Genomic DNA, 260502 nt, shown 5'->3' with positions numbered 1-260502 from the left:
TGGTCATGGTTGTCAGAATAGTGCAAATGTGCTTGGGCGCATCTGCTACTGTTCTGGGCATGCACAGTTTAGAATCACACAATTCTCCTCTATATATGGTGGGAATGTCCTTCCCGAGCTCCGTTTTGGTTGAATGTTTTTGAGTGCTCCAAATCAATCCTCGGAGGGGAAGTCCCTAGAGACCCTGGGTTCTGGCTCTTGAACATAACATAATCTTCCACGGTTTCCTATAAGACTTCTCTGTAAAGGCATTTATGTCTTATGTAAATCTACCTCCCCTCCCTCCATTAAAGATTGCTTTAAGAGGATAGACTGCTACATGGATATGGAAGACATCATATCCTTTTCTAGATTTTACTGCCACCTGGCTCCTATGGCTGGAGTTCAAGGATTCCTCACTATACACTAACTCTACTGGGTTACACACTTCATCTGTGTCTGTTCCTACTTAATTCAAATATATCCCAATATGTGATCACTAACAGGTGTATCCACATGTCCGCCTCTATGATAACAAAATATTGATTCCCTTTCTCATTCTCTCTTTGCCCTCCGCTTGGTACTCCTACCCCTCTGACTTTCCCTTTCCCGATTTCCCTCCTATTTTCTTGTTTTTTGTTTATTGATTGATTTATTATTTAATCTTGATGTAACATATTTATACTATAATTTTGTCTATATTATCCCGAAATTGAATACTTTATATGTTTTTACATATATCCTTTCTTTCTATCTGTATGTATCCCATTTGGATTTGCTTGGTCTTTTTTCAATAAAAAAAAGAATCACACTATTTACGCTACGTCAACTGACATAGCACTTTCTCTGCATCACCCCTACTGTACATTTCTATAGAAATACAATTGAGAAATAATCACTTTATTCAACGTGTTATGATTATTATGTTTGATGCAGGTATTGTACAGTATTGTTTTTTTGTTGTTATAAATTCTTTATTTCAAATACATTTTTCAATATACATGTACAATATCAGAACAGAAAAAAAAGGGAAATACAAAAGACACCTGTGCGACATCCAAATTGCATATATCCATTAAATTGCAGAGAAATAATACAATCAAAAACATAGTAACACAGTACAGGACAGACACAACAGGGGGGGAGACATAAGGAATGATGTAGAGCAGAGCAAAGATATCCACTATATAATAAAAGTAAAAGTATGTGGCCATTCAAGATCTAGTTGGTAAATGTATAACCAGCTACATATTATAGCCTATCAAAACCGATACTTATACTTGATCCCGGGGTATCAGATCCTTGTAGGAGGAGGAAGTTTTAAAGTCCATCCAACTAAACCATAGTGTCACATAATCAGAATGCTTTTCGGGTGTCGAGTAAAACATTTTGTCCATTGACATAAAGAAATCTATGTGTTGGAACCATTCCCAGGGTGAGGAAGGTACAGAAGAACGCCAACGGATTGGTATTACCGCTCTGGCTGCATTAGTCAGATGTTTGAGTAAAGACTTTTTATATTTAGAAATGGGTATATCTGAGTGCGATAAAAGCCAAAAATCTGGTCCAGTCGGGACAGGTGAACACAGAATCTCTAATGCCAAAGCTATAATCGTTCTCCAAAATGGAACAATTAATGGGCAGTCCCACCAGGTGTGAAGTAACGAACCCCTATCCTGATGACATCGCCAGCAGAGCGGAGACACTCCTGGAGTAAATTTATGTAATGTAACTGGGCATCGATACCACATCGACAGTACTTTATTTTGTGTTTCCACAACTTTCAGACTTGAGGAACATGTGCTAACACCTTCTCCCAATTAATCTGTATACCCCTAGAATTATATTCCCGTTGCCAAACATCAGAATGGCGGACTGTCAGGTAGATGGGACGTCAGAAGCATTTGATATATGCCGGAAATTACATGGACAGGAGCTTTAGGATGAGAACACATAGGGGCATATACAATTACCCACGGGACTTCTCCCGCGAGTAATTGGGGCTCGAAAGTCCCGCGGCGTGGGGTTAAGCTATTCAATAAAATAGCTTTTTCCCCACGCCGGTAAATGTGCCCTCACTCGCGGGAACACACTGATTCCGCGAGAAGTGCGGAAAAGTGTGTTTTTCTGACGCGCGCGAGGCCGACAAGGGCGGCTTCGTGCAGCTGTTACCTCGCACCTACATGAGGTGCGAGGTAAAGCACGACAGAGGGGGACTCGCGCGCGGGGTCTCGTGGACACCCACGCATGGAGTCCCCATTAATTGACTCACCACCAGCGCAACAATTAGTCGCGGGGTAAACCCCACGGCTAATTGTATATACCCCATAGTCTCAAAAGGAGTCATGTCTCTATTGAATTTAGTAAGACCTCCCAGAGCGGAAGCAAAGTGGCGGGTCTGTAGGTAGAACCAGTAATCGTGACTACATAAATTTGATTCAGCCGACAGATCCCCAAAATACCAAAATGCACCATCTGAAATCAAGTGGCCCATTCTAGTAATACCTGCCTTTGGCCAGGAGGACATATAACAACCGGCCTTAGACCACATGGGGCCCTAGGCAAGATCCTGGTTCTGGGCCCCACCTCTTTCAAACAGTTCATAGCACTATACTTTTACTCCTAATTCATGCCACTGTACAGCAGCCTGAAGAAGAAGTCCGCCGCGGCCTTGAAATGTCGGCTATGTATAATACACTTTGGGCCTGATTCAGACCCACTCGCAAGCGGCTGTCCGCTCGCAAGTGGGTCGATGTTGTGCTCTGCGCATGTGCACGACGGCGGGAGCTCCATCGTGCGCATGCGCCAGACGCGACGAGCGAAGGACTTTCCTTCGCTCGTTGTGTCTGATCAAAGGGGGCGTGCTGTCGATGTTGATTGATAGCACGCCCCCTTTGGTGGGCATGCCGGGGGCGTGCCTCCCTGACGGGGGCGTTCCCACGGGAACGCCTCCCGTCAGAAGCCGGCCCACTGACATCACTAGTGATGTCAGTGGGAGTGATTTTGGCTCTGATAGAGCCAAAATCACTCCGGGGCTTGCGGTTGAAAACCTCAACCGCAGGCTCCGGCTCGCAGTTTCGATGGTCGCGATGGTCACGACCATCGCGGCCATCAAACTGCACGCTCGTATAGGCTGTGGGTGGTGACCCACAGCTATACGACGTCCAGGAGGACGCTCCATTTTTATGGAGGCCGGCCCTCATTAAGAGCGTGCGCTCTGCTCAGAGCGTACGGCTCTGAATGAGGGCCTTTGTTTTTTGCTAGCTTTCGCTAAGCTTTTCTGAGTTTGACCCCACTGATTGCCCACTCTATAGCTCTCACTGCCAGTGCATTCCATATCACACTGACTCATTGCCCTCTCACAGCAATCACTCAGCTCACTGACATCCATCCCAGCTCACTTATTGCCCATCTATAGCACATCGAGCCCCCACAGCACACACACTGACCCAGTTACTGCCCACTTCACAGCACCACATACTGCCCCCTCACAGCACCACGTACTACCCCCTCACAGAACCACATACTGCCCCCTTCACTGCCTGTGTCACAATCACAACACAGAACCCCTCTCCCCACTGAGCACCCCTCTCTAATCACAGCACAGTCCACTCTCCCCTCTCAGCACAAACCATTCTTCTTCGCAGCACAGATCCCCCCTCTCCCCTCACACCACAGATCCCCCCTCTGCCCACTCAGCAAAGTTCCCCCATCTGCCATATCAGAACAGTTCCCCCATCTTCCCTCTTAGCAGAGACCACCCCCTCCGCCCTCTCAGCACAGACCCCTGCTCTGCCCCCTCAGCATAAACCCCCCTCTGCTCTCTCAGCACAGACCCCCCCACTGCCCTTTCAGCACAGATCCCCACCTCTGCCCTCACAGCACAAAACCCCCTTCTGCCCTCACAGCACAGAACCCCCTTCTACCCTCACAGCACAGACCCCCCCCACACTGCCCTTTCAGCACAGATAACCCACCTCTGCCCTCACAGCACAGAACCCCCTTCTGCCCTCACAGCACAGAACCCCCTTCTGCCCTCACAGTGCAGAACCCCTTTCTGACCTCTCAGCACAGAGCCCCCACAGCACAGAACCCCCTTCTGCCCTCACAGCACAGGGCCCCCTTCTGCCCTCACAGCACAGAACCCCTTTCTGATCTCACAGCACAGAGTCCCCACTGCCCTCACAGCACAGAACCCCCTTCTGCCCTCACAGCACAGAGCCCCCACTGCCCTCACAGCACAGAACCCCCTTCTGCCCTCACAGCACAGAACCCCCTTCTGCCCTCACAGCACAGGGCCCCCTTCTGCCCTCACAGCACAGAACCCCTTTCTGACCTCACAGCACAGAACCCCCTTCTGCCCTCACAGCACAGAACCCCTTTCTGACCTCTCAGCACAGAACCCCCACTGCCCTCACAGCACAGAACCCCTTTCTGACCTCCCAGCACAGAGCCCCCACTGCCCTCACAGCACAGAACCCCCTTCTGCCCTCACAGCACAGAGCCCCCACTGCCCTCACAGCACAGAACCCCCTTCTGCCCTCACAGCACAGGGCCCCCTTCTGCCCTCACAGCACAGAACCCCTTTCTGACCTCACAGCACAGGCCCACCATCTGCCTTCATAACACCGCCCCCCACCCTCTGCACTCACAACACAAACCTTCCTCCTATGTCCTCAAAACACATTTCTCCCATCCCCCCTTCAAACTTACCTGCAGGACCGTTTGTATTTTTGCCGAGGACATACATGGCTCCTCAAGTGGCTCACCCTCTGCCTACCAGTCAGTAAGTGTAATTGTGAAGTGACGTGATGATGTCACCAGGGCCGGATTAAGCCTTCTGGGGGCCCAGGGCACTTAAGATTGGGGGACCGTCTCCCTCTTGTCAGCACCACCAGGGGAGGTGCCAGCTGTGTGTCATCCTCCTCCCCTCACACCTCCACGAGGCAGCAACACAGGTCCTACCAGCACTGCTGCAGTGGGGGCACATAACTTAACACACACACACACACACACACACACACACACACATATATATATATATATATATATATATATATATAGTACTGTTTTGTCTATTTCCACCTCCCAACAACTCATCACTCCCACTCTTATATAATATATTTAATGAACCGCCCCTTATATAATATATTTAATGAACCCCCCTCACCCCCAGCCATTATATATTTAATGAACCCCCCTCATCCCCAGCCATAATATATTTAAAGAACCCCCCTCACCCCCAGCCATTATATATTTCATTAACTCCCCTCACCCCCAGCCATTATATATTTAATGAACCCCCCTCACCCCCAGCCATTATATATTTAATGTACCCCCCTCACCCCCAGCCATTGTATATTTAATGAATCCCCCTCACGCTCAGCCATTGTATATTTAATGAACCCCCCTCACCCCCAGCCATTATATATTTAATGATTCCTCAATCTCATATTCTAGCAGTTTTTGTCACTTACCTAAATCCTCCCAGAGTCCCAGGCTCCCAGCTGTCTGGCTGCACCAGAGTTTTCAGCGTCCTGCTCCAGTCCTCTTCTTGGGGCATAAGATGTCTCATCCCAAAGTGTTACTATTGTCAGTAGTGCAGGCGCGGCGCCGATTTGTCGCCGCCGGAGGAGGAACTTAAGCAACAAAAGACTGAAAGGTCAGGTGCTAGGGACATCACACTGGCCGGAGAGGGAATGATTCTGCTAGTCTCCAGTCTCCACTGCCGGCAGCAGCTCAGGGCGGCGGAGGCTGGGGTTGAGCAAAATCATTCCCAGACAGCAGCGCTAGAGCTGCGTTGGAGCAGCTCCAGTTGGGGGGCCCACTGAGAGAGGGGGGCCCGAAGGTACAAGCCTCCTGCCCCCGCCCTTAATCCGGCCCTGGACGTCACGCTGCAACTGAGCTGGGTCAAGCCTCCTAAAAGTGCAGGGAGAGGGGTTGGGGCAAGTGAGCGACTAACTGGCTCTGCCTCTTCACATACCCTGCTAATGAAAGAGTCGGGCTGGCCCAGGCCTGCAACCGCTTCCTCCCCCCGCCCCCTCTCTCGTGCTGCTGCTACGGTACCATACTGCTTCCGCTCCTTCTCTCCCCGGCTGCTGCGCTCTCCAGGGCCGGATTTCAGGGGCCCTGGTTGCGGGCCCCTTGGAACCCGCCGACCCTAGGCGGCCGCTTAGGTTGCCTAGCGGTAAATCCGCCCCTGGTGGAGACACCACCGAGGAAATACCAGTGCTGAGGGAGCCCGGTATACAGTATTTAGAGAAAGTATCTTGTGGATAAACGAATCACTCAAACCCAACCGCCTCAACAACGCCACCATGAAGCCCCAATCCACCCGATGAAAGGCCTTTTCTGCATCTGTAGAGAGGAGCATCATCAGAGTGTTAGTTTTAGTTGCATAAGATATCAAATCAATAACTTTTGTAGTGTTGTCCCTAGCTTTTCTACCCGGGACAAAGCCCACTTGATCGGAATGAATAACGCCTCAGAGCAGCGGCTTGAGGCGATTGGCTATAAGCTTCACGTACAATTTGACATTCACATTCAAATGGGAAATTGGCCTATAACTGGCGGGAAAACACGGATCCTTCCCCTCTTTGGGAATCACTGTTATATGTTCATTAAGGGATTGGTCAGAAAACAGAGTTTGCTGCGATACAGAATACAAGCTCAGAGGAGAAGGGGAATGAGTTTATTTTAAAAAGCCATATAGTAAGTGATGGGGAAACCTTCTGGTCCCGGGCTTTTTCCATTTGGAGATGTTTTTAGGGCATCCAACAGTTCCAGTTCTGTAAAAGGTGAATCTAATGCCTGTGTCACCGCCTCGGGTAGAGTCGGGAAGTCAATCTCTTCTAAATAATCCTTTATCGCTGACTGAGCAGAATGTGAGTGAGTCTGCGCTAAATTATATAAAGCAGAGTAATAGGCCTGAAATATTTGTGCGATTTCTGTATCAGTGGCACGTAGTGCCCCCGCAGGATCCTTAAGTTTTGGAATGTAAGTCAGAGACCGCTGTGCCCTAAGGGCTATCGCCAGAATCTTACCAGGCTTATTGCCCCACTGAAAGTACTTGTGTCGACAGCACCGAAATGCTCTCTTAACCCCTTCATTGAGCAAAACATTGAGGGATGTTCTAGCTGTTTGCAATTCTACTAGAGTATCAGGAGAGGAGGTGGTCTTATGGACCTGTTCTAACAGTTTATTTTTGAGAGAGTAAAGCCTCCCTGCATTCAGTTTTTCTGTTTCGTGAGAAATTAACCCAACTGAATACAATGACCTCTTATAACACATTTGTGGGCCTCCCACACAGATACCGATGTAACATCGTCAGTCACATTGGGTACAGTATTGTTTTATGAGTGTCCTTGATCTCCCTCTTGTGGTAGTAGTGGGTAATGCATCTAAACTTTTTTGGTCAGAAAGGGCTGCATAAATTTAAGTTACGTAAAATACATAGAATTTAGCAGATGAAAAGAGAAACTGCTTTACAGTTATGCTATACCTCAGGCATTCTATATTTCTCAACATTGCAGGTAATATTCAGTATTCAAAAAGAAAAAAGAGAAAGAAAACTTTTGTTCGGGGGCACACTTGTGTAATGATGATGTGATTAAAGCTTTTATTGAACAACACTAAAATAAGTAGAAAAAGATTTCTTTGTTTCAAACACTTAGAAAAAATGCAAAGAAAGAGGTAAAATAATAAAAATGCAACAAAATATATATATTAGTTTTAGAAATTAAGATAGTTGGAGTTAGGGTTAGTAGGTTGTGGCATGGGAGGGTGAGGCACTGGAGAAGATTAGGGTCAGGCTGCAGGGGGGAGGGAGTTAGGGTTAGGTTGTGGCATGGGAGGGTGAGGCACTGGGGAAGATTAGGGTCAGGCTGCAGGGGGGAGGGAGTTAGGGTTAAGTTGTGGCATGGGAGGGTGAGGCACTGGGGGAGATTAGGGTCAGGCTGCAGGGGGGAGGGAGTTAGGGTTAGGTTGTGGCATGGGAGGGTGAGGCACTGGGGAAGATTAGGGTTAGGCTGTGGGGGGGAGGAGTTAGGGTTAGGTTGTGGCATGGGAGAGTTAGGCACTGGGGGAGATTAGGGTCAGGCTGCAGGGGGGAGGGAGTTAGGGTTAGGTTGTGGCATGGGAGGGTGAGGTACTGGGGAAGATTAGGGCCAGGCTGCAGGGGGGAGGGAGTTAGGGTTAGGTTGTGGCATGGGAGGGTGAGGCACTGGGGAAGATTAGGGTCAGGCTGCAGGGGGGAGGGAGTTAGGGTTAGGTTGTGGCATGGGAGGGTGAGGCACTGGGGAAGATTAGGGTCAGGCTGCAGGGGGGAGGGAGTTAGGGTTAGGTTGTGGCATGGGAGGGTGAGTCACTGGGGAAGATTAGGGTCAGGCTGCAGGGGGGAGGGAGTTAGGGTTAGGTTGTGGCATGGGAGGGTGAGGCACTGGGGAAGATTAGGGTCAGGCTGCGGGGGGGAGGGAGTTAGGGTTAGGTTGTGGCATGGGAGGGTGAGGCACTGGGGAAGATTAGGGTCAGGCTGCAGGGGGGAGGGAGTTAGGGTTAGGTTGTGGCATGGGAGGGTGAGGCACTGGGGAAGATTAGGGTTAGGCTGTGGGGGGGAGGAGTTAGGGTTAGGTTGTGGCATGGGAGAGTTAGGCACTGGGGGAGATTAGGGTTAGGCTGCAGGGGGGAGGGAGTTAGGGTTAGGTTGTGGCATGGGAGAGTGAGGCACTGGGGAAGATTAGGGTCAGGCTGCAGGGGGGAGGGAGTTAGGGTTAGGTTGTGGCATGGGAGAGTTAGGCACTGGGGGAGATTAGGGTTAGGCTGCAGGGGGGAGGGAGTTAGGGTTAGGTTGTGGCATGGGAGGGTGAGGCACTGGGGAAGATTAGGGTCAGGCTGCAGGGGGGAGGGAGTTAGGGTTAGGTTGTGGCATGGGAGAGTTAGGCACTGGGGGAGATTAGGGTTAGGCTGCAGGGGGGAGGAGTTACAGTTAGTAGACTGTGGCATGGGAGGGTTAGGCACTGGGGGAGATTAGGGTTAGGCACTAGAGGGAGAGGTAGGGGTAGGGGTTAGGGATAGGGCAGGTATACTCCCCAAGACCATCATGACCAGGTTGACATTCTCACATCAAAATTCTAACTATGTACCTGGACAAATATACAGTATATAGTGTTGGCAATCTCTGTGGCCAGAGCCATCATCTGGTGGGTTTTCTATTAGTTTCTGGCAAGGTTGGCCTTTCTTACATGTAACAAATTGCTGAAACTTGCGGTCAATTTTCATACTAATCCTCCAAAACTCCTTCCATTATATCTGACGACTTGGAATGGAAAGTTGCAAAATTCTCGCCATGATTTTTGGAGAATGTAAACTCACCAAACATTTGCAGGGTATTACATTCCCTCCTCAGTATTATTTTAATCATAATAGTCATTGCAAAGTCTTCCAACACTATTTACTGCTCCGTCATCTTACACTGATTCATTGGTCCGAATGTAATTGGGTTTACAATTTTAACAATTTTGGAGCTGGTTTTAAAGCAGCAATTTTTTTTGAAGGGCAAAATCTCTTTGTTTCAAGGTTAAAATAATTGATGGTTTAAACCCTGCTGCAACATCGATGACAATTCTGAACTTTTTCAAACTCTGAACCTATTACATTTGGTATAAGATGATCCCGCACAGGAGTAAATGTGCCAAAAGCATCAACAGTGGTTCAACTTATAAATAAATTATAGACACGGTGTCTATAGTAAATTATTTAGTTGGCGGTGCTCCCAGGGATCAAGTACTTAGGGTCTGATTCAGCATGGATTGCAAATTGCGATCACAGCTGCGAAATTCGCAAGCAGTTCCGTTGTGAAAATATGCTAATGTCTGCCACTGCTCAGTCAGCATAGAGACGCCCACTACCGCTTTCTCACATCTGTAAGACCTCGCAGTCCTGCGTATTGATCGGTAACATCGGCCCCTCATGCAGAATTACAGTCGCATGCAGTGAGTACTCATGCTGCGTATGCTGTCACAATGGCTAATTTATGTACGCCCATGCAACAGCGTTCAAATGGACAGGCACGCCTATGTTTCTCCAACCACTCCCCCATCACCACCCCCAAATGCTGATGTCCTGTCATTCACTCTGTGATGGCTTTGTGTCTGCGTGCGTGATTGCAGTGCATTCGCAATACTAACCTGGATACGTGCACTGCGGTGCGTGTGCAGTACGCACCATCTGCCGATCTGTGTACGCGGTTGCAATTGCGATCCATGCTGAGGCCTTTAGAACTTCACAATAAAGAACATTTAGCAAGATCTACAACAGAAGAAATTCCTTTTGTTGGGGCACTCATTTATTTATTAATAATCTATGGATAAATAAGAGAAATATGATTCATATTAAAAATCTACCTTTATTAACATCTTATCTAAAATTATAGGGTACTCAGACTCATGAAAAATTGCCGAGTCAACCCTTCAAACAATTCTCTAAATCATAATATGTCTGCTTAAAAAGCTGGACAATAAATTCTAGTCTATGGCGAATAGGTATAGTGCTAAGCAACACTTAAATGTGGACGACAGCAATTTAGAAATTATATTATCAGTAATTAATTGATTATAACAAGTCCTCCTTTTCCACTGCATAATCCTATATTGGAAAAATAGAAAATAAACCCTGTATCTGCATATTACATAGGTTAAGAAATAGATACTGTATGACATATTCTCCTGTACATCCAAGTTCACATAAGGACACAGCATCACATAATAGATAGGGACAGTCATATCCAACCCTAAATGGATAACCAGATCACTGTTGTCACCTTTTTTATCTTCGTGGTAAATACTGTTTGTAAATAGCGTATATTTCAAATCATAACAGATATATGCAGATGCTGATTGTCCCACGTAGGTGCATCATCTAATTTACAGTAATTCAAAACTACCACATATAATGACCATAAACACATACCACAGATAATAGAGAGACCCTAGATTTACTCAAATTATTACCACACGGTGTTTCATCTGCCAATAGCCTAAAGCAATTAATCACCATATTGGTGTCAATAAGAGTATCGCATTTAGGGAATTTGGGGAGAAAAATTAGAATGACATCATCAATTAGTATAGTGATTGGATCCCCAGGTATTGATCATATTGTTTCAGTATTGATAATAAATGATAACATCACATATGCCAATAGCCTAAAGCTATTAGTCATCATATCAGTACCAATACAAGTATCGCATTCAGGGAATTCGGGGAGAGAAAAAATAATAATAATAATACGGCGTCATCAATTAATATTGTAATTAGGTCCCATAATTAATATTGTAATTAGTTTTTTTTTATATGAATTATATTTCTCTTATTTGATTATCCATAGATTATTCATAAATAAATGAGTGCCCCAACAAAAGGAATTTCTTCTGTTTTAGCTCTTGCTAAATGTTTTTTATTGCCTATTATATTTGGCCCAGAGAGTGCATTTATACTCAGAGTTAAATTCTTCTAGTTCTAAATTTCCATTTTAGCTATGTCTCCTGTACGAGATGTGACTATTAAATAACAAGACTGTACTTGCAAAAATACAGCATCCTGCATGCGTTATAAGGGAGTGGGGGAACATTGACCTTGGACTATCCCAAAATGGTTTTGCAAGTTTCACCCACGGTGTTCACAGAAGTTGTGTTTTTCCGTCGTAAAAATGCTTAGTTCAAAAGTAGAGCAACGTGTCAACTTAACAATTTTAGTTAAATTAAACAAAATGTCCACCGAATCTTTCCGTATGCTAACCAAGGTTAAGGGGGCAGATTGTATGTCACAAGCACGTATATTTGAGTGGTGAAAAAGATTTAGTGATGGTCGTGAGGATGTCGAAGATTATGAACATCCCAGAAGGCCTTGCACATCAATAACAAATTAAAATTTGGAAAAATTTTAGAAAATTGTACGAATCCGACTGATAGCAGAAATGGTAAACATTGACAAAGAAACTGTTAGGCAAGTTTTGCATCAAGAGCTTAACATGACAAAAGTTTGTTCTAAGATGGTTCCAAGGTTTCTCACTGCCGAGCAGAAAGAAAATCGAAAGCGAATTTGTACAGACATTTTGGAACACATTCAAGTGGATTCACATTTTTTTTAAATAAAGTTATTACCTGTGAAGAAACTTGGATCTTCCAGTACAATCCTGAGACAAAACGCCAGTCCATGCACTGGAAAGCACCATCATCACCAAGAATGAAGAAAGCACGTCAAAGGAAATCCAAACTGAAAGCCATGTTAATGATCTTCTTTGATATCAAGAATGTTATTTTGTAAAACTGGGTACCAGAAGGCACAACAATGAATCAACATTACTACAAAAATGTTCTAGCAACTTTGCAGGAGGAGAAAAGTGTTGTGAACAAGAAAGAGGAAAGAGACTCGCACTGTCAGTTGCAATCAGCAGAAGTTGGCACAAAAGGAGAGCCCAGCAGACCCCAATGAAGAGAATTACTCATCCAGAAACCATCACAATTGAGTAGAGAATGCCTTGAGGAAGCCAAGTAGGATGTCTGTGTCTGTTTGTTCTTTCCAACTGCAAGGCCCCAACAGCACTCAGCCACCCTCCTTAGACCACCAGTTATCATTAACCCTACTGGCCCCTTATCACAGGCTTCCTTGACCTAAAACTTATCAGGACCCATCAGTCGAGGTCTCACCCCAGGCCTCAGCCCCCCAAGTCCCCAGTAACAGGCCTCATCCCCTAAGTCCGGGACCATGCCTCAGCCCCTAGGCACAGCCACAGGCCCCCTGCACCTAGACCCAGCACAAGTCTAAGCCTCTAGATCCAGCCACAGGCTCAGCCCCTAAACACAGGGCTCAGCCCAAACCAATTAGGCCCCAGTCCAGACCCATTTGGCCCCAGTCCAGTTCCTTTAGGCCTCAGTCCAGTTCCTTTAGGCCTTAATCCAGTCTCACTAGCTTTCAGCCCAGTCTGGTTATCCCTTAGCCCAGGCCCCAGCTTGGAATTTAATGGTAACGTATTATATTGTATAGTTATGAATTGCATTGCATGTACGCTCTATTGCACATTGTACTGCATTGTGACTGTACATTTTATATGTCAGTTGCATTGGGTAGTTTTTGTCACTCAGTTATACTGTAGTAAGTTTAGGTAGGCTTATTAGGGTAGTGAACCACACCTAATTCATGGGTAGGACACACAGTTTAGGGATCAGTTATTGATAAGGTTATTGAGCTGCAGCAGGAGAGGAGGGTGGGTAGCACACTAAGCCAGGTAGAGAAGAGCTAGAGAATAGCACCTGCGAGACAGTAATTCTATTTAGCCCTACATGTATTATTGTGAGAAAAAGACTGTAACTTATAGAGTCCTCTGTCAACTCTCTGTGAGTATTGTAGTTTCCTAATTACTTATTTAGCTCAGTGTCAGCCTGATGCGCATGGGCACTACTAGAGACAGATAATGGGCCTGATTCAGAGCCGGGCGCTCTTTGAGAGCGCTCGTTCTAAATCAGGGCATCCCTGTTTTTTTTTATAGATGGCCTCCTGGCCACTCGCTAAGCTGTGGGTGATGTCAGTGGGGCCGCCACCAAACGGCAGGCGTTCCTTCGGGAACGCCTCCGTTTGGCCAGCTACCCCCCCTGCCCGCCTCCAAAACGGGGCAAGCTGTCAATCACTATCGACAGCTGCCCCGCTTTGGTGCAAGACCCGTAGCGACAGAGCGCCCGTCGCTGGCCGAGTCCGGCTCGGGCGTGCGCATGCGCAGTGGGGGACCATCGACCCGCTTGCGAGCGCTGAGCGCTCGCGAGCGGGTCTGAATCAGGCCCACTGTCTGAAGAGAGTGGTCACTCACATAGACAAAGGCACCTGTGATTACCTTACAACTAACCCAGTAGTGCGGTCCTGGGTTTGTTAGGTTTCCCCCATTGCACGTAAGCAGGATTGTCAGGAGCTAATCTGGTTTCCCCCCTGTGGAAAAAGATTGATCTAATTCCAGGACTAACTGCTAGGTGCAGTGTCCTGAAGGTGAAATTGGACGACAAAGGTAAATGGTTAAGCTTTCTTTTAGTTCCATCCCCCACTCCTACACTTTTATAGCTCTTCACTTGATACTGAGATAAAATCTTGAAAATGCTAACTTCTATACAGAAGATATTTCTATATAGTAGTGTTAATTGTATCACAAACTGCAGCCATTTGTTGACACAATACACAGTACAACTCTGTTCCAGCAGCTGTAGAAATCATAGACTGTAATATAACCTCTTACACTATCTATTGCTGGTGGGATGTCTCAATCCCGACGCTGGAATCCAGACAAGGGACTTAAGATAGGCGTCGAAATACTGACGCCTATCTTAATTTCTGACGCCGGAATCCAGGAGGAGGACCAGCCTGAACGAAGGTAAGCCACAGCGCAGCTGGTCTTAGCCACGGGGGGGAGGGTTAGGTAAGTTAGCGTTAGGTTTTGGGGGGTAGGTTAGGGTTAGATACCCCTAGGGGGGAGGGTTAGGGTCAGGTACCACTAGGGGGGTTAGGGTTAGGCACTAAGGGGGAAGTTAGGTTTAGGCATGAAGGCGGGAAACTTAGGTGTAGGCACTAATGGGGAGTGTTAAGGTTAGGGTACAGGGTGGGAAGGGTTAGGCTACAAGAAGGGAGGGTTAGGGTTAGGGGGAAAGGTGAGTATACTTGCCTGACCCGTGTCAGGATACCAACCATCGAGATGCCACTGTTGGTATTGTGACAGGAGGCATCCCGACAGCCGGCATTACATACCCATTCCTTGCTGGCTCTGAGCTGGTGCAAACAGATTTACAGAGTAAACTGTGGGACTTCCCGGAAGCTGAAATTTGCACCTTAATTTTAATGTAAAATTCATTAAGAGGTAGAGAGGAGTCATGTCATGATCAGCTACATCCATGTTTTCTCTACCACGACTCATGATAGCCATGATTTGCATTTAAGATTTACATGAAAATATTTGCTATATATAGATATGGTATAGAAAATATGGTATAGTAAATAGACATGGTTTCTATAGATATAAGAAAATCCAGCAAGAGTTAGAGTCATGTCATAATAATAATCAAGTATATTCTTGTTTCTCATTAGACCATTACCAGGCCAAGGGTCAGAACCAGGAGAAGAATGCTAGAACCAGCAATCCTATCCTAGTTTACCTCTAGCAGCCCCTTTTCCCATATGCTTACTGGTGCTTTATTGCCCCCAGTACTTGAACTTACAGCAGTAGACTCATATACCTAGTGGGAACGTGTGACTCCAAAAAAATATATAAGATATGAGACCTGGAATTGAAAGTGTCAGACTCACAGATAGCTGTGTACAGGGCAATGGAAATCCAGAGGCATGGTACCAGGGCCGGTTTTGTGGAGCTCAGGGCGAAAGTTCACAGTTACGCCCCCCCCCCCAAAAAAAAAAAAAAAAACAACAACTTTTTGTAGATCATGTTCCTCTGCATGCGCTGAAAGCACGCGGTTCCGGAAAAGGGGCGTGTCCTTGCGGAACACCACCAATTCATCTCACTGTGGGGCATGCCCAGCACTTATGAAGGTGCTGGGCTTCCCCCAAGCTCTCCCTTCGTGGCGAATAATTGCCATGTGCAGTAATGCGCCTTACACAGTAACGCCCTTTATAAATACATTATGCCACACACAGTAATGGCCTTTATAACACATTATGCCACATGCAGTAATGCCCTGTATAACACATTATGCCACACGCAGTAATGCCCTGTATAACACATTATGCCACATGCAGTAATGCCCTGTATAACACATTATGCCACATGCAGTAATGCCCTGTATAATACATTATGCCACACACAGTAATGGCCTTTATAACACATTATGCCACACGCAGTAATGCCCTGTATAACACATTATGGCACACACAGTAATGGCCTTTATAACACATTATGCCACATGCAGTAATGCCCTGTATAACACACTATGCCACACGCAGTAATGCCCTGTATAACACATTATGCCACATGCAGTAATGGCCTTTATAACACATTATGCCACATGCAGTAATGCCCTGTATAACACATTATGCCACATGCAGTAATGGCTTTTATAACACATTATGCCACATGCAGTAATGCCCTGTATAACACATTATGCCACATGCAGTAATGCCCTGTATAACATATTATGCCATACGCAGTAATGCCCTGTATAGCACATTATGCCACACACAGTAATTCCCTTTATAATACAGTATCCCCAATTCAAATTACACCACACATTAGTCCCTTATTCATGTTATGACACACAGTGGTGCCCCTTTTACACAATGCCCAAATTAGTGCCCCTTATACACAAGGTCCACAGTACTTAGTAGTGCCCCTAATTCAATGCCCACAGTAGTAGTGCCCCCTATAGTAGTGCCCACATTAATAGTGCCCCCTATAGTAGTAGTCATGATGTCTCTCCCATAGTGCTCTATGAGGGAGCCGGAGCTCTGGAGTGAGCTTCGGCTGCCGCTGCAGGGAGGGAGCCGGGTGCCAGCTGATAACATATATCAGCGGGCGCCTGGCAACGCGGGAGGGACCGGAGCTGGTTTTTTTTTTTATTATGGGATTTATTTATTTTTGCCTTCTGTGGACTCAGTGGCACCCTCTCCCTGTTAGCCCACCCCTAGAACCGCCAGTGCATGGTACATGCCAACAGGAAGAACTCCAAGAAAAGGGTCCAGGCAGATGGCAGAGAGAGTGGACCATATCCAGGCACAAGGTAAGGGTAGGAGACAGATGCAGAGAGTGGGGCTTGTGGCAGATAGCACATATTTAAAACTGCTCAAGCAAAGTGATGTTCTTGCCCGGTAGCAGCAGCTCCTCCGGCCTATTCTCCTACCTGACTGGCCTACTGCTTGGTCATCGCATTGGACAGCTGCAAGTTACTGACATGAGAACAGTTACTGTGGGTTATTATGGTGAGGTAACTATGTGGTCATTTTCTGCAGAGAAGAATTGATACGTTCATGAAAATAAAATTAATAATTTATAATATGAGTATATATGTGTTAAGGTGTTAGTGTAGTGTAATGTAAATGTCTGTCAGGACAGCAGGGGTAAGATAATTAAATTACTATTATTATTGGCACAATTTCAATAAGTTTCTTTAATGCTAAATTTTTTTATTTTTTTTTAAGTGTATAGTTTATCTATATAATAAGCTAGAAAGTGTTTCTGACCGTCTGCCTGTTTGTCCATTATGCACGCCCAGAGTATTGGACCTAGCTCCACCAAGGTTGCCAGGCTGGTGTAGTTTGACCAGGATTAGGTTTTTGCCTAGGCTTGAACTTCATTAGGGTCAAACACTCCCTAAAAATAGGGACACACTTAAATTACACAGGGGGCTGACGCAATTGGAAATTGGCTGTTTGCCAAACACCTGTGTGAAAGCTATAAAATCATCCTTTTAACCACACAGTCTGAGCAAGAGTCAAACTTTAAGACTCATGCTTCATATTAAATCCAGAGTTAGTTAGATCTTAAAAGGGCTCCCCAGAGGTTAAAAACAAACAAACAAACATATATTTGCCCCCACACAGAGCCCATTCATGTTATGCCACAAAGAGCCCATTCAGGTTATGCCAAACAGTAGTGCCCCTTATACATTATGCCATACAGTAATGCACCTTATAACATTATGCCTCACAGTAATGCCCCTTACACATTATACCCCCCAGCAAATATCCGTGTTCCTCCAGCAGTCTCTTGCCTGCCCCTGTGTGCCAACAGCAGCCAGCTGTTGGCGGATGTGGACTGGGTCGCCAGCTAATTACAACTGGCGAACCGGCAGGCAGCGCCGGCGCAATGAGTCTGGCATCGGTCACAAGCCAATGGAGCTTGCAGGCCGGCAGCTAATCAGGAGCCGCCACTGCTGATTGGCTGCCAATCTGCGAGCTCTGATTGCCTCTCGACCGAACACGCTGTCTCTCCATGTCTGCCTGCTGGTGCACCAGCTGTAATCAGCTTGCAGGCCAGCACCAAATCAACACCACTGACACCTGGGCCCCCCTTGGCGGTCATGATCGGACCAGCCCACCTTGTATGCGTGACTGGGTGAGCGGCGGGCCACAGAGTCAGCTCGGGCACCATAGCAGCTGCACCACCTACACCCACGGTAGTTACGCCACTGTTTTCATGCATGTTTGCAAACAGTGGGGTACTTTTCAGGATGAATGGAATGGGATTATAGGCGAGGGCAATGTAAATAAACAAAGGCTGCAGGTGTACTTCAGCAGGGCCGAAACTAGGATTTTTGTCACCAGGGGCAAGACAGTAATTTGGCGCCCCCCATGTAATTCCCCCTGCAGTAGTGCCCATATTGTAATGCCCCCATAGTAATGCCCATATGTTAATACCCCCATAGTAATGTAGTAATGCCCCTGTAGTGCCCACCATACAGTAATGCCCCTGTAGTGCCCATGCTCCCATATTAATGCCCCTGTAGTGCCCATGCTTTCATAGTAATGCCCCTGTAGTGCCCATGCTCTCATAGTAATGCCCCTGTATTGCCCATGCCCCATAGTAATATCCCTGTAGTGCCCTTACAGTAATGCCCCTGTAGTGCTCATGCCCCCACAGTAATGCCCCTGTGGTAATGCCCCTGTAGTGCCCATGCCCCAATAGTAATGCCCCTGTAGTGCTCATGCCCCATTATTAATGCCCCTTATTGCCTATGCCCCCATAGTAATGCCCCTGTCCCCATATTAATGCCCCTGTAGTGCAGCTTATTAAAAAAAAAAAATACTTACCTTGAACCCCGCTTCTGCATCCAGCGTCGCGTCCGGTCCGCCGGCTGCTCCTTGGAACTATGGGGGAGATGTCATGACGTCTCCCCCATAGTGCCCGTGGGGAGAGCCGGAAGCTGGAGTTCGGGAGAGAACTCCAGCCTCCGGCTCCGGCTACACCGCGTCGCTGCAGAGAAGGAGCCGGGCGCCCGCTGGTAATAAATATTACCAGCGGACGTCCGACTTGGAGCCTCTCTGCAGCGCCGGGCTGGAGGTCACTGGCACCAGGTACAGCGGCTCACCCGGTGCACGTGCACCTCCAGCCCCCCCCCTAGTTGCGGCCCTGACTTCAGGGTCCAGTCTTCAACCCAGGCAACGCCGGTTATTCCAGCTAGTATATAATAATATACTTATTTCTATATACCGTATACAGATTGGTTGAAATTATTATGACAACAGCACGTATATGTATATTTAAAAATTAATACATTTTAAAAACTTGCACCCCTGCCTTCCTTCCCAAAATAACTAACAGACAACAGTACTACAGTGTGAGCTGCTGATTCCTTTCCACTCTGCCCATCAGCATTCCCTGCAGAGTAATCAGTGACCCTATCTGCAGTTGCTGCATCCCACCGGGTCCAGAGATTCCACCCAACCTCCAATGACCATGTACATGCGAAGGTGAGGAACTTTATTTCTATATCTATTTATGTTGTGATGAATACTGTATTATAACTTATTACTCAGTCTATAAAAACGCACTTTCCCGCACTGTGTGTGTGCAGTAAAACCTTTGTTTAGAGTACTTGTTATAGAAGACTAAATAAAAGAGAAAAGCATGGCTCTCCCAACAATTGTGTAATAACATTTGCAGTTGATTATTTAAGCGGTTATGTTGCTGCCATCACCAGATTCCTACAGCGACACAATGGAACCAGTTACGGCATGTCCCTATAGCACCTCCTGGATGGGGACCACATATTGTTTAATTGCAAAACAAAAGAAAATGAGTGTGACAGGAGAGAGGGAAGGGGGAAGACTCCAGGTTTCCTATGTACTGGGCCACACAATTTCTGATGGCAGCCCTGTATGTAGACTTAATACACTCCTGTAATACAAGCGCTACAGACTAATGAATCCAATTATTTATATATACATATTGTACAAGTTTCCAGCATCTCAAAAAAGAGAAGAGTCTCTAATGATTATACTATATACACAAAATAACCCACTGGCTGTTATCATTAGCAGAAACTGTGCAGAACAATCACTTCTCATGTACTGAGGAATACAAAGAAAATGAGTGAGAAACATAAACATCACAAACCCCACATAATAAAGGAGAGAAAATCCAGTTGTGAAACAGGTGTCAATTGTGGGTGTGGATCCATTTACCCTATCAGAGCAACACAAAGGTATTGAGGTGTGTGTGGTTGCATGTCAATACATAGTGGCCTATTTATTAACCTAATTCCCCCCTAGTGACAATTTGTGCATGTTTTAAGTAACTAGCCTAATTAACAAAGCCTAGCATTGGAGACAACAGTGATCGGCAAACAAACGCTGCAGACATCAGTCCCAATATTTTTCAAGGGGGATTGCATTCTGGCCCAATTTATTAAGCTGACCCATTGTCCTAACCCATCTTCAGATGACATTAGCCATTTTAGCCTATGACAGTGGGGAAAGTGTTTCACAGCCTATTTTTTTATATAACGCCCTCTGGCATTATACTCATCACCACATGCATTTCACACACGTGTCTCTTTCACATTGACAGGCATTAAAACCAAACTCTTATGTTGTAGCAGCCCTCAGAGAGATGTGTTTATAACAGTGGCATATCTATAATGGGTGCACACGGGCCCCTGGGCCCAGGAAGGCCAACACAGCACACCCTGCACCCATGTTCTGTAATACTTACCTCTCTGTAGTCCCACGGCGACAGCAGCCACACTGCACAAATCAGCGGGGAAAATGGCATGGCGTCCATTTTACTGGCACGCTGCGCATGCACACTAGGGAAATGAACGCAGTGACAAATTCCCAGCTCTGGCACAATGACAGTGTCTAGTTACTTGTGCCGCCAGCTAGAGACACAGGGGCTCGGACGGAGGCTGCACATGGACCTACCCCTTACTTAATACGCCCCTGGCTTATAATTAGATTATTATATACATTCAGCCATCTGCTGCATCCTAATAGAAGTACCATCATAAAAAAAAAAAAATATATATATATATATATATATATATATATATATAAAAAAAAAAAAAAAAAAGAACACAGCAGCCTCAAGGATTTAAGGTTTTAATGTGCTCTTAGTTCAGACAGTGAGAGAAGACCTGGGGATTCTGTATCTGCTTATCAAGTTCATTACGGATAGGGCGAACCTTTTGGGCCAGATTCAGCATAAGGAGGGAACTAAAAAACACAGTAGTTTGCTCCTGGAACAAACCATATTGCAATGCAAGGGGTGCAAATGCATTTTTTTTTCTTTGCATGTAGTGAACAAATACTGGAAGAGTTTGGTTTTTACACTGAAATTTAGCACTAAGCTAAAACATACCTCTTCCCAACTTTAATCTCTCTGCACATTTTAAATCTTCCCCATCTAAACTCAAGTCTATGTACAAGACTCCCCATCTATACTCCCAAATATAGTATTAATGGCACTATACTGGAAGCTACTGAAGAGAAAAGGGATCTAGGAGTCACTATTTCAGGTGACTTAAAGGCAAGCAAACATTGTAACAAAGCAATGAGGAAGGAAAGTCAGATGATTGGTTGCATAGGGAGAGGAATCAGTAGTAGAAAGAAAGAAGTGATAATACCACTGTATAGGTCATTGGTACGTCCTCATCTCGAATACTGTGTTCAGTTCTGGAGGCCATATCTCCAGAAGGATATTAATACATTAGAGACTGTACAAAGAAGGGCAACTAAAATGGTGCAAGGTCTACACCACAAAATCAGGAAAGACTAAAAGATATTAATATGTATAGTTTGGAGCAGAGAAGGGATAGGGGGGACATGATAGAAACATTCAAATATATAAAGGGTTTTAACAAGGTAAAGGAGGAGACATTCTTCAAAGAAAGAGAAGTATTAGAACAAGAGGACATGTTCTGAAACTGGAGGGTGGTAGGTTATGGGGAAATTTGACGAAAAATGACTTCACAGAAAGGGTAGTGGATAAGTGGAATAGCCTCCCATCAGTGGTGGTAGAGGCTAAGACAGTAGAGCAATTTAAACATGCATGGGATAGACATAAGAATATCCTTCAGAAGAAGTAAGGATCAATAAGGGTTGAGGTAACAATATGTTTAAAAATGGGGCAGATTAGTTGGGCCAAGTGGTTCTTATCTGCCGTCAAATTCTATGTTTCATTTCTCAGTCTTCACTTTTGTGCATCATTTTCCTGGTCTCCTCACGCCTCATCCTCGATATCCAGATAGATTGTTTCCTCGATTTCTTTTTATCGCTCTTTGCATTACTTTTGCGTCAATGTCCTTTACAATACAAAACTTTAGTTTTTAGTGATTCTTTCCATTGTTGCTTATATTGTATATTTTAGTGCTTCAATTAAGTTTTTTTAAGTAAAATAAAGAATCTGCCACATCTGCATCTGCAATGCAAAATGGTTTAAATACTATGCAATCTCCCTTTTTTAATGCTCTATATCAGGTCCTTTATTTATATTTGCAAAAAAATCCCTGGTCCCTTCACAAGCTGTCATCCATAAAGTTTATACATGTGGAAGATATAGATTGTATATATTTCTATAAACATATAATTTAGGGTTGGGCAATAAGCACCCCCCCCCCCTGCTGTTGTAGAACTACACATCCTAGCATGCCATGCCACAGTTTAGCTATTTGGTAATATTAAAAGGGTCACAAGGCATGCTGGGATTGGATGGACACGTATTGCCCACCCCTGAATAGAGACTATAAACAGACGTCTGAAAAAACAGCATTTTGTCTGTAAAAAAAAAAAAAAATGCAAGTAGTATTCACAGTAAGGACATTGTTCGGGCACAGACCGCTCCATACCCTTACTATCCTAGCACTGAAAAGGATTTACATGTACAAAGCCTGTAACTAAATAATTATATCACGCTCATCACCATCATGTCATTCTGAACATCCCTCATCGACACAATTTATAAATCTCATATATGACAAACAGAATACGTATAAAGATCGTAACAGTGTGTCTGAGTTATACATGGCACAAGGTGTACAAATCTCTGTTTATTTACAAATTTACAGTGTGTGAAAGATGGCACATACAAAGTGTAACATATCTAACAATGTGCAGCCTGAAGGCACAGTACCAATGATCTCAATAAAGTGTGCAAAACACAAGTACATTTCTCTTTACATTCAGTATTTAAACATACTGCCCATTCCTATATACATTAATTTGGAATAATCAGTTCACTCACATAATATAATCCTGCTTAATGCAGGTATTGTGTTATGTGTCCTTGATCCCCCTCTTGTGGTAGTGGTGAGTAGTGCATCTAGAGGGATGTGTGGAAGTGTGGTGATTTCTAGTTGTGAGATTGTTTAAGAAAATATATAAAACACTGGTTAGAGAGTGGTTACAGGAAAGCCCCCATGCCAAATGACAGGCCTCCACTTGCTTCTTATTATCTCCAAACTTTCTATTTTAGAGGCACTGTGTGTGTGAGCACCCTCTCACCTGTAACATTGGCTGTGCCATTTCACCCATGTTATTGGCTATATGCCCTCTTCCCAATAAATACCTAGAGGAATTTATATGTGTGTGCGCACTAACTCTCAAGACCATGCCAGCATCCCACATTAGTCATACAGGTGGGGTTTGTTGGAGAAATAAATTCAAATTTGTCTTTAAAGACTCACCAAATCTAAAATACAAGGTGCCTAATATTAAATATACACAAATAGCATTTATAAATATAAGCATAAAATATTTTCACACCATATTGACAATCTTATCAGGCTAACATGTTAGATAACAGAGAACAATAGCTTGTAACCAGCTGCAGAACAAATGTAATTACAATGTCAAACATCTAATTGTATAAACATTTGCTGTGTGGTTAGCTGTAATCAATTGATCTGTGTTATCAGCCATTTCACACTGAGAAGAAACCACTGACCTTTCATAGGATTGTTAGCAAAGAGATATATATCTATATATATCACCCCTGCTCAACCATGGTGACATTTTGCAGCAGACTGGCATCATATATAAGTATCACTTCATTCTTACATACAACTCAGATCTGCTCCAAACACCCGTGTGAGTAGTGTTATTAATCATTTCATAGAAGACACTTGTATATTAGGTTTAATGGTCCTTTTATAGCTCCTCACTTGATACATCCTGGTTTCAAGCCACTATCTCCGTATTAGTGGTCTCACAAACTACACCTACTTGTTCTCTGCTGACTGTACTATGGCCTCCTCCATCAGCTATAACTGGCTCTGAACTGGTGCAACAATAACCCAATTAAAAGAGTAAACAGACATTAGTCCAGGAAAGGCAAAGCTGTGGGACAGCCACGGAGCTGACATTTCCATCCGAATGTTAAATCCAGCAAGAGGTAGAGTTATGACATGATCCAGTACAGCCGGTCTTCCGTCATGCTAGGATTCATGACATCCATGTTTTCCAGTTACACTATATGAAACTTCATGTCTTCCAGTTTAATCCAGGTCTGCTTTAGCAGCTTTAAGTCTTCAAGAGAAAAGTGAACATCAGCATAGAGGGTGGTCCATAGGAACACAATACACCTACAAGGTGATCAAATATATAAAACTATATTTCTAAACAATCACAGTATATTCAAGGGATCCGGAGTGTGAGAAGTAGCTGTTCTGTATGCACGTCAGTGTTTGATCTCCAGTATGGACGGATTGTGGTCCAGGATGGCTAAAATGATTTTGTCCATGTACTGTCGTAAACGCAGGTTAATCTCCTCTTGTTCCTTTAAGGCTTCCATGAGCTGAAATTAAATAGAATACAAATGAGATTTTTTGCTTTGGATTAGGAAGAGTATGTAGGAGATACTTACACCCATCAGCCTATTATCGCTTTAGGCAGATGCAAACTGCTAGATCTGTAAAAGCATATGCTGTATATAGTTGAAGTCTAGATCAGTGATACTGGTGGTCTTACCTCATCCTTAGAGGCCGAGTCAATCTCTGCAGCCAGAGACTGAGCCTTTGTTTGGGTGGAGAAAAGGTTCTTTGCTTCATACAAGCTGAGACTGAGAATCTGTCCATTGAGATCGTCATTCTGGTCCCGTAGTTTCTGGTTATCCTGCATAAGGAAGAAGAAAGAAAAAGACATCTTACACAAATACTCTAGTAAAACAGGTAATGCTTGAGAGAGAGGGGAAAATGTGTTTTGTGCCAACGCTTCCTGATCACTTTGTGTTTACTCATTTCATTTTCTTACTACAGCGATGGTGACAAACAGCAGTTTACAGTCAGCTGTTAGTGCATTGCCCTTTAGTAGTGTGTTTACTGCATGACAAACTTCTTGGTAAAGAGATTATATAAATTCTGCAATATGGAGGTTCCTCTTCTTTTTCCAAACGTTACAGCCTTGTATGGTAACCTTTTGCATAGGTGTGACCTTTATTCTGTATTCCAATTCTGAGCAAAGGCAGGCAATTCATTACCTGTAGTGATAAACTCAGACCCCACACAAGATGCATTCAATTACTTTGATGTTAAACTCTACTTTTGTTAGGCAAATGTACTGCCCTAATCCAAGACCACCTAGTCCCAAGGAAACCATATGCAAACAGCCCAATTGTAGCTGCATTATCATGTTGCTGTCCACCCTCCCCACAATAGTTGCTATATCATGCATCATCTGTAAAACACCAACTACTATCTTTCTTTATTATCTGATCTTTATTTGTATAGCGCCAACATATTACATAGCTTTTTAAAGAGAATATTTAAAATCATTTACATCAGTCCCTTTAGCAAAGGAGTACATTTTTGTTAACTATTGTAAGCAATTATCGGTCATAGGTAACGGATTTCACCACGGTTTGCAAATCAAAACCACAGACCAGGGGACAGCCAGGGTAAGCTGGCCTGGCCTACAGAATATTATTGGCCTGAGTTAGTTAAGAGCTAAACGATTTTGTTATCTGGTTTTGGATGTGTATTATTAGCACCATCATTTATCAGGCACCTGCTAGTGAACTCCAATGGCTGTTCTACAAACAAGGGGAGGGGGTGTGTCACTTAATAGAGGCTAACACCCCACACCAAAAATAAATGGTCATATTTTCATTAGCAGTCAAATGGTTATTATTACCAGTTTCAAGCGTCTGATCTCCTGCTCCAGCTCAGACTCTCGAGTTTTTGTGTTGAACTCATGCAGTCCGGATAACGAGCTTCTTCCTCGGCCAGACCTCTCACAATCTATCCGATAAATCTGCAAGTGTTCCAGCTCCTTGCGCAGGTCCTCAATGAGCTGAAAGAATAGGGAATGCCTAGCGTTAGGATCTATCTGGTGTTAAATGCAAATACCCAAAAATACTGATGTCAACTGATTATTGACCCCCAAACGTTTGAAGGAAATATGACTACATTATTTTGATCTGGAAACCATGAGTCACAACAGAAGTTGTTGTTTTCGGCACAAATCAGTGACTGTATGAGTAACAAGAACAGTTACAAATGGAAACTATGCAAGAACTTCAAAATTTGTCCATTTGGTGACAGAGTGTCTCTAAATAATAAAATAGAACTAAGCAAGGCTTAAGCGTAGAAGTAATCATATTTTCAACAGGAAAAAAAAACACACACACAAACACGTGCTCAGGTAAGACACACCTCTTGTGTAGCCTCCCGTTCCCTCTGGAAGTTTTGTCGGTTTTGACGCAGTTTATCCATCATTTTCTTGTACAGACCCATCTCGTCTTTAAGCCGTAGACTGGTGTCTTCCAGTTTATCGGACATTCTCTGTCTTTCCTGAGACACAAAGTTAACATTGTGGCTGGTTCAACATGCTGGATTATAGGAACGTTATGTAAAGAATATAGCGGACCCTGGTCCTGATTCAGATTTGGGAATAGAGTAAGATAGAGCAAGTAACTAAAACCATGCTGCACTGCAGGTGGGGCAGATGTAAAATGTGCAGAGAGATTAGATTTTGGAGGGGTGTGTCCAAACTGATATCTATTATGCAGTGTAAATATAAAGCTGTCAAGCACTTGTGGGCTACATGCAAAAGCTGCCAGTATTTTTCTGCATGCATGCATGCATGCAAAACAAAAAAAGAATTATGTATTTACACCCCTTGTATTGTAACATGGTTTGTCCAGGTACACGGTTACTTGCTCTATCTTACTATATTCCCATATCTTAATCAGGCCCTCTACTAGGGATGGCCATAGGAGGGGTGTCCATCAATGGTTACCATCGAGGGCTCAAAAACCATCTATGGTGAACCATCAACTGTTTGCACCCCTCGATGGCCACCACTGCTGAGGGCACAGTGGGCTGCGAACCAATCAAAAATGAGGGCGGGTGTAGCAGATGCTAGGGGACAGGGCTAAGCTTTATCCTTTGAAAAAAAAAAAAAACCAAGAAGAAAAAAAAAAAAACCACACAACCATTGCCGATGGCAAAACCATTGAAAGTCAACCATCGATGATTGTTAACTATCGGTGGTCATCCCTACCCTCTGCACACATATACGTGAAAACTCCTATAACCTCTATACCAAATATGAAGTCAGTGCTTCCTCACCTCATCTATTTTCTCTGTATGTGATTTCAGTCTGTTTATTGTGGTTAATAAATCATCATTCTCCTCTTCCAGTTCCAGAACCCTGATAAAAAAAATCAACAGTAAGAGAAAGTCAGAGAGGATATAAGAATGGAGACACACAGATATATTCAGGTCAGCAGCACCTTATGTTAGTGACCAAGACAATTCATTCTGCTTTCAGAAATGTAGAGTTATTTAATCTAAAATGATTGCTCTAAAGCAGATATTTCTTGCCCATTTATAAAATGTTGGAGTTGTTTTGCTGGTGCAGGCAAATGTAACAGATCTGGCTATTGTGTATGGGTAATGTTAAGTTGGGTACACACTAGACGATATGTTGCGTGATCCAGGGGATCGGAGCGACGTATTGGGTACATCATCTAGTGTGTACCCATGATATGCGCGCTCCCGCGGGTCGCTAGCAACTTCGCCCTACTGCAGGTCAGACGGGGAATGCTGTTAACGAGGCCAAGCTGCAGACTGCAGCATGACATACGCGCACACAGGGGGGGTTTCCGAGTACCTAGAAACCCCCCCTGGCCGCCGCTCCATCGCTGCCCAGCTGAATTATTTTTTTTTCCTAAAGAGAAGGAGCAGCCGGGCCCGGAGTTCAGCTTACAACCAGCTGGGGCTTGGCTGCTGGCTGAACGTAGGGGGAGCTGCAGCTGGAGTGCAGCTCCTCCCAGGCAGTTCCGATGGGGCACTGTGAGAGGCGGCTGAGAAGCTGAGCTGCCGCCGGGTGCTGACTATTCCCGGTGCTCTCTCTTGGAGCCGCAGGTGAAGGGGGTGGGGGTTGCCGGCAGGGGGGGGCCCTCAGGGCCGACTGCTTCCATTAGGCAGCTTTAGGCCTATGAGCGCCGGCCAGTAGAGGGCGGCGTGCCGCCCGTTAGCGAATGGGCCTCTGTGTAAATTACAAGCAGCGGCCACGGCACTAATAGAGCCGCCCGCGGCCGTCGCGCTGTTTTGAGAATTCCAGCGGCAGGCACAGTCACAGCCTGTAGGTGTCCATCGTATCTGCCCGGCGGCCGCGGCACTTGTGAAGCCGGCCGCAACCACCGAGCTATCATGTAGTTGGGGCTGAGACGGACAGACTGCAGTGTCACAGTACTGTCTGTCTCCTCACTCCCCGGCCAGCCCCGCCTCCAGGCTCCAGTCTACAGTCACAGTGCTGCCTTTTCTAATGGTCATGCGCTTCCACCCCCCTATAGAATACACAGATTAACTGCGGCAGATGGGTCCAGCGCAAGTGATGTCACTGTGACACCGGCTGGCCCAATCTGCCACTCCGCCTGCAGACTACCCGTTGGACAGGCCCGCGACAGGGGGGTACAAACTGGTACCCCGGGCCCTGAGGTTTAGAGGGCTCAAAGCTGGGGTACAGTGCCGCCACCAGCCCTGGTAACCCTCATGGTGACTCCTCCCCTCCCCCGTGAATGGTCCCTCTCCTGGCTACTCTTGTCATACTAATGACGCTGCAGCGCCATTACGTACAACGCTGTGCTGGCCCTACTTCCTTCCCTGCAGCGGCGGGCCGCGGCCACCTAAGAGAAATAGGCAAGGGAAGTGCTGCAGTACCACCAAGTCCGCTCCTCAACAGGCTATTCTGTAAGTCAGATTTGTGGTAAGTGGATATTTAATTTAATTGGTGTATATATATATATATATTTATTTATTCTGAAACGTAGTCAATATCAAGCTGTAAGGGTCTGTGTATTTATAAATCACCCAGAGTGCCGCCGCAACACTGCATATAATATATATATATATATATATATATATATATATATATATATATATATATATATACACACACACACACACACACACACTGTGTATATAGGTGTATACTGTGTGTGTGTGTATATTATATATATATATATGCGTTTGTATATACTGTGTATGTGGCAATATGTGTAGATATGTGTGTGTGTGTGTGTGTATATATATAGGTGTCTATACTGTGCATATATATATATATATATATATATATATATATATATATACACACACTGCGTATATATATATATATATATATATATATATATCTCTGTGGATTTTTTTAATTGGCTCTGTATTCAGAAATTGGAAACCCCCCATTCAAAATCCTGCGTTTGCCACTGCATGATACGTACCTACCCCCGTCAGACCCGGCATCGGCAAGTGTGTACCCAGCATTAGCATAAGAGCTTGCTCAGACTGGCAGATGCTCTTTTGGCATGTTCTCTCTGTGTTGGGTTATATTAGTGAAGCTTTTCTGGCATCTCCCACGGTCTGATACCAAGACTCCAGGTATTCAGGGACATCTCAGTGGTCATGGGTAATATCTCAGGGTGATTCACCCCACAGTGCTTTGAGGTTAGTGTGACTATTTTTGTTAGAAGTACTATTGGTTTTAGGTGTTCTTTCCATCACTTATATGTATGAAAACCATCAACATGTGTAAGAGCAATCATAAAATCATAATAAAATAACTTTGAATCAAAATGTAGGTTACCAAGCCATTCATTGTAGAGAGAAAATAAAATTAATGACATCTGGGACTAAAGTAGCATTCACATGCCAACCTAATTTCTTCCAGAGTGATGATGCTCTATCTAGGGAAAGCTACAGTATTACGTTACCAAAGATGTAGCCTCCATGTACATGGCTGCCATCAGAAATTATGGGGCCCAGGACTGACAAAATAGACATGGCCCCTTCTCGCTCCACCACCTTATTTTATTACCTTCTTCTTTGGCTGATCTTTCTGTCCTCACCTCTGCAATTCAATCTTTGCTCACTTGGAGCTCTAGGGCACAGTATTCAGTCGCGGCGCTCCACCCCTATGCGTCATCACACGTTGTGACTTCAAACATAGGTGGGAGTGCCGCGGACCTGCAGAAAGGATTCACTGAGGACTGATGCACAGGGAAAGCTTGTTTTTAAGAAGTCCTCCCTGCGCATTGGCCCACCGTTGTTACGCAGCCTGATGCAGGTATTGACGATAGGAGCCAGGGGTGGGCCGCCCTCTATGTCTGGGTCCAGGACTCCAGTCTCGGCAGTCCCTCCCCTGATGGTTGCCCTGTCCATATAGCACACTCTACAACACACCCAAAAACAGCACTACCCATCAGATAGTCATTGTAAGATATTTCAGCCGGATGCAGAAATGTCCACTAGATGCCACCCAAAAACCAGTGACACAACTGTACCATCACAATCATAAGCAGGACTATTGAGACAGTTACCTAGCATTCAGGAGCTCAATCTCTGTCCCTTTCTCCTTTTGTAGTCTGCTATAGGTTTCCCTGTGACGCTTTATTTCCTCATCCAGAATCTGATCAGACCTGGTCTCCTGGTCCTTCAGCATCTCCTCCAGCTCATGTACTCTGTAGACATTAAACAACATTCAGTGACCATGTCATTCTGTCGCTCTACACAAACACAAGACTGATTGTGCATCATGCTTTAGTATTTGAAAACCTGCAGCATACATAAAAAGATACAGTTCTCATTTGAATGGAAAGGTATGTAGTATGACAGCCTGCTCATCTATGTGTACTGTATGCCTTTGTAGTGGAAAAGAACAGCTATTATATTTACCTAATCTTCAAACAAGAAACATCCCACCCTGAATTCTCTTACTGTAAAGTTCCCCTATGTATGGCGTGCAACTTTTAGGTTACTGATATAGTATCATATCTCTTACCTGTGTACCAGCTGTGTATTGTCATGCTTCAGCTTACTTTTTACATCACCATTTGTCTGGTTGTCATTCTCCAGTTCTGTCACCTTCTTTTCAAGAAAGCTGACCTGCCATGGGGACAGAAAGATTACTTAGCTCTCAGTTGTATTACTGCAGTATAGAGGTCGCTGCTCTCAGGACACCAGCAGGTGGCAGCAGCGAGTCTGATTAGTAGAGAAGTGTCCAGACCCCCAGGTTTTGATTTTGGCAAAGCCACCCTCAAATGTTTTGGTGGCAAAACTACCCTGACGTGTTTTGGTTCGGTTTGGGATATCTTTAAAAATATTAAAACAGCTAAAATCATGTACCTTGGACCGGTTTTTGTTCCTATAGTATGATTAATATCAATAACATTAATTTCCAGTCAATTATGACCACTTCACAGCTCCTGAAGTCACAAGAGAGGGACTGAAATACAATAAAAAATATGCAAGCTCCGAATATTAGATCCAAATTCTGGAATTGGCGAGAAGATCAGAGTCGGGACTTGGTTCTACTCGGAGACCCAAAGTAATCTGAGCCAGGACACTGTTCGACTCAAAAATCCAAATTTTAGGTGTGTACAGGTTTTCAGCAAAACCAAATCACTCAGCTCTAATTATTGGCAATTGAATTTCAGTACCAGAAGCACAGATTCTGCCTGTGCTAGGGACAGTAATTGTTGACAAACATACACAATTACATTGACACACACAAACATCATTTGAACTTGCATACCATAATAAAATCCCACAGATAAAGCACACATTTGCTGACAGTGTCAGACCTGCAGATACTAGATATCTATAAACAATTACACAGAGACAATCACAAGGACGTCCTCACCTTTTCAGTGATGTCATTGTCACAGGAGTCAATGCTGTCACGAAACAAGTCCTCTGTGCTGCCATTGCTGCTGCTCAAATTACTGTTGTGGAAAAGCTGCCTGCAAATTACAGAACACCATTATTCAGCAGCCATGCGATTCCCAATATTACCAGCAGTGCCCAGCAATTCACCAGCTGTCCAGCACTAGCCTCCAGCCACTGTCTTCCGAGCATTATCTAGCACCCCTGTGATTCCAACATGGACTGCAACAACCAGCTTATACATCACATTTCCTACCTCCAATATATTTCCCCTGGTATTCACTACCTCCTGGACCTTAGCATTCCCTCCATTATCCACTACTATTGCACACATTTACCATTACTGACATTCCCGCCTAGACCACTACCATGCCCAACATTCTGCCATTATCTCTTATGCCAAAATGTTCTCTAGCAATCAATCCTTATTATTATCATTATTATTAGCATTTATTTATATGGCGCCCCAGTGTTCCGCAGCGCCTTACAAAGTACAAAAACAAATTGTATACAAGTGACTTACAGAACAATACAATACAGAACATGGATAATATACATTGCTACATTAGTGACCATATCACCCAGATAAGCAACAGAGCATAAGCAACCAAGTGTTAGGTGCCCTAGTGGTGAGTAAGAAGTAAAGGACACTATAGTAAGGAGAAGCACAAGAGGGTAGATGGCCCTGCTCGTGAGAGCTTACATTCTAAAAAGGTGGGGGAAGACAAACTGGGTTGACACAGATGGGGTAGATGGGGACGAATGAGCATGTAGCAAGGAATTAGAATGATAGCTGGAAGGCTTTGATGAAGTAGTGGGTCTTGAGAGCCCGTTTGAAGGATTGCAAACAGGTGGAGAGTCTGATGCAGAGTGGGAGAGAGTTCCAGAGGTGGGGAGCAGTGCGGGCAAAATCTTGGAGGCGGGAGTGGGAGGAAGTAATCAGCTGGCATGAAAGGCGGCGTGCATTAGTTGAGCGAAGAGGGCGGAGAGGAGCGTGAAGGGAGATGAGATCAGAGATGTATATGGGAGAAGATTGGGTGAGGGCTTTGTGAGCGAGCGTGAGAACCTTAAATTGGACTCTGAAAGGGAAGGGGAGCCAGTGTAGGGCTTGTAGGAGAGGGGAGGCAGATACAGAATGTTTGGAGAGGAAGATAAGCCGTGCAGCAGCATTGAGGACAGACTGGAGAGGAGAGAGATGGGATTTGGGGAGGCCAGATAGGAGGAGGTTACAATAGTCCAATCTGGAGATGACCAGTGAGTGTATGAGGGTTTTAGTAGCATCCTGGGTGAGATAGGGTCTGATCTTAGAAATATTTTTGAGATGGAAACGACAGGACTGTGAAAGGTTCTGGATATGTGGTTTGAAGGAGAGGGATGAGTCCAGGATAACTCAAAGACAGCGCACCTTGGGACTAGATGAGATAGTTATTCCATCAATTGATAAAGAAATAGTGGGAAGTGAGGTGATGTGGGAGGGTGGGAAGATGATTAGCTCTGTCTTAGACATATTAAGTTTAAGAAATCGCTGGGACATCCAGGAAGAGACAGCAGAGAGACAGTTGGAGATACGAGTCAGAAGAGAGGGGGAGAGATCAGGGGAGGAAAGGTAGATTTGAGTATCATCAGCATAGAGATGATAATGGAGGTCAAAAGAGCTGATGAGTTCACCTAGAGAGGAAGTATAGAGGGAGAATAGGAGAGGACCAAGAACAGAACCTTGGGGAACACCTACTGTAAGAGGCTGTGGAGGGGAAGAGGAGTCGTGAGAGGAAACTGAAAAAGATCGGTCAGAGAGGTAGGATGACAGCCAGGAGAGGGCAGTTTCACGTAGACCAAGGGAGTGAAGGATATTCAGCAGGAGAGGGTGGTCCACAGTGTCAAAAGCAGCAGAGAGATCAAGGAGAATGAGAAGAGAGTAGTGGCCTTGGGATTTGGCAGCAAGGAGGTCATTGCTGACTTTTATGAGGGCAGTTTCAGTGGAGTGGAGAGAACGGAAGCCAGACTGAAAAGGGTCAAGGAGGGAGTGGGAGGAAAGAAAAGTGGTAAGGCGGTTGTAGACAATCCGCTCAAGGAGTTTGGAGGCAAAGGGGAGGAGAGAGATGGGACGGTAGTTAGAAAGAAGGTTAGGATCAAGGTTTTTTTAAGAATGGGGGAGACAAGGGCATGTTTGAATGCAGAAGGAACAGTGCCTGATGAGAGGGAGAGGTTAATGAGGTGGGCAAGATGGGAGCAGGCTGAGAGAGAGAGGAAGCGGAGGAGGCGGGAGGGGATGGGATCAAGGGGGGAGGTGGAAGGGGGGGGAGGACCGGATGAGGGCCATGACTTCCTCTCCAGATACAGGGGAGAAGGATGTTAGAGTTGGTAAAGTTGATGGGGAGGGGTGACTAGGGAAAGGAGGAGGTGGAGAGCTGGGGGACTGATTGGATATGATGTCCTGACGTATGGAATCAATTTTAGATGTAAAGTAGGTAGCAAAGTCAAGGGCAGTGAGCAAGGAGGGGAGACGAGGAGGGGGTGGGCGAAGGAGGGATTTGAAAGTAGTGAAGAGACGCTGGGGATTAGAGGACTGAGAGGAGATGAGGTTCTTAAAGTATGACTGTTTAGAGAGGGAGAGCGCAGCACTATAGGATGAGAGCATAAATTTGAAATGGAGAAAATCTGCCTTAGAGCGTGATCTTCTCCACTGTCGCTCGGCAGTTCGAGAACACTTTTGCAGGTATCTGGTGCACTTGGAATGCCAGGGTTGAGGAGTAGATCTGCGAGTGTGAATAGTGATCGCTGGGGCAACAGAGTCCAGAGCAGAAGTAAGGGAGGCATTGTATAGGGAGGCGGCTTGTTCAGGGCAGGAGAGAGAGAGGATAGGGGAGAGAAGTGAGTCAAGCAGGGAAGAAAAGGAACCTGTGTCGATAGTGTCAATGTTACGCTTAGTAATGGAGGCTTTTGGAGGTAGAGGAGGGGAAGGAGAGAGGGACAGGTTAAAAGAGAGAAGGTGATGGTCAGAAAGAGGGAATGGGGAATTGAGGTGGTCAGAAATATCACAACGGTGTGTGAATACCAGATCAAGCACATGGCCACTCACATGGGAGGCTGAGGAGGTCCATTGGGAGAGACCAAGTGACGATGTGAGGGAGAGGAGTTTGGAGGCAGAGGATTCTGTGGGGATATCAATTGGAATATTGAAGTCACCTAGGATAATGGAGGGAAGGTCTGAAGAGAGAAAGTGAGGGAGCCAGGAAGCAAAGTTGTCAAGGAACTTGGAGGGAGGGCCAGGGGGACGGTAAATGACAGCTACTTGGAGGTGTACTGGGTGGAAGAGGCGTATAGCATGGACTTCAAATGAAGAGAATGTGAGGGATGGTTCAGAGGGAATGGGTTGGTATGAGTAACCAGGGGATAGAAGGACCCCAACACCACCACCATGGCGACCCCCAGGTCGTGGGGTGTGGGAAAAGGTGAGGCCCCCAGAGGAGAGAGCTGCAGGAGAAGCGGTGTCAGAGGGTGAAATCCAGGTTTCAGTAATAGCTAGGAGATTCAGGGAGTTGGAGATGAAAAGGTCATGGGTTGGGACCAGTTTATTACAGACTGACCTGGCATTCCAGAGGGCACAGGATAGAGGGACAGAGTTTGTTGGAGAGATTTGAATGAGATTATCAGGGTTGCTATAGCGTGGGGGTGAGATTAATTTGGGGGACCGAGCTGAATAGAGTGTAGCGATGGTGCGGACTCCAGTGCTAGAAGGGGAGCCAGTAGAAGGTGGGCAGGAAGGGAAATTAATGATGTGTGGATGGATGTGGGGTACAGTGGCATGGAGAGGGGAGTGGGAGGAGGGATTAGCAGTGAGGTTGTAGGACCCCTGTGGAGTATAAGAGAATGAAAGTGGAGTAATGGGAGAAGATGGGGAGGAAGGTAAACAGAGGAGAGGAGATAAGGGGAAGAGGAAATGGAAGAGACAAGGGGGAAAGGATAAAGATGGAAGCAAGGGGCAGAACAAAAGATTAGGTAGACACGGAGTGAAGGTGGGATTTGAAGAAAACATGGTAATAGTAAGGATGATGTAAATAGGGGAAGAAAAGTTAAAAGTAGGAATGAAGACAGAATGTAGGAGAGAGCAGATTTCCAGAAACGCAAGTAATAGTGCAGTGTGGGAAAAGAGTCTGTACTGCAAAAGTTTATTATTGAGTATAAAAAAGTGGAGATTTGGTGGGAGCAGAAATTAAATAGTAAAATATACAGTGGTAGGAGCTAGATATAAGACTTAGAAAAAGAGCTAAGGTAAAAGTACATTATTATAGAGGAAAACTGACATAACACAGATAAGTATGCATTAGGATTATATGTAAAGCACAGAGCCAGCAGCAATAGTAGCAAGGGAGGCACCAGGTTTATGCAGCCACCAGACAGGGAGTTCAATAATGAAAGTCCTGGTTATGTGTCCACAGGAGCTAGTAGTATGGAGACTGTGAACTCACAATTGTTCATTCCACTTTGTCCAATTAATTAGGTTGTTGTTTGTAGTTTGGTGGGTTTCCTTCTGTTTCACTGCTGTTTAACGCTGATATAACGCCAATTAATCGATTTAAAAAGAAGTTGACACTTTTAAAATAGGACACTTCTAAAGATAGGGCACCCAGCCAAGGCTTAGTGCAGCCTTCTAATGAACCTTACATAGGAGACCTAGCATGTGAAACCACTAATTTCTAACTACCCCCAAAACACTCCCACTATTATTGCAAGCAATAAATTACCTTAAACAAACAAACAGAACATACCATTAAGCTAGCATCTGGGTCTATATACCTTGCATTGAACTAAGAAAACACAAACATAAAACTATATTCTAAACCAACAACTACAGATACTATGCAGTGATATACTACTTAATTTAACATTACATCTAAGTTAATTGTTCAAAGCAGTAGTCCTTTACAATTATAATGCAGCAAGAATATGCTGCTGGGAGCAGTAGTCCTTTACAAGTATCATGCAGCAAGAATATGCTGGGAGCAGTAGTCCTTTACCTAGTACAGCTCGGGCAGGGACAAAATTATAATGCAGCAAGAATATGCTGCTGGGAGCAGTAGTCCTTTACAAGTATCATGCAGCAAGAATATGCTGGGAGCAGTAGTATTTTACCTAGTACAGCTCGGGCAGGGACAAACAATTATAATGCAGCAAGAATATGCTGCTGGGAGCAGTAGTCCTTTACAAGTATCATGCAGCAAGAATATGCTGGGAGCAGTAGTCCTTTACCTAGTACAGCTCGGGCATATCCAGCTTAATCCAGCACCCAGTGGTTGCCAGCATTCATGTACAGTTAGTACACATTAAATTATGCCCCAACAATAAGCTTATAGAAATGCTTGTTATTTTATTTATTATAAAGAACTTAATATTGAATGTTGTAATTTTAGGGCATTTTGGGCAGCACGGATGGTGTAATGGCTAGCATTACTGCCTCACAGCACTGAGGTATTGGGCTGGATTCCCATTATGGCCCTAACTGCGTGGAGTTTGTATATTCTCCCTGTGCTTACGTGGGTGTCCTGCAGTGCTCCGGGCACCACCCACACTCCAAAAATATACAGCGGGTCAAATAAGTATTGAACACATCAACATTTTCTCAGTAAATATATTTGTAATGGGGCTATTGTAATTAAATGTTCACCAAATGTCAGCAACAACCCATGCAATCTACACATGCAAAGAAATCAAACCATAGATGTCCATAAATGTTATGTGTAATAACACAGGGAAAAACTATTGAACACGCTTACTTATTTAATACTTCGTACAAAATCCTTTGTTGGTACGGACAGCTTCAAGACGTCTCCTGTATGGAGAAAATAGTCGCATGCATTGCTCAGCTGTGATTTTGGCCCATTCTTCCACACAGTCTTCAAATCTTGAAGGTTCCGTGGGCCTCTTCTATGAACTCTGATCTTTAGTTCTTCCCATAGGTTTTCAATTGGATTCAAGTCAGGTGATTGGCTGGGCCATTCCAGCAGCTTTATTTTCTCTCTCTGAAACCAAGTGAGAGTGTCCTTGGCTGTGTGTTTGGGATCATTGTCTTGCTGAAATGTCCATCCTCGTTTCATCTTCAGCATCCTTGAAGATTGTAGCAGATTTTTTATCAAGAATGTCTCAGTACATTTTCCATTGATCCTTCAATGAAATGAAGTATGCCAGTACCGTATGCTGAAAAACAGGCCCACACCATGATGTTCCCACCTCCAAACTTCACTGTTGGTATGGTGCTTTTGGAGTGATGTGCAGTGCCATTTCTCCTCCAAACATTGTATGTATTATGGCATCCAAAGAGTTCAATTTTGGTCTCATTTGACCAGACTATATTCTCCCAGTATTTCACAGCCTTGTCCAAATGTTGTGCAGCAAACTTTAAATAAGCTCAACATGCTTTTTTTTCAGCAATGGAATCTTGCATGGTGAGCGTGCATACAGGCCATGGCAGTTGAGTGCATTACTTATTATTTTCTTTGAAACAATTGTAACTGCTAATTCCAGGTCTTTCTGAAGCTCTCCGCAAGTGGTCCTTGGCTCTTTGACATCTCTTCTGATAATTCTTTTCACTCCTGTCAGAAATCTTGCAAGGAGCACCTGGTCGTGGCTGGTTTATGGTGAAATTATGTTCTTTCTACTTCTGGATTATGGCCCCAACAGTGATCACTGGAACATTCAGAAGTTTAGAAATCCTTCTGTAACCAATACCATCAGTATGTTTTGCAACAATAAGGTTGCAAAGGTCTTGAGAGCTCTTTGTTTTTACCCATCATGAGATGTTTATTGTGTGACACCTTGGTAATGAGACAGCTCTTTATAAGCCAACAGTTGGGACTGAACCAGTTTATATTAATTTGCACTGACAAGGGGCAGGATTGCTTTGTAATTACTGATAGAAATCCAAGATACCAACTGAAATCTATCTCCCTTTCTTCATGTGTTCAATACTTTTTCCCTGTGTCATTTCACATAACTTAATTTATGGACATATATGGCTTGATTTCTTTGCGTGTGTGGATTGCATGGATTGTTGCTGACATTTGTTGAAAATGTAATTACAATAGCCCCCATTACAAATATAGTCACTGAGAAAAATGTTGTGTTCAAATCTTATTTTACCCGCTGTATACTGTAGTAGGTTACTTGGCACCTATAAAACCTACCATCTCTCTCCTCCCTTTTGCCTCTAAGCTCCTTGAGCATTCTGTTTACAACCACCTCACCACCTTTCTTTCGTCCCACTCCCTCCTTGATCTTTTTCAGTCTGGCTTCCGTTCTATCCACTCAACTGAAACTACCCTCACAAAAGTCAGCAATGACCTCCTTGCTGCCAAATCCAAGGGCCACTACTCTCTGCTTATTCTCCTTGACCTCTCTGCTGCCTTCGACGCTGTTGACCACCCTCTCCTGCTGCAAATCCTTCACTCCCTTGGTTTAACGTGACACTGCTCTCTCCTGACTGTCGTCCTACCTCTCAGACCGGTCCTTCTCTGTCTCTTCTCAGGACTCCTCTTCCCCACAAGAGCCTCTTACAGTAAGTGTTCCCCAATGTTCCGTTCTTGGAGCTCTACTATTCTCCCGCTATATGTCCTCTCTAGGTGAACTCATCAGCTCTTTTGACCTCCATTATCATCTCTATGCTGATGATACTCAGATCTACCTTTCCTCCCCTGACCTCTCCCCCTCTCTCCTCACTTGTATCTCCAACTGTCTCTCTGCCATTTCTTCCTGGATGTCCCAGCGATTTCTTAAACTTAATATGTCTAAGACTGAGCTGATTATTTTCCCACCCTCCAACATAACCTCACTTCCCACTATTTCTTTAACAATTGATGGCACAACTATCTCTTCTAACCCCAAAGTGCGCTGTCTTGGAGGTATCATGGACTCCTCCCTCTCCTACAAACCACATATCCAGTCCTGTCATTTCCATCTCAAAAATATTTCCAAGATTAGACCCTTTCTCACCCAAGATGCCACCAAAACCCTCATACACTCACTGGTCATATCCAGATTGGACTACTGTAACCTTCTCCTATCTGGCTTCCCCAACTTCCATCTCTCTCCTCTCCAGTCTGTCCTCATGCTGCTGCTCGACTCATCTTTCTCTCCAAACGCTCTACATCTGCCTCCCCTCTCCTACAAGCCCTCCACTGGCTCCCCTTCCCTTTTAGAACCCAATTCAAGGTTCTCACACTTGCTTACAAAGCCCTCACCCATTCCTCTCCCATTTACATCTGACCTCATCTCCCTCCACTCTCCTGTCCGTCCCCTTCGCTCAATTAATGCATGCAGCCTCTCATGCCAACTGATTACTTCCTCCCACTCCTGCCTCCAAGATTTTGCCCGTGCTGCTCTCTCCCTCTCAGACTCTCCTCCTCTTTACAATCCTTCAAACGGGCTCTCAAGACCCACTACTTCATCAAAGCCTTCCAGCTCCCATCCTAACTTGCTGCAACATGCTCCTTCCTCCCAGTTTACCCTATCTGTGTCACACCTGTTTGTCTGCTCCTCCCCTTTAGAATGTAAGCTCTCTTATGAGCAGGGCCTCTACCCTCTTGTGCTTCTCCTTACTTTACTTTCACCTACTTCTTACCCCCCACCAGGGCACCTAACACTTGGTTGCTTACACTCTGTTGCATATCTAGGTGTTATGGTCACTAATGTATCAATGTATATTATCCATGTCCTTGTCCTATTTTGTACTGTAAGTCAGTTGTCAAATTATTTGTTTATGTACTTTGTAAGGCGCTGCAAAACACTTGTGGCACCATATAAAGGATAATAATAATAATAATAATAATAATAATAATAAGTGTATGATAGGGAATATAGACTGCAAGCTCCACTGGGGCAGGGACTGATGTGGATGACTGAATATTCTGTGTACAGGGCTGTGGAATAGCTGTGCGCAATATATAAATAATTGGTAATAAATAAATATTAAAGTTAATGGGCATATGACATTAAATATTTTTCATAAATATAAAGTAATATTCCTGGAGTGCGGAAACATGCTGACTGCATACATGTTCTGTGACAGGATATTGACAGTACCTTGTAGAAGGAGCACAGAGTCAGACAGCAGATGCACAAGCCAGAACAATACTGCCATGTATATAACAGGACATACAGTCCAATGCACCTGCACGAACTTTATTTCAAACCGGTTGTTTCAAGTTCTAAACAAAAAAGGGCCTTACCTTCCAAATGCTGTGCTGGAGATCTTTCTGTTGGGGCTGCAGGGAGTAAGAACGGATAAAACAAATTAATCTGCAAGTAATGAAGTTTATTATCCCTTCATGGTCAGCAGATACACATTATGAGCAGATGTTGCCGGTATAATACTGTAATATCTGTTATAAACCCCTAGTATTAAACGCAAGATTCAGCCAGTTTAGAGGAATATGATTATGGAACATAATATTCATTATCATTCATGAGCTGCCACGGCCGTAACTGTGTGGAGTTTGTATATTCTCCCCATGCATGCGTGGGTTTCCTCCCACAATCCAAAACACACTTCGGTTAATTGGCTCCTGACAAAAAAAGTTAACCCTAGTGCTTATGTCTCAGTGTGTACATGCGTTAGTAAATCAAATAAATAATAATAATCAGACTCCATGTTAATATACAAAGGTGGAACCGCGGTTTGTCTTCCCCAAGTAATTAAACAACAATTTGCATATTAATCGTTCCATGCAGTCACATACCACCAGAAGGATTAATTGTCCCTTTTCATGCGAGTGCCCACTGGCGACATATCTAAGGCATCCATGTGGATTAGTTCTGGACATGTGAACTTCCTTGCAAGAATTACTTTCTGACCATACAAGGATGAAACACATTACCTGTTTGCTTTGAGGTTCTTAAGCCTGGCTTCCAGGTCATTGAGCAGGGTGATCTTCTTGCAGCACTGCGTGCAGTACATATCCAGTAACTCGCTGTTGTACATGTGTCTCATTTTACGTGGAGTTTGGCCAGCACTGTGTGATAATGAGAGATGGTGTCACGAATTACCCAAATGGTAGTAAGAGCACAAGACGTACACCTCTTACACAGAATAGTGTCATACTAGCCCAGGCCAGGGGAAAAGAAAAATTGTACCTCAGGGCATAGTAATTATATGCTACCATTAAGCCGGAGCTACCTGGAGGAGACAGAGGAGCCCAGGTCAGAGAAGGCGTTCATTCTACTCTCATCATCAGGACATGGACTGCTGGGTGAGTAATCAACATCATCTCCTTCACCATAGTCCTCAAATTGTTCCTCATTGCTGAGCAGGGAAGCTGTGGAGTGGCTGGAAATGTCAGATGAAGGATTGAGGAGATTCCTGAGAAGAATGGAAACATAGAAAATATCACATTACTCTTCTCCCACCCAAGTCCTCTACTGAACTCATCACTACGCATCCATGTTTACTCTGAAAACCACTTACACATTTTTAATAAATACGAGTATTATATTGACCTTTCTATTGCTAGTGCATTTATTCAAGCACACTCTTCCACTTACGGGTCGCCAGGGAGATAAAGCCCTCTGAGATCTTCATCTTTACCATTACTCCGGCACTCATCTGAAGCTTCTGAACTCTGAGCACTCTCGATAGCACTGTCCTGGTCGGATTCTTGGTGGACATCTTGCTGCCCCAGAGTTATACTCTCCTCATCTGGGAACAGCTCAGAGTCGCTGTACGCACCCTCCGTGTCCACATACATCCCATCTGGTATGACAGGGCGCTGTCAAACAAACAGTAATTGGTTTAGAGGTTTACTATTCCAGTAAAAATAAAAAAATAAAAGAGAATAAAGATACAAATACAAACATGTTTTTAATCTGAACTTAAGCCTATTTCAAACAAGACAAAATATATGAAGTTATATTTCTCCCTTAGTAATTGGTCTCAGTAATATAGTTGTATGCATAGAGTATATAAGCCGACACTCAAACAGGTCAGACTGCTTGACCAGACTGGATCAGTGTCCCTGTTACCCCAACTGTACAGTGCTAGAGAGAAGTCTCTTAATTCAGATGGCTCCAGCTAATGTGAATATTTCAAAACAGACCTCCTATTAACACACGGGCCTACACTCTGCTCTAGGCCCAGTGTCCCATCTCAGGCCTACACTCTGCTCTAGGCCCAGTGTCCCATCTCAGGCCTACACTCTGCTCTAGGCCCAGTGTCCCATCTCAGGCCTACACTCTGCTCTAGGCCCAGTGTCCCATCTCAGGCCTACACTCTGCTCTAGGCCCAGTGTCCCATCTCAGGCCTACACTCTGCTCTAGGCCCAGTGTCCCATCTCAGGCCTACACTCTGCTCTAGGCCCAGTGTCCCATCTCAGGCCTACACTCTGCTCTAGGCCCAGTGTCCCATCTCAGGCCTACACTCTGCTCTAGGCCCAGTGTCCCATCTCAGGCCTACACTCTGCTCTAGGCCCAGTGTCCCATCTCAGGCCTACACTCTGCTCTAGGCCCAGTGTCCCATCTCAGGCCTACACTCTGCTCTAGGCCCAGTGTCCCATCTCAGGCCTACACTCTGCTCTAGGCCCAGTGTCCCATCTCAGGCCTACACTCTGCTCTAGGCCCAGTGTCCCATCTCAGGCCTACACTCTGCTCTAGGCCCAGTGTCCCATCTCAGGGCTACACTCTGCTCTAGGCCCAGTGTCCCATCTCAGGCCTACACTCTGCTCTAGGCCCAGTGTCCCATCTCAGGCCTACACTCTGCTCTAGGCCCAGTGTCCCATCTCAGGCCTACACTCTGCTCTAGGCCCAGTGTCCCATCTCAGGCCTACACTCTGCTCTAGGCCCAGTGTCCCATCTCAGGCCTACACTCTGCTCTAGGCCCAGTGTCCCATCTCAGGCCTACACTCTGCTCTAAGCCCAGTGTCCCATCTCAGGCCTACACTCTGCTCTAGGCCCAGTGTCCATCTCAGACCCTCACCCCCTGTACAGTCCAATATGTTAATTATGGGCCTGATTCAGCTGCGATTACGCACGCAGTTAAACTGTGATAATATGCTAATTCATTGAGATTGCTATGCCGTTGCAGCACTACATAAGGGCGCCCACTTTACCTTACACACATCCGGAATGTTTAGCAAGACTGAAAACATCAATACAAATCGAGTACCATCGCCGCCTCATGCACACTTCCACAAGCTCTGACCTTGCTCAGAAATTGCTAACTTCAGCACGCTATCAGGCCTCAGGCTGCGTACAGCATTGCAGTGGCTAATTTACGCACGCTCATGCAGCGGTGTTCAAACGCAATGGCATGCCTGCGTTTCATTGCCCTGCCCCCCCCCCCCGTCACCACCCACAAACGACACTTCCTGTCAGTCACTCTGCGATGGGTCTGCGTAGCCCTGCGATTGCAGTCCAGATGCAGTACGCAACAATCGGCCGATTGCGTGTACATTAGCAACTGCGATCCAAGCTGAATCAGGTCCTATATCCTTATTATAGCTATCCTTGTGGCTTTATTTCTGTATAAGAGAAAGCACAATGGTGCCACATATGACAACATATACAGAAAATGAAGATTATTATTATTTTTATTTTTTTTAAACCTTTACACTCAGATATTGACATATTATAAAACAAGCCTCAAATAACAGGAAATTGGATGAAAAAAAGAGTAGAGGGTTTCCAAAACTAACTTCCCTGTTCCTCTTAGGTTACATGAAAAACAGTCAGTGACACTCCTCCTTTCTCTGTATTGGGGAATCAGGAGGGGAATTTCTGGTAGAATGCTAGCAGGGTATTACAATAATTGACATTCTATGGGGGAGATGTACTAAGCCTTGAAGAGTAATAAAGTACCAACCAATCAGCTCCTAACTGTCACTTTACAGGCTGTTTGCAAAATGGCAGTTAGGAGCCGATTGGTTGGCACTTTATCACTAAGGCTTAGCACATCTCCCCGATAATGAGAATATTATTGTTTTATGTCAGGAGAGACGACAATTTAAACCCGTATGCATCATAAATCATAACTGGTGAATATATAGTCATATAAACTAATTTATCTTTATAGTGTTCTGTGACGAAAGCTGCATGATATGACAATACATCATATGTGGGGCCATAAAGAGGAATTACTCACGTCAATGTAATACAGTATACCTTCTTTATAACACCAGCATCACTTACCAACAGATTAAGGGGCCTATTCATCATCACTTCATTTTTACAAAAGCAGATGAAAATGCACATTTACACCAGCAATTGTAAAAATTAAGTTACTGGGACATTCATCAAGAAGGTAAAGCAGGAGTTATCACAGATATCTCCTACTTACCTTACTTTTGCGGAATCGCTTGCTGTCCCCATACACTAGTTTGGGGACAGTATTCATCAAGCTCTGAAAATATAATATTTTCGGAGCTTGACTGGTGAATGCTCCTGCTCTGGGCTCGCAACCCGCACCTTCCTTATGTGAAGGAGGTCCAGGTTGTGAAGAGGGATTCTTTCGGATCCCTCCACCCCTGTCCGGCTCCTTACGCAGGACTTCGGGGAATTTGTGCGCATGCGTGACCTGTAGGTCGCGCATGCACAGTCCAGTCACTGCTCCGAAAAGATTCGCTGCTCCACATCAGCCGACACCGCGCCAGAGCAATGATGAATTGCTCCGGTAGCCACGGTGTTAGAATGTTAATTATCGGGGTCCGTTCGGACCCCGATAATTAACATCATGAATAGGCCCTTTAGTCTACACAAAAGTATGTTAAAGTACAGTATATTAAATCTATTTAAGATAACCCTCACTAAATTACACTCCGGGGCCTTTTACCTCCAAGCAATTCCCCAAGATGGGCAGAATCAGTGTACAGTTTTTAATAATTAGCTTAATCCCTCCTGTCCTGTGTGGATAGAGGTAGTGAGTGTTTAGTGCTCCTGTGATATCTGTGGGACCTTAGACATACAAATATATCTCATCTATAGGTATCGGTGTCTATATATCTATGTCAAGCTCTCTCCATCTCACTCCACTTTATCTCTCTCCATTGCTTAGCACATCTCATATATATGGGATAAAGATGAGAAATGTTTTACATGTCTCGGCAGTGCAAAAAAAAAAAAAAAAAAAAAGATATATATAAGCACAAAAGGAGACCTGTGGTAAATTCCTTCTCTATTTTGTTACTGTTTCCGCTGGGAACCTTGTATAGGCATCTACTACTCCCGCAGTAAAATTACACTTGCTATTTATTTATACAGAATGTCTGACGGAAGTTAGAGTCTGCGTTTTATACAACAAATGTCTATAGGTGTGAATGAGTAAAACCAGCATACAAACCTGTCACCATCATACAAGGTAACACTTTCACTGCCAGAAAACCACAGTTAGCAATTTCACCTCCCAGCATATAACATACATTGGTAACAAGGATGTCTCAAGTGATACAGGAGAAAAAAAAAAAAAAAATGGTGTAACTTAATGCTTCTATATAGAATTATGGAGGGGACATGGCATTTTCTATAGACACCACTTCAGGAGTTAAAGCATAGCATTCCTATGCCTATACAGTCACCTTTACATTCAGTAACAGATGTCAGCAAACACCCAAACCTCAGTCACATGGTTTCTTTAATACGCTACTACACACCCCAGCCCATGGCATTATTCAGACTGTGTGAGAACGTTAGTCACATAACATATAAGATTCAGGGCACTGTAGCAGCCGGTGCATCACAGCAGACCCTCCAACATGGCCCCTTTCACCAGGTACAAAACGACCTGCTCCTGGATTCCCCACTAATACCCCTTTCAGACATACAGCAAAAATGATTTTTGGTCGTGAACGTGCATCAACCCAGGTTTTTGCTATGTATAAAACAGAAACGACCCGGGTCCATGACCCTGCTTTATACCAGGGTTTTACCCGGGTGCAACCCACGTAGCCTCTAGTGTGAATTCATCCAACCCAGGTTTTTAGAAAACCTTCTCATTGGCTGTTCCATGCAACTGCTGATGACATCAACTGCAGTCACCCAGACCACATGACTGGGGAGCAAACGAATTTAAGCGTGTATTATTTTTTGCTTAACTTTTATGTGTGAAAATTTTGTCTTTGTATAAACCACAACTTTCTAGAGGCTATATTCATCATTTTCTTATATTTTAATGTAAAAATTTTATTGGTTTTCAATAGAAAAAAAACACAATGAAAATAAACAAACTTTGTGGTATTTACTCTAAAAATGCAAATTTTCATATTAGGTCATTACTGTGAACAAAAAAAAAATAAAAAAATTATTATGTATCCCCTTTAGGAATCCACACCAAATTCCAGGGCAGATCCAGGTTTAGTGTGAACATATCCGACCCTGGAATTTCCCGGGTCTCAGGTGTAGTGTGAAAGGGGATCTCAAGCAAAAAACAGGGTTTTTGCTGAGGTGAAAAACCCGGGTCTGAGCAGGGAAATTCCTGGGTCGTATGTCAGAAAGTGGTATTAATGTATGATTGCAGTCACCTGTGTTATAACTCTTATGACTTTATTGAGGTGACTGCGATTTTTAAATTAAGAGGGAAGTGAGGGAGCAGAGCATCTCTTGTACCAGATGGAATGGGTCATGTTGGAGGGTCAGTCACAGTCATATTTCATTTATTTGTCTGCACCGTGTTACCACTGTTATGGTAGACAAACTACATCAACTGCCACATAACCCCATCATTTACACGAGTAAGTACGAAGAGAATGGCCTCTTCCTGCTTTTCTACAGTGCCGGCAGACATAATGCCATCAAGAGATGACATTATGGGGTCTATTTACTAAGCAGTGTTAGGAGACAGAGTGACAAGTGATAAGGTGCCAGCCAATCAGCTCCCAACTGTCATTTTTCAAACACAGCCTGTGAGATGGCAGTTAGAAGCTGATTGGCTGGCATATTATCACTTGTCACTCTGTCTCCTAACACTGCCTAGTAAATAGACCCTTATGTCTTTTGAGAGAAACTTTAATTGTCTGATCTATAGATAAATATAGTTTGTGCACAGCCCCCATTGAAAACTTATAGGGGTTGCAGAATTGTAAACAGAAAAGTGAGTCACTTTGCTAAATATAGATAAACAATAAATGCTGGAGAAAATAGGTATATTTTATAGTTTACTAAATAGACCCTTTCGTTTTGCAGGATGGTGTTATTTAAAAATCGACAAAGGGGTGAAGTGGGCACAGCACATTTACAGCATACTTGCCCACTCTCCCAAAGTATCTGGATTGACTCATGGATATTTGTAAATTCTCAAAGGCTCCTGGGAAAACAGGCCACCCTCCTGGATCCTGGCCCCGCTTCTCCAGTGAAGAGGGTGAGGATATGATGAAGTGATTTGACACTATTTGTGTCTTTTAATGACTAGCGCAGGAACATGATGATACAAGTCACATCATCACGCCCCTATTGACCTATCCTCAAAAGGGCCAAAAAGTAGGCAAAGTTTCCCAACTCCAGTCCATAGGGAACCCTAATGGTGCAGGTTTCCCATGTTACGATATATTACTCTGACGCAGATCGTAACGATAAATCGTACACATACTTGCCTATTTTAAATAACTCCTCTCCAGTAGGTGCCAGGAGAAGAGATGCAGCTGACAGCTTCGGTGAGCAGGGCCGGGTTCACCACGTCATTAGGCCCCAAAATAGTTGTGGCAAAATGCCGCGATTCATGGGTCGGCAAGGAGAAGGCAGGGCTAAATGACCTGGTTTGCATAATTTTAGCCCCAACGCTCCGTATTAACCTGCAAATTCCCCGTATAATTGAGAGAGTAGGCAAGTGGGCAAATACTGTGTACGCCCGATCTGTCATTCATTGCATTGTCCCATCTGCTGTGCTGCACTTCAGATGGGAGGATGCAATGAACAGTGTAGTTACATGCAGCTTATAACTAACGATACATTGCACCGTTGTATGCCAGATGGGCAGAGTGTACGGCAGGTGATCTATCGCTACATTGGTTGCCACATCGAATAGTCATATGGTGTGTACCCAGCTTTACAAAAATCACAAGGGAAATAATTAGCCCCACCTGTGAATCTTTTTAAATGTGTCAGTCAGTAATGAATGCACCTGTGCACCGGCTAGGTGTATGGAAAACATGTACTGTTAGGGTTCCTTGGGGACTGGTGTTGGGAAACCCTGATTTACATGTTGTTCTGTGCAGAAGGGAGCACAACATTATGTATAATGGGGTGCATTTTATACTTTACAGATGCACTGTTGTAGTGAAAAAGTATTTCTAGGCGCACCACAACCAATATAATAAACATTTGCCGACCTCCAGGGATGCACACAAAATAGTGTGTGATCTCCCAGAATCCTGAGAGTCTGGTAATCACCCTAAAGCAGAGCCAAATAACTGGTAGGCGGAGTCACCGCAGAGTAGACACTGGGTAGAACAGAGATTCCCAAACGCGGTACTCAAGGCTCCCCAGCAGTTCAGGTTTGAGAAATATCCATGGTTGAGAACAGGTCGTTAAATCAAATTGACTGAGGTACCAATTAATCCACCTGTGGTCAAGCATGGATATCCTTCAAATCTGGACTGTTGCCGCATATCCACTACGCAACATTACTGAGCGATTGCATGATTACGACATTGTAATCGTCCAAATGCTCAGTAATCGGGCACAAATTGTGCAAATTAATGTCGGAAATGGCCAGCGAAGCGCGCTCCCGCTGGTAGTTTCCGACATCAATCATCGCCCGAACATGCTGGTCAATCTGCAGATAACGACAGATTTCCCATGTTCGGGAATGATTGATATGCCTACACTGAACATTCAGTGTAGGCACAGCACAGACTGTGAAACGACTGCACGATTACAATGTCGTAATTGTGCAGTCGTTTCACAGTCTGCTAGTGGCTACGCACCTTTAGGGTGCCTTGAGGACAGTTTGGGAACATCTGGGGTAGAAGAATCTGTGTGCAGGAAAGTAGCAGCCATTTTCTTGTAGCACACCTCCTGGCAAATACACTTAAGTTTGGGTGGGGTGGCGTAGCCTAGCCATACTTGCCTATTTGCCATGGAGTCCCCATCTATTTCTGGGGGAATAGGCCGCCTGCCCACTTCCTAGTGAAATGGATGGGATGAGGGGTACACAATAATTTGATTCACATACTATTGCGTCATTTTGGCACCATACAGTAAGTCTCGGCATAGTGCTGAGGAAGGGGGCTAATGATGCAAGGGCCCAGCCCCCACAGTGACCTGAAAAACAAGGTTGGCAAGCTTGATCCAAGCTCAACTCTGAATTGCGGTGTAAACAAAGCTGCCCAGTATTTGTGGGCTACATGCAAAATGGGGGCAGTGCAGTATATTCCATGCACACAAAAATTATTTTTGAACCCGCTGATTCGCAACATCATTTGCCCAGGTGCAAGTTTGTACACTTTAGTTGGGTTTGCTTAATGATCGACAATATATGTACAACCAGGATAGATTTCACATACTGTACAGTAGACACTGACTGTAATACAAGATGGCATGCAGGTCCAAACATCCAGTATCATTATTTATAATGATATATTTATATATTAAAACGATGTATAACATTATGAGCCGTATTCAATTTGATTCGCACCCGCGATACTTTTTCGACTGCCGGACTTTGCCTACTTCATCTGTTTTGCATGCGGAAAAGTATCACGCGCGTGCTTGCGTATACCCGTATTCAATTTGAAAGTGCGCGAAAACGGGCCCCTGGCGAAACTGAAACAAGCGCAAAGTCCTGCCAGATTTGGGGAAATCAGCCTGACACCCCCCAAAAGTTGCTCTGCCATGGGGATTAGCTATGGTTACCCCCGATTTGGCTTGCTGAAGGTATTTGGTGTTTTTAAACATGCTCAATAGCTGCTAGTGTTTTTGTACAAGTGGTGAAGAATAGTATTCAGGAGGTTGTTTTGCAGAAAATAACTTATCCCGGCAAATTTGGGGGACTTGAAAATGGGGGCCAGCGTATTGTAAAGTTGCTAAAGTTTAAAAAAAATCGTGAAAAATCCACCCGCCGCAAGCACCTGCACTGAAAAAATAACACATGGGGCATACTTGGGGACCCCCCTAGAGTCTAGTTCGCTAGTTTTTAACTTTGTCCCCCAAATGAAATGGATTTTTTTTGTGTGTTCTTAAGTGTTTATTAAATTTTTTTGACACAGTTTACCTTTGGGGGACTGTCTGAAGGTTGCACGGGGGTTCCCGCAACGTTGCACCCCAAAACCCCAATTCTGCACTTTTTTCCGCCTGCTATTCATAGGAGAAACTTTTTCGCCTACTACATTGCATTGACTTTCCGCCTAGGCAGAAAGTCTTTCAAATTGAATATGGCGATACTTTTCCACCTGGCGAAATGACGTCATCAGCGAAACTTTTTTGCCGGTTCCGGCTTTTCGCTCCAAATTGAATACGGGCCTACGCCTCTTTAAAAGAATAGCCTTTTTCATCTAAACAGCCTTGTCAGAAATAATTCATTAGGGCATTACAAGGGGGGTATTTATCACAGTCATTACCACCCCTGATCTAGAGGGAAGCATGTAACTATAGCAGTCTATGTGCCTGCTATGGGGCCCTGTGGGACAAATGTGCCTTAAACTACAAACTTAATGTGGAAAATGTGCCATATTTTCACTAATGCAATCCATACTCTGCTTTATAGGATATTGGCTGGGGATGGAGCAGATGCGTGCGTGGATGGTGTGTGGATTTATGGTGGTGTGTAGGGGCCACAATCACAATATTGCAAGGGTGTCCAGGCATTTCTAGAGGGCCTATGTACATCAGGTCACACTACTAATTTTCATATGTGCAGATCTTAAACAAGACTGCGGGAAACAGACTAGGGGCGTATCTATAATGGGTGCAGCGTGTGCAGTGAAGACACGGGCCACTGGATCCAGGGGGGGGGCCCACACCGCACACCCTGCACCCATTTATTAAATACTTACCTCTCCGGAGTCCCACGTCAGCGGTACCAGTACCATCTCTACAAATCACCTGGAAAAATGGCTGCCACAACCATTTTCCGCCATTTTGCGCAGGTGCAGTGAGGTGATCACTGGGAAAATGGCTGCTGCGCCATTTTCCTGATGACCTACGCATGCACAGTAGACTCCGGCACAGCACTAGAGTCTACTCTAGTGCCCGAAGTCTGCTGCGCTCAGTGCGTTGCCGGCAGGCAAACTGATAGGAGCCAGGCGTCACATACTCTATTCCCAAGGCTGAATCAAGCCCATGGTCCTGAAAAAGTAAAACGGAAGTGTGAACACATCCCAAGCTGGAATTAAAGGGATTTCTCTACTGGAAATAATTTGAGAGAAAAGCAAGTTTACAGAAAAAGTCATACAAACTGCATTTCATGGTGGAAGATGACCTTTCACACAGGTGTGAAGTCCTACAACCTTTTGTCACTGGAATGCTGTTCTTGTAAATTCAGCGTTTGTGGAATTTATAGTCTATGAATAAAGTGGAGAGGACGACTATAAATTATGCTGTAGAGATAAAGCAATAATATTATTTTGTATGTACTGTAAGCAGAGCCGTAACTAGACTATTTGGTGCCCTGTGCCAGAAAGAGCAGTGGCATATCTATAATGGGTGCAGTGTGTGCGGGGCACACGGGCCCAAGGGGGCCCCGCACCGCACACCCTGCACCCATATTAGTTTAAACATACCTGTCCGTGGTCCCGCGTGGGGTGTCAGTGCTGCTCAGAACACCGGAAAATGGCCGCCGCCATTTTTCCGGTGTTCTGCGCATGCGCAGTAGACTCCGGGCACACTCTAGTGCACGGAGTCTACTAATGCTCCGGTGGCTGGCCAGCCGCGTCAGTTGGCTGCCGGCCACCGGGGAGAGAGGAGGGGGCCCCGCATGGGGAGTGCACACGGGCCCCCACCTCTCTTAAGACGCACCCGAGTGGCGCCCCCCCTATTTTTTAATAGGGAGATAACACACCCGAAAAAGGGCCATGGCCTCATTGGAAGGGTCGGGGAAGAGATGGGGAGGCCAGGAGATTCTGGGGATAAAATAAGAGGAAGCTACAAGTGAGAATGATAATAAACAGGAAAAGTGACAGGCCCAAACAGTGCCCCCTGCCCTGCGGTGCCCTGTGCCATGGCACAGGTCGCACTACCCTAGTTACGGCCATTACTGTAAGCACCAGTACACCCTAACAGGTCATGTTTAAAAATTAAATCTATTGTAATTTAGAGCACAAGTTCTCAAACTCGTTCCTCCCCAAACAGTGCATGTTTTCCAGGTCTCCTCACAGAATCACAAGTGAAATTATTATCTCCACCTGTGAATCTTTTAAAATGTGTCAGTGAGTAATGAATACACCTGTGCTCCTGCTGGCTGACCTGCAAAACGTGACCTGTGTGGGATCCTGAGGACAGAGTTTGAGAACCACTGTATTAAAATATCCCATTCAGTAATGGGGTAGTGAATCATATGACTTCTGGAGAAAAAGGGACACACCAGCAACATTCATAGATGTAGCTCATCATCAAGGAAACTCATATGATAGTGAGCTACTAAAATAACCAGGCTTGAAACCGGTCTGCTAACAAAAAAAAAATACAAACACCCATTCAGATCCTTAGGGGTCTATGTACTAAGCCTTGGAGAGACATAAAGTGGATGGAGATAAAGTATCAACCAATCAGTTCCTAATGCTACATACACACGTAAACATTTTCTGTCCAACCATCCAACTAGTTGATTGGTTGGAATAAAAATCTGGTAATATATGAGAGTAAATGATGATCAGCAATTTGCTCCTAAATGCCAAAAAAAAGATTAAAATGGTCGGTCAAACAAGTTTAAACAAATTGTTTAGATCAAACATTTAACAAACAACAGTTTTTGTCCATTTTCTGGCGTTTGGGAGCAAATTGCTGATTGTCATTTGCTTTCATACCTTACCAGATTTTCATTCCAACCAATCAACTAGTACTACGTGTGTACCCAGCCTAACTGTCACATTACAGGTGCGTTTCAAAAATGTCAGTTAGGAGCTGCTTGTTTGGTACTTTATCTCTCTCCGAGACTTAGTACATAGACTCCTTGGTCTCCGCAGTTTCAGTACATTCACATTCAGTACACACAAATTAACCCACAGACTTTTCCCTGTGACATGGGATTTCCCACTACAGGAAATGGGCCCTTACATCCCTGATGGATCTACTGATAGCTGGGTAGGAGAGCTTTACAAAGCTAGAATAATAGGGAACATACACTAATAAACGCACAAAGGGCAAGGAAAGTGGTACAGTGCAGTCACCTATATATACGGAATTAAAACAGATACTGACAATTACACCATCATACTAAACAAAAGAAAACTGGGCAATCTTTTAAAAGCTAGGACTAACTAATGCAGCATATTTAGGACAGCTAACAGCAACTGTACCATTAGATGTGAGGTGAGGGGATTACTGCGGAGCTCTCCTGTCAGAGTGGCAGTGTCTGGCCGACATTCCTGGACATATTAGTGCTGACTCACTGGCTTCCTGCACGCTTGGAAGGTAATCTGGGGACCTGCTGGACTGCTCTGTATTTCATGGTGCAGTATACTAGGTCACAGTGATTAAACTCCCCTTAAATGACTGCGTAACTCTTCCCCACTACTCTCTATCTAACAGCCAATGTCCATCACCTGTTTCCGCTTACTATATTTCCAGACCCTCCAACAGAACTTACCACTTGATTTAATATTTAAAGCTGCATACACACGTAAAGATTTTCTGTCCAACCATCCAACTAGTTGATTGGTTGGAATGAAAATCTGGTCAGGTATGAAAGCAAATGACAATCAGCAATTTGCTCCCAAATGCCAGAAAATGGACAAAAACTGTTGTTTGAACAAATTGTTTAGATAAAACATTTAACAAACTTGTCTGAGCGACCATTTATCATCTGTTTTCTGGCATTTAGGAGCAACTTGCTGATCATACGTTACTAGATTTTCATTCCAACCAATCAACTAGTTGAATGGTTGGACAGAAAATCTTTACGTGTGTATGCAGCTTAAGTTACCTGGGATAAACTAATTAAATGGTTAACAATCCTGGCCTGTGTTTCAATAATAGATCTGCAAAACTTTTTTTGTCTCAAGTGTATATAACAGCATCCCCTTGTATATTATATAATCATACTTGCCTATTCTCTCTGATTATCAGGGAGACTCCCTGATATAGTAGCAATCTCCCTGATTGCACCTTTCACAACTGTTATGAAGCTACATACATTTTCTGAATAGTATCAGTGTGTTTCCATCAACAAGCAGATCTTACTAATACCCCTTTTCCACCTAAATTCCGGGTCTGACCCGGAGTTGGAACAAAGTTCCTATCCGGATCAGACCCGGAATTTTGCCGGCACCGACTCGGGATATTCCCGAGTCAGCGCCACTCACACCGCAGTCGGGTCTGCATAGACCCGGCTTTTGCGGAGTGAAAGTGGTCGCTTGGAGATGACGTCATCTCCAAGCGCCACTGAAGCCGGACCATTCGGCCGGCTAGCAGCGCACTCCAGGTCATCGTGACCCGGAGTGCGCTGTTCTCACAGCAGGGTTTCACGGGCTACGCCCGTGTTAAACCCTGCTGGTTACCTGGGTTGGATTGCCGGGTCACTCGACCCGGCGATCCAACTCTCTCCCCTTTTACACCAGGGAGCTGCCCGGGTTAACCCTTCAAAAACCCAGGTTTTAGCTCCGGTGTAAAAGGGGTATAAATAATGCTGGGCATACACTCTACAATTATCTGTCAGACATCTGTCCAATCTGGCTGGTTGGAATGAAAACCTGGTAATGTATGGGAGCAAATTACATTTGACCAGTGTTCACAAACACTGGAAAATGGTCAAAATCGATTGTTCAAATTGGTTATATCAGATGAATTTAACCTATTTGTCTGAACGAACATTTTTGTCTGTCTTGCAGTGTTTGTGAGCAAAAGGTTGAATGTAATTTGCTCCTATACATTACCAGGTTTTCATTCCAACCAGCAAGATTATTGTATAGTGTATGCCCAGCATAACTGATTTGGGACATAAATCAGGTTTATGGCACGCCTCCGAGATGTAGCAGTACATGTCCACTGTAACACGCGCTCATAGCTGTTACTTTCACAGTCTCCCTGAAATTCTTTTTTAAAAAGTAGGCAAGTATGATTATAATACATTTTTTGTGTCTGTCTGTGAAGAAGTGTAAGCTCATAATTTTATAACAAATCCTAACAATTCAATGTTATAACAAACCAAGTGATTGAAAGGGAGTTAAGTCAGAGGACAAGACTGCACAGGAATGAATGATATGTCATAGTGCCTATTATCATTTAAGTCAATATTATTATAATAACCAAACCATTGCCCCATGATGACATGTTTTATGGATCTTCTCAGAGGTAGTAGTGTTGAGAATATGATTTATGCACCTGTGCTCCTAAGAACAACCGATCTAGATACTCTGTCCTGGCAAATGGTTCTCATGTGGTTTTAAATCAGCAATTGTAAATAGCTAGCATACCAGGATGTCTGAATATCACTGCTTGATCACAGAATGGGCTCACATTTTTGCATAGCAGTATAAAGAGCTATATAAACATTACATAATACCTTTTTATAGTTTGAGAATAAGAAACTTCTGATTTTCCAATTTCAGTAATTTAACTGATAACTAACATAGTTGCATAAAATTGTTTTATAAAATATAATATAGTAAAATTACAGTTTAATTTAAAAGTAGCAAGAAGGAAAGCAGAAGACCAGGAAGTCAGGTATGTTTAGACACTTAAAATGTGCATACTACATGGTGGCTCTGAAATGTTTGTACATACCAGGTGCAGAGTGATAATTCTGAAGATGTAGCTTTTGCACTAACTTAATGCAGCAAGAATATGACAACTATAGTTTAAAAATAGCTCATCTAACCTAGAAACACACCTCTGACATGCAGCTTAGTCACTTTCCATCCTGTCCCATAGTTTATTTCTATCTGTCCTACTTCCAACTGCAGTAACCTGGACTGCAGTCACTAACTGATATCACAAACACCTTTGCATGACGTCAATTAACAAACTTATTTAGCTCTGGTTATTGTAATTGGAAAATTAGCTGGGAGACATTTGTGTATCAGGTAACGTTGCTGTTTGGGAGGAAGGAAGAGGAACCCTATAGGGTGGTGTCTCATGGGCAACTTAAACAGAGCCCTAAAATGTGTTTTCTTGGGTGGGTGTCACATGAGCTGTATAAGCTTTTTAAATAACTGCAGACAGTTGTCCTCATGTAAACTAGTGCAGTATAAAAATCCATATTATTTCAGCTGCTCCTGTCACACAATGTGTAAAGCTGCAAAGAGTAGCGTTTCTCTTGGTGAAGTTTTGGACCCAGTGGCTCCAATCACAGTGATGCTGGAAGCCTAGAAATGCGTTCTTTTGTGCTTTAGACTGCACATTTAAGCAGCAAATTTAAATGCTTCTAAAATTATTAAGAGTGCTTTGTCATCTTTAAAATCCATACAGCTAATAGGTTGTTGCAAGTTATATAATCAGGGAAAGCACCAAACAATTTTATTTATTTATTACCAGTTATTTATATAGTGCACACATTTTCTGCTGCGCTTTACAGACAATATTTAGACATTCACATCTCCAGTGGAGCTTACAATCTATATTCCCTACTACATGCTCACACACATACAAACTGGGGGTTAATGTGTATTGAGAGCCAAAATAATCTACCATATTTTTGGAGTGTGTGAGGAAACTGGAGTACCAGGAGGAAAACCACATGAGCACAGGGAGAATATACAAACTCCACAGAGTTAGAGCCATGGTGGGAACTGAACCATACTTGCCTACCCTCCCGATCTAGTCAGGAACCTCCAGGCTGAAGCCCACCCCTCCTATCCCCTCGCAATAACCTTTGCAACCCCTGCAGCAGGGGGGGGGGGGGGCAGTGACGTGATTCACGATGAATCGTGTCATTTCGGCCCCGCCCCCTGCTTCACAATCAATTAATCTATACTATGTGGGGTATTGATGAAATGTTGCAGCAGGGCCTAACAAATAAGTTTTTACATTGAAGACACCAAAACAATTGATTAATTATTTAATGTTCTATTAATTATATCTAACCCAGGTTCTGCTGTATCTCTGTACAGGTCATACTTTCCAACTATCACTCATTGTCAGGGAGACTCCGATGTCTCAGATGTAGCAGTACACGTCCACTGTAATGCCGCGCTCATAGGTGTAATGGTGCATACACTCTGTACGATCTGTACCACCAACAACTTGAAAGATATCTTTCAGTGAAGTCATCCTGCCACATCTCTGAACAGGCAAAGTTGATAATATTGTCCAAGTTGGCCTGCATGCATGGACGATAAAAGATCTATTTATCGTCCATGCGGGAACACGCATCATTGGTCGATCATTCACTGCATAAAAATGAACGATATGAACTATTTATTGTTGAATGATATTGTTATCGTTCAGGAAAATCGTCCCCTGTGTATGCAGCATAACTTTCACAATCTCCCTGAAATGCTTTTCAAAAGTAGGCAAGTAAGGCAGCAGAGTCCTACATGCCCTGAAATAGTGGTGATCTCCCTGGCTCCCAGGAGAGTTTTGCAATCTCCATGAGGCCAGGCTGGGTGTGCGCAATACCATGATGACAGCGAGAATAAGGGAGGAAAATTGCCACTGCTTTCCAGCACACTGCTACACAAGTGGCTGCATGACCAAAGTTGTGTGATGAATTACAGGGGAGTGTGATGAACTGTGTGAACTTATGCTCCCTGAGCGATATCGTCTAGTGTGTCCCCGGCAGGCTGTGCTCAATGTCGTTTATGACATTGAGCACAGCCACTGAACGATATCATTAACGATATCGTTCAGCGCCGGGCTCTCTCCCCCATTCCCTGACATGCAGCAACCTGACGAGATCGTCAGGTTGGCCTGCATGTCAGCCCGATGAACGATGATGACGAACGACCTGCGGGAACGCGCGTCGTCGTCATCGTTCATCTTTTTGGGCTTAAAAATGGACGATAAAGTGGACGACTGAACGATAACGATATCGTTATCGTTCAGTCGTCCACTTTAATCGCCCAGTGTGTACGCACCATTAGTGGAAGGGAGAGAGTTAGGGGGCAATTTAAGATGTTAGAAAATAGTAGAGTGCATCGCCTTTTTAATGCACAATTACGCCTATGATAAAACTTGTTGCGTTGTCAGACGGAGCAGTACACACACTCTTCAGCACTGTGAACACAGGTGTAGCTTTCATAAACTCCCTGAAATACTTTTTCAAAAGTAGGCAAATATGGTACAGGGCCATAACTAGGGTGGTGCGGCCGGTGCCACCGCACAGAGCGCAGGATGCCCTGGGGCAGAACCCGCTGCCCACCGCAATATCTATTTTGCCGGACGCCTGCTGCTGTGTATATCAGTAGCGGTGCGCTCAGCACCTTCATTACAGCCCTGCTTGTCTGTCACTTACAGGCAGCTCTGCCTCCCCCATGGCTCCCGCACTCAGGCCTGCTGAGAGTCGTGGCGGGCCCGGGTAATAGGGGGCGTGGCATAACCGCAGGAGCCGTGGCCATGCCCCCTTCCAGAAAAAATAAAAATTGCAGCACTGCTTTGCGGTGCTGCGCGCTGGGGAGGGGGGCGCTCTGGGCCCCCTCAGCCCTGCTCAAAGCCACGCTGTGTGCTGGGCTGCTGTGAGGGAGGGGAAGCGGCGCCGGGCCCAGGCCCCCGCCGGGCCCCTCAGGAAGCCCGGGCCCCGGTAATCTGTACCCGCTCCCCCCCCCCCCTCTCGGCGCCCCTGCCCGCACTTGCCGCTTTCTCCACACTCCCAGGATCCACAGTGGAAAGAGGGAGGAGCTGTTGGACGCGCAGCGGCAGACCACCATACACCAGTGTCAGCCAGGCAGATTCCTGAGTGCACTCCAGACACTAACAGAATGTAAGCAGGTCTGGCGACAGCGGGGGGGACAACCGTACCCGGCCTCGAGATCCAGACGGGCATAAATCGGGGCCGCAGATGGAGGACTCACTGTTCCAGCCAGCAGGCCGCGGCCGCTGGGACCTGTAGCTACCTCCCAGCCCCAGCTACCTTGTAGCCTGGCCCGGGCAGCACAGGGCTCTTCCAGGTGGCTCAGCTGCGGTCCCGGTCGGCCATGACCTTTGTCTGCAACGTTGCGGCGTGACGTCATAGGTCACGTCCCCGCACGTCTTCCCTGCCCGACAGGCAGGCTGCCCCGCTGGGGTGGTGAGGAGTTGAGGCTGCCGTTACGGGATAGAGGATAAGGAATAGGGGCTAGGAGCTGGGGGCAGAAGGTGACAGGGTCTGGACGCAGAGGAAGGTAATGGAGCCTGGGGACAGAAGAAGGTGATTGGGGATGGAGAAAGGTGATGGGGGACTTCTGGGCTGAGGAAGGTGATGAGATGCTGAATTTGAGGAAGGTGATGAGGGGCTGAGGACTGAGGATAGCTGGAAGCAGACACCATCCCTCCTACCCCTGAGGCATCCACAGCACTGTCATCAAGAAGACCTTGCAAGAGACGGCAGACAAGAACTACAGCCTGTATCATCAGTGACAGAGAGACAGTGTTGTGTGGTAAGTCCATAGTGTATTTAATTTTACTTTATTTAAAGGCTGGCAAATCTTTCAGTTAACATTATCATGCTTCACATATCACACATGCAGGGGAGGGATGTGCGGGATCAGGGGTAGTGGTGAGAAGGTGGGGCCCCCAGAGACATCAGTGTATCGGGCCCCTATATTTCTGTTGCTGGACCTGCGTGTAAGTGACCCAATCTGTGTCAGGGTCAGTCTGTGCCTGGTCATAGAGTATCACTGACCAGAGTCCACTGCTGACTGCATATAGGAGAGGAGAGAGCCCGGGGAATAGGATGGGAGGAGATCGGAGGGGTGTGATTACAATATGACATGATAATACTACCACGTATAAGGTAATAATTTAACAAGTGACCATTAAACACTAATATCTTCTTGTTTGCCATAATCTTATTTAAACCACACACAGAATTCTCCCGTGTCTTCATATTAATAAAATGATGGCAAAGAAGAAGATATTATTGTTCATTGGTCACCTGTTAAATTATTACCTTATACTTGGAACAGTAAGGGTAATTTTAATGAATTGGCCGGGTGAGTGCTGCATCTGGTAGAGAGAGTCATGGGGGGGGGGGGGCTCTGTCCTGCACAGGGCACCTAAATGTCTAGTTACAGCTCTGTCTCTTAATATAATATTTACATACCGTGTAACACTTTCCCCAATCACTGATTCTTACCAGGGGAGCTGCTTAGCTACCATCATGTAAATACAATTTCCAGGAGCATCTACGTCTTGTACCACACACATGTAATCATGTCATTTAGTATGAAAGACGATTAAATAATTGATAAGAATGGTGCTCACTAAGGCAGAAGACCTACAGTACATGACAGGGAGCACACTTTCACTACCAGTGCCTCCTGTGCCTAGTCATTGGGCTCATTGGCAGCACACATACACAGAGAGAAGTAGTAATTGTGACACATTAATAAGTGTTGGTGTACAATAAGCAGATGCTATTGGGGGACATTGTGTGACATTATATCCAACTGTACATTAGCTCATCTATTTTCTGTACTGGGCCTGGGACAGAACCTTAAATTCTTACACTATCTAATTCTCCAAATAGTGCTTCTTTTCTCCATATGATGTCTAATAATCTACATAACACATGTATTGCGATAAGATGATGCATTGTTTCTGCAGAGATCTTTCCTGTATACCAGTGGTTCCCAAACTGTGTGCCGTGGCACCCTGGGGTGCCTCAAGGCAATTGCAGGGGTGCCTTGGGTTGGTGGTCCAGTACCAAATAAAATTTATTTTATTCAGTGTGTTAGGCAAAACCAGTGCTAATGGTTGTCAATCAAAGGATGTGTGGACAAAAAGTGCAGCCCTGTCAATCACCACATAACTGAACCTAAGGGTGACATAGAAGCACAATTTACTACATTTAATTTTTTTCTGAAATTCTCAATAAGAAACTTTTGGCTCAGGGGTGCCGTAGAAAAAAATTCTGATACGCTAGGGCGCCGTGAGTCAAAGTTTGGGAACCACTGCTGTATACTGTTAATTTCTGAATATGGGTCTGGGGGCTGCCATCATACTGATCTGGTGGCGTTAGCCTAATACCCCTTTTACACCAGAGCAAAAACCTGGGTTTTTGCTGGGTCTACCCGGGTCGCAGCTCAGTGTAAAAGGGTCCCTGAAAAATAACCTGGGTCAAGTGACCCTGCAATCCAACCCAGGTAGCTACTAGGGTTGGACCCAGGATGGACCCGGGTAATGGTGCAGTGTAAACGGTGCAACCCGGGTTATCTGACCTGGATCATGCCTAAAATGAGCTGATTGGTGGCTGTGGAGCAGTCACCTCCCACTTTTAATGACCTCACAGGTTTAGCAGGGCAGACCTGAGTTCAGTGTGAACAGGGGCTGACCTGGGAGTAACCCAGATGAAAGGTGCAATGTAAATGGGTCTGATCAGGGTTGGAACCATGTCCAAAAACCGAGGTCGGACCTGGGGTTTTGGTGGAAAAGAGGTATTATATTGTCTTTGCTGTTTAGTATAATTTATTGTTGCATATTTCATGTATGGGTCACAGTGGTCTATTTATTAACAATCTGCATCGCTGCTTATTACTTGTACTTACCATGCTGGGGCTCCTTTAGGAGCCTTTGAAAAAAAAAAAAACAACAACCTGCTTCGCTGATCCCCCCCCCCCCCCCTCCCCGATTGCTGAATATAGGGCAATACCATCTTTGCTTTTTGATGCTTAATAAATTGCAGATTTCACTGTCCCCAAAGAAGTCTATGGAAATGTATCTATGCAACGCTGAATTGGTGTTAACCAGTTGATAACGCTGGAAAAAGGGATTTTGGTCTGAGCATTACACCATATTGTAATCTACAGGGCCTCACTAGACTGTAAGCTCCTTGGGACAGGTCTGTTCATTACTCCACTAAATTGTGTGCTCTTGGGACAGGTTCTGTGCTTTACATTGCTAGATTGTGAGCAATATTGGCAGAAACATTTCATTCATATTTATAACCATTTCCAATTAAATTTCCTTTGCTCATACATATGGTTCTCCTGAAATATCCTGTCTTGATACAGATACAGCCCTATCTTCGACTAGAGTCAGCACCTGTGGCACATTGGGTCTGTCTATCATTTAATATTTGCAGTATATCCCCTGAAAACATGTTTTCTGGGGATATCCGCAATTATTTAGTATCACCCCAATATATAAAGGAGAAGGAGGGACTGCAACAGATATCTCTGATATCTGCTGCGGTCCCTCCATTTCAAAAAGCAGTTTCAACCTCCATAAGTTACTATGGGGGTTGCAAAGATGTCATATTTACCAAGCTTTGGAATGCGAAGCATTGCAGAGTTTAGCCCCAGCAGTTAACGCCATCTGAAGATGGCGTTGGCCCAGGGGCGTCTTAAGAGAGGAGGGGGCCCGTGTGTACTCCCCGTGCGTGGTCCCCTCTTCTCTCCCCAGTGGCTGGCAGCCGACTGATGCGGCTGGCCAGCCACCGGAGCATTAGTAGACTCCGGGCACTAGAGTCTGCCCGGAGTCTACTGTGCATGCGCAGAACACCCGGAAAATGGCCGCGGCGGCCATTTTCCGCTGTTCTGAGCAGCGCTGACACCCGACACCGGACAGGTTGGTTTAAAAACTAATATGGGTGCAGGGTGTGCGGTGCGGGGTCCCCCTGGACCCGGGGGCCCGTGTGCCCCACAAACACTGCACCCATTATAGATACGCCACTGCGTTGGCCGCTGTTGCCTATAGGCTATACTTGGCAACATTTTCCTGGAGATTATTCCTCTAGAAACCTCCCCGGCAATGGCCGCACATGCGTGGTCAGTAGGCCGCGAAAGCACAGGAGTACAATAGAGTGAAGTCACTTCCCTCCGAGCACATCGCAGGGACGGGCTACTTTCGATGCCCCTGTCCCTGCATGTGCCAATTCATACATTGCGGCAGTATTCTCACATACTGTAATGCGATTTTGGGTGCTAATACCATGCCCAGATCCCATTCAGAATGTAATTATTGATAAATGGGCCCCAATGAGAAGGCCATTACTACAGATTACTATACTTTATTATACCGTTAGCTCCCTGGGGCAGGCTTCACAATTTTTATATTTGCACATTTTCCGAGGCCTCCTATCACCTATTAACAGTTCCTGTATTTCTAGAATATGCAGGCTATATACTTGTATCCAATTTTTTGTGCAGTTGTTAAATACTGCAAAATAAAACCAGCAAACCGTCTGTAAGCACTTGACTATCTGTGTAACAGGAATAGGGGAGACTACAGATAGTGTTGCATGTATTGGGGTGATAATACATATTACCACAATCTGTGTGATTCTAAACATGTAATAAGAATGTGGGTAAATATAAACAATGTAATAAGAAACATGGTAATCAAACAGTGTAACAATTATCTTGGTGTTTCCAAACCGGTATACATGAATGTGAGTAATTACAACAAGAATCAGGGTGGATATAAACAGTGTAACAAGAATGATTGTGTACAGACCTTGTTGCATGAATGGGGGTGACAGTAAACAGTCTAACAAGAATTCTGGTGACTCTCTAAATAGCGTAATAAGAATCATGGTGATTATTATAGACAGTGTAGTCTGGCAGACCCAGGACAGTGCTGGATGTCTGACTCTGCTATGGATCATGAACAGTCCCTTACCTTACTGCGGAGATGGGTAGGGCTGGCATATGGATGTCTGTTTGTAACCAAGGCCGACATTCACTCCTTACTGCAATAATATCCCAGGCACACGACGTGTTAGCAGTGGCTAAAGGGCCAATAAAGAGGGCTTTGTACTGGAATCCTACAGCCACACCACACAATGAACACACTCGCCCTGTGCAAGGAAAGGCTTCAAATCTCAGCCCGCCCCCTGCCCCTGTTGCTAAGCGACCAGCTCTGGCTGGGACTGTCTATCAAATCTGATGTCATTAGACTTGGTGTAAGGATAAGAGGGAGGGGAGGAGGAAGCAGAGTTTCGGTTAACCCCCCCTTTCCACTCCCACACACACTGCAAGTAATGATCACACAGTTCACACTCCCACTCATGATGACTTAAAGGAAACCGTGCATAACTTCCACAATTTGCACAGCAATATCCCCAGCTGAAGGTAGAAGTCACACTTATAGTGTACTCATGTTCTGTCCCTGAAGCATGCTGGTATTAGCATTGTCCAACTGTAGCAGCTACATAGCATCAATTAAACAAATACATAACCTTGCTTGCCCACACAGCTTACATTCATCATTAGTATCAGCACTTACAGCGGCTACCCCTTGCTAACTGCATGAGATCCATCAGAAATAGACCTATTGATATCATACGCGTGACTAAGAATGCGACGCAACTCTGGCTACACACCCACATCACTCCTACGAAGCGGTTCTCTTCCATGTGTGTTACACCCAGGAGTCCCTCTCTCCAGAGCCATTGCAAAGAGCTGTCCTCTGAGATACTCTAGGTACACAGGGCCTGATTCAGAGCCGCTCGTAAGCGGCCGCTCGCTCGCTCCGAGCGATGTTCGCACATCTGCACATGCGTATAGGTCGTAATGCGCATGCGCCAACCAGTCATTGCGGTCGGAAATCGTGCGCTCGCAAAACAGCGAGGGCCTGCTAATTTGAGTGGCAGGATGAGGCGTTTGTGGGTGGTAACAGGGGAAGGTGCTTGAAAACGGGGAGTGGAGATCCGAACGCAGGCGTGCCTAACGGTCAAAAGGGCGTTTAATGGGAGTGCATAATTAGTAAAAGAGCGTCATCGACCACGTCACTTGGTTGTCTTTTAGCCTGAACTGCTCGCAGTGATTGCGGGAAGTAAAACCTACCACAAGCACTGCGAGCAGTTCAGATGCCTTTCGATGTACTCGATTAATCTAATAAATAGCGGAGATGACGTATGATGCGAACGGCCAGGGTCGTCTTTACAAAATAGCGAGCGCATGTTTCGTTCGCTCGCTCGCTCAGACATAGAGGCATCAACAGACCGCAAAAAGCGAGTGCTCAATTTAAATAGGCGGCCCCTTTTTCTAAACGACCGTTCGCAAATAGCGTCCGGCTCTGAATCAGGCCCACAATGCGGTAATCAACCACGGTATGTACTCGAAGACTGGCGGGATGTACCACATCACGGATGCGATGCTTAGTACATCCCGCCCATAGAAAGAAATGTACGACTCGCACGGAGATACACAAAGATGTGTATACTCATAACCAAGCACGTGCTGTTTGCAAATATTCACTAGATGTGGCCACGTACTGTGCTGTGTGTGCCATTCAGAATCAGCCCTTAAATCTCAATATGACTATTTGACAGAAGAATTAGCTTAATTACCCTGATGGCTTGTACCTCCTATGAAGATGGTCTTTAAATTATAACAACGATCTACCACCTTTATTGTTTTACATTATTAAATTAATCCTGCATTTAGGGCCTGATTCAGACCCGTTCTATATCTGCGTACGCTCGCTAGATGCGTATGCAAATTTTTCAAAGTGACACCACGGGAAGCGATCGCTCACCAAGGCATAAGCACGCCCACCATGTCTTAGCGAGTGGCCACTTTGTGTATGCATACACCCAATCGCACAGGCAGAGCCGTCCACCAGCAACACGTTATCTCCAGTAAGTGTATTAAAACACTGGTACATCGAGCACCATCGGATGTGAACGCAGTGCTTGAGGTAGCTTTACCCTACCGCAAGCATTGCGAGGAAATCGGTATAAAAAAATGGCAAGTGACGTGTACTATGACACTGCCTGTTAATTATGCACGCCTCTAAAACAGCGTGGAAATACTCAGGCACGCCTGCGTTCGAATCTCCAACCCCCCGTTATTAGTGTCCTGTTACCACCCACAAACTGCCTCTCCTGTCACTCATTACCCTGGGCTGCCTTTGCTGGGTGAGCGCGAGGGTTGCGATCGCAGTGTGTAGTTCGCACACGCGCAGAATGAAGCATGCGTGTATGCAGAACATCGGGCCACTTGCAAACGCACAGAGCGAGCGGCTCTGAATCAGGCCCTTCGTTTGTAAATAAGGAGATCAGTATATTTTGTTGACATGGGAATTGCTGACATGGTTAGCACGCTGACCCTGACCATGCTGACATTCATCATGTGGACACTGATGAAATGTTGACATACGGTAATTATAATGTCAACAAAACGTTCCTGGTGGTCTGTTGATGACTTGCCGGGTAAGGCAGCTCCAGTGGTGTCTTCCTGGTCGGACCTTGATGTAATGAATTCTGGCTCATCCTGCAGCGGTTCCAGTGGTGACTATCACTAACCACTAGCCCTCTTCTTAGTGCCTAGCCCTAACCTCCCCTCCTGCAGCCTAACCCTCCCCTCTCATAGCCTAACACTAAACCTCCCCTCCTGCAGGGCAACCCCAACCCTCCGCCTAACCCCAACCCTCCCCTCTCATAGCCTAACACTACACCTCCGCTGCTGCAGCCTAACCCTAACCTCCCCTCCTGCAGCCTAACCCCAACCCTCTGCCTAACCCTAACCCTCCTCTCTCATAGCCTAACACTAAACCCTCCGTTGCTGCAGCCTAACCCTATGGTCTGTGCAGAATGTTGACAGTTCACATGTCAACATTGTGAACATGTTGACATTCTGCAGATGCCGACATTCAATGTCGACATTTCAACAATGTAAACATCATAACTGTTGACATTGTGATGTCAACCTTATGAATGTTGACATAATGACTGCATCCCGTAAATAAAATATATAACATGATTAAAGTGAACAGATAACCAGGGCACCATTTCATGTATTATGTAAATATTGATAACTGCTGGAGCACTGCATGCAAATGAGTCTATAATGTAAATCTATTTCTGGCTGTGACATTATAAAAGAGTATAATTATTATCACGATAAGAAGCAAAACAACCTAATTTGTCTATAATTATTATGTATGAGCTCTGTGCCCGCAGCATTAGGGCACATGTATTGGATGGAAGAATACAGTGTACATTATGTAACCTGTCTCATTGTGTAATAAATGTATTCTTAGTTCTCTTTATGTAAGGTAATATTAGCTACATAAAGAATTCATAAATTCTTGATTATGGATAATTATACACTTTGATGTGCAGTTTGGCCTTCAGTAAATCGCCTGATTTATAAACCACCCATCAAAGCTCCAAAAAAAATGGCAGAACCGCCCTTTAGCAAACCATGTCTATGGACATCTGAAAGATAATAGTTCTATTATTATGAACTATTCTGTACACCGCATGTAATTCTGTGTCTGTTCTTTTTTTTTTTTTTTATTGTAGGTGTGGACACATGCACAGTACCCAAACCCTCTTTCTGTATGTCAAATACAATTCTCAGTACAGATGTGTCCTCTTCGCACTACAAACGTGTGCATGCATTGATGGGATAAGCCGCGTCCACATGCGCTACACTACACCATGCAATCCTATGGAGTCGCTGGGGCACAATTTGCTGACATCTGTATATCACTATTCTGTTTCTGTCATGCAGAAAGAGGGATGGGGTACTGTCAACTTGCCTACTTTCCCTATTCGGCCGGGAGCCACGCCCCCTGGGAAAGCAGGCAAGCCTCCCGGCTGGCCGCTGGCCCTTCCAGGCCCCCACAAGCCCCCACAGTGGGGGGGGGGGTCAGATGACGCGATTCACGCTGAATCGTGTCATCATGACCCTGCTTCACAATGGCGGTAATCTCGGCAGTGTGTAGCAGGGGTGGGGCCAAAATTACGCAATCTTGTGACCACGCCCCTGCTCTGCCCCCTATGCCGGGTAATATTCCCGGCTGCACCCCCTCCCCCCACTATGCCGACCTGGCTGCTCCCTCACAGAGGGGGTAGCCAGTATGTCGGCATGCCTGGGTACTGTGCAATAACAAATTGAGAATTGTATGCGACATACAGAAAGGGGGCTGGGGTGCTGTGCGTGTGTCAAAACCTACATAATAATAATGTACTGAGAACTGTATCTGACATATAGAAAGAGGGACGGGGTACTGTGCATGTGTCCTCACTTACAGAATAATATGCAAACAATTGTATATGTAGACACATGCACAGTACCCAATCCCTCTTTCTATATCGTATGCAATTCTCAGTATGTCATTATTCTGTATCTGTCATGCAGAAAGAGTGATGGGGTGCTGTGCATGTGTCCACACATACAGAATAATAGTGTACTGAGAATTGTATCTGACATACAGAAAGATGTTCGGGAAGATGGCACAGCACATGTTCTTTAGAAAGCAAAGACTGGCACAAAACCAGTCTTTGCTGTAACTGCGCAGCGCCATCTTCCCGATGATGTCACTGGGAAGACGGCGCCATGGATTAGCGGGGACCCGCTTTCCGGAGTGAGGTAAGTACACTTTGGGTGCAGGGTGTGCAATACGAGCTACCATCCCCCCCGGACCCAGGGGCCTGTGTACACCACACACCCTGCACCCATTATAAATACGCCTATGGATTCACCTCTGAATCAGGCCCTTTCTCCTTCTTTTTTTTTTATTATTGTCTAATTGCACAATAAAATCCATAGGGGTCTATTTACTAAGCAGTGTTATGAGACACAGTGAAAAGTGATAAGAAAGTGATAAGGTGCCAGCCAATCAGCTCCCAACTGTCATCTCACAAGCTATGTTTGAAAAATGACAGCTGGGAGCTGATTGGCTGGTACCTTATCACTTTCTTATCACTTTTGACTCTGGGCCTGATTCAGAGCCGGACGCTATTTGCGCTCGCTCGTTCAGAAAAAGGGGCCGGCTATTTAAATTGAGCGCTCGCTCTTTGTGGTCTGTTGATGCCTCTATGTCTGAGCGAGCGAACGAAACATGCGCTCGCTATTTTGTAAAGACGCCCCCTGGCCACTCGCATCATACGTCATCTCCGCTATTAATTAGATTAATCGAGTACATCGAAAGGCGTCTGAACTGCTCGCAGTGCTTGTGGTTGGATTTTCCTACCTCAATCAAGAGAACAGTTCAGGCTAAGAGACAACCAAGTGACGTGGTCAATGATGCTGCTTTGTTAATTATGCACACCCTTAAAACGCCCGTTTTGACCGTTAGGCACGCCTGCGTTCTGATCACCACCTCCCGTTTTCAAGCACCTTCCCCTGTTACCACCCACAAACGCCTCATTCTGTCACTCAAATTAGCAGGCACTCGCTGTTTTGCGAGCGCTCGATTTCCGACCGCAATGACTGGTTGGCGAATGCGCATTACGACCCATACGCATGCGCAGTTGTGCGAACATCGCTATGAGCGAACGAGCGGCTCTGAATCAGGCCCTCTGTCTCCTAACTCTGCTTAGTAAATAGACCCCCTTTGTGTTTATATGTTGTAATTAATGTCTGAAAAGATGACCTAATGAAGATTGTAGTGCTCAAAGTTCTGGCCCAGACAGTATGGCGTGTGATCTGTATAGATGCCAGCAGTTCGGGAGCAAAGTGCCCATGAAACTAATTAAAAATTGTCAGCTGTACAAGCTATTCATTATTGTGTGGTCACTGAATTACTTGTCCATGTAATACATTCTAGGTCAGAACTAGGCAGAGCACAGCCATAGCTGTAATATACACTGCATTCAGGCACACAACCTGACCCACAATGCTATGCGTCTGGCCTGACACTAGACCATTATTATTACAGCAACCATGCAGAAACATTACTAATGCAAATGTGTGTCAGATTGTGTTTCCATGCAAGGGGAAGGGGGCGCACATGCCTTGCCCCTTCCCCCTCCTCCTCCCTTTGTCTCCCCACCCCCCAGGTTGCTGAGTAACGCAGAGCAAATTCTCAAACACTCAGTGACCTCCAGCAGTTACCTGCACACATAACTGTTCCTGGTCTGTCACATTGTAAGCAGACAAGCTCCCTGGTCATTGGCTGTCATTAATACAATGCTTTATTGTACTGGTCAGAGCCTGGCCTGGGAATTATAGAAACATTTTCAAACTTTGTGCACATGGATGATCGCACAGTCCAGGTTCAGATCTTTTATATGTGGTTTACATATCACTCCAATACTGCAGGACAAACAGACAGATCTAATTAAACACTGTGTGCAAACAGAGGGACCTATTTTTTTTAAAAAAATATTGGGGGTGCTCTTATTACTTACCCCTATATTGGTGGGTACACACTGGGCGATATTACTGAGCGACTGCACGATTACGACATCGTAATTGTGCAATCGCTCAGTAATCGTGCACAAATCGTGCACCTTTATGTCGGAAACGACCAGCGATGCGCACTCCCGCTGGTCGTTTCCGAAATTGTCCATCGCCTGAACATGCAGCACAATCTGACGACCTCGTCAGGTTGCTGCATGTTGGGGAATGGGGGAGAGAGCCCGGCGCTGAACGATATCATTAATGATATCGTTCAGCGGCTGTGCTCACTGTCATGAACGACATAGAGCACAGCCTCCCGGCGGACACACTACACGATATCGCTCAGGGAGCATATTGTGTAGTGTGTACGCACCTTTAGACTGAATAAAGGCAAGCTTAGACATGGTTTATGGAAGCAGCAGCACAAATAGTGGGAGTGATCACCAACTGAGCTGGTTCCTAGGCATGCAAGTAGTATCCAATGTACTGTGCATTATGTACATGAGTTTATTACTGGTCTGTATCGGTGTCTATACCTGTATTTTTCTCAGCCAATAATTGTGGATATTTGCTTACGGGTGATAATAGTAACAAAAGCAGCTAGTTGGATATATTGTCTATAAGCTACATATGCAACATCTGCGATGTCCCTTACTGGTTTTTTAATCCATTTATTTCACCCAGTGTCCGTATTAGCGTCCCTGAGTTCTGGTCTTTGTGGCTATAAGCCGGCCTAGTATCGGAACAAGCAGCTCAGTATTAAATAAATTACTTAATAGATTAATCCTGCCAAATAATCAGACAGTGACAGGACCTGTTTTCCCGTTTGCCACACGTCTGGATGGTCGGATAATCGGATTGTACAAATCTGTGCAAAACAGGCAAATCATATAAGGGCCTATTACGTGGTCAGCAGAATGGAATGTTGGACATGCCTATAGATGATCTGATATATTGTTTTATTACATGGTTCTGACGATTACATTTAGACAGTGTACAATACACCTAGGTGCTAATACTGATAATACAGGTGGTGTACTATGGGATACAGATCTCAGAGTGGGTAACTCCTCCCCAGCTCTTTCAACCTCATAGTCCTTTAATAGCAGTGACAAAAGGTCAGTTGCTGCGTTAGTGTTGTGATGACACAGTGAGGAGTGTGTCTATTGTCACCTGTGCTGGCTGTGATAAGAGTACTATCTACCTCCTGCAGACATTGCATTATAAAAAGCTCTATAAACTAGGCAATCTCTTTCAGCAAGATGCCTGGAACTATTAGCAGGTCTATAAGGCAATGCAGACACACGAGGCAACAAGCATCTCCCATGTATGTATAACCCTGCACAGAAACGGCAGAGTCAGCAATTTGCAAGCATTCCTGTTATCTTGTTTTCATGGTTCTTGGACTGATGGGACAATGAGGGGAAGTCAGATTGCTATGTCTGGACCTACATTCTTCCTTTACCAGATACTTCCTGAAAACACACTATCCAGGAAATCCAAGAGGGAAAGTCAGTCCATCACTGGACATCATAGTATCCAGCACGCTGCTGGCCTGAAAGGGAAATTCCCTTATGCTGCACTATGACCACTGTCACTGGGTCTGATTCTGTATCTAGTTTCCTTCCTATTTTAGAGGTCTATCTGAATTCCCCACATCTATGGCTCTCACTGACGTGCAAACTCTGTACAATTATCTCCACCTGTTGTCTGCACACAGCAAAGATAGCCATTTTTTAGGTATAACTCAATTCACCAGGAAACAGATGCACCCTGGTGGCAAGAGACACACATTGAATAAATATTTTTATAGAGTTTCATTAAATTCACAAAAATAGCTGCCTCCAACAATGTGTAATGACAGGAGCAAGTTAGAGCTCTGTATAGTAAAGGCCCCCCTCATCATAGGGATCGCTGCGATGGGATCGGAAATGCCGTCCGGCAGACATCGATGCCAATCACGATCATTTTTTGATCATGATTGGCAAATCTGTGAAATCCAACATGTTGAATTTCACCAATCCGCCGACCCGGCATCTCTGGATCGCCACATCGTGTTGATCCGTCGCAGAGGTATGGGGGCCTTTAGTTACATTTTGTTTGTCTGCAGCACAGGACATATTGTAAATTAGGGAAATACAGGGAAGACCAAATATATTCAGATATGAAAACAACAGGTAGGGTTGGACCCTGCTCAGGAGAGAGGTTATGTTCTCATTGGAAGAGGGGACTGCTGAAATAACATGGCTGAGTGTGACTTATACGTTGGTATCCAATTAGCCCCGAACATTGTTAGGGGGCTAATGGATCCCCAGGTCCATCCAATTAGCCCAGAAGTGCCGCCCCGACGCCGACACTGATCGTGTTTTTTTTTTCTCGGGACCTGATGTGCGCGGAAAATAAATCCATCAAAAAAGCAGTTTTTTTTCACCGCCGAAAAGGCGAAAACACATAGGTTCATGAACTTATCACGGATCATATGTGTTTTTGGCCTAAATATCCTATTATTTCATCCGAAATCCTAGGATAGGGAGAAAGAAAACATTGGCAAAAAACGGGAATAATCAGCAAAAAAAACAACCTGTTTTTCACTGTTCGCGGCTAATTGGATATCCCTACAGTGGAAATTGGGAACGTTTTGAAGGTATTGATGACTCAGGATATATGCTGATTATGTATGGGTAGGATAACTTCATGGTACCACCTCTTGCTTTCAGCTTGTAATGATTATAAAACCGTAGCTGCACCCCAAAAGTCTGTAATGCAAACTGCACCCAGCAGCACTGAAGCTATAAATGTACCAGACTATCCCTAATATTGTGCATCACAGAACACAGAATGCGCCAACATGCTGAAAAATTATGGTAAAGCTATGTTGCAGGGTAGAGTTGGCTACTAAGTGAATGTCTACACACATTGATTCAAATCTTTTAGATTTTCAAATGATTTTAATCACTAAAAGTTTGGTGTATCGAGACATGAGCCTCTCTGTCAGTCTCCCCCAGAGGAACACTCTGGCACTGCAGTGCTGATCTGCTCAAAGACAGACACCGAACTGCTGTAACACTAACTCAGGGACAGGCAGTGAGTGGTGTGTTGCTCTGCTCATACTTACAGCAGGTACCTCCCATCCGAGCTTGTTGCTCTAGTCTCCATGACTGCCCGGGATCCCAGCTCCGCTGGCTTACGTGCAGTGGCCAGCCCGACTGAGCCTCCACTTGGTGGGTGCTCTCACCTCCCGGGGGTGAGTGCACCAGTGGCGGCTGCAGAGGTGGGCCTGCAGCACAGTCCAAAATTAAAATAGGGGAGCAACACCAACTGCCAGTGAATCCTGGCCGGTGGTGTGTGGAAGGACAGTTGGTGTGGCTCCCCTATTTGAATTTTGGACTGCGCTGCAGCCCCACCTCTGGAGTCTCCACTCTATCTCCACTCTATCTCATTGGCTGCTGTTTAACACACACACATCGCCGCCAGCACTGGCGGTGATGTGTGTGCAGCAGCCAATGAGAGTCTGTCTGACTTTCATTGGCACCTGATTAACACACACATCGCCGCCGCGCTCCTCCTGGCACTATTGGCCCACCTTCTACCCTCCTCCTGGCACTATTGGGCAAGCGCTCAGGGGGAGGGAAGGGGCTCGGCTGTGCAGCATAGGACCGGCGCTGGGAAGCCTAGCGCCGGTCCTGTGTAAATGTGTAGTGCACTACACTGGCTAACTAGGATGGGCCGGTAACGTAGCCGGCAGCGTGCCGCCGGGCCCACGGCGCCCAGGGCACGTGCCTCGCTCGCCATGCCTTAATTACGCCACTGGTGTGCATTGCAGTGATGGGCGCTCCTGGTTACACCCCTCCCCAGGAAGGAGAAGTAATGCTGCTGCTGTTGTACAGCTGCAGAGCAGGGATTAGCAGTCGCACAATGCCTATGAATAGCAGGCGGAAAAAAAGTGCAGAATTGCGGTTTTCGGGTGCAAAGGTGCGGAAACCACCCAGCATCCTTGGGACAGCTCCCCAAAGGATAACTGCTTCAAAAAAATCTTTTAAAAAAGTGAGGGACACCCCAAAAAATGACTTTGAAAAGGGGGCAAAAAAGTACAAAGTGGGGGTACAAACTTTAAAACTAGCTAAATAGACTTTTGGGGGGTCTGCAAGTATGGGGGAGGTGTTTTTCTGTTTGCAGGTGCTTGCTGAAGATGTGTTTTTTAACACTTCACTTTAGCGATTTTAAACCATGTTTGCCCCCATATTTGACAGGACTACTATTTTCTCCAAAAAAAACTGCTTAATGCTATTCTTCACCACTTGTGCAAAGGTGCTAAATAGAGACAATTTACAGTACTTAAGTGTACTCACCGAATAGCCCCAAAGAGCTTCACTAGGGCTATTCGGGGTCCTCTATATTGATCCCCAATGTTAGTGCATCTTTTGGGGGGTGTCAGGCTGGTTTCCCCATATTTTACAGGACTTTTCGCATGTTAAAGTTTTGCCGGGACTCGTTTTTGCGTCTTTTGGGATTGAATACGGTGAATAGCGGGGGCGCGCACTAAAAGTTTCCACATCCAAAACAAGTCTAGTTGGCGAAAAAGTCCAGCATGCAAAAAAGTATCGCGGGTGCAAAACTAATTGAATATGCCCCTTAGTCTGAATGAGACTTAAGCTGAAATGTGTACATATTTAACGGTTCCCAGTCTTATACCAGCCACAACACAGAGAATTGCCATTATCCCAGTTGTATTCATTAACTTAAGGGCCCCCATACATCTGCCTGCCATTTCCCCATGTGTCTGGAACCGCCATCTATGATTGGCGATCTGTTGGGGAATCTGTGAAATTCTTCATGTTAAAAATCCCCGATTTGCTGATCACGATCATATTTTGGTCGGGATTGGCAAATCATGGAAATTCAACATGTTGGATTTCACTGATGCCCCAACTCTGGCATCTGTGAATCTGGGATTTGCCTAATCCAACACAAATGTATGGGGGCCTTTACAGTCACCGCCATTACAGTCCAGGTTTTACAGATATCAATGCTTCAGTCCAGATGGTTAAATCAGATTGACTAAGGTACTAATTAAGTCACCTGTGCTCAAGCATGGATCTCATTAATACCTGGACTGTAATGGCAGAGTTTGTGAACCTCTGGACTAAGGGACCTATTTATTAAACTGTGTAAAACCATAAGTACCTTCACTGGATTATGGCAAAATTAAGTAAATGTCCTATTTACACTGAAGTGTCAAAATTCATGGGATAGATGTCTAGTATCATGTAGGACCCCCTCTAGCCCGGCAAAGGGCAGCAACTCAACGTGGCACTGATTCCACAAGTGGACGGAAGACCTCTGGAGAGATATTGACCCATACCGTCTGGATGGCTTCCCACACACCCCTGATATTTGTAGGTGCAGGATCTTGTGTGTGACTGGACCTCTCCACCGCATCCCATAAATGACCAATTGGGTTCATGTCGGGCGAATGTGGTGGCCATACCATTCATCCAGAATGCTCCTCAAACCAATTCTGGACAACTTGTGACCAATGACACTGTACAATACCCTGCTGGAATATTACATTATTGTGGGGGTAACATGAAGTCTATGAAGGGCTGCAAATGGTCATCAATCAATGCAACATAGCGCTTACCGGTCAGTGACGTGTTCAGGTGGACCAGCGGATACAACTCATGCCATGTGAACACACCCTACCTCATTATGGAACCACCACCAGCCTGCACAGTGCCTTGTTAACAATTTGGGTCCATTGCCTTATGGGGTTGGTGCCAAATCCGAACCCTACCATCAGCTATAAACAACTGGAATCGTGGCTCATCAGACCACGCCACATGTTGCCAGTCCTACAGAGTCCAATTAGCTACATCACAAGCCCAGGTGAGGCGCTGTGTCTGGTGTCGTAGTGTTAACAGGGGCACTCTGGTGGGTCTTCTGCTCCCATCCCATTAAAGCTGAAGAAGGCTGCATTGACCTGCTGGTGATGCGTTTGGTACCTCCTGCATTAAATGAGAATGTGATTTGAGCCAGTGTCGCTTATCTGTTGTCATAAGCTGCAGGTCACGATTATTAAGCACCTATGGTCAGCCACTGTACTGTCCACGATGGATGGTAATGCCTTTCATGAGGTATTCCCAATACACACGTGACACCCTTAGATTGAGTAATGTTGAATGTTCGCACAACTTTCTAAATGGAATGTCTTATGCGTCGAACAACCACTATGATGCCCCGTTCCAACTCCGATAATTCACATCGCCTTGCCATGAGCAGCCTAGCCGGCATTCAAACTGTCTCACGAGATGTCAAAATAAAAATGATGCAGGTCCGGGCATTTACAAGACCTCACAGTGACGCCACCTACCATTACCTTTTACATACTGATATTCCATGACTTTTGGTATTTCAGTGTATTACTGCTGTAATGCTGGAAATATCACACCATTAACTAACTACATTTGTCCCCATAAGCTCTTTGTAGGCAGTGATATTTTGCAATATAACAAGCTCCAAAAGCTTAGCTTTTCAGAGCTTGTCTTCATTAGTGAACTCCCATGGGGTTAGCCACTCTTCACTTTGTTGACAATGTGGCTGTAAAGGGATTTTTTGGCCTATCTTCTCGATGTTCACAATTCATTTTTTATGCATTGTCTGTACAAGTACTGTATAAATGTAGCAGGCTCGGGGGCACCTGGGAGCCTCGAGCAGGATGGCGGACCTGAATCTGAAGGGACCTGGGCCGTCGAGGCAGCGGGACCCGGCGTGACCCTCAGGCTGGTGTGGATGCTGAGGGATCCAGCCCCTCCAGTAGATTGCAATAGCAGATGTAGGGACAGCAGGGGTGACTTCCCACTGCCATTGCCCCATGTGGAGAATGGAGGCAGGCCTGCATCTGGCAGGATTCAGGCCCTGACAATCATTGTATGCCTTTTGAAATTGGCACCGCAGAGTGTGCCAGGCAGAACTTTGACCCAAGGAGCCTATTCTGGGCCTTCCACAGGACGAATTTGGACGACCTCACATAATTTGGACGAAAACTTCCCAGAGTGGTAACAATGGATCCCAGAAGACATACTAGGGGGATGAGGTCCTTGTCGGAACTCCCGTTGGTGTACGCTGGGCAGAACTTTGACACGGGGAGCCTAGACTGGGCCATCCACTGGATGGATTTGGACGACATTGCATGATAAAATGTAATAACTTGAAGATTTAAACCCGGACAATGCTGGGTACTTTAGCTAGTTTTAAATATTTCATAAATGAGCCCCTATAACTTGTAAATTGCATTGAAACAGTTTGTTAAATGTGTGTATTATGCGAGTAATTATTAATAACTAGCCTTAGTACAAGGTGTTGTCCAGGCTATGACCAAACATTATTGGAATGTGATCTACATGCACATTAGAGTTGGTACGCCAGTACCTCCAAAAGTGAATGTGAACAGCGAGCCTGGATGGCAGAAGGTATGCAGTCCGGAAGCCGGCGGACCCAATCCCGACAGCCAGCTTCCCGACTGCTTTATCCAGGCGAGGGTTAAATGACAGGCGTCTAAATCTAGACGCCTGTCATTTTACCGACTCCGGGAGACCAGCGCCCGGCATCCCGATCGAAATGATGCTGGGCGCCGAGCGCGGACAGCCACGGGGGGACGGGGGGATGTGTTAGGTTTAGGGCTCCTGGGGGGGACTTAGGGTTAGGCACCCCCCCGGGAGGTTAGGGTTAGGCTAGGGGGAGGGAGGGTTAGGCACCCCCGGGGGGGACATGGGGTTAGGCACCCCGCCCGGGGGTGAGGGGAAGGAGGTGTTAGGTTTAGGCACTTAGAGGGGGGATTATGGTTAGGCACTGGGGGGAAGGTTAGGGTTAGGGGAGGGAATTAGGTTAGTGAATACTTACCTTAGGGACGATCTAGATTTTCACCCATGTCGGGCAGCCGCTGTCGGGATTCCAACCGACGGACTGGCGTCCGGCGGTAAATCATACCGATTCCATGGCAGAATACTGTTAGCTTGCAGCTGCAAGTAATCTGACAGATGGCAGTGCTAAGGAGCGCGAAGTACTTGGACTCATTCGTTACGGATAGCAATTGTGATTAACTACGAATTTGCATGCAATGAGACTATGCTAATGCCTGCCACAGCTCGGCGAGCATAAGATGCCAACTGCTGCTTTCTCACATCCATCCAGCATCGCACTTCTGTGTAAGAACATTGGTACCATCGACACACATCGGCTCGTCACGCAGCATTTACAGCAGGTCTGGCTAGCTGCAGAAACTGCAAGCCTCGCCGCATGCAGTGGGTACTCAAGCTGCGTATGCAGTCGCGGTGGCTAATTTATGCACGCCAATGATACAGCGTTCAAATGGACAGACACGTCTGCGTTTTTCTGACCAGTCCCCTGTCACCACCACCACCAAACGCTGACAGCCTGTCACTCACTTTGCGATGGATTCTCGTGTGCGTCCGTAATCAGGGCCGGCAGCAGAAATCTTGGGGCCCGGTACACTGATGTCTCTGGGACCCCCAACTCCTCACCACCACCCCCGACCCCACCACCCACACATCTCTCCCCTGCATGTGTGATATGTGATGCATGATAATGTTAGTTGAAAGTTATGCCAGCCTTTAAATAAAGTAAAAATACACTATGACTTACCACACTGTCTCTCTGTTACTGATGATGCAGGCTGTAGTTCTTGTCTGACGTCTCTTCCAAGGTCTTCTTGTTGACGGTGATCTGGAAGCCTCAGGGGTAGGAGGGAGAGTGTCTGTCTGTAGCCAGCCATTCTCAATCCTCAGCCCCTAATCGCCTTTCTCAGCCCTCAGCCCCTCATCACCTTCCTCAGCCCCCATCAACCTTCCTAAGCCCCCATCACCATCACGAATTACCTTCTGCAGCCCCCATCAACCTTCCTAAGCCCCATTACGAGCCTCAATCACCTTCCTCAGCCCCTATCCCCTCACCACTACAGCCTGCCGACTCAGCTTCAGCTGCTTCTTCAGTAAAACTTGCGTGGGCGTCTGTATCGGACGTGCATGACCGGCGACGTAACCTATGACGTCATGTCACCGCATCGCTGACTGCAAGTTTACGCCTGGCCCGGGTTGCATCTGACCAACCTGGCAGAGCCCAGCCCTGCCTGATCCAGGCTACAAAGGAGATGCGCAGTGGTGGGTATGGGTCCCGGCGGCAGCTGCACTGCACCGACCGGATCAGTGAGTCCACGGCCCCATTTTGTGACCCTGTAGACCTAGGGGTCCCTCTGGATCTCGGGGCCCGGTACAGGTGTCCCCTTATACCCCCCATCGCAAGGCCGGTCTGTAATCTTAATGTGATCGCTGCACACATGCAGTGCAGCTTGTACGTATGCGCAATCGCAAACAATCACTCGACTGCATTCAATATCGCTATTGATTACGCTGCTGAATCAGGCCCGAAGATGCTATAAGCTAAAAACATTGTGGACTTTACAGTGCAGCTACTTTATTCTGAGGTTCTATGGTAAGCAATTTCCGACTTCCTTACTGCTGTGCACTACATTGCCTGAAATCTGTGTATGAGCAAAGTATCTCTCTGATTACTTGACCTTAGTAAAGTTACTATCAATTTGACTGTGCTCAATAATTTTTTTTATTTTTTTTGGATGGCATTAGTCATTTGAATGTAACATTTGAATGTGACTGGCAGCACTACAGATGTCCCTATTATGTGCCCTACATGGTGGGTTCCTTGCCACACATATGCGTTGGAGTTGGTACACCAGTACCAAAAAAAAAACAAACGTGAATGTGAGTAGGAGGTATAGGAAAACACACAGCCTATGTTCTAACACAGCCTGTAAACTATTCTTATTTGAAATGTCAAGTAAATTGATTCAATGATGTGCCCATGGGAACTCTGATAGAGCCAAAAGCACTCCAGGGCTTGCGGCAGCAAGACCCTACCGCAGGGTCTCGTCGCAAGCCCGATGTTCGCGATGGTATTGACCATCGCGACCATCATTTTGGCCGCTCGCTATAGCTGTGGGTGGTCACCCACAGCTATGCGAGCGGCCAGAAGGCCGCTCCAAAAAGGAGCAGGGACGGCCCTGATTCAGAGCGAGCGCTCTGTCAGAGCATACGGCTCTGAATCAGGGCCTCAGTGTGTAACCAGCTTTACTATGTAGGCACGATAGGTCATTCCGATTCAAGCAGAAATGACCTATCGACTGTATCGCTCAGTGTGTATGGCCAATTTGCTCTCTCCCACGGTTACATGCGGTATCGTGTAGTTGGCCGCACAGCACGTCCATCCGGAGGATATCGCATGTGGCCCCATTGCAGGTAATGAAGGATGGAGTAAAGGATTGTTCCGTTGGTAATTACCTTGTCCTAATGTGTACCCGAGGTACGAGGCCGTCAGGCCGACATATCGTACCGGTACACATTGCTTCATGTGTACCCGGTGTAAGGATTAAAATTGGAGATTGTACTTCATATAGAATAATCATCTTGTTTGTATGCACCCTCACTGCTTGTATATGATCGCTTGTATTGGGGGTTTCCAGTGACTGATAGATGCATTTTCAATTACTTTCTGGACTTCTGTTTATACTGAGATTATGGGCTAGTGTAGCAGAATCCCCATCCTCCACTTTTCTCATCTCTAGGGACAGATAGAAACCAGATGCAGTCCTCTTTACACAGAAACAAATCTGGAAATGAAGCCATGCTGATTGTAAATCGGATTATTTCTTTATTGGGCAGGAAGAGCTAATTGTCTCTTCATTAGTGTCAGCTTTGATATGTGTAATTTTCTATTCCCAAGAGATTTACCGAACTCTGATGTTCAGTAAATCTCCACATGTGCAGGTCAGGTCCTGTGATGTCGCTCCCAGTTCCCCAAAAGTCACAGCATGATGGCAACGGGCAGTGTTCCAGAAAATGGGGGCGTGTCAACCCTGTTTTCTGGGCGTGCTGAAGCCAGTGGCTATTTCATTTGGAGGCAGCTTCAATGGCAGCAGGGTATGTGATTTTGCTAAACATCCATGTGTAACCTAAGGGCTATTCAGCTGTCCGATGGTCACGCAGTTGAACCAATTTCTGCATTTTCGGACGCAGCAGCGGATCCGGCAGTGGGCATCTTTTTACTTAAGACGCCTCCTGCGGCTTTTGCATATTTTAGCACAGCTATTGTGTAGTTCTCTGAATCAGACATAGAGATCTAATTTCCTCCCTTGTGAGGTGAAAATCCCCTAATATGACAATTGTAATCTGAGTTTCACTGGAGCTGAGTTGTATGGTGTTGAGATTTGAGGGATTCTGAGAAATAACAGAAGTATTTGGAGAGACCATAGGGGCGGGATGTATCAAGGGGAGAAATGCGGTCAAACCCCGAAAATGTGGGTTTGACGGCATTTTTCATATGCACCAAGCCCCGGTTGGGTTAGGTAACGCCATCTTCCTTATGGCATTACCCATAGAAGCATATGGGTTTCTCTCTGCAGAGTGCTGATAGAGGGATCCAGTCGGATCCCTCCCAGCACCCCCTGCGGCATGTGCGTCCTTCTGCGCATGCGCAGAAGGATGCCGGTGGGGCTTCTGGGTCATAGACCCGGAAGTCCCTCCATCGCAAAGGGCTGCTAATACCGACAGAGAGGTCCTTTGCGCTGATCTTCATGCAGACCGGCGTTACCAACGCCAGCATGTATGTGATGACCGGCGTAATGCATTACATCGCAAGTGCGATGTGTCATGCATCCCGCCCTAGATGTGTGTTATGCCGGCACCTTCTGGCAGTAACATCACAGGTGGGAGCAGTGTCAGACTGGGGCATAAAGGGGAATGCATTAGAAGGGGCCCATGCTTAAGGGGTGTGGACATCCACCAAAGGAGGTGTGACCAGCCACCACAGTTGCTTGGCTAACCATTAGGCTAATATTGGAGGAAGGTGAAGGGGGTAGAGGAAGGTGCTTGGGGAAGAAGGTGACGGGTTGGAAACAGAAGAAGGTGACTGTGTGCCCGGGGACGGAGGAAAGTGAAGGGGCAGAGGAAGATGATGGGCTGGGGGCAGAGGAAGGTGATGGGGAGCTGGGGGCAGAAGTTGGTAGGGGCTGGGGAATGAGGATGGGGTCTGTGGATGGAGAAAGGTGATGGGGGTCTTCTGGGCTGAGGATGGTATTGAGAGGCTGAATTTGAGGAAGGTGATGAGGGGCTGAGGACTGAGAATGGCTGGCTGCAGACACCATCCCTCCTACCCCTGAGGCATCCACAGCACTGACATCAAGAAGACCTTGCAAGAGACGGTAGACAAAAACAACAGCCTGCATCATCCGTGACAGAGAGACAGTGTGGTAAATCATAGTGTATTATTACTTTATGTATAGTCTGGCATATCTTTTAGTTAACATTATCATGCTTCACATATCACACATGCAGGGGAGGGATGTGCGGGATTGGGGGTAGTGGCGAGAAGGTGGGGCCCCCAGAGACATCAGTGTACCGGGCCCCGAGATTTCTGTTGCTGCAGGGGCATCTCTTCCATTGGGCTTGTTGGGCAGTTGCCCAAGGGCCCGAAGCTTGTAGGAGCCCACCAACCCACCCCACCTACAGCCACGAGTACTCACCTCAGTCCCAGTTTCACTTCATCCGCCGGCATCAGACCAGTCAGACAGAGTCTCTCTGCATGTGTGGGAGGTCTGATGGGCATGCAGGGGCATTTAATTTTATTGACCATTTACATTTTTTTTTTCCCATGAATGGGTGGGTAGGGGACAAGTGCATAGCTTTGCCCAGGGCCCACACTGCTGTTAAGACAACCCTGCGTTGCTGGCCCTGCTTCTACTGATAACAAAAATATCATTGTCCAGATTTTGGTTTCCAATTTCTTAAGTCTCCCCAGGCAGCATTAAAATCCACCTACTGTATTCCTGTCTTTCGCATTATTCATAATAATATATAAATGGAGTAAAAGATGATATATTGGCATTGATATTTCCCAGACTATAGTGATATTTCAGAGTTAGTAGCAAAATAGGTGAAAGATGCATATGCAGCATAGTGGGGCTGATTCAGACCTGCTCACGAGCGCTATGCGCTCGCAAGCGGGTCAATGTCGATGCCCCCTGTTTGCCCCCTGCGCATGCGCCGGCTCCGGCGTGCGCATGCGCGAGACCCGGCCATGGACGGGTGCTCCGTCACTATGGGTCTCGCACCAAAACGGGGCGGCTGTCGATTGTGATTGACAGCTCGCCCCATTTTGGAGGCGGGCAGGGGGGGTGGCTACACAACAGAGGCGTTCCCAAAGGAACGCCTGCCATTTGTGGGAGGCCCCACTGACATCACCAGTGGTGTCAGTGGTGATCTTCCTGCTCTATTTAGAGCAGGAAGCTCACTGGGGCTAGCGGGAACGAGACCCTGCCACAAGGGTCTCGTCGCAAGCCCTGATGGTCGCGACCATCACCTGGCCGCTCGCAAAAGCTGTGGGTGGTCACCCACAGCTTAGTGAGCGGCCAGGAGGCTGGCTCCATTAAAAAAAAATAACCGCCCTGATTCAGAGCGAGCGCTCTGAGCAGGGCCGGACTGGCCATCGGGCACTTCTGGCAAATGCCAGAAAGGCCGATGGTCAAATGGGCCGGTCCAGCAGAGCGCACGTTTACCCGGCACTGCAGCACCGCCTCCTGGGCGGCGCCATGTTTACTATGTGCCGCGGCCGTAATGATGTCAAGACGCGGCCGCGTCATGACGTCATCATGTAGCCGGCAGCTGTGTGTGAGTAACATTGGGGCATTTCAAATCTGGGCGAGTGGGGGGCCGCACGCTATTCAGCCAGCTCCTGTGAGCTGGCAACTTGCAGGGCCGCCCGGTGTTATGTGCTGCCACGTCACAACGTCATGATGCGGCCGGGTACGAGGATGCGCAGCGGGGGTGGGGCCCTTGGGTAATCTGCCTGGACACCATTCTAATAGCTCCTCTGCTCCTGTGGTTATGAAAAGCCTAGTGCGGGCGGAGGCGGAATGTGAGCAAAGCCAACATCAGAGACACCTGATGGATGCTATCTGCAGACGCCGGCGCCGTACATGTAATGTACCAGTAATTTAAAAATATTAGTCAGATCTGGTCTTATGTCTTAACAACACTGGAACTTGTTCATTATACCTGATTGTGTTATTATTTAAATTCACTTATGTTTTAGAGCCTTCCTCTTATTGCTTTCTTCTCTCTGAAAATTATTTAAAAAAATTGAACATGTACATTTCAGGTAAATATACCTGCACTCATATTTATATAAATTAACCAATTTTTATAGTGAAAATAGATTTGCTGGCCAAGAGGGTGCAATATGTTCTCATCTTCTATGGGAGAAACTGGGAGGGTAGGGGTTGTTTCTGGCTGAGTGCCGGCTGGGCATACAAATATGCATTATCTTGGCAATACAAGACTATTTAAGGAATGGGTATGTAATGCCGGCTGTCGGGATGCCTCCTGTCAAAATACCGTCAGCGGCATCTCAATGGTTGGTATCCCGACAGGGGACAGGTAAGTATACTTGCTCTTCTCCTCCTAAACCTCCCTTCTTGTACCCTAACCCTCCCCGTTAGTGCCTAAACCTAAGTTTCTCCCCTCTCTTGCCTAAACCTAACCCTCCCCCATTAGTACCTCACCCCCCAGAGGTGCCTAAACCTAACCATCTCCCCCCTCTAGTGCTTAAACCTAACCCCCCTGACAATGAAGTAGAGTTGACAAGAATGAGTGTAATGTGATGAAGGGGCACTACTGTGTGACATAATTTGAATTGGGGGTACTATTGTGTGATCAGGCCCCTTCGCAATGCGACCACACCAGATTTTTTTGCCGCGCCACTCTCCCTGCGCCGCTGTCTTTCCCTATTTCAATTGTGAATGGGAGCACCTAAGCTCTTTATGATCATAAAGCACCAGAATGTGGAGTTACTGCTTTGGTGTGTGGAGATGTGTCCTCCTCTGTATTCAGCATTTCTTTTCTAATCATTTCCTACAGTCATCACCATCTAAGCCTCTACAACTGCTAAGATAGGATTTGGTCAATTGGGAATATGGGCCTGATTCAGACCCACTCGCGAGCGGCTGTCCGCTCGCAAGTGGGTTGATGTTATGGACTGAGCATGCGCACGACGGAGGGAGCTCCGTCGTGCGCATGCGCCAGACGCGACGAGCGAAGGAAAGTCCTTCGCTCGTTGTGTCCGATCAAAGGGGGCGTGCTGTCAATGTTGATTGACAGCACGCCCCCTTTGGTGGGCGTGCCGGGGGCGTGCCTCCCTGACGGGGGTGTTCCCACGGGAACGCCTCCCGTCAGAAGCCGGCCCACTGACATCACTAGTGATGTCAGTGGGAGTGATTTTGGCTCTGATAGAGCCAAAATCACTCCGGAGCTTGCGGTTGAAAACCTCAAAAACTTCAACCGCAGGCTCCGGCTCGCAAATTCGATGGTCGCGATGGTCGCGACCATCACAATGCACGCTCGTATAGCCTGTGGGTGGTGACCCACAGCTATACGAGCGTCCAGGAGGACGCTCCATGAAAATGGAGCCCGGCCCTCATTCAGAGCGTGCGCTCTGCTCAGAGCGTACGGCTCTGAATGAGGGCCTATGCCTTCCCTTTTCTTTGTGTGACTTACACCAGTGGTTCTCAACTCTGTACTCAGGACCCAACACAGTTGATGTTTTCCAGGTCACCCAGCAGGTACACAGATGTATTCATTACTCACTGGCACATTTTAAAAGATCCACAGGTGAAGCTACGTAATTATTTCACTTGTGATTCTGAGAGGTGACTGTTTGGGGTCCTGAGGACAGAGGGCCTGATTCAGAGCTGAATGCTCTGACCAGAGCGCTCGCTCTGAATCAGGGCCCTCCTACCTTTTTTTGGAGCATCCTCATGGACGCTCGCATAGCTGTGGGTTGTCCATGATGACCCTGCGGTAGGGTCTCGCTGCCGCAAGCCCTGGAGTGATTTTGGCTCTATCAGAGCCAAAATCACTCCCACTGACATCACTAGTGATGTCAGTGGGGCCGGCTTGAGACGGTAGGCGTTCCCATGGGAACGCCTCAGTCTGGCAGGCACGCCCACCAAAGGGGGCGTGCTGTCAATCAACATCAACAGCACGCCCCCTTTGGTGCGAGACCCGGAGCGATGGTGAGCCCGTCGCTTGCCGGGTCTCGCGCATGCGCACGACGGAGCTCCCTCCGTCGTGCGCATGCACAGTGGGGAACATCGACCCGCTTGCGAGCGTCCTGCCGCTCGTGAGCGGGTCTGAATGACCCCCAGAGTTTGAGAACCTGTGACTTACACCAATGAAGTGCCAGCTTTACTTAACAGAACCAACCAAATGTCTGACTATGGGACATGTGTGAATCCCATGCAGGGTGAGTTCTCAGCTCTGCATGTGTATTTTAATAAAGATTGATGTACACAGCGTTCCTGCTAGGCTGTTTCAGTGGGGCACCGCACCCTGTCCTATTTCTGAAGGGCAGAAAGCACCCTGGCCTACAGCGCGGGGCCCCGCTGAAAGAGCCTGCGGGTTCTGTCCTCCACCCGCAGTGTCCCACGGGTGGGGAAAACGGCAGAGCAGCGGTCAACGCCGGTGAATAGAGGCCGGGCACACCCCCAAGAGTGACTAAAAGGGGATGCATCATAAAGACATGCCCCCTTTTCAGGCGCGCACAAAAGTGCCCTAGCTCTAGGTCTGGTGCCCATCCTGCTGCCGTATCTAGAGTGAACACTATGTACACTTGTATGTTCTAATATTAATTATATTTGTAATGGCATAAGCTAAGTGGAAGGAGTCAGGAGTAGTAAGGGGAGGAGTCTGTCAGGAGCCAGATGCTGACGTGAGGTGGGCCTGTGTGATTTAAATGCCAGGGCCTATTTTTAGTCCCAGTCCTGCCCTGGCTCTGAGAGAGCGTCCGGCTCTGAATCAGAGCCAGTGTACACAAGACATCATCACTGTGCCCTGTAGCAGGTGCAACAGATATAACACTAAAAAGCATATTGGTCTACAGGAGCCACATCTGCGTGAACATGAATCCTGATTCAATTTTGCCTTTCTGAGAACACCCACCACAACCATGTTCCGTCTCACTGGTCGTGAGACTTATTCATACGTGCCTACTCTCCCGGTGTGCTCTAGACCAGGGGTGGCCAACCAGTCGGAGGCAAAGAGCCAAAAAATATATGTAGTCAAGCAAAAGAGCTGATAGCATCAGCGTGATGTAGGCACGTGGGGAAAAAGGGCATGGCCTATCTGTCACTAGGCCACGCCCCATTTTTGTGCGCACACCTTTGGTATGACATTTGCAGGAGCATGACCTGTTTTTAGTCACGCTGGGGGCGAGCCCAGGACATTAAAAATAAACATTTTACATAATCTTCCCAATATACATTTTTCACTGTTGAAGTGAAAGAAAAAGCCCCTGTAGCTGTGCCAATTATGCAATGCTCTCTGCAGTTGTGCCCCTTCTGCAATCCCCCCTGTAGCTGTGCCCATTAAGCAATGCCCCATTAGTTGTGGCCCTCATTCAATGCCCCCTGTACTGTGCCCATTATGCAATGCCCCCCAGTAGTTGCCCCTTCTGCAATGCCCCCTGCAGCTGTGCCCATTAAGCATTGCCCCCAATAGTTGTGCCCCTTCTGCACTGTCCCCTGTAGCTGTGCCCATTAAGCAATGCCCCCTGTAGCAGTTCCCCTCCTGCAATGCTCCCTGTAGTCATGCCACCAGCACTAGCTCCCCCCCCTATGAAGAAACTTACCTTTGTGCTGGCACCGCTCCACGAAGTCAGGGCTCCCAAGTCCCGCCGCGCCGTCGCTGCTGCTTCTTCTTCTGCTGCCTGCTGGATCTAACTGGATCCAGCAGACGCGCGGGCTCCTCACATCGCGGGTGACAACATGACGTCACCCACGCACTGCATTACTGGGAACGCTGGTCTCTGAAGCGATCAAAGGCTTCTTTAGCCTCTGATGGCTTTAGAGACCAGCGTTCCCAGTAACAATGGGGGTCTGCCGAGCCGCGAGCCGCATTAGAAGCTCAGAAGAGCCTCATGCTGCTCGAGAGCCACGGGTTGGCCACCGCTGATCTAGAGGCTCCCGAAAATCGGGTGACGCTCCCGGCCACCCGGAAAAGTAAGCAAGTTACGCACACCCTCCTCCACCCGCTCGTACCGCCTGTAACCGCCCACTTACAGAGCACAAGTAGGCGGTCTGAGGGTGTCGATTCCTCGATTTTCGGTGAATCGCGTCATCATAGCCCCGCCCCTTGCTATACAATGCCTGTTTTCTCAACACTGTATAGCATGGGACGGGGCTACGATGACGCGATCATGACACCATGCCCCCTGTACCTCCCACCTTTCCCCTCACCACGTCCCCTCTCTGCCTCACAGAGGAAGGGACAGCAAAGTCAGCAAGTATGGGTTTAATTATTATTATTATTATTATCCTTTATTTATATGGCGCCACAAGTGTTCCGCAGCGCCTTACAAAGTACATAAACAAATAATTTGACAACTGACTTACAGTACAAAATAGGACAAGGACATGGATAATATACATTGATACATAAGTGACCATAACACCTAGATATGCAACAGAGAATAAGCAACCAAGTGTTAGGGGCCCTGGTGGGGGGTAAGAAGTAGATGAAAGTAAAGTAAGGAGAAGCACAAGAGGGTAGAGGGCTCTGCTCATTCTAAAAGGGAGGGGAAGACAAACAGGGGTGACACAGATGGGGTAGATGGGGAGGAAGGAGCATGTATCAGGGAGATAGAATGATAGCTGGAAGGCTTTGATGAAGTAGTGGGTCTTGAGAGCCCGTTTCAAGGATTGTAAAGAGGAGGAGAGTCTGATAGGGAGAGGGAGACAGTTCCAAAGGTCGGGAGCAGCACGTGCAAAATCTTGGAGGCGGGAGTGGGAGGAAGTAATCAGTTGGCATGAGAGTCGGCGTGCATTAGTTGAGCGAAGGGGGCAGGCAGGAGAGTAGAGGGAGATGAGGTCAGAGATGTAAATGGGAGAGGAATGGGTGAGGGCTTTAATACGTGCATAATGTGTGCAGCTCTGCATAATCGCAGGTATGAGCTGTACAAACTGGCCTAGTACTCACTCTACACCAGCCCCTATTCTGGAAGAATAACACATAATACTGTATGTACAGTATGAGCAAGCACCTCAGCAGACTCCTATATACTCTGCTTACTAACTGCTCGAGGCAACATACAACAACACAATGAATGGATGGATTTATCCATATAGAGCTTAAGAAAAAGTTATACTTCTCCCTGCAGGTTTCAGCGCCCGGAGCATGAGCTCCACCTGCTCCACCCACGCTATATCCCTGGTTTCCTCAACTTTTATTCTACTCCAGACTTCATCTCCCGCAGGGTTGGGTACAGGATGCCGGCGCTTGGGATCCCTGCGGTCAGTATCCTGATGCTGGCATCCCGACAAGGTTAGGATACCGACACCTGTCGGTCGGTATCCCAACCCACCCCTCTCCCTACCGCTAACTCTCCCTCCCCGGTGCCTAAACCTAACCTCCCAGCCTAGTGCCTAAACCTAACCCTCCCCCTAGTGCCTAACCCTAACCGTCCCCCTAACCTGCTACTTACCTTCGGGGTGGCGGCAGTCTGGATGCCAGCGCCGGGATTCTGACAGGTGTCAGGATTCCGGTGCCGGCATTCTGAGTGCCGGAATCCCCACGGTTGGTATTATCCCCTCCCACAGATTATGTTTCACTTTCACTTTAACCTAGTCATTATATTAGTTTAGATATTTTGGGCCTTATTAAGAGTAAAATCTAAAATAGTTTGCATTTTTTTTGCCCACAAGTTGCATTTCTTTTTTTAGTGTACATGCATGAATTTTTGCATTAAGCATTTTTCATGCATTCACCCGACCTACAACTGGAATAGACGGACGGTGTGTGAGCAAACTTCGCCAAAGTACAGTAAGATCGTGGTGTGGGCGTGTAGAGGATGTGCAACTAACATGTGCATCAGAGAAAAGTGGCAAACGTAGCCGGTTGGAGTACCCTGGCTTGCGGTTGCTGTAACCCAGGTGTAAGCTGCACACTGATGATGATGACTGTGTTCAGTTAGTGGCAAACATTTAGAGCACACCCATTTATGCAAACACAATGAAGCTGCTGCAACTGTGTTTTAAAAGTCACATTACAGTACATTGACCACTAGCGTTACACAAAGAAAGAATGCAATATACTCAGTAGGTGAAGGGGAAGCCTGAATATATATTTGAAAGCATTGTCATAAAAAAATAGAAAATTATCTTAGCTATTTCCATCTGCTTTTATTCACATTTCAGATGCTCTAAGCCACTTGTGTATTGATTATCTGGACTATCTGGTCATTAACTGTAATGTGCTTACATTGTGCACTGACATTTTTTGCATTTTGAGAAATCGCCTGGAAACTACATCTCCTGTCTTATTCCGACTGCATCTGATAGGTGTATGAAGTGTCTTCAGCTATAGCGTCACAGTTACAGCTACACAGTTGCATACGCAAAATAAACTCTTAATTGGTCTCAAAAATGTGTTGTTTTTTTTTTGCAGTTCCATATGCTGGCAGCTCTGAATAAGGCCCTTAGGCCCTGATTCAGAGCCGGACGCTCTGACCAGAGCGCTCGCTCTGAATCAGGGCCCTCCTCCATTAAAATGGAGCGTCCTCCTGGACGCTCGTATAGCTGTGGGTCACCACCCACGGCATATACCAGCGTGCAAAAAGATGGTCGCGATGGTCTTGACCATCGCGACCATCGGACTTGCGAGGGAAACCCTGCGGTCGGGTTTCCCAGCCGCAAGCCCAGGAGTGATTTTGGCTCTATCAGAGCCAAAATCACTCCCACTGACATCACTAGTGATGTCAGTGGGGCCGGCTTCAGACGGTAGGCGTTCCCATAGGAACGCCTCCGTCTGGTAGGCACGCCCACCAAAGGGGGCGTGCTGTCAATCAACATCGACAGCACGCCCCCTCTGGTGCGAGACCCCGAGCGATGGAAAGCCCGTTGCTCCCTCCGTTGTGCGCATGCGCAGTGGGGAACATCGACCCACTTGCGAGCGTACTGCCGCTCGCGAGTGGGTCTGAATGACCCCCTTAGTGTTTTATATAAAATAGGTCATTTTGTAGGCGTAGCCATAAAGCAGTGTCGTGATGAAAGCAGAAGTAAAGGGAGGTAAAAATTTAAATAAATCCTGTCGTGGATGTACTGATTTCATGCCCAATTAGACACTTATCTAATTTTCTTGTCTCTCAGGGGTAGGGATTCCATCAACCATCGATGGTCAACAATCATCAACGGTTAACTACAGATGGTTGATGGATCTCTGTCATTGATAGGAAATCAAATGGTTCTCTGCCATCGATTGCAGACTCAATGGTCCCCCTCCCCACGACACGGAGCGTAGCCCAGACCATATTCTGATTGGCCCGTGGGCCTCTATTTCCCCCAGCAGCGGTGGCCATCAAGTGGTGCAATGGTTCGTGCCATCGATGGTAATCAATGATGGAATCATCGATAGTGACCATTGATGGACTGCCCACCGATGGCTATCCCTACCCAGGGACTGTCTGAGTCTGTTCTATATTCTGTATACAATACAAATACTGTACAAACTAATCTCAATACCAGTATCACTTTACTGTTGTCATCTAGTGTACATTCCTGGTACTGTAGCTGACAGGTGTTTGATTCTGAGTTTTCCTTTACCTGATAATAGTAGTCAACATACTGAGCCTGGTAGTATTCATTCTTCTTGCTGTTGACCCCAAGTACACCTTTCAGCAACTCGTTACAGCCTGAAATCAAAGAGAGAAGCTCACTAAACAAGAATCAAAGGTTTAAAATATTACAATAGTGTACTATGAAACAGTTTTACACAATTACACAACTATTATTAGCAGTCCATACTGACTTTTTAAAAATTTACAAAAATATCCCTGAATTGAAATAACTGTAACTCGCAGTGACAGCTGTAGACATAACCGCTGCAGCAGACTTTCACAACTTTAAAAGACTCCTCCCGAGAAACTGACACTGCGTATGCACACTGTGGCATATTTCAGAGCTGGACAGTCATTATCTCCTGCGATAAGGCCTCCATACTAGGCATAAAGCAGTTTACGCCATCTGAGGATGGTGTAAACCAACGTGGTCAAATTCCAAAAAGCTTTGCTTTCTGCAGTTTGGTACATAGGGGTTAGACCCAGTGGCGGCTCCAGAGGTGTGGCATCTGATGTGACACCCCTATTTAAATTGTGGACCTTGCTGCAGCCCCACCTCTGGGGCCGCCACTAGTTAGACCGGAGTGCCAATTTCTTTGAAATCTTCATTAGGCTATTACAGTGGTTCCCAAACTGTGCGGCGGATCCCTGGCGTGCCGCGGCGCTGTCACTGGGGTGCCTTGGAGGCCGATGGCCTAAAGAGGACGGTCAGAGTATTTTTATTTTGTGCAACATATTTTATTTTTGCAGGTATGTGAGAGGGGATGGCAGAACACTGGGGGGTGGGGGGGGTTGCAATGAGTGGAAGGATAGCTGTCACTGTAAAGCAGGGATAGGGAACCTCAGGCATGGGGGCCGTATAAGGCTCGCAGAATCATTTGGTCTGACCCTCAGAGCTTTTTTTTGCTAGCCTCATCTGGCCAGCAGGGTGCCTAGAATGGCAGTGCAGCCAGAATCTATGCAGCAGTGCTGCTTGGAGCGTCCTTAGGATGCTTCAGGTGGTCACACCGCTGCCCTTACAGCTCCCCGGAGCATCCTCACGATGCTCCGGGCATTGCTGTAATCACTGGTGATTGTGGCCCAGCTCTTGTGTGACGTCACACTGAGGGGGCGTGGCCTGCACAGGGCCCGCAAATTAATGTTATATATATCAAAATGGCCGTCGGCAGAAAAAAGGTTCCCCACCCCTGCTGTAAAGCAACAGGCAGTGAATCGTGAGGCTGCCTTTTGCTGAATGGGGCCCTACAAGGCAGTGCATTGTGGGAGATTAGACCGGAAGTGTCTGATTTGATCTAAGGAGCGATGCTGCAGAACGGCGCTGATGATCACAACTAAAGGTAAATAAGAGGGGGGCATGGAGGGGGCAAAGGGAAAGACACGTGAAGGGGGCAAAGGGAAAGACGCATGGAGGGGGCAATGGGAGAGACATGGAGGGGGCAATTGGAGAGACATGGAGGGGGCAAATGGAAAGACACATGGAGGGGGCAAAGGGAGAGACATGGGGTCTATTTACTAAGCAGTGTTAAGAGACAGAGTGAAAAGTGATAAGGTGCCAGCCAATCAGCTCACAGTTGGGAGCTGATTGGCTGGCACCTTATCACTTTCTTATCACTTTTCACTCTGTCTCCTAACACTGCTTAGTAAATAGACCCCATGGATTGGTCAAAGGGAGAGACATGGAGGGGGCAAAGGGAAAGAGACGAAGGGGGCAATGGGTAAGACTAGCTCAGTTTTTCTATTTATTTTTTCTTTTTTAATATTTATTACGTTATTTTGACCCAACTATTTTAAATGGGACTGCTCATGATTATTTTAGCTCGGGATGCCTTGAAAAAATTATGTAAACCCTAAGGATGCCTCGACCTGAGAAAGTTTGGGAACCACTGGGCTATTACATGGTGAGAACAGATAAAATTCTGCAGAACTGCTGTTTCAACATCATTTTATGAAAAAATGGGCATGATAAATTTGCCCTTTAATGTGTACGTTTAAACTGATCCAGTATGTATGCACAGCTCACCACAGCATGGCAATGCATGGGTTATTCAGAGCATTTCCAAAACGAACCATCAGAGGGAGACATTACACACACTATATTTTTGTATAGTCTGTGATAAAATGTACTAACATAACTAGTGGCCTGATTCAAATATGTACACTAATGCCATCGCAGCTGAGAATTTAACTTGGCGGCTGTACGAAAATATGCAAATGTTGTAGCCACTAGGATTTGAATTTAGAGGCCCACCGGCGGCTTTGCAAATCCAAGCGATTGTATACAAAGACGCAAATTAGACAATTATCAGCCTTCTGAGTAACTCTATGTTTGCGCAGAAAGCCGCAAGAACGGAGATGCAGGAGCCATTTCTACTGTGTCTCCTCTAAGATGGTCAGGACACGCCTGCGTTTGAGTCACCACCTCCCTGATGTCGCCCACAAACGGTCCCTGTTAATCACTTTGTGAAAAATTCCTCTCTGCGAGCGACAATGAAAATTAAACTTGACACATGCGGAGATACCAATAATCGCTCAAACCACGTAAGCATCGGCTTTGCATCCATCTCTGAATCAGGCCGTGTCTGATAACAATGAGAGACTGAAAAGTCCAATTTGGCAAAAACTAAAGGCTCATACACACTAAACAATGTGCTGTATGAGCGACATTGGTGAAAGATATTGGGTGTACACACTGAACTATATCATTTCAGTGATGTCATCGCTGAACAGGCACTTTTTGATGATATCATCAGATTAGCCTGCATGTTTGCATGACCACAAACATCGTTAACGACCCGCAGGAGCATGCATCATTGGTCAATTGGTGCATACACACTGGGCGATATGAACGATATATCGTTGAACGATATCGTTATCGTTCACTTTTATCATTTAGTGTGTATGCCCCATAAGTTTTATGTTTGTAGTGTCTCTATAATGGGAGCAGCGTATGTGGTGCACACAGGCCCATGGGTCAAGGGGTCGTCACCGCACACCCTGTATCACAGAACATGGGGCCTGATTCAGAGCCGCTCGTAAGCGGCCGCTCGTTTGTTCCGAGCGATGTTTGCACAACTGCGCATGCGTACGGATCGTAATACGCATGCGCGAACCAGTCAGTGCGGCCGAAAATCGTTTGTTCGCTAAATAGCGAATGCCTGCTATTTTGAGTGACAGGAGGAGGCGTATGTGGGTGGTAACAGGGGAAGGTGCTTGAAAACGGGGAGTGGAGATCCGAACACAGGCGTGCTTAAAGGTCAAAACGGGCGTTTTATGGGTGTGCATAATTAATACAGCAGCGTCATTGACCACGTCACTGGGTTATTTTATAGTCAGAACTGCTCGCAAGATTGCGGTAGGAAAAACCAACCACAAGAATAGCGAGCAGTTTATACGCTGGTCGATGTACTCGATTAATCTGATAAATAGCGGACATCACGTAGGATGCGAGCGGCCAGGGGGCGTAGTTTCCCAAAAAACGACCGCAAGTTTTGTTCGCTCGTTCAGACCTAGAGGTGTGAACAGACCGCAAAGAGCGAACGGTTCATTTGAATAGCCACCCCTTTTTTCTGAACAAGCGAGCGCAAATAGCGTCCGGCTCTGAATCAGGCCCATGGTCCAATATGGTTGAAGCCACATTTACAAAGAGATCACCAGAAAACTAGTGCTGGTGCCATATTTTTAAATACATTTCCAGAAATATGGAGTATGCCAGGAATGGGATTGAAATGCCGACGGCTATGTAGCTGCCGGTTCAAATCCCGACAGCGCTAGCCCGAGGCAGAGGAAATCCCGACAGTGGAGGTAAGTACTCTAACCCTCCCCTCTCCCCCCCCGACCCTCGTTTAGGGGTGCCTAACCCTAACCTCTCCTCCTAGTGCCTAACTCTAACCTTCCGCCATTAGTGCCTAAACCTAACCCCCCCCTCCCCGCAGCCTAAACCTAACCCTCCCGGGGGGTCCATAACCCTAACCTCCCCCCCTAGTGCCTAAACCTAGCCCCCCCTTCCCCTAGCCTAACTCTCCCTGGGGGGTGCCTAACCCTAAGTCGGGATGAACATAGGCGTCGGTATTTCAACATCTATGTTAAATTCACTGCCAGGATTGTAGTGTCAGGATTGACACCGGTCTCATAACTACATCCCGTATGGCATAAGATAGCAAGGACTCTGGAACTGTGCCATCCAGAGTCATTACTGTCTTCTGTGTATGTACACTGCCATTTTCTGGGAGGAGGGGACCAATATAAAAACTTGCATATGAGCCCCTTCATTGGGTAAAATGCCTTGGTTTTTGAAAAGCAAATATCTATAAAAGGACTTTAGGGTGGTGGGAGATATACAGTAAGGGAAAGCCACAGAGCACAGTGTGAAAATTAATTGGTATCAGATTCTGTTTATTGAGTGATGAGAGCTCAGAAGTACAGTAGACACAATCTTGGCAGCTCCCCCAGTCTAGCTAATAAGTATTTAACATAAAATGGACAGATAGTTGGCATAAATGAGTTATCCCTCTTTCCAGGGTACCTAAATCACATATCTGCAGAAAACTAACATTTTTCTAATATTATTTTGTTCCTATCCTTTGTAAAGTAATCTCTATAATAAAAAAGCTTCTTACCTTTAATAGCGAGTACCCCATGGCAAAAGTCTTTAAAATTGATGCTGCCAAGTTCATTGGGGTCCAAATATTTAACAAGCTTTTCAACCTAGTAAAAAAAATATATAAAATGTTACTATATTATTCCACATAAGATCTAAGTAACTAAAACAAAGACTTCTACAGATAAGCACTTCCAATATGTAACAAAGCACAGAAGTTGGTTATCCCAGTTCTTCCTAGTGTAGCTCTGAATTTTCCAACAAATTCTTCTAAACTCAGGTTTCTGCATGGGGATGAGTTATGAGTGAATGCACTGCTATGGATTAATGTTATGGATTCTTGTAAAGTAGAATAGATTTACTCTTATTAAACCCTATAAGACTGATCAAATAAACTGGATTAATGGAAATCTCATTTACAAGTTCTGGTTTATATGTCTGTCTACGGACCAGTGAGTTTGTTATGTGCAAAGGTATCTATCATTTCAGTTATACTTGCTACTCTCACAGAATGTCCACTCCCTAATTTTGGGGAGTGCTCCCACAATCCTGGCCATCCTCCTGGATCCTCACTTCCCGAGTGTAGTGAACGTTACGGAGATTGGTAAGAGAGGGGTCTATTTACTAAGCAGTGTTAGGAGACAGAGTGAAAAGTGATAAGAAAGTGATAAGGTGCCAGCCAATCCTCTCCCAACTGTCGTCTCACAGGCTGTGTCTGAAAAATGACAATTGGGAGCGGATTGGCTGGCACCTTATCACTTTCTTATCACTTTTCACTCTAATTGTGATATCATAGTCCTGCCTCCCGATGCTACAAATCAAGGCATCGCACAGTAGGAGGAGTCACGACCCATGCACCTCCCACATCTCCTGGAGGTGTGGCTTTGGAAGTAGGAAAGGGTGATTTATATTAATCTCATCTTGCACGTTGCAACATATGTAGCTGTCAGATTAGTGTAATTTTACCATATTTGCCAAGTGTGCATATTGTACAGATTTCTCACTGGAATTGTTACTATTTTTATGTATTCTCTGTATTTCCTACTATTCTATACACGGCATACGACCCTCAGAATCTAATCTCATTATCTGAGCTTCATGGCCTAATGTTATATCATGTTATCTCTTTTTACACTGAGTGATAGAATTGTATCTTCTCACCCTCTACAGATATTGTACTGTCTGTGGTATACATCATTAGGTGACATTTATACAGATAAATATAGAAGCAGCTAGCTCCTCTTTTATCTCTAGTGACACAAACGGGTAATATATGCATTGCCAAGATAAGGGAACACAGCATCTCCTGTCTCCCTCTGTGCTCACCGCTTCCCATATGGTACACCTTTACTCCGGGTCTTGTTCCCTATCCGAGCATATCATCCAACAGTAACGCAGGATGAAGTTAGTAGACTACTGATATTAATTAATCTTATTCCATCAACAAACTTGTATGCGGACTTCGTGCTGATTCTTTTGCATGTTATACTCTGCTGCTGTTATTCTTCAGGGAAATATAAAATAAAATAAAGCTTCATAGAAGATTTATTCTAGTCGAGTTTCCAAAAGAGCTCTGTTGAGTCTGACTTTGAAGACTATAAGGTTGTCAGGAAGGTATCTTATGTGATTACACTGATAATCAATCCCGTTATCTCTCCATGTCTCTCTATTCTCTCTTTACCTATCACTCTGTCTCTCATCCTTCTCTCTATTCTCTCTTTACCTATCACTCTGTCTCTCATCCTTCTCTCTATTCTCTTTACCTATCACTCTGTCTCTCATACTTCTCTCTATTCTCTCTTTACCTATCACTCTGTCTCTCATCCTTCTATTCTCTCTTTACCTATCACTCTCTCTCATCCTTCTCTCTATTCTCTTTACCTATCACTCTGTCTCTCATCCTTCTCTCTATTCTCTCTTTACCTATCACTCTGTCTCTCATCCTTCTCTCTATTCTCTTTACCTATCACTCTGTCTCTCATCCTTCTCTCTATTCTCTCTTTACCTATCACTCTGTCTCTCATCCTTCTCTCTATTCTCTCTTTACCTATCACTCTGTCTCTCATCCTTCTCTCTATTCTCTTTACCTATCACTCTGTCTCTCATACTTCTCTCTATTCTCTCTTTACCTATCACTCTGTCTCTCATCCTTCTATTCTCTCTTTACCTATCACTCTCTCTCATCCTTCTCTCTATTCTCTTTACCTATCACTCTGTCTCTCATACTTCTCTCTATTCTCTCTTTACCTATCACTCTGTCTCTCATCCTTCTATTCTCTCTTTACCTATCACTCTCTCTCATCCTTCTCTCTATTCTCTTTACCTATCACTCTGTCTCTCATACTTCTCTCTATTCTCTCTTTACCTATCACTCTGTCTCTCATCCTTCTCTCTATTCTCTCTTTACCTATCACTCTGTCTCTCATCCTTCTATTCTCTCTTTACCTATCACTCTGTCTCTCATTCTTCTCTCTATTCTCTCTTTACCTATCACTCTGTCTCTCATCCTTCTCTCTATTCTCTCTTTACCTATCACTCTGTCTCTCATCCTTCTCTCTATTCTCTCTTTACCTATCACTCTGTCTCTCATCCTTCTATTCTCTCTTTACCTATCACTCTTTCTCATCCTTCTCTCTATTCTCTTTACCTATCACTCTGTCTCTCATCCTTCTCTCTATTCTCTCTTTACCTATCACTCTGTCTCTCATCCTTGTCTCTATTCTCTCTTTACCTATCACTCTGTCTCTCATACTTCTCTCTATTCTCTCTTTAGCTATCACTCTGTCTCTCATCCTTCTCTCTATTCTCTCTTTACCTATCACTCTGTCTCTCATCCTTCTATTCTCTCTTTACCTATCACTCTGTCTCTCATCCTTCTCTCTATTCTCTCTTTACCCATCACTCTGTCTCTCATACTTCTCTCTATTCTCTCTTTACCTATCACTCTGTCTCTCATCCTTCTCTCTATTCTCTCTTTACCTATCACTCTGTCTCTCATCCTTCTCTCTATTCTCTCTTTACCTATCACTCTGTCTCTCATACTTCTCTCTATTCTCTCTTTACCTATCACACTGTCTCTCATCCTTCTCTATTCTCTTTACCTATCACTCTGTCTCTCATCCTTCTCTCTATTCTCTCTTTACCTATCACTCTGTCTCTCATCCTTCTCTCTATTCTCTTTACCTATCACTCTGTCTCTCATACTTCTCTCTATTCTCTCTTTACCTATCACTCTGTCTCTCATCCTTCTATTCTCTCTTTACCTATCACTCTCTCTCATCCTTCTCTCTATTCTCTTTACCTATCACTCTGTCTCTCATACTTCTCTCTATTCTCTCTTTACCTATCACTCTGTCTCTCATCCTTCTATTCTCTCTTTACCTATCACTCTCTCTCATCCTTCTCTCTATTCTCTTTACCTATCACTCTGTCTCTCATACTTCTCTCTATTCTCTCTTTACCTATCACTCTGTCTCTCATCCTTCTCTCTATTCTCTCTTTACCTATCACTCTGTCTCTCATCCTTCTATTCTCTCTTTACCTATCACTCTGTCTCTCATTCTTCTCTCTATTCTCTCTTTACCTATCACTCTGTCTCTCATCCTTCTCTCTATTCTCTCTTTACCTATCACTCTGTCTCTCATCCTTCTCTCTATTCTCTCTTTACCTATCACTCTGTCTCTCATCCTTCTATTCTCTCTTTACCTATCACTCTTTCTCATCCTTCTCTCTATTCTCTTTACCTATCACTCTGTCTCTCATCCTTCTCTCTATTCTCTCTTTACCTATCACTCTGTCTCTCATCCTTGTCTCTATTCTCTCTTTACCTATCACTCTGTCTCTCATACTTCTCTCTATTCTCTCTTTAGCTATCACTCTGTCTCTCATCCTTCTCTCTATTCTCTCTTTACCTATCACTCTGTCTCTCATCCTTCTATTCTCTCTTTACCTATCACTCTGTCTCTCATCCTTCTCTCTATTCTCTCTTTACCTATCACTCTGTCTCTCATACTTCTCTCTATTCTCTCTTTACCTATCACTCTGTCTCTCATCCTTCTCTCTATTCTCTCTTTACCTATCACTCTGTCTCTCATCCTTCTCTCTATTCTCTCTTTACCTATCACTCTGTCTCTCATACTTCTCTCTATTCTCTCTTTACCTATCACACTGTCTCTCATCCTTCTCTATTCTCTCTTTACCTATCACTCTGTCTCTCATCCTTCTCTCTATTCTCTCTTTACCTATCACTCTGTCTCTCATCCTTCTCTCTATTCTCTCTTTACCTATCACTCTGTCTCTCATCCTTCTCTCTATTCTCTCTTTACCTATCACTCTGTCTCTCATCCTTCTCTCTATTCTCTCTTTACCTATCACTCTGTCTCTCATCCTTCTCTCTATTCTCTCTTTACCTATCACACTGTCTCTCATACTTTAGCTCTACCTCTGTATTCTTTCCCCCTCTCACTGCTCCAGCACACTGCAATAATATCAGCAAGAATACTTGAATCCTACATGATACCCCTCTCATTGGTGTAAGAATTCTGCATTTAAGATGCGTTTCTAATGCAAGTTAAGTGCATGTAAATTAATGTTAGAATAAAAATAATAGGACCCTGTTTGTTTACATGGCAAATGTGTATTTTTGATTCTACTGTTTCTCTCTCATGGTTTCCAAATGGTTGGGATTGTAGCTCCCTTATTATTGGCTATGGATAGCAAATGTATTGCACTACTGTTTTTACTCTTCCAACTTTGAGGGGAATTCAATTAGAGGCGAAAAGCCATATTCGCCTGTTTTTTTTGCGAAAAATTTGCCTAAAAAAAATTTGCCAAATTCAATTCCAGGACAATTTTGCCTAAGTGGAAACAATTCTCCAAAAATGATTCTCCAATCAATAGCTGGTGAAAAGAAATGCAAAATCTTGATTTTGGGGTGCAAATGTGGGGAAACAACTCAGACCCATCGGGACAGCCCCCCAAAGGACAAATCTGCAAAAAAAACAGAAACAAAACCTAAGAACACCCCAAAAATGACATGTCATTTTTGGGGTGAAAATTTAAAAAGTGGGGGGATAAACATTAAAAGTATTGAAATAGACGTCTTCGGGGTCCCCAAGTATGGGTCAGGTATTTTTGGGATTGCAGCTGCATGCAGCAGGTGGATTTTTCATGTTTTTAAAATTTCACTTTAGAGACATAAAAATATGCGAACACCCATCTTCAAGTATCCCAAATTTGTCAGGAATACTTATTTTCACCACAAAATACAGCTTTATGCCATTCTTCACCACTTTTTCCTAGACGCTAATAGCAAGCAATTTACACAACTTAAGTACGCAAAATAACTTTATTAGGGCTATTAGTACACATCTATATTGATTCCCTATGTTAATATATCTTTTTCTGGGGTACAGACTGATTTCCCCAATTCTTTCAGTACTTTTCGCCTGTTCCGCATTTGCCTATTTCCGTTTTCGCCTGTTTTGCAATTGAATTAGGCGAAAAGCGGGGACGAGCACGGAATAAATTCGCATCTGAAAGTGTCGAATGAAGCGAACAGTTGGACAGCTGAAAACTTCGCCTCTAATTGAATATGGCTCATTGTATTTATATTGTCTTATTGTTCAATACTTTATATTTTTGTGTAATGTAATGCCTCAAATAAATAAATAAAATAAAGTAATGGGAGCAATTCAATTCAGCGCAATGTTGAATTTCCCCAGAAAGGCATTCCCTCCTGAGGGTCTGAGCAGAAATCCGATCTTACTGCTGGGCGCGATGCTGTTTTTCAGCTTAGTGCGGCGCTAATAGCATCGTGGACGGTACTTTAGTTGGAGAATGCGTTTAGTGCTACTAAACACCCAGTTTAAGGCGTGGTAATGGGCATTCACCAACTTTAGTGGTTTTAGTTGGGCTTTACAGCGCGTTCAATTAAATTGCTCTGGGAACTCCTTCACGGCGCTATTTACATTGCGCTGAATTGAATCACGGATGTAATGTGTGAGCCAATTAGCTCCTAACTGCCCTGTCATAAGCTGTGTTTGAAAAATGACAGTTGGGAGCTGGTTGGTTGGTACTTTATCTCCATTCACTTTATCTCTATCCAAGGCTTAGTAAATAGACCCTAAAGATTCTAAAGGATCTTTTGTATCCAACATGGGTCAGGTGCAAAGTGTCGATACCAGTGATGCCGGCTGTGAATGTAAAAACAGTGCATCTCTTTAGTTGCAGTCATACGGATTACCTGCATTAGCATAAGGTAAATCTGGCTGCTACGGAAATTACAACTCAGAACAAGGCCCATTTCAGTAGGCATTATGGGTAGGTTATTGACACTGTTCTTACAAGGGTAATCCAGAAAGTAAAGACCATTTGTGCATTCCCGCCGCGCAGGTCATTCACCCTCCCCCAGTTCATGGTCGGACGGTCTCCCTAACCTGTTTACTATGTGCTTTGTGAGTGGCGTTGTATATGTTGTGCAGTGTTAAAAGTAACCTTATGATACAAAATTCCTTCGACTGTGAAGTGTTGAGTGTTATTCGATTCTTGAATGAGCAGAAAGTGAGACCAGTCTAAATTTATCGACAACTAAAGCAGATGTATGGTGATGTGAGAAAGTGGTGTGAAATGTAATGGGTGAACAAATGTGCATGACGAAGATCGACCATGACTCCTATCACTTGTCATAGGTTTGTGTGGGAGGTTTTCGATCATCCACCCCATACTAGTCCAGACCTTGCTCCAAACGATTTTTACCTTTTCACTAAGCACACAGAGTTCAGTGGAACACAGCTTATACCGCTTTTCCACCAAAGTCCCGGGTCTGACAAGGGATTTGGAACACGGATCCAAGCTGGGTCAGTCCCGGGATTAATCCACTCCCACTGCGGCGCCAACCTGGGACTTGCGTGACTCTGCACACAAGTGCAGTGCAGATGCTTGGAGATGATGTCATCACCAAATGCCGGACACTACAGCTCTCCCTTGAACGCCAGACTGCAGCGAGCGGAACGGCGACTTGCAGTGGGCGATGGGGATGGGAGGGTGTCTGATGTCACAGCTGTCACTGGGGAGAGAGAGCCTTTTCCAATGAGCTACAACTCAGGTTGATATGGCAATAACCCAGAGATTACGTCATCACCAAGGTCTCACTTTCTCGCATTTTGCGGTGGTGGAAAAGGGGTATTATAAATGGTAGACATCAGCGGAATCCAGATACAGCAGTCAGCTCAGGACTTAACCAGGCATTTTATTTATTGTAGCCATGTGTTTGCACAGCCGTACTCAGGGCCTGATTCAGAGCTGGACGCTCTGACAAGAGCACTCGCTCTGAATCAGGGCCCTCCTACCTACAATTGGAGCGGCCTCCTGGCCGCTCGCGAGCGGGTCTGAATCAGGCCCTCAGTTACATACACAAAGTATCCTGGATGGAATGGAGCTTGAGCAGACCATACAAGGGACCAACGGGTCATGTATGAGTATAGCACTGCTGTATATGCTTCATTTATGGAACATTCATGGAGACAGACAAAAGTACTCTGCGTTTAACAGTCTTTACTGTCTTTACCTTGTATATTAGATGTAGGTCCCCATCGAATACAAGAACATTAGTAGTCTTTTGTAAGGCTACATTAACATATGCAATAGCAGCTGCACCATTGCCTGCTCTCCCGGAATGGCCGGGAGGCTCCTGAAAATCTCCCACTCCCCCGTCTAGCCACCCGTTCCCCCCCGCGCCAACTTAAAGAGCACAAGTGGGTGGTCCAGGGGGGGCGATTACAGGATTCACACTGAATCGTGTCATCATAGCCATGCCCCCTACTATACAATACCTGTTTTCTTGACACTGTATAGCAGGGGGTGGGGCAATGACCACCACACACCTTGCACAGCCCACCTTTCCGGCCACCACGCCCTTTCTGTGCTGCCACCTCCGCGGAGGGGGTAGTAAAGTCAGCAAGTAATAGCTGCACATATCACAGATAATCACAGGGAAGAGCAGAATCGCTCATTGGACCTGACTCAGAGTTGTACGCTATTGTACAGTAGCTGTGTCTTTAGACGCAGCTACTGAGCAATCATATGCTAATGCTTCTGTGATCCGCAGCACCAGATCACTCTGCATGACCATTGGTCATCTTCAGGTTACTCAGGCAGGCTGGCGGTTTCATATAGCTGAAGTTGTGTACAACGACTCAACCACTGGCTTGCAAAACTAGCCCTCATTTTCTGGGATGCTGCCTGGCATTGCCCCTGCTCCGTCCCCAAATGGCTGCCGTCTGTCAATCAGGCTGCGGCATCTGGGCACTGCAAGAGAGCTTGCAGAATGAGATCAGGTGTTTGTACATGTATCAGCATTCCCACACCATTCCAACAGCACATTGCTGTATACATGCCGGCTTCCTATTTCTCCTCCCCGGGAGAAGCCTGGGGAAGATAAGCAGGTGGGTGGAGTTGGGGGCGGGGTGGACAAATTTGCATCATTAAGCCCAACCCCCTCATGGGAATTCGATGTGATGATGCATATTTTAATTAGGGGGCATGACTAAATTACGCGATTATCATAAAATCATGTCATTAGGCCCCGCCCCCAACACCCTGGACCCGCTGATAGCCGCTAATAATCTCCCCATTCTGCCTACTTCACTAGGAAGTGGGTAGAATGCGGGAGAAATGCCTGCCCTTCCGGGGTGCGGGGGGTTACCCGCAAAATCGTGAGCCTCCCGCAAGAGGGTAGGCATGTATGCGAATGCTTGCCTTCATGAGAAATTGAATAGCCCTGACAATTCCATATAAACACGAAAAGGAGAACAACCAATCCCATATCCCACTACCGAAATAAATTTTACATAAGTCTGTGGTGGAAACAAAATAGTGAGATTTTATCCTGTTGCCTAGCAACTACTTTCCCTAAAATAGAAGCCAGTAAGTAAGTCTGGCGTTTGGGTTCTCAAGTATTCTCTATGCTGTCAGGAGTATAAACATATAATTTTCCTAAACCAGTTTGTGCAGAGCATTATACAATATGTTAATGTACCTGTAATCCACAACTAGATTTTCCCTGTACATGACAAATCAGGTCATCACCTGTAATGCTATAGCCCAGAGCCTCAACATGACCCCTTCCATCCGCTACAAAATGCTCTGCTTGATAAATAGACCCGTCTCTCTTGCCGTGTACATACTGTAAGTACTAAGAGGAGATTATAGCACAGTGCTGTGGAATCTTGCAGCCTATGGTCCTGTGATTGCACTGACCAATAGTAAGCTATTTATCCATGGAGTCACTTGCCCGTTTTTCCCACACCTATAATCTGACTTTGCACATCCCGAGTGGGAATGGGATTGAAATGCTGGTGGCTGTTTAGAAGCCCGACAGGATCAAGATCCAGATTGGGGCAGGTAAGTACCCTAACCCTCCCCTGTCCCCCCCTAACCCTCCCTTAGTGGTGCCAAACCCTAACCTCCCGCCCTAGTACCTAACCCTAACCTACCCTTGGGGGTGCCTAACCCCCCTTACAGCTCCCTAAATTTATCCCTCCCGGGGGGGTGATGCCTGACCCTAACCTCTCCCTGAGGGTGCCTAACCCTAACACTCCCCCCTAGTGGTGCCTAATCCTAATGCCCCCCCCTAAACCTATCCCCGCTAGACACCCTAATCCTAACCCTCCCCCCCGCAGCTAACGCTCGGGATGGCGTCCTCGGTGTTCCGGCATCGGGATTATGATAGGCGTCAGTATTTCGACACCTATCATAAATTCTTGGCCGGCATTCCAATGTCGCATGACACATGACTAAATCCCCTCGAGTGCAGATAGAACCGGTGTCATGGGACCCCTGTGCTCCAGGTGGCTGACCCATCCTCACATTTATACCTATCCCTCCACCCCATCTCAGCGCTCTTGGCTGTGTACATTACACATATTGCCAGTAACTGTCTATCTTGGTAAAACCATGCTGCACTGCAGGTGGGGGCAGATTTAAAATGTGCAGTGAGATTTATATTGGGGGGGGGGGGTGTACAAACTGACATCTAAATTGCGGTGTAAAAATAAAGCTGTCCAGCATTTGTGAGCTACATGCAAAAGCAGCCAGTATCAACCGCACATACAAAAAAAATAAAAAATATGTATTTGCACCTCTTGCATTGCAGCACGGCTTGTCCAGGTGCACAGTTGGGTTGGGTACGGGATCCCCACAGTCAAGATCAATCCTGATAGAATTTTGTAAGTATACTAACCCTTACCCTAATCCTAACCTCAACCTACCTTTACCACAGCCGAACTCTAACCCTCCCCCTAGTGCCTAGCCTTAACCCTAATACTCACCATTGGGATGTCAGTGGTTGGGATTCTGACTGCTAGGATGCTGACTACATCATCCCAAAGTATGAATCAGGCCAAGAGTCTCTGGCTGGCATCTGAACCAAATCACAGTTTGTAGATAGAAGAGTGCATTGCAAGCACACATAAGGTACTGTGCCCAAAATAGCCTTTGGACATAATTAAATTCTATAATTCAACATTATCCAATTTTGCACGCACGTGTGTGTGTGTGTGTGTGTATATATACAGTGCATCTGGAAAGTATTCACCCTCAAATTAAATCTGAAAGTCTGCAGTTAAAGCACATCTTATTTGTTTCATTTCAGAGCAATTGTGGTGGCGAATAGAGGCCAAAATATGAAAATTCTGTCAATGTCCAAATATTTATGCACCTGACTGTGTGTGTGTGTGTGTGTGTGTGTATATATATATATATATATATACACACTAAGAATAACAGCTAATTTATAGAACAAAAGACAAGGTACTGGTAGTTGTCCACACATATAGTTATATACATACCTCCACACATATAATAGCATTCGTACCTCCCAACATAGAGAGGTTGCAAAATCGGGACTGTCCCACCAAAATCAGGATGGTTGGAAGTGGTACTATGCAATTGTCCATATACATAGAATAAGACCAGATACAAGAATTGCATCTTGTATACAGAAGAAGAGAGAAGTGGTATTGTTCACATTTACAGATTACCAACGGTTGTCCCGTGGCCCTACTTACGAGGTGGAAGCTACAAGTTGCTACATCACCAGCATCAGACTGGCTTGTCGGTGTGCAGGATGCAGACTGCGACAGATGACATTGTTAGCGCAGATGGGAGTTATAAGTTCATAGGCTCAATTGTGGGACAACACATACTGTATGTGGTGCTGGGAGTATTTACACATTATACTTGTTAGTAACATCACCAGTATATAATTTTGACAAGTTAGTTTCCCTGGGGGTCCCCAAACTTAATTCTACCTTGAATCTTCAGACAGACATACTGTACATACAGGAAAACAACACTAAGGCTGGGTACACACTGGAGCGACAGGCATTCTTTCCGACATTGGAACGAATGCCCGTGAACAATGATTGTGTGTCCACAGTGGACGACTTTAATGAACAACAGAATGATCACCGTTACGTCATAAACTGGCCACTAGTGATATCGCTAGGTTTAATGCACATCAAACCTGGCGACCATTGCTAGCGACCGTGGGTTGACCAATCGCCGGTACACACTGAGCAATGTAGGTGATTTGTCATTCCAAAATGGCAAATCAGCCCAACATCGCTCCAGTGTGTACCCATTAAATACACCATACAAACCAGGAGAAGTGGTACTGTGCAATAATCCTTACATCCAAAATATGAACAGATAGTCAGAGGTGCATACAAATTTACATATGCCGTCGGAGGTGCATAGAAATTTACATATGCCCAAGTGTCTACACGGAAATAATCAGAACAGATACTGAGACTGACATCCAGTAGACAGGAAAAGAGACTGTGGGCTTCATTCAGAGGCGGCCGTACGGTCTGCGACCGCACGGCTGCCTCGATGTTTGTCCAGTGCGCATGCGCACGAGGGAGCCGGCTCCTTTGTGCGCATGCGTGAGACCTGCTACGACCGACAGCGCCGGTCGTAGCGGGTCTCTTTCCAAAGGGGGCGAGCTGTCGATGTTGATTGACAGCTCGCCCCGTTTGGAAGGTGGGCCGGGGGGGTGGCAGCCCAAACGAAGGCGTTCCCATGGAAACGCCTGCCGTTTGGGGGAGGCCCCACTGACATCACTAGTGATGTCAGTGGAGAGCTTCCGGCTCTGACAGAGCCAGAAGCTCTCCGGGGCTTATGACAAGTGAGACCCTACCCTAGGGTCTCGTCATGACATCTCTTCCATCACCCGCTGCAGAGGGAGCCGGAAGACGGAGCTCATGAGTGAGCTCCAGCCGGCGCCCTCCGTGGACGACGCAGCAGCCAATGAGAGTCTGTTTGACTCTCATTGGCTGGCTGCTATAACAAACAGACAGCCGCCGTTGGCGGCTGTGTGTTTGTAACTGTGTAGGGCAGACCGCTATCACTGCGGTCTGCCCTACACTTGGGGCCCGGGGAACTAGTGAGGTTAGTTCAAGCCCCTGTGGTAGTCCACCCATTGGCTGCTGGCGGCACTGCCGGATGGCGCCCCCCCCCTTTGGCCGGCACCCCTGGCAAGTGCCATCCTGGCCACTGGATAGATACACCCCTGCCTCTACAGTCACAGTCCCAATCGCAGCATCTGGTTTGCGCACTGCAATGAGTATGCATGCGCAGTATGAACTAATTGGCTAAGTGCGTGTGTATAAGCAACTACGATCCTTGCTGAATCAGGCCCTATGTCCACAAAACTGACTTGCTTTCAATTATTCTGCATCGGCCCCATAATCTGTTTACTGGAATTTGCTTTTAAAGTGGCCCAGTATAGTTGTCTATATAGCAAATGAATGACAAAACGGCATGTATATATAACCCAAATAATCAAGATGTAAGATATGTTTGGTTTTGTAATGAATCATTTCGGCACTATGTCCAGTGATAGTGTCGATGCCGGATAATTGGCTGAGACAGGATCGGTTTAAAATTAAATCTGCATGACGCCATTTTGCGAATCGCAATAAGACGCCATTTTGCAACTGGCCGCCCAGTGCCATTTTAGTGAATCTCACCCATTATAAGTATACTCGGCGATGCTATTATTTAGCGTTGTGCGATTCCCACGCAATAGAAAGAAGTTGGAAGTCCTCACCATATAAATACAGACAGTCACTAAAACATATAAAATGATTAACCCTGCAAAACACGTACCATGGTGTACTCCACAAACACCTAGTCGCACAACGCTAACTAGCGTCTTTTCCCAAAACCCCAATACTTACACACTGCACACTTACATAAAAAGGTTCCTTAGTATTAAAGTGTAATATTCAAGGTTTATTCAGTATTATTAATGTTGTGAAATAAATGTAATTTGATATCTAAGGTTTAGTACATGGTAAGCAGACCGTGTTTTGTTGTTGTACTAATCCACTGTGTCTTTGCAGATTTCCGGTACCATCGGTGAGAAGATCGCAACATGTGTCTGCAAACTATGGACAATAGAGAGTTAAACATTAAAATGTACTCTGTAATGTAACCAGCTTAGATTTAGTATGCAGCGGGAAAAAGGACACAAAGGGCTGTTGGAGGCTGGATTGTGTCCATTCGAATTGACCTATGAAGTATACTGCAATAGAAGAACCAGGAAGAAGAACCAATGGAATCATGCCAAATTGTTCTATTGTATTGCCTATCCCTGTAAGAGTATATATGTGGGCTCTCTAAACTTGGATGCCAGTCTTCTTGCCTTGCTGTTGATGGAGGTTTCTATATTGATGCCGGTATCTGGGTTCAGAGCGCGTGCGTGTGTAACAACTGTACCTTGGGTCTGCATGATTTATTTGCGCTAATTGTATTTAGATCACAGCGTGCAACCATCTGTTTTTATATTGAATAATAACTTTTTGTGCTTTGGAACCACACTCAAAGTCTGAAAGCATTTATTTTTTGTGCGACTCATTATGCTAAATAGCAACAATTTTAGAAGGTATAGGTAGGTAGGAATCGATAGGTAGGAATCCATAATAGAATATGAGAAACTATCTGATCCTTGATGGTAGAAATATAAAATCTGTCCTAATTTCACTTTTATGTCCTAATAATAAATCCTCCCATTATCTATTTCCCAAAATGTCCTCTTAGAAAGATTGATGACCTGGCAAAGTGCCTACATAACTAACACTTTATAACTAATGAGAAATCAGCCTCATAAAAACCATCTCTGTCTGACTTCAGATAACAGACAGTCAGACCATGAAACTGTCAATTAAATTACATTTTCAGTAAATTTCCTCCTTTGGATAAATATTAAAACCACTGAGCCTGATTCAGAGACGGAAGCACAGCCGATATTTACGCAGAACGAACAATTGTTTGCTATTGCGCAAATGCCGCACTGTGCTCGCACAGTGATTATGTTTGTACAGAGGAACTACTCGCAAAGTGAGTGACAGGTAGTCATTGTTTAGGGGTGGTATTGGGGAGGTGGTTAGAAAAACGCAGAATGAGAGCTCTCTGCGTGTCAGGAGAGCTGCAGTGTTTGCGGCTGGTCAGACATGACTTACATGCTGCGTGACTGCCTCATGTGCATGATCGATGACACTAATGTTTACTCTGTTGCACGTCATAGAATGGATATAAGAAGGCAGCAGTGGGCATCCCTATGCTCGGCTTTGCTTTGATAGGTATTAGCACATTTTAGCAACTGCGATCCGTGTGAGAATACAGTTGCGATTATGTTACCGCTGTCTCTGAATCAGGCCCATTGTCTGGAAACTCTGTCTGGATGGTTCCATTGCACTCTTATACTGTACTAGTATTTTGGACCCTCCATTTGCTGGGTCACTGACCAGGAAAATGCATACAAAATGTGATCTGTATGGGTACCTGTAATTATTACCTGTGTTATTCCATCTCTCTCCCTTCTTCCCACCACCTCTCTTCTCTTCCCCTCTAATCCCCATGTCTCTCTCCATCTTCCTTTCCCCTGTTCCTCTCTTCCCCCATAATCCCCATGTCTCTCCATGTTTTTTTCCCCTGTTCCTGTCTTCCCCCTCTAATCCCCATGTCTCTCTCCATCTTTCTCTCCCCACTTCCTCTCTTCCTCTTCTAATCCCAATGTCTCTCTCCATCTTTCTCTCCCCTGTTCCTCTCTTCCCCTTCTAATCCCCATGTCTCTCTCCATCTTTCTTGCCCCACTTCCTCTCTTCCCCCTCTAATCCCCATGTCTCTCTCCATCTTTCTCTCCCCTGTTCCTCTCTCCCCCCTCTAATCCCCATGTCTCTCTCCATCTTTCTGTGGTACCCCCAAGTTTGTTCCCAAATATGGGTCCCCCAATATTTTTTTTTTATGTATGTACACATAGATATACTGCAGCCCCATTCCATATAATAGGCAGGTATAGTGAACTTTGACTGACCTTGCTCTCCCTGAACCCCACTGAGCATGTGCAGACAGGGAGGTAGAAAGTGCCCCTTGGTCAGCGACCCATTTTAGGAGGGAAAATCCTGCCCCATTGATTGGTAGCCTGGGTGTCCAGGCAGAGATCCCTGTAGGCGGCCTGTTGCTTGGTCCCCTCTGTCCACTCATAGATGCCGGACCGACAGGGAGGAGAGTGAGGGAAAGTTTATATAATACCTTTCTCAGGGCTGTCAGTGCTGAGTCTGGGAGGAATTTCTGTAGAAAGAGTCTGGGAAGAATTTCTGGAAAAAAGGATTGTCTGTGAGGATTTGTCTGGGGAGTGCCCCTGGATCTGTGAAAAGAGGGGGGCTGTAACCCTTTTATTTGCCCTGGATTACAAATACTGCACTTGGTGCTGGCTGTAAAGAGTGTCTGTGGAGTGTCCCTGGATCTGTACAAATAGGGGAGCAGTAACCCCTCTCATTTACCGTGGATTACAAATACTGCACCTAGTATGCTGTCTGTAATGAATTGCTGTGGACTGCCCTTGGAGCTGTAAAAATAAGGATGCTATAACTTTAATGTTGCCCTGGATTACAATTACCAGACTTCATATTAGCCCGGAAGGCTACCTATTCAATCTGCCAGGGGAGGTGCTCTGATGCTGGATGTGAGTCCCTGGAGGAAGCTTGCCTGGGGATTTGCATAGAGCACCATGCTTTGGAAGAAGCCCCCTCTGAATAAAGGACTGCCTTCCTAAGTGCCTGTTATCAGGAGTCACTGCATATGGTAGTCTGCGCATGCTGGGAGAGAAAAGGATGTGTCTGGGAAGGAAGTCTCATCGCTCCATCGTCGCGGATGAAGCCCCAGCTGAGGAAAAGGTCCCACCAGTGACGAAAACCCTGCTGGCACCCGCACGGGCAGAAGAAAAGACAGCCCCAGAGGAAGAGTGCCTCAGGACCCCTCCTGTTGCTGTGTGTGTTTGCTGGGCAGAGCCCCTGTGGAAAGGGATTTTGCACCTGTTGCTCCTTGTAAAATACCTGCCGAAGGTCTGCAGCTGGAAGCTCTGATGCGGTGCCTAGCATCCCAGAGTTTCCCTGGACATCGGAGGAGGCTGAACAGCCACTGCCAGGGGTGAGATCATACCAGAACCTCCCTATACTCTGTCCCTCCACAGCTCCTATCTTCCCTCCATTAAGGCCCTGCCCCTCTGTACACCTATCCTATCTGGGTCTATTGCATTATCCTTTACCTTGTGGCTAAACATGATTAGACTGGGCGACTAGGTTTTGTGTAAAAGCTGGGACCGGTTAGTCTCCCACACAACTGGGTGTAGAAAGGAGTAATAGTGTTTTAAATTAGGTAAAGTGTGTGTGTAGTGATGAAATAGGGGGAAAGTAAAAGATAGGTCACCCCCTCTTTTCCCCAAGTATTGTATTGGTGGTCATTTTCTTTCCTGTGAACCTCTGGCTCATGTCCAGGAGGGGACCTGCCTTATGGGTGTCGGCTCATGTCCGATGCCACTGTGGGTGATGTACAAAGTATTTTATGTCTAGCTTTAAAGTAAATGTAATGCCATGTGATATGTATTTGGCTCTGTTTACTGTTTGACTCGTGTGTTAGCTAAAGTGGTTGATAGTGGCCCTCCGTGTCCCTTTATCTGTTATAGCACTCTGTAAAGCTGTTCACTGCTCGCTGTGTTATTATTGTCAATGCTGATTAATATTTTGCTTGCATGAAATGTTTGAATCTTTACTGATATTGGGGTTAATATAAATTGTCTCTTATACACTGCTTCGCCCGGTATCCATTTCAAAGTCCATTCATGCTGCTCTAATTTATATTACTTGTGCTGTCATCTCATTAGCAAAACATGTATGCTTACTGTGAATCTGTTGCTTTGTCAATTCCCGTGATGTAATGTACATTACTTGTTTATTTAGCCCTGTGTAACCCCGGCTGGCAATTCTGGTAGTAAAAGTTGCATTATTGTGCTTGGGCCATTTACTCTGCGTGAACTGTTAGCCGTTACAGCTGGAGAACTGCAAGTACCAGCCTAACTTGCATGTGCTTTATTGAGCTTGGGCCATTTATTCTGCATAGACTGTTAGCTGTTACAGCTGGAGAACTACAAGTACCAGCCTAACTTGCATGTGCTTTATTGGGCTTGGGCCATTTACTCTGCAGGAACTGTTAGCCGTTACAGCTGAAGAACTACAAATACCAGCCTAACTTGCATGTGCTTTATTGGGCTTGGGCCATTTACTCTGCATGAACTGTTAGCCGTTACAGCTGGAGAACTACAAGTACCAGCCTAACTTGCGTGTGCTTTATTGAGCTTGGACCATGTACTCTACATGAACTGTTAGCCATTATAGCCGGAGAACTACAAGTACCAGCCTAACTTGCATGTGCTTTGTTGAGCTTGGGCCATTTACTCTGCATAGACTGTTAGCCGTTACAGCTGGAGAACTACAAGTACCAGCCTAACTTGCATGTGCTTTATTGAGCTTGGGCCATTTACTCTGCATAGACTGTTAGCCATTACAGCTGGAGAACTACAAGTACCGGCTTAACCTGCGTGTGCAATATTGAGCTTGGGCCATTTACTCTGCATGAACTGTTAGCCGTTACAGCCGGTGAACTACAAGTACAAGCTTGGCCTGCATGTTTTTTTCCCCACGTTATTCCTCAGCAAAAAGGGAGCGTTAACACAGACTGTATTTTTATACTATAGGCTGCTGGTGCACTACTGATAAGCCTAACCTGCATGTGTTTTTCCCACGTTTTTCTCAGCAAAAAGGGAGCGTTAACACAGACTGTATTTCACAGCTATAGACTGCCGGAGCACCATTGATTCAAGCTAGACCAGCAGGTTTCATATTTAGGTCTCTCATTTGTTTTTTTTGGTAAAGTTCTGCAGGAATTGTGGTTCTTGTTGGTTTCACATTGCTTGCCAGCTGGGGTCACCAGTAGATGACGGGGAGGTAATAAATAATCACCTTGTCATTGAATAGTGTAATTTATTTCATTCCATATGTATATGGTAAATATCTCCTGTCGTTTGTTGTTAAATATTAACAAATAATAAAATTGCGTTGCACCTTCCCTCCTGACTGGTCATTGTGTCTGCAAAAGGGGAATTCAGGCTTGCCTCTCTGTCACGGTGTGTCCTATCTGAACACGGGGAAATTGGCCACCGAAGCAATCCGAACACACCTGAACCTGGTGCTAGTGGTACAGCACTGTACAAACCAGTCAGTACATCACATTTCTTTCCCCACTTCCTCTCTTCCCCCTCTAATCCGCATGTCTCTCTCCATCTTTCTCTCCCCTGTTCCTCTCTTCCCCCTCTAATCCCCATGTCTCTCTCCATCTTTCTCTCCCCTGTTCCTGTCTTCCCCCTCTAATCCCCATGTCTCTCTCCCCTGTTCCTCTCTTCCCTCTCTAATCCCCATGTCTCTCTCCATCTTTCTCTGCCCTGTTCCTCTCTTCCCCCTCTAATCCCCATGTCTCTCTCCATCTTTCTCTGCCCTGTTCCTCTCTTCTCCCTCTAATCCCCATGTCTCTCTCTATCTTTCTTTCCTCTGTTCCTCTCTTCTCCCTCTAATCCCCATGTATCTCTCCATCTTTCTTTCCCCTGTTCCTCTCTTCCCCTCTAATCCCCATGTCTCTCTCTTTCTTTCCCCTGTTCCTCTCTTCCCCCTCTAATCCCCATGTCTCTCTCCATTTTTCTTTCCCCTGTTCCTCTCTTCCCCCTCTAATCCCCATGTCTCTCTCCCCTGTTCCTCTCTTCCCCCTCTAATCCCCATGTCTCTTTCCATCTTTCTCTGCCCTGTTCCTCTCTTCTCCCTCTAATCCCTATGTCTCTCTACATCTTTCTCTGCCCTGTTCCTCTCTTCTCCCTCTAATCCCCATGTCTCTCTCTATCTTTCTTTCCCCATTCTTTCCTCTGTTCCTCTCTTCTCCCTCTAATCCCCATGTATCTCTCCATCTTTCTCTCCCTATTCTTTCCCCTGTGTCTCTGTGTGACCCTAGCCTCTCATCACCCCAAGCTCTTTCCCCTCTCTCTCTTACTACGGAGACATATCGGGCAGTTTGATGGCTATGTGGCTCACCATGGTGGCTAGCAGAATAGCCTGGCATATTTTTACATCACTATTATTAGGGGAGCTCTCAGTGGTGGGTGCACATATGTGCCAACGTCAGACTCTCACTGCGCACGTAGGATTATGTTATAGATTATATAGTATTATATGCCATCATATAGGAAGCATACATGCCTGCTTTTTGGATCTCTTCTCTGGGGGTTCTCAGAGGTGAGATCCAAGTGGCAAGTATAGGGGGCGTGCCAATGCAATTTGTTTCACCATGGCTACAAGCCCCTGATGTGCGATGATGCTATTCATGGTATCAAAATTATAATGCAATTTATAATCTCACTCTGTAGGTATTATCCCACAAGGTAATAGAATCTTTTAACACTTATATACAGTAGGTTCTATTTTTGCCTCCTGGTAATCGTTCCTGTTCTAAGTGGATAATATGTGTATCAGTAGTACGTGTGTCAGAAGTACTATGTTGTTTGATATTTTTAGACAGAGCTCAATATTACAGCATGTCTTCAGGACATGTCCACAGTGTTCTGTAACATTTTAGCTCCTGAAAAGAACTGATTAGGAACACATTATATCAGGAAGTGATTTATAAATTACCCAGAAAGACTAATCCATGGCTCTCCTTTTCTTGAGAAAATGGGTGGAGTTCTTTTGTTTGAATGCTGTATGTTTCTTCACTGGAAAGCCATTCCATGGTTACGAACTCAGGGCCTGATTCATATTCCGGGTATAGATAGGCTTACCACATTATCCCTTTAAACCGGGACACTCATGAATTACACAGGTTCTGTGGCTGGCTGACTTCAAGCCTCGATTTCACCTGGTTTAAAAGAGCCACAGACTCTGTGTAATCCATGAGTATACCCATTTAAAGCCATGATATGGTAATCCTAGGTATAGAGTAACTGTGCACAGTACCTGGACAAACCATGTTGCAATACAAGGGTACAAATACAGCCATTTTTTTTTGCATGTGGGGTAAACACTGGCTGCTTTTGCATGTAGCCCACAAATACTGGACAGCTTTTACTCTGCAATATAGTTTTCAGTTTGGACACACCCATCCCAAATCTAAATCACTCTGCACATTTTACTTGCCCCACCTGCAGTGCAACATGGTTTTACCAAGATGCAAAGTTACTTGCTATTTCTTATTCTATTTCCAAATATGAATCAGGCCCTCAGACTACATTTAAGTTAAAAATTATAATTTAATTACACTACAAATACAAACATTACTGGCACAGTACATTACTGCTTTTTAGTAAATGCCACAACATATCATATTTAATCTATTTATATAATCTCCTACAGTGTGTGTCTAGCTACAGGGTCCCGCCACCTCCCTCCTCTTGTGATACCCTGCAGGTGTATGGTATCACTTAAAGACCTGTCCCAGCCACAGATAATACCCAGCCATTGTAGACTATTAGTTTACAGGTGTTTCTGTCAACAGCTATCTCATAAGAGATGAAACTTCATTGGCCATTTTGGAAAAGGAAGTGGAAGCCTGTGACATTTTTAATAAAGTTGATTTAAAAAAGAAAAACAACAGTTGGAGAGAGCAGAGTGGTGGGCAGCAGGCTGAAATAGCAGTTGGAGGAGTAGCTGGGAGAGGCGGCCATTACACATGAGGGGGGCGTGTGCTCAGAGTGTGGCTCCTGCACAGAAGCAGAGGAAATAAGCTATAGCAAAAGAGTGGCTGGGACTTGTAGTGCTTTTCTTGTCTGTTTTTCGTGTTATTAACACAAAGCAAACATGTTCCAGTAAGCTGTGCCAGCTTGTTCCAGTAATCTGAAGCTGCATCCTAAGATCCTGCCTCAGATTTGGTAACAGAAGACATTTATCACATACACAAGCAGTCGCTTTGTGGCATGAATATAACAGCTATTATCTCATCAACAGCGCTGCAACAATACTGTTTAAGTAAAAACTAATTTTGTGCATGCATGCAATTACGGGCCCCAACGTGTACACACAGGAACTCAAATGTGACCCAGATCTGCAGGTATCAGTGTTAGTTAAGTCTGTAGTAATATTGTTATTTTAGACTTATGGTGCAGAACCATATAATTCATTATTAAAGTGAGGTTGTGCGTATTGATACTTGTATTGAACGTTATGTGTTAACTACTTAATTGATTAATTTGAGTCAAACTGACCCATTCCAGTCACCGTTTGGTGTCGTTATTAATAAATGCAAGAATTATTAGAATACATTTTTGCTGCAATTCTGTTTGTGTCTGAGATATGAGTTGAGAGTTGCACCAAAGGAATAACTAAGAAGACTGATCCACCACTGAGGTAACTCCAGCTTTCTCCCGCACTTTAACATTACTATTCTCTAATTTTCGGGGTATTACACTCTCACAGCTCTCACTGGGTGGCAGACTTCTAGACATAGCCTAAGGGGTATATTTACTAAAATGTGGGTTTATACAGGTGGATATTGCCCATAGCAAGCAAACAGATTCTAGCTATTATCTTCTCAAAGATGCTAGATAATAGAGATGTAGAATCTGAATGGTTGCTATGGACAACATCTCCACTTCTATAAACCCGCAATTTAGTAAATATACCCCTAAAGCTGGTTACACACTTGTCTAATCCTCAGGAGATCAGACTCCAGATCAGACAGTTTATAAAATACTTCTGTAGACCGTGTGTCAGATTGTACATCCAATCCATGCATACACACTTGTACAATATTTCAGCAGATCTCCAATCTGCTGAATCGGTCTGCTGAAATGATTGTAACACCCTACACTCTTCCAGTGTTTGGCAGAACAGCTGCCACAAATAAATAAATAAATACAATAATCACTGCGCTGGTAAAATTGTTCACTTTGTAGTATATTTACCAAAAGTCTGCTCTCTACTATATACATGAGGCCTGTTTAATCATACCAAATACAGGTTTTATTCAAAAGTATAAACACATGTGTTAAATAAAAGAAATTATCACACAAATGGCAGCAATAGTCTCAGGAGACGATCGTATTCAATTACATAAAAACACACACACATATATATATATATATATATATATATATATATATACATAATATGCCAATTAAGCAAGTTTTCCAGAGTTGTATATCCGTGGAGTGCTGCCTGTATTGACATTGTATTAGGAGTGTCCTGCTCCTGTGCCAGGCTCTTTGAGGATTTTGTGCACCCCGGTGGTTGGATCATTACACGGAGTGCCGATCTCCTGACCGTATGTATATATATATATATATATATACAAATCTTGGGACACTACTAGTATAACTTCTTATGTGCGTATCCACTACACGAGAGTGGAACGACTGTGCGATTACAACATTGTAATTGTTGTCCATCCTGTGCAGTGGATAATGTGCCCACACTGAACGATATGTCGTTCAGTGCAGACGCTGTCCCTCATCCCCGAACATGCACAACCTGACTATCTTGTCAGGTTGGCCTGCATGTTCAGACGATGACAAATGCCAACAACCACAAGCGGGAGTGCGCATCACTGGTCGTTGACGGCATCGAAATCGTTCTATCGGTAATTTTTCTAGTGTAGTGGATACGCGTCTTTAGTTTGTCAAAGGATTAAGTATCCCATCAAGTCACTATGAGTAGCGAATTTGCAACGTAATTGTTAATTTTTCTTCTTAAGAAACATGTAACAGATATGTTGTTTATTTTATAGAAATGTTACCAAGCAAGTCTGGCAAGCCGGTCAACTTTAGTCAGCAGCTGTTTAGGATATAAAGTCTGTTCAGTACTGGCATCCCAGTACATATAATCTAATTTCAGCTGTCCAATAGATTGCTTTGTATAAAATTAGTTACCTCCATTTCTGTGAGCCGAATTTGCTCATGTACCCTTTAATGATGATTAGTCCGTTGTAGTAGCGTGGCCATGGTGCAGGGGACCGTATGCTGGGTACTCCTGTTACTTATCGGGAGCGATGGCTGAAGGAACTAGTGCGGCTGGTGATGATATATACGGCTACCACCGCATGCTGTTTCTATGCCGTGCAGTGGAACGCGACCTCACCAATATGACACAGCAAGTGACCAGACCCAGAGTTTTAGTAGGGAGAGTGCAGTCAACGCGTTTCATCCCGTGGAATGCTGAGACTTTTTCAATACCAGCTGCCACTCAAACATAGGGATGGACATTGGTAGCCGGGCTCCCAACATCAAAGCCAGTGATGCATTGGCAACTAGCCATCGCATCGCAACCATTTAATAGTATAGCCATCATGATGGTTATACTTGCAGGTAAAAGTAGGCAGAGCCTTGGTGGAAGGGGCAGAGCCCAGCTGCATCCCGCATCCATGTCACTGTGGGGGCATTCCCAGTACTCTCCGAGATACTAGGCTGCCCCTAGGCTCCCCCTACACTGAGAATAGATGCTGTGTATTTGTGCACAGCATCCATTCTCCTGCTGCTCACCCTACTCATGCCCTGCACCCCTGGTGGGAGTGGGTGCGGGGTTCATGGGGTTATAAATAGATAATATTGTTCTTTAAAGGTGGACTACAGGTCCCGGAAAGCCTGTCCGGACATGCCGGCATTTGTGGAACAACAAGTGCCAGCATGCCCAGACATTAAGGGCCGCTGGCACATGTAGTCTACCTGAAAATAAAATATAATAAATACAGCACACAGATCGAGTAATTTACTGCCCTGCACCTTTACCTGGAGGGCGATGGCCATTAAGCTTTTTTTGCATGGCCGTCGCCCCACAGGACTTTAGGCGTCTTTTGACTTCAGAAGCTCTTGCCTGCTTTTTCCTGCCGTCAGACTGCCATTCGCTCCCTTGAGCTGACTAATATTAGCCAGCCCATTGTTATGATGTTGTGAGCTGCGATTGGCACACCGCAGCCATCTTGAACTTTAAAAATTGCACCGTGAGCGAGACAATCATGGGTGATAGGATTGGTCAGCTGAGGGTACACAATGTCGGACCAACTGGGCGGTCACGTGTCCGATTGACTGCAGTTTGGACAAGTGTGTACCCAGCTAAACTTTTGTCTTCTCCACCAGGGCTGTTAAGACAGTCCCGTCCTGTCAGCACCTGCAGCCAGCACCCCATCTGCAGGCCCCCCTTCCCACCTGGGTTGTCCACGCGCATATGTGTGTTGGGATTGCTGACTGCAGGTGCTGACAGGAGGGAACAGTCTTGCCCTAAAACACTGGGCTGAGAAGACAGAAGTGAGGCTGTTACTGTAAGTCTGCTGCATCTGGAAGTCTACCCGAGATGATAGAGACAAAGGGGTGAGGTGAGGAGGACAGAGATGAGAGTTGGGGAGGTGAGTAGGACAGACATGAGAGATGGGGAGGTGGGGGGGGGGCAGAGATAAGAGATGGGGAGGTGAAGGGCCAGAGATGAGAGTGAGAGTCTGGGAAACTGGGGGCTAATTGGGACAGAGATGAGAGATGGGGAGATGAGGGGGACAGAGATAAGAGATGGGGAGGTGTGGTGGCAGAGATGAGAGATTGGGAGGTGAGGGGGCAGAGATGAGAGATGGAAGGGAAGGAGGGTAGAGATAAGAGATGGGAGGTGATGGGGACAGAGATGAGAGATGGGGAGGTGAGGGGGCAGAGATGAGAGATTGGGAGGTGAGGGGCCAGAGATGAGAGTCTGGGAAACGGGGGAGGGCTAATTGGGACAGAGATGAGAGATGGGGAGATGAGGGGGACAGAGATAAGAGATGGGGGGGAAGAGATGAGAGATTGGGAGGTGAGGGGGCAGAGATGAGAGATGGAAGGGAAGGAGGACAGAGATGAGAGTCTGGGCAACAGGGGGCTAAAGTGGGCGGAGATGGGGATGTGAGGGGGTGAGAGATGAGAGATGGTGAAGTGAAGGGAGCAGAGATGAGAGATGGGGAGGTGATGGGGACAGAGATGAGAGATGGGGAGGTGATGAGGACAGAGATGAGAGATTGGGAGGTGATGGGGACAGAGATGAGAGATGGGAAGGTGAGGGGGCAGAGATGAGAGATGGAAGGGAAGGAGGGCAGAGATGAGGGTCTGGGCAACAGGGGGCTAAAGTGGGCAGAGATGGGGATGTGGGGGGGTGAGAGATGGGGAGGTGAGGGGGGCAGAGATGAGAGATGGGGAAGTGAAGGGAGCAGAGATGAGAGATGGGGAGGTGATGGGGGACAGAGATGAGAGATGGGGAGGTGATGAGGACAGAGATGAGAGATTGGGAGGTGATGGGGACAGAGATGAGAGATGGGAAGGTGAGGGGGCAGAGATGAGAGATGGAACGGAAGGAGGGCAGAGATGAGGGTCTGGACAACAGGGGGCTAAAGTGGGCAGAGATGGGGATGTGAGGGGGTGAGAGATGGGGAGGTGAGGGGGGCAGAGATGAGAGATGGGGAAGTGAAGGGAGCAGAGATGAGAGATGGGGAGGTGATGGGGACAGAGATGAGAGATGGGGAGGTGATGAGGACAGAGATGAGAGATTGGGAGGTGATGGGGACAGAGATGAGAGATGGGAAGGTGAGGGGGCAGAGATGAGAGATGGAAGGGAAGGAGGGCAGAGATGAGGGTCTGGGCAACAGGGGGCTAAAGTGGGCAGAGATGGGGATGTGAGGGGGTGAGAGATGGGGAGGTGAGGGGGCAGAGATGGGAGATGGGGAAGTGAAGGGAGCAGAGATGAGAGATGGGGAGGTGATGGGGACAGAGATGAGAGATGGGGAGGTGAGGGGTGCAGAGATGAGAGATGGGGAGGTGATGGGGCAGATGAGAGATGGGGAGGTGATGGGGACAGAGATGAGAGATGGGGAGGTGATGGGTGCAGAGATGAGAGGGAAGGGGGCAGAGATGAAAGTCTGGGGCAGGATGTATTATTCTACATATTCTAAATGTGATGTGCACCGCGCTGTGACATGCCAATGTCAATGTACATCGCAAACTTTTCCACCGCTATGTATTATCATATACATACTTGGCAGCAGCTGTGGTCAGGGCCGGATTATAGGAGGGGCGAAGGGGGCGGTCGTCCCGGGGCCTCCACACACTGTACTCAACCCCTGGCAATTATTAATAACTTAAAAAATGGAGCACAGCATTTAGCTGTCTCCGCTACCGTCCTCGGCAGCTCAGCTGTTCATTTACAGCAGCCGCCGAGGAGCTTCCCTGCAGTTACAGTCTCGTGAGGTTATGATGCCAAATCTTGCGAGACTGTGACTGGAGCCCAGGCTGCATGCACTGTGCGTGATCATGATGGTGTGAGGCAGAGCAGCTGACTCGGATGCCTAATGTTACTCTGCCTCAGCGTTTCACCGGGCTTGGACCAGAGAGCAGTCAGTCTGTCTCAGTGTATGTATGTATAGAAATGTGTGTATGTATATATATATATATATATATATATATATACACACACATACGCAGTGTACGTGTATATATATATATATATATATATTTATACTGTACATGCAGTGTGTATATATATATATATATATATATATATATACACATACATATTTATTTATTTGCATTTGAAACTCCATTTTATATACACTTCATTACTGCATATATATATATATATATATATATATATATATATATATATATTTGCACTTGAAACTCCAGGTTATTACATTTGCTTTAAAATGTAGTATACTGGGATTTTACGTTACTATATATATATATATACACATACACACACATTATACTTTTTTGACGACGTTGCCAGTATATTACTTTGATAATTTTATTGATAGGGGCCCCCACCAGTTTGTTGCCCAGGGGCCACCACAGATCTTAATCCGGCCCTGGAGGTGGTCACTGGCTGTCCCTGCGCTGTTATTCGGTAGGACTGTACACACTACCGCACATGTCATGTGCAGTAGGAAATGCTGGATGCTCTGTCATCTTCATCATTAAGTATTCAGCATTAAATATATTCTACAAACCAAAGACATTTCCAGGGATAAAGCTTTAAAACCTGGGACTGTTCATGGAAATTAGGGGCAGTTGGCAACTATCCACATATTGCACTATATTATACTGTATATGTTAGTGCTGTTCATTGTTTTACTTGTCTTGATATATTACAGTATGATTTGTGGAAATACTCATTTATTGTTAACAGCAAAGAGCAGATTATTGATCAGGAATGTTCCTCATTCTGACATCAATTATTTAACATTCAGGCATCTTGAGCACCAAAAGCGAGTAGCACACATGACAACATTGTGACAACGACAATATGTTGTGATAAGTGTTTCCAGCTTGCATGCAGGACTGACCATATTGACAGACCATCTGGCCCACTTCCCGCTTCCACCTCTTTCAGTTCCAGTCACATATGTGGCTACATATGGATAACTGTACAAACCCCTTGTTTCCTAGCTATGAATCAAATGACAGTAGTGAGTATCTGCAGCACACTACAATTTTGCTACCTAATTTTTTTTGTACTGGTCACATCATGTCATAGAGACATTATTAATTCAAACCAGGGCATCCAGTATCAGTGCAGTACATTTCTTCCTGCACTTCCTACATCCATGGTAGTTCCACCACAGCCGGCAACCACATTCACCTGAGATCAAGTGCAGGAGGCTGTAACAGATGATCTCCAGGTGAGGAACACTACAATGCCGTACCCTAAACCCGAAAGCAGAACGTGTACTCTTTCTCCTTGTTGTAATGAAGCTGATGGATATTCTACAGCAGTGTTGGACTGGGGCATGAAGGGCCCACCAGGGAAAAGCAATCTTAGCAGCCCATTAAGTGGTGTGGCCCATCTCCTGAATCGGTGGCTGGGAGGGGGTGTGGCCAACCACCAGAGAGAAGTGGTCAGCCATTATAGGAGCATCATAGTATGGATAGTGCAACCGATGGTGGCATATAAGGATACAATTGGTATGACAGCGTGCTAAAAGTGACCGTCTCTGTTTTTGCACATTCGGCTGCACGGATGGAGTGTAGTGTCATTTGCATAAACTTGCAGACGGACGACTGCCAATAGATGCGTGTGACTCAGAATCAGGCCCTGAGATATTTTCACATATTTGGAGGGCTATACTAAGAAGGGGAGTGGAGCCGTTTTGTTTTATAACTCCTTACCAGTCCACCAGGAGCCTGACAGGGCTGGCTGCTCTTTTAGAAGTACTGTCTGTGATTGAGAAAACTGTTAGGAATAAAAGTGTTTCCTTTAGTTTACCCTTGGGTTGCATAAACTCCTCTGTGGTTCTGGGGTCCCAGGGAGGAAGGAATAATGGCCTTAATGAGTGGGGAATTAACAAGATAGAGAACTGAAAGAGTTGTCCTTATACAGGTCCCTCAGTATGAATCAGGGTAATTGGACTGGACTGCTACCTACAGCTGGACCGGTTTCTTTTCATATATCAAACAAACTTACTGTTGTTACTCACCATCTTATGGCGTTCACAATGTCATGTGTGTGCTGCTGGAGAAGATGCAGCAGGGCTGGGTCCGTCGATCTTCCTTGCAGCTTGTTGCTCCTACTGTGTGCTCACATTGCCGGTGGCTCCTCCCGGGCATCATCCAGAGTCTGAAGCGAGCTCTGAGACTAGTCAACACCAGCTGGGCATCTTCTGAGGGATGAGGTTGAGCTCTACCTCTGCTGAGCCATCTCATCATACAGAGATGCAGCACATCAGCAGAATATAATCCATAGGCTGCCCCCAGTGTATGCAGGTGCAGCTTCCCAGCTGTCCAGGTTGCGGATGGTGACCGGCTTCACCCCGCCCAGCTGCGGATTGGGCAGATTTACTAATCGGGAGGGCCCAGCCTTCAGAGCTAAGTGTTAGTGACACTTCATTCACCGGCCAGCGGAAAATTGCACCATTAGACTAATGTAAGTGCAGCTATTTCCTGGCCAGCTGGGTTGTGGATGAAGTGAGGCGGACTTGTCGCTGCCCACCCATGGAAGTGGGCAAAGCTACAAGTCCGGGGGCCCACCACGGATTCCACCAATTCCCCGGGGCCAGTCCGAGCCTGTTCTAGAGCAGTGATCCACAACTCCAGTCCTCAAGTAGCACTAACAGATCATATTTTGTGTTGTGACTTTCTTTAACCATTTACAGGTGAGTTAGCTTATTCTGCTGATTCAGTAAATATCCCACCTGCTTTCACAGACTGAAATCCTCAAAACATGACCTGTTGGGAAAACTTAAGGGTTGAGGTTGAGAACCAGTATTCTAGAGTGCAGTGACACAGTAGTTAGCATTGCTGCCACTGAGGCCATGAGCTCAATTCCTGGCGGGTGCCTATCTGTGTCTGCTTGTATGTTGTGAAGTATAGACTGTAATGGAGCATACACACTAGAAGATAAAAGTGAACGATAACGACATCGTTCAACGATAAATCGTTCATATAGTTCAGTGTGTATGCATCAAACGACCAATGATCCGCGCTCCCACGGGTCGTTAACGTTGTTTGCTGTTGTGCAAACATGCAGGCCAATCTGACAATATCGTCAGAAAGTGCTTGTTGAGGGATGTGGCAGGATGACGTCATTGAACGATATCGTAACACTATATTGTTCAGTGTGTACACCCAATATCTTTCACCAATATCACTCAGCACATCGTCTAGTGTGTATGCCCCTTAAGTTCCAATGGGGCAGGGACTGTTGTGACATATATTCTCTGTGTAATTTGATGGTGATGAACAAATAAATAATAAATATATCCTAAATACATAGATGGACAGGTTTTTCAGTATATACAGTGGCGTCCCTCCCCGCTGTGACACCCGATGCGGGGAGGGATGCCTTGCATGCGGCGCAGTCGTGTGCCGCCGAAAAGGGGGCATCACCTTGTGGATGGAGCGTATCATCAGGTTTCCACAGTGGGGGTGTAGTGCAGGGGATGGGGGGGCATGGCACAACATAGGCAGTAATATGGGGCGTGGCATGGCATAAGAATCAGTGTTGGGGGAGTGGCAGCGCGATTGTGTAATTGTGGTCACGCTCCCCACTATACGAGGGTAGATCCAGAAGTCTGTGTCCTGACGTGGTATTAGATGTCGCCCCATATTGATTTTCTGTATGTACTGTATGTACTAGAGGACTTAGGGCCTGATTCAGAGCCGTTCGCTATTAGCGGTCGTTCGTTCAAAAACAAGGGGTGGCTATTCAAATGATCCGTTCGCAAATTGCAGTCTGTTCACACCTCTTAGTCTGAACGAGCGTGCAAAACATACGCTCGTTTATTTGTTAAAAACGCCCCCTGGCCGCTCGCACCATACGTCATGTCCGCTATTTATTAGATTAATCGAGTACATCGTACAGCGTATGAACTGCTCGCTATTCTTGTGGTTGGTGTTTTCAACCGCTATTTTGCGAGCAGTTCTGAGTTAAAAAAAAACAAGTGACGTGGTCAATGACGCTGCTGTATTAATTATGCACTCCCTTAAAACGCCCGTTTTGACCTTTAAGCACGCCTGCGTTCGGATCTCCACTCCCCGTTTTCAAGTACCTTCCCCTGTTACCACCCACATACGCCTCATTCTGTCACTCAAAATAGCAGGCCCTCGCTATATTGCGTACCAACGATTTTCAGCCGCACTGACTGGTTCGCGCATGCGTACTAAAAACCGTACGCATGCGCAGATGTGCGAACATCGCTCGGAACGAGCGTACTGCCGCTAGCGAGTGGCTCTGAATGAGGGCCTTAGATCACTGTGGAAAATTAGAGCACACTTCTTTTATTTTTGCAGTTATTGAATAATAAACGGAACAACATCGCTAAAATTTGGGTGCAAATGAAGAAGACACCTACTGCCATTCACACTCGAGCTCAAGGAACGCATTAGCGGGAAGACTCTTGCATCTGATGACGATTACATGACTGCTGTACAGGACTGGTTTGAGGACCAATCACCACGCTTTTTCCTGAACGGAATGGAGGTTGAAGCATCAAGGGCTGGCTCCATGACACTTGCCCTCTTTTCGGGGAGGCCAAGGGTGCCACCTGATTTTTTGGGAGCCCCTTAACTGTTGCGGGAGAGTAGGCAAGTTGTATCATGTCATTATCAGAACATTAATAGACTTGAGGGTCTATTAATTAAAGTGAATGTCCACTATACATGTGGAGGATATCACTGCACAGTGCATTTGGTATATATATATATATATATATATATATATATATACACACACACACATATACACACACACACTGCTCAAAAAAATAAAGGAAAGACTAAAATAACACACCCTAGATCTGAAGGAATTAAATATTCTTATTAAATACTTTGTTCTTTACATAGTTGAATGTTCTGACAACAAAATCACACAACAATTATCATTGGAAATCAAATTTATTAACCCATGGAGGTCTGGTTTTGGAGCCACACTCAAAATTAAAGTGGAAAAACACACTACAGGCTACTCCAACTTTGATGTAGTGTCCTTAAAACAAGTCAAACTGAGGCTCAGTAGTGTGTGTGGCCTCCATGTGCCTGTATGACCTCCCTACAACGCCTGGGCATGCTCCTGGTGAAGTGGCGGATGGACTCCTGAGGGATCTCCTCCCAGACCTGGACTAAAGCATCTGCCAACTCCTGGACAGTCTGTGGTGCAACGTGGCGTTGGTGGATGGAGCGAGACATGACGTCCCAGATGTGCTCAATTGGATTAGGGTCTGGGGAACGGGCGGGCCAGTCCATAGCATCAATGCCTTCGTCTTGCAGGAACTGCTCACACACTCAAGCCACATGAGGTCTAGCATTGTCTTGCATTAGGAGGAACCCAGGGCCAACCGCACCAGCATATGGTCTCACAAGGGGTCTGAGGATCTCATCTCAGTACCTAATGGCAGTCAGGCTACCTTTAGCGAGCACGTGGAGGGCTGTGCGGCACCCCAAAGAAATGCCACCCCACACCATTACTGACCCACTGCCAAACTGGTCATGCTGGAGGATGTTGCAGGCAGCAGAATGTTCTCCTTGATGTCTCCAGACTCTGTCACATGTGCTCAGTGTGAACCTGCTTTCATCTGTGAAGAGCACAGGGCGCCAGTGGCGAATTTGCCAATCTAGGTGTTCTCTGTCAAATGCCAAACGTCCTGCACGGTGTTGGGCTGTAAGCACAACCCCCACCTGTGGACGTCGGGCCCTCATACCACCCTCATGGAGTCTGTTTCTGACTGTTTGAACAGACACATGCACATTTGTGGCCTGCTGGAGGTCATTTTGCAGGGCTCTGGCAGTGCTCCTCCTGTTCCTCCTTGCACAAAGGCGGAGGTCCTGCTGCTGGGTTGTTGCCCTCCTACGGCCTCCTCCACGTCTCCTGATGTACTGGCCTGTCTCTTGGTAGCGCCTCCATGCTCTGGACACTACGCTGACAGACACAGCAAACCTTCTTGCCACAGCTCCCATTGATGTGCCATCCTGGATGAGTTGCACTACCTGAGCCACTTGTGTGGGTTCTAGACTCCGTCTCATACTACCACTAGAGTGAAAGCACCGCCAGCATTCAAAAGTGACCAAAACATCAGACAAAAAGCATAGGAACTGAGAAGTGGTCTGTGGTCACCACCTGCAGAACCACTCCTTTATTGGGGGTGTCTTGCTAATTGCCTATAATTTCCACCTGTTGTCTATTCCATTTGCACAACAGCATGTGAAATTGATTGTCAATCAATGTTGCTTCCTAAGTGGACAGTTTGATTTCACAGAAGTGTGAATGACTTGGAGTTACATTGTGTTGTTTAAGTGTTCCCTGTATTTTTTTGAGCAGTGTGTGTATATATAGATATATATATATATATATATATATATGTCCCTGTAATATATATTGTGGCACATGTCCCAGTGGTCCATTCCCTGTTCTGTATAGTTATAGTGTCATATTCCCCATCAGTCATTCATGTAATATGTGGTGTCATATTCCTGAGTTGTCTCTATGCTGTATCACACTCCCTAGCTGTTATGTAACAGCAAGCATTCCCCTGACTGTGCTTAAGCGTTTCTGGCTGTATAAGCTATCTGCACACCTCTATCAAAGTATGACATGATGAGGCGTCTCTAATGGAGATGTGCTTTATGATTGCATTCCCAGGAGTAATGTTTAGTACTGTATGTGACAGCAGAAAATCACCAGTAAAGATGTTATTTGGCCGATGCCCCAGCTATGTACTGCGTCACGTCTCAACCACAAATCTAGAAAATGACTGTGAAATGGAAGGTGCACATAGGGGCTGCTGCAGAGTAGTTGGCAAATGAGTCTAATTTAAAAGCACAGAGAAAGTAGAGTATTTATACACGTGCACAGCTGTATACACCTTCAGATGCGTTAATCTCCGCATCAGCAACATATGCGCTGGGTTTATGACATGTCATCATCATCTTGTATTTTCACTTGCCCTGGAGCAGGTGCAGAAGATACACTTACTAACAGCTGTAGATAGGCAAAACTACTGGTGCACATGAGCCACATCTGGGCTCAGGGGGTCCCACACCGCACACCCTGTACCCATAATTATATTACCTCTCTGGAGTCCCATGTCGGCCTGCACTGCAATACAGCAGAAATCACTGGGAAAATGGTGCAACAACCATTTTCCCAGTGTATTGCGCATGCGCAATAGAGAGGTTCCCGGAAATGTGCCACAAAACTAACAGTAGTTCTCTTATTACTACTAACAACATAGTGGAGATAGCTGGTGCTATACTCGTATATACACAAAGGAAGTAACAGTAGTACTCTTATTACTACTAACAACATAGTGGAGATAGCTGGTGCTATACTCGTATATATACACAGAGGAAGTAACAGTATTACTCTTATTACTACTAACAACACAGTGGAGATAGCTGGCGCTATACTCGTATATGGGAAGCAATCGGGAAGCTGACAGCCTAAATACCGGCAGCTGGCTTCCCGACTGTCATATCCCGGCAAGGGTGAAATGCCGGGCGTCTAGATGTAGACGTCCGCATTTCCCCGACGCCGGGAGACCGGCGCCCGGCATCCCGATCGTAGTGATGCCGGGCGCCGCGGGGGGGGGGGAGGGTTAGGTTTAGGGCTCCCTGGGGGGACTTAGGGTTAGGCACCCCCCCGGGAGGGTTAGGGTTAGGCAAGGGGGAGGGAGGGTTAGGGTTAGGCACCCCTGGGGGGGACTTAGGGTTAGGCCCCCCCCGGGGGACTTAGGTTTAGGCAGCGGGGAAGGGGATGGTTAGGCACTTAGAGGGGGGATTAGGGTTAGGCACTTGGGGGAAAGTTAGGGTTAGGCACCCCTAAGGAGGGTTAGGGTTAGGGGGGTTAGGTTAGGTTAGTAGATACTTACCTATCCACGATCGGGATTTCCAGTGCTGTCGGGCTTCCGCTGCTTCTAACTCTGCTCTTGTCGGGCTGCCGCTGACGGGAATCGACCCGGCCATGCGGCCGGCGGTATTTCATACCCATTCCCTCGTATATATACACAAAGGAAGTAACAGTAGTACTCTTGTTACTACTAACAACATAGTGGAGATAGCTGGTGCTATACTCGTATATACACAAAGGAAGTAACAGTAGTACTCTTGTTACTACTAACAACATAGTGGAGATAGCTGGTGCTATACTCGTTTATATACACAAAGGAAGTAACAGTAGTACTTTTGTTACTACTAACAACATAGTGGAGATAGCTGGTGCTATACTCGTTTATATACACAAAGGAAGTAACAGTAGTACTTTTGTTACTACTAACAACATAGTGGAGATAGCTGGTGCTACACTCGTATATATACACAAAGGAAGTAACAGTAGTACTCTTGTTACTACTAACAACATAGTGGAGATAGCTGGTGCTATACTCTTATATACACAGAGGAAGTAAAAGTAGTACTCTTATTACTACTAACAACATAGTGGAGATAGCTGGTGCTATACGCGTATATATACACAAAGGAAGTAACAGTAGTACTCTTGTTACTACTAACAACATAGTGGAGATAGCTGGTGCTATACTCTTATATACACAGGAAGTACCAGTAGTTCTCTTGCTACTACTAACAACATAGTGGAGATACCTGGTGCTATACTCATATATACACAAAGGAAGTAACAGTAGTAATCTTGTTACTGCAGAATGGAGATAGCTGGTGCTATACTCTATATACACAGAAAGTAACAGTAGTTCTCTTGCTACTACTAACAACATAGTGGAGATAGCTGGTGCTATACTCGTATATACACAAAGGAAGTAACAGACAGTAGTACTCTTATTACTACTAACAACATAGTGGAGATAGCTGGTGCTATACTCGTATATACACAAAGGAAGTAACAGACAGTAGTACTCTTATTACTACTAACAACATAGTGGAGATAGCTGGTGCTATACTCGTATATATATACAAAGGAAGTAACAGTAGTTCTCTTGCTACTACTAACAACATAGTGGAGATAGCTGGTGCTATACTTGTATATACTCAAAGGAAGTAACAGTAGTATTCTTTTTACTACTAGCAACATAGTGGAGATAGCTGGTGCTATACTCGTATATACACAAAGGAAGTAACAGTAGTACTCTTATTACTACTAACAACATAGTGTAGATAGCTGGTGCTATACTCGTATATACACAAAGGAAGTAACAGTAGTACTGTTGTTACTACTAACAACATAGTGGAGATAGCTGGTGCTATACTCGTATATACACAAAAGAAGTAACAAGTACTCTTATTACTACTAACAACATAGTGTAGATAGCTGGTGCTATACTCGTATATACACAAAGGAAGTAACAGTAGTAATCTTGTTACTGCAGAGTGGAGATAGCTGGTGCTATACTCTATATATACAGAAAGTAACAGTAGTTCTCTTGCTACTACTAACAACACAGTGGAGATACTGTAGCTGGTGCTATACTCCATACAGACAGGAAGTAACAATAGTACTCTTACTGCTACTAACAACATAGTGGAAATTACTAGTGCTATACTCAAAATAGACAGAAAGCAACAGAAGTACTGTTACTATTATCACACAGATTTGCCTTATTTTAATTTATATATTGTAAGAGCCTGTATTTTTTTATATATTAAACCGAATATTTTTATGCAACACAATTGGAGGCTGTTCTTTCTCTCTTATGTTTTATGAGCCCCCCTGGGCCGGCGCTACCATTAGGCAGCTGCCTAGAGCGCTGGCACCTGGGGGGCGCCACTGTGTACGCCTTGCAGGTCTCTTTCAGAGACATCTTAGTCTACATAGTGCTGGTGCCCATCCGTTCATCATGCTCTGTGTGTGTCAGTGTGTGTCACTGACAAGCTGCCTGGCTGGTGCTGCTGCTGCGTGCAGGAAGCCAGCTCCCTGAGTCTAGCCACAGGATTCCCATCTACCCCCTCTCTCCCTGCTAGTAACTTAGGAGCTTATTCAGACCCGCTTGCTAGATGCATTTGCTCGCTCCCAGCGTATGCAAATCTAACATACGCCCAGCAAGGCAGGTGATCATACGACAAGGCATTAGCATGCCCACTATGTCTTGGGGTGCGATCACTTTGAGTATGCAGACGTCCACTAGCCATTCATAAGACTCCCACCTGCGCACGCCATCTCCAGGAAGTGCATGAACACATTGGTACATCGAGCACCATCGGATGTGTTTGCAGTGCTTGAAGTTGACTATACCTTGCCGCAAGCACTGCGATCACTTCAGTGTGAAATACAACCAGGTGATGTGTACAATGACGCTGCCTGTTATTTATGCACGCCTCTGAAACGGCGGTGAAACACTCAGGTACGTCTGCGTTTGTACCTCCACTCCCCGTTTCCAGTGGCCTGCCCTTGTTACCACCCACAAACGGCCTCTCCTGTCACTCATTCAACTGGGCTGTCTACGCTGGGCGAGCGAGCGCTTTCCGATCTTTCGCAGGGGTTCGCACACGTGCATTGCAAGTCATACGCATGCGCAGATTGCAAATATCGGCCAGCTACGAGTGATCGCATTCTAGTGAGTTGGTCTGAATCAGTCCCTCAGTGTGAAGCTCCGCACCCCCAGACGAGGAACTGAAGTAGGGATGGCAATTGGTGGCTTTACCATCGATGGTTACAATTGATGGTTATTTAGCAAATGGCCCTCGATGGTGACCAACTATGCAAAGGATGACCATCGATGGTTTCACCAACAAATGGTAATCCCTGTTCTTTAACTAACTGGCCCATTGGCCAATCAGAACCTGGGGGCGGGGGCAGAGGCAGAGTTATGATCCGTGTCCCGACACCTTGCAAAAAAACAAACAAACAAAGAAAACCATTTGGTTATATTTTACCATCGATGGAGGGAAACCATCTGGTTCTCCCCCATTGATGGTAAAAGCATACCAACATCGGCCAAAAACCATCGATGATTATGAATTATAGACGGTTGATGGCCATTCCTAAGCTGAAGAGATCAGGGAAGAGAGACGATTGTTGGAGGAGAGGAGCACCTGCAAAACAGTAAGTAATATTTTTTTTGTGTAAGTGTAGCTTTTATGTCATTTATATTAATATTTTAATTAGTGCAGACCTAGGTCCCTAGTCCATGTATATTTGTATTTTTTTTCCCATTACATTCGGATCACACTAATGCCCAACACACTAATACAGACTTGCCTATTCTTCCAAAACAGCTGTAAGGCTCCAGAACCTCAGATGGCAATCCCAGCCTCCAGGAAGAGTATTCAAGTCCCAAGTGAAGTGGTTGGTCCGGGCAGCTGATGTCACAATTTGCGTGGATTTGGGGATTGGGGCCATAATGATGCTATGGTGCCGTCACACATCCCGCACTGCCCACCTATTGGTGTATTCTCTATTGGATTTTTTTTATTATGTTGGAAACCCAGCTATGCCACACACCCTAAGGCATAACTCCCAACATTGACAAGAAACACAAATAATATCCTGCACAGGACAAACATGTAATTCAATTTATAGACCAGCAATTTAGTACATTGTAATAATTAGTTACCAGATTTTGTATATAGCTTTAGGTGCTCCCTGGAATCGAATATCAAGTACTCAGAAAAAAACCTTCCATTGGCCTTTGCCAATGTGCAGCAAGTGATTCCTTTGTGGGGCACTCTTTTATAATAAATGAATTGATATAATTGATATCAGGAAATATACATAACTACAACAAAACTTTTAATCGGTTCCCTCTTTAAAGAGATTGGGTATTATTTTGACTCTGAGTGTGAAAATATGACAGAGTCACCCATCAATAAGCACACATAAATATCATATCCATCAATAAGCACACATAAATAACATATCCATCAATAAGCACACATAAATAACATATCCATCAATAAGCACACATAAATATCATATCCATCACTAAGCACACATAAATATCATATCCATCAATAAGCACACATAAATATCATAACCATCAATAAGCACACATAAATATCATATCCATCACTAAGCACACATAAATATCATATCCATCAATAAGCACACATAAATATCATAACCATCAATAAGCACACATTAATAACATATCCATCAATAAGCACACATAAATATCATATCCATCACTAAGCACACATAAATATCATATCCATCAATAAGCACACATAAATATCATAACCATCAATAAGCACACATAAATATCATATCTATCACTAAGCACACATAAATATCATAACCATCACTAAGCACCCATAAATATCATATCCATCAATAAGCACACATAAATATCATAACCATCAATAAGCACACATAAATATAATATCCATCAATAAGCACACATAAATATCATATCCATCACTAAGCACACATAAATATCATAACCATCAATAAGCACACATAAATATCATATCCATCAATAAGCACCCATAAATATCATATCCATCAATAAGCACCCATAAATATCATATCCATCACTAAGCACACATACATATCATATCCATCAATAAGCACACATAAATATCATATCCATCACTAAGCACACATAAATATCATAACCATCAATAAGCACACATAAATATCATATCCATCAATAAGCACACATAAATATCATATCCATCACTAAGCACACATAAATATCATATCCATCAATAAGCACACATAAATATCATATCCATCACTAAGCACACATAAATATCATATCCATCAATAAGCACACATAAATATCATATCCATCAATAAGCACACATAAATATCATATTGAGAATATATATGTCCTGTATGTATATACTGTATCTGCAACATTTATCAAATTAAAATTTTTAGAAGCATTCTAGTGTTTAAAATCTAATTTATGTGTATGTTGGTTGCATATAGTGGTACTACATAAATTAATTAATGAAGAAAGGGAGTGAATGTACTAACTGCTAAACCTGCCTATTTTACCCATTAGGGGATACATTGTTAATGATTAAATATGATCACCACAAGGTAATTATTTCATACACAATTACAGAATGTCTAATATGATATTTGTGTGCTTATTGATGGATATCATATTTATGTGTACTTATTGATGGAGGCAGCTAGAAGTCGGCAAGTATGCCTCAATATTATCCTGAACACGAATACCACACTATGATGTCAAAAGATCTTCAATAATATAGGGGTGCGGAAGGAAGATATTGTATCTTAGTACCTTGGGAGTTGTTTTGGTTTATATACTCTAATTAGTATAGCACAAGTAGAGCTGATTTCACTTTTTGGTGTCTCACATCTAAATACGACATAATTTTTGTTCACTTTTTCTGCATGAGGGCACTAATTAATATTGTTTGAAATTATATCACATATACAATTTTTTATTCTGTCTAGTTTTTATTCTGGTTCACAAACTTATACCTCTTTTACACCATAAACCCAGGTCTGACCTGGGTTTTCAGAGATGGTTCCAACCCAGGTCAGACCAAGCACCATCGATCTGGGTTATTCACAGGTCAGCCCCATTCACACTGAACCTGTGTCTGCCCTGCTAAACTTGTGAGGTCATAAAAAGTGGGAGGTGACTGCTCCACAACCACCAATCAGCTTATTTTAGTCATGAGCCAGGTTGGATAACCCGGGTTGCACCGTTTACACTGCACCATTACCCAGGTCCATCCTGGGTCCGACCCTGGTAGATATCTGGTTTGGATTGCCGGGTCACTTGACCCGGGTTATTTATCAGGGACCCTTTTACACTGAGCTGCGACCCAGGTAGACCTAGCAAAAACCCAGGTTTTTGCTCTGGTGTAAAAGGGGTATTATAGTCCCGATGAAAGAGTGGACTTTAGTTTTAGGAGTGGAGATGTTGCCTATAGTAGCCAATCAGATTCTAGCTATTATCTTCTATAAGGTGCGAGCTAAATGTTAAGTAGAATCTGATTGGTTACTATGGGCAACATCTCCACTTCTAAAAACTATCACTTTTGTAAATGTACCCTCTATACTAATGTATAGTGAAATAGAAATGATTGGTTTGAGTCACAACTTATTTTGTTCTCTTATCATTGGTCAAAAGACCACCAAATAAATATGAATATATAGGATAAAAAGAAATAAAACATACTGTAGTTTGTACTGTTTTATAAAAACACTACAATAAAACGCACAAGGCAGCAAATGCTATGTACCAAGTTAGAAACGTTCTAGTCCAAAGCAATCCTACAAATAGGACAAGACAATCAAACAAACTTGTTAAACAATGTAACAATTAATCTAATCTATGTAAGGGGTTTCAATTTGTAATGCCATCTGAGTACCATTAGTAGAAGTGCCTCCATTTGTATTGTTTAGAGCACCATTACCTCAATAATTCATTCATTCTCAAGCGTGGTGTGGTGGCACAGCAGAGGATAAATGCAGCTGAAAGACCCTGTACATTGCTCTCTACCCTTCCCCATTCCCCATTTTTTATCCAGCGAATGCTCATATAACATTTTATTAGTCTTTATAAAGTGGGAAGTTGCAAACTGGATGTTGGTAAAGCAGTTAAGTAATATACTTATATTTGCAGAAATGTTTTTCTTCTAGACCTAGTGTGCCCATCTAATACCCCTTTTATACCAGAGCAAAAACCTTGGTTTTTGCTGGGTCTACCCGGGTCACAGCTCAGTGTAAAAGGGTCCCTGAAAAATAACCTGGGTCAAGTGACCCTGCAATCCAACCCAGGTAGCTACCAGGGTTGGACCTAGGATGGACCCAGGTAATGGTGCAGTGTAAACGGTTATCTGACCTTGATCATGCCTAAAATGAGCGGATTGGTGGTTGTGGAGCATTCACCTCCCACTTTTTATGACCTCACAGGTTTAACAGGGCAGACCTGAGTTCAGTGTGAACAGGGCTGACCTGGGAGTAACCCAGATCAAAGGTGCAGTGTAAATTGGTCTGACCAGGGTTGGAACCATGTCCAAAAACCCAGGTCGGACCTGGGTTTTTGGTGGAAAAGAGGTATTATATACATCAATGCCAGGCAGTGGTTGCAAAGGTAAATAAAATATGTGATGCCTACAAAGAGATATATGCGCATAATGCAATCATCATGTATATGAAATACAACTCGTTATTTTATTGTTAAAAATGTATACATTACTTGAGTTACATTTCTATTATTTATTTATTATTTATTACTAGTTATTTATATAGCGCACACAGGGCCTGATTCAGCAGTGGATGCTAGTGCACTGCTGAACGCAGATTCCCAATGTTCGGGAATCTGCACAGATGCAGGACCCATTCTGTGAGTGTGCTTGCAGACTGGCAGCAGACTGTCAGTGATTGACAGTCTGCTGCTGTTTGTGGATGGGGAGAGGGTGGCGATGCCCTCAGTTTCCCGAAATGGAGGCGTGTCGCCGCCGTTGTGGGGGAGGGAAGAAGCCAGGATCTCCGTCGGCTGATGGAGATTTCCTGGTCTCTTCCTCTAAACTGCGGCGGCCGGCTGCGGGACCCCATGGGTCACTGCAGCCGGCTGATCTTAAGCAGATTATCCAATGCTGCATTGGACAACGCAGCTCGTGATGCCTCCTGTGCATTACCATATCTGCAAGGATCGCAATTGCAAAGCTGCCTGCGTGCAGCTTTGCAATTACGATCCTTGCAGAATCAGGCACACATTCCGCAGCGCTTTACAGAGAATATTTGGCTATTTACATCAGTCCCTGCCCCAGTGGAGCTTACAACTATATTCCCTACACACATACACAATAGGGTTAATTTTTGTTGGGGGCCAATCAGGGCCATAACTAGGGTAGTACGGCCATTGCCATGGCACAGGGCACCGCAGGGCAGAGGGCGCTGTTTGGGCTTGTCAATTTTCCTGTTTATTAGCATTCTTACTTGTTGCTTCCTCTTCTTTTATCCCCAGCATCTCCTGGCCTCCCCTATCTCTTCCCTGGCCCTTCCCCATGAGGCCATGGCCCTTTTTCAGGTGCAATATCTTATGTCCCTATTTAAAAAAAGGGGAGGGGGGGGCGCCAATGCATTCTGTGACACAGGGAACCAGAAAGTCTAGTTCCGGCTCTGGGGCCAATTAACCTACCAATATATTTTTGGGGTGTTGGAGGAAACCAGAGTATCTGGAGGAAATCCACACAAGTACAGGGAGAGTATACAAACTCCACACAGTTAGGGCCACAGTGGGAATCGAACCCACAAACTCATTGCTGTGAGGCAGTAATGCTAACCATTACACAGTCTTTTGTTCAATTATTACATTAAAATGTGTATTTAAAAGCCAGCTGTATATCTTTGATTCTAACACAGCAATATTATTGATAATGTATAACTTACAATGCTGAAAACTTGCTGCATAGTCTATTATCTGTCAATTTAATATGCTGATTGTACTTATAATAGTAAAACGGGGGCTCTGACTTAGGGGCCTATTTATGAAAAGGAGAAAAGCACTAGGATGAATCGGAACATTTTTATACAAAAATCTTTGCAGAGGATGTCTGTGGACGAGGCGGACATTGGGCATATTATTGATTTAGCCTGTCAGGGTGCTGGTCACAATAGAATACTTGCCGATTTTTTAGCTGCACCCTATTAGAAGTGGGAGCCAGGTCAGCACACCAGGTGGCATGGCAGCAGCATATTTGGGCGGTGGAGGGGGCGTGGTGGGGCGATTGCCTCATTGTGGCCTTGCCCCCCACTAAACAGTGTATTGATCAAAGCAAGGGCCGGAGATAAGATGATGCACCTCAGCGTGAATCGAGTCACCCCCCCCGACCCACCCACTTTTGCTGTGGGGGGTGAGGGTGTGGGCAGGTTGGTGCCTAGCTCCAGGAGGCTTGCCAACTCTTGCCACAAAACTCTCTCCAGGAGAATTGCTACACGATTTTCGGGAGCCTTCCGGCTGTGGCTGGGAGATTAGGCAAGTATGCACAATAGCTGTCAGGCGGGATGTGAAATTGACTGTTAGTCCACCCAGAGAGCCCTTAACCAGGATGCTGCATTTATTGATGTAAAAGGTAACAGCAGTATCAGCGATAAGCGGGATTGTAGGGGTTAAAGCGGTATTTAGGTGTCTCACCTCAGGACCTAAGTACTGTGCATGCACACGGTACTGTGACACTCTACACAGTAAAAATGGCGCCAGCTGCACATGAGCAGTAGCCCAGCGGTGACATCATCAGGTAGGAGCACGCGCCTCCCTCTGACTGGAGGGCCAGATGTGCTAAGCTCTGAAAAGCGACAAACTGGAGAGTGATAAACCACCAGCCAATCAGCTCCCAACTGTCATTTTTCAAACACAGCCTGTAACATGACAGTTGAGAGCTGAATGGCTGCACTTTATCACTTTTCAGAGCTTAGTACATCTCCCCCGGGTCTTACTACCCAGCATGTATAGTAGAGAGAGGAGACAGTGCCGGAGCACTTTGCTCTCTAACACATATCAGGCCTATATTATAGATGGGGTATCTTTTGCGCCTTTACACGTGAAACTACTTTTTTGTTTGTGCAAAAAAAATATGAAACTAGTAAAACCATATAAATGTAATAAATAAATCATAAGAGTAAGGGGACAAGATGTATCTGTCTTATTTTCGGGCATAAAAATGTTTCAATGTCCTACAGTGATAATCAGCTGGACTTTAAAGTGACAATTGTAATTCTGTCCACCATACACATTTCTGCCTGGACCTGTAATCAGGTAAATCAGTGGCGTAACTACTGCCCCCGCAGCCCCCGCGGTGGCTTGGAGGTGCCGGGTAGCTTGGGGGCGACGGGGGCAGTGGTTACACCACTGCAACTGTGAGCGCTGGTCTCTGAAGTGATCGGAGGCTAAGGAAGCCTCCGATCACTTCAGAGGCCAGCGTTCCCAGTAATGCAGTGCGCGGGTGACGTCATGACATCACCCGCGACCTGGGGAACCTGCGCGGCCGCGTCTGCTGGATCTATTTAGATCTAGTCAGCGTGGCAGCGGGAGAGACAGCCCGGATGACAGCGCGCGGAGTCAGGTAAGTATGGAGGGGGGGAGTTTTCGGGAGGCCACAACTACAGGGGGCACCATTTGAGGGGCACTACTAAAAGGTGCACAACTACAGAGGGCACTACTAAAAGGGGCACAACTACAGAGAGCACTACTAAAAGGGGCACAACTACAGGGGGCACTACTAGGAGGGGCACAACTACAGGGGGCACTACTAGTAGGGGCACAACTATAGAGGGCACTACTAACAGGGGCACAACTACAGAGGGCACTATTACAAGGGTCACAACTAGGAGGGGCATAACTACAGGGGACACTACTAAAAGGGGCACAACTACAGGGGGCACTATTAGAAAGGGCACAACTACAGGGGGCACTACTTGAAGGGCACAACTACAGCGGGCACTACTTTAATGGGCACAATTACAGGGGCCCCTGCATAATGAGCACTACTACAGGGGGCATTGCATAAGGGGCACTATTACAGGGAGCATTGCATATGGGGCACTACTACAGGGGGCCTTGCATAATGGGCACTATTACAGGGGGCATTGAATAAGGGGCACTAGTATAGGGGACATTGCATTTTGGGGCACTAGTATAGGGGGCATTGCATTTTGGGGCACAACTACAGGGGGCACTGTTTAAGGGGCACTAACTTGATACACGCAGTTTACAGGTTATAAACTATGTTCCCAATAATCTGGCTCTACACGGACATAAAAACTATGCAACCTGTCTTGAGCTGAGGTGATAGACTGGCAGGAGCAGAGAGGAGGGTTGGTGAAGTAGATCTGTCAGGGTGGGATGTAATGGGCATTACTGTTTGGCATAATGTGTATTGCATTTCTGTGTGCACAATTTGCTATTAGGGGCATTTCTGTGTGGCATAATGTGTAGGGGCATTACTGTGTGGCATAATGTGTTGTATGTGGCATTACAGTGTGGCATAATGTGAAATAGGGGCATTACAGCATGGCATAAATTTGCTATAAGGGCATTACTGTATGTCATTATGGGTTATACGTGGCATTATTGTGTGGCATGTGTAATGGGCATTGCTGTTTGGCATAATGTGTTGTAAGGGGCATTCCGGTGTGGCACACTGTGTTATAAGTTGCATTACTTAGTGTGTCATAATGTGTAAGGCACATTACTATATCATGTATCCACACACCTTAAATGTCGTCTTTGGGTGTGTTTGATCTTCGGGGGGGGGGGGGGGCGCATGAAACTTTTATAACTAGTTCCATAAACAAGAAGAAATATTTTATACATTTCTGATATTAAGCGTCTGATTTTGTCCAGTGTATGGAAGCTAATATAAATTTTGTATGAATTTGTGACTTTAGATGAGAACTGAAACCTTTTTTTCTAGAAAAACAGAACTGCTCTTACCTATATTTTCAGTTTGTTAATATTTTCGTGTTTAATTGTTGTATTTGTAAAACACTATGGAGGGAGGTGCGAGCACTAAATAAGTTAGAATCAGAAAATCGAATAACAACAACAGTACAGGAGGCATCTTATATAAATAAGTATAACATGAGCAGTTCTATTTTTATCAATCTCTGGTAATGATATTTTATATAATACATTTTATTAGTAATTTAATGATTGCTTGTTGTATTCAGCCCGCACCCCAACATACTATAACCAGGCTAAACTTCACAACACAAAATCGTCTCATCCAATAAGGACAGTCCTGAGGTCCCCTCACTCTCACAATTAATATAATGAGGGTCAACTGTGCAGTATTTTCAGAGGTAAAGTTGAACTGAATGGGAGGGGAAGATCCTAGAGTGGAAGTAGGCTGGACATTTACCTGTTACCCACTGTGCATCCCTTGGATGGTTCACATGTCTGCCCATTCCCTTTTTAAACCCCCCCCCCCCGCTCCAAGTCTGTGAACCCCCCAAATACACTCTACCGATAATTACTTGTGCAAAAAAGGCCGTGCAAATCCATATATTTTGTATAAATGAATATTAGTGAATTGGGGAAAGAGGATCTAAAAAATAAATGTAGGTTGCATGTGTCCAAGGATCTGCAAATCACAACAGTCTGATAATAACATGATTAATTAATAATAATAATGCAAAGTTGTAATAAACCTCCTAACGAGAGAATGGGTTGTTATGTGGTTAATAAGTTAATATGGCAGTGCAAATCATGATTATGAGACTGCAATAAAGGACTGGTTCTCACAGGGTTAATGAGCATTAATTATACAGTGCTGTATTTATTGCAGATATATATATATATATATATATATATATATATATATATATTACTGCAGGTCTGGTTATCACTGGGTTAATGAAGGCTATAACAATAATCTCAATCATTGTCTCACCTCATCTCCATGAGCAAACTGCTGCCCCAGGTTTATGAAATGCTCCACATTGATGACTCCATCAGCATCCTCATCACACACGTCAAAGACCTCCCTGAGCTTCTGCACAAACTGTAGGACATGACCCTGGTCCTCTGGGCAGCTGCCTCCTCTTTCCATCAGGGAGACTAAACAGAAAAGATACTGGATACAGCCGCCATCATCAGCTCCCCTCTATAGTACAATGTGTGACATCAACAGCTGCCTGACAGAGAGAGGGAGGTGGGAGCAAAGACAGAGAGAGAGAGGGATAGTGGAGAGCTGGAGGGAGGTGAACGCAGAGAGATAGATAGGAGGAGGGGGGTGAAGAGTGGTGAGCAAAGATAGAGAGGGATATTGATGAGAATTAGGTGGAGGGGTGTGTGAGGAGAGAGAGAGAGGAGATAGAGATGGAGGTTTGTGTGAGCAGAGAGATAGAGGCTATGAAAGGAGGTGTGTGCAGAAGGAGAGAACAGAGAGACGTGCAGAGAAGACAGATGCAGATAGAGGGAAGTGTGAGCAGTGAGAATGGTGTGAGCAGTGATAGAGAGGCGAGAAATAGGAAGGTAGAAGCAGAGAGAGGTAGAAGACACAGAGGGAAGTGTAAGCAGGGATAAAGGAAGTGTGTGAGCAGTGACAGGAGGGGGGGAGAGAGAGGAGAGAGCTATGGAAGGAGGTAAGAACACAAGAGAGGAATAGGGGTGAAGGGTGTGAGCAGAGAGGGGGATAAATGAGAGATATGAAAAGTAGTGGGATATGTAGGGAGGTACAAAATTGGGGGGGGGGATGAATAGCGGATAGTAGAAAATGAACTGAGGTGGAATTGAAAAGTAGTGGGATATGTAGGGAGGTACAAAATTGGGAGGGGGGGGAGAGATTGGATTAAAAGACAGTTTAAGGGGGGGACTTATCAAAGCTTGGGGAGAGATAAGTACTAACCAATCAGCTTCTAATTGACATTTCACAGGCTGATTGGTCGGTACTTTGTCTCTCTCCATTTCATCTCTCTAAGAGCAGAGAAAAGCCCTGTTTGCGGTAATTTCAGGATGGCTAATCTGAAAAAAGCAAAAAAAACCAGGGTGCTTAAATACTTCCCTGCTCTCTGCCCGGCACCTGGCTCTGGCTCCGTCCCCTATAGTCCAGCATCTATTGCAGCAGGTCTGGCGTCACCTGCTGCTCTCAGACGCCGATGCATGCGCAGTGGGAAGCAGACATATTGGGGAGGGGCTAGTTATCACAGGAAGACACCAGAAAGATAAGTCTACATGAATGACTACAAAACATCACTATATTTCGCACCGATGTGATGCAATATATAGTGATATTTTTCAGTAGCCAGTTCATATTCTACATGAATAAACCCCTAAGTTTTGACAAAAACATATCTGTAAAATAGAGGCAGATATGGTGAAATCTGCAGCGCAGAAGGTAAAGACAGATGCAGGTGGAGAACAGAATGAATGATGCACATAGGTCAAATGAAATGGATAACAGGTATATGTATTGTATAAAGGGAGGGAAAGGGCAGAATGTATGGAGGATATAGGTAGAACTGGAGGTAAATTGGGAGTGGAAAGACTGGAGGAAAGAGATTGAGATGTAGTGGAAAGCAGTAGGAAGGGAGGAAGACCACGGGGGGGGGGGGATGTAAAGGGAAGGAATTGAGGAGAGAGAAGCAGATATTTTAATTTTTTTTGTAAACATATTTTTATTCAGAAAGGAGCAAATACAAATTTTACAAAAATCGTATCATAACAATTATAATGTATATAGAAAATACAATAGTTGGCAATTACACAAAATCAAAGGAAAAAGTACGTGGTACTTAAAACAGAAACCAGCAATATATACATTTTAAATATTAAACGGGTTAAGTAAATTGTATAAAAAATAACAGGCGTGGTCGGCATTTCTGTCAGATTGGACCACAGAGGCGGGTCTTGGCAGATTGATTGGGGTATCTTCTAACAAAAGTCTAGTTTCGTACCATTGAGTAGAGTGAAAGCAGATATTTTTAAAATAATCAGAGACTGGAGAATAACGTGGTAACATAAGTGTGAGTAGGAGAGTGTTACATAATAGAAAGGAGTGCTTATAAGGAAGGATTAGAGAGCAGTTGGTGTGGTGATGAGGAGTAGGTGGAAGGAAGTGACAATGTATGGAATGGAGGATAAAGGTAAAGAAAAAATGGAATATGGGTACAGAGTGAGACAGGTGAAGAAGAAGCGATGGAGGAGACAGATGTAAGATGTGGGACATTCATGATTTGAAGCAATTGGGATTGGAGATGGAAATTACGAATATTGTAAGATGGTGTGAGAGATTAGTGGTGATAAAGGGAGAGTGGAAGGAATGAAAGGGAGAGATACAGGTCAGTAGAAAGGGATGAAAGAGACACAAAGATGTGAGAGTAGAAGACAAGAAGGAGAGATGTTTAACACAAAGTTGGAAAATCAATGGAACAAGGAGAAATGGCGGGAAATTAAAAGCAGAAGATGTGGAGGATGTGGGTAGATTTCAAGAGGTGGATCCTGGAAGGGGATGAATATGAGAAGTTGAGATGGAGAAGGTAGAAAGAAGGATAAGAGATACATATGGCTGTCTATATGCAGGAAAATAAATCTCTTAGTAAATCCTAAAACTTGGCACAATGAAAATGAGAACAGTAAAATAAAGGAAATTGTTTCACAAAATAATTTGCTTTTAATTAATTTTTATGGTGTGATATGTAATTTGCGATAATGTCATAGGTAAAACAAATGCCTGGTATATTGCATTGCTTCTATCAGGAATGTTTATTGATTTGACAGACTTTCACAGAAATACAATATGGTAGCAAACAAACAATAAGCAGATATGAAATACATGACAGATGTATGCCATTGCTGGTCTTAGCTCTGCTTCCCAGATGTCAGATGTATGCCATTGCTGGTCCTAGCTCTGTTTCCCAGATGTCAGATGTATGCCATTGCTGGTCCTAGCTCTGCTTCCCAGATTACAGATGTATGCCATTGCTGGTCCTAGCTCTGCTTCCCAGATGTCAGATGTATGCCATTGCTGGTCCTAGCTCTGCTTCCCAGATGTCAGATGTATGCCATTGCTGGTCCTAGCTCTGCTTCCCAGATGTCAGATGTATGCCATTGCTGGTCCTAGGTCTGCTTCCCAGATGTCAGATGTATGCCATTGCTGGTTCTAGCTCTGCTTCCCAGATGTCAGATGTATGCCATTGCTGGTCCTAGCTTTGCTTCCCAGATTTCAGATGTATGCCATTGCTGGTCCTAGCTCTGCTTCCCACATGTCAGATGTATGCAATTGCTGGTCCTAGCTCTGCTTCCCAGATTTCAGATGTATGCCATTGCTGGTCTTAGCTCTGCTTCCCAGATGTCAGATGTATGCCATTGCTGGTCCTAGCTCTGCTTCCCAGATTTCAGATGTATGCCATTGCTGGTCCTAGCTCTGCTTCCCAGATGTCAGATGTATGCCATTGCTGGTCCTAACTCTGCTTCCCAGATTTCAGATGTATGCCATTGCTGGTCTTAGCTCTGCTTCCCAGATGTCAGATGTATGCCATTGCTGGTCCTAGCTCTGCTTCCCAGATTTCAGATGTATGCCATTGCTGGTCCTAGCTCTGCTTCCCAGATGTCAGATGTATGCCATTGCTGGTCCTAACTCTGCTTCCCAGATTTCAGATGTATGCCATTGCTGGTGCTAGCTCTGCTTCCCAGATGTCAGATGTATGCAATTGCTGGTCCTAGCTCTGCTTCCCAGATTTCAGATGTATGCAATTGCTGGTCCTAGCTCTGCTTCCCTAATTTCAGATGTATGCAATTGCTGGTCCTAGCTCTGCTTCCCAGATTACAGATGTATGCCATTGCTGGTCCTAGCTCTGCTTCCCAGATGTCAGATGTATGCCATTGCTGGTCCTAGCATTGCTTCCCAGATGTCAGATGTATGCCATTGCTGGTCCTAGCTCTGCTTCCCAGATTACAGATGTATGCCACTGCTGGTGCTAGCTCTGCTTCCCTAATTTCAGATGTATGCAATTGCTGGTCCTAGCTCTGCTTCCCAGATTACAGATGTATACCATTGCTGGTCCTAGTTCTGCTTCCCAGATTACAGATGTATGCCATTGCTGGTCCTAGCTCTGCTTCCCAGATTTCAGATGTATGCCATTGCTGATCCTAGCTCTGCTTCCCAGATTACAGATGTATGCCATTGCTGGTCCTAGCTCTGATTCCCAGATGTCAGATGTATTCCATTGCTGGTCCTAGCTCTGCTTCCCAGATTTCAGATGTATGCCATTGCTGGTCCTAGCTCTGCTTCCTACATGTCAGATGTATGCCATTGCTGGTCCTAGCTCTGCTTCCCAGATTTCAGATGTATGCCATTGCTGGTCCTAGCTCTGCTTCCCAGATTTCTGCTCTCTCAGTTGCTAAGATACCAGAATCCAGTTTTTTATCTGAAACCATGAGCAGAAAAATGACAATTGCCGGAGTGGAGCGGAGTCTGCTGCAGTGTTCCCACTGCTTCCAATCTTCATAACTTAGTTACGGTGAATCTGTGCAACAATAGAACTGCTGATTTCTGTATCATTCACAATTCTTTCATATAAAGTGGTGCCTTCAACTGTAAGGTACTGTGAAAAGTTCACTCTGCTGAGGGCACAATTTCTTCTGTCTGCATGGTTCATCTCACAGCTCTGGCCGACAGACAGCAGAAGTAATTCTCTGTATGCCTACTCATACCGACCCAGGCGAAACAACAACTCAGCTATGAAGGCGTCACAAGCTCACAGAATGGGACCATCGAATACTGAACACCTAAACATTGTCTTCCCTTCTTTACAACACTACAGAGTATCAAAATTCAATGTAATGGTAGCTCTTCTAAAGTAATAATGTGTCAGGACCTTTCAGCAGTCATTAATACCATAAAACATGTTACAGTCAGATTACATCATATAGAAATAATATAGATCAATTACCCCTTTATGGATATATACTGTATAACTACGTAGTTAACGATTCTGATTAATAAGGAACACTTCACTATTATCAGGAGGGATGGGAGGTAGAGTTTGCAATGTAGAAAAGGTTCAGGGTTGGACAGCAGTCATGCACACTACCATCTACAATGGGCCGTATTCAATTAGGAGCGAAAAGTCAGAGGCCGGGCTTTTCGCCATCATCTGAGGTTTTGCCATCGAAAACTTATCGCGCGCATCCCTTTTTATCCCCGTATTCAATTTCAAATCAGTGAAAACGGGACCCAGCTAAAATGAAATTGGCGAAAAGTCCTGTCGTTTTAGGGGAAATCAGCCTGACTCCCCCATAAAGATGCTCTAGACATGGCGGTTCACTATGGGTACCCCCGAATAGCCCTATAAAAGCTATTTGGGGTCTTTGAATGGTCTCAATAGGCTCTATTTAGCTTCTTTGGGACAGTGGTGAAGAATAGCATTTAGCCACATTTTTAAAAAAAAATAAGTTTTCCCATCAAATTTGGGGTTCATGAAAATGGGTGCAAGCTTATTTTGAAATTGCTAAAGTCAAGCATTAAAAAGCCTCAAAAACACACCTTCAGCAAGCACCTGCAATCAAAAATATACCTCCCCAATAATTGCAGCCCCCCCCCCCCCAAAGGCTATTTCGCTAGTGTTTGAATTTGTACTCCCACTTTGATTTTTTTTGCCCACTTTTGCAAAGTGTTTTTTTGGGGTGCCCTTTGTGGTTTTTTTGCTTTTTTTGATGCAGTTTGCGTCAAGGGGGTGTACAAAGGGTACAGAGTGGTTTCCGCACCTCTGTAACCCAAAACCCCAATTCTGCACTTTTTTCTGCCGGGTATTCATAGGCGAAACTTTTTCGCCTATTACATTGCATTGCGTTTTCGCACCGGCGAAAAAAGATGCTAAAATTGAATACGAGGATAAATGAAATCGGCGAAAATGCCGTCATTGGTGAAAAAGTTTCGCCAAGAACGGCTTTTCGCTGCCTAATTGAATACGGCCCAATGTCTCCAAAGCATAGGTGTAACTTTTAACCATGTCCTTTCCTTCTCCCCCCACATACAACGCCTTTCCCAATCGTGCCATTTCCATCTCTGCAATATTTCCAGAATCAGGCCTTTCCTACTCATGGTGGCTACTAAAATGCTCATTCATGCCCTTATCATTTCCAGCCTCGACTACTGTAATCTGCTCCTATGGAGCCTTCCTAACTCCTGCCTCTCCCCTCTACAATTTTCAACTTTGCTGCCCGATTCATTTTTCTCCAGTCGCTCTAACTTTGCTACTCCTCTCTGCCAGTCACTCCACTGGCTCTATATACCACTCAGAATGAAATGCAATCTTCTCTCTCCCATCTACAAAGCTCACTGCTCCTCTCTACATCTCCAGACTCATTGTTCTCACACAGGGCCTGATTCAGACCTGGTCGCAAGTGCTGAGCGCTCGCAACCAGGTCGATGGTGACCCAGAGCGCATGCACACGACAAAGCCAGCTCCGTTGTGCGCATGCGCGAAACCCGTATAGCGACGGGCAAGCCGTCACTCCGGGTCTCGCAGCAAAGGCGGCGTGCTGTCGATGTTAAGTGACAGCACGCCCCCTTTGGTGGGCGGGCCGGGGGGTGGCTGTCCAGACGGAGGCGTTCCCATGAGAACGCCTGCCGTCTGGGGGCGGCCCCACTGACATCACAAGTGATGCCAGTGGGAGAGCTTTCGGCTCTGTTTGAGCCGAAAGCTCTCTGGGGCTTGCGGCAACGAGTCCCTACCACAAGGGTCTTGTCGCAAGCCCGATGGTCGCGATGGTCTTGACCATCGCGACCATCTTCCTGGCCACTCACTATAGCTGTGGGTGGTCACCCACAGCTATGCGAGCGGCCAGGAGGCCGTTCTAAAAAAGAAAAGACCGGCCCTGATTCAGAGCGAGCACTCTGTCAGAGCGACCGGCTCTGAATCAGGGCCACAGTCCTCTCCTCTTCCCTCCACTAATGATTGCCACCTCATCTCCTCCCTGATCAACACTTCTAGCCTACTACATAAGACTTTCATTCAGCCTCCAAATATGCTCTTAAAAACTATTTGTTTTCATTCTAGCTAAGCACCCCTCACCTAACTTTGTAGACTCTGCCCTCTTCTCCCATTGTGTCCACCCATATCCACAGATTATATTCTCATGAGCAGGGCCGTCACACCCATTTCCATCTCTACAAAATGATGCTAACTGCACACCTAGGATGCGAGCTAGCATTATACCAGAGCCGGCCCTAGCCAATTTGATGCCCTTGGCAAAATTTGATTGGTGCCCCCTAGCAGATAATCCCACCACCAATCTAAGGCCCTCATTTATCAATGAAGCATAACCCCTTTAGCGCTCGCTAAAGGGGTTCTGCCATCTTTTCTGGAGTTAACAAACAGTGGTAATCAAAGATTATCGCTGTTTGTCAAGCATCGCTCTTGCTATCTTTTAGATGGCGAGAGCGATGCGGGCACCATTGCCGGCAATGGAGACCTAGCGGTGCCTTTCCGGCTACAGCGAAGCCTTCCAGGCACTGCCGCGTCCCCGTGTTATGCACATGTGCAAACGGACCGTCGCGCATGCGCATAACATCAGAGCCCTGTCGCTGGCAGCTTTAGGCAGTCAGCAGCCCAGGACCTCATGGGGGAGGAGGACTTCACGGGACCTCACCGGAGGGTTAAGTATTGGTGAATACCAGTACATTTTAGTTTGTATCACAGTGATACTAAATGAAGAATTGCGCTGGTGTTTACCATCTTTGATAAATGGGGGCCTAAGTGTTTACAGGCAGACGCCAAAAATATTACAGAAGCTCATTCTGACCTGGCTTACAGTCAGTCAGTGAGTCAGCTGACTGGCTGACTACTGTACTGCCTGATCGGAGCTGAGCTCCGATCTCGGCAGCAACTGGAGGGGGTGAGGCAGCGTCGCGAAGGGGGTGGGAGCAGCGTTACGGAGGGGGGGGAGCCTCGTGGAGGGGTGGCAGCATCAGAGCCCTGGAATGCCCCAAGGCATTTCAGTCGTCCTAGGCATTTGCTTAGAATGCCTATTCCTAGGGCCGGCTCTGCATTATACACCAAGATAGTGAAATAATGTAGGTACCAGAGACATATTTATAATGGGTGCAGGGCCCACACAGCACACCCATATTTTTAATACTTTTCTCTCCCTGGAGTCCCACGTCACTGTACAAATCCTGGAAAATAGCTACCACGGCCATTTTCCCAGGGTTTTGCGCATGCGCAGTAGGGAAATCACCGGGAAAATGGCGTGGCATGCACAGTAGACTCTGGGCACAGACTAGTGCCCAGAATCTACTGCTGTGGCGCTGCGCTCAGTGCGCTGCCGGCCGCCGGAGAGAGAGGAGTAACTTTTATTGTAAACTGGGAAATAGAATTAATGTACTGCGCAGTGTTTTTTAATAAGCAGCTCAGTGAAAATATCTGAATATAATGTCTAGACAGCCTGAGGCTGAGACTGTGCTGATGTTGAAGATAGCTAGTTAATCAGTGGTGAAGTGTATAAAATTAGGCTTAAAATAATAAAATAGTAAATGAGAAGTAATAAAATAAGTAAAATGAATAAAAAGTTAAACTATTATGTAGATACAATAAAAATAAATAAAATATAGTAATAGATAAACAAATTAAAATAAAAAATAATAAAAATAATACCAAACAATGCTGTACAATATAATACCTCTTTTCCACCAAAAACCCAGGTCCGACCTGGGTTTTTGGACATGGTTCCAACCCTGGTCAGACCCATTTACACTGCACCTTTGATCTGGGTTACTCCCAGGTCAGCCCTGTTCACACTGAACTCAGGTCTGCCCTGCTAAACCTGTGAGGTCATAAAAAGTGGGAGGTGAATGCTCCACAACCACCAATCCGCTCATTTTAGGCATGATCCAGGTCAGATAACCCGGGTTGCACCGTTTACACTGCACCATTACCTGGGTCCAACCCTGGTAGCTACCTGGGTTGGATTGCAGGGTCACTTGACCCAGGTTATTTTTCAGGGACCCTTTCACACTGAGCTGCGACCCGGGTAGACCCAGCAAAAACCCAGGTTTTTGCTCTGGTGTAAAAGGGGTATTAGTAGGTTAAAAACAGTGGTTAAAACCACAATGAATGTTCACAGTCTTTTATGGCTTAGTGGTGTGGAGCGATGGGAGGTCTGGTGTGGATGGACTGGGTAGAAGGGTGAAGAGATCTCTACCCAGTCCATCCACACTGGACCTCCCATCGCTTCACATCACTAATCCATAAAAGACTATAAACATTCATTGTGGTTTTAACCACTGTTTTTAACCTACTTATATTGTACAGCATTGTTTGGTATTATTATTTTTTATTTTAATTTGTTTATCTATTACTATATTTTTTATTTTAATCATATCCACATAATTGTTTACCTTTTTACTTATTTTATTACTTCTCATTTACTATTTTATTATTTTTCTTAATTTTTATTATTTTAAGCCTAATTTTTATACACTTCAACACTGATTACCTAGCTAACTTCAATATCAACGCTTAGTCTCAGCCTCAGGCTTTATAGACAATAATTGTTATTGGCCAGAATGATTTGCACAGAATGGGTATATATGAATAAAATAAAGAAAATACGTCAATGTAAATATGGCAAGGCTCCTTTTGCTCACAGGAGCTAGCAGCAGAAATATTGACAATCATTTACAAAACCAATAAACAGCATCAAAATGGAAAACAAGCATATGGATCACACACAAAATAATGAAACAATGTTTGCGCTCAGGTTTAGAAAGGGACCCCTCCGTCCAGGACATTTAAATTATACCATGTATTTAATTGAAAACATTGCCTAAGTGTCCGTTTTAATTCAATAGACAGGGTCTTTACGTACGGTAACTAAATAGTAAAGAACTTCTCAGTCATACCCTCTTTATTTTTGGACGTGGCTGTCCAATCCATATTAAATAAGTATGAAAGCCTACAGTAGATAGAAACAATGCGAAGCTAGGCGTTGCGGATTCTATCAGTTGTGATAGAATTGTTTTCTTGGATGCTCCTGAGATTTGAACTAAAAACAGTTTATTACCATTGGTGATGTTGTGAGAAGTAGTTGTGGGGAATCTACCCCAGAATATCCAGTTTGGCACTAGTGGGATATATATGTCTAAAGTTTGTTGAATATACTGGTGAATTTGATCCCACTTTTGGATAAGACCAGAGACAGTGATAAATATCTGCCTCAGGAGAACCACATTTCTAACAATTGGATTAACTGATTGTCCTAACATTTAGTTTGGGGGTATAATACGCACGATGTAATATCTTATAATTCATCTCTGCGTATGATGTGGTAATTAATTGTTTGCAATATATAATATAATAAAAAAGTTTCTACCCAGTCTGCGCACAGTCGCCAATAATGGGAGTTCTCAATGATAGTGAGTGTCACCACACTCACACATAGACAATCTTATACACAAAAATCAAAAAAGAACTACACCTGGGCGCTATATAAATATATTTAGAAGTGGATACATCCCTTTCTCAAAGTTGGATCCTTTACACCTTCTCCTCTTCCTCCAGAAAACGGATTGATGTTACAGGGTTTTTTTCTCACGACCAGTTGACATGTGGAAAAATATATCCATATATCAATATTTCAGAAGGTCAATTCCAATCTTAGTTCATAGACAAGGAGATCAAAATCCCCAAATACCCTGTGACACGCCAGCGTACCCCACTCACAGCAGAAATATGATGTGTGTTCCTCAAAAGGTTTCTTTTAAAGATCCCATCACCCGGAAATTACAGAGAGATAGAACAGCAGTATCCTGCGTACCGTAACTCACATCAACACATGCAGAAACACCATATAAAGGTTTCTTTGGTGGGAAAACATAGCAAGCGTACCGAAACTCACAGTAAGAATAGTGATTAACCACTCATAATGGTTTCTTTTCTCTGTATCCGTCAATGTAGAATAGACTCCCAAAAATTGCAATCAGGGGATACCAGATTAAAAAATTTATTACCAACAAACTTAGTTCCACAGCACCAAAAAGTTAATCCATAAATAGTACAATAAATCACATGCAAAAAAATAGCAACAAATAGAAAAATAAAAATAAATAGATAAAAATGGCAAATGATCTCCCTTGTGGATAACGTGGGTAATGTCATAAACAAGGATTTGGGCGATAGTCCAAAAAGAACCCAAAGCTTATAGAGACATACCTCACCACAGGGGATCTGAAGAAAACACTCCTTAGTCGACGCGCATTTCGGCTCATATGAGAGCATTTTTCAAGACATGTAAGGAAGTGTAATACAGACCATTATTTAAACAAACATCCGCCAATCACGTTATCTCGTGAGGCAAACCCCCTAAATGGAAGCCAATCCGAGTGTGCCAAACTCACATGTCAGGTAATCAAGCTGTTTGCGCACACTGTGCACTGGAAGCAGCCGGATAGCACGTAGCCTACACTCCTCATAGAAGCAGAGTCGCGTCACATGTCAAACGGAAGTGACGCGACGCTTACCGCCGGGAGCGGAAATACCCTGTTGCTTAGCGATGGAACGCAAGCATAACTTTGTAAGTGGCACACCCGGAAATGAAGACTGAACATTACATAACATAAATCAAAAATAAGACACATTATAAAAACACAATAGCCATCACGGAAGAACAACTGAATAGTTAGCCAAAACCTATAATTATAGACTATGACGCCGATGTCTCATTTCACGTCGTGGAGCAGTTGTATAAATTCAGCGTGTATTGTTCAGATCTTCATTTCCAAATATTGTCCCGAAAAAATCTATACATCTTCATAAAGTTCCATAACCAAAAAAAATATGAAAAAAACAGAAAAATAATGTTAGAAACAAGATCGCAATTAACATATTAAATCAAGCAAAATCATAAAAACCATTTTAACTCAAAATCTTTATTTAACCCTAACGGGGCAAGAGTCTTCAAGGAGAAAATACACTTCATCTCAGCCTTAGCTAGCATAGTGGCTATATCTCCCGATCTAGGATTACCCTTGATTGCTTTTAATCCATAAAAACCCATTACACCATTCAAGGAACTACCATGAAATTCCTTAAAATGCATAGATAGCGCATGGGTCTCTAATCCTTTCTTTATGTTACATACATGTTCACTAAGTCTCACTTTTAAAGGTCTAGAAGTACGACCAATGTAAAATTTATTACATTCACATTGAATCCCATATACTATATTTTTGCTGTTGCAGGTTATAAAATCTTTTATATAAAAATCGTTGCCGTTAATCTTAACTGTTTCTATTTTATTTCTTCCATCTCCTTTTATAAACCTACATCCTACACACGAACCACATCTAAAGAAACCTTTAGAAAGGATTTTCGTCCTACTGTTGGATGGTTCGAGAAAACTTTTTACCAATTTATTCTTGAGATTAGGAGCTTTTCTGTAAATACATCTTGGCTTATCTGGTATTTTAGTGCCTAAGATTGGATCTCTCTTGAGAATCCCCCAATGCTTCCTGAGGATCTTTTCGATATCCCTATGTTGTTTAGAGAAATCGGTGATGAAAGCCCATTGATATTCATTATTCTTATTCAAAGAGGGTTGAGTTGTTTTCTCTTTAAGGAGATCTTTCCGTTCCAGCCCCTTCACTTTGTTAAAGGATTCATTAATATTGTCCTCATCGTACCCACACGCTTTGAACCTAACTTTCATTTCCTCCGCTTGCGTGTGAAAAGTTTCTAGGTCTGAACAATTTCTCCGCAACCTTTTTAACTGGCCTAATGGAATTGAATCGAGCCAGTTGTTATGATGGCAACTGGCCATATTTATAAAAGTCCCCGAGTCTGTCGGTTTAGTATAATTTTTTGTTTCTATTTTCCCATCTTTTACATATACAGTGATGTCTAAAAAGTTCAAGCTAGTTTGACTAATTTCGAAAGTTAAAAAGATATTTCTGTTGTTATTATTCAGATGGTTACAAAAAATGTCCAAACTGGGTCTATCCCCCTTCCATATGAAAAATATGTCGTCTATGTACCTATGGTAGGACACCAAGTCCACCCCGAGCGCACCACTACCCCACACGGCTTCCTCCTCCCATATACCCATGAAGAGGTTGGCGTAGCTCGGAGCGAACTTGGTGCCCATCGCGGTACCTGTTCTCTGTAGGAAGTACTCATCCTTAAATAGAAAAAAATTATTCGTCAAAATGAAGTTGATACTTTCCAAAAGAAAACATTGCAAATCTTTCGATAGATTTGAGGTGTCAAGAAAATGTTTAGTGGCTGCTACTCCTAAATCATGCCTAATGATGGTATAAAGGGTGCTTACATCTGATGTTACCATGAAAAAATTGTTCTCCCATTTGATTTTTTCCAGAGAAATTAAAAAATCTTTTGTATCTCTCAGATGGGATCTATTACGGACTACTAGGGGTTGAAGATAAAAATCGATGAATTCGGATAGATTCGAAGAAACCGAATCCACACCAGAGATAATTGGTCGTCCTGGGGGATTACATAGACTTTTGTGTACTTTTGGCAACACATAAATCACTGGTGTGACAGGTTTCTCAATCAAAAGGAAAGATGCTTCCTTATGTGTTAAAGTGCCCTTTTTTTCGTACTTATCTATCAAGATTTTTAGTTTATTACAAATGATGATTGTGGGGTCTCCACGTAGTTTTTTATACGTTTTAATGTCTTGTAATTGCCTATAGACTTCACACTCGTAGTCTTTTGTGTTCAATAATACCACTCCTCCACCCTTATCGGCGGGTTTTACAATAAGATCTTTATTCTCTTTCAGGCTTTTTAAAGCTTTCCTTTCTTTCATTGTTAAATTACACCTATTTTTATATGGTATATTACTATTCTTTTTTTTACCTTCTATATTCAATTTTTCAAAATCTCCCAAAACTAAGGCATTGAAAGTATCTAAAAAGGGACCTCTAACATGTTGTGGATAAAAGACTGATTTCGGACGAAACGGAGTGACAGACGTCTCTTCCGTCGGTATCTCATTGTGAAAGAATTTTCTTATTGTTAATTTTCGAATGAATTTTTGAGTATCCACAAAGATGTTGAACGTTCAACATCTTTGTGGATACTCAAAAATTCATTCGAAAATTAACAATAAGAAAATTCTTTCACAATGAGATACCGACGGAAGAGACGTCTGTCACTCCGTTTCGTCCGAAATCAGTCTTTTATCCACAACATGTTAGAGGTCCCTTTTTAGATACTTTCAATGCCTTAGTTTTGGGAGATTTTGAAAAATTGAATATAGAAGGTAAAAAAAAGAATAGTAATATACCATATAAAAATAGGTGTAATTTAACAATGAAAGAAAGGAAAGCTTTAAAAAGCCTGAAAGAGAATAAAGATCTTATTGTAAAACCCGCCGATAAGGGTGGAGGAGTGGTATTATTGAACACAAAAGACTACGAGTGTGAAGTCTATAGGCAATTACAAGACATTAAAACGTATAAAAAACTACGTGGAGACCCCACAATCATCATTTGTAATAAACTAAAAATCTTGATAGATAAGTACGAAAAAAAGGGCACTTTAACACATAAGGAAGCATCTTTCCTTTTGATTGAGAAACCTGTCACACCAGTGATTTATGTGTTGCCAAAAGTACACAAAAGTCTATGTAATCCCCCAGGACGACCAATTATCTCTGGTGTGGATTCGGTTTCTTCGAATCTATCCGAATTCATCGATTTTTATCTTCAACCCCTAGTAGTCCGTAATAGATCCCATCTGAGAGATACAAAAGATTTTTTAATTTCTCTGGAAAAAATCAAATGGGAGAACAATTTTTTCATGGTAACATCAGATGTAAGCACCCTTTATACCATCATTAGGCATGATTTAGGAGTAGCAGCCACTAAACATTTTCTTGACACCTCAAATCTATCGAAAGATTTGCAATGTTTTCTTTTGGAAAGTATCAACTTCATTTTGACGAATAATTTTTTTCTATTTAAGGATGAGTACTTCCTACAGCGAACAGGTACCGCGATGGGCACCAAGTTCGCTCCGAGCTACGCCAACCTCTTCATGGGTATATGGGAGGAGGAAGCCGTGTGGGGTAGTGGTGCGCTCGGGGCGGACTTGGTGTCCTACCATAGGTACATAGACGACATATTTTTCATATGGAAGGGGGATAGACCCAGTTTGGACATTTTTTGTAACCATCTGAATAATAACAACAGAAATATCTTTTTAACTTTCGAAATTAGTCAAACTAGCTTGAACTTTTTAGACATCACTGTATATGTAAAAGATGGGAAAATAGAAACAAAAAATTATACTAAACCGACAGACTCGGGGACTTTTATAAATATGGCCAGTTGCCATCATAACAACTGGCTCGATTCAATTCCATTAGGCCAGTTAAAAAGGTTGCGGAGAAATTGTTCAGACCTAGAAACTTTTCACACGCAAGCGGAGGAAATGAAAGTTAGGTTCAAAGCGTGTGGGTACGATGAGGACAATATTAATGAATCCTTTAACAAAGTGAAGGGGCTGGAACGGAAAGATCTCCTTAAAGAGAAAACAACTCAACCCTCTTTGAATAAGAATAATGAATATCAATGGGCTTTCATCACCGATTTCTCTAAACAACATAGGGATATCGAAAAGATCCTCAGGAAGCATTGGGGGATTCTCAAGAGAGATCCAATCTTAGGCACTAAAATACCAGATAAGCCAAGATGTATTTACAGAAAAGCTCCTAATCTCAAGAATAAATTGGTAAAAAGTTTTCTCGAACCATCCAACAGTAGGACGAAAATCCTTTCTAAAGGTTTCTTCAGATGTGGTTCGTGTGTAGGATGTAGGTTTATAAAAGGAGATGGAAGAAATAAAATAGAAACAGTTAAGATTAACGGCAACGATTTTTATATAAAAGATTTTATAACCTGCAACAGCAAAAATATAGTATATGGGATTCAATGTGAATGTAATAAATTTTACATTGGTCGTACTTCTAGACCTTTAAAAGTGAGACTTAGTGAACATGTACGTAACATAAAGAAAGGATTAGAGACCCATGCGCTATCTATGCATTTTAAGGAATTTCATGGTAGTTCCTTGAATGGTGTAATGGGTTTTTATGGATTAAAAGCAATCAAGGGTAATCCTAGATCGGGAGATATAGCCACTATGCTAGCTAAGGCTGAGATGAAGTGTATTTTCTCCTTGAAGACTCTTGCCCCGTTAGTGTTAAATAAAGATTTTGAGTTAAAATGGTTTTTATGATTTTGCTTGATTTAATATGTTAATTGCGATCTTGTTTCTAACATTATTTTTCTGTTTTTTTCATATTTTTTTTGGTTATGGAACTTTATGAAGATGTATAGATTTTTTCGGGACAATATTTGGAAATGAAGATCTGAACAATACACGCTGAATTTATACAACTGCTCCACGACATGAAATGAGACATCGGCATCATAGTCTATAATTATAGGTTTTGGCTAACTATTCAGTTGTTCTTCCGTGATGGCTATTGTGTTTTTATAATGTGTCTTATTTTTGATTTATGTTATGTAATGTTCAGTCTTCATTTCCGGGTGTGCCACTTACAAAGTTATGCTTGCGTTCCATCGCTAAGCAACAGGGTATTTCCGCTCCCGGCGGTAAGCGTCGCGTCACTTCCGTTTGACATGTGACGCGACTCTGCTTCTATGAGGAGTGTAGGCTACGTGCTATCCGGCTGCTTCCAGTGCACAGTGTGCGCAAACAGCTTGATTACCTGACATGTGAGTTTGGCACACTCGGATTGGCTTCCATTTAGGGGGTTTGCCTCACGAGATAACGTGATTGGCGGATGTTTGTTTAAATAATGGTCTGTATTACACTTCCTTACATGTCTTGAAAAAGGCTCTCATATGAGCCGAAACGCGCGTCGACTAAGGAGTGTTTTCTTCAGATCCCCTGTGGTGAGGTATGTCTCTATAAGCTTTGGGTTCTTTTTGGACTATCGCCCAAATCCTTGTTTATGACATTACCCATGTTATCCACAAGGGAGATCATTTGCCATTTTTATCTATTTATTTTTTTCTATTTGTTGCTATTTTTTTGCATGTGATTTATTGTACTATTTATGGATTAACTTTTTGGTGCTGTGGAACTAAGTTTGTTGGTAATAAATTTTTTAATCTGGTATCCCCTGATTGCAATTTTTGGGAGTCTATTCTACATTGACGGATACAGAGAAAAGAAACCATTATGAGTGGTTAATCACTATTCTTACTGTGAGTTTCGGTACGCTTGCTATGTTTTCCCACCAAAGAAACCTTTATATGGTGTTTCTGCATGTGTTGATGTGAGTTACGGTACGCAGGATACTGCTGTTCTATCTCTCTGTAATTTCTGGGTGATGGGATCTTTAAAAGAAACCTTTTGAGGAACACACATCATATTTCTGCTGTGAGTGGGGTACGCTGGCGTGTCACAGGGTATTTGGGGATTTTGATCTCCTTGTCTATGAACTAAGATTGGAATTGACCTTCTGAAATATTGATATATGGATATATTTTTCCACATGTCAACTGGTCGTGAGAAAAAAACCCTGTAACATCAATCCGTTTTCTGGAGGAAGAGGAGAAGGTGTAAAGGATCCAACTTTTAGAAAGGGATGTATCCACTTCTAAATATATTTATATAGCGCCCAGGTGTAGTTCTTTTTTGATTTTTGTGTAATTAATTGTTTGTTTAACTGTTTAGTGGCTATTACCATTTGGGATAGAGTAAGGTCTGGAAAGACCCCTTTCCACTTAGCCATACCCCCTGCGATTGTCTCTAAATCAATTATGGAATGAACAAATGTGTAAATATAAGACGACGAGAAGGATTCCTGAGGCGTAACGCGCCATTCAATCGACATTGTTTATCCTCATCAGACATCAGTCAAAGTGTTTTCTGAATGTAGCTCGACACTTGTAGGTAAGGGAATAGCGGGATAGATGGGTGGGGAAAATTACTTTGAAGTTGACAAAGTGTGTAATGTTGTAGTTTATTAACATCTAAAAATGGATATAGATATTTCAGTCCACAGGGATACCAATTTCTAATATGTTGTGATGAACAACCCCCAGAGAAGGTAAGATTACCCACTAATGGGAGAAAAAGAGAGTGGTAAGGAGAAATTTTTAAAAGTGAATGGAGCTGTCTCCAAGCATGCAAGTGGTGGATAGGAGCATATTGTCCCTAATTGCTTGTGGCATCAAGAATGGTTGAGTATGTGATAAGGCAGCGAGATGCAGGGGCGTTTTAAGAGAGCAGCCTCCGTTTGTGCCCCCTCCTCTCTGACGGCGGTTCAGCGGCACTGAGCGCTGTAGATTCTGGCTTCATGCCAGAATCTACAGCGCATGCGCAGGTCTCCGGGAAAATGGCGCCCATGCCTACTTTCCCGGGGACATCTTTTCTGCGCATGCGCAGATCACTGGGAAAATGGCCACCGCCATTTTCCCAGTGAGTGTTTATTGCTCTACAGCGCTGGTCCGGAGCTGCGGAGCAGCACTTTGGGAATCAGCGGAGAGGTAAGTATAATTACTTATGGGTGCAGGGTGTGCGGTGTGGGCCCCCCTGGACCCGGGTGCACCGCACACCCTGCACCCATTATAGATACACCCCTGGCGAGATGTCCACCTGGACTAAATGCTTGTTCTAATGAAAATGAACAGTAGTTATTGGCTACACTAATCCAATCCATGGCAAAGCGGGAATTGGTCGCTATTGAATAAAATTGTATACAGGGGAGGTTCAAGCCTCTTAAGTCAGTGGTCTAAAGAAAATCAATAATTTTCCGTGCTCCAAAAACTAAAGAATGCAGCTGGTATATATCTGGTGACCTACACACGTCACCCAAGGTACAAAACAAAGTAAATGAAAATGCCAGCGCTCCCTCTAGGAGATACAGGGAATATAATTATAGTGGTAAACAACACACTCAAAACGTAGAGTCACTGGAATAATATATAAATGTCAGTCTCCCAAAACAGTGAAAACTGATTTCTTTTCAAAATGCATTAAAATATCCTTAAAAGACAGTGAAAAAACTGGTTTCTTAGATCCTCCTAGTTGTCACAAATGCTTCTTTAAAAACTTCTTCATATATGACAGCACCTCAAAAAGATCACAAAATGGATTCCACCATGTGAAGTAAAGTAACATTTATTTAGTCTAAAAACTTCCCAAATACAATCTCAGGAAATATAATAAAGATGGCAGCGTACCAGAATTGACCTTTACAGAAAGTCACAGTGTAAAAGCAGAAGGGGTTACAATGCTACCCCCACAGCAAATCACCTTCCCTGCAGATGGACAGGTTATCTCTCTGTATTGATGAAGACTGGCAGTCCCTTCAAACCAACGCGTTTCGGCCAGAAAAGCCTTTGTCAAGGTATCTACAAATGTCTAGAGGTGCCTGATTTATATAGAGAGGTCCAGATGAATGATAAGCCCACTTTTTTTCTTGATTGCCTAAATGGGTGTGTTCAAGCGGCGCTATGCGTTCCATTCACTTGGAACGCATGCCCGCTATTTCCGCCGGAAGTGACGGTATGCCCCGCTCGGGTGTAGATTCCCAACACGCTGTGCGTTCCATTGTCGTGGAACGCACAACCGCTGCTTCCGCCGGAAGCAGCGTCACAGTGGGGATTCGCCGCTGTCTCTGGGTTCTCTGCGTAGTGCGTTCCACTCAGCATTCCCGGATGTCTACAATGCGTTCCACCTTTCTAGCTGTGCGGATGATGTCTCCTATATTCTACTGTACATGCTTATAATGTTTAAGCATGGATCCAGTAGTGTGGAGAATGTCCCAAGGTGTAGGGATGGTACCTTATAAGTAAAAAAACAATATATATGATCCTCCATTGTGTAAATAACATAATAAAGTGCATATAATATAGATAATAATGTCCAATGGGTAAAAACACATTATAAAACAACATAATAAATAGGTAAAAATGGATTAAATAAAAGGAGAGTTAGTAGCCATGTGCAAATAGGCTATAAATAAATAAATACGTTTAAGCATAAAAAATAAATAACAGACTCTATAATGCGTCTACCTTCCAGTTCTTAACCTTAAAAACTTAGTCACCCTGCGGGAACGCTAGTGGCGATCAAGCCAGGCTAATAGTGATACTAAAAGGAGGTTTCTGCAGTTATTTTCTTAAAGAAACCATTTTAATTCAAAGTCGTTATTTAGACCGTCTGGCATTAAAGTTTTCATCTCATATATAGATTTCATTTCACTTTTCGCTAATGAGGATTCTGCCCCTTTTGATCTCCAGTGGTTTTCTACTTTTTTTATGCCCATCATGACTCTAATACCACTAGTTAAGCAAGAATGTTTTTCTTTAAAATGTAGCGATAAAGAGTGGTTATCAAAACCTTTTTATATATTTCTTAGATGCTCCATCCATCTTTCTCTTAGTTTTCTTGTGGTCCGCCCTATGTACTGAAGACCACACTCGCATTTTATTATATATACGCAATTAGTTGTATTACATGTGATGAACTCATTGACCTGAAAAACTTTTTTTGTCGTACTCGAAGTATATTCTTCCATCTTGGATGGTTGGGTTGTGTGAGTCCTACAGACGTTGCATATTCCACATCTGTGGAACCCTTTTGTTTTTATCCTACCACTCTTTTTGTCTGGTATTGCGCTTTTAACCAGGCGATTTTTAAAATTTGGCGCTTTTCTATATATAAAATTCGGGTTTTCTGGAATGATCTCTTTTAAAATTGGATCCGGTCTTAAAATATGCCAATTCCGTCTAAAAATGTGCTCAACACTTTTGTGGTGAGTATTGAAAGTTGTAATGAATGCCATAGGTACTGGATTATTATTTGTTTTACTGTCTTTTTTGTATTCTAAAAGAGTATCTTGTGGTGTATCTTTGAAGCTTTCTATAGTAGCCTCAATTTGTACTGTATCGTAACCCTTCTTAGTAAATTTATTCTTTCATTCTTGTGCTTGTATCTCAAACACATTTCTCTCTGTACAGTTTCTGCGTAAACGTTGTATCTGACCCTTAGGTATGTTCCGCAACCAATTAGGGTGATGATGACTATTATAATTAATATAAGAATTACTATCAGTCGGTTTAGTGTAATTCCTAGTGGCAATCTTGTCCTGAAATTTATAAATAGTAAGATCTAGAAAATTAATCTCTTGTTTGTGTTTAAAAAAGGTTAATACAATATTAAAAGTGTTACTATTCAATTTTTCACAGAAATCTTCTAAAATATCCTCTGGCCCAGTCCATATAAAAAAAATACCATCAATAAAATGTATCCATATCGATAAAAATTGCTTAAAAGGATTGTCATTCCATACATAAAAATCCTCCCACCATCCCATAAAAAGGTTCGCATACGATGGGGCAAATTTGCTACCCATCGCAGTGCCTTTATTTTGTATATAGTACTGGCCTTGAAACCAGAAAAAATTATTATGCAAGAGGAAATGGATGGAGTCTTTCAGAAAAGCTAATCTCATATTATCATACCCTTCTTCATATTTATTAAAAGTGTGTTCAATTGCATCTATACCTAATTTATGTTCAATAATAGTATATAAAGAGGATACGTCAGCGGTAACTAAAATAAAGTCTTCCTTCATTTCTATAATTCTTAATTTTTTTATAATGTCTATACTGTCTTTGACATATGATTTAAGCTTAATAACTTCAGGTTCTAAGAAATGGTCCACAAAATGTGATAAGTTTGAAGACACTGAGTCGGTACTGGCAATAATCGGACGACCAGGTGGGTTGGTCAAATTCTTATGAATTTTGGGTAACACATAAATCACAGGCAAACTGGTTTGATCCCTAATGATATATTTCCTTTCATTTTCTGTGACAGTCCCATTATTCTCATATTTTAGTATTAAAGAGACAAGATTTTTTTCAATTCTCTTATTAGGATTACTTTTTAACAAATTATATGTGGATCTGTCACCAAGTTGACGTAAGATTTCGTTATTATATTTTTCAGTATCCATGATTACTATGCTACCACCCTTGTCTGCCGGTTTGATAGTGATATCTCTATTTTTTTCCAATCTGACCAGTGCTTCTTTCTCTTTTTTTGAGATATTGTGATGGATTTTGTTTTTTTCCAAATTTATTTGATCCATTTCATTACAAACTATTTTGGTGAAGCTATCGAGGAAACAACCTCTGTTAAACGTGGGGTTAAAGGTCGATTTCGGTTTGAATTCATTAATCTCTTTCTCTAGAAACTCTTTTTTCTGGCTATAAAAGTACTTTTTCAAAGACAGTTTACGTATAAATTTCTGTATATCGATATAAGCTTCGAATTTATTACGTTTATTTACTGGAGCAAATTTTAATCAGACAGTGGTCTGTTGTAGTTTGTGGAGGGAAATTCTAGGACGCTTATTGGCCCATATAAAACATTGCATTTCCTTATTTAGCATTAAGAGATTTTTTTTTTTACTTTGAATGGGTAACATTTGGATAAAATATAAAATATGAGGAAAACGAACCATTTTAATTACATGGCATCTGCCTATATAAGAAAGGGGTAAAGTACCCCATGCCCTCTCCTCTCCTAATGCGCCCCTGGTAGGTACCTACTATTGGCTAGTTGATATATTAATTCTGTTTTGGAAAGATTAAGTTTGAGGTGGCAAGATGCCATCCAAGATGAAATGGCAGAAAGACATCCAGTAACTTGAACCAATAAAGATGGTGACAAATCTGGGGAGGATAGGTAGATTTGAGTATAATCCACATGCAGAGGATACTGAAATCTGAATGAGCTGATAAATTTGCCAAGAGATATGGCATAGATTGAGAAAATATGAGATATGGTAAGAACTTACCTTTGTTATCTCTATTTCTACGAAGTCCATAGTGTTCCACAGGATACCTTGGGGTATAGGCGATGGCGGCAGACATCCAGGCACCACAGAGTTAAAAACTTCTCCATCCTCCCAGGATGCACTGGGGTCCCTCTCTTATACCCCGCCCCCGAGCCTCAGGCACTCAGTTTCGTCACAAGCCATAGGCCGGAGGAGGAAAAAGAGAGAGAGAAGAAAGTCTGGAACACACAAGAATCACAATCTCACCAGAGGGAGACGGAAAAACCGGTGACCAGAACCACAGCCCATCTGCAGTACAGGTGCGACAGGGCGGGAGTCCTGTGGAACCCTATGGACTTCGTAGAAATAGAGATAACAAAGGTAAGTTCTTACCATATCTCATATTTTCTACATCAGGGTCCATAGGGTATCCACAGGATACCTTGGGGATGTCCCAAAGCAGTATCCTTCAAGGGTGGGGACGCTCCTGTGCTGAGAGGAGAATCCGTCGCCTGAAGGAAGCATCCTGAGAGGCATAGGTATCAAAAGCATAATACCGTACGAAAGTATGGACAGATGACCACGTGGCCGCCTTGCAAAGCTGAACAGCTGAGGCGCCACATCGAGCTGCCCACGAAGGAACCACAGACCTAGTGGAATGAGCCTTAACAGAAGATGGAACAGGAAGGCCCTCGTGAGCAAAAGCTTCAGAGATAGCCAGTCGAATCCATCCTGCCAATGTTTGTTTAGTGGCAGGCCAACCTCTTTTATGGAAGCCATAAAGGACAAAGAGTCTGACTTCCTCTAGATAGAAGTGCGGTCCACATAGATTTTCAAAGCCCGCACCACAGCCAAGGTGGCCTCACCAACCGAAAGGTCCAGTGAAGTAAACTATGGTACAATAATTTCCTCGTTGATATGGAAACTAGATACCACCTTTGGAAGAAACCCAGGACGAGTGCGCAGCACAGCCCTGTGTCTATGAAAAATTAGAGGTCTGCATGAGAGAGCTCCCAATTCTGAAACCCTTCTGGCTGAAGCAATAGGCAGAAGGAATACAGTCTGAATGGTTAGCCATTACAAATCCACTGAGCCCAGTGGTTCAAATGGCGGTCCTTGAAGAGTCTTCAAGACCACAGCCAGATCCCATTGTGCCACAGGTGGAACAAAGGGAGGCTGAATAAGAAGCACCCCTTGCATAAAGGTGCGGACATCAGGAAGCATAACAATCCTACGATGAAACCACACTAAAAGTGCAGACACCTGTACCTTCAGGGAAGCTAGGCGAAGACCCTGGTCTAAACCCGCCTGTAGGAAGGCCAGAACCCTGGACAATCTGACAATCTGAACACCTGAGGAGCGCTACCTCTAGTGCGACACCACTGGAAGAAAGCCCGCCACACTCTATGGTAGATGTTGGCAGATGAAGGCTTCCAAGCTCTCAGCATGGTGTTGACCACAGAGCTGGAGAAACTTCTGGACCTCAAGAGGGCAGTCTCAATAGCCCCGCTGTCAAAGACAGCCGACTCAGGTCCGGATGAAGGCAAGGACCCTGAGACAGCAGGTCCTGACGTTGAGGCAACAACAGAGGAGTGTCCACTAAGAGACCCTGAAGATCCGTGTACCAGTGCCGCCTGGGCCACCTGGATCAATCAGCAGTAGCATGCCGCCTTCTTGCATGAATTTGCGTATCACTCGAGGAAAAAGGGAGAACGGAGGGAAGAGGTACGCATACTGGAAGGTCCACTTGACCGCCAGAGCAGCCACTAGACAAGCCTTTGCGTCCCTTGTTCTTGACCCGAACATCGGCAGTTTGTTGTCGTGTCGTGAGGCCATGGAGATCTATCTCTGGAAGGCCTCACTTGTTCACCAGTAGCTGACACACTTCCTGGTGAAGAGACCAATCTCATGGATGCACGTCTTGACTGCTGAGAAAGTCTGCTTCCCAGTGGAGAACTCCTGGTATGAACACTGCTGATATTGAGGTGAGATGCTTTTCCGCCCATACTAGAATGCGGGACACCTCTGTCAGAGCCGCCTGACTGCAAGTCCCTCCTTGGCAGTTTATGTATGCCACCATGGTGGCGTTGTCCGACCGTACCTGCAAAGGTTTTTCCTGCAAGACCTGTCTTGCTTGCTGGAGAGCCTTGAATACTGCCCGCAGTTCCAATATGTTTATTGGAAAAGCAGCTTCTACCGATGTCCACCTTCCCTGAAAGAAGTGTGGACCCATCACCGCTCCCCAGCCCCGGAGACTGGCATTCGTCGTCAGAAGGGCCCAGTCTGCGATCCAAAAGGGGCGCCCCATGTTCAGGTGAACCGTCTGTAGCCACCAGGCCAGAGATAATTGCACCTCCGGGGAAAGCACCATAGTCTGTGTTTTTATCCTTTGGGGTGACCCATTCCATCTGGAGAGGATCAGCTTCGGCAGAGGTCTCGAGTAAAACTGGGCAACCTCCACCATGTCGAACATGGATACCATGGGTCCCAGTAACCTCATTGCCGAGTGAATAGACACCCGGCGACTCTGCAGGCAAAGACGGACCTTTGCCTGTAACGCAGTGATCTTTTCTCCTGTCACCAAGATCCTCTGATGTTGGGAATCCAACAGAGCTCCTAGATTGAGCATCCTCTGAGATGGTACCAGGGAGGACTTCTTCCAATTTATCAGCCAGCCGCGAGACTGCAATACAGAGACTGTTAGTTGCAGATGGCGCTGAAGTTTCTCTGAGGACTCCGCCAGTAACAGGAGATCGTCCAGATAAGGTAACAGGCGGACTCCCTGCAACCGTAGGTGAGCTGCCATAACGGCCATAACTTTGGTGAACACCCGAGGTGCTGTAGCCAAACCGAATGGCAGAGCCTGAAACTGGAAGTGGTCCTTGGCCACTGCAAATCTGAGGAAGCACTGGTGTGCTGGGACAATAGGTATATGCAGGTAAGCATCCTGAATATCCAGCGACACCATGAAATCCCCAGGTTCCACTGCTAAAATAATGGAACGCAGGGTCTCCATCCTGAACTGAGGAACCCTCAGAAATTTGTTGAGGGATTTGAGGTTGAGTATTGGCCGGTAGGACCCATTGGGTTTCTGCACCAGAAAAAGATTGGAGTAATACCCCAATCCCTTCTGAGACAAAGGAACTGGCACTATAACTTCATTCTGGAGCATTGAGTGCATTACCTTCTTGAGTTCCTGGGCCTTGTCCTGATTGGACGGAAGGCCCGTGGTGAAAAAACGGCGGGGAGGCCTACAGCGGAAGGAGAGGGCGTACCCCTGAGAGACCACTTCTCCGATCCATGTGTCTGAAGTGGTCAGACACCAGCTTTTTGGGCGAATTTCAGAAGTCTGCCTCCCACTTTGAAGTCCCCCAAAGAGAGGCCCGTCCCGTCAGGCCGAAGGTTTGTCATCGGACTTGGGAGTGAGACGTCTGGTACTCCAGGCCTGCGTCCTGGGCTTGGCAGGTTTCTTGGCGGCAGTCCTCCTAGGAAAGGACTGTACCCTGGGTCTGTTCTGCGTTCTATAGGCCCTTTTTTGAATCAGCATCCGCCTTCCAAGAATGCAGCCACAGGATACGACGAGCCGCCACTGCTGCCGAGGAAATCTTGGACGCCATGAGGCCCATATCTAAAGCTGCCTCATTAATGTAGGTAGCTGAGTCCCTTAAATTACCCACCAACTCCACCTGTTCAGGTGACGAGTCTGGGTCCAGGGATGCCACCAAGGTATCAGCCCAGAGCTCCACAGCTCTTGCCACCCAGCACACGGCCAAAGCCGGCCTGGACACGCCTCCTGCAAGGGAATATTTCTACCCTGCGATCTGTTGGATCCTTTAAGGAGGACATAGAGGGCATAGGCAACGTAGCACTCTTTACTAGACGTGTAAATCCACTTGTGGCGGGTTATTACATTTTGCTAAATAATTATCTGCAAAAGGGTATGCCACCGCAAACCGTCTAGGGGGCTGGTAACGCTTACCCGGCGTTTTCCACGCCTCCTCTAAATGATCCACTAGCTGATCAGATAGGGGAAACACTGTAGTATCACTTTTAATATCCTTGAAAAAGGCATATTTTGATTTAGCTACAGGAGGAGCGCCATGCTCAATAACCAAGGCCATGCGCACCGCACGTATGAGCCATCATCTGTCGTCACAGCATCCTGATCTTGATGAGGTTGCAGCAGACGCTTCTTCTGTGCCCGCACAGACGACTAGCCTTGTAACACCTCTGACAGCTGTTGTACTGAGGTAGACAGTGAATTAGCCCACGCAGGTTCATGGATGACCTGAGGGGGCGACAATGGGAAACTCTGAGGTACGATTTACTGTTTAGGAAACCCCTGCATAGGGGACAACACCATAGACTTCTGTGAGACCCCCATCTGGGGACACGCAGGGGTTGTCGTTAACTGGCCCACCAGAATAGTAAGTGCCGCAGCAAAACAAGCCCATGGTAGCTCCTGCACAGGTGTAGTGACAGAAATCGGCCGTGCCACCGCAGGCACGCCTTACATAATCCATCAGAGTTACCATCACCCTCTGCCATTGGTACCTTGCATACAGTACACTGAGGCGGAATGGGGAAATCATGCTCACTGTCAGACATACTGAATGTGTGACCCGGAGCTGTATGTGACCACCGCACTTCACAACAAGTTGTATAGTGAGGTATAAATCCCCCTTGCAACACCGCACCGCAAGGGCTTGTTAGCAGAGAAGAAAAACAGGGATAGGGAAAATAGCTGACAGTATGTGAAAGTGAATATAACAGACAGCAGCGCTAGCCCAAAGTCACATACAATGCAGAATATTGAAAACGCTGCTATATCTGCGCTTCATCAACTAACCAGACCTCAGCCTGGAAGGAAACAGCGTTGCATACACTGACCTTTGCCACATGTATTAAAATGGCCACCGAGGAGCAAAGGGAAGGCTGGTCCGGGGGCGAAGGGCATGCAGATGCCTAACCACCTTGTGGAGAGGCCATGTGCAGCGGGGGAGGCGCAGGCTGCTTAGCAGGGAAAGCACACTCCCCTGGCATGCATTTAACCCCTGGGACGCTGGACATTTACTGTTTCTGTCCAGTCCTGCCTGGGGACTAAGGACTGTGCTATTCGGCTGGGACCCACCGCGGGACCTTGCCGCTTACCTGTACCCCCGTAAATCCGGCCACAGTCCGGGCAACCGGGGCCACCGCTAGCTGTGACCAAAGTCACCCACCAGCATCCCCAGATCAGTACTGGCGTTCTGGTACCAGCGGGGTGTAGGAGCGACGACATGGACGTCAGTACAGACTGTCCATGTTGTCTGCTCGTTAGATGTGCAGCCACAGCTGCATTGAAGAACTTCAGGGGCCTGCAGACCCCCACTCTGTACGGTGCATCTGACTTCGGCCAGGCACGACGAAAACTGAGTGCCTGAGGCTCGGGGGCGGGGTATAGGAGAGGGACCCCAGTGCATCCTGGGAGGATGGAGAAGTTTTTAACTCTGTGGTGCCTGGATGTCTGCCGCCTTCACCTATACCCCAAGGTATCCTGTGGATACCCTATGGACCCTGATGTAGAAAAGAAGAGGACAGAGGACTGCACCTTGTGGTACTCCAACTAATAGAGGTAGTCAGAGAAACGAACACTGAAAGAGCAATTTGATAAATAGGATGAAAATCATGATGGGATGCTCCTGAAGACCTAGGGATTGTAGAGAGTGGTCAACAGTGTCAAATGCAGCAGAGAGATCTAGAAGAATAAGAAGTAAGTATTGGCCTTTAGACTTAGCAGTGATCAGATCATTAATTAGTCAGTGCTGTCTATGTGGAGTGATGGGAACAATAGCCTGACTGAAGTGGGCCCAATAAGTTGTGCGAGTCAAGAAACAAAGGCCCTCATTCAGAGTCGGACGCTCTGAGCAGAGCGCTCGCTCTGAATGAGGGCCGTCCTCCATAAAAATGGAGCGTCCTCCTAGACGCTCGTATAGCTGTGGGTCACCACCCACAGCACATACGAGCGTGCAGGATGATGGTCGCGATGGTCTTGACCATCGCGACCATCGCCAGTGCGACCAGAAGCCTGTGGTCGGGGTTTTCGACCACAAGCCCTGGAGTGATTTTGGCTCTATCAGAGCCAAAATCACTCCCACTGACATCACTAGTGATGTCAGTGGGGCCGGCTTCTGACGGTAGGCGTTCCCTTGGGAACGCCTCCGTCTGGGAGGCACGCCCACCAAAGGGGGCGTGCTGTCAATCAACATCGACAGCACGCCCCCTTTCATCAGACACAACGAGTGAAGGAAAGTCCTTCGCTCGTCGCGTCTGGCGCATGCGCACGACGGAGCTCCCTCCGTCGTGTGCATGCGCAGTGCACACCATCGACCCACTTGCGAGCGGACAGCCGCTTGCGAGTGGGTCTGAATGAGGCCCAATGTTAGGCGGGTATAGGCAAGTCTCTCAATTAGCTTGGAGGGGCATGGGAGCTGGGATTGTAATATGTTGGTGTTCTATAAATAACGGTTAATAAATATAATCATAACTGAAAAGCACAGAAATGTCAGAAACTTAAAAAAAGACATAAGTGCAATGGGCTGATGGTATGCATTCGGCATCCCGGCGGTCGGGATGCCGATGCTTAAATTACCGGTGCCAGAATACGGTCGCCAATCAGAATCCAGGCGCCGGCATCCTGACCACCGGGATGCCGTAGGCAACGGGGTTGGGAGGATGGTAAGGTTTAGGGGTTAGGCACTAAGGGGGGTTAGGTTTAGGGGGCGGGGAAGTTGGGGTTCGGCACCAAAGAGGGAGGGTTAGAGTAGGGAGAGCGGGAGGGTTAGCATACCGACCAACAAGTGTCGAAACATTAACGCTGTCGGGATCCCAATCGCCAGGATCCCGACTGTTGGTATTTCATACTAATTCCGGGTTGATACAGCTATCAAAGCAAATGGAAAGCTATAACCTGTATCCAGAAAGCAGTTTTGTGTCTTATCTGTTGTGCGGTAACTGAGGGCCTGACTCATTATGGATCGCAACTGCAACAGCGTATGCAGTTGGCCGATTGTTGCATACTGTGCGATGGCTACTGATATCGCAGAGTGATTGACAGGTAGTCAGCGTCTGCGGGTGGTGAGACGGGGCAGTGGTCGCAGAAACGCAGCTGTGCCTGTCCATTTGAACGCCATTGCATGGGCGTGCATAAATTAGCCACTGTGACGGCTTACGCAGATTGAGTACCCACTGCGTAAGGTCAGACCTGTTGTAATTCTGCGTGAGGGGCCGATGTTACTGATCTGTACGGAGGACTGCAAGATATAATGGATGCCTACTCTGTAATAAATGTTCCTCAAGGAACAGAGCCACACAGACAGTGAAACCTGTTTACACAATCTTTTTTTCTTAGTTGGCACTTGTAATAGTATTTAATCAATGTATTCAGGAATGAATTAGGCACATCTGTAGTCTGATTTCCCAAAGGTATTTGGCCAGTGTGAGGCTGGTTCATATTCTGTCTGGGGGAACCCTAAATATGGATCACTGATAGAGTGTGACCAGCCCAGCAGGGCTCTGGTTACCACTTGTTAAAAATATAGATGGTGTAAAGGCGCTGTCACGGCACCTCAGAGGTGGCAGAAATCTAATACGCTTTTTCTAGTAACAGCAAATATTAGAAAAACACTTATGGTAGCTGCCGCTAGATAACCAGGTAGTCGTCTGGATGTAAGCAATTATACTGAAATTAAAAAATGAGCAAGCGGCGCTATACGATGTAACTTTTCATTAGACCTTATAGAAAATTAATCTCTATACCATATCTGGAGAACTGTATATAATACACATAAAATACTAAAAGAGCCATGTGGTTGTTGCAATATAAAAAATATGAACAATTTATTTTTATATAAAACAGATGACATCATAACTAAAATATGTTATAAGATAATAGCATAATTCATTCATTGCAATTGCTTATTTTGTGGAGAAGGAGATATTCACCAGATGGTTGCCAGAACAATAATGAATGAATCCATTGCCTCTGAGGAACCTGTCCAATGACAGAGAAACGCGTTAGCCACTACACCAGCGTTGCCAGAGGTGAATTCCCTGTTGCTTACGACTGCTATTTGGACACTTGACTGGAATATCTGAGAATCTGCAAATTACAAGGTTGTAACCATCCCACTATACCACTATGAGAAAGCGCCATCCAGCTCCATGAGATAATTCCAAGCAACACTTTCACTTGGAATTATCTCATTGGACTCTGGTAAGTATACTTGTAGTCGATTGTGGTCATTTGACTCTAATACAACAATTATTGTGGCCATTTGACCAAGAAGCAACAATACAGATGCATTCATTATTGTTCAGGCAATCATCTGGCGAATATCTCCTTCACCACAATATAAGCAATTGCCATGAATTAATGCTATTATGTTTTAACATATTTTAGTTATGATGTCATCTGTTTTAGACATACAAGAATAAATTGCTCGAATAAATTGTTCATATTTTTTATATAGCAACAACCACCCGGCTCTTTTATAGTATTTTATAGGTGTATTATATACAGTTCTCCACATATGGTACAGGTTGAGACTCCCATATCCAAAATGCTTGGGATGAGGGGTGTTTTGGATATCGGAATATTCCGTATTTTGGAATATGCACATACCATAATGAGATATATTGGGAAAGGGACCCAAATCTAAACACAGAAAGCATTTATGTTTCATATGCACCTTATACACACAGCCTGCAGGTCATTTTATACAATATTTTCAATAATTTTGTGGCTCAAACATGGTTACCACTTGCAGGGCTTCATCACACCGCTTGCCCCACAGCTTTAGCAGTAACCAGCCCTAGCTACATCACTGGTTACCACTTGCAGGGCTTCATTACACCGCTTGTCCCACAGCTTTAGCAGTAACCAGCCCTAGCTACATCTCTGGTTACCACTTACAGGGCTTCATCACACCGCTTGTCCCACAGCTTTAGCAGTAACCAGCCCTAGCTACATCTCTGGTTACCACTTACAGGGCTTCATCACACCGCTTGTCCCACAGCTTTAGCAGTAACCAGCCCTAGCTACAACATCACTGGTTACCACTTACAGGGCTTCATCACACCGCTTGTCCCACAGCTTTAGCAGTAACCAGCCCTAGCTACATCTCTGGTTACCACTTGCAGAGCTTCATCACACCGCTTGTCCCACAACTTTAGCAGTAACCAGCCCTAGCTACATCACTGGTTACCACTTGCAGGGCTTCATCACACCACTTGTCCCACAGCTTTAGCAGTAACCAGCCCTAGCTACATCTCTGGTTACCACTTACAGGGCTTCATCACACCGCTTGTCCCACAGCTTTAGCAGTAACCAGCCCTAGCTACAACATCACTGGTTACCACTTACAGGGCTTCATCACACCGCTTGTCCCACAGCTTTAGCAGTAACCAGCCCTAGCTACATCTCTGGTTACCACTTGCAGGGCTTCATCACACCGCTTGTCCCACAACTTTAGCAGTAACCAGCCCTAGCTACATCACTGGTTACCACTTGCAGGGCTTCATCACACCACTTGTCCCACAGCTTTAGCAGTAACCAGCCCTAGCTACATCACTGGTTACCACTTGCAGGGCTTCATCACACCGCTTGTCCCACAGCATTAGCAGTAACCAGCCCTAGCTACATCTCTGGTTACCACTTACAGGGCTTCATCACACCGCTTGTCCCACAGCTTTAGCAGTAACCAGCCCTAGCTACATCTCTGGTTACCACTTACAGGGCTTCATCACACCGCTTGTCCCACAGCTTTAGCAGTAACCAGCCCTAGCTACATCACTGGTTACCACTTGCAGGGCTTCATCACACCGCTTGTCCCACAGCTTTAGCAGTAACCAGCCCTAGCTACATCTCTGGTTACCACTTGCAGGGCTTCATCACACCGCTTGCCCCACAGCTTTAGCAGTAACCAGCCCTAGCTACATCACTGGTTACCACTTACAGGGCTTCATCACACCGCTTGTCCCACAGCTTTAGCAGTAACCAGCCCTAGCTACATCTCTGGTTACCACTTACAGGGCTTCATCACACCGCTTGTCCCACAGCTTTAGCAGTAACCAGCCCTAGCTACATCACTGGTTACCACTTGCAGGGCTTCATCACACCGCTTGTCCCACAGCTTTAGCAGTAACCAGCCCTAACTACATCTCTGGTTACCACTTCCAGGGCTTCATCACACTGCTTGTCCCACAACTTTAGCAGTAACCAGCCCTAGCTACATCTCTGGGTACGTATATATTTACATTAAAGATCTGAAAGTGCAGCAGTTATAATTAATGGGATGATGGTTGTATCTCTACTACAGCCCCAGCTATACACTGTATTAAGATGTGTGCAATTCAACATACACACACAGAAGCGGATTCAGAGATTTACGTAAAGCCGATATTTTCGCAGATCGAGCAATTGTTTGCAAATGAACATGCGCCAAAGCCACACTGCGCACATGTAGCTTTTGTATTGCAATTACTCTTGTACATAGGAAACACTTGCAAAGTGAGTGACAGGTAGTCAGCGTTTGGGTGGGTAGTTAGAAAAACGCAGGAGCGTCAGAGCACTTCAATGCATTTTTATGGGCGTGCATAAATTAGCAATTGTGATCGCCTTCACAGAATGAGCGCCGTCTGCATGTCTGGAGAGCTGCAGTGTTTGCGGCTGGTCAGAATTTACTTACAAACGGCAAGGCTGCCCAATCTGCGTCGATAATGCATATGTTTACGCTGCTGCACGTCATCGGATGGATATGAGAAGGCAGCAGTGGGCGTCCCTAATCTCGGCTATATTTTGGAAGTCATTCGCATATTTTAGTAAATTCTATCCATGAGAGAATGACGATACGATTGCATTAGCGTAAATCTCAGAACCAGGCCCATAAATGGTGAAGGTAAAGGTTTATGGCTATGTTTGGGCCAATACTGCGCCGTTGCATCTAGGTGGTCTGCATAGGGCACATGAACCTGCACATCTACTCTCCGCTCTCAGGAAACACTTTCACAAGTTAGAAGTACAATTGGGGAGTTATACTGTACAAAAAATATAAAATGTCAAAGTCCAATCTCCTATTTCTTTACAACCACCCCTGTCCTAAAGTTAAACTTTTACATTGTTCTCTTAAAAGGCTCCTTAGTTTAGTGTAATGTGTGCCTTAAATCAATGAGAAAGGGAACATTGGGACTGTCTTTATTAACACTTGTGCCTTTGTAGCCGTGACTTATGCCCCTTTTCCTCAAAAAAACTGTCTCCGACTTGGCTTTTCAGACATGGTTCCAACCCAGGTCAGACCCAGTTTACACTGCACCTTCGATTTAGGTTATTCCCAGGTCAGCCCCAGTCACACTGAACCTGGGTCTGTCCTGCTAAACTTGTGAGGTCATAAAAAGTGGGAGGTGACTGCTCCACAACCACCAATCCGCTCATTTTAGGAATGATCCAGGTCAGATAACCCGGGTTGCACCGTTTACAACATATAATTTTATGCATTACCCAGCTCGGATAGCCCGGGTCACTCTGTTTACACGGCACCATTATCAAGGTCCATCCTGGGTACAACCCCGATAGCTACCTAGGTTGGACTCCCGGGTAATCTTTCAGGCACCCTTTTCCACTGATCCGCGACCCGGGTAGACCCAGCAATAACCTGAGTTATTGCATCAGTAGAAAAGGGGTATAATATTGTTCAGACTTTCCCTGAAATTGCCCTTTTCCATGAAAGGTCCAAAACGCACCCCAATAAACACATGATGAGCCCCAACCGTGGCCAAGACTGAGCTAGGGAACCTTTTGCATAGTGGATAAAGCCGTGAATTCCTCAGGAAATATAGGATCACTTCTAAAAATGGACGCTTTCCACACTTCATTTCAATAGATTCATCTACAAAATAAAGTCTTCATTTCGCATTGCTACACAAAGTAGAGCACACTGGTGAAATACACAGTATTTCATATTTTTATTTTCCATCATCATTTTTAAACATGCGAGTATAATATTCACAGAACAGGCCTCACATGTTAACATTGATCAGAAACTCATTGAAAAGCATGAAAGATGATAAACAATATAGTAAATATATAGGTGCTAGAGGCAGAAGTGCACATTAGTGGCTGATTCAGTGCCGATCCACGGCAAAGCAGCCTGGAACCCGTGTGATGGCAGCAGCCGTTTATGCCCATGATCCAGAATCCTGCAGGGGTCTCCTACTCCTGGTTGGTGATCATCCTCAGCATTTTTAGTGATGTTTTTGGCTGGTCAGATGGCACCTGCACAACAAGGAGAGAGGATCAGAAAACTGGACTAAAAAGTATCATGCAAACAAAATTACACAGATGTTTGGAAAACAAATATTACAGTTTATAAAGTCCGACCTATTAAATAAAAAAATTAGGTTGAAATGCTGATAAAATTCTGATAATGTGAGACAAACGCCAGTACCATAAAGTTACAGGTGGTGCATCAAGCCTTGAAAAGAGTGGCGAGTGGAAAAGTGGACAAATTGCCCATAGCAACCAATCAGCTTCTAGGTAGCATTTACCAAGTACATTCTATGCAACTTGTCCCCAGCTACTCATCTAATGATTTATAGAATATTTAATATGTAAACAGTAAAGTCATTTACACCCCAACCCAAAAAAACAACAACAAAAAACTCCATAGTAAAACTTTCTGTAATGTAACTAGTCAGAACCTCATGATTGTCACAATAACCAGACAGGACAATAGATTTCCAAACATTCATCAACACGCTCTAGGTTTTAGTCCTCCATGCTACATCATTACTATACTGTGATAATATTCCTGGTGTGCACCAATGGCAATCCAAAGCCCTCACATCCCACCATAATTAGACTGACCACAACCAGGCCTTTCCTGTGCTCAGTCATACCCCTTTTACACCGGAGCTAAAACTCGGGTTTTTGAAGGGTTAACCCGGGCAGCTCCCTGGTGTAAAAGGGGAGAGAGTTGGATCGCCGGGTCGAGTGACCCGGCAATCCAACCCAGGTAACTAGCAGGGTTTAACACGGGCGTAGCCCGTGAAACCCTGCTGTGAGAACAGCGCACTCCGGGTCCCGATGACCTGGAGTGCGCTGCTAGCCGGCCGATTGGTCCAGCTTCAGTGGCGCTTGGAGGTGACGTCATCTCCAAGCGACCACTTTCACTCCGCAAAAGCCGGGTCTGCATAGAGTCGGCGCCGGCAAAATTCCGGGTCTGATCTGGATAGGAACTTTGTTCCAACTCCGGGTCAGACCCGGAATTTAGGTGGAAAAGGGGTATTAGTAAACAACTCCTGACAGCATAAAGATAAGAATCACAAGGCAGAATGTATCTGGTAAAAGTGGCAGGAGAGCCTCCACAAGCCAAGAAGATGGGACATCATTATAAAATGCCAATAAGTCAAATAAACATTTAGGGCCAAATGTAATAGGGTGAGAGTTTAGAAAAGTGAGAGTTTCTGACACTTTTTAAACTTTGCCAATGTAATAGAGTCCAAAAACAAAGTAACAGAGCGAACTTGCATGTTTTTTTAGACTTAAAAAACGCTCACGATTGAAAATCTCATTCAGATGTTTTCCCATTGTGAAGATAAAACTCAACCAATGTGAGAGCTTACTGCTAAACTCTCACATTTTCTAAACTCTCACCCTATTACATTTGGCCCTTAGTCATTCACTCAAGCGGGAACAAGGAGTAAAGTCACCATTAAGTATGCCTTACAATTTCCTCCACAAGCCATCCAGTGATAAATATCTACATATAATCAATGGAAACAGCAATGTACAGCTGAATTTACAGTGCACACTGCTGCCCCTGCTGGCTCTATGTGCTCCCTTGTAAGCTGCTCCAAGCAGACTTCTCTGCAGGCGCCCCCTGCTGGCTCTATGTGCTCCCTTGTATGCTGCTCCAAGCAGACTTCTCTACAGGCGCCCCCTGCTGGCTCTATGTGCTCCCTTGTATGCTGCTCCAAGCAGACTTCTCTGCAGGCGCCCCCTGCTGGCTCTATGTGCTCCCTTGTATGCTGCTCCAAGCAGACTTCTCTGCAGACGCCCCCTGCTGGCTCTATGTGCTCCCTTGTAAGCTGCTCCAAGCAGACTTCTCTACAGGCGACCCCTGCTGGCTCTATGTGCTCCCTTGTATGCTGCTCCAAGCAGACTTCTCTGCAAGCACAGACAAAGAGGAGCAGAGATAGCACCAGCGGTTGGATGCTGAGAGGAGACGAGCAGTATGTCAACATTAGCAGTCAGGAATATTACAGAAACAGAGATAGGTATGCGCCAGCACTGAATTAAGACTGGGGATCATGGATTTTGCGGTTTATTTACTAAGTGTCGGATTAAGGGATACTTTTGTTAGTGTTCATGCCAGATATGTAAAAGGGCAGTGCTTTTACTAGCAAGACATGCCTAGTAAAAGCAATGCCCTTTTAAATATCGGCTATGAACACGAAGAAAAGTTTTGGACTTAGTAAATAAAGCCCTAATAGTGACGTAGAAGACATGGGAAGGATTATGTAAACTAGGAGGAGATGTATAAATGTTTTGTACTGTTGGAATTAATGCATTAGGGACACCCAGACTGACCATGTGGCCTGCCTTCAGGATCCAATAGAAGTGGAAGTTGTCCCAGGACTTGTAGAAAGCAGCAGTCTCTCTGGAATTTAGATGCAGTGCCGTCCACTGCAGGTTCTTGAACTTGTCCAGTTTTGTCCATTTTAATTGTTTCACCCAGCTCTCCTGACCTATCAGACAGATATCACAGGGAATCACTGCACTCATTTCTATAATCTTATATTGGACACACATTTACTGATAATGGTGTATACAACACTCAGTTCCTGCAAGGTATCCCCATTACTACTCACCCACAGTGTCCACAATGAGATCCAGCTGTCCGTTATACACTGTGACGTTAATTCCAGCACATAAAAGTTCATCCACAATACTAATGACTGGTTTCATAAAGTCTCCAGCCATGTTTGCAAAAACTTCACTGGACTGTCCTGTAGCAATGGAAGATCAAAGTACTTGTATTGTATATTAGTCTGACCCTCCAAACCCACCTCTCACCACATTACACAGCTGTAACCAGACAATTACCTCCCCACATGACTGAATCGGGGATGATCTTCAGCTTGGCTTTGATTGGTCCATTCATCAGCTCATCCAAGTCATCTTTCTGCAGATGCAGGAGGTGGCGCTGGTACAGCTTGCCTGGAGAACAAGAAGAAAGTTCAGCTAAGAAATGTTCTAGCAAATTAGGTGGTATTTTGTCAATTACACTATAGAATCCTCCCACCTCACTGCTAGCCACACAATCTCACCTAGATATGGATTGGTGAGTTTCAGATTTGTCCTGAAATTAGTTTTGTCCATTAGTGAATTCTTGGTTAGGATATTGTAAAAGTTCACACCGTCTGCATTCTAAAATAAAACATACATTAACGTTCCTCAATGGTTCCCGATTCACCAATCACCTCAATCCACACATCACATTCCAGGGGAAAATTGCTTAGTTATCACACAACCGTAACATAACTTCAACTTATCCCACACTTATAAGATCATCGATGAAGTGCTAAGGAGAGAAAGAGGTGGTAGAAGAAAGATATGACACGGATGTGTTCAGTAATAAATGCACACTACAGTATTACAAATTATGGAATAATAGTGTACCCTGTATATTGTAAGGATATCCCCTATCAACTTAAACCTTTGTGGTGACTTCTAACACCTTTATTACATGAAGCAGTGTACTCTGTATTCATAGAAATTCAAAATGAAAAAGGAAAGCAGATGAAGAAATACAGATCTGATGCAGAGGGACAAGATTTGCTTCTCAAGTATTAGCTTATAGATCAATTCACAACTGCAGATTACTATTCTCAATTTGAAAATAGTGGAGATTAAAGTAAAGGTTTCTAGTATAAATTATAGGGTAACCAGCATTGCCTGAGTTGAAGACTGGACTCTTAAGTACACCTGCGGGGTGAGGGGGGGTTATATGAAAGTCACAAAAATTCCAATAACATTTAGAATATCTTACACTTTGAAAACTTATTGTAGGATGTCTCTTACCTGCTCAACCAGATCTTCTGTCTGGGACCACAATTCTGTGGCCTGGTCAAACTGACCTTTATTGATGGCGTCCTGTACAGCATTAGCAGAGCTTTGCACCTCTTTCAGGCCTTTTTCATCCAGAAGCGACTAGATCGAGATTACAAAAATAACAAGGCAGTTTGTTAGTCAACATGATTCACAATGAGAGAGTCACCTAATATACTAAGACAATAATACAGAAGCATACAAGGACAGAAGGCGAGAGGATCCTGCTAGCTACAATTTACACTACACCACCAACATATTTCATAGCTTTGTACAATCAGACATACTGAATGTAGAACAATACAGGAACATACATAACACAAATATAAGGGGATGACGCTCAATACAATTCACACTATATTTTGCAGTGAGGTACAATAAAGGGAGGGGATGCTGAATATACCATAACAATGCAGGGACAAAACCATACGCAAGATGCAAGGGCCTCACTCAGTACAGCATACACTAGATCACCAACATAATCTACAGCGCTGTACAATAAGGGAGACATACTGAATATATGATAACTATACAGGGCCACACAACGACACAGTACCATCATGTCACTCACTAAAGCTTATTCTAGGTCACCAACATACTGTACAATAAGGAAAACATACTGAATATAGAAAAGGATAACAATACAGGAACATACAATAAACACAAAGGCAAGGGAACCCCACTCACAACAACTTACATTATACAGTCAACATATTCTGCAGTGCTATATAATAGGGTATTACTAATATCTCTCCCCCTAACAATAATACAGGGACATACAATACTATATAAGTTGAGAGGATCACACTCACTACAGTTTACACTATAATCAACATACTGTACAGTGCTGTACAATACGACAGATATACTAATATACCAGGACAGCAATACGAGAACATACAGTGACAGAAAAGGAACCTTCTCACTGAAGCTTAAACTATATCACAAACATATTGTACAGCACTATACAATAAGGGAGTAGATCATAATCACAAGGTTTAAAACAGTAGAGGACCAGGACACAAAAGAGATAAATATGAGGAGACAAATATTTATAAGAGACAAGGGCCATAGAGACAACCACTCAGATTTCTGGGCTTTAATGAAGTATGTGTATATGGCATCAATGTACACAGAAACATCATACAAGGATCCACTTACAATACTGTACAGGTAGGGTCCCCAGGATAGCACAGAGTCTGTGAACAGGAATATAAAAATACACTGTTGTTACTAAAGCCCCCTGCAGGGAAATAGCAACAATGTCATATATAAAGCTCCCCGAGCTATGCCTAGTGCTCTGCCCTGCATGAGAATTTTTTTATTTTGGGATAGGACAGGGGGGGGGGGGACAATACTTTTCATATTGTACCCGGTACGGCTGCAGTGTGTGTGTGTATATATATATATATTAAAAACTTTCAAACAGGAGCATGTGGTGAATATTCCTCATCTGCCTTATTAACCCTTTGCTACTGGCTACCTGTTTCCAGACATCACCATTATGTGGTATAGCTCTACCTTACCGCATACTGTGTCACTTAACTATGGCATGTTGTTCTCCATCAACCTACCAATGGGGGAAATCCATGAGTCTCCCAGCGCTACTCCTCCAAAGTTACACTTAATGCTCCCCGCAGTGATGGCCTACAGGTGGAGGGAACACACAATTACCTCAGCTGCCACTCTATTGCCTGATAAAGCATGGACTGAGATCTGGACAGTATTAGAGAGGGTAGATAGAGTAAAGGTGAGCCTATGGTGAGAGCAGTTTTAGAGAGGGCATCAGGGAGGGAGGAGGTCAGGACAGTTCTATATAATCACAGTTTTAGAGAAAGTAAAGCAAGAGCTGAGATCTGAGCTGATGTACACACAGGCTAAAGCGAGGCCCAGATTTCAGACACTTCTATAGAAAGTAAAACAAGGCCTGAGAAAGACAATTCAGTGTACATTGGGCCTAATTCACTACTGTACGCAACTGTGTATGCAATTGAGATTACGCACGCAGGTCATCTGCGATAGTATGCTAATCCATTGCCAATGCTATCCCGTCGCAGCACTGCACAAGGACACCCAGTTTACTCAGCACACATACGTACTATTTAGCAAGACTGCAAAACCATCGGTACAATCGAGTACCATCGCAGCCTCACACACACTTGCACAAGCCCTTACCTTACTAAGAAATTACTAACTTCCTTGCACGCTTTGAGACCTCAGACTGCATATGGCATTGCGGTTGCTAATTTATGCCCACCCCTGCCATGGAGTGCGAACGCACTGACAAGCCTGAGTTTAGCTGACCCCTGCTACTTCCCACAAACGGCACTGTCAATCACTCTGCGATGGGTCTGCGTAGTCACTGCGTTCACATTCCCCATCGCAGCCGGCTTGCGCACTGCGATGCGTACGTATGCGCAGTGCAAAACAATCGGAATATTGCATGCGTAATCGCAGTTGCGTACGGTAGTGAATCAGACCCATTGATACCACAGAATCTGCATTAGAACCTTCCCTAACCTTGCAACCCCACACCCAGCCAGCAATAACACCAGCATCCATCTTAATCTTACCTTGTGCAGTGCTAGAGAGATTGCAGCAGCCATTTTGCCTCCATACGATTCAGAGAATATGTAAAATGGGATTTTCTGGGGGAACAATCACATAATTAAAAATCCTGATGGGATCACAGAAATGTCCTTGTCACGTTCTATTAACGTAATCTCCTCATTTGTCAATCAGAGATATAGAAAACTATTCTCTCACAATCGCCCAACTCATTTAAATATACTATACAGACAGATTGTGCAATGGTTATAGCCTTTTTCCTGTTTGTATGACCAGTTGTAAAGTTATTGACATACCACTTCCAATTGGAGAATACATGATGGCTGCCGATAGTCAGTGGCGCAACTAGGATTGGGGGTGTTTGAGCAGGGCTCGTGCCCTGGGAGCAGTCGGACCGGCAGCACGGGGGGCACCGCCGGCCGTGTTCCAGGACACTGGTCAGCACTACACATTGACAGACACTGCCGCCGGGTAGTACACGTACTACCCAGCGGCAGTGTGTTTGTTTTAGCAGCCAATGAGCGTCGGACAGAACCCGCACTGTGCCTCTCCCATAGTGCAGAACGGGACGGCCCGGGATGACGGAGGAGCAGCCGGTGGCGGGAGCAGGAGCGGGGTATGTCTTTGTCTGGCACTGCCTTGGGGCACTATATAAGGGGCACCACTACTGGGGGCTATATAAGGGGTACTACATAGGAGGGACCACTACTTTGGACACTGCATGGATGACTACTACTTGGGGCACTATAGGACTACTACTGGGGGCACTGCATTGGGAGGACTAATACTGGGGGACTGCATAGGTGGACCACTACTGGGAGCACTGCATAAGGGGGACCACTACTGGGGGCATTGCATAAGGGGCACTACTACAGTGGGCATTAAGGTGCATATGGAATGGAATCTTCCCAGAGTGACAAGAAACAGTGGTGTGTCATGTTGCCACGCCCCATTTTCCAGTGGCCACGCCCCTTGTGCCATGTGACCATGCCCACTTTTTCGCCACGCGCACCTGCTTAGGCAGGGGGAGGAGCTCCATTTTTTAACTTGCACTGGGTTCCAAACACCATAGTTACACCACTGCCTATAGTACAATGATAGCCATAATATGGAAGTACTCCAGGTGGAATTTTACAGTCTTTTAAACATTAAAATTACAATAGTCTAACTACTAGTTGGTACTCTTAATCACAGATACAGCCATCAGTATACCATATACACTTTCAATTTACATGTATCAGAATTCTTAATATAGAGCACATTCCTTTCTTCTATTTTTATTCATCACTCCAAAAAGCCATTCAAATGAATTAAGATTACATATTCTGCTCCATGCTCACTACCTACTCCATTTGTGTCACCTCTGTCTGTCTATCCCTACCCTTTAGAACGTAAGCTCTCACTAGCAGGGCCCTCTTCCCCCTTGGGCTTTTCCTTCCCTTACTATTACCTTCGGCACCTAACCCTTGACTTCTGCTACTGTACTACTTATTTCAGTGTTATGTCCGCTGATTCAGCAATGTTTATATACCATGTACTTGTACTGTAAGTAACTGTTCTCTTGTTCTGCTCAATTGTTTATGTATTTAGTAAGGTGCTGTGGAACCCTTGTGACGCCATAGAAATATATAAATAAAATTAATAAAAAACACATTCTACATCACAGCCGTTTATTCCCAGTGGTTTGTGCCAGAGGTGGTAATGGAAAAAACACCATTGATCTGGTTGTATAGGGAAAACAAATAATTAAAGAATATAAATTCCTCCATCCTATTTGTATTGATTCCTAGTGGGCAGAAAATAAGTTCAACTGCACAATGATTAAAAGAAAGGTTACAGTGATATGTCAATGCTGGAGGATACTTTCTTTTGATATGTACATCGGAAAGCAACAACACGGAAGTATAGGATATATAGATGTACTTAACATAGGTTTGTATTCTGTGTGAGAAGAATTTGCACAATTCTCACCTGGAATTCCGATTTGGTCTCAAAGAATTCTTTGAGAAGAACCAACATGTCTGCAGCAACAGTATCAACATTCTTGGCAAAAGCTCCAGCAGCTGTGGTGTAGCTGTATCCGGTCCCCACAGGATTGTCCACAAAGAGCAGACTGGCAACTTGAATCTGTAGGACACATTAGCAGAGAACAGAATGCAAGAACAAGACTGAGGCAGACCAAGCACAAAAAGGTTTCTCAAAGGTTGGGAATGCGGTACAATATTGTAACTCCCGCATTTATCTGGAAACATTCACAATATAAAGCATCCTATTATTAAGAGGGGTGGGTTGACATTTTTACACATTAAGGGGTACATTTACTAAGATGAGAGTTCTATTAAGAAGTGATGTTGCCCATAGCAACCAATCAGATTCCAGGTATCTTCCAGAAGGTGCTAGATAAATGAGAAGTAGAATCTGATTGGTTGCTATGGGCAACATCACTTCTTAAGTAGAACTCCCATCTTAGTAAATTTACCCCTAATATTCTATATCAATGAAACTTTAAAAAATGTTATCTATCATTTACCATTACATCGCTGTTCTAGAACTAGGCTATATCACATGTCTTTATGTATTATCACCTAGCCACAGTCATGTGGAGCAGAGGTCCTAATATCTTCTAGCCAGCAGCCAGACATTTTATTTTGCAGGAGAACTTGCAGTATTAACGAGCTACATACCCAACTGGAATCTCTATGAGCCAGTTTAGTGTTAAGGGGACCAATCTCTTCAAAGTTACCAAACCCACAACTAGAACCTCCGGGTCCACCCTAGGAAACAAACAATTACAGGTGTCAAACAATATTAAAATAAATCAGGCAAAAGAAAATAGAAGGAACAAGGAAAGAAAAAAAAAAAAAAAAACAGTGATAAGACCGGTAACCGTGCCAGCAGAGTGTCAAGGAGGTAGTGGTGTATGTAGAGCTATAAGGAGGAGTGACAGGGGTTTCCGCAGAACAATAATATAGAGGAGGACTGGTAGAAGAGGCGGCAAAGTGAAGAAAAGTAGGAAGCTTGGTACTGGTGTTAAATATGATAAGTAAAAGTAGAGGTGGTGGTAGGCAATAAGTAGGAAGATTGGTAGTGGCGTCTGCAGGAGAGGAGGAGGATTGGTAGTGGCGTCTGCAGGAGAGGAGGAGGAGGATTGGTAGTGGCGTCTGCAGGAGGAGGAGGAGGAGGATTGGTAGTGGCGTCTGCAGGAGGAGGAGGAGGAGGATTGGTAGTGGCGTCTGCAGGAGGAGGAGGAGGAGGTTTGTTAGTGGCGTCTGCAGGAGGAGGAGGATTGGTAGTGGCGTCTGCAGGAGGAGGAGGAGGTTTGTTAGTGGCGTCTGCAGGAGGAGGAGGAGGTTTGTTAGTGGCGTCAGCAGGAGGAGGAGGAGGATTGGCAGTGGCATCTGCAGGAGGAGGAGGAGGATTGGCAGTGGCATCTGCAGGAGGAGGAGGAGGATTGGCAGTGGCATCTGCAGGAGGAGGATTGGCAGTGGCATCTGGAGGAGGAGGAGGAGGAGGATTGGCAGTGGAATCTGCAGGAGAGGAGGAGGAGGAGGATTGGCAGTGGAATCTGCAGGAGAGGTGGAGGAGGAGGATTGGCAGTGGAATCTGCAGGAGAGGTGGAGGAGGACGATTGGCAGTGGCATCTGCAGGAGAGGAGGAGGACGATTGGCAGTGGCATCTGCAGGAGAGGAGGAGGACGATTGGTAGTGGCATCTGCAGGAGAGGAGGAGGACGATTGGTAGTGGCATCTGCAGGAGAGGAGGAGGAGGATTGGCAGTGGCATCTGCAGGAGAGGAGGATTGGTAGTGGCATCTGCAGGAGAGGAGGAGGAGGAGGAGGAGGATTGGTAGTGGCATCGGCAGGAGAGGAGGAGGAGGAGGAGGAGGAGGATTGGTAGTGGCATCTGCAGGAGGAGGAGGAGGAGGAGGAGGATTGGTAGTGGCATCTGCAGGAGAGGAGGAGGATTGGTAGTGGCATCTGCAGGAGAGGAGGAGGACGATTGGCAGTGGCATCTGCAGGAGAGGAGGAGGACGATTGGTAGTGGCATCTGCAGGAGAGGAGGACGACGATTGGTAGTGGCATCTGCAGGAGAGGAGGAGGAGGATTGGCAGTGGCATCTGCAGGAGAGGAGGATTGGTAGTGGCATCTGCAGGAGAGGAGGAGGAGGAGGAGGAGGATTGGTAGTGGCATCGGCAGGAGAGGAGGAGGAGGAGGAGGAGGATTGGTAGTGGCATCGGCAGGAGAGGAGGAGGAGGAGGAGGAGGAGGAGGAGGAGGAGGATTGGTAGTGGCATCTGCAGGAGAGGAGGAGGGGGAGGATTGGTAGTGGCATCTGCAGGAGAGGAGGAGGATTGGTAGTGGCATCTGCAGGAGAGGAGGAGGAGGATTGGTAGGGGCATCTGCAGGAGAGGAGGAGGATTGGTAGTGGCATGTGCAGGAGAGGAGGAGGAGGAGGAGGAGGATTGGTAACGGCATCTGCAGGATAGGAGGAGGAGGATTGGTAACGGCATCTGCAGGAGAGGAGGAGGAGGATTGGCAGTGGCATCTGCAGGAGAGGTGGAGGAGGAGGATTGGCAGTGGCATCTGCAGGAGAGGTGGAGGAGGATGATTGGCAGTGGCATCTGCAGGAGAGGTGGAGGAGGAGGATTGGCAGTGGCATCTGCAGGAGAGGTGGAGGAGGAGGATTGGCAGTGGCATCTGCAGGAGAGGAGGAGGATTGGCAGTGGCATCTGCAGAAGAGGAGGAGGAGGATTGGCAGTGGCATCTCCAGAAGAGGAGGAGGAGGAAGATTGGTAGTGGCATCTGCAGGAGGGGAGGAGGAGGAGGAGGAGGATTGGTAGTGGCATCTGTAGGAGAGGAGGAGGAGGAGGAGGAGGAGGATTGGTAGTGGCATCTGTAGAAGATGAAGTAGATTGGTAGTGGAGTCTGTTGGTGATAAGAAGGAGGTGGATTGGTAGTGGCGTCTGTTGGCAATAAGGAGAAGGTGGATTAGTAGGGGTGTCTGAAGGAGATGAGGAATAGGATTGGTAGTGGTGACTAATGGCATTAAGGATGTGGATTTTTAGTGGTGTGATAGGCGATAAGAAAGAAGACAGATTTCAATGGAGTTACAAGAATGAAGACTGTTAGAGTAGATGGCAGAGTACTAAGAAGAGCAGATACAGGTATCAACAGACAAATAGGTGAAGCATTAAACTGACCAAAAAATATTAATCTGAGTGCTCATAATGAATTAACAGTGAACCATTATCAGCCTGTGATGCCCTCATACCTGCAGCCACAAAACCAATGGCACCTCTGTATAGTTTTTGGTGGGGAGATCTGCATAGTAGAGCCACCAGAACATAAAAGCATCACTCCTGACTTTCACATAGTTCCAGTCTTCCTTCACCTCAGTTGTATTTATTGCCCGACCTAATACATAAAAGCAGACCCATTAATAGAATTACTAGGAAGTAGCATTTAAACAATAAGGGGCCAGTGCCAACAATAGCCAAATAAAATTCTTAGATTTACATGAAACTGTAAAGTAGCCTTAGTCATCCAGATAATTCTTGTATGTCAATAGGCTATTACAGAGGGAAGACATATAATAATACACTGAACCAGACAGCGGGCTAGAAAACACTAAATGAGCGACACTGAGTGGAGTAATATTACCCTAACCTGGGAAAAAAATGGAAACAGTTATGTTCTGACTGCATACAGATCCCGATGCTGGAAGACCGGCAGCAGTGAAGATCCAGACAGGTAAGTATAACTAACCCCCTTCCCCCCCCCCCCAACCCTCCCTTAGGGGTGCCTAACCCTACCCTCCTCCCTTAGTGCCTACCCCCCCATCCCCACAGCCTAAACATAACCCTACTAGGGGGTGCCTAACCCCAAGTCCCCCCCTGGAGCCGCTAACCCTCCCGACCCCCGGGCATGTCCGCGCCCACCGCCCGGCTTACCTTCGTTCGGTATGCCCAGCGTTGGGCTCCCGGCATATGGATAATGATAGGCGTCGGGATTTCGATGCCTATCATTAGTCCCTTGTCGGGTTTGCAGTCGGGAAGCCGGCAGTCGGCATTTCAACTGTCGGCTTCCTGACTGTATACCCACTTATGTGTTTATCTGGTGAGGAGCATTGTGCCATCCACCTAGTTGGAGAAGAAATAAATACTACAGGGCTTCGGACTGGAGGTAGCCTCAACTTTCCAATAACGGGAGCACTCACCTCCGGCTGGGAACAGGAGGGAGCATTGACTCTCAACCTAGGATGGGGGAGAGGGGGAAGATGGAGGGGGCAGTGGCACTCACCCTGGGCCGAGGACAGGAAGAGACTGCAGGGAGTAATAATACTCAAAAGAACCAGAGTCAGGGTCTCCATTTCTTCTTACTAATCATATGACTCAGTGACACAAGTTGTAGTTCTCATTGCGAGTCACATGACACAGGGGAAACTGGTCAGCTGACACAAATGATTCTGCGACCTATCGTCCGTTACTCTGTCAGCCAAAGACGTCATCAGAACGCGTCCTCCCCTTCAGTAAGATGGCAGCGGCCGGCCAGTGTGATGTACGGGTCCGACTGATATTTGAGTACCCGCCGCCCGCTATACCAGAGAGCTGCATGTTCTGGATCCTATTAGACACTCAACGCTGCCGTGTGGTGACTGATCTGACCAGCATCATCCGGCAGCGCTTCTTCTACAGCCAGAAAGGGGCGCTCTCTCTCTATGTGGATGACTGCCTGCTGCCCCCCGGGGAGAGCATCCGGGTCATTCGGGACAACGACTCCATCAGGTATCTGGACGCGGGTTGTCAGGCACTCCCATAGTACAGCAGTCACTGGTCATTTCTCCACATAGGATCTAGCAGCAACCCTCCTTCCACTGAGGGGTCCGATCACACGCTCTGGCACTGCAGCAGGGTGACGCCATATCTGGCAATTTTTAAAAGTATATGGTTCTAGCGTAATGCTAATGGAATCCCACAAGCTATGCCCAATATACAATTATAGCGAAGAGAACACCTACACATTCCTAAAAACCACGTGTGGGTAGTGTCCCAGCACTGAAAACTTGAAATGATGTCTCAAAACAAATAAACCAACAATGTGTATAGTATATATTTGTGACATATCACATGAAAATGCCAGTTGCTGGTTCTCCCAAAAGTTAGATATCTGATTAAACAGAGGGCTGTTTTGCAAGGGAGCAGCAAAAACAAAGAGAGAACCTCCTTTTGGTAGCACTCTTATAATTAAAAATGACCTTTTATTAAATAATTTTAAAGTTGTTAAACTAAGGAAGATAAAGAATCTTCCTAGTAGGGTGATCAATACAGTCTATTTCTTCTCTTATATATTATTAATCACAAAACATTAAATTGCAGACTTTACATATAATGAAAATTAATGGATTGGCTTTCAGGCAATACTGCTGCCAATCAGCTGAAAATATAAAAATACTCCCACATAAAATGTAGATATTTACTACACTTAGTGGCATATACAATTGGGTGCGAGGATTTCTAAGCAAAAAAATCAACCAATTGTGGAATACCGTGGGTATGTGTGCTTCCCAACACCCGTGGTATTCAATTTAGAAAAAATGCAATGAAAACCCCACTATGCGAGCGGAAAGAAATCAAAATACTGTACTTACTGGTCCGGTGGTCTCCGTGGCTCCCGGCCATCTCTCCTCCATCTTTGCACTGGGGAGGGGGATGCTGTGAGTTGTAGTTCTCCCTGCAGCTACCTCTAGAGGGGCTCACATACATACATTGACACAACATATTTAGGCTGCTGTTGCAGGAGATTGGGTCCCCGACGCTGGAGGAAGAAGACACTGCTTTGGAAGGTGAGTATTTACTGACTAAGGTAATTGTAAACTTCCAATTGCTTAATTAGTCATTAGGAGGGGTGCTGCTGGGGTCCCAGAGCATTTCCCAACCATTTTTCCCAAAAGTATGGATTTTAGGAAAAATTGGTGGTGCTCTGGAAGTGTGCAAAAAAAAAACAAAAACCCCGGTGCTCAAAGAAATAAAAAAAACCCTGCAGGTGTGAGATTTTTGCTGTACTTGCACCTAATTATATTGAGAGTATCAGGTACTGGTAATGTGTATACTCAAATGTTGAGATATACAAATATCCCCTAACTTATTTGTGTATACACTTGGTAAACAAACCAAACATCTTCCTAATATCTTAAGGTGGCCATACACTGTGTGATTTGCAAACGATCTGATGTCGTATGCAATCACCCTATTAACTCTCTCCGGCAGCTGAAGTGAACTATGTGCAGCAAAAGCTGCACGATGTTCACCCAATCTATGGTGCATGATCTAATGATTTGCATATTCATTAGATTGAGTGCAATATGACACAGATGCATGTAGCACTGACCAGAGAGATCCGTGCTACATGCATCTGTGTCATTGGCACAGAAGCATGGACGGGATCAGTGAGACCCGTCTGTGCTTCTGTGTTTTAAAAAAAAAAAAAAAAAAAAAAAATATTCCTGTGGACAAAAAACGTCGTGGACCCTCCCCCCTGCCAAAGAGCAACCAGCCCCGACCTTTTAGTTACGGAGTACTGGTTATGCAGGGGACAAACAACATAGGGGTCCTCTGTACTTAAGCACAACCAGCACCGGGCTAGTCAGAACCAGCCCTGGTTGCCAAAATATTATTGACAAACAACGTAGGGGTTCCCTCGTATTTTGCGCAACCAGTGCTGGGCTCTGATCCGATTCTGGAAATACAAGGGGAAAATGTGTAGGGTCCCCCTGTATTATTCAGAACCAGCACCTGACTTTTTCTAGTGGGGGCTAATGCCACAGCCGGGCCCCCCAGCTGAAGCATTAACCCTGACCGCTAGTCAGCCATGCCCGGGGATCCCTGGGGAGCTGGGGAATCCCCAATAAAGGGGTCCCCCTCTCCAGGGCACCTCAGGCCTAGGCTGATTGTAGGCCTAGGAAATATCCATACTCGTCTTTTTCCTATGCGAAGTTCGGGTCCTCTTCATTCCAAAGTAGGCATTCCCGGACTTGGCAAATAAAAACACGCTTTTCGCAGACCCACAGACTTTAGTACCGTCCTTTAAGGACGGTAGTTCCCGAATGTGAGCTCAGTGGTGGGATTTCACTATGGAAACCCTGCTGCTGAGCGTTCATTGGCTGAGAGAGGCAACCTTTCCGCCTCTCAGCCAATGAATGGTTCCCACCATTGAAGTCAATGGTGAGAACCGCAAAAGTAACCTTAAGTTACCTTTGCGGTTCTAACAAGGACTTCAATGGTGGGAACCGCTAATTGGCTGAGGGGTGGAAGGTTCTTTCCATAGTGAAATCCAGCTGCTGAGTTCTCATTCGGGAAGTACCGTCCCCATAGGACGGTACTAAATTCCATGGGTCTGTGAAATGCGTGTTTTTTATTTTTTTATTTTGCCAAGTTCATTGATGCCTACTTTAGAACGAAGAGGACCCAAACTTCGCATAGTAGAAGGTGAGCATAGATATTTGTTTTACAGGTACCCAATGGATTATCTACATGGACAAGAGGACCGATGGCTACAGGGATACATAGGTGAGTATGTGTACATGTGTGAGTGCATGTATGTTTAATAAGCTTATACTTTGTACGGGGTGTGTGTCCTGTGGTTATTTTAATATTGCGTTTGCTGTGGAACTACAGGTACCAGTGGGCCTGTAATGCCCCGCATGCTGGTACTTGTGGTTCTCCAAGTACTAGCATGCGGGGGAGGCTTGCTGGGACCTGCAGATCCACAGCAAAAGACAATATTTTCAACACTTTAAAATTCCACTACACTATATAATCAACCCGGCACCCACCGCCCAGTGGTGCCGGGGATAGCCGCGGCTATCAGCCTAGGCCTGGGGTACTTTGGAAAGGGGGACCCCTTTATTGGGGTGGTCCCCAGCTCCCCAGGGATTCCTGGCCTGGGCTGACTAGAAGTAAGGGTTAATGCTTCGTGTAATGATCGATAGAAAACGGCCAAATCGTGTAAACAAAATTGCACCGTGTATGCGCACCTTTAGTCTGTTACTGTGTTTAAAATTGTTTCCAAAATTTAGAGAGTAGCAATGTAACAGGGAGCCATTTCTTTCATATTTAGTTAGATAGGTAATTACCCGCAGATAGTTGCAGTATATTAGTAGTAAAGTAACATCTATTATTTATAATAAAGTATAGCTTAGACATCTAGTGCAATATTATATCAAAAAGTACCATAATGAGTTTAAGATGTTCAACCCTATTGTGCATAGCAGTATCAACAGAATAATAATAATACACTGTATGCAACCCACAAAATCAATAGGTATTCGATCACTTGTGGATATAGGGCCTGATTCAGACCCGCTCGCAAGCGCCTCGATGGCTGTGCATTGTGCGGTGTGCGCATTGCGCATGCACAAGCCCCGTAGCGAGTGAGAAATTCACTCGATCCGGGGCTCGTTACAAACTAGACGGCTGTCGATGTTGATCGACAGCTCACCCTGTTTTGTAGGCGGGGTGGCTGGTCAATGGAGGCGTTCCTGAAGGAACGCCTACCGTTTGTGGGCGGCCCTACTGACATCACCAGTGATGTCAGTAGTGAGCTTCCGGCTCTATTAGAGCCGGAAGCTGTCTGGGGCTTGCGGCAGACGAGACCCTACCACAAGGGTCTCGTCGCAAGCCCGATGGTTGCGACCATCACCTGGCGAGCGGCCAGGAGGACGGTTTTTAAAGAAAAAGCGGCCGCCCTGATTCAGAGCGAGCGAGCGCTTTTGCGAGCGGCTCTGAATCAGGCCCATAAGCTTATATCATATTGCAGGGAATCCACTGAGCTTGTGGTTGTGTATACAGGTGTATTGAAGGAGAGGTCTAGGACTAGGGATCCAGATGCCTTTCCATTTGTTTAACACAGTGGATGGAGGGTGAGAGAAAAGCTAGTTAGTCTAGAGGGCAGGAAAGAGAGCATTTTTGCTGTCAGGATTTGCACTGAACAACCGCACTGTTATTAAAGGACATTACAGGGTAGTGTCCGAGCGCTGAGCGGTGTGCCTGTAGGAAGGATGTAATAGATTTGTTTCCAATGGTCTCTCCTCAGGATAGTGTCTAGATTTCCTTTCCGTAGAGGACCCTGACATCATCAGCTACTGTCCAATGTCATTCTTTACCATCCACGTGGACATAGAGGGGGAATATAATCTTGTGGCGAGCATATTGAGCCACCATGCCCGAAGCGCGGCGAGCGGACAAGTTTCTTCTCTAGGTGGACTTTATGGGCATGGAACCACACTTCCGCCCTCACTGCACGTTGCTCCCAGGTCCCTAGCGCGAAGGGGAAATAAGCTCAACCCTCTCCTCAGTGCCTGGATGCCGGGACTCGTGTGTGTACCTGTAAGTAGTATGGTGTGACGCATGTTTCGACAAGCCAATGGACTTGTTCAGATATCTATTAATTTTGTGGTTTACTACTGTAAATAATAAGTTTGTCCAATTTAAACTCATTAATGGACTTTTTTGATCTAATATTGCACTAGAGGTCTAAGCTATACTTTAATATATCTAATTAACAAGTTTTACTTTACTGCTAATATACTGCAACTATCTGCTAGTGAAAGGAAAACACTGCTGCGGGTAATGTTTTCCAATTGACTTGAACAGGCTAAAATGTAACAAGCAACTTCCATAAAGCTGCATGCATACATAGTGTTTATTCTAGCACCCTGCTCCTGTCACAATGCGTGCAGTTCCTCTTTCCTGTCTGGGGTGTCTCTGCTCTGGTGGTTCTAGCACTCAGCTGCTGCAACAAACGTTTGAGATACAGACCACAGTGTACTAGAAGCACCAGAGCAGAGAGTGACACCCCAGACAGGAAAGAGGAACTGTGCGGGTTGTGTCAGGTGCAGGGTGCTAGAATAAACACTACTTATGCACTTGTGAATGCAAATACGTACGGCTACATTGAATTGAATGGCGTCTGTTTTAGCACGTGGTCACAAGACAGACACAGCTTTTTAATGGCAGTAGGTAACTGGCTTTAATGTGGGTTGAATCGAGGATGTTGTGGAACCTGCCAGCACATATTACTCCAGTTTCTAGATGCAATCCAGGTAACTCCTCTCCATATGAGGCAATGGCTACTTGTAATTATCTGAGCTATTTTCAAGCTTCTTGGTGGGTCATTTTCATGTCAAGTGGACCAATTTTGAAGATCGTTCCCACCTGACCATCTCAAATTTTGATAACCTTTTACATGAAGGTTGTCACATATGTCCGGTGTATGGTTTTGCTACTATTGCATATTGTGAAATAAAATTTTCACAAAGTTAGTCTGACATATGCCAACCTTCATTTAAAAGTTTTATCAAAATTGGAGATGGTCAAGTGGGGACCCCTGGTCCACTTGACATAGAATGACCCTGCTGGCTACTGAGTCCAGGAAAAGGATCTTTCCAGCAGCGCTGCTTCCCATCCCAATATGTTGAACCCATACACCCTCCCAGTGCACATAGAGATTGATGCTGGCAGTTCCGTATTCCTGCAGTGATTGGTGTCCTGTAGACACTTTTAATTTTGAAGGCCAAAATTGTAGACCTGATGTGGTACTGGAGCTGTAGCGATTCATCATGTCCAAAATTTTGTCCTTCAAAATTAAAATATAGCCACCTCACTGATCAGCAAACCTGCACCTAGAGTGAACAGTATGGGTTAGAGGAAGACTAGTATAGTTAGGCGGAATTCCATATTAAAGTATAGTGAAAGGTGGATATAGCCTTTAGGGGGTGATTCAATGTTTTCGTGTTCCCTGTAGTGTCTGATCGCCCGTCACTTTAGACGGGGCGATATTCAATTCTTGTTTCGGCTCTGGGTGCTCATTCACTTATCGCACTGGTCGCACCCTAATAGACTGGGTTTAGCCGCATAAAATGGGTAAACCTGCCTAAACTACTGGGTACATCACGGGAAATGTATGAAAATCCGGGCTTTTTCTGGTCGTCTATTTAGGAGAGGGCGAGCAGAAATAATGGACGCCTGCAGTATGCACGCATGAACAGTGCAACAATTGAGTTGCTCCAACAGGCGCAGGGCGCCCAAAACACAATTGAATTCCCCCCTTTAGACTGCAGTCTTCCTTTTACTATTAACAGCTGTGAATATGGTGATTGAACTGACGTGTCTTCTCCGCTCTCTTCCAGAGTAAAGTTTGATGAATGTTATCTAGAAGAAGACACTATTAATGGCCCAAGCAGAGCTCACGCCCCAAAGAAATCCAAAAAAAGACACAGACAGAAATCTGAAAATGAAAGTGAGGAGTATACTAGCTTAAAGCAAAAGAAACAAAAATGTCTGCAGAGCCTGATATTGGACAGTGACATTGTGGAGAAAACTAGGAAGGAAAAGAAGAAGAAAAAAACAGTTGTTATTCCAGATAAGGGAGTTGATCAGTCTGAACCAGTCTCAGATAGTCCCAGGAAGAGGTCCGTTAAAGAGAAGAAAAAGGAGAAACTCGAGGAACAATCTCCTGTTACAAAATCTAGCAAAATTCTACCACCTAAACCAAACTGTGAAACTAAAAACAAGAGACAGCAGCAGAGCTCCAGCAGTGACTCCTCTTTGTCATCTACTGATAATAAGCATGAATCAACCACAGTGCTAAAGAAGCCTCCAAAGAGACCATGTAAACCCTCTGCCAGTGTCTCTTCGGCAAAGGCTCCAATCAACTCTTCTGGGAAGGTCAAAAGGAGGGAGAGATCCTCCTCCAGTTCTGATTCAGATTCCAGTGATAAAGGCAACACACAAAGCAGCATAAAGGAGGCAGCTCTGACTCTGCCGCCCTTGGGAGTTGGATCTGAGATACAACAGGAGAAAAATGTGTCGTCTAGCTCCGACTCCGATAGTTTTGTTATCAAAAAGGCTATGGTGGTGCCACCTGTGTCAGGCACTGTCTCACCTTGTGTATCTAATGGGCATGTTGCAAATCAACAGGGACAGTTTCATAATCCTGGCGCATTGGGCCGTGGTATAGGAAGGGGACGAGGGACTGACAGCTTTCCTTGGAGAGGACAGAGGGGGCATGGTTTTAGAGGCAGAGGAGACTTTAGAAACCAGGGGAGAGGCAGAGGGGAAAGCAATTCATTTTTTTACAATTATGACACAAAGATGCTAAAACAACAGCAACTAAATGAGCCAGCAACCAACACCTCTATTTTAATCCAGGTGAGTCCTGTGTAATGCAATAGAAATCCATATCCTGTTCCTCCAGAGTCTTACAATGAAATGGGAGTTCATATGTAGGAAACGTGAGATGTGGGTATAACGAGACATGCGATAGGCAGCAATCCGTTACTAAATTAGTGACTGGAGAGGATGATGGACGGGCTTCGGAGGCTGAGCATAACCCCACCACTTTCCACTCAATGCGGCATGACCTCCTGGAATCTGTATAGATTAGGATATTCTGTATGACACCAGCAAACACAGACAGAATATATATATATATATATATATATATATATATATATTATACATATACTGAGCGCCCAAATTATCATGACCCCTGTGTGAGTACTTTGTTAGGCCACCTTTTGCCCCTAATATGGCTTGAGGGCCTGATTCAGAGTTGTATGCTGTGCCGATTTTTTTCGCAGTTGAGTGTTTGCCATCTGCGCATACATGAAGGTACATTACCGTAGTTGCTCACGAGTATTTCCTCGCAGTGTAATTCACAGGGAGCGTTTGTGGAAGCAAATGGGGAGTGTCGGCTAAAAACACAGGTGTGTAGTGACCGTTTTGGGAGCGTGTCACTTTCTGCGTCTGTGATCCTCTACGCAGTAAACATGGCTCCGGGTCTGAGTTTCCGCGCCCATTCTGTGTGACCATAAAGTTACTCACGACTGCTAACATCGAATGATCTGCGACCGATGCTGCGTCTTTCTACGTAGCTATTTGGATTTGCCAGTGGGCGTCTCAATAGATATCCCGGGGGCTGCGACATTTGCATATATTCGCACAGCAGATGCGTATGGGATCTCAGCTGCGGTTTCGATAGCTTACATCTCTGAATTAGGCCCTGGATTCTACTAACTGTTGGTATGTGTTGTGGGGAATATTAGCCCAAATGTGTCCTGAATATTTGATGGTGGTGGATCCATTTGTCAGATCCTCCTTTTCATGCTGTTGTCTCTGTTTTATCACCCTACCATCTTCATAATATATTTGAAAATGTGATTCGACAGACCACATGACCTGTTTCCAATCATTTACTTTCCAATTCCTGTGTTCCTGAGCAAGTGAGGCGTTTCACCCTATTTGCAGCAGAAAGCAATGGCGTACAGGCAGGCCTTCTGCTTCTGCAGCCCATACCATGTAATGTGCGGTGTATCATTCATTTACAGGCCGTCTGAATTGGTCCCTGATTATTATCTGTTTTGCAAATAAGACGCATTTGAAGAGAAAGAGTTGCACAAAAAGACACTAATATATGTGCAAGGAGGCTAGATGTATATGGACGTATGTCTAATATAAATGTGTGTGTATGTGTATGTATGTATGTATATATATATATATATATATATATATATATATAAAAAATTAACAAAGGGGGTGCACTCACCAGTCTTCTAAAATGAGTTTTTATTTCATCTTTTTAAAAAAAATTTTACAGCATCATAGTAAAGCTCCGACGTTTCGGTCCTAGCCATGGACCTTTGTACCTTGACAAAGGTCCATGGCTAGGACCGAAACGTCGGAGCTTTACTATGATGCTGTAAATTTTTTTTAAAAAAGATGAAATAAAAACTCATTTTAGAAGACTGGTGAGTGCACCCCCTTTGTTAATTTTTTGTATGCAGGGATACAGGTGATCCCTTTTGGGTGGCTACCCCAGCAATTTGATTTTCAGACGTGAGTGTGGACTAATACAGGACATATATATATATATATATATATATATATATATATATATATATATAGAGAGAGAGAGAAATATGTGTGTGTGTGTATATACACATATTATATATACAGAATTATAATATAATGTGTGTGTACAATACCGTGCAGAAGTTTTAGGCTGGTGTGGTCACACCAAATATTGATTTGATTTAGATTTCACTTCTGTTCATTTATTTTGCATTTTGTTAAATGATAAAAATAAACTATTAACACTTCTATTTATTTATTTTTTTTTTTTTAAAGCATTCTTACTTTGCAGCATTTTTTCCACACCTTCCTAAAACTTTTGCACAGTACTGTACGTGTATGTATTATTATTATTATTGTTGTTGTTTATATGGCGCCACAAGTGTTCCACAGCGCCTTACAAAGTACATAAACAAATAGTTTGACCAGTGACTTACAGTACAGTACAATACAATACAGTACAGGACATGGATAATATACATTGCTACATTCACGACCATAACACCCAGACAAGCAAAAAAGCAAAGCAACCAAGTGTTAGGTGCCCTAGTGGGGAGTAAGAAGTAGATGAAAGTAGAGTACGGAGAAGCACAAGAGGGCTGAGGGCCCTGCTCGTAAGAGCTTACATTCTAAAGGGGGGCTGAAGACAAACAAGTGTGACACGGATGGGGTAGGCAGGGAGGAACGAGTATGTAGCAGCAAGTCAAGAGGAGAGCTGGTGTATGCATGCTTGTGTGTGTGTGTGTGTGTATGTATGTATTGATGTGTGTGTGTGTGTGTATATATGTGTGTGTGTATATATATATATATATATATATATATATATATATATATACACACACACACACACAATGTGTGTATATATAATGTGTGTATGTATATAGTGTTTGTGTAGATATTTATTTACACAAAACTATTTGCTTCTGTTTAATTGTTTAATGTAGGCCTGGTACATGCTTAGCTGATGAGGTTTATGACGACTGTCACATCTGTGTTCTGGGTACATCTGTTCTCAGTATTTAAGGCTGTACATATTTATATGTACACCGAAGTGCCAAAAGTCATGGGATAGGTGTCAAGTATTGTGTAGGACCCCCTCTAGCACGGTAAAGTGTGGCAACTCAACGTGGCATAGATTCCAAGACCTTTGGAGAGATGTTGACCATGCCATCTGGATAGCTTCCCACAGCTCCCTGATAATTGTAGGTGCAGGATCTTGGGTGCGAATGGACCTCTCCACCATGTCCCATAAATGCTCGATTGGGTTCATGTCAGGTGAACGTGGTGGCCACACCATTTGTTCGCTACTCTCCAGAATGCTCCTCGAACCAATTCTAGAAAACTTGGGCCTGATGACACTGTGCATTACCCTGCTGGAATATTCCTTTGTTGTGGGCGTACATGAAGTCCATGAAGGGCTGCACATGGATATCAAGAAATGCTGCATAGCGGTTACCAGTAAGTTACGTGTTCAGGCAGACCAGTGTACCCAACCCACGCCACGTGAACACACCCACAGCATTATGGAACCACCATCAGCCTGCACGGTGCCTTGTTGACAACTGGGATTGTTGGTCTCATGGGGTCTGCACCACACCCGAACCTTACCATCAGACAAAAACAACTTGAACCATGACTCATTGGACCACGCCACATGTTGGCAGTCCTCTAGGGTCCAATTAGCAACGTCACGAGCCCGGGTGAGGCACTGTGTCTGGTGTTGTAGTGTTAACGGTGGCACTTTGGTGGGTCTTCTGCTTTCATATACCATAGAAAATACAGAATGCTGCAGTGACCTTCTGGATATGCGTCTTGCATTGAATGTGGATGTGATTTGATCCAGTGTTGCTTGTCTTTTACCACAGACAATTCTTGCCAGATGCCGCTGGTCATGATCATTTAAACACCCGTGGTTAGCCACTGTGCTGTCGACGGTGGGTAGTAATGCCTTCCACTAGGTATACACATGACACCGTAGGTCGAGGAATGTTGTGTCCGCACAACTTTGGAAATGGAGTGACTCATTCGTCGGGCACACACTATGATGCCCTGTTTGAACCGATAAATCATGCCGACTTGCCATGAGCAGGCTATCTAGTGTTCAAACTGACTCACGAGATGTCAGATTACAATTGATGCAGGTCAGTGCATTTCCAAGACGTGACAGTACGGTGACACCACCTACCATTACTTTACATACTGCTACTATCCAAGAGCTTTTGGCATTACAGTGTGTATGTATGTTATATATACACACTATATTATCTCTTGAATATCTTGATAATAAACTCCTTGTTGCATAGAAATATATATTTTTTAAATTTTGCTGGAATTCAGTAATTGTCTATTTTTCATGTGTTTTAAAGAATCCTCCTGAAACTCCCAAAAAGGATTACAACACACTTCCACTCCTCGCTGCTCCTCCACAAGCTGGAAAGGTCATTGCTTTCAAAGTAAGAGTGATATTCATTACTGGGCTCTGTTTTTATATATGTCACCTCCTATCTCCCTCTCTTCGCTATCTGTGTAAAATATGTGAGATCTATATATATATACACACACAAATCCACGATCCGGCACTCCTCAGGTATACAAAGTAGCTGCGCCGGGTGCCATCCACAGCGTGTCTATCACTGGGACAAACTGAATATATATTCTCCAAACCTCAGCACTCCGGACTAATAAATCACCACTGGATCAGCTTACATTGCCACGTTTCACCACCTTGTATATCACAGACGCTGGCTCCTGCATCTGGTGCATAGAAGCACACACCCAGGAAGTGACGTCAGTACCCACATCACCATAGCAAAAAATAAATGTATCGGATAACGTAACAGACAAATGCACATATTAAAAAACCTATTGCATAACAAACATATCAGCGATGCCCATAAATAGTACATGTGAAACGAAATAGTGAAAATAAAAACCACGATACATCAAAGATATTGCACTTGGTATGATAACCATACAATTACTAGCTTAAATCCAAATAACATATATAGCAGCAAAGTATGTATAAAACAAGCATCCTATCAAATATGTAGTATAAGAAATCAAGATCTATATGTAAACGTCTAGTTAGCAATGCATAGCCAAGGTAACTAAGTGAAACATTGGAGCCCCAATTCTCATTTAAACCACGCAGGGACAAAGTATCTAATCTAATAATCCATTGTGTTTCAATTTGTAACAATTTACGGCATATATCTCCCCCTCTGATCAAGGGCGGTACCTGGTCTTTGATCCTATATCTAAGTGGTAGATAAATTATGTTTAGCCGTGGCAGTGTTTTGCCACTGCTGTTCACTGTTGCCCGACGTCAGGGCTGCCTGGATCGCTGAGCGGTGCTGGGCCATGCACTCTCTAATGTACATTCAGTTTTGCCAACATATACCTTGGCACAGGGACATGTAATAGTTTAAATGATGAACCTAGTGGTGCATGTTAAACGATGCAGGATATTGTATTTAACTCCCGTGTAGGGATGAAAAGATACAGATTGTGTTTGCAAAAAGCCACATGTCTTGCAATTAGGACACTTGCAACACCCTAACTTAGGGTTAACAAGAAGTAATTTTTTAACATTTTTACCCAGAAGTGATACATCATTACGGACTAAATAGTCTGTCAAGTTTTTACCTCTGCAACAGCAAGACATAAGTGAGGTGTTGTGTAGTGGTTTCAGATCTTTATCAGAAGTAATGATTGGCCACAGAGTTTTAGCGTGGCGATTAATGGTGGAACTCATATGGTTAAACTTATTAATCCAAATGTGCCTATTAGATTTACAAGCTTCTTTTTTTATACATAAGCAATTTATGTGATGTAATAGCCAGGGTTTTTGATCTAGCTCGATCCAAATCTACCACATTATAACTTCTCTGTAGAAATTTTTCATGCATGATATTCAATCGCTTAATGCGTTCAGTCTGATCTTTAGCAATTCTCACAGCCCGCAAGAATTGTGAAAATGGTAATGCACATTTAAGAGGGGCTGGGTGAGCACTACTGCCAATAAGATTTCACTCCTATCGGTGATCTTAGAAAAAAGGGAAGGCACCAATCTTCCCTCACTTTTTGTTAATGTTACATCTAAAAAGTTGACACTTTGTTGGTCCATAGTATAAGTAAATTTGATAGGTCTATCACGACTATTATGTGGGTAAGTCATTTGTTACTTTGTATATGACCTAATAAAAGCGCTGAAACGTGGCAATATCAGGTGATTTATTAGTCCGGAGCGCCGCCGTTTGGAGAAAAAAAAAATATATATAATTCCTGTGTGTGTGAATATGTGTGTGTCTATAATAGAGATAGAAAAAGGTCTGTGAGAGAGCGCTTGAGTAACTCTACAGTTTATACTGGAGCATTAATAAAGAAAAGGCCGTTCTGGATAAACACTTCAAAATACTACTATTGGAGTATAAAAACATTCACAAATAAAAACCTTGTAGTTTTTGTGAACGAAAAGGTGTTCACATCCTTCTAAAAGCATAATACAATTTATTACAATAAAAAACATTTTATACAGTACCAATACAATTTTAGATGGTGCCGGTTAGGGTTACAGGGTTTCACATTTGAACATGGATGATTCACCCTTAGGTCTAAAGCATGTATTTGTAGGGATGTAGTCACCAAATTAGGATTAAAAACATTCAACTTGAATCCATATGTGAATGTTTTTACACTCCAATAGTAGTATTTTGAAGTGTTTATCCAGAACAGCCTTTTCTTTATTAATTCTCCAGTATAAACTGTAAAGTTACTCAAGCGCCACTCACACACATGCAGTCTGCCCCATAAGCCTCGGTTAGCATACGGAAAGCTTCAGTGGACGTTTTGTTCAATTTAACTAAAAGTTTTAAGTTAACAAGTTTCTCTACTTTAGAACTAAGCATGTTTACAACGCACAGGAAAAACACAACTTATTCGAACGCTGTGTGACAGCAAACTATCTGTGTGAGAGGGGTGAAACTTGCAAAACCGTTTTGGGGTAGTCCAAGGTAAACCCCCATAATGTTCTCCGCTAATTATAGCTAGTTCCAGATACCTTTACTTGTAAGAAGCGACCTAGTTAATTTTTACTTTCTTTTAGTGAATTTAACTTTACCACCTCATCTGGGGAGTTCCACAGCTTAACCGTGCTTACAGTAAAGAATCCTTTGTTCCGCTCATTGTTTAGGGCATAGTCTATCTGGTGACTTATACAATGTAATACTATGTTTGCACCACATGAATATATTCCTTTCTGTTTCTGCATCCCAGGATTCTATTCACCTTTGTAGCCACTGTCTGACGCTCAGGGCCTTATTTATCAACGAGTTTTATCACTTATCATACGCAACGAGTGCTAAAACTCATTGCGTATGATAATGGTTCATTTATCGTAGGCAACAAGTTTTTTATTATTCGTTGTGAATGATAAAACTCATTGATAAATAAGGCCGTCTGTGCTGTTCAGCTTTCTGTTTGCTAGTACTCCAAAGTCTTGTTCCATCTCAGTTTTCACCACTTATAGTTCATTTCGTTATCAACGAGTTTTATCATACGCAACGAGTCATTGCTTATGATAAATGGTGCTCCAGCCAATCAGCTCCCAACTGTCATTTTTCCATCAGATGACAGTTAGGAGCTGATTGGCTGGAGCACCATTATAATACGCAACAAGTTTTAAAACTTGTTGCGTATGATAAAACTCATTGATAAATGAGGCCCCTTAATGTGTAATTAGCACAGTTAAGGTGCATACACACGGTCAGATCAGTCAGATGAACTACGAACGATTTGAACGATTTTACCAACGATTTCATGAACTACAAATGATTTTTGACAGTGTTAAAATGAATGAAAATCTGACTGCAAACACATCAGATGTCAGATATCGTTATCTGACAAACTGGAATGCGCATCGTTCATCGTTGCAGGGACACATGTCAGATTTTCTTTCAGATATGAACGATTTTTAAAATCGTTATTGTACAAATCTGAAGGAAAATCTTGACCGTGTGTGTGCACCATTACAGGTTGAGTCTCCAATATCCAAATGTTACGAAATGCAGAATTTCTTGCGCATGACTGAGATAGTGAAACCTTTGCTTTTTGATGGTTCAATGTACACAAACTTTGTTTAAGGTACAACATTTTTACAAATCTTGTATAAAATTACCTTCAGGCTGTGTGTATAAGGTGTATATAAAACATAAATGAATTTCATGTATGTGCACAAACTTTGTTTGTTTGAGCCACAAAAGTATTGAAAATATTGTATAAAATAACCTGCAGGCTGTGTGTATAAGATGTGTATATAACACATACATGCATTCTGTGTTTCTATTTGGTCTCAAAATACGGAATATTCTGATATCCAGAAGCATTTTGGATATGGGAGACTCAATTTGTAATACCACAACCTAGTTGCATATGTCTACATAACACGGCCCAGTTTACCATTATGTTTGCATTTCCCTATAGCAAGTTTGTGGTGTTAACCCTGCATAGCTTAGTTTAGTTGGCAAATAAGGACACCTTACTTTCTTATAAGGTCATTATTAAAAACATAGTATCCTATCCTATTACAATTCTGCAATATTTAATATTAATGATCTTCCATCTTGTATGCAGCTGCTTGAATTAACTGAGAATTACACGCCTGAGGTCTCTGATTACAAGGTAAGGATATCTGTGTGTATCTCTTCTCTCTACTACACCCATCATTGTAATTAATTACTTATTAAAGGGCAACCTTTATCTCCTCTCCACTTTTAAATAAAGGGACAGTCTATTCAGTCTCTTGTGTGATCAATGATGAATCACTTTGTCTCCACACTGTCCTGTCTGATCACTGACGTAGCACCCCTCATCTCCACACTGTCCTGTCTAATCTCTGACGTAGCATCCCTCATCTCCACACTGTCCTGTCTAATCTATGATGTAGCACCCCTCGTCTCCACACTCTCCTGTCTGATCTCTGATGTAGCACCCATCATCTCCTTGCTCTCTTGCGTGATCACTGATGTAGCACCCCTCATCTCCACACTGTCCTGTCTAATCTCTGACATAGCACCCCTCATCTCCACACTGTCCTGTCTAATCTCTGACGTAGCACCCCTCATCTCCACACTGTCCTGTCTAATCTATGATGTAGCACCCATCATCTCCCTGCTCTCTTGCGTGATCACTGATGTAGCACCCATCGTCTCCACACTCTCCTGTCTGGTCACTGATGTAGCACCCATCAACTCCCTGCTCTCTTGCGTGATCACTGATGTAGCACCCCTCGTCTCCACACTCTCCTGCCTGATCTCTGATGTAGCACCCCTCGTCTCCACACTCTCCTGTCTGATCTCTGATGTAGCACCCATCATCTCCCTGCTCTCTTGTGTGATCACTGATGTAGCACCTTTTTTGTTTCCCCGCTCTCCTGTCTGATCACTACTGTAGCACCCCTTGGGGCAGATGTACTAAGCTCTGGAAAGTGATAAATTGGAGAATTATAAGCTACCAACCAATCCTCTCCTAGCTGTCATTTTTTCAAACACATCCTGTAACATAAGAGCTGCGTGACTGGTAATTTATCACTTTCCAGAGCTTAGCACATCTCTCCCCTTGTCCCCTTGTCTCCCTGCTCTCATGTCTGATCACTGATGTAGCACCCATCGTTATCTATTCTCTTATCTGTCTGATCAGACAATAAAGAGACTAGCGTTTAAATTTCTGTTTGTTGTGGAGCTATGGAATAACTGTCAATTTCCCTGATAAGATTAATATTATTGTACATCAGGGAATGGCATATTCTCCTATTTTGAATATCAAATATTTTGTATTTTTGTTGTGTTTATGCAGGAGGGTCGGATTCTGAGTTATGATCCTGTGTCTAATCAGCTGGAGGTAGAAATACTGTCATCTCTGAAAAGTGGGTATAGGAAACACAATATCCTGGTAGAATTTACTAAACCAAGAACAAGGAGTTGAATCTGAATGTGTTTTTTTTTTTTCTGTAACAGAGAAGGAGCCGGGTAAATTTGACCTTGTCTATGAGTGTGCGGACGGGACAGATATTGTAGAATATGCGGTACCCCAGGATTGTAAGGTAGACGACACTTTGTACCTTTTTATATAAAATATAAATGCAAGTATGAAAGGATCACACAGTGATTATGGAAACTTAACTATATTAATAAAGTCTTCCAGTCACAGTTCCTTTCATATTTGCACTATATGTGAATCATTGATATGACAGCTCATTTAAGAGGGGTGTGCAATAAGTTTCTGGATGCACAAAAAGTATTAGATTTACAAAGTGAACATTAAATTTTTTCAGTAATCTATGCAAAGTTTCATGCGTTCACACAATTTGGTAAAACAGCTGGACTAGTCCGAAGCAGGTATGTCTTCTACATGCTGGAGGAACGTCTTCAATGCAGCTGCTGGTGACTCAAATGAATCCCACGCATCTTTTTTTTTTTTTTCCCAAAAAACTTATTAGACGGATCACTTGATAACACAGACCAACGTAATTAAAGACCCACTTATACAAATAGTTGTCAAAAAGTCAAGGTCTGAATCTTATAATACAAAAAAAAGCTGTAAATTGTGATCCATTTTTATATTTAACATAAATAATCAAACCTAAAAAAGAGAGAAAAAAACAGTGTATTCAGCATCAAAATATGCTGAATAGAAAAAGAGAAAAAGCAGAAAAGAGGTAAAAAAAAGAAAGAAAGAAAAAAAATTAAAAAGAGGGGAAAGACCCTGGGGTCGGTATTCAAAATAATAATAAACAAATGACTACGTATATACGCATATATACACTGCAAACATACATATACAAATAAAATAATTTTTACAAAGCAAAAGGAGAAGGGGCAGATTTAGAGACTAACCACGGGCTCCATACTTTATCAAAAGATTTAGAAGAATGATTAATAATGCTAGTCATATATTCCATACGATAAATATACCATATGCGAGATAGGATAGACTGCATGGAGGGAGAATCAAATATCTTCCAGTCCGAAGCTATCTGACATTTCGCTGCATTAACAATATGGCGCATCAATTTGTTTTGATGCCTAGTCAGTGTAGGGAGGTCTAAGGGGAGAAGAATATATTTAAGATCATAAGGGATAGGTATATTGAGTAGACGGTATACCGGGCCAATAACTTCTGTCCAGAGAACTACTATCTTAGGACAAGTCCACCATATGTGAAGAAAGGTGCCCTCATCTGTACAACCTCTCCAATATCTGTCAGACGTGCCAGACTCAATCGAGAGGGAACATACCACCTATATAGTAGCTTGTATGTATTTTCTTTAATCTTAACACAGATTGAGCTGGAGGCTGCATTATCACAAATGTCTGTCCATTCCTCATCTAATGACGTACCCAGATCTACCTCCCAGGCCTTTTCATAAGAATCACATTGCGGATATAGCCCCTCAACGAGCATTGTATAGAGAGAGGAAATTAAACCTCTGGTTGGGGAACGTCTTAAACATAAAGCCTCTAAGATAGAAAGTGGTCTATTAGTTAAAAGGTGTTTCATTTTAGAGTGGAAATGCCTAAGTTGCAAATATTCTCCATGGGGAGAAAAAAGTTTTATTTTTGCCTGGAGGGAAGCTAGGGTTATGAAAAATCGGAATAACGGGAGAAGGACTAGGAGCCAGCCCAAATTTTCTATCAGTATAATCCCATATCAATAATGAGCGGGAAACAATTGGGTGAGAAATTAAATTTTTAGGTCTGTGAGATCTCGGAAGCCAGAGAAGAGAGGAAAACGTAGAGAGACCCAACTCAGCAGCCTCAATAGCAACCCAGACCTTCCCAGCATCAGGATTACACCACTGCACACAGTGAGCAAGTTGCGCAGCTAAATAGTATCTTTTAAAGTCAGGGATACCCAACCCTCCACTATGTGTAGGACGTTGCAACAATTTTAAACGTCTCCGGGGACGTCTATTTGCCCATATAAATCGTGAAGTATGAAACTGTAAAATTTTAAAAACATAGGGAGGAATAAAAATTGGGACAGTCTGAAAATGGTAAAGTATCCGAGGGAGCACGCTCATTTTAACAGAGTTTACTCTGCCTATCCAAGCTATAAAGTAACCAGACCAAGAATTCAGATCCAACTTTATTTGATCTAATATACGAGGAAAATTTGCCTGAAATAACTGGTGATGGCGATGTGTTAGGAAAATACCTAGATATTTAATTTTTTGTTTATGCCAATTAAATGGAAAAGATGCTTCCAAAAGGAGTTTTGTTGGCCCAGGAACATAGAAGTCAAGCACTTCTGTTTTACTCGTATTAATTTTGTAGCCCGAGTAACCGGAATAAAGATCAATTTCAGAGAGGAGAGGCTGCAGGGAGTGAGCAGGGTTTCCAAGGGATATAATAATGTCATGTTCGGAGGAACCAGCTTTTATACCTATTATGTCAGAATTGTGGCGAATCTTTGCTGCCAGGGGTTCCATGACCAGGGCAAAGATAATAGGAGAAAGCGGGCATCCCTGCCTGGTACCATTGGCAATTCCAAAAGGGAGCGAAGTAATGTTATTGACAGAGACCGTAGCAGTAGGGGATCTGTATAGGGCTGGAATACCAGTTAGATACTTTCCAGAAAACCCCATTTCTACATCAGGATCCATAGGGTATCCACAGGATACCTTGGGGTATAGGTGATGATGTCAGGCATCGGGCACCATAGAGTTAAAGTTTTCAGCCTCCCAGAATGCACTAGGGTCCCCCTCCTATACCCCGCCCCCGAGCCAAGGCACCTCAGTTTTCGTTGGTGCCCGGCTCGGAGTCGGATGCACCTGTTAGAGGGGGCTAAGGTTAGCCCCTGAAGTTTCTTCGAAGCAGCTGTGGCTGCTCATCTGGAAGTACAGCATGGACAGTCAATGCTGACGTCCATGCTGTCTTCCCTACACCCCCGCCGGTACCAGAACGCCGGTACTGATCTGGGGATGCTGGTAAGCATCTGGGGTCACAGCTAGCGGTGACCCCAGATGTTTGGGACCATGGCCGGATTCAAGGGGGCAGCAGGTAAGCAGCGGGGTGCCGCGGTGGGTTCCTGCTGAGCACATGGTCCAGAGTCCCCAGGCAGGGGGCTCCCTGGGAACTGGCTGCAGCGTGGAGCCAGGTAACTAACCTGCGCTTCCACTACCATCCTGGGACAGCGGACCGCGGCTGAGTGGTAGCGATGCGGCGTCCCAGGGGTTAATTGCAGGCCAGGGGAGCGCGCCTTCCCTGTACACAGCCAACGCCTCCCCCTCTGCACACAGCCCTCACTGCATCTGCTGACTGGCCCTGTGGCAGCGCTCCTCCCCCAGGCCGGCCTCCTCTCTGCTCCTCGGTGGCCATCTTTGCTGAAGCATGGTGAGCGCTGCTGGACGCTGATGATCGGTGGCATTGTGGTCTGGGTCCCCCGGCATACCTCTCCTCCGTTGGTAACAGGTCTGTGTATGCAGCGCTGTGTCCTACCAGGCTCTGTGTCTGCTTAGTTGAGGATCAGCGCTGATAGTGCAGGAATTGATTTCTTTGCATTGCATGTGACTTCTGCTAGCGTCTGCTGCCTGTACTTTCACTTTCTACTGTCAGCCATTTCACTGTCCCTGCTCTTCTTCTGCTAAAGCCCTTGCGGTGCGGTGATTGCAGGGTGGTTCTCCCACTATACTAACAAGTATCAGTGAGAGGGGTCACGTACTTAGCATCATGTCTGAGAGTGACTTTCCTCTCCAGCTTCTGTGTACTACGTGTAAGGTACCAATAGAGGAGTGGGGAGGGTAGCGCGGAGGGGCTATGTCGGCAGTGTTTATTGGCGCTGCCCATTACTGTCATGACTCCGGTACAGGAACCGCCCTGGGCTTGTTTCGCCAAAGCGCTTACAACTCTAGTGGACCAGTTAGCTCCGCAGCCTGCGTTTTCACAGATGGGATTGTCCCAGCAGTCAGTGGTGTCGTCACCCATGCAGGGTTTCCCGAGACAATTGATGGTACTCCACAGTCTCCCTATTTCCCCTCCCCAGGTCTCTCAGGAGCCTGCGTGGGTTAATTCTCTTGACAAGTTCTGTACAGCATTTGTCGACGTGTTACAGGGGGAGTCTGTGTTGCGGCCACATAAGCGACCGGTGGCGTCTTTGTCCGCTGCTTATGAGGATGACGACGGGACGTCTGATGATGGGGAGATTCTGGATCTTTCTGACCAAGAACCTCTCCGTACTAAAGAGTCAGACGCTAAGTCCAAGGTTTATATTCCTGGCCTTATTCGGGCAGTCCGCACGGCTTTAGTGATTGGGGATGAAGATACTCCGGTGTCCAAGTCAAAATATGCCTTTTTTAAGGATATTAAGGGAGACGCCACAGTGTTTCCTTTTTCGGGTCAATTAGTAGACCATTTAGAGGAGGCGTGGAAACACCCTGGTAAACGGTATCAGCCTCAGAGACGCTTGGCGGTGGCTTACCCGTTTGCGGACAATTATTTTTCTAAGTGGGAATCCCCTCCACAGGTGGATTCTCATGTGACACGCCTGGTCCGAAGTGCCACTTGCCCATGCCCTCCTTGTCCTCCTTGAAGGATGCTACGGACCGTAAGGTGGAGATCTGCCTAAAGTCCGTTTATTCCTCGCTGGGGGGGGGGGGGCAGCCAGGCCGGCTATGGCCATTAGTTGGGTAGCCAGAGCTATGGAGCGCTGGGCAGATAGTTTGGAGGCGTCTTTGGATACCGACTGTTCGGCTGAACAGACCGAGTTGGTAGGCAATCTCTGGGATTCGGCCACTTACATCAATGAAGCGGCTTTAGATATCAGTACCCCAACTTCTCGGATTTCTTCGGCAGCTGTAGCTGCTCGTCGCACCTTATGGTTGCGATCTTGGAAGGCGGACACTGACTCCAAAAAGGGCTTAGAAGCTTTGCCTTTTAATGGAGGGTCCTATTTGGTCTGGTTCTGGACAAAATTGTAGCCACGCTGGCGGCAGCCAAATCTGTATGTCTCCAGTCTGCTGCAGTTCCTTCCAGTTCAGGTACGTCGTCCTTTCGGCCTTACAGGGCCCAGGGTAGGCCTAAAGCACAGTCTTTTCCCCGACAGGCTGGCCCCAAAAAATCGGCCAAGCCCTGGAAACAGGCCTGGAGTACCAGACGTCCGGCCCCTAAGTCCGATGACAAGCCTGCGGCCTGATGGTCCGGGCCTCCCTTTGGGGGATCCCAAAGTGGGAGGCCGCCTGCTGCAGTTCGCCCAGTGTTGGTCAGTAACCACGACAGACAGTTGGGTTCTCGAGGTGGTTTCTCACGGGTATGCCCTCTCCTTTTGGCACAGGCCCCCATCCCGATTCTTCACCATGGGTCTTCCATCAGACCGGAACAAAGCCACGGAACTGCGGAAGGTTTTGCACACTATGCTCCAGGCTGGAGTTATAGTGCCTGTTCCATTCTCCCAGAGGGGCCTGGGTTTCTATTCCAATCTGTTTTTGGTGCAGAAACCCAATGGGTCGTACCATCCGATCCTCAACCTCAAAGCACTCAACAAGTCCTTGCGGGTGCCGAGGTTTTGGATGGAGACCCTACGGTCCATCATTCTGGCGCTGGAACCTGGGGATTACATGGTGTCGTTGGACATACAGGACGCTTACCTGCATGTCCCTATTCTTTCACGCCATCAACAGTTCCTCAGGTTTGCAATCCGCAACGATCACTTCCAGTTCCGGGCGTTACCTTTTGACCTGGCGACAGCACCACGTGTGTTCACCAAGGTTATGGCGGTCATGGCGGCTTCCCTGCGGCTGCAGGGAGTCCACATGTTGCCATACCTAGACGACCTTCTGTTGGTAGCAGGATCTCCAGAGCTCCTTCTACAACACTTGGACCTGACGATTGCGGTACTACAACAGCACGGCTGGTTAATAAACTGGCAGAAGTCCACCCTGATTCCGTCTCAGAGGATTCTACACCTCAGAGCCTTATTGGACTCCAGGCAGCAAAGGATCTTTGTGACGGGGGAAAAGATCTCTGCCTTACAGTTGAGGGTGCGCAGTTGTCTGCAGAGTCGCTGTGTGTCTCTACACTCGGCGATGAGGTTACTGGGATCCATGGTGTCAGTATTTGACATGGTGGAATATACCCAGTTTCACTCCAGACCTCTGCAGCAATTGATCCTGTCCAAATGGAATGGACTGCCTCAGAGTCTAAAGTCCCAGACGATGGTGCTCACTCCGGAGGTTCGCCTGTCCCTAGCCTGGTGGTTGCAGACGACCCATCCCAACAAGGGTCGTCCATTCTGGGTGGCAAATTGGGTCCTGTTGACAACGGACGCCAGCCTTCGGGGCTGGGGAGCAGTCACGGGTCCACACTTGTTCCAGGGCAGATGGACTCAGGCGGAAACAGAGCTTCCAATAAACATCTTGGAGCTCCGTGCGGTTTTCAATGCTCTCCAGTAGGCACATCGGGTTCTCCAAGGTCACCCCGTGCAGGTCCAGTTGGACAACGCCGCCACCACCGTGGCCTACATTAATCGTCAAGGAGGAACCCGAAGTCGGGCGGCGCTCGTAGAGGTGTCCTGAATCCTGGTTTGGGCGGAGCGCAGTCTCCCGGCCATATCAGCAGTATTCATCCCAGGAGTCCTAAACTGGGAGGCGGACTTTCTCAGTCGCCAGGACGTTCATCCAGGGGAATGGTCACTGCACCAGGACGTTTTTCAACTACTGGTGGACAAGTGGGGTCTTCCAGAGATCGACCTCATGGCGTCACGGCACAACAACAAGTTGCCGGTGTACGGGTCTCGCACAAGAGACGAAAAGGCATCTCTGGTGGATGCTCTGTCCGTCCAGTGGATGTTCCGGTTTGCTTATCTATTTCCTCCATTTTCCCTTCTTCCACGGGTAATCTGGAAATTCAAACAGGAAGGAGGGACGCTCCTGTTGATAGCTCCCGCGTGGCCCAGGCGGCACTGGTTCTCAGACCTCCAGGGGCTGTCCGTGGACATTCCTCTGCGGTTGACGTTACGACCGGACCTTCTGTCTCAGGGTCCTTGTCTTCACCCGGACCTGACTCGGCTGTCTTTGACGGCGTGGCTGTTGAGACGGCCATGTTAAGGTCCAGGGGGTTTTCCAGCTCTGTAGTACGAACTATGCTAAGAGCTCGGAAGCCTTCTTCTGCGAGAATATACCATCGTGTGTGGCATACGTTCTTCTAGTGTTGTCGGCCGAGAGGTTATGCACCTCGGGAGTTCCGTCTGTCTAGAGTGTTGGCTTTCCTACAGGCGGGACTAGACCATGGGCTTCGCCTTGCTTCTTTGAAGGTGCAGGTGTCTGCCCTGTCTGTCTGGTTCCATCGTAGGATTGCTACAATCCCTGATGTGTGCACTTTTTTGCAAGGTGTTCTTCGAATTCAGCCGCCATTTGTTCCACCGGTGGCGCCTTGGGATTTAGCTGTGGTCCTGAGGACTCTCCAGGGACCGCCGTTTGAACCACTGGGCTCAGTGGACCTTAAATGGCTGACAACTAAAACAATTTTCCTTCTGGCCATCGCTTCGGCCAGACGTGTTTCTGACTTAAGGTCTCTATCCTGTAGACCCCCTTTTCTGATTTTTCATGGGAACAGGGCAGTGCTGCGCACTCGTCCTGAATTTCTTCCCAAAGTTGTTTCACGTTTCTATATCAACGAGGAAATCTTTGTGCCGGCTTTTAACTCACCCGACCTTTCAGTGGTTGAGGCCACTTTGGACGTTGTGCGGGCCTTAAGGATTTATGTTGACCGCACTTCCTCGTTTCGGAATTCTGACTCCTTGTTTGTCCTCTATGGCTTCCGTAAAAAGGGTTGGCCTGCTTCAAAGCAAACTTTGGCAGGTTGGATCCGTATGGCAATTTCAGAAGCTTTTCTTCATGAAGGCCTTCCGGTTCCATCCTCTGTGAGGGCTCATTCCACTAGGTCTGTGGGTCCTTCGTGGGCAGCTCGACGTGGTGCCTCTGCAGTCCAGATCTGCAAGGCTGCTACGTGGTTCTCTGTCCATACCTTTGTGAGGTATTATGCGTTTGACAACTTTACCTCTCAGGATGCTTCCTTCGGGCGGAGGATTCTCCTTTCAGCACAGGAGCGTCCCCACCCTTGAAGGATACTGCTTTGGGACATCCCCAAGGTATCCTGTGGATACCCTATGGACCCTGATGTAGAAAATATGACATATAGTAAGAACTTACCTTTGTTATCTCTATTTCTACGAAGTCCATAGGGTTCCACAGGACTCCCGCCCTGTCGCACCTGTACTGCAGATGGGCTTTACTCTGGTCACCGGTTTTTCCATCTCCCTCTGGTGAGAATGTGATTCTTGTGTGTGTCCTGATCTTTTTTCTCTCTCTTCCTTCTCCTCCGACCTCTGGCTTGGTACGTAACTGAGATGCCTTGGCTCGGGGGCGGGGTATAGGAGGGGGACCCTAGTGCCATCTGGGAGGCCGGAAACTTTAACTATGGTGCCCGATGCCTGACTTCATCACCTATACCCCAAGGTATCCTGTGGAACCCTATGGACTTAGGAGAAATAGAGATAACAAAGGTAAGTTCTTACCATATTTCATATTTTTCGGTCGAATGCCTTCTCAGCATCTAGTGCCATAATTATTGAGGGCAATTTTTGAGTCTGGATAGAATGAATTAAATCTATGGCTCTTCTAGTATTGTCAGATGCTTGAAGTCCTGGGATAAAGCCTACCTGATCTGGGTGTATTAGATGGGCAAGAAGTGGGGCTAGACAGTTGGCTAGAATTTTTTCATATACTTTTATATCAACATTGAGCAGGGAAATTGGTCTATAGTTAGAGCACTGTGTAGGGTCAGGTTTTGGAATTGCCACGATATCAACCAATGTGGAGGCAGGTGCAAATGATGCACCATCCAGAATGTTATTGAAAAGGGAGGTAAGGTGACTTATAATACTGAGCTGTAAAGCCGTCAGGACCTGGGGCAGCTGAGGACCTCATGGATTTGATAGCGGCTATCGTCTCCCCTAATGAAATTTCTGTATTAAGTTCAGAAAGTTGGGTTTCCGACACACTTGGTAAAGGAATATTGGACAGATATGAGCGCACTCCCTCGGGACCAGTGGAAGAAGAAAGGGGAGGGTCTGTTAAATTATAGAGAACTATAAAAGTCCCTAAACTCCTACATCATCACCGCAGGGTCATATGTAAGGGCACCTAATTTGTGAGAAAACAATTTATCTATTGTATTTGAGGCTTGCTTATTTGCTAGAAAAGTATCAGCTTTGTCATAAAACCGTTGATGTAGTTACTGTAAAATAACGGCAGCCCGGTTGGACAAAGGGTATTCAGTTACCCTTTCAGGCATTCAATCTGGGAAAGGAGAAAGTCCCTAGGGGAGCGTTTGTGTTGATCCAAAAGAGCAGAGATTTGAGACTCTAAAGAAATAATCTCTTGGGCTGCTTTTTTGCGGACTGCAGAAGCCTTTGCAATTAGATGGCCTCGGATGGTGGCCTTATGAGCCTCCCAAATGATTCCAGAAGAAATATCAGGGGATATATTTTCTTTAAAGTAGTTTGACAAAGCATTTTTGGTTTCCAGAACCATAGAGGGATTTAATAAAAGAGAATCATCTAAACGCCATTTACGAGTCCCCCGTGGAGCCCTATATTAATCCAACAAAATAAAAAACCCCACATGGTCAGTCCATGTGAATGGCGTAATTCCAGCATCAGAAATTAGTGATTGAGAAATGTGAATCATGTCAATACGGGTGTAATGTTGATGTGGCGCGGAGAAATGGGTATAGTCCCTAGCGGAAGAGTGGCAGAGTCTCCAAGAATCACATAAATTAAGCTGTTTGAGGGAAGATGTAAGAGAGAGGGATGCGCTGGATGGTGTCTCTTCTTTCTTCGTTTTAGGAGAACAGGATCCATCTAAAAAAGGGTCGAGGACAGTGTTAAAGTCCCCTCTCAAAATTATATGACCCTGCACAACTCTACTTAGATGTCGGAATAAAGATTGGAAAAACAGTGGTTGGTCCTGATTAGGGGCATATGTAGAAACAAGAGTGAGAACGTCTGTACGTATGGAGCCAATCACTATTATATAGCGTCCCTCTGTATCAACTATTGTTTTAATGTGCACAAATGGGATATTACGATGGATCAGAATAGCAACCCCCTGTTTCTTAAAATCTGCAGATGCAAAGAAGGTCTGGGTAAATTGTTTACCTTGAAGCTGAGAATGGAATTCAGTAAAATGAGTCTCCTGTAGGAAAACTATATCTGCTTTCTCTCTCCTGCAGGCACCCAGGACCACAGTATGTTTTCTAGGCGAGTTAAGTCCATTAACGTTTATAGATAATAATTTGAGAGCCATGGTAGACTATTAACAAATTTCCATAATAAAGTGTAAAACAGCCCTAAAATTGCAGAAAGGCCATCAGTGGCCCACCCCAGGGAGAGGAAAAAGAAATAAAGTAAAAGTAAAGAAGAAAAAATATCTCGAAAAATTAGGAAAAGTAAGTAGAAGAGAAGTTGTCCAAAAGGGCAAAAACCCTGCAAATGAGGATCCTTATCAAAGATCGCTGCAAATACAAATAAACAAACATCGGTAGCAATTAAAATAGGGTATATGGGGGCAGTGGTAAGAAAACACATGACCAGGATAGCCCGGTCCCCAACTAGTCGGATTAATCCGATATATCAAAAACATTCCCTTAATACAGAGAATCAAAACGTGTCCCGTATAAAAATTAGTATAAATTAATTATAAGGGGGAGGGGAAGGGACAGAGGGAAGATGGGGGAGGGGAGGGAAGGGAAGGAAAAACAATGAGGATGAAATGCTCCTGTCTAGAACAAATAATATATATAATTAGCGTTATTGCCTACATAAGTAAACAACTAAACAAAAGCAGGAGCATAATGTCCTAGAATATTTTGCATACTATCAAACAAGTCCTTCGCTATGAAGGGGTAGAGAGATTGCTGGATCAATGTCCAGAAACATTACGAATCCCATGCATCTTATGCTTGTGGGAAAACAAAGAAGTCGCGGGGGACCAGGTCTGGACTGAACGGACGATGACTTTCCTGGACTTGTGGGCAGGTGCATTGTCAGTATGGAGAAGAGCATCACAAGCGCAAGTTCTTGGACGGTGCCTGGAAATGTCTACCAGCACTTGCGGCAGGCATTGCTTGCGGTACCAGTCTTCCGTGATTGTGCGCTGCTCAAGTGGTACTGTACCTACATGACCAGTCTTGGCCACAAAAACAGCCACCATCTGCTTGGCTACACTGCACCAATGTTGGAACTTCTGTGGTTGTGCACCTCCAAATGGCCCGACTGGTCTCTGGGTCGAAACTTTAAATCCAGGTTTCATCGCCACTGGTGATCTCCCAGACAAAGGGCCTGATTCAGAGCCGGACGCTCTGACCAGCACGCCCACCAAAGGGGGCGTGCTGTCACTCACCATCGACAGCACGCCCCCTTTGGTGCGAGACCCATAGCGACAGCTTCGCTGTCGCTATGCGGGTCTCGCGCATGCGCACGACGGAGCTCCCTCCGTCGTGCGCATACGCATTAGGGCACCATCGCGAGTGCTCGCAAGCGGGTCTGAATTAGGCCCAAAGTTTGAACGACCACCATCAAACCTGGCCAGCATGTTGCAGCTCCATGTCACCTGAGCCTCCTTCTGCTCTCGATTCAGCTGATGCAAATCCTTGCTCAGGCAAAGCTTTTCGTTGAGTATCAAGCGGATGGATACTGATGAGATGCGGATCTCCTTCTCTAACTGGGCCACTGTCACCCTGGCGTTCACCTCAACTATGGCCTGCATGGCAGCAACATTAGCTTTGGTGATAGAGGACACAGGTCAGTCGCAGCTCTCCATCTTCCAGGGACCATCTCCTGTGCCAAAATCCAGCAAACCACTGAAACACAGTGGTTCTGAATGGTGCTTCCTCCCGAAAAGCAGCTCACACTCTCCTGCTGTTACAGACAACTCATGAAGTCATAGAAGATCATGGCTGTCCAGTGTTCTCTGTTGATTTTCATAACTAGTTTCCTCAAGGAAGTGAACAAGCTGACGACTTCTGTGTGCAGTGCTGCTTATATACGGTTCTGTGCCCTGAAATTTCACAAGTCAGATTGTGAATACTTTACCTATGAACTGCACATCCAGAAACTTATTGCACACCCTACTGTTCTAAAATATTGCTCCATTACTAAAGCTTCCTGGTCATGGAATTATTGCATTATGCCTTCTATTTTTAGTGTTAGTTCCTATTTTATCATGTTTGTAGTAGATTAGGACTTTACAACCCCATAATTAAAAAAAAAAGTGATTAGTCTGGGCATCTCCTTGTGTTCTACATTGAATTTCTACACAACCTACTAAAAGATACACACCTAAACATGGCTTATTTCTGCACCTTTTAATGTACACTATCTTTATTTGCTGAATTTAACAAATTGAAAGAATGAAAAAAAATTAGTGTGTGTGAGACATGTACAAGTTTGGGCACCCTTTCAGTTAGTTTGTTACACCCTGAAAATACATTGTGTGATAAATACACTGCTGACCTTCTAATCACTCAGGATATCTTATATTGATATAAGAATACTCAGTGAATACATTGATGTAAGCAAAACAAATTAGCATATAGATTGTTTAGCCGTTATTAATTATTTATTAGGGAGGATATATCAATATTCACTGAAGTGCCAAAAGTCTTGGGATAGGTGCCTAGTATCGTGTAGGACCCTCTCTAGCCCGGTGAAGTGCAGCAACAACTATGTGGCATCGATTCAGCGAGTGGACGGAAGACCTCTGGAGAGATAATGACCCAAGCTGTCTGGATAGTTTCCAACTGCTCACTGATATTTGTAGGTGCAGGATCTTGGGTGCGAATGGACCTCTCCACCACGTCCCATAAATGCTCGATTGGGTTCATGTCGGGCGACCGTGATGGCCACACAATTCGTCTGAACTCTCCAGAATGCTCCTCGAATTGATTTTAGACAACTTGGGACCGATAACACTGTGCATTATACTGCTGGGATATTCCATCGTTGAGGTGGTACATGAAGTCCATGAAGCAGCGCAATGTAGTGGTTACCACTCAATGACCTGCTCAGACGGACCAGCGGACTCAATCCATGCCACGTGAACAGACCCCTCAACGTTATGGAACCACCACCAGCCTGCACCGTGCCTTGTTTACAACTAGGGTCCTTAGCCTCATTGGGTCTGTGCCACACCCAAACCCTACCATCATCCCGAAACAACTGGAACAATGACTAATCGGACCACGCCAAATGGTGCCAGTCCTCCCAGGGTTTAATTATTGACGACACAAGCCCAGGGGAGACGTAGTGTTAACAGTGGCACATGGTGTGTGATAATGCCCTCCATGAGGTATACAAGTGACACTGTAGATCAAGGAATGTTGAATGTCCGCACAACTTTAGAAATGGAATGTCCCATTCATCGGGCACCCACTATCCTGCCCTGTTCGAACTCTGATAATTCACGTTGCTTTGCTATGAGCAGCCTAGCCGGTGTACAAACTGACTCATGAGATGTCCGATAACAACTGGTACAAGTCTGGGCATTTCCAAGTCGTCACAGTACGGTGACACCACCTACCATTACCTTTACATACTGCTATTTCATGACTTTTGGAACGTCAGTGTAGTATGTAGTGGAAACTGATATAACAATATTTTCATCATTATGGATTAGTTGGTCAATATTTATTATTTATTAATTATAAATCCTGTTTATTTTGTTTGATAAAAAATTATAAAAATTATATTGAAAAGTCGTCTTATTTATTTTTACATGAAGTAATACCCTTTTGCACTGCCCAAATAACCTAGGTTATTGCCGGGTCATCCCGGGTTGCTGCTCAGCGTAAAATGGGCCAGGGTTGGATTCCTGGGTCGAGTGACCTGGTAATCCAACCTGGGTAGCAAGCAAGGTTGAAAATGGGAACGACCCATATAACCCTGCAGTGTAAGGTGATCCGGGTCATCCGACCAGGGGCGCTGTTGACAGCATAGGAAGACGCAGATGATCTTATATCCAAGCGCCGTGTGCAGTGTAAACTGCTCCGACATGGAAATAACCCGGGTCAGAGCCGCGTTCTGATAGGGGTCTGACCTATGTTGGAACCATGTTCCAAATTACAGGTCAGACCCAGGATTTTGGTGTAAAAGGGGTGTTAGAGTATATTGACCAGCTGGTGTGCAGTGTAAATGGTAATTTTTGTGGTCATGTTGAAGGGACTTTAACCTTTTTATACAAAGTAAAGGTATATAGTGTGGTGTACTGTAGAAGAATAGGGTCTCTAGGGATGGATCTCCAGCAAGTAACCACACCAATGTGCAAAAAAGGGGCATGGCAAAAGCTCCAGTGCAAAGCCTCTCCTTTGTAGCTTCTTCCCCCTTACACATGCGGGACCTGCTCCCTAGGCTGTTGCTGTGGGAGCAGCAAATAGCAAGAAAACCCTGATCAGCAACAAGTAATATTTGTGTGTTGGTAGTTAACGGGGGGAGGAGTGTGTGTCTGGCGGTTGTGGTGTTGGCATGGCAGTAAATGCAGGGAGGGATAGTATGTGGGTTCTGCTGGGGTGTTGGCAGTAAAGCAGGGGAGAGTGTGTGTGACTGGACATTGCTGTGGTGTTGGAAGTGAATGTAGGGGGAGAAGTGTGTGACTGGGTGCTGCTGAGGTGTTGGTAGTGAATGAAGGGGGAGGAGAGTATGTGACTGGGTGCTGCTGGGGTGGCGTTAGTGAATGTGGGTTTGGGGGAGTGCTGCTGGAATTGGAGTGTTAGTTGTTGGTACCCCCTCTGCTCACATGCACTACTATCTCCCCTCCAGGCTCCTGGTATGAACTTACACCCCTGGCTTTGCTGTCTGTAATACCCCTTTCAGACAGAAAAAAAAGGACAGTCAATTTGCCAGTCCTTTTTTCTGTGTTAAAGTGTCAACCCAGGTCAAAATTCTCGGGACTTCGACCCTGCTCGCTAGCAGGGTTATTCCCGGGTCTCACCCATGTAGCCTCCTGTGTGAGGCATGACCCGGGTCATGCCTAAAAGGTGCTGATTGGAGGGTACAGTGGGAGCTTGGAGATGTTATCATCTCCAAGCGTCCATTGAAAAATGGAAGACCCGTGTCCCTGGAAAACCCGGGTCCGTTGTGAACGGCAATGACCCGGGAATAGCCTAGGTCCGTCCGCCGGTGTGAAAGGGGCTTCAACCTGAGTTCAGTGTCCCGGGTCTGAGCCTGGTTAAAGCTGGGGTTTCTGTCAGCAGTAGTATTAGAAACATTTGGAAGCTGTGATTTCTGCCAAATAAAGGATTAATTGGGTGGTTAAGCTTTTACACATGCCAAATATGCTGTTTTTATTTTATTAAATCTAGCAAATAAACAATTATGCATGCCTTGTTTATGCCTGTACACTGCATGGTTAAGAGATTCAGTAAAATATCCAATTTGAGCAAGGATGAAAATTCTTTTGCATACAACTGTATATGGATGTGTAAAATATAGTATGCTGCGCTCAGGCTATATTAATGTGTTTGTTGGTGTGTATGTGGACACACACACACACACACACACACACACACACAATTTATTTTGCTGAAAATAAGAGATGTACCTAATAGTGTAGTGTTTAAAGGAAAGCAATCTGTGCTCAAGGTAAGTAATGTGCGTACCAAAATATAATTTTTAAAACGCTTATCTGGTATCCAGGTCACACTCCTATGGTCAGGAAACACGCGGTGCCAATAAGTTGTGGATATTAATCTAAGGGAAGGCACCCTCTTGAATAAACCTTAAAGAGAGGGCTGTTTGACTTGATCCGATTCGGAGATTTGAGCTGCCATAATCTCTGGGGTTTACAATCAGTCACTGACCCGGTGTGAGTGCTGCAGGGAGCACTATTAGGCACACGTCTCATATTTTTCAGCACCCATTTTTTCCGTTGCCACGCGGACCACTAGAAGACTGCTGCCACCTGTTACCATCAGGAGTGTCATCCCCCCCCCCCCCCCCCTATTTTGTTCACGGGTGTCACGAAGAAAAAAATTGTGATAATTTGTCATAAGAGTATTCACAGAAGGAACTCAAAACTTGTGCGCCAGTATCTACACATTTCTTTAATATATATATATATATATATATATATATATATATATATATTTTTTTTTTTATTTTAAATGATATTTTATGTAACCCTCTATAGATAACTCAAGCTTGGAGCTCGCTGATTGAACCCAGACTGGTTATCGAAAATGGATCAGAAGAAAGAACTTTACCACAACCAACAACAGTTCCATGTCTCTGATTACCACGACTGGTGACGGTCACAGAAAACACTGCCTGTGGTTGTAAATTATTACTTAACATGGGTGAAAATTGTTTTAGCCTCTCCCAATGGGAGATCCTTTTGTTTTTTGTTGGATCTGTTTTATTAATCTGAAGTTTACGTGACCTGTTGTGTTCTCTTACGGATACTCCTCTGTTTTTATGTTACGGAATTTAATAAAAAATGTGTTCTGACATACTATGTGTAAATGAATTACAGTATCCATTACTTAAGTGTGTCTTGTTACTCACTGGCACATACAGTTGTAGTTTAGCCTTCAACCTGCAGCTAGTGGAGTATTCTGTAAATTGTAGATCAGTAAGAGCTGCAGTTTTATCTACACATTTTTTTTAAAAACTTTTATTTGAGACATTACAGTACACATATAAAATACAGATCAGTAAAATATTGTAAATACAATGATGGGAAAACTAGCAAGTCGATAAGGTTTTTGACTAATACAAATCCCAACTGCTTACTTTCGGAACAATAGAGTCTGAGTTACACATGTGGTTTATCTATACATTTTGCATATTGATTAAATTAAGTGATTGGATACGTGACTTCCGGTGGGTGGAGCATCGCGATGACTGCGTTTTAATGTTCTCTCTGTCTCAGCTCTGAAAAATCCGTATACATCGGTGACCCGATTGAATTTTACCACCTATCGCCTATGCTAAGGAAGGGTGAGAGCTTTCAGGTGATCCTGAATACGAGCTGAATGGACCATCCTATGCATCGGAGTCTGGCCTTAGCTGCTTAGGCCGCATGGCGTGGGCCTTACGAGGCATGGAAACTCCCGAGTAGCCCTGCATCTGCACTGCGCGGAGTCCTACCCTTGGCCCTTCTCCAAACCAACTCCTTCCTACTCTCCCGCGCTCCCCCCCATCCCTGCTAACACCGATAAATTGACCACCTGGAGAACCCCCTTCTCACCGGGAGTGTGCGTCCCAAGTGCGACGAGGCCTGTAGTCCCTGGAGCTGTGGATGTTTCCTGGAGACCACACTGCTGAAGATCCTGTCCTCTCCAGGCTTGCGAAGCCCGTACCAGTGGCCCGAAACCGCACTGAGATACCTGCCGGTCGTGCCGTTGGGGAAGTCTGACGTGACCGCAGGGCCAGACCATTCCTGACTGCTGCTCTGGCCTCCTCCGACTCTTCTTTACATATCACCTGGGTCTCTGAGCGGAACGCAGCTGTAAGCGCTGACTCCATCCTCCTGCTTCCCCGATGCCTGAGCTTCGACGCGGGGAGTCTTACTGTGGAAGCCGCTGACTGACCCAGGCACTACTGAGGAGCAGATCTCCTCTGACTACTTACTTGGCCCCTACTACTTCTCCTACCCCCCCGCCCCTCTACTTGCCGCTTTAATTGGTGGGGTGAAACGCCTTCGTGACTGCCATTTATCGAGGGGCTACATAGTGGTGCTGTAGCCCCGAGTTGGACTCCTGCTATCCCTATACCTACGGAACCTGCTATCCGACTGGCCGACCCTTCTAGATAACAAACATCCCCTGGAAGCACTGACGGCGGTAATTGCTTGCCGGTCAGCGTACATCTACAGAGGAGGTATCCGTAGTCCTTGTCTAATCCATCTACAGCCCACCAACTGAACTCTCGTTGCTGCGGTTCCCGGTGATCGTACCCTTTATCATTTTTAACCCTTTCCTTGCCTTCTCTCACTCTTTTCCCCTCATATCCATGTTAAGCGCAATATACAGGCTATAGCTCAAGCTGTATAATTAACGTATATAGATAACATAACGCTAGATACGTCTCTATGTAATACAGATTTATAAGTTGCTTTTATTTACCATTATTTTGTCTCACATTGTAAACTCAGTGACAACAGCATCATCTTATGGCTCTTTTGATGTATTGACTGCATATTCTTTAGCCTTTACTCTACAGGGGGGAGAAAAAAAAGTGGGCATCTTTTGAGGTATGCCATTGAGTAAACATCCTACAGCCTGATTGCTCTCCTTGTCGATTTGTGCTAAACTTTACCGTTCATATTACTGAATATTTCCCCATGTGTGCATATCCGTCACCATTCACTCGCTTATATTTAAATGTAGCCAAGTATCAGTCTAACCCCAACTTTGTATTGCAATCTTAGTGGTCTTATTGCTGCATAATCTATTTTGATTATACAATAACCATGTAGTCACTTGTCTTTTCTGTCTTTACTTGATGTAACTGAATTGTATAGGAGGGGTCCTTTATTCTACTCCTCTATAACTTAGCTTACAAAAATGGTCTGGAGTCACATGGTATGAAAAAGATTTCTATACAACAATATACAGCTGCCCCAGAGAATGGTTAAATCCAGCAAAGGCGGTAATCTCAAAACACAAAAAACCCCTAAGACATAACGTGAATTCAATGGAGGAATCTCAGCCTTCCCTGTCACAGGTTGATCCTCTCTCCCCTGTATCTGATATGTCTCAGGACGATCCCCCGATCTTCCAACAGATGGACCAAAAATATTCAACTGTACATAAACACAATTTTATCTAAGCTTAAATCCAACACAACAAGAAAAGCCCACTTAGAGCAGTGCACCAGTGACAATGAAGATGCACTAACTGCACTACAAAAGATCGTAGACCTAAAATCCAAGATTATAGAGGAATTAACTGACAAGTTGGATGACCAGGAAAATCCTAACAGACATAATAATTTAAGATTCTTGGCGATTCCTAAGTCAATAAAAGACTCAGACCTCAACGAAAAGGTTAAATTGATTTGTATGTTCCAAATAATCAAGATTGGTTGGAACATACAAATCAATTTAACATTTGTATTAAACCATATAGCTATAACATCTTTCATGGATATCTGATTATGCTGGACTGATCCATTATACCTTTATATGGAAAGGGTCTTGTGAAATACATTTACTTACAGAGCTTAAACAGATTAATGCCCTATTTTGTATTTATACCTATTTTTATTATGTACTGTATTTGCAACAGTGATATTAAATTACAACATATTTTTTAATATCTTTGTGCGCTTATTTAGACAAGCGCTCTACCTCTATATTACTAATGACATACACCAAAATTACCTCGTCCTATTTTGGTCTGCGGCAAAAGCTGTTATGCATGTCATGTAATCACTTTTATGTCACAAAGGAATAAAGAACTGAGAGAAAACGTTCAAAAACTCAACCAAAACCTTAGCGAAACGTATCGCATATACCTAAATGACCCATGAGGCTTGGATTTCCATACAAATTGGACAAACCACTTGTGTATCTGCAATAAAGTTGATTTAGGGAGAGCAAAAGGGAGGGTCTGGAAGAGGTAGATTAGTCTAGGCCACTGGTTTTCAAACTCAGTCCTCAGGACCCCAAACAGGTCACGTTTTCCAGGTCACCCAGCAGGTGCACAGCTGTAGTCATTACTCACTGACACATTTTAAAAGATCCACAGGTGGAGCTATTTATTTCACTTGTGATTCTGTGAGGAGACCAGGAAAACATGCACTGTTTTGGGTCCTGAGGACCGAGTTTGAAAAACTGTGTTCTATGCATAAGGTTAATCTTAACTGCCACTATCCTACCCAACCAGGAAATGATTAGATCCCGCCATCAGAGGAGGTCCAGTTTAATTGTTCTAAGCATAGGGGGGGGGGAGTTTGCAGATTATAGGGTGTCATATCTGCTTTTTATATAGACTTCTAGATATTTAATTTTAGAGGGGCACTAGGAATAGTTATAATTGTGATGCAGGAGATCCAAGGCCGTGGGTGATATATTGAGTGAGAGAAACTCAGTTTCCAAACTTCTTCTTAATAGATGAGTGAATTTTCAAAACGTGATACTCCCGACAGAAGTGCTTCTGATGAAGAACCCACACTAAAGGGTTTGAAAAGCGTTAAGCTAGGTGGATATCGGGGACCCTGGATATTACTGGAGGCTGACATTGTTAAAGATCTTCGGCTGGACTAATACAACAGGTTCCGGGACTTGTTTGGGATTGGCCTTATTTCTACTTCAGGGTCCATAGGGGGTCCACACGGTTGACCTTGGGGTATAGCTGGATCTGGATCCATGGGCACCACGCAGTTAAAGCTTTGCTGCTCCCAGGATGCACTTGGGTCCGTCCTCCTCTATACCCCGGCCACAGGCACCTCAGTTTTAGTTGGTGCCCGGCCGGAGTCGGGTCACCCTGCGCAGTGGGGCTGCATAAGCAGCCCCTAAGCTTTATTCTTTATTTAAAAAAAAAAAAAAAAAAAAAGATTTTATTATTTTACTTTTACTGTCTTCAGAGCGGCAGCATCAGACTGTCCATTTGGACGTCTACGTTGCCGCTCCAACAGCCCCGCTGGCGCTGCGATGCCGGTACTGATCCGGGGATCGCAGCGGGACCCCGGAGTCAGTACTAGCGTGGCTCCGGGACCTCCCAAGGACTGCTGCCGGACTGAAGGGGCCAGGTAAGCCGCGTGCAGTGCAGTGTCTGGGGACAGACCGGCGGCGCTAGTAGCGGCGGCGGGCTCCCCCTCTTCAGGCATACCCCGCGTGTCCGCTGGCCCCCGGGGTGTAAGTACCGGCGGGGAACCGGCTTCCCCGGGGGTTTAGTACTAGCAGGGGAGGCAGCCTTCCCTGCTTCAGCGCTCCTCCCCTCAGCCCAGCGCGCCTTCTCTCATGTGTACTGGCGTCGCTGGGCTGTTCTCACTCGGCCACTCCTCCTCAGAGCTCTCCGGCGGCCATCTTCCTCAGGCAGCATAGCTGAGCTCCCAGGCAGGCTTCCAGTGGACCAGTCCCCCTGCGTACCTCTCCCCCTGCAAAGGACAGTGTTCGCAGCGCTATAGCCCTCCCAGACACTGAATCTGGGAGGTTGATTGTAGCGGAAGGTGCAGTGAGTATAACTTCTCTGCATGGTATGTGACTTTTTGCTAGTGCTGCTGTCTGTGCTTATTTTCTACTTACTGTCAGCTTATACCTATCCCTTTCCTTCTCCTATGGCCCGCAGGTGCGTGGGGGAGGGGTGTTTTCTGTGTACCTCACTTATATAAATCTACGTATTTGTGAGGTCTGTCACATACTGCGGTGTGCTCCTCAGTACCATATTGTGGGCTGTTTGGGTTGCATACTTGGGAGTGCGTGGGTGTTATACGCCTTACCTCGTTTCGGTGAGACACTTTTTTTGCAAAAAAGTTTGTGTCATGTCTGATGAGGGGAATGAGCGCTCCGAGGCTCCTGTGTTGTTTTCCTGCCGACGCTGTTCGGCAGGGGTTGACGGGGCAGATTTGTCTCAGGACGGTCTGTGCGGGCGGTGCCAGTTGGTACCTGGACCCTCTAAACCCCCGGTGGCGCAGGATCCTCCGTGGGCAATGTTTACGCAAGTGCTGGCGTCAATCGCGGACCGACTTGCGGTCCCGACTGCGGCCCCTTCTAGGGCGTTGCCCCAGCCTACCATGCCCCGTTCCCCGGGTGTGACTCGTCTGGTGCAGTCTCCTCCCGGGTCTCAGACTGTGGGTCCTTATGCGGGTTTGCCGGTATACGTGCAAACCCCCACGGTGCCGCAGCAGTTGATGGTACCTTTTCAGGGGTATCCTCAGGCAGTACCCCCGCCTTGGGTGGACGTCCTCTCCAGCTCTGTTCAGAGTCTGGCGGCTTCGTCATCGGCTTTTCAACATATGTTGCACAGTGATTTGCCCCCACGGGCGTCCAAGCGTTCCGTTCCGGCTTCACTGGCGGCTCAGTTCACGGATACGGACGTGTCTTCGGATGACGGGGAGATCCATGACGACTCTGACTCGGATGCCGGGGCCCAGGAGATGGAGGCTTAGTCTTCCATTAATGTGCCGGCATTGGTTAGGGCGGTGCGGGCCATCCTTCACATTGAGGAGGATGTGCCCGCCCCCAGGTCAAAATACCCAAATTTTAAAAAGGCCAAGGTAGCTTCGATGGTTTTTCCCACGTTACCCGCTTAATTAAAAGCGCTACGCTGCCTTTGCCGTCGATCTCCTCCCTGAAGGATCCCACGGACAGGAAGGTGGAGACTTGTTTGAAGTCTATCTACTCTCTCTCGGGGGCGGTGGCCCGTCCGTCCATGGCCATCTCTTGGGTGGCTAAGGCCATCGAGAGCTGGGCCAATGCTTTGGAGGATACCTTTCCGGAAGATGCTCCGGAGATCCAGAGAGCGTTGATAGGTCAAATGAGGGATGCGGCTTCCTACATTGGGGAAGCATCGTTAGACGCAAGCCTGCTAACCTCTCGGGTGTCAGCTGCAGCTGTGTCGGCGCGTCGGTCCTTGTGGCTGAGGTCTTGGAGAGCTGACGCTGACTCCAAAATGGGACTGGAGGCCTTACCTTTTAATGGGGAGTTGCTTTTTGGTCCAGACTTGGACAAAATTGTGGACACTCTGGCTAAGTCTAAATCAGCCTTCCTCCCTTCGGCTTCTGCTCCTACCAAGGTACGGAGCTCTGCTTTTCGGTCCTTTCGGGTTCAGGGCAAGGCAAAAGGTCAGTCCTTCCCGAGGCAGTCGACGACCAAGGCCGCTTCTAAGCCCAAGAAGCAGCCCTGGAGTGCCAGGCGCCCTTCTTCCAAGCAGGAAGATAAACCTTCTGCCTGATGGGACGGGCCTCCCTCTGGGGGACCCCAGAGTGGGAGGCCGACTTCTTCTATTTGCCCAGTGCTGGCACAATACCACCACGGATGCCTGGGTTCGAGAAGTGGTCTCCCAGGGGTACGCCCTGTCTTTTCGGCACAGACCGCCCCACCAGTTTTTCTGCACGAGTCCTTCTCAGGATACGACCAAGTCTTTACAGATTCAGGAAGCTATAGAGTCCTTGCTGACAGCAGGGGTCATTGTTCCCGTTCCTCAATTACAACGAGGGACGGGGTTCTATTCTCTGTTTCTGGTGCGGAAACCCAATGGTTCTCATCGCCCTATCCTCAACTTGAAGTCTCTGAACAAATTCCTCAGAGTTCCCAAGTTCAGGATGGAAACGTTACGTTCCATCATTCTGGCGATGGAACCGGGGGATTACATGGTGTCCCTGGATATCCAGGACGCCTACCTCCATGTTCCGATAGCACCTTCGCACCAGCGGTATCTGAGGTTCGCTATCCTTCAACACCATTACCAGTTCCGGGCGCTACCCTTTGGTCTCTCCACGGCACCGAGGGTGTTCACGAAGATTATGGCGGTCATGGCCGCACATCTTCGGAACCAGAATGTACGGCTACTACCGTATCTGGACGACCTCCTGTTGCTGGCGAGTTCCCCGGAGGTACTGCTTCATCATCTCCACTTGACGGTCGCTTGCCTGCAAGCGCACGGGTGGCTGATAAATTGGAAAAAGTCCTCCCTGATTCCATCTCAGCGGATGGTTCATTTGGGAGCCCTGCTGGATTCTCGGCAGCAAAGGATCTTCCTGACCCCGGAGAAGGTCTCCTCCCTGCAGCTGAGGATACACAGTTGCCTGAGCAGTTGCCGCCTGTCGGTCCATTCGGCTATGAGGGTTTTGGGCTCCATGGTGTCAACATTCGACATGGTGGAATTTGCCCAGTTCCATTCCCGGCCTCTGCAGGGGCTGATTCTATCGGAATGGAACAGGTTATCTCACCGGATCCGCTCTCAGTTGCTGGTGTTGTCCCCGGAGGTTCGGCAGTCTTTGGCTTGGTGGCTTCAGACAGCTCATCTGGTCGAGGGGCGTCCCTTTTGGATCCCGGGCTGGGTCCTGCTCACGACGGATGCCTGTCTTCGGGGTTGGGGGGCAGTGACCGGCTCGTTGTCACTTCAGGGTCGTTGGTCTGCGGAAGAAGCTCTTCTTCCCATCAACATTCTGGAACTGCGGGCGGTTTATCGGGCCCTGCAGTCGTCCGGTCCCGCTCTTTACGGACGGGCGGTTCAGGTGCAGTCCGACAACGCCACCACGGTGGCGTATATCAACCACCCAGGAGGAACTCGAAGTCGGGCAGCAATGTCGGAGGTGTCTCGCATCCTTGCTTGGGCGGAGTGTCACATTCCAGCGATCTCGGCAGTCTTCATTCCCGGAGTCCTCAATTGGGAGGCGGACTTCCTCAGCCGTCACGACGTGCATCCCGGGGAATGGTCGCTTCACCCAGAGGTGTTTCAGCTACTCGTGGACAGGTGGGGGCTGCCGGAGCTGGACTTGATGGCCTCCCGTCACAATCACAAGTTGCCTGTTTACGGGTCAAGGACAAGAGACGCAGGCGCCAGTCTGGTAGACGCGCTGTCGGTGAAATGGACGTTTCACCTGGCGTATCTGTTTCCTCCGATATCCTTACTTCCTCGGGTTCTGCGGAAATTCAAGCAGGACGGTGGCACGCTCGTGCTGGTTGCTCCGGCGTGGCCCAGACATCCTTGGTACTCCGATCTGAGGTGTCTCTCCATCGACGCTCCGTACCTTCTTCCTCAGCGTCGGGACTTGTTGTCTCAAGGGCCCTGCCTTTACCCGGATCTGGGTCGGCTGTCTTTGACGGCGTGGCTCTTGAGACAGCCGTCTTGAGGTCTAGGGGTTTCTCCAGTTCAGTCATTGGTACCATGCTTAGGGCATGCAAGCCTGCCTCCGCACAGATTTACCACAGGGTGTGGCGCACTTTCAGTGGTGTGAATCCAGAAACTATGATCCTCAGGTGTTCCGGGTTTCCAGAATCTTGGAGTTCCTTCAATCAGGTTTGGACCTCGGCTTATGCCTGGCCTCTCTGAAGGTTCATGTGTCTGCATTGTCCGTGTGGTTTCAGCGACGGATTGCTACACTACCGGATGTTCACACCTTTTTCCAGGGTGTTCTCAGGATACAGCCTCCCTTCGTGCCTCCTGTGGCTCCTTGGGACTTTGCGGTGGTGCTACGGGTCTTGCAGGGTCATCCTTTTGAGCCTCTTGAGGTGGTGGACCTCAAGTGGCTGACGTTCAAGACCGTTTTTCTCCTAGCAATTGCTTCTGCCAGGAGGGTGTCAGAGTTGGGGGCGCTTTCCTGTCGCCCTCCTTTTCTGATTTTTCATCAGGACAGAGCGGTGCTCCGCACTCGTCCTGAGTTTTTGCCCAAAGTGGTCTCGAAGTTCCACATTAATCAGGAACTTGATGTGCCAGCTTTTCAGTCACCTGACCTTTCAGCTGGTGAGGCTTCCTTAGATGTAGTCCGGGCACTTAGAATCTATGTGGATCGGACTGCTTCGGTTAGGAAGTCGGATTCTTTGTTTGTCCTCTTCGGTTTTCACAAGAGGGGTTGGCCTGCCAACAAGCAAACGTTAGCCCGTTGGCTTCGTTCCGTTATTTGTGAGGCTTATGCACAGGAGGGTTTACCTGTGCCAGCCTCTGTTAAGGCTCATTCCACTCGTTCTGTGGGTCCCTCTTGGGCTGCTAGACGTGGCGCCTCCGCTGTTCAGCTGTGTAAGGTGGCCACTTGGTCTTCAATTCAAACATTTTTGAGGTTCTATGCGTTTGACACCTTCGCCTCTCAGGATGCATCCTTCGGGTGCCGGGTACTCCTTTCAGCGCAGGAGCGTCCCCGCCCTTAGTTGAACTGCTTTGGGACATCCCCAAGGTCAACCCTGTGGACCCCCTATGGACCCTGAAGTAGAAAACAAGAGATATGGTAAGAACTTACCTTTGTTATCTCTGTTTCTACGAAGTCCATAGGGTCCACAGGGCGCCCGCCCTGACGCACCTGGATTCAAATGGGCTGTGTGGCTGGTCACCGGTTTTCCGTCTCCCATTTCTGAGAGTATGGTTTCTTGTGTGTTCCAGTCTTCCTTCTCTCTGTTTAGTCTCCTCCTCCGGCCTTAGCTGCTTACCAACTGAGGTGCCTGTGGCCGGGGCGGGGTATAGAGGAGGACGGACCCAAGTGCCTGGGAGCAGCAAAGCTTTAACTGCGTGGTGCCCATGGATCCAGATCCAGCTATACCCCAAGGTCAACCCTGTGGACCCTATGGACTTCGTAGAAACAGAGATAACAAAGGTAAGTTCTTACCATATCTCTTGTTATTCTATGCTGTATACCATGTCGTGTAACCTGTCAGGGGTATCCTGCATATGTTTACATGGAGTTAAATTATTTTTTACATTTCTGAGTGAAAGTATACTGTGCAAAAGAGACCTACACACCGTGGCGTTCTGAATTATTATTCACAATCTAAATGAAGTTCGACTGAATGACATTTTGAATATTCACTCATCTATTTAGAGAAGGTTTGTAAACTCCACATTTTCGGGACTTTGTATATTTTAATAAGGTTGCGGTGTTCTATATATATATATATATATATATATATATATATATATATATATATAAAATTAATGCAGCAATGAAGCTACTTCAATGATCAGTCCTAGATGTCGACACAAAGGATGAATCTCCCTTTCGTTTCCCAGAGAGTAGATTTATTGAGTCCTTTGTTGGTCTTTAAATGATTTTGTAGAGGTCATAAATCCTGTTTTCAGGGTTAGCAATGATTCCTTGTAATGTTGCTGAAAAATACCCTTCCACCAAAAATACACCCAAACAGGCCAAAAGGCCACTATTATTATTTGAATAAAACACTTCAATCTCAATAAAAAAGAACAATATTTATTCAATAAAATCAGTGAATCTGATGAGCTTACATCAAACACTAGTCAAAATACGATGGAGACCCAATGCGTTTCGTCCCCACATGGGACTTCATCAGGGGTACATCTTCTAAAACATAAATCGATGCATATAAGTGAAGGGTAACAGCACAGAAATCAGCCTAATATTCATCTTAAATGCTTATAGTTTGCATATTGACACATACAGAGACAATGATTAAACATACCATCGAATGACTGTATTATCAGTCCTATTAATAGTCAGGAAAATGTGAACACTGATCACAAACGATCCTAAGATCTGTTTGCGGAGAATAAACTGGAGTAGACGCACTTTATATAGTGGATGGATTTATACTCCCAGGTAAGGATTGCTCAGAAGCAATAATCCTCTAGAAAAATACATATCAGCTGTTAATATTAACACTAGCATACAAAACCTATAGCGTGATAATATGTAAATGTGTAAATAACCAAGACGATAGTCTCTCGGTATATAGATAAGTAAAATAGTGACTCATTAGCAAACATGCGTAAATTTCCAGATAACTAGTTACTCTGGTTTCTCCATTAATTCACCTAAAGTGCAATCATTGTCTCTGTATGTGTCAATATGCAAACTATAAGCAATTAAGATGATTATTAGGCTGTTTCTGTGCTGTTACCCTTCACTTATATGCACCCATTTATGTTTTATAAGATGTACCCCTATGAAGTCCCATGTGGGGATGAAACGCATTGGGTCTCCATCGTATTTTGACTAGTGTTTTATGTAAGCTCATCAGATTCACTGATTTTATTGAATAAATATTATTCTTTTTTATTGAGATTGAAGTGTTTTATTCAAATAATAATAGTGGCCTTTTGGCCTGTTTGGGTGTATTTTTGGTGGAAGGGTATTTTTCAGCAACATTACAAGGAATCATTGCTAACCCTGAAAACAGGATTTATGACCTCTCTACAAAATCATTTAAAGACCAACAAAGGACTCAATAAATCTACTCTCTGGGAAACGAAAGGGAGATTCATCCTTTGTGTCGACATCTAGGACTGATCATTGAAGTAGCTTCATTGCTGCATTAATTGTTGATTTTTTTAATTATTCAGTTTGTGTTATTTACACATTTTGTAGTTTAATATATTTTTATATTTTGTACATTAGAGCGCCCTTTCTCTTCTTTCTTGGTTTCCATTTCCCTCCATATCTGTCTAACAGAGATATTAGGTGAAAGGTGCAGCCATCCACTCTATTAGATTTAAGTGTTGGCTACATATCAGTACCATCAATAGTTCTAGTGCTAATAATAGGGTATCTTTGTGTGTATGTATGTATGTATGTGTGTGTGTATGTATGTATGTATGTATGTATGTGTATATATATATCATGTAACCAATTTTGTGCACCATTAGATTTTACCTTTTGTTGAATAGCAAATTTAGCTTTTAGAAATTTGGGGGTTGGAAGGTAGCTCGGTTTGGCGGTCATATGAGGTGGTTGCTATTGGCCAATTGTATCAAGATGGGGTCCTTCATTCATTTACATATTTGTCCTCTACTTATGATCTTCCAGCTCATCTTTTCTATAGATATCTTCAACTCCGGCATGGTCTCTGTGTGCAGTGGAGGCGGACTGTAAAAAAGTTCTCTGAAGTTCCAGTGCATCTGTTAGTGCATACTTTACATACTAGGAGACCTGTTTCCATGGCCTACTCCTCACTTTTGTCATCCAGTAGAGCAGAGGGTTTGAATAAGCTAAGATCTCACTGGGATCACAATTTGGGTGTTTTATCTGATGATGACTGGAAAGTCCTTATGGGTTCTCTTCAGAAAACCACGGCGCATGCCAGGTTTCAACAGATTAAATTATATATTTTGCATAGAGTATACTGGACTCGTTTTTAAGCTTTATGAGTTTGGTGGATCTACTACGGATTCTTGTCCCAAGTGTACTGCCGCCTCTACTGATTTCTGTCATCTCCTTTGGTCCTGTCCTAGACTTGTTTTTTGCTATAGTGGTTGACTGTGTATGCGGAATACAGGTGTCAACATTTCATTGACCTTACATATCGGTCTATTTGATCTGGACCTAGACGAGATCCTCTCTATTCCCCTTCGGCTATATGTAAATAATCTTTTGACATAAGCCCAGGTGTGTATTGCTCTACATGGATAGCCTCTGATCCGCCTAACTTTCTTTCCTGGGTGGCTCTAGTCAATATAACAGTTTCTTATGAATGCTTTATGTATCAGAAGCAAAATGCCCCCCAAAATTGAATGAGTTATAGTCCCTATGGCAAGATTCCCACTATGCCCTTCTCACCTCCTCTACTGACTATTTAAAAATCTCTGGTTCTTTTATTGATTCTGTATCTTCACCAGCCAGTACACTCAGTACACTCTTTATTCTCAAAATCACCATTATTAATGTTGGATCTAAGGTGGGTATCCATTACCTCACAGGTTCTCAAACTCTGTCCTCAGGACCCCAAACAGTGCATGTTTTCCAGGTCTCCTCACAGAATCACAAGTGAAATAATTAGCACCACCTGTGGACCTTTCAAAATTGTTCACCTGCTGGGTGACCTGGAAAACGTGACCTGTGTGGGGTCCTGAGGACCGAGTTTGAGAACCACTGCATTACCAGATTAAACAGAGCAATTGAACGATAAAGACATCGTTATCGTTCAATCGTTCGTTAATTTTGCACAAATCTGGCATGCAAATGTCATAAGTGACCAGCGATGCACCCTCCCGTTGGTCGTTTTCGACATCAATCATCGCCCGAACATACCGGTCAATCTGCCGATAACGACAGATTGGCCATGTTCAGGGATGATGGAGGATGCCTACACTGAACGACTGATCGTTCAGTGTAGGCACTGCAGGGGATGGGGAATGACATTGCGATTACAATGTCGTAATCATACTGTCTTTCCCTAGTCGGCATGTGGATGTGGGCCTTTATACTCTAACTACTGCTAGATTATTACTTGGTTTAATTCCTATCTTTAGTTTGATGTGATACAAATAAATACACAGATATATATGAGCAATGTATTTTTTTATTTCTTGTAAATGAAAAATAAATGAAAATACTTGATTTAAAACACAGCTTGAGCAAACATTGTATACATAACTATTCCAAATATCCACTAATGAAAGCAGTGCATATTAATTGTACTATAGTCACAGCAATATAATCCAATCAAACTGGACACCAGAAAACATAGAAATGCAAAAAAAAATTAAGTAATATAGACTGGCAAAATAATAAAGACAATAATGTGAAATATATGTGTATCACACACAATTTTAAAATTGCTATCACCACAAACCAGAAGTCCTAAATAACATTTCAAATAGACATATGGTAGTTGAGTTATCCATCTATTGTACCTGAGAAAATACTGGCAATATACTCCTATATCACAGTAGATAAGAAGGGTTGGGTACGGGATGCTGGCGCTTGGGATCCCACTGGTCAGAATCCTGACGCCGACATCTCGACAGGGTTAGGATACTGACACCGGTCCGTCTGTATCCTAACCCTCTTTCAACTGTAACCCTACCTCCCTGGTGCCTAAACCTAACTCCCTCCCACGTGCCTAAACCTTACCCTCTCCATAGTAACTAACCCCTGACGTTGCTACTTACCTTACGATGCCGGCGCTGGGATTCTGACTGCCAGAATCCCTCTGGTTGGTGTGACCGCATCCCGATAAGAAAGTTAGAGCCTGAGTACTAAACTGCACAAGGAGCTACTGTTTCCTGTATTACTCAGTATTGGAAGGGAAACGAGTCTTTGGCAATGACCTAGTGAAAAAATTAATGCTGCTTTTACAGAGTGCCACAGTACGCTGGATTCCCTGATGCAGTGAGCAGTGCAGGCAAACAAGTGACAGGCAACTAATGAGAGAGCAGCTGATAAAGTACAAGTACCTGTAATTAGTTCTCCCATAAGACAGAGGACCTGATTCAGAGCCGGACGCTCTGACCAGAGCGCTCGCTCTGAATCAGGGCCCTCCTACATGAAAATGGAGCGGCCTCTTGGACGCTCGCATAGCTGTGGGTGACCACCCACAGCTATAGCGAGCGTCCATGATGATGGTCGCGATGGTCAAGACCATCTCGACCATCGGGCTTGCGACGGAGACCCTGCGGTAGGGTCTCTCTGCCGCAAGCCCTGGAGTGATATTGACTCTATCAGAGCCAAAATCACTCCCACTGACATCACTACTGATGTCAGTGGGGCCGGCTTCAGACGGTAGGCGTTCCCATGGGAACACCTCCGTCTGGCAGCCACGCCCCCGGTACGGCCACCAAAGGGGGCGTGCTGTCAATCAACATCGACAGCACGCCCCCTTTGGTGCGAGACCCGGAGCGACGGCTACCCCGTCGCTAGCCGGGTCTCGCGCATGCGCACGACGGAGCTCCATCCGTCGTGCGCATGCGCAGTAGGGCACCATCGACCCGCTTGCGAGCATCCTGCGCTCGTGAGCGGGTCTGAATTAGGCCCAGAGTTTCGTGGTGTGGGGGTCCAGAGTGCGCAACAAGGAACCCACAGCAAGCTGGGGGCTTCTTCAAGGATGTTTGTGACATGTTGTTCAGACCGGACTATAATAGCGCCGGCTATTCTTTGGTTAATCATATGGCATTGCCAGTATACAAACACCAATCAGGAGTAACAAGGGGGAGCTGATCCATCCCCATGTTTGGGTCATGTGGTCAAATAAGCAATTTGTATATTCATTCAGTTAATCTTTGTTATAGGAACTATGTATCCAAGAATAATTAGTAAGTAGGATAATGAGAACAAATTCACCTTTAAATGTTATAGTAATATGAGGCAACATACAGTACTGTGCAAAAGTTTTAGGCAGGTGTGGAAAAAATGCTCCAAAGTAAGAATGCTTTCAATAATACAGTGTTAATAGTTTGTTTATCAATTAACAAAATGCAAAGTGAATGAACAGAATAGAAATTAAATTAAATCAATATTTGGTGTGTCCACCCTTTGCCTTCAAGACAGCATTAATTCTTCTAGATACACTTGCACACAGTTTTTCAAGGAACTCCGCAGGGAGGTTGTTCCAAACATCTTGGAGAACTAACCACAGATCTTCTGTGGATGTAGGCTTGCTCAAATCCCTCTGTCTCTTCATCTAATCCCAGATAGACTTTGTTTACAAATCTTTCTTTGAATTGCACCCCAGGTGAGGCCTGGATTGAAGTTTTCTGTGGGAAAGTGTGAAGAGTGACAAATGGCCTGTGATGTATTTGCTTTTGTGGGAAAAAAAAAAACAGGATTTTGATACTTACCGATAAATCCCTTTCTCCGATTCCACAGGGGACACTGGAGTTCAAGACAGTGGGGGTATAGACGGTGGTAGAGCAGAGCCTGGCACTTTAAATAAATTTAGAAATGTGACTGGCTCCTCCCCCTCTATGCCCCATCAGCCCCAGTTTAAGAACTGAGCCCGAGAGGAGACGGAGGACAACAGGAAAACGAGGAGAAGGAGAAGACCACAGAACGGAACAAGACCGAACGAAGGAGAACAGAGGAAACCACTGCAGGGAATCATGCAGTCACACAACCATAGAAGGAACCAAACAACTGGCAGGTACGCAGCGCTGGGCGGGCGTCCAGTGTCCCCTGTGGAATCGGAGAAAGGGATTTAGCGGTAAGTACCAAAATCCTGTTTTCTCCTTCATCCACTAGGGGACACTGGAGTTCAAGACAGTGGGGACGTCCCAAAGCCAACCTACCGGGTGGGAAGCGCAGAGAACATGCTGACCCTTAGGCCAACTGAAACAGGGACCGCCAAAAACCAGAGGTTCAACGGAAGACAAGAGCTGAGGATCAAGTGTCGTGAGCCAGGAGACAATCAGAACTCCTTGTGGAACAGACACAGAAATTCCACAACTTACAGCGTAAATAGAATGGAATAAGCGTCTAGCGAGAAAACAACCTCAGAGGAGAAGCATCAAAATGCTGTAAACTCATCTACAAAACAGACCAAGCCGGACTGTTGGGAGCAGAGAACTCCAACCCGAATCCATATGAGAAGGGCAGTAACCCGAGAACAAACTCGAGAAAACTGTACCAGATTCGGAAACGGGAAGCTGCAACAGTCGCAGATAACAGAATACCAGCACTGTTGGACATAATCATAAAGATACAAGTATAACTATACCAATCTACAGAAACAAAGTTGATCCTGTCCACAGACTCCTAACAGAGTATGCAGGGAGGCAAAAATCAAGGCCGAACAGTCACCACGAACCAGCCTGGAGGTCCGACTACTACAAGTTGTAAACCAGCGGAAGGAAGAGACCATAGAAATCACCAACAAGTTACGATCACACTGGGAGTGAGGCCGAGGCAGCTTCGAGAGGATTGAGATTACAATACCTTTCAGAGGGTCAGACAACAGAACAGCCCATTCCGAAAACAGAGTAGAAAACCACGACCGAACACCTGTGGCTGAAAAGAAAATCAAAGCCACAAACTCCAAAACAACAGACAACTCCCAACATGATGGAAGAGCGTAGTCAAACTGCTGGCCTGAACATACCCTAGTAGATAAAGAGCACAGCTGCAACAGCCACCCAGGGAGAGCTACCAAAATAGGAAAGCATTCCATACTGCAAGGCTAGAGTACTAGGACAACCCTGAAGGTACCAATCAGGTACCGTCAATGTGATGAAAACATCAACAATACTGAATAGAAAATCCACCAGGCCCCCTGCGTAGGACATAAAAACTGTCACACTTTAATGTAAAGATGTGCACTAGTTCCAGTAGAACATTGTCACTAATCTTATGTTGAAACTATGCACCAGGGAAGCTCTAAAGTGTAGAGCCAACTGATTTAAAGAGCGGATGGCTGCTAGGAACGCAGCTAGGGTGTATAAGAGAGAATAACTTATGCAATGTCAGGTTTGGCATTAGTGGGGAAAGCCCGCTTACCTGTGAGCATCCAGAAACCCTCTGGACGCTATGTAGAATGTCACTGACCTTTTTCATCTCCCAGCAACCTGCCCTGTCAGGTATAGGGAGTAGCTTCAGTGGGCTAAGACCCGATGCTCCACAGCACAGACTTCAGTCTGGAGATGTTGCAGTAGAAAACACTGTATAAACTAGCAAAATGTTAGTGGAGACAGGAAGGTAATACAACAGGACTCTCTATACCTGAGCTTGTTATATCAGGGATGTGTATCCATTATAGAATTTATACATATACCACAAAACGGTATGCTAGTGTAAGTATCCGTACATTAACACTTATAATGGAGAAGTGCGTATTACGCCCACCAATCTAATACAACTCAGGCCTGACCCTGCCTATATCGGTGGGTGGCCCTAGGCCTTCAGCCCTGAGGACGGAATAGAACCTGGATTCTCTATGTACAGACATAATGTACCTAAGGGCCCTTTAGAGACTCATTTTATTAAAATATGCGACAAAATAATAATATGGAGTACCGGAATCTATACCGAGAAAGGCACATGTACATAGACAGAGTGCGTTAGTTATCCCAAGAAAAGAAGGAATATATCTGTGGTGATAACTCCAAATAGGCTTAAACCCCAGGTTTTGCCTATTAGAAAACATCCATACCAGGGATGGGAATATATCAGTATATATACACATGTACATACAAACAAACATAGTTGCATGAGAAGGCCATCTCTTTGAAAGGAGGAGTGGTGCCAACACAGCAAGTTTACTTGTCAGATTCCTGCACCGGACGATCAGCATGCTATCTATATATATATATATATATATATATATATATATATATATATGTCCTTCATACTCAGTGTCTTATAAGTTTGCTACCAAGTGCAAAGTTGAAGTAATCATAGAGCCCCCTAAAGGGGGGCGCCATAGATAGGGACTGACCAAAACAGAACTACAACCCCAGGAGGATGTAAGTACATATCTCTATACATATATACATACAAGAAGGCCCCAGTAATGTATAGGGTTCATAATAGAAGCAATGCTTTAGGGAATTGTCTATCACTATGTAAGCTGCAGAACATGACTCTAGTCTATAGAGCCACCATTTAATATATATACATATACACACACAGACATGGATAAGCCGACAGCTTTAGGTAATCCTAGGCGGCTTCCCATCCTAGGAAATATAGGTATATATATATATATACACACACATACATACATATATATACATATATGTACACACATACAAAACCCCAGGGAGAGAAGTGTAAAGCGGAGTGTCGTACCAACTACCGCATTAGGAGAGACCATTCTCTGATCGCAGAATCTTTCTTTTAAATATGCTAGGTACCAGACATAAAACTGATAACAGATCCTATCTCTGCCTTTATGGTAAGGATAAGAAGCGATATAGATTGTATGTATGTATGTATATACATACATACACACCTCTCCACACATCCATATGCGTACCTACATACAAGATTGGTAGGTAACGATAATATGTAAAATTAGAACATGAGCAATAGTTAGAGCCATGGAAGGAAGGAACTGAGCCCACAGGACTAACTCCAGCATGTATATGTTCTATAGCAAGGCTTAGGATAAATATATGTGGCTTACCTCAATGCAGGGAGACTGCTCAAGTGTCGCGTGTGGCCGTCATTCTGTTACGGTGTAAGGGGCAGGATATTGTAGCAGCGTGCTGTCCCAGACTGGTATCTCATGGAAACCTGCGGTTACTCGTGTGCTCATCTTCTTAGTTGAGCTATATTTGTGTGCAGAAGATTAACAATCTACCTACTAAAGGGATTACTGCCCCTGAAAAGTGAGCTGTGTACTAACAGAGTCCTCCCAACATATTAAAAGGGAGACCTGTCCCTTGGGGAAATCCACAGCGCACTACCCCCATCTAAACAGGAGATAAGGCCTGTCACTTAGAGAAGTGGGCATCCCAGCCTCTAATGCTGGGCCACAGGGATGGTAAGTCCAGTCTGGGATTCCCGTTCCTGATATGGATGATTCGGGAGGACCAGACCCAAGGCCTGCCCCCTCAGTCAACACTGGGTTGAAAACCAACCCAATGGGGAGTACTGCTGAAGTGTGCACTGGAACGCTTGCCATCCTTGCACAGAGTGCTAATTAACCTTTCTGGAATAAGGCTTGTCCATAGACTACCCGATATATATATATATATATATATATATATATATATACACACACACACACGCTACAACCCCAGGAGACATGCGGGACTTAAGGGCACACGTCACTGTGCCAGCCTTATATATATATATCAAGACCTCTTTGCAGCGGGACAGTAGGCGCTTAAACGTCATTTATACTGATTCACGGCCTATTTCCTCTTGCTGACTGCCTATACACCCTATATAGGATTACATATACATCTACATACACACACACACAACACTTACATATACATGTGTTGCAGAAGTGAAGGGAAAGCCTCTTACACTGCGCTAGGGTAGAAGATTATACCGCGCTGTGTGCGCAAAATGTCCATGCTAGCCTGGAATCCTGGTTACCATACGCTGTCCCCTCAACAGAACAGCATAAAGCGGAGTCTTAGTGCACCCGCAAGCAGGAGGTTGGGGGATGGGCAGCAATAACCATCAGTGCAGCAGATGTTGGGGCAATGAGCTATACTGCTATGGAGGGCGCCGAAGCGCTTAACACGAATGCCTCGAAGTAGCTAACGCCGGAGCATATAGATTAAAGCACCGCCTCAGCAGACTAACAGCTACGCTGTTAAGCGTCTAACTATATGATAGCTCCAGCGCTTTCAGTAAGTGACAGCGCAGTCAGCCGCCTGTCACTTACCTGTGATACAGTGAACGGAGCTACAACACGCATCTCCCCATTGTGGGGGGAGGGGTAGGAGACCCGGACTCAGCCAGCTACACCTGGCGGCGGACCCCGTACTTTCAATATCTGTCCCGAGTGGGAGTATGTCAGCGCTGTGTTGCGTGACGGACCCCTCTTAATAAAAGAGGGAGTTGATTTTACTACCCTAACGAGGGAAGCGGGGCTCTCATGCAGGCGCTGGTCCGCGCTGCATACATCAATGTGTGTAGCGTCGGGACACGGGGAGCGCTCACGAGTGAAAACTCGGCTCTTAAAAGAACCTCTCCTGCTAAGCAGGAGAGGAGAGCATATCCTGTGCAGGCTGCCGTAGTGCTACTGGCGCTGTACCTGCTGCTCCAGCATATCCCCTCATGAGGGGGAGGTTGAAACATATGGCGCCGCTGTGCAGGACGCGCCATAACTGTTTTCGGCGTGTCTCAAGCTGGGTCCGTGCGCTTATGAAGTTATGAGCCACGGCTGCCCGCCTTACAAACCCCGGGAGGGCAAGCGCTACTAACGCTGACAGCCGCGTGCGCACACAGTGAGGGAGAGCCCGACTATAAAAGGCGCCGCTAGCCATTTCCGCCCCTGCTGCCCCGGTAATGACCGGGAATTCTGTACAGCACCTGGTGACCCGAAGTCAAGGAGAGGGTGGTGCGGGGGGAGGGGAAGTCGGGTCCTCCTACAGTGACAGTATCACTGAGCCCAGTTATACATCCACTGCTCCTGCTAATCAGGAGCAGTGGTCATACTCACAACTGCTGCGGCCGGGATACTGGGCTGAGGGGGCAGAGAGGAACCCGGACACATGCCGGTGTCAGCAGTGGTGGGTCCTCTCGGGGTCCGATGACTCCATATTTGTGTGTGCCCCCTCCTCAGGGTCACCGGACACAGACTGCAGTAGCCGTGTGGTGCCCTTCCCGGCAGCTCCCACGTAGCAGGCAGACTGCCACAGTAAGCAGCCTGCCTGTCCTCATGCTTGTAAATAAATAAAAAAAAATATATATATATGAGAAAGGCTGGAGACAGCCTGATGTGCGACCGGCTCTCTCGGGCACATTCTAAAAACTGGGGCTGATGGGGCATAGAGGGGGAGGAGCCAGTCACATTTCTAAATTTTTTAAAGTGCCAGGCTCTGCTCTACCACCGTCTATACCCCCACTGTCTTGAACTCCAGTGTCCCCTAGTGGATGAAGGAGAAAGTCTTTTCCATGATTTCCTGCACATTAGAGGAAGATGAATGCTAATACTATTGCTGCTTAACCTACAAATATTTTGTGTGTTAAATGTATCAAAGGATAAAAGTAAATTACCAATTTTTCTGTTGCATGTGAGTTGTAATTACATTTCGGGATAGATGATCCGATTGGTATACAAGACCAACTGTGGGAGGATTTCACCAGGCTGAATTCTGCCTATATATACAAGGGGAAGCAGTTGGGAAGCCAACGGCCGGCTTCCCGACTGTCTAATCCCGGCAAGGTACTAATGGCAGGCGTTGAAATCCCGATGCCTGTCATTAGACCTATGCCGGAAGCCCGACACTCGGCATACCGATCGAAAGTAAACCGGATGCCGGGCGCGGACAGCCGTGGGGGGGGGGGTTAGGGTTATGCACCCCCCTGGGAGGGTTAGGCTAGGGCAAGGGGGGGGTTAGGGTTAGGCACCCCCCCCGGGAGACGGGGTTAGGCACTTGGGGAGGTTAGGGTTAGGTACCCCTAAAGGAGGGTTGGGGGGGGGGGAATAGGTTAGCGATACCAAAAAGAACAATGAGGATTTTTACCTCTACTGGGCTGCCGCTGTTGGGATTAGAACCACCAGCCGTAAATCATACTGATTCCTATACAAGGCCTGTGAGCCTTGTGTTTGTATATTTTTTTGAATATCAAGAAGGATTGTATGCTGTGAAACATCTGTATGCTGAGCCCCTTAAGCTACGGGGAAGAGTATTTTTTTAAGCCAATCTGAGTAATAAACATCTTGCCTTTATAAATGACTACATCTGAATCCTGTGTGCTAAACACTATTCAGTCTGCCAGGTGTTCTGGATTGAGCCCAGTATCTCCAAGCTCAAGTCCTCTGCCAGTTATCGTGCAGAGCCTGGTCCATTGCGAGGGATCAGTGAGTATCAGCCAACATCAATAAGGAGGTGTGGCCGCAGTTTGTCCACGCATACGCAGCAGAAGCGGTTCTAGGTGCCGGCAGTAGGAGCTTGGGTGCATGTAAGCGGTTCCAAACACTGCCTGGTGGGCGGAGTTAGCAACAGGCGATTACTGATTGTAAGAGGAAATCTCTAATACCCCAAGATCCAGTGGGGATCGAAACTAATCAGTGATCGGGCGGCAAGTGAGGTCATCTGGTCACAAATGCTATATAACTAATCCTGCATAACTCAGGAATAGCTTTGTCTCATTACATTTAAATCAATTAGGCCAGAGCTTCCTAAACTCTGTCCTCAAGACACACTAACAGTCCAGGTTTTAAGGTTATCCATGCTTGACCACAGGTGTCTTTATTAGTGCCTTAATTGGGTGCCTTGAGGACCACATTTGGGAATGTGTGTTCCTTATATACTGTACATATTCTATTGGAATAAATACATTTGTGACCAGTTTACAAAAGTTAAATCAATGTACACTATCGTTCACTTAGAAATGTCCTTATTTTTGAAAGAAAAGCACTGTTTTTTTTCAATGAAGATAACATTAAATTAATCAGAAATACTCTATACATTGTTAATGTGGTAAATGACTATACTAGCCGCAAACGTCTGGTTTTTAAAGGAATATCTACATAGGTGTATAGAGGCCCATTTCCAGCAACCATCACTCCAGTGTTCTAATGGTACATTGTGTTTGCTAAGCACGTTAGAAGACTAATGGATGATTAGAAAACCCTTCTGCAATTAAGTTAGCACAGCTGAAAGCGGGTTTGCTCGTTAGAGAAGCTATAAAACTCGCCTTCCTTTGAGCTAGTTGAGTATCTGGAGCATCACATTTGTGGGCTCGATTATACTCTCCAAATGGCCAGAAAAAGAGAACTTTCATGTGAAACTCGACAGTCTATTCTTGTTCTTAGAAATGAAGGCTATTCCATGCGAGAAATTGCCACTGAACATTTCCGACAACGGTGTGTACTACTCCCTTCAGAGAACATCACAAACAGGCTCTAACCAGAGTAGAAAGAGAAGTGGGAGGCCTCGGTGCACAACTGTGCAAGAAGACAAGTACATTAGAGTCTCTAGTTTGAGAAATAGATGCCTCACAAGTCCTCAACTGGCAGCTTCATTAAATGGTACCCGCAAAACACCAGTGTCAACGTCTGCAGTGAAGAGGCGACTCCGGGATGCTGGCCTTCTAGGCAGAGTGGCAAACAAAAAGCCATATCTGAGACTGGCCAATAAAAGGAAAAGATTAATATGGGCAAAAGAACACAGACATTGGACAGAGGGGAAGATTGGAAAAAAGTGTTATGGACAGACGAATCGAAGTTTGAGGTGTTTGGATCACACAGAAGAACATTTGTGAGACGCAGAACAAGTGAGAAGATGCTGGAAAAGTGCTTGACTGCATCTGTCAAGCATGGTGGAAGTAATGTGATGGTCTGGGGCTGCTTTGGTGCTGGTAAAGTGGGAGACTTGTACAAGGTAAAAGGGATTTTGAATAAGTGAGGCTATCACTCCATTTTGCTACGCCATGCCATACCCTGTGGACAGTGCTTGATTGGAGCCAATTTCCAAAGCACACCCCCAAATTATGCAACAACTATTTAGGGAAGAAGCAGGCAGCTGGTATTCTGTCTGTAATGGAGTGGCCAGCGCAGTCACCAGATCTCAACCCCATTGAGCTGTTGTGGGAGCAGCTTGACTGTATGGTACGCAAGAAGTGTCCATCAAGCCAATCCAACTTGTGGGAGGTGCTTCAGGAAGTGTGGGGTGAAAATTCTTCAGATTACCTCAACAAATTAATAGCTAGAATGGCAAAGGTCTGCAATGATGTAATTGTGGCAAAAGGAGCATTCTTTGAAGAAAGCAAAGTTTGAAGGACAAAATAATTTCAAATAAAAATCATTAATTCTAAACTTGCCAATGTCTTGACTATATGTTCTATTCATTTTGCAACTCATTTGATAAATAAAAGTCAGTTTTCATGTAAAACACAAAATTGTCTGGGTGACCCCAAACTTTTGAACGGTAGTGTATATATAAACCGGTGATTGATAGAAGGAGGGACGCTGAGGTGGACGCTGCTAGACATTAGGGAGAGGATCCGGAGAGTGAGTGCTGCCTATAACCTGGGTATGAGGAGGAGAAATGTGAGAGTCCGCCCGGGGCTGAGTCTAGTCAGCGTTGTTGTGCCTATGGAAAAGAAAGAAGGAGACAGAGAGAAGTCTAAAATGAGTCCTGCTGACAGGCCTCTTTATTACAGTAATACTGGGGTCTATTCATCATCAATTTATACAAAAGCAGGTGCAAATTTTGCATCGGACCCATTCATCATTCAAGTAACACAGGAGATATCTGTGATATCTCCTGTTTACAATTCTCCCCCGATAATTTTCAGTCCTCATACTTTAGTATGGGAATGTAGAAATGATAATAAGCATTAAGCTCCATAAAAGCATTTTTTTCTGAACTTAATGTAACTTGGTCCTGAAAGTATTCACAAGTGCAGAGAGAGAGAGGGATCTTCTCAGATCCCTCCCTGCTCTATCCCCACAGCCTTCGGCAGCTGTCCGCTACTGCTCTCTTCCTCCTCCCTCCTCAGCACCCGTAAGTATACCTACCTCTAACTGCTCTGTCACTGCTCCCTGCCTTGTTCGGCAGCTCTCTTCAGAAGCTGCAGGGGGGAGGGCGCTGATACCAGCAAGCAGGGGAGACGTGGTGGCAGGGCGAGGTTAGACACTGGGAGGAGGTGCGGGCAGGAAGAGGGGAGACATGGGCAGTAGGTGAGGGCGGGCTGGGAGTGGACACATGGGGAGAAGGTGTGGGCAGGGAGCAGAGACATGGAGGAGGTGCTAGCTGGGAGTGGAGACATGGGCAGGAGGTGCGGGCAGGGAGTGGAGACATGGGGAGGAGGTGTGGGCAGGGAGCAGAGACACGTGGAGGAGGTGGTGGCAGGGAGTGGAGACACGTGGAGGAGGTGCATGCAGGGAGTGGAGACATGGGGAGGAGGTGCGGGCAGGGAGTGGACACGGGGAGGAGGTGCGGGCAGGGAAAGCGGAGGCATGGGGAGGATGTGCGGGCAGAGAGGGGAGACACAGCAGAGGCAGTGGGCTGGGAGTGGAGACAGCATGGATTAGAGAAAAGTATCACAATTCCGGAAAACTGACTCCGCAGAAAGAGCAGCTTTTCGGAAGTGATACTTTAGTTGATGAGGCATGATGAATGCCTCTGAACAGTTCTTTGAACTCGCAGTGAGTTCAAAACATAATTATAACCATAACCACTATCTTTAAACACCGCATGAGTACTGGGCAGCAATTCAGCAGTCCATAGATCAACATTGCAGAACAATAAGTGTGAAAGGCACTGAAGTGGATAGGTTGTACTTTTTATTATGAGTGCATTAGATGAAGGACTACATGGGAAGTAAAGCACTACTCCATGTTTTCAAGCCACCACTACCTCAGAATATTACAGTAAAGGTGTCTACACACTTAGCGATATTTTACACGATTTGCCCGATTCGGACGCATCGTGACGACAAATCGTGTAAAATATGCCCAAATCGTGAGTGTCCGATCACGATGCCGATGCATGTTCCCACAGGTCGGACATCGCATCTTCAGATCTGCAAAGCTGTAGGGCAGATCTGACAGTCTCAGTCACGATGCACTGGAATAGTTAGGAGGCACGATAGATCGTTTGTCACATTGGACAGTTTTTAAACCAAATCGTACCCTTGACTGTCGGGGATCTCTTGGAGAGAGTTCAAGGGGAAATCGGACACAATGTCGGATCGTGAGCACTTCGCCAAGTGTGTAGGCACCTTAAAAGCTATTTGATAATACAACCGATATCTATATTAAGGAGTTAGTCATACTCCCATCCAGCACTAGCTCAGCATCATTATTCTTGCCATCAGACACCATAGACTCCTGCCCATTGTATTTATATTCAGTCAAAATTGCTAACAATGCACCAAAGATTATAAGAAATAACTCTACAGTCTGTTTCATATTACTGCTAAAGCCAATTGGATGAAAAGATACTAATTTAAGAATTCCCTATAAACCTGGATTTTATTACTTAAATGCATATTAATCTACTAGCAGGGCCGTAGCGAGGGTAGTGCGGCCGGTGCCTTCGCACAGGGCACCACAGGTCAGGGGGCACTGTTTGGGCCTGTCAAATTTCTGTTTATTATCATTCTTGCATGTAGCTTCCTCTTCTTTCATCTCCAGCATCTCCTGGCCTCTCCTATAATTCCCTGGCCCTTCCCCATGAAGCCATGGCCCTTTTTTGGGTGCAATATGTCCCTTTTGAAAAATTAGGGTGACGCCAATGCTCTTTCTGGCACAGGGCACCACAGAGTCTAGTTACGGCTCTGTCTACTAGCATGTGCACCAACGAGCATGGGCATTCACATTGACTAATAAGGGGAATTTAAGAATAGCATATGAAAGGGTTAATCTCTTTAACCCTTTAAAGAAAACCGGTTACTGCCGGTATGTAATTTGTATAGAGTAATATTGTTATGATCTCATGCTTAATTGTTAAATGTGTGAATGTTATTCAGAAAATGCTATGACTATTGCTTTGCTCATTAACCAAATTCATCTTTAGCTGAATGGAGGGTGGCAGTAAAACAAACTATGTAATCTATTTGTGTGTAATTCTGAATATAAACATAGTTGTTAAAGTGAAGTGAATTATTGCTGCTGTATATTTATAAGTGTCATTGGTAGGTTACCAGTCTGAAATTAAGGTATATACGTTGACACAAAACCAATACTTACCATTCAGGGGTGTTCCCAAGTGCACTCCACGTATAGCATAAGAAAATCCAAGACTTGGGTGGAGGCACGAAAGGGAAAGAAATAGAGAGGTTTTTTTTAGTAAGTAATGCGGCCCATACACGCTGCGATAAAGTAGCCGATCGCACCATGTGTGCGGACCGGCCGATATGTCGGACGTCGGAACCCTCGTCGCCTCATCGCACCGTGTATGGCCGGCCTAAGGGAAAGAGGATTCCTGGTACATAATGTACAGCAATGCTGACTAGACTCCTCATGGGGGCTGGGCCTCAGACCCTCTGGTTGGCAGAGACGTTTCTTCTCAAACCTGGGTTATAGGCAGCACTCGCTCTCCGGATCATCCCCCTAATGTCTAGCTGCTCACTGCATCAGGGAATCCAGAGGACTTTGGCACTAACCGTAGTAGCAGCCCTTACTTTTTTCACTGTGTCATTGCCAAGGACTCTCATTCTCAGTCCAATACTGAGTAAGACAGGAAGTAGATCCTTGTGCATTTTAGTACACAGGGTCTAACTTTCTTATCTATTGTGATATAGGAGTATATTTCATTTAACTCCTACTCTCCCAGGTAGAATAGAGGGATGCCTCAACTACCATATGTCTATTTGAAATGTTATTTAGGACTTCTGGTTCATGGTGATAGGAATTTTAAAATTGTGCGTGATGCACTGATATATTTTAGTTATTGTCTTTATTATTCACCAGTCTATATTACTGTTTAGGGTAATCTCTTCACTTTTATTTGTTTTTTCAGTTCTATTTTTTTGTGTGTTCTTTAATTGTGAATCACTGCCTAATGGTGTCATATAGTACTTTGGTGTCCAGTTTGAGTGGATTATATTGCTGCGACTATAGTGAGATTAATAGGCACTACTTTCATTAGTGGATATTTTGAATTATGTATACAATGTTTGCGCAAGCTATGTTTAGAGATTATATATTTATTTATTAACAGTTTCTTATATAGCGCAGCAAATTCCATTGCGCTTTACAATTTTAATCAACATTATACTGAGTTGTAAAAGACATACATACATAAAAGACATACTTAAGGGGAAGAGGCATATATATGAGTTAGCCATACAGTATTTTAATTATATTTAATAAAAGGTATAATTTATTATGTGTTTGGAGGTGTGTCCCATAAAGGAGTTCTCTTCTGTCTCTCCCCTTCCTTGTTCTTCTGTTTTACTCCAGCGAGCACCTTCTATCTAATGTAGGCCAACACCCTACATTAATAATTAAGCTGTTCTACCAAGGGCTTATCTCCGTGCCCGTGCTGTACACAGAACTCATGCCTCCATGCCTGTGCTGTACACAGAACTCATGCCTTCATGCCAGGAGGAGAGAGACCCTCATGAGAGAGCTAGGGAGGTGGACTTAAGTGCAGACTGGGAGAACATTTATTTCAATGTGGCCTCTAGCTCTATTTGTGTGCATAGAAAAGAGTGCCTATAAATTAGTTTACAGGTGGTATCACGTGACCTCTTGGTTACACAAGATGCACTGAGATCTCTAGTCTGTGTTGACTTTGTGGGATGGACACAGGGGCTGGATGGATATACGAAGGTTGATTGATAGTAATGAGACTGATTTTTATTCAGAATCAGATGACTCCACAGGACCTGGACAATTTTCTTTTTCAAAGTAGCGTCCTTCACATTCAATAAATTATTTGGAGCATTTCAACAACAATTTAAAGACGTGCAGTAGACATCACTTTTAGTGTTGTAGCTGTGGCATTTTTCACTTCATCATCTGTTGAGAACTTCTTTCTGCGCAGTTGTTTTTTCAGGGTTGGGAAAGCCCAGAAATCACTGGGCGCTAAGTCCGGGCTATATGGAGGGTGTTCCAGTGCTGTCCCAGTAATTTCAGTCAGTGCTGCCAAAACAACAGCAGCAACAGGTGGTTGGGCATTGTCTTGGAGCAAAAAACAGTTTCTTCAACAAATGTGGCCTTTTCTTCTTCATGGATCCACACAAATGGGTTTTCAGGACGTTTGCATAGTAGTGACCATTAATTGTCTTTCCACGGGGAACCCAATGCTGTAGGATCATACCATGCGCACCAGAAAACAGCAGACGCATGACTTCACACATCAAAGGAATCACACAGAATTTGTGTGTTTCCATACACTGGACTGTTGTTTGGATTCCGGATCATAATGACGAATCCACGATTCGTCACTATCGATGTCAGGAAACCTGGTATCCTCTCTGACATTCGAATAGTGTTCTTGCACAATTCAACTCGTTGTCGCATCTGCTCTTCTGTGAGATCCGCAGCTTTGGCAATGTTGACATCTGTAACTGTGATGGATGGTCTCCCAGAATGCGCTTAGTCAGTCACTATTATCCTCTTTGAAGTGCTTCCACCACCAAAATACTGGAGCACAGCTACAGTAATTGTTTCTCCACCGTATGCTTGCCGTAACATTCATGAGTTTAATTTCCACTTTTTCCAAGTTTAACACAAAATTCAATCACGCATCTCCTACGTAATCTCCTTATCCTTATACACCATGACGATACATGAAGATATTTCAGTCGCTGTGACCAAACAAAGACTACGGCAGTCCAACCGCAGGTTTAGACACATTGATTTATGAGCTTCACAATAACCAGCATAGCGTTGCCACATCTACCTATGGGACAATCAGCCCTTGTATATGGTGGAGTTGTCCAAAGCTGGTTCCCTTATGCCAAGAAATTTGTGCCCTTGCCAGCTTCATTCTAGATATCTCTGTCCCTCTTACTCCAAACATTTTCTTCTGCCAGCATGTGTCCTAGAAGCAAGTCACCATCAGTATAAATTATTTTGCCACATGGTGTTGGCCGCCAAGTGTCATATTGCCTTGGTGCGGAAGAAAATGGAGGCACCAGCCATTGGCTAAAATCTGGCACATTCACTCTACAGAACAAATGAAGAGTATCCTACGGAGTTCATCTAAGAGTTTCACTAAAATATGGGAACCCTGGACCTCCCACTTCCAGGTCACCACTGCTTTTAATATATTTTTCTAAATTGGCCAGGACCTCTATGACTTGTATTCCATTCATATACAAGTGGTTGAGCTGAGTCTTCTACTCCCCCTTCCCTTCTTTCCTCATCTTGGCTCTCCTCTTTATATCCTATATATTTGTTTCTTCTTTTCTACTGATATTTATTTTATTTATTAAGTTTCTTATATAGCGCAGCATATTCCATTGCACTTTACAATTTTAAACAACATCAAATGAAGAAAACTAGGTTGTAAGAGACAGACATAAAGGTAAGAGGGCCCTGCTCGCACGCTTACAATTTATAGGGAAATAGGTATTGATACACAAGGATAGGTGCTACATATTGCAAATTGGTCCAGTCAGATTGCAGAGGTTCTTGGTGAGCTGTACGATCCAGTCACACTGGAAAGCTGGCCTAGGGTTAGGATGATGTGAAATTGAAGAAAGAGAAAATGTGATATTTGTATATTGTAAGAAGGGAGTTAGATAGGGAAGCTATGTGGGCGATTCTGGAATCTGATAAGCTTGTCTAAAGAGGTGAGTTTTCAGAGAACGCTGGTATGTTTGGAGACTAGCGGAAAGTCTTATTGGGTGTGGGAGGGCATTCCACAGGGTGTGTGCAGCCCCCCCAAAATCCTGTAACTGTGAATGGGAGCAAGTAATGCGGTGGGATAAGAGACACAGATCTTGTACTGAGCAGAGAGGTCGGGTTGGAAGATATTTTGAGATGAGTGAAGAAATGTGTGAGTATTTTATATTGAATACTGTAGAAGACCGGTAGCCAATGGAGGGACTGGCAGAGTGGATCAGCAGACAATGAATGTTTGTTGAGATAGAACAGCCTCACAGCTGCATTCATAATGGATTGTAGTGGCAAGAGTCTGTTTTTGGGAAGACCAGTAAGAAGACTATTGCAATAGTCAATTCAGGAAATAATGAGTGCATGGATTAGAGTTTTTGCAGTGTCTTGTGTCAGATATGGTTGAATTTTGGCTATGTTTTTTAGATGTATGTAACAGGATTTTGAGACAGATTGAATGTGGGGAACAAAGGACAGTTCAGAGTCAAGGATGACACCTAGGCAGCAAGCTTGTGAGTTGGGGTTGATTGTCGAGTTGTCAACAGTGATAGAGCTATCCAGTTGGTAACTACTATTGGCCGGTGAAAATATAATTAATTCTGTGTTGGATATATTAAGTTTGAGGTAGTGAGATTCCATCCAAGATGAAATGGCAGAGAGACATTCAGTGCCACGGACCAGCACAGATGGTGACAAATCTGGGGAGGAGATGTAGATTTGAGTATCGTCCATGTACAGATGATACTGAAAACCAAAAGAGCTGATTAGTTTACCAAGAGAGGTGGTATAGATTGAGAAAAGCAGAGGAACTAAGATTGAGACTTGCAGTATTCCAACTGACAGAGGAAGTGGAGTTAAAATCAGAAAAGCGAAAAGTGAAAGAGCGATTAGATAGGTAGTGTCACACGCCGGCCTGGAGACCCCAGAATCAGACCCCGTCGCTTACCTGTGCGGGTGCTGACCCGCGCTGTTTTCCGGTTCCCGCGCTGTACGCTGTTGTCCTCTGGAGGGTCCCGCTGCTGTGCTGCTCCCACGCCGGCTCCTGCTCACCGCTGGTCCTCGCTGACTACCTCCAGGAAGCGCTGTCCTCCGGTCCATGGGCGCGGCCATCTTGGATTGCCCATGTGACCCCACTTCCACCAATGAGGAGCCTTCTCCTTCTCTCTCAGCCTGTCAGCTCCCAGTGTCCACTATAAAAGGATCCCCAATGCTCACACAAGTTGCCAGTGCAACTAGTTTCTTAGTTTAGCTAAGTAGCCTTCCCACTGCGCTCCAGCCGCTCCACGTAGCCGCTCATCTACCAACGTCTACCCACGGCTATCCAGCCGCTCCACGTAGCCGCTCAGCTACCAACGTCTACCCACGGCTATCCAGCCGCTCCACGTAGCCGCTCAGCTACCAACGTCTACCCACGGCTATCCAGCCGTTCCACATAGCCACTCAGCTACCAACGTCTACCCACGGCTATCCAGCCGCTCCACGTAGCCACTCAGCTGCCAACGTCTACCCACGGCTATCCAGCCGCTCCACGTAGCCACTCAGCTGCCAACGTCTACCCATGGCTATCCAGCCGCTCCACGTAGCCTCTCAGCTACCAACGTCTACCCACGACTATCCAGCCGCTCCACGTAGCCACTCAGCTACCAACGTCTACCCACGACTATCCAGCCGCTCCACGTAGCCACTCAGCTACCAACGTCTACACACGGCTATCCAGCCGCTCCACATAGCCACTCAGCTACCAACGTCTACCCACGGCTATCCAGCCACTCCACGTAGCCACTCAGCTACCAACGTCTACACACGGCTATCCAGCCGCTCCACGTAGCCACTCAGCTACCAACGTCTACCCACGGCTATCCAGCCGCTCCACGTAGCCACTCAGCTACCAACGTCTACCCACGGCTATCCAGCCGCTCTACGTAGCCACTCAGCTACCTACGTCTACCAACTGCTATCCAGCCACTCCACATAGCCACTCAGCTACCAATGTCTACCCTAGGCTATCCAGCCGCTCCACGCAGCTTCCTAGCTATCTCGTTACTGCCGCATTCCTCAAACTCCTGTCAGTTCACTGCACCCTCTCATGCGGAGAAACTTCATTAAGCCAAGCCTCCTCCAGCGAGCGTCTGCGCCAAATAATACAGATCCAAGGCCCAGTCCGGGAACACAGCTCCTAAATTCCACGCTTGTGACAGTTTGCACTGGCCCGATGGACTCGGCAAGTGGTCAAGGATCTGGGATAGAAGCCTCGCAGGATGTACTATCCCGTCTGAAAAGACAGGAGACCTCTCAGGCTCAGCTGATCCAATTTATCCAAGATATGTCGTCACGCCTGGACAACATCCAGTCCTTACTGGCTCATCCCGCTCCCGCTGGCTCCCAAGCCGCCTCTCCTCCTGTGGTGTCACCTGCTCCTCCGGTTCTACCTCCTGCTCGTCTTCAGCTCTCCCCTCCGAGCAAGTTCGATGGCAACCCCAAATTATGCAGGGTTTTTTTAAATCAATGCGAAATCCAATTCGAGCTACAATCCGCCAACTTTCCGACGGCCAGAACCAGGGTGGCATATATCATCTCTCTACTCTCTGGCCAAGCACTCGATTGGGTCTCGCCCCTTTGGGAGAAGTCGGATCCCCTGCTCTCCAACTACCCCGAATTTGTTGCTGCATTTCGCAAAATCTTTGATGAACCCGGAAGAACCACCTCCGCATCAGCTGATATTCTACGCTTCCGTCAGGGCAGCAGGACCGTCGGCCAATACGTAGTCCAGTTCCAGACTC

General features: G+C 45.1%; 3 protein-coding genes across 7 annotated transcripts; 1 reads left to right on the top strand and 2 right to left on the bottom strand.

The window, feature by feature from the left end:
• Nucleotides 1-22989: 22989 nt before the first annotated feature.
• Nucleotides 22990-145559, bottom strand: RAB11FIP4 (RAB11 family interacting protein 4). Of its 5 annotated transcripts, XM_088468556.1 has the most exons (15): nucleotides 144891-145559; nucleotides 97755-97842; nucleotides 93125-93213; nucleotides 42647-42870; nucleotides 42282-42464; nucleotides 41983-42117; nucleotides 41335-41370; nucleotides 32091-32190; nucleotides 31230-31333; nucleotides 30769-30909; nucleotides 27521-27602; nucleotides 26603-26740; nucleotides 26082-26240; nucleotides 24921-25064; nucleotides 22990-24747 (listed from the first exon to the last, which is right to left on the bottom strand). In XM_088468556.1, exons 1-15 carry the CDS (start codon nucleotides 145047-145049, stop codon nucleotides 24631-24633), a joined length of 1899 nt encoding a protein of 632 aa, XP_088324682.1. In that variant the 5' UTR covers nucleotides 145050-145559; the 3' UTR covers nucleotides 22990-24630. The 5 variants fall into 5 exon arrangements, with proteins under 5 accessions (XP_088324682.1, XP_088324683.1, XP_088324684.1 ...); XM_088468557.1 differs by lacking the exons at nucleotides 93125-93213; nucleotides 97755-97842; nucleotides 144891-145559 and adding an exon at nucleotides 64931-65111; XM_088468558.1 differs by lacking the exons at nucleotides 93125-93213; nucleotides 97755-97842; nucleotides 144891-145559 and adding an exon at nucleotides 57066-57143.
• A 34216-nt stretch (nucleotides 145560-179775) lies between these two features.
• On the bottom strand, nucleotides 179776-192972 carry SCPEP1 (serine carboxypeptidase 1). Its single transcript, XM_088468554.1, has 13 exons — nucleotides 192806-192972; nucleotides 191778-191920; nucleotides 189194-189283; nucleotides 188481-188636; nucleotides 186515-186589; nucleotides 185516-185588; nucleotides 185103-185140; nucleotides 183915-184043; nucleotides 183161-183260; nucleotides 182937-183050; nucleotides 182702-182839; nucleotides 182421-182578; nucleotides 179776-180104 (listed from the first exon to the last, which is right to left on the bottom strand). Exons 1-13 carry the CDS (start codon nucleotides 192873-192875, stop codon nucleotides 180042-180044), a joined length of 1347 nt encoding a protein of 448 aa, XP_088324680.1. The 5' UTR covers nucleotides 192876-192972; the 3' UTR covers nucleotides 179776-180041.
• Nucleotides 192973-192978: 6 nt separating this feature from the next.
• On the top strand, nucleotides 192979-226972 carry COIL (coilin). Its single transcript, XM_088468553.1, has 7 exons — nucleotides 192979-193290; nucleotides 199692-200712; nucleotides 204780-204866; nucleotides 209044-209091; nucleotides 210265-210334; nucleotides 210426-210511; nucleotides 226649-226972. The coding sequence occupies exons 1-7, from the start codon at nucleotides 193040-193042 to the stop codon at nucleotides 226748-226750; spliced, it is 1665 nt and encodes a 554-aa protein (XP_088324679.1). The 5' UTR covers nucleotides 192979-193039; the 3' UTR covers nucleotides 226751-226972.
• Nucleotides 226973-260502: the final 33530 nt, after the last annotated feature.

Source organism: Taudactylus pleione, unplaced genomic scaffold (genome assembly GCF_031769625.1).
Source record: "Taudactylus pleione unplaced genomic scaffold, aTauple2 ptg000012l, whole genome shotgun sequence".
Taxonomy (NCBI): Eukaryota; Metazoa; Chordata; class Amphibia; order Anura; family Myobatrachidae; genus Taudactylus; species Taudactylus pleione.
The sequence above is the reverse complement of the archived record's forward strand: the minus strand, read 5'-3'. Positions and strand labels throughout refer to the sequence as shown.

Coding starts and splice junctions, on each gene's coding strand:
- SCPEP1 (XM_088468554.1), bottom strand. CDS start 192,875: ATGGAGACCCTGACTCTGGTTCTTTTGAGTATTATTACTCCCTGCAGT. Junction 182,840..182,936: donor CGATTCAGTCATGTGGGGAG/GTAATTGTCTGG, acceptor CCATTGCTACAG/GACAGTCCAGTGAAGTTTTT. Junction 180,105..182,420: donor TCCTGAAGGCAGGCCACATG/GTCAGTCTGGGT, acceptor CTTGTTGTGCAG/GTGCCATCTGACCAGCCAAA.
- RAB11FIP4 (XM_088468556.1), bottom strand. CDS start 145,049: ATGGAAAGAGGAGGCAGCTGCCCAGAGGACCAGGGTCATGTCCTACAG. Junction 42,871..93,124: donor ATGTTGACTACTATTATCAG/GTAAAGGAAAAC, acceptor TTTGTTTGACAG/CGCCCTGTCATACCAGATGG. Junction 24,748..24,920: donor ACTCGGCCTCTAAGGATGAG/GTAAGACCACCA, acceptor ATTTAATTTCAG/CTCATGGAAGCCTTAAAGGA.
- COIL (XM_088468553.1), top strand. CDS start 193,040: ATGGCAGCGGCCGGCCAGTGTGATGTACGGGTCCGACTGATATTTGAG. Junction 193,291..199,691: donor CGGGACAACGACTCCATCAG/GTATCTGGACGC, acceptor GCTCTCTTCCAG/AGTAAAGTTTGATGAATGTT. Junction 210,512..226,648: donor CGGTACCCCAGGATTGTAAG/GTAGACGACACT, acceptor AACCCTCTATAG/ATAACTCAAGCTTGGAGCTC.